The sequence below is a fragment of the Perna viridis genome, chromosome 7 (genome assembly GCF_037379345.1).
Source record: "Perna viridis isolate PV_CMFRI_1.1 ecotype Kerala chromosome 7, ASM3737934v1, whole genome shotgun sequence".
Classification (NCBI taxonomy): Eukaryota; Metazoa; Mollusca; class Bivalvia; order Mytilida; family Mytilidae; genus Perna; species Perna viridis.
The window spans coordinates 20,951,312-21,199,222 of record NC_142451.1 but is presented as its reverse complement, the minus strand read 5'-3'; the positions used below and the strand labels follow the sequence as shown (position 1 = coordinate 21,199,222).

At 35.9% G+C, this 247,911-nt stretch overlaps 4 protein-coding genes and 3 long non-coding RNA genes across 19 annotated transcripts; 3 read left to right on the top strand and 4 right to left on the bottom strand.

The window, feature by feature from the left end:
• Nucleotides 1–406: 406 nt before the first annotated feature.
• On the bottom strand, nucleotides 407–36,905 carry LOC148611766 (uncharacterized). The gene is made up of 32 exons (XM_088592632.1): nucleotides 36,734–36,905; nucleotides 36,011–36,259; nucleotides 34,466–34,676; nucleotides 33,780–33,940; nucleotides 31,383–31,544; nucleotides 30,789–30,908; nucleotides 28,448–28,573; nucleotides 21,733–21,861; nucleotides 20,096–20,218; nucleotides 19,371–19,625; nucleotides 18,603–18,722; nucleotides 16,559–16,699; nucleotides 16,088–16,219; nucleotides 15,634–15,756; nucleotides 14,473–14,721; nucleotides 13,796–13,915; nucleotides 12,724–12,849; nucleotides 12,088–12,213; nucleotides 11,329–11,441; nucleotides 10,468–10,526; nucleotides 9,559–9,731; nucleotides 9,225–9,302; nucleotides 8,533–8,651; nucleotides 8,099–8,157; nucleotides 6,645–6,838; nucleotides 5,786–5,861; nucleotides 5,310–5,344; nucleotides 4,703–4,850; nucleotides 4,210–4,418; nucleotides 3,760–3,848; nucleotides 2,887–2,955; nucleotides 407–2,423 (listed from the first exon to the last, which is right to left on the bottom strand). Exons 1-31 carry the CDS (start codon nucleotides 36,903–36,905, stop codon nucleotides 2,917–2,919), a joined length of 4,236 nt encoding a protein of 1,411 aa, XP_088448758.1. The 3' UTR covers nucleotides 407–2,423; nucleotides 2,887–2,916.
• Nucleotides 28,825–36,894, top strand: LOC148611767 (uncharacterized). Its single transcript, XR_015924193.1, has 4 exons — nucleotides 28,825–28,934; nucleotides 34,478–34,660; nucleotides 35,390–35,514; nucleotides 36,764–36,894. It is a non-coding gene; the product is annotated as an uncharacterized LOC148611767 (long non-coding RNA).
• A 636-nt stretch (nucleotides 36,906–37,541) lies between the features above and the next one.
• On the bottom strand, nucleotides 37,542–48,175 carry LOC148611765 (mucin-like protein). The gene is made up of 7 exons (XM_088592633.1): nucleotides 48,088–48,175; nucleotides 45,179–45,380; nucleotides 44,097–44,350; nucleotides 43,535–43,763; nucleotides 42,660–42,917; nucleotides 39,148–39,282; nucleotides 37,542–38,120 (listed from the first exon to the last, which is right to left on the bottom strand). Exons 2-7 carry the CDS (start codon nucleotides 45,363–45,365, stop codon nucleotides 38,110–38,112), a joined length of 1,074 nt encoding a protein of 357 aa, XP_088448759.1. The 5' UTR covers nucleotides 45,366–45,380; nucleotides 48,088–48,175; the 3' UTR covers nucleotides 37,542–38,109.
• Nucleotides 48,176–49,215: 1,040 nt separating this feature from the next.
• Nucleotides 49,216–79,322, bottom strand: LOC148611764 (uncharacterized). The gene is made up of 33 exons (XM_088595323.1): nucleotides 79,257–79,322; nucleotides 72,343–72,418; nucleotides 71,733–71,885; nucleotides 71,226–71,558; nucleotides 69,646–70,067; nucleotides 69,433–69,600; nucleotides 69,034–69,309; nucleotides 67,866–68,982; nucleotides 66,375–67,724; nucleotides 66,085–66,293; nucleotides 64,969–65,622; nucleotides 64,599–64,749; nucleotides 64,444–64,481; nucleotides 63,577–64,134; nucleotides 61,456–63,204; nucleotides 60,964–61,278; nucleotides 60,291–60,900; nucleotides 59,413–60,248; nucleotides 58,936–59,337; nucleotides 58,738–58,812; nucleotides 58,399–58,677; nucleotides 57,445–58,191; nucleotides 57,096–57,207; nucleotides 55,890–56,525; nucleotides 55,642–55,772; nucleotides 54,559–55,545; nucleotides 54,151–54,468; nucleotides 53,461–53,862; nucleotides 52,609–53,010; nucleotides 51,813–51,945; nucleotides 50,952–51,076; nucleotides 49,774–50,097; nucleotides 49,216–49,263 (listed from the first exon to the last, which is right to left on the bottom strand). Exons 1-33 carry the CDS (start codon nucleotides 79,320–79,322, stop codon nucleotides 49,216–49,218), a joined length of 14,202 nt encoding a protein of 4,733 aa, XP_088451449.1.
• Nucleotides 79,323–79,981: 659 nt separating this feature from the next.
• On the top strand, nucleotides 79,982–83,708 carry LOC148611763 (uncharacterized). Its single transcript, XR_015924194.1, has 3 exons — nucleotides 79,982–80,029; nucleotides 82,493–82,558; nucleotides 83,417–83,708. It is a non-coding gene; the product is annotated as an uncharacterized LOC148611763 (long non-coding RNA).
• Nucleotides 83,709–106,801: 23,093 nt separating this feature from the next.
• On the bottom strand, nucleotides 106,802–244,143 carry LOC148611761 (uncharacterized). 13 transcript variants are annotated; one of them, XM_088592628.1, is made up of 46 exons: nucleotides 221,683–223,353; nucleotides 210,387–210,500; nucleotides 207,495–207,570; nucleotides 184,515–207,020; nucleotides 174,058–178,152; nucleotides 167,158–173,646; nucleotides 155,517–165,338; nucleotides 155,170–155,294; nucleotides 153,985–154,308; nucleotides 148,891–149,092; nucleotides 147,626–147,879; nucleotides 147,069–147,297; nucleotides 146,206–146,463; nucleotides 145,065–145,199; nucleotides 144,416–144,619; nucleotides 143,565–143,813; nucleotides 142,473–142,683; nucleotides 141,381–141,541; nucleotides 139,423–139,584; nucleotides 137,564–137,683; nucleotides 134,140–134,265; nucleotides 133,478–133,606; nucleotides 132,578–132,700; nucleotides 131,288–131,542; nucleotides 130,763–130,885; nucleotides 129,334–129,474; nucleotides 128,861–128,992; nucleotides 128,418–128,540; nucleotides 127,910–128,158; nucleotides 127,309–127,428; nucleotides 124,350–124,475; nucleotides 123,869–123,994; nucleotides 123,098–123,210; nucleotides 122,252–122,310; nucleotides 121,664–121,836; nucleotides 121,354–121,431; nucleotides 120,862–120,980; nucleotides 117,440–117,498; nucleotides 116,056–116,249; nucleotides 115,376–115,451; nucleotides 114,792–114,847; nucleotides 114,169–114,328; nucleotides 112,941–113,152; nucleotides 112,484–112,578; nucleotides 111,758–111,817; nucleotides 106,802–111,420 (listed from the first exon to the last, which is right to left on the bottom strand). In XM_088592628.1, exons 2-46 carry the CDS (start codon nucleotides 210,405–210,407, stop codon nucleotides 111,394–111,396), a joined length of 48,897 nt encoding a protein of 16,298 aa, XP_088448754.1. In that variant the 5' UTR covers nucleotides 210,408–210,500; nucleotides 221,683–223,353; the 3' UTR covers nucleotides 106,802–111,393. The 13 variants fall into 13 exon arrangements, 11 of the variants coding, with proteins under 11 accessions (XP_088448754.1, XP_088448752.1, XP_088448755.1 ...); XM_088592626.1 differs by having other exon boundaries at nucleotides 167,158–178,152; nucleotides 184,515–187,238; nucleotides 187,335–207,020; XM_088592629.1 differs by having other exon boundaries at nucleotides 167,158–178,152; nucleotides 184,515–193,502; nucleotides 194,121–207,020.
• On the top strand, nucleotides 218,598–220,107 carry LOC148611762 (uncharacterized). Its single transcript, XR_015924192.1, has 2 exons — nucleotides 218,598–218,744; nucleotides 219,805–220,107. It is a non-coding gene; the product is annotated as an uncharacterized LOC148611762 (long non-coding RNA).
• Nucleotides 244,144–247,911: the final 3,768 nt, after the last annotated feature.

Below are 247,911 nucleotides of genomic sequence, written 5' to 3'. Positions count from 1 at the left end.
TTCATTCAATAAAAGCAAACTACGAAATTTAATTCCTGCAAAAAAAACAAAAAAAACAAAAAAACACAGCCAATAGATATATACATGTATCACGTATTTTGTCTTCCGTATACCAAAGCAGACCAAAGATAAGCAAAGACAAAAATAAGATATTGGTATAATGTACCACTTCAGTCTAGTGAAACATGTAGTACGAGTCAGATGAAGTAAACAACAAACAGTGTTAAATGTACACCATACTTTATCAACAATGTTATTGTACACAGTAATACAGGGTATCATGACATTCCTGAAGGGTTAAAAAATTAGAATTTCACAATTTTGTCCTGAATATATTTGTCAAGTCATACTATTTTTTTGTTCTTATAAAAAGATACATTTGGGTGTGGTAAAGAAAAAGACTCTATGACACTTCAAAAGTTTTAATACACAGATTTAATATAAGTTTTCTTTTGTCACATTAAAACCACTTTTAATAATTCAATATCATTATCAATCATCTCCCACCAAAAGGTGTGCATTACAAGGGAGAAACACCGTAGCACGTCAAAGGCTACAGTAACCTAAACCAAAACATTTTACTCTGGGTCAAAACCTGATCGCTTACATGATCGTTATAATATAATATTCATAAAACAACAATAGTGTGATATATGTATATGAAAGTTATAATTAAATCCAATAGGTGATAAAGAATACAGATGTATGACCTTAAATTTGATAACATGGTGTAAATCCCAAAAGTAGCGTAGATATATATATGTATATATTTAATAAACATTTTAATGTAGGTTTATATACGTTTGTTCTCCCATTCCAGGGTTCCCCTAACTTCACAATTATTTTTAGATGAAATGCACAAGTCACATGACCTATGCATGATGTCATGGAATTTTTTAGGCTGAGGCAGTTGGACCCCAAACAAATTTCAGTGACCCCCCTCCCCCAATCCCCTACATCACCTGGTTATGTGTTACTATATTCATGTATTGTTTGCTGGTTATCAGTATATGATTTATGATATAAGCATGTTTTCAATGGAGAAAATATTGGAATTGTCATGTCACTTATTATGGGGCTACTTGTTCATAATTTATGTATTTAAAAGTTTTCAGCATTTTCAATTCCATTCTTCTGGAATTATAATCCCCAATTCAGATTGCACAAATGCTTTTGTTATTACCCTGCTGGGCTCCCTAGGTTATCTTTACTTCCTTACAGTCTTTCAATTGTTAACATTCAGTTGTAGCATCTGCACCCCCCACCCCCGACACTAAGATTTAGGATGTAGGCGTGCCTGTCGAGTTCCCCCCATGTACTAAAATTCCATGAAACTTACAGAGGTGTTTTGCACACAAGCTTAAATGATGGAAAAGATGTGACAGAAGTTTGATATGTGTTGAACTTACATAAATGGGCACCTTAAGAAGTGTTCCTCTGCTAAGTATGAATTTTGTTTCTCAGTATGATGAAATGCATTCAGATGTACAGAATAATTGAATGCTTTTTCATGGTTAAGAGTGCATTTGGGAAGGTGTGTATCATGTTCTTAAGAGTATATAAATAACAAATGTATTTCCATAATCCAGTAGTATTAGCTAAATAATGGAATCAATTGTCACACAAATGGTAAATCAACTGACATTGTCCATAAACAGTGTCATTGTAAGATAGATCCATTACATAATATACTTCTCATTTTATTTTGATATTTGATTCACATTCACTGGTATATATTCAAATACTGTGAAAGTATTATTGTTCATGGGACACCAATTTTCGTGGTTTTCGTAGGTAGGCCAAACCACGAACTTTAGTTCCCAACGAAACGGAGATTTCCACTGAACTGTATACTGAAAACCTCTAAACCACGAATTCAAGAATCCAAGAATTAGTGTTTCTCCCCAATCCACGAAAAGTGGTATCCATGAATTAAAGTACTTTCACAGTAATCCTTTGTTACATGAAAATTGACAACTAGATTGAATCCTAATGATGAGTATTCACTTAATTCCATAGATAAAATTTGTAAATTCCACAAACTGATCTTCACATATGATGTATAATCTACAAGTTAAATACTAAACTTCTACGACTAATCTTTATCCTCTAATATGCACAAGAACATATCCTTTTCAACAATGCAACAAATAATATCCACCTCATATTCCTTGTGAACTAATAATTTCAAAACATAACAAGTGACAACATGTGATATATCCTCTAAATTGATAACAAAAAAAATAACAAATAACAAATTTGAACACTTATGTAAAATCCTAGGAATGAGTAAATCCAAGATACACGCAAAAATAAGCACCAAATATTCCATTAGTTAGTGTCAATAAGCACATGAACACTTAATTTTGGAAGACGTATTCCAATGAAACTTGATACTATACATGGGAATGTCTCTTGTCTCCCTGAAAAAGAAAATCATAGCAACTGTTATTTTCTAATGTCAGCAAATTATGAAATCTATGCAAGCATCTCAGTCCCAAATACTCAGTCAAAAAAATAATTTTTAAATCAAAATGGCATGGTCAAGTATGTATAATGTCTAAACATCCTACAAAATTTCAGCAAGATCTGGTTACCCATCTACAAAGAGTTGAGTGCAAATTATCCATATAGTCCGATGAGAAATACAGATTATAAACATGTAAATGTTGTCCCTCAATTGTATTCCTGTAGAAACCGTAACATCTAAGAAAGATTGGTTTTTATATGTACAAAATATAGTTCATAGAACCACATAAACAATGATTATCTTTTTTTTAATATATTAACTTCAAAAACAGAAAAAGCATTGATTTAAATGAATAAAAAAGTAACAGTACCACTGTATGATGAGAACCATACTTCTAATATAATATATCAACTTACATCTTTAGGTCTATATATATATATATATATCTACTGGTTGTTTTCAACTTGTGGTCTCGGAATCTTGAACTGGAAAAAAAATTACTTAATTACTCTATTTTGTAACATTTTAAGATAAAGAAATATAAAAGTAAATATATGAGTTCTGAAAAATGCAGGGAAAAAAATTTGAAAATTACATTATTATCACTCCATAAGAGTTAACAAAAAAACAATTAAATACAAAAAATACCATTTTATATATTGTAAATTTCGATGTGCTATACAAAAGTTTCAAGGAGTAACCTCTCATCAGCAGCATTAAAATCAAATATGTAGGAAGATCATCATCAAAATATTAGTTGTATACGAGAAGTACTCATAACCAAAACTATCGAAAGAGAAAGTCAAATCCATCACCGAGAGGTTCTACCATATCCAATGCAAGGAAGGAAGCCTCAGTGTTTTACGTATTTTAAAATTTGGAATACTGCAAGATTTCATAAATAAGGTAAATAAAAAATGGTATTATTCAACCATATTTACCCCACACACCCTCATGTACACACTTAAGAAAAGTTTAGTCCCTGCATGATAACAAAACCATACACTTCTCTGGTTTCTCAAAATTCGAAATGTTATTGCAATCTGAACATCGAAAATAGACAAGCTACAAAGGGCCTCCTAATCGGTTTTCAATATATTCAATTTATTGTGTGGGGTTTAATAAAGCCTGAAGTTTTTCCACAAGTCTTCAACTCCAAGCAATCTCACTGGACAAAACAGCAGTTGCAGAAGCATTTGAGGAAAGATTCATCACGAGATTTTAAAATGAAACTTGATCCTTGACCTTCAATGGCCTATTTACTATACTTTCAATTTAGTTTTTTTTACCTCTTCTCTAGGATCTAGGAAACCAAACATGAAGTCCCAATTAGACCTTCTCGGTGGTTCTACAGGTTCATCCTCCATCCTCGTATTATCTGGAAAAAAATTATTTTATTAAATATCTGTGATTTAATGCAAATATTTTAGAATACGAATTTGTAATTCATGGGAAAATTTTGTATTAAAGTAATATGAGAAGGGGAATAACTCAATTGTGTTTTTAAAAAAATCCTTTTGTAAGTTCAGAATTTACTACTGAAATAATTGTACTCAGAAGTTTCTATTCAAACTCAATACGACTTAAAACTACTTAAAAAAATCCATTCCTAATAATGTCGTAATTGTAGTATCAATAAAAGAATAACAGTTCTGAATGACTACTTTACTAAAGTAAAAGCTTGAAATATGGAGGGAATTAAACCAAAATTAGTGTGAAATATAATTTTTAAAATGAACCTTGGAGATATCTGCCACTAGATTGAGTTCCCATGAATGTAAAGTCTTCTAATTGTGCTGGTCCAACGTAGGCTTGGAATGGTTCATCTGGTTCTCTACGGTACTTATCAGAATTCATTCTCCACGGTTTCCATAGCTGTGAACCAAAGGCACTGCCTCTACCACTCAAGGCAGGGTCATGTCTACCAAAGGCACCTAGCATGTTCCATCTGAAAAACAATGTATTAAATTGAGGATGAAATTTGGTATCAGGGAGAAAGCAAGTAGAGTATCATAGTGTAGAAAAAAAATTAATTTTACTTATGATTTTGTAATACATATGTTCATTAAACAGCATATTCAGAATTTGTTGTGACCATTAATAGTTTAATAGTATTTAATTTTATTACAGAATTTGCATGATTCTTACAAAGATTATTACTTATGTGATCATATGACCAGTGGATGTATATCATATCAAAATACTGAGAATATAAATCGTCCATAGACTTACTCATCAGTTTCAGATCTCCCTTGAGTAATGGAGACAGTCTCAGACGGAATACTACGCTGACGTCTATAGAGTATTAGGAGGATCAATGTTATGATCGCCATTGGTAAACCTATCCCTAGGCCTACAATCATGTTAGATGTTCCGTTACCTGAAAAAAAGTCAAATTAAAATTATTTTCAGATACAAAAGTCCCACTCTTGAGAGAACACCCTTTTTACAACAAATAAGAAGTTGTACAGAAGTGGTAGTCTCTCAATAGGAAGTGAACCAAGACATCAGAATGGATAGATTCTCTCTATATTCACAATGCACATTTTAATGGATTAGATATCTCATTCCATGTTTCCACAGAAGTATGTGTATGAAACAGAATTTATTTCTATGTCCCTCATGTTCTCAAAAGAATATCTTTTAATTTGATTAGGAAGAGAAGAAATATTGCTCTCTTATGTCTGCACAAGGGTTGGATCAACTCTTTATTGGGAGATGAGTTGTATAAGTCCTATAGCTTGCAAGTAATTGTCCTTAATATCTTCAAACATATCATTCAAATTTACTGTATTTGGATTTTTTTTCTACTTCACAAGGTGAAATTCAGACAACTCACCAGTAACTGGAGTTTGTTCTGTTGTAGGTTTAGCTCTGGAATTTTAAATCAAATAAGAAGATATGAATAGTGAAGAACCATAAAACATAAAATCAAAGTGTTTAATACATAGACTAAAATCAACTGCTGGAACAATTTATAGTAAACCCTACATCAATAATCACTTCAGCAAAAAATTTGTGGTTAAAACTTTGATATCATGAAAGTATTCCAACCATTATTAACAACAAACTGTGCAAATGTAAAAATAATGTCTACGTGGGTTTGAGTTTTCCACAGAGGAACCTTAGTCTTATACTTTTTAGTTTGTGATAGATGTAAAATGGGAGTGGAACAGAAAACATGGACAAAGGACATACTATGGAAACAGATAGGTACTAGCTGTGATAAGTTGTTAACATTTTCTTGTGCAAATTAACTGAATCACTATAATATAAGAGCCTGCTTAAAAACCTGATTGTTTAATAGTTACTTACACAAATTGGTATCTGGGCGTTTGGTTGTTCTTAGTACAGTCCTGACCAGATGTACAGGTACTGCGTATCACAGGCTCTTGAAAAGGGAAAGAAGAATTAAGTTCATTCCAAAAGGTTTAAATTCTAAGTTGTTTTTAAGCCTCTTGTCTCCATTTAAGGGAAAAGGACATTTTTCTGTAATTCAAATATACAGCAATCACTGATTTTAGGAACTGTATATTCAGGACTCACTGAATTCACTATCTGTACATTCAGGACTCACTGAATTCATTACCTGAACACTCAGGACTCACTGAATTCACTACCTGAACATTTGGGACTCACTGAATTCACTACCTAAACACTCAGAACTCACTGAATTCACTACCTAACATTCACGACTCACTGAATTCACTACCTGAGCACTCAGGACTCACTGAACATTCCGGAACAATTGAATTTACTAGCTGTTAAATTATAAGGGACCCTTTATTGCATTCCATATATCACACCCTACTTGGAACACCCAGTATCACATGCAGAATCAGACCTTGACCTATATTACCCATCAAAGGTTGATATGGCATGAGACACAGACTTTGACATGTTATTCACTTAACATTGCACTGGTGAATACATAGTTTTCAATTCATGCCATCATTGATACCAAAGCTTGTCTAATATAATATTACTTGAGATGAATTTCACAGATACTCGTGAAACAGCCAGACCTGTCCACGCTACTTAAGACAAATATAATATTTTTGAATGTATTAATGCAATCCTGAATTTTGTGATTTTAACATAAGTACTATAGAAAGATTCACAATCCATAGAGTGTAATTTGCAGTCAAAACTAATGTAGACATTTTAAACATACCTAATGCTGTAGAAGTATTGCCAAGGAAGATACTGCCATAAATTGTTGTACAGGTACCTTCTATAACTACACAGGCCCTATCCTCCTGTTCTTTGGTAACAAGTATACTTAGTACACTATCATATTGTGAGGTTTTATTGGCTTCAGTGTTAAATATCACCACTAAACTAGTTTCCACACCTTCAGTGTGATTTCTGGAAAAAAATGTGTATCAATAAGAAAGACTATTATAAACTAATTTTTTAGGATAGCAGATATTGTGTCTTACACTCTAACATTGATATATAATATCATATAATGTACTGATTATTAAGTTTTTTTATCTTGCTCACAAAATTGGCAAGAATAAATCGCTGACAAAATGACTTAGCAGTATCAACAACAATAAATATAAGAAATTTCAAAACAACATTTTCATTGGGAAACTGCCTTACATCATCTATCACTTTCATTGGGAAACTGTCTTATATCATCTATCGTTGTTTTGTAAAACAAACTATTAAAAATTCAATAGGCTGTGCATTGTAAGAAAAATTAGTAAAAATATAAAAAAATAACTGTAACTACAGAACATGCCTGATTTTTTCACAGATCAGTGCCAGCACAAAAACTCTAAAGTACACAAATCTGAGAATATTTTTACCTTTGATGGTAACTCCAGTCAGTCCTTGAAATTGATAATGTCACAAACAGTAAAGAATTTTCTCAGACTTAAGTATTTTTTTTCAAATTTTGAGGCGCTGGGGCCTGGACTTAAGGTTACATGGGGCATTCTTTTCTGTCATCTTGCAAAATCATACAGACATATATATTTTCAAATTTAATTATAGTATTTAAGGTGATGTAGAAATAGTAGGTTTAATCTATTTTAAGAGTTTTAACATAAAAAAAATTATGGTACAATTACAAACAATAATTGTGAAGAGCCATCTTCAAGGGGACATAAATGGCAGGAAAATTCTTTCAAAGGGGAGATAATTGTAAAGGTTCTAATTAGAAAGGTAATGGAAAAAGTATTTTTTGACCCCCACTTTTCTTTTTGAAATAATGTCAGTTAATTGTTCTTTAAATTTATAAGAAATTTTATGTACCAGTTTTTTTATAAGTTTTCTAAATAGTGAATTCTACAGATTCCATATAAGATGTTGTAAAAATAGTCTCTATTAAGGCTCTATTATCTCTCAAGTTCGGTGACCAATATTTTTTACATTAAAATTAAAGCATGTTCATTCAAAGTCATCTTTGTGAAAAACTAGGAAAATTTATCTACTAGAAAAAAAAGTATTATCTACTTTAAAAACATTGATATGAATTTATGAAGCAATCAAAAAAGTCTAAATTGGCAAAATTCATAAACACATGGTAACACACAGAAACAGAAAAGCTAATTCCAGATTTTAAAAAGAAGAATTTGTATTTTGAACAGAAGAATATGATGTCTAATTAATACGAACCTAAAATCTGTGACATTCACATGTTCTATGCCTTCTATACCACTAATTAGGTCTTTAAACTGCAAAAAAAAGCAAATTATATTATGCATTAAAAAGAAGTTTTCTTTTTAATAGATACAATGTATCGTTTGACAACACAAGGTGTCAATACCTGTCTGAGAACTTAAAGACTAATTTCAAGACATAAGATACTACTAACATTCTAAAGACCTACAACTGACTGTTTACTTATTCTATTCCTAAATGCCTTTTATGTGCAATTGATAATTACTTAATGGGAGAACAGACACACAGACAAGAAACAATGCATATTGTTGTTTCGATAAGGGATGAAAACAGATAACAATGTGACTGCAAAATAAACTGATATTGAGTTACAGAGTTAGTTGATTGAAAATTCAAGCTTTAACTTTGTATTGATGAAATAAACTTACAGCTTTTTCCACATTATCTTCAAAAGCTATGTAATCTGAATGAAGTTTATTGGTATAATAACTTTGGAAATTCTTCTTAAGTGTGATTCTAATAAACAATGACTGGTTCTCAACTTGAGCTGAAATGGAAGAAAAAAAATAACAATAATTTTGGAGAAATAACTAAAAAAAGATGATCAAGTAAAAACATGTATACACAATTTACAAATAGATTCTTCTTCAGTGATTAGTGATTTAAATTATTTCTCCAAAATGGTAAAATAAAAAAATCAACATGCCAGCCTCAGAAGCATGCTTATAAACTTGTTTATCATCGAGTAAGGAGAAATGTTAAAATCAAAAATAGACTTAAGGAGAATCAGTATCTCCCTTGAAATCTGTAGAAAATTTAACAAATGTAAAAACGAGGAAAAACTATCTCCAGAATTTCACATCACAGCCCGAATGCATATCTAAGCGCTGGCATACAATGGAGAAAAAAATTACCAGATGGAAAAATAAGGTTCATTTCTCCTAATTTGTGAATACTATTAAGATCAAAACTTAACTCACCAGTATTCTAACAGTTAAGAACATTGTACGAAAAAAATTGGTTGATATAAAAATGTTAAAAAAATAAAGATGATAATTTCATATATTATACATTTCATATCATTGTCAGTTAGTGAATTTATATGTTTTAATAGACTTACCCAGTGGAGGTCTACATTCATAGCTAGCATCGGAGAGTAATACACAAGTACCATCACATAATGCACAGGTCAATGGTACTGAAATTAATAACATGAAAAATGGCATCAAATTAAGAAAAGAAATGATTATAAATTTACATGTTGAAGAGAAATGCTTTCTGTTAGTTGGCAAAGCAGCATGCTCAAACATGAAGAACAAAAATTGAGCATTGTTTTTATCAGACTATTTTTTCATTCTACGTATTTTCCATTAAGTTTTAAATAGAGTAAAAAAATTGTAAAGCACAGAAATTCTATTTCTTCAATCCATGCAAAAGGATATTCTTATACTTACTTAATTGAATATTTTGATAGCTAAGGAAAGATTTTTTGTCAATAACATTATATGGTATCTCTAAAGCCACAATCTGCTTGATGTTGTTCGTCATGTTGGCTATTTCCTTTATAGTGCTCTCAGTAAGGTTATTATTTAGGACAATGGTGAACTGTATTTGAGTACTACCAGAACTAAAAAGACATATATTCAAAATTTTTAATTGTTGAAAGACTAAACAGTAACATATAAGTAACATAAAATGTTAAAGCACTTTAATTTGTGGATATCAATTTTCATGGACTAGGGAAGAAACAAAAGTTCACAGATTCTTGAATTTGTGGTTTTGAAGTTTTCAGTAGATCACCAGTATACACATCAATGGTATTCTCCTTTTCACTGGGAATGAAATTTTGTGGTTTGGCCTACCAACGAAAACCAAAAAAAAAATTGGTACCTCACAAACAATAGTACTTTCACAGTAAAACGAATAATACTGGATATTGTACTTGTCAATCCATAAATACATGCATTATGATATTTTCATCCGGGATTTGAATGAGAGATGGTCAGAGGCCCATGACCTACAAAAAAAAAAGAAATCTTACAAATTTTCATGGACAAGGAAAGATACACAAGTTCAGGGGAATCTTACAGACTATTATCATAACCTGAATCTTCAATACAACTGTTTAAGAAAGAACCTAAAACTTTGCCTGAATGGACATCAAAATGGTTTTAGAAATCTTAACTTGTACTGTAAATTCAATTTTGAGCCCTATTGAGTTCTGTTAAAATAACTGGCCTAAAATTTGACCTTTACTTTGGTCAATTCTAGCATTAAAAAGTATGATAAAAAGGAGCAAAAAGTGGTGTATTTTAATATATGACCATATTGTTTACAAAGAAAGAATCGTTTCATTAGTTTACCTGAATTTATGGATGGTTAATGAAAGGAAGTCTGTTACACTCTTATAGGCACTGTGTAGCTGTAAAATAAAATATCAAATTCACTAAGTCTAAATGAACATACAATATCCATCTCATCATTAAAGATGAGGTTAATGATGGTGTGTGTGTGTAATTAAGAGTAATTACATTATACTGTGTATATCATTAAAATATACACATAATGTTTCACAAGTCTATTAAGCACATGTTCGAGCTATTTAATAGATCATGCTTCTAATCAAGTGAACTTCTTTTATCATCACTGTGTATTGCCATTTTTCTAAGTATGTCTAAAATATAATTGAAATAAAATGATATACACATATGAAATGATCATTAATAAATTGCAGGAAAATTTTCCTTTTACTTAAAACTGAAAGATAATTAATTTTTTTTAACTAACCTCTGTGTATGGGTCTAAATACAACTGCTGCACCCTTATGTGAACGGCATTAATTACCAACTTAACAATACCATTTTAATTTATTGTTAAAGAGCTTTAATTTTTTTTCTAACTTGATGGTTTCTGCATATTATCATAATTCATTTTCTGACTATTTACTGAAGGCGATATATCCACCCTGTGATATATCAACCCTGGCTACTTACTGAACGTGATATATACACCCTAGCTACTAACTGAAGCTGATATATCAATCCTGGCTACTTACTGAAAGTGATACATCCACCCTATGATATATCAACTCAAGCTACTTACTGAAGGTAATATATCTACCCTGTGAAATATCAAACCTGGCTACTTACTGAAGGTGATACATCCAACCTGTGAAATATCAAACCTTACTACTCACTGGCGCTATAACAACCCTGGCTACTTACTGAAGGTGCTATATCAACCCTGGAATGTTTGAATAGATCTGAAGTCTCTACAGATAGATTACTGTTATAAGGATAGTCTGTTGTTAAAGTCACATCTACTGAGTTATATACAACTGAAATTACATGTATATTGATAAGTCAGTTTATATACTGTGAAAAAAAACAATGCCTCCAAATAAGTTCGGTAGAGATGACAAGGATATCTTTATTGGCAGGTTACCAATTTATTTTTTTAGTTAAAATTTTATTGGGTTTGAAATGCGTTAATTCTTGGAAGTATTATTTCAGGTTTTTTTCCTTTGCCATCTATGTGTTAAGCAGAAAACTTACATAGTTGTAGAATTAGATTTTATGTTTTGTTTTATGTTTTATTTGCTTATGGTTTACAATCTCTGACATGATTTTACAAGGCAAATAAAATAACTAGAGTATGAAGTGAGGGCAAACAAAATAATATATCTGTTTCCTGCCACCCTACCTACCCTAGTTTTTTGTGCATGCCCTAAACATTTTGTGGCCATTTTGACTCAAGCTCTCTTAAAGTCTTGATTGTGTCTCCATTTACTCAAAGTTAAATGTTTTTGAAAATTACAATAATTCCCTCACCTACGTATCCTTTTTTTCTTTCCAGTAGCAGAAAACAAGAGTATTGTTTTTTTTTTGCCTAAATAACTTATGATAAAAAAGGACCCTTACAATAAATTCTAAGAAAAAATGAAATTCTGCTTCAAAGTCAAAAATCCTTTTCTATGTACTTACTAAGACAAGTTTGATTGTCTTCTGAACTGAGATCATTATTCTGTGCACAGAAGCACTGTGGGACATTGTTTATCATTTCACATCCATAGCCACAGTTGATATTTTGCCCTGCACATGGATTATCAGCTAAAATAGATAAAAAGTTATAAATAGATTAAGTTGGCATCACTGATGAGTAAAAGAAAACAATTGTTGGCAGTACATTCATAGTTTTCCATTAAAGCATAAGTAATTTTTAAAAGATTGAACATGCCTTAAATATATGAAATACACTGAATTTCAATTTTAAGAATTTTCGACAGCCTCCCTAAAGCATATGATATGCCATTTCTCAATTATCAATGCCTTTTTCAATGTCACATAACTGATATAATCAACTCATAACAAATGAAGAACTAAAGGAAGTTAAATATGAAAGATAGACAGATAATAATAGAAATTAAAGGGGGGATTCAATAATATGAAACTTACTTATTACATTAAATATAACTTTCATGGTAGTAACACCAATGATATAAATATAACTTTCATGGTAGTAACACCAATGATATAAATATACCTTTCATGGTAGTAACACCAATGATATAAATTTACTTTGTATACAGAATGGTATGATATGAAATATCAATGGCTAACCTTTGCTGCACGATGACTGGTCGGAGTTTAATACAAAACCATCTCTACAGCTACAGTAGAAGCTCCCTCTGGTGTCAGTACACTCTTGCTCACAGTCATTGTTCAACAAACTACACTCGTCAATATCTAAATAATCATAATTCAAATATTCTAATGTCCAAGTAGCAACCTAAAATGTTCATAACTTATCTTCAATAATTTCAAATTTGTTCTATTAAAAACCTTTAGAAAGCTCTATCTTTAACATTTTTATTGTAAGTTTATAATATCTTTTTTTTCAAAGACCAGAACATTTTTGGGAATAAAATAACTGATCATGACCAAGTCTTTTTTTTTTTTTTTTAATTTGATAGAAATCAGACCTAATTTTACCAGGTCAACAAAACAAAGTGGAAATTGGGAAAATCGGAAGTAAATATACATTAAAAAAAGAATTATAACATTAAAATCCAGATCTGAAAAAGCTGTATTTTGCTTTAAAGTAGAAGAAAATCAGGTTTGAGAAATGACTATTAAAAAAGAAAAGCCAGGTTTCTTCTTTAGCATATCTAAATTCTTTAAATCAGATAAAATCATAATGCATCAACAGAAAACAATATACATGTGTTTCTAGAAAAGCAGAGGACACTTAACCTACCGGTTCATCTGATCCATGCTCCCAGTTTTTAGTGGAGTCCATGTTGCTCATTTACTTTTGTTACTTTGTATGTATGATTTTAGTTACTTTATGTTCTTTGTTGTGTATGTCTGTTTTCCATGTCTGGTCTTTACTTTTGTTACTTTGTATGTATGATTTTAGTTACTTTATGTTCTTTGTTGTGTATGTCTGTATTCCATGTCTGGTCTTTGTCCCTGGATTACATTCTTTTGATTACCGCTATAACCTTGGTTCCCTTGATTGCTCTTTGAAAAAGACCCTACCACATTATTATAATGGACAACAATGTCAATATTTGTTGTCAGTCAGAAAAAGAGAGTCAAAAACCCTCATTTAAATACAAACATAAATATTCAATTAGTTCTGTATATAGTGTCCTTCTATCTAATTAATACTTAAGGAATTCAGACTTACTTAAACATGTATCAGTACCATTGAGTACAAAGCCATCCTCACATGTACATAGATAACCCCCCACTTTGTTGACACATCTCTGGTCACAGGTATCAGTACTTTTAGTGCACTCATCTTTATCTAAGGTAATAAATATGGTGCACTGCGTCAAAAGAATTTTCTCCTTATTTTTTTTATTCAATGTTTGTTTACTCTTTGTTTGTTTTCTTTTATTTGTTATTTTTTGGTATTTCTGTAAAATCAATTTTTTTGTCTTAACTTTTAATTGATCAATTCTTAGAAAAGACTACATTTAAAAATATGCAATTTTAATCATTAACCTACACAAAATTACCATGAAATCAGAAAGTTCAAAGTTCAAAAGCTTTATTTAAAATCAGTACATGTAAAATATTACAATACAAGCTCTACTGAGCTTTTAAAACCTAACAACTCCACTCCCTAAAAACCATCTAGAAAATATCGAAAATCAATTGGATGGAAAAGCAAAATCGGAGGTGCACAATGGCACCTTATGATATAGAATGTGTTAAAGTTTCATCAAATTCCATTCAGTAGTTTGAGAGGAGGTGCAGATCAGAACTGGAAACAGAGGAATGAACAGAATGATCACTATATACCACCTATTTTTAAAGTGGGGGTATGATAAGTCAGAATAATATTAATTCAATACTTACCAACACAGATATCATTCTGTATCTCATATCCCTGTGAACATGTACATGTGTATGAACCACCTGTGTTGGCACATGTCTGATTGTTAATACATGGTGAGTTAAGACATTCATCTATGTCCACAGTACAATACGTCCCATTGTAGCCAGGTTTACAAACACATCCAGTCAGGGTGTCACAGTACTCACTCCCTATACCACAATCACAGGCCTCAGCACAGTTAGCACCCCATCGGTTTGTTGTATTACAGGCTGAAATAATATCATAAAGGTAAATTTTAAAATTTGGTAACTTTAACAGATGACCAGATAAAAAGTTACAATACTAGCTCCCAATATCACAGATCCTATCTGTTAGCAACTCCATGCTGACATGCATTTTTTTTTCAAATTTAACACTTCAGGTTAAACATATAACTCACCCATTGTGGTAGTGTTATGCTTTTCACACATTGGATTTTGTATGTACAATATGTTGTATAAAGTTTACATGGGATATGTCTCACTTGTTGCACATATTTGCTGTTATTAAATATTTGATAGTGACTGCGGGGGCATATGTACCAAATAGATCTGGAAGAGTAAAGTAGTGGTACTGAGGCAACTATACACTAAATACCATTAAACTAGCAAAAGTTGATCATGTTAAACTAACCTAATAAGATAACTAACATCAAAATCTTACGAAGAAATTTATAAAACAATGTAGACCTTGACTGCAGGGGGATACACATGAAACAGATACAGTTCCTGTATGGGATAAACTTCCCACTTACCCCATACTCCATTGCCCCATCCCCCATTACCTCATAGCCATTCCCCCATTCCCCATTGCCCCATACCCCATCCCCCATTGCATTGACTTATTTTCTATTGTCCAATTCCTTCTCCCAATTCAAAAAAAGAAAAAGTAAAGTAAATGTTTTATCAAACACATATAATGCATTAGGATGCAGAAAGTTTTGATGTAGTGATGCTAATTCAAATGCATACCATATATGATTGGCCTAGCACAAGTCGTTCATATAAAACTGACGTACCTGTAATCAGAAAACTTATTAAAATCTCAATGTAAATGCCAGCAATGGAAAAGCAATACTTAAGTCAGGCCTCACAGACAATACAATCAACACATGTTTAAAGAGAGTTGTAGGTTACACTTACGTTCACATGACTTTCCATCTGATATGAGTTTATATCCAGTATTACAGGAACAGGTGAAGCCTCCCGTATTATCAGTACAGATATGGTCACAGTTTCCATTGTCATTGCTACATTCATCAATATCTACAAAAATATACACACCAACATAGCTACATTAATGTATGTCAACAACAATAACTACACAAAATATTATAATTTTTTAAACATTTTATGTTCAAGAGACTTACTGTAATTAAACACCATTTTGTGTAAAAAAAAAAAAAAAGAAAAAAAAGAACAATTTTAACATATAATGCTGAAAAAAAATTACTAAATTGTGTGTTTATATATATATATATGAAAGAATTCCTCTGAATCATTCATCACAGAGTCGTGAACTAAAAAATAAAGATGTATATTTCACAATTTTCCAAATACTTAAATTACAGGTATATGCACTTATAAATGACATTACCTGTGCAAGTCAAATTACTAGAGTCAACAAACTCAAACCCCGAGTTACAGAAACAGAATGCATCCTCTGTTGCATTGAGAGAACATCCGCCATTAATTTTGTCACAATCTAAGGCACTGCACTTGTCTTCAACTGCAAGGTAAAACAAAAGTTGTACAGACAAGATATCACGATTAAACTTTACTGAAAATTGACATTAGCTCTAATAATATAAGTTTGGCATTGAACTGAACAGGTGTTCCTTTTAGTTAAATACTGTAAAATTTTGATATGTAAAGTTTGTCAAATTCATACAATGTAACTACTTTCTGGAAAACTAAATTAATCTGGACTTATAGTTAATAAATTGGGTCATATTGTGCATCATTAAGCCTTAAGAACTGATTTGCCCAAATTTTCCCCATAAATAAGTCTTTAACACACAATGAAGCCAGATGTAATTTTTCAATGAAGCATTTTTTGAGTACTTACCATTTTGATTTTGTACTTTAGAGCATGTTTGTCTGTCAGCATTGAGCTGAAATCCTATATTACAAAGACAATTGAAGCTGCCCACCACATTAACACATGAATGTTGACAGTCATCTGTCTTTAAGAAGCATTCATCAATATCTGAAATCAAATCACACCCATGTACAAAAATACCATCTGACAAACTAATTACAACTTTAATGTATGTGAAAGTTTGTCACGTTCTCCTCTGTAAAATTGGATCTGAAGATTCACAAAATCCTATTTTACCTTTTACCCATATATAGAATAGCAATAGGGTTCCAGCTTTATCTATTACTTCTTTTTAGTACCAATTAATTCTAAATTTTGTTAAAGCTTTTATAGCAGTTCATCTATAATTAATGGTTATCCATGTTTTCTCCATATGTATCAATTATATAACTAGTGAATGAAGAACTAAAAACAAAGAGACAAATCGAATCAGTCCATCAAAGCTCCTGAATAGAATCTGAAAAAAAATATTCTGAGTAAACTTCAAACCTTAATTGCTTTTGCACCAGAAAAAAATCTCATTTTCGCCAATAACCATATTTCATTTGCAACTATCATGAACTATTTCATTGCACTATTTAATGGTGAATTTACTTTAATATAGAACTACTTATAATTATTTTACTTGTATTATTGTTTGCAAGCAATATCTTTTACCCGTACTAAACACACATTTCTAACTCTAATGTATAGTTATTGCGATTCTGTTTCTGAATGTCCAAACCATGATGGTGTTCATTCAGAGTTTTAACAACAGTCATGCCAACTACATCTGTTGTTATTCTGGTTTTGCAAGTTTAACATACCTTTACAACAAACAATTTTTCAAAACAACAAACATTTTATTCCCAAGGCTGTCAAATATTATACATTAATTTTCTCTGTCTTATATTGAATCATGTCCATCTCGACATGTCAAAGCTTTCAATACGTATACAACTTTTACACCAAAATCTTACAGTTTTGTTTTAGTACAAATCATCAAAACAACTACTTCAAACTTTTTTTATCTGCCTTTATCTAGTAATTATCTGGAAATGACAAACATAATTAGTCTTTGGAACAAATGAAATACAACCTTGTGGCACAAATAAAATAAGAGATAATTTAAAAAATTGCCTTCTGACCTTTCTACCAAACTGAAGTCAATGCCCTTAAACTCCTTCTCATAGGTAACAACCTACAATATTGACATAAAATTTTCTCCCTTTCATTTCTGACCTCCCTCCCAAGTCGACACCATAAAATTGCTATTAAATTTCCCCATACAGGTATACAGGAAACTCTTTATACCTTGACACATGAGCTACCTTTCTTTTATAACTTACCTGTACAATTGACACCATCATCCCTAAATCTCTCCATACATGTACACAGGTAACTCCCTATCCTTGATACAAGAGCTACCTTTCTTTTATTACTTACCTGTACAATTGAAATCATCGTCCCTAAATCTCTCCATACAGGTACACAGGAAACTCTTTATACCTTGACACATAAGCTACCTTTCTTTTATAACTTACTTGTACAATTGACACCATCATCCTTAAATCTCTCCATACATGTACACAGGTAACTCCCTATACTTCGATACAAGAGCTACCTTTCTTTTATTACTTACCTGTACAATTGAAATCATCGTCCCTAAATCTCTCCATACAGGTACACTGGTAACTTCCTATACCTTGACACAAGAGTTACTTATCTTTTTATTACTTACCTGTACAATTGACACCATCATTCCTAAATCTCTCCATACAGGTACACAGGAAACTCTTTATACCTTGACACATGAGCTACCTTTCTTTTATAACTTACCTGTACAATTGACACCATCATCCCTAAATCTCTCCATACATGTACACATGTAACTCTCCATACCTTGATACAAGAGCTACCTTTCTTTTTATTACCTGTACAATTGAAATCATCGTCCCTAAATCTCTCCATACAGGTACACAGGTAACTTCCTATACCTTGACACAAGAGTTACCTTTCTTTTATAACTTACCTGTACAATTGACACCATCTCCATTAAATCCCTCCTTACAGGTACACAGGTAACTCCCTACAGTGTTGACACACTGAGCACTGTTACAGTTGAACTGACCAATTGTACACTCATTGATATCTATAAATAGAATTCATCAATAACTCAAAATTGAGAAAGCAGAAAGATAATCTTATTTATACTGCAACCGTTAAATTTGAGCAGTCAAAATGCATTGACCATATATTTAAATACAAATGATATACTGTCACTGACTTGCGCAGCCTCGCATTTTCCCATGGTTTAAAGCCTCATCCATATATCAATTTTATATCATGTCAGTGCACTGTTATTGTCTATATACAAAACTATATATATCTAAGTTTACTCTATAAATATGATTGAACATGTGTAAAAAAAGTGCATATGAAAACAAGATTTTCTTTCTGTGGGAGACTAAGCTGGTTTAAAACAGCAATCATCAAACTTATGACTAAAAACTCCAATGATCACATTGATGCATTGATACAATTACGAGTCTTCCAAAAATCACATTGTGAAAAATGCAACTTGGTTAAATTTGCAATAATTGAACCTATATTATAGATTTTTGTACCCTTACCTAAGCTATAAGGAAGATTTTTTTTCCAAAAATTCAGCCCTAAAATAACAAATAGTAGTAAGTATGTACACAATATTTTCTGTATAAAACATGTTCCAGATGAGGAAAATTGAAATGGTTGTGATATTTAATCTATATAGGAAATCCACTTAACATATAGTGTATACCTATACATGTTCCATCAGCTGCCCTTTCATAACCCTCTTTACAGACACACTCGTAAGATCCAAAAGAATTTTCACAATCCTCAAGAGTTCCACATATACCCTCCTGAGCACACTCATTGATATCCTCAGTACACAAGGTACCAGTCCATCCTGAGGAACAGATACAACCTTTGACCCTATCACACTTAGTTGTATATGGGGAGCATGCACTGCACTTCATCCTGCAATCATCACCATAGTGACTGGAATCACATTCTAAAAGATAAAAAATATAACCTCTTAATAATTTCCTGCAAGAATCATAGAGATATTAAGACATTTTTGCAATTTCAAGATTAGATATAATAGTTAACTTCAGGGAATAGAGTTGTCTTTCCTTGAATAAATGACCACCACTTGATGAAATGTCTTAGATAGTTTACTGGACAATTGACGAAGAAATTTAAACTTTCTGTCCAACTAATCAGATTAAAATACCTATGGAATAATCGAAATTTTAGATCTTCTTGTCAATTATCCAGTTAATTACCTAAAGTAAATGAATTAATAATGAATTGATTAATATTGATAATCTTCTGGAAATGGCCTTTTGCGAGTTGAGAAGACCTGTGTAAGACGAGGTCAAGTCAGCACATCTTAGTTACCAAACAGACCAAGTTCTTGTCATACCAACTTATATGTTATTTCTGGAAAAAGCAAAATAATTAATTTTAAAAAAACACAACCTGCACAAGATGTTCGGTCTGGTAGTATCTTGAATCCTTTATAACATTCACATTTGTAGCCTCCTGCTGTGTTCGTACACTTCTGAGGACAGAATGCCTTACTGGTTGAGCATTCATTGATATCTGTTCAAGAAAAAATATAATCCTGATTCCAGTAATTAAAAACCAACCTGAGCCTTCTAAACAATATTCATGCTGATTACATAATTTACTTTTTAAAAATGAATGTAATCATCATCCAGTCTCAAGGATGTATTTATTTAACCAGCATAATCAACATTTTGAGATAATAAGAAAGTCATTTGTTTTCCAAAGTTAGTACTGAACAATAAAAAATATTTATTTAACTAGAGGCTCAAGAGAGCCTGAATCGCTCACCTGGTTAACCACTTGCTTATTTGAAAAACTTGAGGAATGAGACAGGCTAAGTTAAAATCAACTAAATTGTCAAATGCAAGAAATGCTTTTCATAGCGTTTTCATGACCTGAACCAGAATTTTGCTAAAGGCGACAATTTTTGAATCTTTTTTCAAAAACCTGTCTTATGACCCCATTTTTAGTGTAGGCAGCCATATCTATTTACGGATTTAAAACCACAAACGTCATTTTGAGCACAATACACTAAAGAACTATTATGCTTATTTTCATTCAATGATCTTAAATGGTTTTAGAGATGATTTTCAAAGTTGTACATGTGGAAAAAAAAAACTGTTTTAGGGGTCGTAACTCCTACATTAGTCAATGAATGGTTTTGAAAATTTCGGCGTAGGTCCTTCTCATGATGCTATACAATTATACCCAATGCCAGAAATTTGGTAAATGCAACGGTTTTTGAGTTATTTGCAAAAAACTGCCATATGACCCCTATATTCTATTTTTAGTAACGGAGGCAATGTTTTTTTCACGAATCAACAATCCCAACGGTCATTTTGTGTGGGATACCCTAAGGAATAAAAATGCCAACTTTCATTGAGTTCTGTGCAATGGATCTTGAGAAGAAGATTTTCAAAGTTGCACATACGAAAAATGCAAAAAAAAACTGTTTCAGGGGCCACAACTCCTACATCAGTTGACCAATTGTTTTGAAAATTTTAGCATAGGTCCATTTTATGATGCTGAACAATTTTACCACAGCCAGAAATTTGCTAAAGCAACGGTTTTTGAGTTATTTGCAAAAAACTGCAATCTGACTCCTATGTTCTATTTTTAGTAACAGCAGCCATGTTTTTTCATGCATCAAAAATCCCAATGTTCATTTTGTGCAGAACACCCTAAGGAACAATCATGCCAAGTTTAAAACCTGTCAGTCCATTAGTTTCAGAGAAGATTTTTTAAAATCTGTCCACGATGATGACGACGACGGACGCCAAGTGATGGCATAAGCTCACTTGGCCTTTGGCCAGGTGAGCTAAAAACTGAACAATGGTCACTTCTTTTACAGCAGAAGTTACATGTTTAAGTTCGTTTGTCACTGTTTCAATTTCTGCCTCACCTGTACGAGTTTTTAAGTCACTATTAAGTGTGTAACTTACCTGTACAAGTCTTATAAGTGACTTATCTGTACAAGTCTTTTCCCCACTGCGGAGTTTGTGACTTACCTGTACAAGTTTTCTGTCACAGTTGAGTTTGTGACTTACCTGTACATGTTCTACCATCACTGTTGAGATTATAACCAGTCTTACAAAAACATTTTGCAGCATTATTTTCCACTGAACATCCAAACTCACAGTTGGTTGCATTACACAGGGTTGTATTGTATGTTGGATCTGTTGATACAAATAATAGAATATAAATCAATCAGGTTCTTATCAAAAATGAAACAAAATTAAAGTAACTTAAAAATAGTAAATCTGGAAATTGCGTACTCAAAGTAGACAGTCTTTAGAATAAAACATTTATGCAAATCATTGGATTAACTGTTCAGAATTTACTTATTTCAACTTAATTTAACTTAATACTTCATCAAAGTCCCATCACTATCTAACAGACTTCGAAGACATGATGATATACTCCACAATCTGTTGCCAAGGATTGAAGCAATTATTTCATCAAAAAAATAGAAATGTTTAAAACAAAAAAAATATTTGCAGTTATTTTTTTTTTTAAATATTTTCACTGGTACAGAAATAACAAAAATTTCAACAATATCTTTTTTCATCTAAGGAAAGTATTAGAATGATACTGAATAAGTTACTATCTTTATTGTTGATGATATGAATCAAAAGGAGAGTTTCAACTTGGACACTTAGCTAGGGTTCACAAAAACAAATGTTTTAAAGATACCATGCACTTACTTATTTGTCAACAAACCTGATTTTGCAAAGGTGGAAATAAGCAAAATTAGAAGTAGATATATTTGTTAAATAACACTATAATAATAAAGTTGAAAATGATAGCACTTTCCGTTACACCCTTCATTTTGTTCATTATACAGCTAAGATAATGTTGCTTTCAGGATATAATTTGACAGTCTTTGTGGTTATGAACCACAAACATCCCCCAAAATCTTTTGTCACGCAGTGTTAACCAATCAAACACACAATATAAGAGATGCTGATGATCAGCTGACTGTTACTTTACTTGGTGTAATTGCCGCTTTTGTGCTAAGAATATATACTCAATACTTTGACCAACTAAGGGATTTTTTTACGTCCTTGGCTATTATTGTTCATGAAAATCATGTATATACTTTAGTATGCGAAATGCTTTTATATAATTTGCAACTTTTTTTAATATGGATAAAATGTTGCTCCTTTAAAAACTTAAGTTTTTATGCTTATATATATATATCATTATATATATTAGTATTTTATCTTCTAATATTTCGTGTGATGTACGATTTAAAGACAGATACTAGATTTGTTAAAAAATCAATCTAACTAAAGTCCTTCGGACACCTGCATATTAGAATATTCCAATTTTACATGTTCAGTTGATGAGTGTAGTTTCTGCGGATCAATAAAGATGAGTCTAAAATAATTCTAATAGGGGTGTTTATCATTTATTACAATCAAATTGATGGTTGTGTCTAGCTTTTTGAATGTTTGTAATATTTTATTTCTTACAGTGCAAGAACTTTGTACCGTCTAAAATACAATTTTTTATAAAGGTCATTAGTTTTCATACATTATATGGACCGGATGTGAAGGAAATGTACATGTGATCTCCATATTGTTTTGTGAAAACATGCAGATCTTTACTTTGTCTGCCACTCTTTAGTAAGTCATAAGTTATTCTGTGCTGTCTTACGTACAATGCAGTGATCTCCATAGTTTTTAAATAGCACAGTGCAAACTGGCTTAGCACAGCTCCTTAGGCCTTCCTCCAAAATTATAGCACAGTGCCCATAATGCATTCTAACTAAAATTAATTACTGATAGCACTGTGCTAAGAAACATTGTGGTTCCAATTACAGCGCTATAATGGCCTTAGGAAAACACTGCAATGTAGTGCCTATTCTCTGTAATTTATGATCCATTGCATTGTGCGGGAGTTGCACCCCTTTAATCTAAGAACAGGGGAAAGTGTATACTTTTGGCCCCAAATAGAAATGTTTTTTTTCTTTTGTTCTGAGATTCAATTATTGGTGGGAAAAAAGACATGGAAATGCCCGGTGTCCCTGTGTCCGTCCGTCCCCGTTTTATGCATTCTTTTATGTAATGCTCCTATCAAGTAAGTTTGTTTTTGCTATAAAGCCTTGTTATGAAAAGATACAGATTAAGGTCGACTTTGGTTACAGTTGATTGATTTTTATCGAAGTTATGGCCCTTGGACTTAGAAAATTTCAGTGAATTTGCATTGTACTTTTTTTGTAATGCTTTTACCAATTGATTTTATATTTTGTATGTAGTCTAACTATAAGAAGTTTGACTCAGGTTATGGTTGAATGATTTTTACATAAATTACAGCCTATGGACTTACAAAATCTCAGTGAATTTACAGTTATCCAAACTTTTTTTGTAATGCTTTTACCAATTTATTTGACCTTTTGAATGAAGTCTTACTATGAGAAGTTACAGATTAACTTTGACTAATTATGGTTGAATGCTTTTTACAGAAGTTACGGATCTTGCACTTATAAAATTTCTATGAATTTAAAGTTTTCTACATCTTTTTTTTCGTGGGGATATTGGAACGCTGTTCTTATATTAATATATGCCATGCATGTTCACACAGTGTATAAATTTACTGAATTTTATTTGCAGTTAGTTCAAGCCATTGTGAAACCACTTTTATTATTTTATTATCAAAACATTTACAGACAAGAGTTATACAAAGGTATGTTACTTATTGTAAGAACTATTTAAGATTATTGGTCAATGGAGATGCATTGTAAGGAAGTTCATTTTTACACTGTTAATTGCTTAAAAAAATGCATAAAATTATTGAATTTTACTGTAATATTACAATTTCCACAGTTCAAGGTATTATGTGATACACTCCACAAAGTTGCATGTCTGTCTGTCTGTCCATCCCTTTGACTGTTGTTATAAGAATACTTCTTCAAACCTAAAACAATAAAATGCTTGTCTGTCTCTGCATACCCTAAGGGCTTTCAGATAAAAACTTAAGAATTTAGTAGGGTTTTTTTTTCTTACTTAGTAGTAGAATTGCTTTTTATCAAATATTGATCAAGTTTGCATTTAAGAGAGATCCGATTATTTACACTGAAAACCATTATTACCCCTAACAATTTTTTTCTATGAACTTTGAATATAAAAGAATAATTATGAAGGATATTGTGGAGTCTAGACACAACATAGCAGGGTATTCTTTAATTTCCATTTAGATTCCCATTTTCAGTTTCTTTAGAAGTAATTCCAAATATGCATTGGCTATCACATAACTGTCTAAATTACATTTTACATATAGGTCAACAGTTTTCGTGCGTTATTTAGACAGGATATGAAGGAAAGTGTAACTTAGTCTACAAATTTTTTGCTATCCATTTTTGAATGTCATGCTACAATTTTTACACTCTAAAAAAGCAAAATTTAGGAGTACGTGTATACAGCAATCACAATTTCAATCCATTTAATTTTACCCCTGTGTTTTTGTAAGCATTTAATTCATCTGACCAGTTCCATTCCAGCTGAAACTGGGATTGTTTACCATACAACCACAATCAAAATAAATAGCTGTGTTCAATTAGTGTGGTATTACAATATGTTCCCCAATTAGTGTGGTATTACAATATGTTCCCCAATTAGTGTGGTGTTACAATATGTTCCCCAATTAGTGTGGTATTACAATATGTTCCCCAATTAGTGTGGTGTTACAATATGTTCCCCAATTAGTGTGGTGTTACAATATGTTCCCCAATTAGTGTGGTGTTACAATATGTTCCCCAATTAGTGTGGTGTTACAATATGTTCCCCAATTAGTGTGGTGTTACAATATGTTCCCCAATTAGTGTGGTATTACAATATGTTCCCCAATTAGTGTGGTATTACAATATGTTCCCCAATTAGTGTGGTATTACAATATGTTCCCCAATTGTTCAACGTATTATATTTTCTGATGTTTAAAGCTGCACCATGCAAAACATTTTATTTTTTATCATTCAGTTTAACTGTGTTGTGAAGCATTTTTGTAAATGCAGGAAAAAGTTGTGCGACTCCTTTTTTTGTTGTCATTAAAACATGCAATGTTCAATGTAGTTATGCATATTCCAGGATTTGCAGGCCAAAAAAAATTTTGTTTTGTTTTGAGAGTCAACTATTGGTGGAAAATGTATTGGAAATTCCAACTCCATAGAGTAAGATCTAGAGAATATTCAAAACATTTATACAAATGTATGACTTGCATGTTGATACTAACAGTATATGAATGAATTGAATTTATTTGTAGGTAGTTCAAGCCATTGTGAAACCACTTTTATTATTTTTGTACAGGACATTTACTGAAAAGAGTTGAACAAAGGTATGTTCCTTATTACAAAAGAGCTATTTAAGTAATATGGATGTGCACTGTAAGGAAGTACACTATAATAATCTTATTCGATTAAAATTACTCAAATTTCTTAATTTTTACAGTTTACACAGTTCAAGTCAATTGATGTTTATGTATGTGTTTTGAATTAGGGAGATATATGTTAATTCTTTTTTTCCTTTGTTTTGTTTTTGTTTTTGTTTGGTTTTTTTTTAATGGAAGGAATTAATTTAGAGCTAGTTTACCAAATATTCATCATACTTTTTATATCCCCACACATGCTGTAGAGTTATGATGTGATACCTTCCAAAATGTTAATGTCCGAGGAAGACTTTAAAGTATATTGTAGGATCATTTTCAAACTTTATATGGACTAAGTTAGAATTTCAGTTTGATTGACATTTACACATAAGGTACCAGTATCACATTGCATATTCATGAGCGGGTGTACATGTATTGTATTATAGTGTGTTTCTTTCTGCCTCTTTACCAACCAATCTTTTGTCAAAAGATATGAACAATGACTTATAAAATAAAGCAAACATCATTTCTATATGATGACAAACTTTTTGTTAAGAAAATTTAATATTATAACATAAAAATGTTCCAATGAAAAGGTTGGTTTAAGGAGTGCAAAACGAAAGTGAAAGTAGAGAAAGTTGCTATTTATAGTTCAAGACTATTTTTCTGTTCGATCTTCGTGGACATTCTACTTTTTTAGTGGGAATTTTTTTAACATGTCCTCACTTCTCAGAAAAGCTACATAAGTGAAAGCTTTATTGAATCAATTCTCATATTTTTTTAAATCCTAAAAATATGCACTTCACTATAGAAGTCTATGGGAATATCAATGTGATACTGAGACCACAAGTTACAGCCATTAAATTAACCATAATTATGATGAATTGGAGTTATCTTTCTTTGAATATTTTGGAGAAAGCATCTTAATTACCAAAGTGTTTTCATCGATTTCTTACTTCTGCTTTAACTTCGGGGGAAAGGAGTGGGGGTTTAAGTACTGAAGTTATGAATTTGTAGTTAATTAATTCATATTTATTTTTCTTATAAGTAAATACAAATGTGCAATGACAATCTAAGTAAGTATATGTAGGTCAATAGTTTAAATGCATTATTCATTTCGTTATATATCTATATATCAAAAGATATTTCACCCTGTAATGATATTTTTTCTTTATTTTCTAGTGTCTGAAGATCCTGTATTGATGACATGGAAGGAATAGTGCTACTTTAAAATAATAAATAAAGGCATAAATAACCTTAACTTAAAACTATGTTTCTTTGTCTTCTTCCCTAATGATAAAATGTCCAATAAATATAGCAACTCATTAATTTAAGTAGCACTCCAGCTAAGAATCATGCAAAATGTGATACATGGATGGAAAGCCTACATATTTTTTATTTTTGATATTTTTCTTAAAATGCTTTAGTAAACAGAAATTAACGTTTGGTTTTTCTTATTACCCATGCTCATAGGAAATAAAAATTATATAGAATGCACTGTAGATTTCAAAATTAAGGGAGATAACTCTGTAAATGGCATTCAAATACAATAGAATCTACTGGATTTTCAATGTTGATTATCTCCTAAGACAGATTGGAATGATTAATTACACATTTCATAATATACACCCATAAAACAACTTAATTACAATAATAAAAATATGTAGCCTTTTTTGGTGTGTATCACATTTTTCAGACTTTGCATGATTCTTACAAAGACAGCTACTTAAAGTTTTCACAAGCATTGTTAAATGTATATATCTTCTTTTTGAAGTTATGGAGTTCACCCTTAATTATAGACCATTTGATTTCTATAATGAATTAAGCTCTTAAAAAGTTTAAAACGTTTTAAACTTCCCATTCACAGAGAACCAATCAAAACAATATCTTCCATCAAAAAAGAATCATAAAATAGCTAATTTACACGTATAAAAATCCCTGACTCAACTAAAAACTGATCATAGACCATGAGAATCAGTATCGTAAATTCTTTACAAAAACAGGTATTGCTCTTGGGGATTCTAGTCCAAATAACTTTTCCATCTATACATAACGTTGTCCTACTGTCATCGTTAATTCTTAATTCTTATCACTCCAGATAACGAAAAAAAAATAATGGAACTCGTTGAAATTGTTCCAAGGTGCCATACTACAATAGAAAGACTGGGATTAATTTTAAAAATAGCCACGCTGCTTTCATGACGATCTCCTGCAATACCAGTCTGTCTCTGCACTTCCCCTCAGGCAATACCAGTCTGTGTCCACACTTGCCCCTCAGGCAATACTAGTCGGTGTCCACACTTGTAAACTTAATAAAAGAAAAGAAGCAGTAAAACCTGGATTTGAAAAGCAATTCTCACTTAAGAGCAGAAGAAAATCACGTCTGTATTTATAACATACCATTAGAGCATGTGATTCCATCACCATTGAGTATGTAACCATCCCTACAAGCACAGCTATACGATCCCATTGTATTGTTACAGATCTGTTCACAGTTGCTTGTACTTTCTACACACTCATCAACATCTGTATAAATGTATATTGAAAATGTGTTAAGGTGGTGATATTAATTGGATGATAATACAAATAAAAATGATAGTTTAAATACAAGATAATTTAGAAAAAAATTCAATTAATTATGTGAAAAAAGCGCATAACTCATAAATGATTATTATATATAATATCGTTTGTTGTTGACATACATGTAGTACAAAATTGTTATCACAATTTATCAACTCAACCAAATGATAATTTGCTGTTATCACGTATCATGCTATTTTTGACCAATTAGGACAACAAAAATATCAGCATTTTTCTTATACAATGTTTAGCTCAAACTTTACACTGGATATTTATCAAGGAAAACATGGACACATAATTTCTTTCAGTAAGTATCATTTTAAAAGTCTCATATTTCTATCTGATTTTGTAGGGTTCCTACGATATGGCATATACCTATTTAAGGACGTAGACCTAGGGTAAGGAACACAAATCTTACAAATCATTGGAATGTTTGTATTCAGCATTTTACATCAATCCCATGAAAGCATCAATTTAATTTGGACTGATTTCATACTGTTTCAAACAAAAGTTTGATAGGCTTTCATGAAATTGATTATGGTACAAACATATCATTGATTTCTAGAGTTATATCCCCTACCCTAGGTCTAACTCCTTAAAGCCTCTGTCAAAATATCAAGTAGCTGTAATAAGTAGTTGCACAAAAAACTTGTTTAGATGGATGAACAGAGGGAAGGACACACATGAGGAATCCTTCTACCTTCAATGTAAGGATATCAAAATGTCCAGAAAGACTTAATACTGAATGACATAAATTTGAACAGAAAACAACCTAACAATAACCTTGTGTTGAATATTAAGAAAGAAAAAAAAATAACGACAAAGCTTTTTATTATGTCTTTGTAGAATTTGCTTTCTTCAGATATTGATTCCTCAAGTTTTGTAGAAATGCACTAGGAAAGAATGGAGGGAAAATGTTCCCATACTTTTTTCCTAAATAAACCATACAAAAAATATCTATGTCACTGATTCTTCATGATGAATTAAAATAGCTTTTCAGGTGTTTTCTGATGTGTTGAATATACTTAAAACAAACAATTGGGAAAAAATAATATGCAACCCATTGCCTAATTCTTACAGAATGGTACTAAAATATATATTTGGAACCTTAATTAACCAAACATCAGTCTAAGCTGAACCAATATCAAAGTCCATAAGGGGATCAGTTTAGACAAGTTTTTATGTGTACATATTTCGGTATTACCGTATTTTGGTGTGTATTATGTGCACATTTTTACATAAAAATTATTTCCAGAAGAAGGGGGTGTATTGATACATAAGAACTGGCCACGAAATTAAAGATTTTGGTAAGTGAAATGACATTGCGTAATGTAAATAAACCGACCGGAAGTGAAATGTTACTGACAGAAATTTTATCTAATCATCAAATACATCTTTAAGTATTAAATTTTTAGTGATATTTTCTTCAAATCATGTTCAAATAACTTAATAACATGTTTCATGCAAAGGTTGTACAATATTTTCTTCTTATAAAGCCTGGTTAGAAATTAATTTGAAACAACTAAAAACCAAAAAGTAACTAATTCCTTTTTTATCAAACCCTCCTTATTAAATGCTTTTACAGCTGAAAATGATTATTCTGATACTTATTCTGATTGTTTCTTACAATTTTCTTTCTTAAAAGTATGTTAAATGAAAAATTGTGAAATTTGAGTTACAACCAAAACCAGAAATGTTTGATTTTCCTGACTTTCAATTCATACATCCAAAGTCAATTTTATCATCCTTCGAAATTATAATTATCCAATTCATGTAGCTACTGATGTTTACTTCTTGTTTAAGTCTGCATGTAAGTTTCTTTCCTTCATATTTTCATAGGAAATACTGAATCAAGGTAAATAAATTGACCAATCAAGTGCAAAATATCAATTTTTTTGTCTGACAAAATTTTACTGCAACCTAAGTCTAAAAAACTTTTTTTCATACGTTTAGACCTTCAAAATTGCACTGCGCTCAATACATAAATGCGCACTATACACACAAAAATATGGTACTTATCACAGGGCATTCAACAAAAGTGAAAAAAAGAAAACAAATATTTTTGTGGTACGGTACTAATTTTTGTTTCCCATGAAAAATACTCAAATAAGTGCAAGACAAAAATCCAATGCAGACCGTATGGTATAAAGGGTAGCATTACCTTCACATTTTCCATTCCTCAGTCTGTATCCATTCATACAGGAACACACATAACTTCCATAAATGTTGGTACACTGCTGTTCACATACTGGATGGGTAGTGTTTGTACACTCATTTAAATCTAGAAAAACATTGAATTTACTTGTTTCAATTCCATACTGCTAATGACATAACAAAATTGTCACAGTCTTTTAAATCCATGTCCTTGTCAACTACATGTACAATGTGTAGATAAAAGTCATACATTTCCTAAGTTTTATATCAGCTAGGAATATGATTCTCTTCATTATGAATATAGGGAGTTTACATTGGTGGCAGACTTGATAAGAGATTATTTACATTTTGATCCTTTAAAAATAAATATAATGGATCTTTGAATATTCAAGTACAAATGTCATGAAATACCAATATCAAATATATAGGTACTTGCAGTTTTTTAACCATGTTAAGTGATGGTTAAATGATATTCTTAAAATCAGAAAATCACAAAAAAATTTATATGTATACAAACTTAACTTGATCACTGAAAGCTCTATACAAAATTTACATTAAGTATCATTTATTTCCCATAATTCAATATCTACATTAGACCTACCTTGACATTTGCCATCAATCAACTCGAAACCTGATGGACAATTGGAACAGCTGTACAAGACTTTATCAGCCTCTTGCTGGGCAGGAGTTTTATCAATACACTTAGTAAGCTCTGGACATGCATCATTAATACAACCATCAATGTCCTTATCACAATTGATACCTGCATAAAAAATCAGGTGATTTTACTATAATGTCCACTGGCAGACATTTTCATGCATTTATGGGCAAAACATCAAATTCTATCAGTATTATTGACTACTTAGACACTTCAAGTCGGTTTTGTTTTTCTTTTTACTTGAGTATGAAAGCAACATACAGAAGGGAAACTCCTCAACTTACTATATAAAAAGTAATGGTAGTTATTGAGATAAATTACCACAGTGAGCCTGATAGGGTACAATGTAAAGTTCAGTTCAGACATTTAAAATTGGTTTTTTTCTGTTCATCAGCAACGTTACGGTCAATTTGTTTAAGCTGTCTTAGAAATTGTCTTTATTTCCTAGTATCAATGAGTAGATTTAAATAGAAAATATCAGGCATTATGAACAATAAAAAACATTTAAGTAGCGATATATAACCTTATCATTATTCCATACCAAACATCATACGGAAATAGCAATGACCACCAATTAAGAATCAAAGCCCCGATGGCGTTGAACCTTGAAAGTCATGAGATATTTATTATAGGTATTTTAAAAACTATATAATCCACTGATGGTAATTTGTTCTTTCTGTATTTCCAAGAATATTAATTATTTACAACGGGATCAGCGCTTTCCCCACAACAAGTAATAGACATCCATGGCACACAATACTGATGATTTTCAATTAAAATTTCGTTTTCCATTTTTTTTTTAGTTTCATTTCATTTTCATTTTGTTTCTCAATTTGTAATCTTAACAACCTATTTTTACTTTTAAATGAACCAATCACATGGAATCCATACAAGGACATCAAAAGCATTGATAAAATATAGTTCAAACTTCTATATGTTTATTAATGTTTTCTTTGACAATCAATCATGTGAAATATAATTGTATACTGTAAAAACAAGAAATGTATTTATACAAAATAATCAATTTGATACATTTTAAACATCATCTGCCAGGTCTCTTTTGCTGTGGAAGTACTTTTAAGGCGGTTATCAACCAGAAGTTCTTTTGATTGACATCAGATGGTTTTAAAACTCAGAAGTCACATGACTTCAGAGTAAAAATGTTTAGACTGGCATAGTGAAAAACTGAATCCATGACCACTTAAATAATGTTTTTTCTGAGATTTTGAGTTACATCTTATATTAGTTCTAGAGTAGAGACATGACTAATAAATGTTGTTGTTTTTTTTTAGTTTAAATGTTTAATGAAATCAAAGCTTAAAAGACAGACAAAAAATCACAAGCCTTTTGCACGTACCTAATCAGAGCTTTCAGAAATTACAGGAAAAAAATGTTTTCAATTAATATATTTTCATATCTATAGTGAAATGAGGGGCAACACCAGATATGTTTGTCATATGTTCAGGACCACGATGAAGAAAATATGGGAAAAAAATTATAAGGACTAACTGATTAATGAATGAAATAAATATAAATAAAACCCAAATGGCAATAACACTGTGTTAGACTTTAAAAGTACCAGTCCATATAAAATTCAGACAGTGATTCATGCTGTAGAAAAACCCACAAAATGATGTGTTTTTTGTTTATGTATGCTATATTTTTATGTGAAAATAGTCCTTTCTGTATTAAGGTCTGTATTTTGTAGAAAAATACACTTTAACCTCCCACTAAAATCAACAAAATCAAACCAAATCAAGAAGGATAACTCTTGCCAATTGCTAATTTCACGTACAATCTATATGAATTTTATCTCAAAAGTACAACAGCTAAATGGAAAACTAAGACTGGTTTTGTGCTCTAAATCTGTTTCTGGACAAGAAATAAAAGTGAATTTGGTGGGTTTTTGACATACATGAATCACCTTCTGTCTGATTCTTATAAAGACTACTACTTAATATGTTAAAAAAGTATGGTATTTTTACAAATTTAGAAAACATATGTATGCATATGTTTGTACATGTATAAAAACATGTATTTCCATATATGTCCTAATATATTCCCAGAGATGCATACATGTACCTGTAAAGCCTCCCATGTTAGGGGGAGACTCCCACAAAATCATTGAACAATTTAGAATTTCCCATAGAAAAAAGTAAGATTTGTGGGAGGTTTTTGACTAAAATTACTTTAATTTCTGAGATAAATACTGATTGAATTTTCACATCAATATATGCTTTAACATCAAACTTTCCCACATGAAATAATGTCAATGGGGCAGAATTTTCCACATGAACAGTTTCAAAGGTTATGCATGTGTTAAGGTAAACCTCAACAAACCTGTCCATCCTACATCACATTTGCATGGTACAGTGTTGAACTTTGACGAACTAACCAAGGAATTAGCAAAATCACAAATACCATTTGTACAGCCTGGACATAAATATATAGCTACAGTCTCTGTTGAGGATATACCGTTCTGACTGTCTGTAGCATAATAACTGAAAAATAATTGCCATAAGTTAATAAAATGTAACAAGAGCAACAAATAGGTAGTTTCCCTACTTTTGCTTCGCATGATATTTCCAATATCGAGATCATATTGAGAAATACAATTTGACAGAAAGATTATGGCCTATGGATTTTAATAATATTATCTATATATCTTGTATACTGTTTTGACTTCAGATTTTATCAACTTCACCCAGTGTTAGTACTGCAAACAATTGCCCACAATAGAAATGTCATGTTGTAGTACCCAGTAAAACTTGATTTAACCCACCTTTTCAACTGGAAACGCCTGTAACAAAATGTGACCATTGCGGTTGTTTCAAACTTTCCAGTTTTTGCCTTGATTATTGTCATTTGTTATATTAACTTTCCTTTTTGACTATTTCGTTAGACAATTACCCAGAGTTTATCAGTTCAGTAACTTTTTTATTAACTAATATATAAACATAAGAAATGTTGTACAAAGAAACTGTGTCCATATATTATGCTAAACTATCATTTTTAACCAACTCTACCTTATATTGTAGTCTGTATTGTACTCTTGAGGGGTCCATGTGGTTGTTATAGAAGCATTCTGTCTGTTAGTTATTTTGCCAGTGATGCTACCACCAAAAATTACAGTAACATTTTCATCATCCACGTCCTGAGCCTCAGCCACTAAACTAACAGATTCATTAACAGTAGCATTGATTCTCAGTGTTCCTGTTACAGTAGGTATCTTGTTCTCTGAAATGATAGATGTGAATGTTTCAATTATATTTGGGAACATTTAGAAAGTTTCAATATTATCTTTGCATTATTTTCATTTCAGTTAACATTTATATACAGTCACTATGCATAAGAAATTTCCATTTAGTATTTTCATCCCATGCATATATGTTTGAAATCAATGGTAAAGGAAAACTATTGACCAAACTCTACGACAAATGTGATGACTTTTCATTAAAAATTGTCAACTTTCCTTTCATCTGCGGCAACATCCCTTCAGCGCCTGCGTGTGTTCATATAACAACTCATACATTACGCAAGAGCCTGCCGAAACTATGCAGACTTTTTGTATTGCCCTAGAATTCTTACAAATAGGCTTCTAGAACAGGGTTACCTTGCTACAACATTGAAGTCATCACTACAGAAGTTTTATGGTCATCATCATAAAATCGTGGATCACTACGGTGTATACAACTGCCCCATGAAAAATGATTTGTTTAACGTGTCATAGTTTTCCTTTCCTCTTTCTTCTACCCCAGACTGTTACTTTGTATGTATTATTTTAGTTACTTTATGCTCTTTGTTGTGTGTGTGTGTTTTCCATGTCTGGTGTTTGTCCCCGAATTACATTCTTTTAATTACCACTATAACCTTGCTTCCATTTATTACTCTTTGAATGATAAATTAAAACCTTCTCTCTGATATTGATGTCATTTTATTCTCTGTTCTAGCAAATTGGAGGTAACACCAACACAAAAGTATGTTAATAACAATGATCACTGAAGACTGTTCTGCTTTAAAGTGGGGATATAAAAATATTTCTAGATTCGAAATAGAAAAACAAATTAATGTACAGGTATTAAACAACTTCCTCAAGTTAAGACATAGACTAGCAACATTTATATTTTTTCCCAATTCACCAGAAATATATTTTTCAAAATATCCATGCATACTGAGTCCGTAATTCTGGCCTTTTTTACTACCTTGATAAAAAAAACTGTGCAAATATTTTGAGCTGAAAAAAAAAGCAGCAGAATTTGGCAAAATAGGACGTAAATTTACAAGCTCCTGCTCCTGCACAGGGTCTGACAGCTCTCTATGAAAATGCAAGAATCTTGCAGTAAAGAAAAAGTGAATAAAAAATCTTATTGTCAAATGAAGTTAGATTTGAATCAGGTGGAGAATTTCGGAACTTGTTTGCAATAGTTAGTAAGACAACAAAAGATTGACTGCCACTGCATGGAACTTGGTAAATATAAGAATCATAACGGAAAAATCTAGATTTGAAAAGGCAGAAGAATTCTGCTTTATAGCAGAAGTCTGACATTGCCTAAAAATCACATTTTCCTTACCAGCCTGAACTATTTCCAGCTGTGTTGATTCTTGTATAATTCTAGTATTATTAGCCACCTCTTCATCTTGTCCCAAAGCTATGTAATCAAATATACAGCCCTGGTTATCACCACAGATGGCTTGAGCCCCATTAAGGTCTGTTTGGCTGAAAGTGTCACCGAACACAGGAACAAATGTTGTATTCTGAAAACTCTCCCAAGAAAATCCAGGCTCATAGGTAAATACAGAAGAACTTTCATTAGTTCTCCCTAAAGATTAAAAAAGATCGATTTTTTAATGATTGGGTTAATGCATACCTATTTAATATGATCAAGGAATTGGAAAATGATTTATTAAAAGGAAAGATGTGGAAAAACAAATAATTGTAATGATAAAATCCAGATTTGGACAAGTGGAATAGTGCTTTAAAACTACAAAAGTCACATTTGTTAAAACATATCAAGATAAATCTTTTGTGACATTGTACAATTTCATTGTCTTACTCATAAAATAGATAATGAAAATATAATTGTTATCAAAATAGATAAATAACTTTAATCAGCAATGTCATAATCATTATTGTGTTTCTTTGTGCTTGTTATATGGACAGAGACTTTCCAGTACGACAACAAAGGCCCCAATTTACAAAATATCTGGCTGTAAGAACAAGGGAAAAATTTTAACTGCCGATAAACATTGAATTGGATCCCATAAATCAGACAAGCTTAGTGCTAAGTACATACAATGTTCTCCAAACTGAGTGTATATTTCAGATTCTGTTAAGTTTGAAGGTAGAGTTGTACCATTTGGAAGTTCAAAATCATCATCAGGATTGCCATTGACATTGCCAAGAAGGCCACTGAATCTGTAACTGTTCTTGAATCTGTTTTGCAGGATAATTTTGTTCTCCAGCATACCAACTTTGAGTGAAACTTGCAACGCTACACCTACAATGATTTAAAACTATCACATTATCAAACGTGTAAGTTAAGCATCATATCCTGAGGATGAAGAAAAATAATTACCATAAACCAAATTGTTTTTGAATTTCAGGAAATCAATTCCATTTTGCTGTCATTTATTTTCGCAACTAATAATATGCCTAAGACCTTTTCTATAATAAAGGGACTTATTCGTGGCAATTTATTTTCATAGAATTTTCTTACGAAATAAGTAAATATAAATTGCATGTAAAAACTAGCAACAGAAAAGCTATTATTCAATACTTTGATGAGTATTGATATCAAGATTGTAAAATGGCATTTTGAAAAAGCTCTTTTCATTAAAGATATGGTAAACAATCCAGCAGGCCTGTTTACACAGTACAGCTCATTTATTTATTTATCCTGCAAACGACGCATTTTCTGCTGATGTTGCCGTCCAATATTGTAAATCAATATTGGGCAGTTATTTTTAGAATTACCTGGAAAATACTTTTTGCCTTGGATTCGACTTGGAAACTGTAAACAATATGGCGGCCTCCGTGTAAATGTCGCTGAGAAAATCAGTCATACATTTTGTACGTTTTCTGCATGTAATATTTCTCCTCGTTGGCAATAAAAAGTTTGAATATTGAAATCATTACTTGTTTTTATGTGATGTATAAATAAATGGTGTTTGAGTATTTTTTGTGTTATCTTGTAACCCTGTGCTGGTCTATCCCTCTCTTTCCGCATTCCACTGTAGAGGACAGGTAGTCGTCCAAAAATGTCTTCTGACAGTGAAAAAGAGCATGTATACCAATTTAACATTGACTGGTTGCCGACGTTGAACATCCGGAATCTTAATGTTTAAAATAAATCATAAATTTACAAACTAATTTCAGGGCCCATTGTCGACAATTTCATTATAAAATGTGTCGCTGGATACGCAAAAAAGAAAACCCTCATCCCCGCAACTGTAGTGTTGTACAGTGAAACTTCTCCAAACCGCACCTTCAGAAAACCGGTCTCCCTTTCAAACCGGCTGTTTTCAAAAGTCCTGGTCGATATATCTTAAAACCTGTGTGTGATTTGTCTTCAATAGATTGGCCACTCCCTAAAACCGTACATCAGCCGGTTTGTCACAGTTTTAGTTACATATTTCAAGTAAAAACAACCTCTCAGTTCTGGCTGCCCGGTTATTGTTCACCTGTAATAAATGTGTCAACAAAACTGTAAATGATTACGTAATATTACGTAATTAATAATTCATTGCATTTCATCAGTGGACAGATGATAAATGAAGGGGACTGTAGTTTAAACAACAAATTTAATCCAGACATAACATTTTGTCACTGGCTGGGTGTTAATTGGTGTGTACACACGTCAGGCAATTGGGTCATTTAGTGGTACGATCTTTTAACTGTCAATTAATGTGACCTGTACGGAAGCCAAAACAGTAAAGGGTGAAATTATTAGACTTTGTTGATAGGTAATTTATGAAAACAATACAACAGATTAATTACCATCAATAGCCCTGTGATTTTTAATACCGTTCTTTCAAAACTGTGAACATTATTTTGTCGGCAGTATTGTTCGTAAAATCAAATCATTTATAAATGATGCAAGCTTTGAAATGTTATAAAAGGCCCGAAATTTTTAATTGGTATTTAACATGTCTCGACCAACAAACTGACTAGGTGTAGGGTTATAGATCACATTGATGGGAACCAGTGGCCGGTTTGGAGAAGTTTCACAGTATAAGGATAATTTTTCAGCATTAAATCACAAAGAAAATATTTTTTAAAATACTTTTAAAGTCATTTACATTTATAAAAATACTTAGTTTACAAATACAGAAGGCATTTTCTCCTGAATGTACTATTTTAAAATGAATGGGCAGACTCACACGGATTTGCATACCCATATCGACGCTAAAATATTACTCCACACTGTGTCGTTAGAGGCGCAATAGTTGTACTTTTTGCAAACCACGTAAAAAGGCAATTTTACATAGAATATACTAAAACCAATATTTTTTTTTATTTGCAGGATAAACACAATACAAAACCAGTGTCCTAGCATATCGGAAATATGGGTTACTTGGCGCAAAACGGGGGTAAATCGCTCGGCATTGCCTCACGAAATCCCTGTTTCTTAGCCTCATACCCATATTTCCGATATGCTAGGACAATGAATATGTATTTGACTTTAAACATCTTTTTTTTTTATCATACCTGAACTTGGGAAATTAGCAGTCAATGAATTAGGACCTGTCTTTTCAACTACAATATTTTCTTGGTGCTCTGAGAAAGTTGAACTGTTAGCAAATAAGACCGAGAAATCCCTTCTGTTTATTCTTACAATAAATCCTGAAAAGAAGACGGCAGAAATAAATAATTCACATTGGACAATGTGTGTAGATAGGAGGTTTGCAGTAAACACTTTGTACTTTCATAGAAAAAAAAATAAATGTAATATTTTTTCCTGTGATTTACTTTCACTATATTTGCAGATTTGCAGTGGACGTCAGGACACAAAAATAAAAACATAGAATTTTTTACCCGTCCCATACTCACACGGTTCTCAATAAGGCGCATACACGCATCCTGGATGCAAGAAAATCTTGCTTACACACCAAGTGAAAACATATTGTGTGTCCACGTCCTCACAATATCTGCTGCATACTAACATCCATAATTTATTAATAGCGAGTGCTGCAAAGTGGTGTAAGCTCTACGGTTATTACGTGTACTTTCTAATTTCCCTTAAGGTTTCCCCAATATACTAACGAAAAAAAAGTCATGTCCCAGAAGTAACAAAAAGTGACTGTATATGTTATGATTACATTTCAGTAAAAATAAATTCACCTTACCTGATAGTTTTCAAGTCTATTTCTAATTTGTTTTACTTATTTTAAGAAGTGAATGTTATGTTTTTAAAAACTTCAAGAAGCACGTGGATGTACATACGTGGAAATTGTTCAAGTTATTCAATTATTGAAAAAAAACCCTCCCCATTAATTAACAAGACAGATTTTCAAATAGATATATTGATTTTGCTTGCTGCTTAAATATAAATGAAAATATTGCACTTGCGAAGCAAAAATTTTCAAGCAGGTCGCCCCCTCGAGCTCTTTGTAATGTCCTTTATTATTTTATTATTTATTATTCATTTATTATGTCAAACCTTAGTTATTGCCCTTTGACCTGGCACTTTTGTAGGGAAAAGAATACTACAAAAATTGAAAAAATTCAGGAATGTGCGCTCCGTTTTATTTATGATGATTATTCCAGCTCATATGATTATCTTTTGGACCTTTCGAAATTACCATCTTCGAAAACCCGCCGGATGCGCACTACTGCCTTGGAGACCTTCAAAATCATTAATAAGGAATGTCCTGTATTTTTGCAAGATTATTATTAAAAATAGTAATTATAATTTTAGGTATAAAAATACAGCTGAGGTGCCCCGGCCAAAAACTACATCTTTTGGCAAAAAATCTTTTAGATATGAGGCGGCACAGGTTTGGAACTCTTTACCAAATGAGGCCAGATCACTTACTTCCTTTAACCAGTTTAAGACCTATATAAGTAGTTGGTGTGGAGGCAAAAAATGTAATTGCACTGCTTGCAAGTTTCAACCTGTGCTGTCTCGTGTCTGATTCCCCAGTTTCTGATCTGATCATGGTTTTATAATTGAATATGATATCTGAATTTTAATTATATCTACACCTTATAAAGTGTGGTTCCCCTGACTTAAGGATCGGTATACAGAGTGGTGCTTACTGCCTGGTACTTGATTCTTCTGTCTGGAGCACCATATCTTTCTATGGTTAGTATATGTTTTACTACGTATTATTTATAATAATTATGTATTTTGTATGATGCCATGTATTGTTTTACTGTTTTGTACATTTTATAGTCGGTTAAAGAGCTCATAAGAGCTCGTGTTGATTTGTTAAAATGTATATATGTGCCGACTCTAAATAAAGTTTACTTACTTACTACTTACTTACGGTACATGTATGGTAAAGCTCACGGTGCTCGCTGATTTTGGCAATGCCTACCCCATATTAATCATTAAAACTATCTTAAAAATTGTGGAAAAACACTGTGAGTTAGACATTTTTGGACAACCCGAAATTTACAAAGTTATTTACACATAATGTTCATCAAACGATTTTTTTAACCAATAAAAATTAAGTTACACAGTATGTGATAAAAATTGTGTCAGATAATTTCCAAATGAGTAAAACAAATTCTTTTAAGAAGAACCAGATTTATTTCACAAAGAAATCTGTTCAGAACTGAATTTATGTTACCTGTACATCGTTGTACTTTAGTGACATCTCGATTACAATACGAGAAATACAGATCATTTCAAATAAATGCTGCAATTTTACTTCACAGTGGGCTATTTTCTTCGGGTCTTTATTTAATTAAGGCATTAATTGTTTGTTTTACGTTTAAAATTTGAATAGTGCATATGAACTTGATCAACTTATGGCATGGGGTCAGTCTAGGTGAAAGATGATTTTGTTCACACATTCATTATCAGCAATTAAGATTTACTTTAATTAAGTGTTAGTTGTTACTTTTATGTTTAACTGTGAATACAGCACATGAATTAGACCTAGTCACAGTGGGGGTAAGTCTAGCTGATAGATTTTTACATAGTAATGGTGATTGCACGGCTTGGGGTAACAGCTTGAGATTAGACAGAAGCAAAATGTATTAAAAATAATGTTTTTAAGTCCAACTTCCAATTATTCGAGGAAAGGAAAGTATTAATATTTTACTGAAACATTTTTTAACTTCCTATTAAAAGGGAAAAAAAAATTATGTACTCAAGTATCAGAAGTGTCTTAATTAACTGAAGTTTTTAAACTTATATTTAATATACATGTACATGCATTAAGATACCATGTATATTCAGTGCACATGATTCAGTGTGAAAAAATTAAGCCATACATATAAATTACCAAAGCAGAAAGCTGTTTGTGTAGCGAATCATTAGGTCACAAGACCAGAATTTGCATGATCTGACATTAACTGTCTTTGAAGCCACAACTGTACTGTGAGGTGCATGCCCATCAATTTTTTTTGTATGATTGTACATACATGTATGTAGTACTGATGTACGCACTAAAATAAAGAATGTAAAGCTACTGTTCGAACTGGTTTAAAACCAGGAATATGGGTGGGACCAATCAAAGTCATCTGGTGCTCACCATTCCAAAAAGTGATGAGTCCCAGGACTTACCATGTTAAAATCCTAGTGAGAACCCTGACAAATATTTTTGGTTATTGCTTCTTAATATACAAATATATGATATATTTCAGGACAGCACAAATAAATAACCCATTTTTTTAAAACAAAAAAACATGAAATTTTCAACCCAAGAAAAAAATCACTCATACATTAGAACTTCCATTAAAAATGGAACAAAAAGTTAAATAACCAAGTATATAATTAAACAAATTTTAATAAAAACCATTAAAGGAGGGAGGCATTTCCTTTAACTACAAAATGTATTTATTGTCCCTAAAATGTGTCAAGGGTATTTTTCACACTGTTCACAGGCAGAAAAAATAGGGAGAATGGCATTTCTATTAATTTTATTGAAATGGGTAATGACGCAGTCATAGATGGAAGAGCTGAAAACCAAAAAATTATTTTTCATTGACCTAATTGACTTTAATTTCGCTTCATTAATTATTAAAATTGTTAAATTAAACCAATTTACCATTTCTCTCAGTGTTCATTTCCACTTCGCAAGAACCACCATCTTGAAATAATTCTTTTCCGGCAAATCCTCCAAAAATAGTGGCTGCAGTTAAGGTACCATTTTTATCTTTGGCTTGTAGAGTTCTGGTCTGTAGTTCAAATGTTTTATCACCATTTGTTCTGTTATAGGATGCAAGTAATGTGTACTCCCCGATACCATTGTAGGTGTAATCCAAGCCGTCTAAGGTCTTAAAATGAGGATCACCAGATGTCAGACCTAAAAGGAATCAAATCATATATTGCTTCATGTTATAACTGTTGGTTTGTTGATATGTCAACCAGATTTTCCCACACTGAAATTAGATTAAGTTACAACTCAGACATAGTGGAATGCCCAATTTTTCGTAAATCTGAAAAGAATTCACTAAATACTTTTAAAGTAATATTGCATGGAAAAGTCCCTTTTTTTGTAATAAAAATGATCGCAGAAAAGATATAAAATAAAACTATATTTGGTTGAAAATGAGAAATGGCATAAAATTCAGTCTGAATTTGACACTCTTGATAATTAAAAAATACATAAAATTAACATATTTTGCAGGTAGGGCAAATTTTCAGGGTAGGAGACAAATTTGAAGACTTAGAGAAGTAAAATAAGTCTGTTTAAAGACAAGCAATTCAATGCCTAATCTAGAGGGAGAAATCAGAAAAAAACTTCTCCTTGATTGTGCTCACAACTCCCATTTGTCTATGACAGGAAGAAGTTTTTGCAATAGATTACATAGTCAAAAATGTCAATATTGTTATTTTTCAAACAGAATTTACTAAAACTTCACCTTGTCATTGATGTCTAGATTAGGCCCTGAAGGTTATAATGGAACATATAAAAATTACCCAAGTCAGGAGGTATATATCCAAAACAGTCACTGGAGACTCTTTGCTTGAAAAAAAGGTTACAGAGTCCCCCTTTTATACAACATTGTTCGAAGGGTAAGATATCAATGGTTTGATGCAACGGGTACCAATACCAGTAATTCATGGTCTGAGGATGGTACATCATCAAATATCCACTGGAAGCTGTGTTGGTCAGCAGTGATTCTGTCTTACTTGAATAGCAACATTTCTGTAATGATGACGATGAACATAATCAATGCCAGGGGAGAAACCATTCAATTTTTTTTATTTTATGTTCTTTGTTTTGTGTGTCTGTTTTCCATGTCTATTCTTTGCCCTCCAAATTACATTCTTTTGATTTCTGCTTGAATCTTGGTTCCCTTAATTACTCTTTAACATGAATATTATCTATTACACTCTTTCATGAATTTTCTACAATGTATTTCATTTGTAACAAAGACTTGACAGAATGCATTTGTTAAATTCACATATATTTTTAGAAATAAAAAGTACATCACTTTTTAAATGGATTTATTTTTTCATTAAAGGTACATATACTAACCCTTGCACCTTGTACAAAAGGAATATAAGCAGTTAAGAAACAAACAGTTCCCGTTTCTCTATAAAAAGCAGGATCACGCATGGCTTGGGGGAGACTACATGGACATGCTGGCAAAAAGATGTTGAGGAAAAAGGTCATGAATCTTTCGGTGACTGCAACATTTGTGACCCAATCATAACACTGCCGAGCATAGTTGACACTGGTAGCAGTACATGAATCAACTTTATAGAGCCATAGACCATTGTTAGGTACTCCTGAAATTAAATAGAAAGTTGGAAGTTTATAAAAAAAAATTATGTAAAGGTTTAAAATTGAAAACAATACTTCTGTGTGTCATCTTAGGCATGCACTATGGATTCACATACATTTGTACCTGCTAATTACATTGGAATTCATAAAAAAACTAAACTATTTCTTATTCTGGTCAATATTAAAATCTTATTTACATAACATACAGCTAAAAATTACTCGCTTCCTCTTAACTGCGTACATATTTTTCAAAACTTACCCAAAACATTACCTTAATTGGTAAAACAACACATCCCTCTGTTTTTACCGGTATAAGAAATTCATTTTAACAATTATTTCGCTTTACATTGACTATTCGCAGCCAGCTAATAACATGTTAAAAAAGAAAACTATACACAATTTAACTTTAAATACTTTGAGCATCTTTCCATAAAATGAAAGTAATTGTAAATTGCATAATTTTATATAACAAAGAGGTGATTAACAATGACATGGCAGACATACATGTACATGTACATTACTTTTATGGTACACAATTATTCATTGGCTTCATTCTAGAGTAAACATTTCCAACATCAGTGTACAATAGTAAAATTGAAATAAGAAACAAAACATGATGACCCCTAAACCTTGCAAGTGTCTAATTTTCTGATCTGGCTTTCTATAGTACAATCATTGTTAATGTACACGCAGAATACATACATGTAGTAATAAGATTATTTCATTTTGCATTTTATCTCTCTTTAATAATGTGACAAATTTTTTTTTTAATGTTTCAAAGAAACTAAAAAAATGGGCCATTTATGACTTGATCGGTATCATTTAACACTAACTTGTATTACTGGTGCTAACTATCTCAATAGGAAAATTTGTATCTAAGGATGCAGGGTGGGTATATCGTCCACTTGTTCCACCACATTGCCATGCTGAGACTATTTCTCTTGGTACATCTGGCGACCAGTACACATTACCATACAGGAAACCAGTAAATGTTGTGATCCCATCTGACACTATTATCATTTGCACAGTAGCATTCTAGAAACAAAAGTGAGAATGGGTGTCCATAGAAGCTGCCATCGGCAAAATTGTACAGCTACTTGCTCATCTTTTTAAGGCTTCTCCATTTTCAAAAATGAGTGAACTCTTGCAAAATTTTTATCAGTTTACATGCTACTTTTTCTTTTTTTCCTGTCACTTAAAATACAACTGACATCCCTGGAGAATATCAATGAATATATGCTTTTTTGTTAAATGTGTCAACAGATTTTTACAAAAATAGAAAAATGTTCAATTCTTCCCAAAACTCTTTACATATACAGATGGCTTCTCAAGCTACATAACAGGTCACAGAATAGTCTAATAAATGCCAAGCATGCTTCATACCTGGCATCCAATAACATTTTTGTAACCTATGTTTATTAACAATAAATTCTGCAAAATGTATGAGAGCAAGCAGTTTTATTTTTCAAAATGGCCTGAAACTATTGACTAAAATGCTAAATTTTTCAATATTACTATCATGTAGGTGGCTGAGACACATTAATTTGAGTCAAAATTCTTTAGAAATGTCATATTCCTGCAAATATATGAGTGCACACACTTCTAATTTCAATGAGGATCCAAAATTATTGACTAAAATGCTAATAATTATCATGTGGGTGACTGCGACACATATATTTCAGTCAAATTTCTTCAAAAATGTCATATTATTGCAAAATGAATGAGTGGGCACACTGTTAATTTCATGATTGATTGATTGTTGGGGTTTAACGATCAAGCAGCAATATTTCAGCTATATTCAGGCGATGAACATGAAATGGATGATAAAATAAACATGAAATGATGGTGATGATAAAATGAAAAAAAGGATGGGACACAAGGACAATAGGGTCGACAAATTTCGATTGCCACAAGATGGAGGGATGAGTAGGGTCAATTTCAACGAGGATCCAAAATTATTGACTAGAATGCTAATTTTTTCAATATATTATCATGTGGGTGACTGCGACACATTATATTTCAGTCAAAATTCTTCAAAAATGTCATATTCTTGCAAAATGTATGAGTGCGCATACTTTTAATTTCCATGAGGGTCCAAAATTATTGATTAAAATGCAAATTGTTTCAATATAATTATCATGTGGGTGACTGCATCACATGTATTTCAGTCAAAAATCTACAAAAATGTCATCCTGTCATAATGTATGAGCGGGAACACTTTTAAGTTTCATAAAGGCCTAAAATTCCGTATAAAATGCTTTAAATTGTCAATAGAGGTACTCTATACCATACTGTTATCTGCAACAACAAAAAAATCAGTCCAAATTCCTTAAAGTCAGGGGCGTAGCAGGTACTGTAGGCAATAATTTTTGTTGGTACTGCATGCAATGCTTCCTTCCCGTCGTACAAATCAGGATTTGGGTACTACGACTTTTTTTTTCAGATTCGCATACATGTTCTGTATGTAATTCAGTCAGAGAAGTATTCTCAAGCAAGTGACTGTCAGAATCTGTCAGGAACTCTTCTAATCTATGTCTGTTCTACCTAGAATAGTTCCTGACAGGAGAGTGTCAGGACCCATGACAGAGCTTGTCCAGAGCCCTGACAAGGTGTGTCACAAGTCAGAACAGTTTTTGACAGTTTAGAACTGTTCTATGAAAGCGAATCAAAGAGAGGCTAGAAGTGATCGCAACTGTCAGTTCATTTGATATCCACAAATAAAATATGTTAAAGACATGAAATAGGTGTCTACATATTAAATGCCTTGCAAGACAAACAATCGACCTAGATAAATTCATATGGTGACCTTAATCTGATTGCAAAGCGAAGTGGTGAATCAATGGCAAGGAAGACCGTCTGACTCAAGCCGTAAAAGAACTAAAGTCTGAATATAATGCAAAGATTCTTTTGAAATTTACCTATTGTAATATAATGTGGCACAAATATGGTCTGTAACTGTCATTATTTTTTTAAACTAATCAAGAAATAGATGAAACGAAATGTAAACAAGACATGTGCTTACCTCTGTATCCATTATTGTTATTTTTTTTTTTACCAAGGTTAAGTATGGTGAATGTCCTGTGGGCAATCTTCCGAGGTAATGGCGCAAAATAATTAGTCATTTAGATCAGAGCTATCAATCTTCTTTGATTAAAAAAACGTTTTCACAATATTCTGTAGGTATTACCGGCATTTATTGCTTCAATTGCATTACTACAAACTTATTTCATTTTATCAGCAAAATTCAGTAGAATCAAAACTGAACAAGTTTGGCAGCTAATGCAGCTTAAACTAATCTGACAGTGTTTTGATAATGAAGCAACCTGACCCAGTCATATACATATGAAGTCACTGTTGCGGATCCAGTCATACCTAGTAACCCTCTCACATTGACTCCCACAAATTCAATGAAACATTTTGAAGATTTTTGGAAGGTTTTAGTTAAAATTACTGCAATTTCTGTAAAAAATTAAACACTACATACTACACTGTAGTGTTTTACGTTATTTAATTTAGTTCTTCCTCACAAGACATGTGATGATGTGTCAAAGGAGAATCTCCCACATGAATGGTTCCTAATGTCACTTGGTATGGATCATATATTTGCCTTGGTGATAGTGTAGGGGTATAGAGGAATAGGAGTTTAAAAGAGCAGAAGAGACATAAAAATCTTCCTATTCAGTATTTAATATTCTTGGACTTGTCCCCCAGTTGGCCCAAACCAAAATTAAAAGGCCTTAACTTTTTAACAGATTATACTACAGTAAACATTTGGTTGCAAAAGTATTTCAGCGATGATTTTCTTGTGAAGAATTAAATCGTTTCAATTCTTATATCATCGAATTTACCATTCACCGCAGTTTGAAACTGTCATTTTTCTCCCGCGTAAATGTCAGGCTGGTCATGATCTACTGTATGTTTTAAAATTAAAGAAGATTCTAAATTAATAAAAAATTTCCGGAAACAATAAAAATACCCATTAGTTGACTGCTATCTATAATATCATACATCTTACAGACCTATTGACGAATGTTTTTTTTTGTTTGAACTTTTTGTTTAAGAAAACCAGGCAGATTCTATTACATGGTGAATTTTATTCCACTGATGTTTTTGCTCCGATGTAAATAAATGTACAGATGCTATATCGTATGTATATCAAAGAATATATAATGTCCCTAACAGGCTAAAAACCACTAATTCCACTTCCCATAGGCTTCTATGCTAATTTCACTATATTCAATGGCTTCTCTGGACTTTATCTTAACTTTAACCTGCAGAGGACTATATATCAGCATGATTCTACATATGTCAGCTCACAATCCTCAGAATGGCATGTGGGGTTAGCAGACTTGCAGTGCAGTACTGGTCACCAGAAGTGAAGTGTCTATAAATAGCATGGGAAATCCCAGTGTTTTCACAAGATAGGGGTATATTTAGAAATCATTATGGAGATTAGGCTTCACATCACAAGAAGCAAAATGCACCTACAAAATGTACAGAAATGTTTTGCCTTTCAGAAACTGTTTAAATTTCTCAAATGAGATGAGAACTTTTTTCACAGCACTATGAGGAACAGGGGTAATTTCTGCGTAGAACTATTTTTGCGTATGTTCCAAATGCTCATTGGTTGAATTGGTGGTCTGTAACCTAACAATGCAACAATATTTTGTTCAAACTAAAGAGTTATCACCCTTTCTTCAACGCATTTCAATCTTTTCTATGCAATTTATTTTTCTTTTTCGTTGAAATTACTCAAAAACCAACTTTCAACTTTGAGGAAGGATGCTTTTGTTAAATGAAATGAGTGAAAACACAATTTTTCATGCGCCACCCACTGCCTGGTTGTTGCATGGACACCCTCTTAAAAATGTCACTTGATAATCCAAGTAATCGTAGATCCCACTGTATCGCGGTATAGCTAGAACAAAAACATGGAACAATGCATATATCAAGTATTTGTTGTGTTTAAACAAGCTCCAAGTCATATATTTATCAAGTTCTCCTACAAACTCAAAATTTGGACGCGATTTTCCGCCATTTTAATTTTTTTTTTTGAAAATTTCTGTCCATTTGAATGATACTAGATATCAAGATCCATTCAGTTTTATAAAAGTAATATATTAGAATTAATTTTCTTTTCAATACAGTGATACAATGGGAACATATTTTAAAACAGATAATTATACCCCTCCTTTTTGTAAGCAATTTGTATTACCGAGATTTGTTGATGCTGCATCAGAAAAATAAGTTAAATGCAATTAAAGATTAGATTTTGTACTAACTTCAAACAAAACATTTTCCCTCAGTCTTGAAAACAATTATCTACTGCGATACAGTGAGATCCCAGTAACCCATACTATGTATGACACAACTTATAGCACCTTTACAGAAGTCCTCGTTCCACCAAAAATTAGTTAAGTCTACTTACCTCTGCTTGAATCACTGGGTTAGGATAGATATTTTCCCAGGTCACTTTTAATGCTGTATTTGGTTCGAAATTCTGAATTTGATTGGAGCTGGCAAAATAGTCCACTAACAATTGCTTTGCAGTATTCAAGAAAGCAATGTTCTTTCCATCAGGACTGTATTTATTGTAGAGGTGATACCAGATATGCGTGTTTGCGTCTTCTGGCATAATATCTGCCCAAAATGGAGCTATTATCTTTACTTTATTGGTATAACTTGAAGGAAATGCTCTTGGTTTGTTGGACGAGAACTGAGAATCTAATGTGATGTAACCGTTGGAATATATCTGGAAGATTGAATGTGAGCAAAATGAATCATATTTATAACAAATTATTCAGGTATCTACACTCACGCAAAAAGTACATTATAATATTATTACAGAACTCTTTTATCTATGTACCACATATAATATAAGGTAATCAACATTCAGGTTAAAACCCACCAGATCTGTATAACTAACAACAAACAAACTATTATACTTTCATTAGGGAAATTACAATTCGAAAATCAACAGACTAGGAAAAAGTATGGGAAAGGCACCAGAAACAACGAACAATTCGAGAAACCAAATGTACTCAGCTACAAGAACTCCATACGAAACATAGAACACAAGAACCTGGTGTACCAATAGGTTAAGAATTATCTACATTCAGTGGCAGATCCAGAGAGGGGGGTCATTTTCATTTTCATGTGTAAAATTGAAAAAAATGGAAAAAATGTCCTAGCACCCCCTTTTCTAAGGAACCATAGCTGGCACCCCTCCTTATCAAAGTCTCTGGATCCACCCTGACATTTCTTCATTTCTTCTTTTTTTGTAAAATGAAGAGATGAAAATACAGAGGGTAAGGATATAGTTTTTTTATACATAATACCTGAAAAAAAATAAAAGCAATTCACATAGCTTGATACCCCACTCCCCAAATGAATAACATACTGCATTTGGATTTAAATATTATAAAGACAGGTGCACAATGATATACGTAATAAAGATTGTGTGAAAGTTTCATTAAATTCCATTCAGTGGTGTAGGAGGAGTGACGGATAAGAAATTGGTACCCCTCTGCGTAACGGAAGGAAGGACGGACACCCCTATCACTACATACTCCCCATTCCAAGTAGGGGTATAACAATGCAACTTACATATATCTGCCTGGACACTTCACAATTGCATGTAAATCCGATCTGATTGTCTACACTTGCAACCTCAACATCATCTCCCAAAGAACCTTCCGTATCGCCTACAGACGCTCCAAATGCCAATAACTCTAAAAATACAAAAACACATTAAGTTTAGGGCTGTTCTTCGCAATCTATGAGAAACGTGAACTGTTTTCATATACTTTCAACAAACAGGAATCATACAAAACATTATAGAAATATTTGCAAAATAAACAAGAGGCTCCCAAGAGCCTAAATCGCTCACCTGGTTAAAGTTGGTCTTTCAAGGGCAATAAATTTAACAAGGAGTGGTCCAACAATTTTTACCCAAGAAGACTTTGGTAGGACTTATCATAGGGTTCATTTCAACAATGGAGAGTTTCTTTCTATCTATTATAATTTTCAAGATATTGGCTGAAAACTGTAATAAACATCATTTTTCATCTTTCAAGGGCAATAACCATTACAAGGAGTCAACTGACAACGTTCAAGACTTTTAAGGTCTTATAATAAGGATCATTTCAGCAATTTAAAGATTTGGGCTAAACCCAACGGTTTTAGAGATATATGCGAAAAACTACTGTCTGATCCCTATGTTCTATCACCGAAAAAGGGCAATAACCCCAACATGACTTCACAGATTAAAATGAAAATTTCATCACAGATATATCTCATCATGCTGAACACTTCTACCCCATGTCCGAATTCAACTAAATCTAACAGTTTTGGAGATATGTGCGAAAAACATCTCTCTGATCCCTATGTTCTAATTTATGTTTGGCTTTTTCTACAAAGGATAACAAGATACCTTTTCATATTCATAACAACACGCACGGTACATACCTATTGAAGAAACTGGAATATCTGTAGTAGAAGCATCTGTCGTAGATGTTGAAAAAGATTCACCCGCTGTGATAATTCTTGGAGTAAAAGTTTGATCTCCAATGGTCGTTTCATCAGCAGTTGTAGTTGCAGCCTGCGTTGTGCTAGTGACCTCTACCGTTGTAGTTTCTGTAGCCGTGGTAGTAGTTGCTTCTGCATTGGTCGTCACAGCATCAGTCGTTGTTTCTTGTGTAGTTGTAGTAGTTGTCTCAGCTGTCGTAGTTTGAGATTCAGTGGTGGTAGTTGGTTCTGCCGTTGTCGTTACAGCTTCATTAGTGGTGGTTTCTTCAGCAGTTGTAGTTGCACCCTGCGTTGTGCTAGTGACCTCTACCGTTGTAGTTTCTGTAGCCGTGGTAGTAGTTGCTTCTGCATTGGTCGTCACAGCTTCAGTCGTTGTTTCTTGTGCAGTTGTAGTAGTTGCCTCAGCTGTCGTACTTTGAGCTTCAGTGGAGGTAAACGGTTCTGCTGTTGTCGCTGCATCTTCAGTAGTGGTCGTTTCCTCAGCAGTTGTAGTTGCAGCCTGCGTTGTGCTAGTGACCTCTACCGTTGTAGTTTCTGCAGCCGTGGTAGTAGTTGCTTCTGCATTGGTCGTCACAGCATCAGTCGTTGTTTCTTCTGTAGTTGTAGTAGTTGCCTCAGCTGTCGTAGTTTGAGCTTCAGTGGTGGTAAATGGTTCTGCTGTTGTCGTTGCTGCTTCAGTAGTGGTCATTTCCTCAGCGGTTGTAGTTGCAGCCTGCTTTGTGCTAGTGACCTCTACCGTTGTAAGTTCTGCAGCAGTCGTAGTAGTTGCTTCTACTGTGGTCGTCTTAGCTTCAGTCGTTGTTTCTTGTGCAGTTTTAGTAGTTCCTACAACTGTCGAAGGTTGAGCTTCAGTGGTGGTAGTTAGTTCTGCTGTTGTCGCTGCATCTTCAGTTGTGGTCGTTTCCTCAGAAGTTGTAGCTGCAGCCTGCGTTGTGCTAGTGACCTCTACCGTTGTAGTTTCTTCAGCCGCGGTTGTAGTTGCTTCTGCATTGGTCGTCACAGCTTCAGTCGTTGTTTCTTGTGCACTTGTAGTAGTTGCCTCAGCTGTCGTAGTTTGATCTTCAGTGGTGGTAAATGGTTCTTCTGTCGTCGTTACAGCTTCAGCAGTGGTCGTTTCCTCAGCAGTTGCAGTTGCAGCCTGCGTTGTGCTAGTGACCTCTACTGTTGTAGTTTCTGCAGCCGTGGTAGTAGTTGATTCTGCATTGGTCGTCACAGCTTCAGTCGTTGTTTCTTGTGCACTTGTAGTAGTTGTCTCAGCTGTCGTAGTTTGAGCTTCAGTGGTGGTAAACGGTTCTGCTGTTGTCGCTGCATCTTCAGTAGTGGTCGTTTCCTCAGCAGTTGTACTTGCAGCCTGCGTTGTGCTAGTGACCTCTACCGTTGTAGTTTCTGCAGCCGTGGTAGTAGTTGCTTCTGCATTGGTCATCACAGCATCAGTCGTTGTTTCTTGTGCACTTGTAGTAGTTGCCTCAGCTGTCGTAGTTTGAGCTTCAGTGGTGGTAAATGGTTCTGCTGTTGTCGTTGCTGCTTCTGTAGTGGTCATTTCATCAGCGGTTGTAGTTGCAGCCTGCTTTGTGCTAGTGACCTCTACCGTTGTAGTTTCTGCAGCAGTCGTAGTAGTTGCTTCTACTGTGGTCGTCTTAGCTTCAGTCGTTGTTTCTTGTGCAGTTTTAGTAGTTCCTACAACTGTCGAAGGTTGAGCTTCAGTGGTGGTAGTTAGTTCTGCTGTTGTCGCTGCATCTTCAGTTGTGGTCGTTTCCTCAGAAGTTGTAGCTGCAGCCTGCGTTGTGCTAGTGACCTCTACCGTTGTAGTTTCTTCAGCCGCGGTTGTAGTTGCTTCTGCATTGGTCGTCACAGCTTCAGTCGTTGTTTCTTGTGCACTTGTAGTAGTTGCCTCAGCTGTCGTAGTTTGATCTTCAGTGGTGGTAAATGGTTCTTCTGTCGTCGTTACAGCTTCAGCAGTGGTCGTTTCCTCAGCAGTTGCAGTTGCAGCCTGCGTTGTGCTAGTGACCTCTACTGTTGTAGTTTCTGCAGCCGTGGTAGTAGTTACTTCTGCTGTGGTCGTCACAGCTTCAGTCGTTGTTTCTTGTGCACTTGTAGTAGTTGCCTCAGCTGTCGTAGTTTGAGCTTCAATGGTGGTAAACGGTTCTGTTGTTGTCGCTGCATCTTCAGTAGTGGTCGTTTCCTCAGCAGTTGTAGTTGCAGCCTGCGTTGTGCTAGTGACCTCTACCGTTGTAGTTTCTGCAGCCGTGGTAGTAGTTGCTTCTGCTGTGGTCGTCACAGCTTCAGTCGTTGTTTCTTGTGCACTTGTAGTAGTTGTCTCAGCTGTCGTAGTTTGAGCTTCAGTGGTGGTAAACGGTTCTGCTGTTGTCGCTGCATCTTCAGTAGTGGTCGTTTCCTCAGCAGTTGTAGTTGCAGCCTGCGTTGTGCTAGTGACCTCTACCGTTGTAGTTTCTGCAGCCGTGGTAGTAGTTGCTTCTGCATTGGTCGTCAAAGCTTCATTCGTTGTTTCTTCTGCAGTTGCAGTAGTTGTCTCAGCTGTCGTAGTTTGATCTTCAGTGGTGGTAAATGGTTCTGCTGTTGTCGTTGCAGCTTCAGTAGTGGTCGTTTCCTCAGCAGTTGTAGTTGCAGCCTGCGTTGTGCTAGTGACCTCTACCGTTGTAGTTTCTGCAGCAGTCGTAGTAGTTACTTCTGCTGTGGTCGTCTTAGCTTCAGTCGTTGTTTCTTGTGCAGTTTTAGTAGTTCCTACAACTGTCGAAGGTTGAGCTTCAGTGGTGGTAGTTAGTTCTGCTGTTGCCGCTGCATCTTCAGTAGTGGTCGTTTCCTCAGCAGTTGTAGTTGCAGCCTGCGTTGTGCTAGTGACCTCTACCGTTATAGTTTCTTCAGCCGCGGTTGTAGTTGCTTCTGCATTGGTCGTCACAGCTTCAGTCGTTGTTTCTTGCGCACTTGTAGTAGTTGCCTCAGCTGTCGTAGTTTGAGCTTCAGTGGTGGTAAATGGTTCTTCTGTCGTCGTTACAGCTTCAGTTGTGGTCGTTTCCTCAGCAGTTGCAGTTGCAGCCTGCGTTGTGCTAGTGACCTCTACCGTTGTAGTTTCTGCAGCCGTGGTAGTAGTTGATTCTGCATTGGTCGTCACAGCTTCAGTCGTTGTTTCTTGTGCACTTGTAGTAGTTGTCTCAGCTGTCGTAGTTTGAGCTTCAGTGGTGGTAAACGGTTCTGCTGTTGTCGCTGCATCTTCAGAAGTGGTCGTTTCCTCAGCAGTTGTAGTTGCAGCCTGCGTTGTGCTAGTGATCTCTACCGTTGTAGTTTCTGCAGCAGTCGTAGTAGTTACTTCTGCTGTGGTCGTCTTAGCTTCAGTCGTTATTTCTTGTGCAGTTGTAGGAGTTCCTACAACTGTCGAAGGTTGAGCTTCAGTGGTGGTAAATGGTTCTGCTGTTGTCGCTGCAGCTTCAATAGTGGTCGTTTCCTCAGCAGTTGTAGTTGCAGCCTGCGTTGTGCTAGTGACCTCTACCGTTGTAGTGTCCGCGGCCGTGGTAGTAGTTCCTTCTGCAGTTGTCGTCACAGCTTCAGCCGTTGGTTTTTGTGCAGTTGTAGTAGTCGCCTCAGCTGTCGTAGTTTGAGCTTCAGTGGTGGTAAATGGTTCTTCTGTCCTCGTTACAGCTTCAGTAGTGGTCGTTTCCTCAGCAGTTGTAGTTGCAGCCTGCGTTGTGCTAGTGACTTCTACCGTTGTATTTTCTGCAGCCGTGGTAGTAGTTGCTTCTGCATTGGTCGTCACAGCTTCAGTCGTTGTTTCTTGTGCAGTTGTAGTAGTTGCCTCAGCGGTCGTAGTTTGAGCTTCAGTGGTGGTAAATGGTTCTTTTGATGTCGTTGCAGTTTCAGTAGCGGTCGTTTTCTCAGAAGTTGTAGCTGCAGCCTGCGTTGTGCTAATGATCTCTATCATTGTAGTTTCTTCAGCCGTGGTAGTAGTTGCTTCTGCATTGGACATCAAAGCTTCAGTCGTTGTTCCTTCTGCATTTTTAGTACTTATCGCAGACGTCGCTGTTTGATCTTCAGTGGTGGTAAATAGTTCTGCTGTTGTCGTTACTGCATCAGGAGTGGTCATTTGCTCAAAAGTTGTAGTTGCAGCCTGCGTTGTGCTAGTGACCTCTACCGTTGTAGTTTCTGCAGCCGTGGTAGTAGTTGATTCTGCATTGGTCGTCACAGCTTCAGTCGTTGTTTCTTGTGCACTTGTAGTAGTTGTCTCAGCTGTCGTAGTTTGAGCTTCAGTGGTGGTAAACGGTTCTGCTGTTGTCGCTACATCTTCAGTAGTGGTCCTTTCCTCAGCAGTTGTAGTTGCAGCCTGCGTTGTGCTAGTGACCTCTACCGTTGTAGTTTCTGCAGCAGTGGTAGTAGTTGCTTCTGCTGTGGTCGTCTCCGCCTCAATCGTTGTTTCTTCTGCAGTTGTAGTACTTGCCTCAGCTGTCGTACTTTGAACTTCAGTGGTGGTATACGGTTCTGTTGTCGTTGCACCTTCAGTACCGGTCGTTCCCTCAGCAGTTGTAGTTGCTTCTGCATTGGACATCACAGCTTCAGTCGTTGTTTCTTCTGCACTTTTAGTACTTATCGCAGACGTCGCTGTTTGATCTTCAGTGGTGGTAAATGGTTCTGCTGTTGTCGTTACTGCATCAGGAGTGGTCATTTGCTCAGAAGTTGTAGTTGCAGCCTGGGTTGTGCTAGTGACCTCTACCGTTGTAGTTTCTGCAGCCGTGGTAGTAGTTGATTCTGCATTGGTCGTCACAGCTTCAGTCGATGTTTCTTGTGCACTTGTAGTAGTTGCCTCAGCTGTCGTAGTTTGAGTTTCAGTGGTGGTAAATGGTTCTGCTGTTGCCGTTGCTCCTTCAGTAGTGGTCGTTTCCTGAGCAGTTGTAGTTGCAGCCTGCGTTGTGCTAGTGACCTCTACCGTTGTAGTTTCTGCAGCCGTGGTAGTAGTTGCTTCTGCATTGGTCGTCACAGCATCAGTCGTTGTTTCTTCTGTAGTTGTAGTAGTTGCCTCAGCTGTCGTAGTTTGAGCTTCAGTGGTGGTAAATGGTTCTGCTGTTGTCGTTGCAGTTTCAGTAGCGGTCGTTTCCTCAGCAGTTGTAGTTGCAGCCTGCGTTGTGCTAGTGACCTCTACCGTTGTAGTTTCTGCAGCCGTGGTAGTAGTTGATTCTGCATTGGTCGTCACAGCTTCAGTCGTTGTTTCTTGTGCACTTGTAGTAGTTGTCTCAGCTGTCGTAGTTTGAGCTTCAGTGGTGGTAAACGGTTCTACTGTTGTCGCTCCATCTTCAGTAGTGGTCGTTTCCTCAGCAGTTGTAGTTGCAGCCTGCGTTGTGCTAGTGACCTCTACCGTTGTAGTTTCTGCAGCCGTGGTAGTAGTTGCTTCTGCTGTGGTCGTCACAGCTTCAGTCGTTCTTTCTTGTGCACTTGCAGTAGTTGTCTCAGCTGTCGTAGTTTGAGCTTCAGTGGTGGTAAATGGTTCTGCTGTTGTCGTTGCTGCTTCAGTAGCGGTCGTTTCCTCAGCGGTTGCAGTTCCAGCCTGCGTTGTGCTAGTGACCTCTACCGTTGTAGTTTCTGCAGCAGTCGTAGTAGTTGCTTCTACTGTGGTCGTCTTAGCTTCAGTCGTTGTTTCTTGTGCAGTTTTAGTAGTTCCTACAACTGTCGAAGGTTGAGCTTCAGTGGTGGTAGTTAGTTCTGCTGTTGTCGTTGCAGCCTCAGTAGTGGTCGTCTCCTCAGCAGTTGTAGTTGCAGCCTGCGTTGTGCTAGTGACTTCTACCGTTGTATGTTCTGCAGCCGTGGTAGTAGTTGATTCTGCATTGGTCGTCACAGCTTCAGTCGTTGTTTCTTGTGCAGTTGTAGTAGTTGTCTCAGCTGTCGTAGTTTGAGCTTCAGTGGTGGTAAATGGTTCTGCTGTTGTCGTTGCAGCTTCAGTAGCGGTCGTTTTCTCAGAAGTTGTAGTTGCAGCCTGCGTTGTGCTAGTGACCTCTACCGTTGTAGTTTCTGCAGCCGTGGTAGTAGTTGCTTCTGCATTGGTCGTCAAAGCTTCATTCGTTGTTTCTTCTGCAGTTGTAGTAGTTGTCTCAGCTGTCGTAGTTTGATCTTCAGTGGTGGTAAATGGTTCTGCTGTTGTCGTTCCGGCTTCAGTAGTGGTCGTTTCCTCAGCAGTTGTAGTTGCAGCCTGCGTTGTGCTAGTGACGTCTACCGTTGTAGTTTCTGCAGCAGTCGTAGTAGTTACTTCTGCTGTGGTCGTCTTAGCTTCAGTCGTTGTTTCTTGTGCAGTTGTAGGAGTTCCTACAACTGTCGAAGGTTGAGCTTCAGTGGTGGTAAATGGTTCTGCTGTTGTCGCTGCAGCTTCAGTAGTGGTCGTTTCCTCAGCAGTTGTAGTTGCAGCCTGCGTTGTGCTAGTGACCTCTACCGTTGTAGTTTCCGCGGCCGTGGTAGTAGTTCCTTCTGCAGTTGTCTTCACAGCTTCAGCCGTTGTTTCTTGTGCAGTTGTAGTAGTCGCCTCAGCTGTCGTAGTTTGAGCTTCAGTGGTGGTAAATGGTTCTTCTGTTGTCGTTACAGCTTCAGTAGTGGTCGTTTCCTCAGCAGTTGTAGTTGCAGCCTGCGTTGTGCTAGTGACCTCTACCTTTGTAGTTTCTGCAGCCGTGGTAGTAGTTGCTTCTGCATTGGTCGTCACAGCTTCAGTCGTTGTTTCTTCTGTAGTTGTAGTAGTTGCCTCAGCTGTCGTAGTTTGAGCTTCAGTAGTGGTAAATGGTTCTTCTGTTGTCGTTGCAGCTTCAGTAGCGGTCGTTTCCTCAGCAGTTGTAGTTGCAGCCTGCGTTGTGCTAGTGACCTCTACCGTTGTAGTTTCTGCAGCCGTGGTAGTAGTTGCTTCTACTGTGGTCGTCACAGCTTCAGTCGTTGTTTCTTGTGCACTTGCAGTAGTTGTCTCAGCTGTCGTAGTTTGAGCTTCAGTGGTGGTAAATGGTTCTGCTGTTGTCGTTGCTGCTTCAGTAGTGGTCATTTCCTCAGCGGTTGTAGTTGCAGCCTGCTTTGTGCTAGTGACCTCTACCGTTGTAGTTTCTGCAGCAGTCGTAGTAGTTGCTTCTACTGTGGTCGTCTTAGCTTCAGTCGTTGTTTCTTCTGCAGTTTTAGTAGTTCCTACAACTGTCGAAGGTTGAGCTTCAGTGGTGGTAGTTAGTTCTGCTGTTGTCGGTGCATCTTCAGTTGTGGTCGTTTCCTCAGAAGTTGTAGCTGCAGCTTGCGTTGTGCTAGTGACCTCTACCGTTGTAGTTTCTTCAGCCGCGGTTGTAGTTGCTTCTGCATTGGTCGTCACAGCTTCAGTCGTTGTTTCTTGTGCACTTGTAGTAGTTGCCTCAGCTGTCGTAGTTTGAGCTTCAGTGGTGGTAAATGGTTCTTCTGTCGTCGTTACAGCTTCAGCAGTGGTCGTTTCCTCAGCATTTGCAGTTGCAGCCTGCAATGTGCTAGTGACCTCTACTGTTGTAGTTTCTGCAGCCGTGGTAGTAGTTGATTCTGCATTGGTCGTCACAGCTTCAGTCATTGTTTCTTGTGCACTTGTAGTAGTTGTCTCAGCTGTCGTAGTTTGAGCTTCAGTGGTGGTAAACGGTTCTGCTGTTGTCGCTGCATCTTCAGTAGTGGTCGTTTCCTCAGCAGTTGTAGTTGCAGCCTGCGTTGTGCTAGTGACCTCTACCGTTGTAGTTTCTGCAGCAGTCGTAGTAGTTACTTCTGCTGTGGTCGTCTTAGCTTCAGTCGTTGTTTCTTGTGCAGTTGTAGGAGTTCCTACAACTGTCGAAGGTTGAGCTTCAGTGGTGGTAAATGGTTCTGCTGTTGTCGCTGCAGCTTCAGTAGTGGTCGTTTCCTCAGCAGTTGTAGTTGCAGCCTGCGTTGTGCTAGTGACCTCTACCGTTGTAGTTTCCGCGGCCGTGGTAGTAGTTCCTTCTGCAGTTGTCGTCACAGCTTCAGCCGTTGTTTCTTGTGCAGTTGTAGTAGTCGCCTCAGCTGTCGTAGTTTGAGCTTCAGTGGTGGTAAATGGTTCTTCTGTCGTCGTTACAGCTTCAGTAGTGGTCGTTTCCTCAGCAGTTGTAGTTGCAGCCTGCGTTGTGCTAGTGACTTCTACCGTTGTATTTTCTGCAGCCGTGGTAGTAGTTGCTTCTGCATTGGTCGTCACAGCTTCAGTCGTTGTTTCTTGTGCAGTTGTAGTAGTTGCCTCAGCTGTCGTAGTTTGAGCTTCAGTGGTGGTAAATGGTTCTTCTGATGTCGTTGCAGCTTCAGTAGCGGTCGTTTTCTCAGAAGTTGTAGCTGTAGCCTGCGTTGTGCTAGTGACCTCTACCGTTGTAGTTTCTTCAGCCGCGGTTGTAGTTGCTTCTGCATTGGTCGTCACAGCTTCAGTCGTTGTTTCTTGTGCACTTGTAGTAGTTGCCTCAGCTGTCGTAGTTTGAGCTTCAGTGGTGGTAAACGGTTCTGCTGTTGTCGCTGCATCGTCAGTAGTGGTCGTTTCCTCAGCAGTTGTAGTTGCAGCCTGCGTTGTGCTAGTGACCTCTACCGTTGTAGTTTCTTCAGCCGCGGTTGTAGTTGCCTCTGCTGTGGTCGTCACAGCTTCAGTCGTTGTTTCATGTGCACTTGTAGTAGTTGTCTCAGCTGTCGTAGTTTGAGCTTCAGTGGTGGTAAACGGTTCTGCTGTTGTCGCTGCATCGTCAGTAGTGGTCGTTTCCTCAGCAGTTGTAGTTGCAGCCTGCGTTGTGCTAGTGACCTCTACCGTTGTAGTTTCTGCAGCCGTGGTAGTAGTTGCTTCTGCTGTGGTCGTCACAGCTTCAGTCGTTGTTTCGTGTGCACTTGCAGTAGTTGTCTCAGCTGTCGTAGTTTGAGCTTCAGTGGTGGTAAATGGTTCTGCTGTTGTCGTTGCTGCTTCAGTAGTGGTCGTTTTCTCAGCAGTTGTAGTTGCAGCCTGCGTTGTGCTAGTGACCTCTACCGTTGTAGTTTCTGCAGCAGTCGTAGTAGTTACTTCTGCTGTGGTCGTCTTAGCTTCAGTCGTTGTTTCTTGTGCAGTTGTAGGAGTTCCTACAACTGTCGAATGTTGAGCTTCAGTGGTGGTAGTTAGTTCTGCTGCGGTCGTCACAGCTTCAGTCGTTGTTTCTTGTGCACTTGTAGTAGTTGCCTCAGCTGTCGTAGTTTGAGTTTCAGTGGTGGTAAATGGTTCTGCTGTAGCCGTTGCTGCTTCAGTAGTGGTCGTTTCCTGAGCAGTTTTAGTTGCAGCCTGCGTTGTGCTAGTGACCTCTACCGTTGTAGTTTCTGCAGCCGTGGTAGTAGTTGCTTCTGCATTGGTCGTCACAGCATCAGTCGTTGTTTCTTCTGTAGTTGTAGTAGTTGCCTCAGCTGTCGTAGTTTGAGCTTCAGTGGTGGTAAATGGTTCTGCTGTTGTCGTTGCAGTTTCAGTAGCGGTCGTTTCCTCAGCAGTTGTAGTTGCAGCCTGCGTTGTGCTAGTGACCTCTACCGTTGTAGTTTCTGCAGCCGTGGTAGTAGTTGCTTCTGCTGTGGTCGTCATAGGTTCAGTCGTTGTGTCTTGTGCACTTGCAGTAGTTGTCTCAGCTGTCGTAGTTTGAGTTTCAGTGGTGGTAAATGGTTCTGCTGTTGTCGTTGCTGCTTCAGTAGCGGTCGTTTCCTCAGCGGTTGCAGTTCCAGCCTGCGTTGTGCTAGTGACCTCTACCGTTGTAGTTTCTGCAGCAGTCGTAGTAGTTGCTTTTACTGTGGTCGTCTTAGCTTCAGTCGTTGTTTTTTCTGCAGTTTTAGTAGTTCCTACAACTGTCGAAGGTTGAGCTTCAGTGGTGGTAGTTAGTTCTGCTGTTGTCGTTGCAGCCTCAGTAGTGGTCGTCTCCTCAGCAGTTGTAGTTGCAGCCTGCGTTGTGGTAGTGACTTCTACCGTTGTATGTTCTGCAGCCGTGGTAGTAGTTGATTCTGCATTGGTCGTCACAGCTTCAGTCGTTGTTTCTTGTGCAGTTGTAGTAGTTGCCTCAGCTGTTGTAGTTTGAGCTTCAGTGGTGGTAAATGGTTCTGCTGTTGTCGTTCCAGCTTCAGTAGCGGTCGTTTTCTCAGAAGTTGTAGTTGCAGCCTGCGTTGTGCTAGTGACCTCTACCGTTGTAGTTTCTGCAGCCGTGGTAGTAGTTGCTTCTGCATTGGTCGTCAAAGCTTCATTCGTTGTTTCTTCTGCAGTTGTAGTAGTTGTCTCAGCTGTCGTAGTTTGATCTTCAGTGGTGGTAAATGGTTCTGCTGTTGTCGTTCCGGCTTCAGTAGTGGTCATTTCCTCAGCAGTTGTAGTTGCAGCCTCCGTTGTGCTAGTGACCTCTACCGTTGTAGTTTCTGCAGCCTTGGTAGTAGTTGATTCTGCATTGGTCGTCACAGCTTCAGTCGTTGTATCTTGTGCACTTGTAGTAGTTGTCTCAGCTGTCGTAGTTTGAGCTTCAGTGGTGGTAAACGGTTCTGCTGTTGTCGCTGCATCTTCAGTAATGGTCGTTTCCTCAGCAGTTGTAGTTGCAGCCTGCGTTGTGCTAGTGACCTCTACCGTTGTAGTTTCTGCAGCCGTGGTAGTAGTTGCTTCTGCATTGGTCGTCAAAGCTTCATTCGTTGTTTCTTCTGCAGTTGTAGTAGTTGTCTCAGCTGTCGTAGTTTGATCTTCAGTGGTGGTAAATGGTTCTGCTGTTGTCGTTGCTGCTTCAGTAGTGGTCGTTTCCTCAGCAGTTGTAGTTGCAGCCTGCGTTGTGCTAGTGACCTCTACCGTTGTAGTTTCTGCAGCCTTGGTAGTAGTTGATTCTGCATTGGTCGTCACAGCTTCAGTCGTTGTATCTTGTGCACTTGTAGTAGTTGTCTCAGCTGTCGTAGTTTGAGCTTCAGTGGTGGTAAACGGTTCTGCTGTTGTCGCTGCATCTTCAGTAGTGGTCGTTTCCTCAGCAGTTTTAGTTGCAGCTTGCGCTGTGCTAGTGACCTCTACCGTTGTAGTTTCTGCAGCAGTGGTAGTAGTTTCTTCTGCTGTGGTCGTCTCCGCCTCAATCGTTGTTTCTTGTGCAGTTGTAATAGTTGCCTCAGCAGTCGTACTTTGAGCTTCAGTGGTGGTAAACGGTTCTGTTGTCGTTGCAGCTTCAGTACCGGTCGTTTCCTCAGCAGTTGTAGTTACTTCTGCATTGGACATCACAGCTTCAGCCGTTGTTTCTTCTGCACTTTTAGTACTTATCGCAGACGTCTCTGTTTGATCTTCAGTGGTGGTAAATGGTTCTTCTGTCGTCGTTACTGCATCAGGAGTGGTCATTTGCTCAGAAGTTGTAGTTGCAGCCTGCGTTGTGCTAGTGACCTCTACCGTTGTAGTTTCTGCAGCCGTGGTAGTAGTTGATTCTGCATTGGTGGTCACAGCTTCAGTCGTTGTTTCTTGTGCACTTGTAGTAGTTATCTCAGCTGTCGTAGTTTGAGCTTCAGTAGTGGTAAATGTTTCTTTTGTTGTCGTTGCAGCTTCAGTAGCGGTCGTTTTCTCAGAAGGTGTAGCTGCAGCCTGCGTTGTGCTAGTGACCTCTACCATTGTAGTTTCCGCGGCCGTGATAGTAGTTCCTTCTGTATTGGTCGTCAAAGCTTCATTCGTTGTTTCTTCTGCAGTTGTAGTAGTTGTCTCAGCTGTCGTAGTTTGATCTTCAGTGGTGGTAGTTGGTTCTGCTGTTGTCGTTCCAGCTTCAGTAGTGGTCGTTTCCACAGCAGTTGTAGTTACAGCCTGCGTTGTGCTAGTGACCTCTACCGTTGTAGTTTCCGCGGCTGTGGTAGTAGTTCCTTCTGCAGTTGTCGTCACAGCTTCAGTCGTTGTTTCTTCTGCAGTTGTAGTAGTTGCCTCAGCTGTCGTAGTTTGAGCTTCAGTGGTGGTAAATGGTTCTGCTGTCGTCGTTACAACTTCAGTAGTGGTCGTTTCCTCAGTAGTTGCAGTTGCAGCCTGCGTTCTGCTAGTGACCTCTACCGTTATAGTTTCTGCAGCCGTGGTAGTAGTTGATTCTGCATTGGTCGTCACAGCTTCAGTCGTTGTTTCTTGTGCACTTGTAGTGGTTGTCTCAGCTGTCGTAGTTTGAGCTTCAGTGGTGGTAAACGGTTCTGCTGTTGTCGCTGCAGCTTCAGTAGTGGTCGTTTCCTCAGCAGTTGTAGTTGCAGCCTGCGTTGTGCTACTGACCTCTACCGTTGTAGTTTCTGCAGCAGTGGTAGTAGTTGCTTCTGCTGTGGTCGTCTCCGCCTCAATCGTTGTTTCTTGTGCAGTTGTAATAGTTGCCTCAGCTGTCGTACTTTGAGCTTCAGTGGTGGTAAACGGTTCTGTTGTCGTTGCAGCTTCAGTACCGGTCGTTTCCTCAGCAGTTGTAGTTGCTTCTGCATTGAACATCACAGCTTCAGTCGTTGTTTCTTCTGCACTTTTAGTACTTATCGCAGACGTTACTGTTTGATCTTCAGTGGTGGTAAATGGTTCTGCTGTTGTCGTTACTGCATCAGGAGTGGTCGTTTCCTCAGCAGTTGTAGTCGCAGCCTGCGTTGTGCTAGTGACTTCTACCGTTGTAGTTTCTGCAGCAGTGGTAGTAGTTGCTTCTGCTGTGGTCGTCTCCGCCTCAATCATTGTTTCTTGTGCAGTTGTAGTAGTTGCCTCAGCTGTCGTTCTTTGAGCTTCAGTGGTGGTAAACGGTTCTGTTGTCGTTGCAGCTTCAGTACCGGTCGTTTCCTCAGCAGTTGTAGTTGCGTCTGCATTAGACAGCACAGCTTCAGTCGTTGTTTCTTGTGCACTTGTAGTAGTTGTCTCAGCTGTCGTAGTTTGAGCTTCAGTGGTGGTAAATGGTTCTGCTGTTGTCGTTGCATCTTCAGTAGTGGTCGTTTCCTCAGCAGTTGTAGTTGCAGCCTGCGTTGTGCTAGTGACCTCTACCGTTGTAGTTTCTGTAGCCGTGGTAGTAGGTGCTTCTGCATTGGTCGTCACAGCATCAGTCGTTGTTTCTTGTGTAGTTGTAGTAGTTGTCTTAGCTGTCGTAGTTTGAGCTTCAGTGGTGGTAAATGGTTCTGCTGTTGTCGTTGCAGTTTCAGTAGTGGTCGTTTCCTCAGCAGTTGTAGTTGCAGCCTGCTCTGTGCTAGTGACCTCTACCGTTGTAGTTTCTGCAGCCGTGGTAGTAGATGATTCTGCATTGGTCGTCACAGCTTCAGTCGTTGTTTCTTGTGCACTTGTAGCAGTTGTCTCAGCTCTCGTAGTTTGAGCTTCAGTGGTAGTAAACGGTTCTGTTGTTGTCGCTACATCTTCAGTAGTGGTCCTTTCCTCAGCAGTTGTAGTTGCAGCCTGCGTTGTGCTAGTGACCTCTACCGTTGTAGTTTCTGCAGCCGTGGTAGTAGTTGCTTCTGCTGTGGTCGTCACAGCTTCAGTCGTTGTTTCTTGTGCACTTGCAGTAGTTGTCTCAGCTGTCGTAGTTTGAGCTTCAGTGGTGGTAAATGGTTCTGCTGTTGTCGTTCCGGCTTCAGTAGTGGTCGTTTCCTCAGCGGTTGTAGTTGCAGCCTGCTTTGTGCTAATGACCTCTACCGTTGTAGTTTCTGCAGCAGTCGTAGTAGTTGCTTCTACTGTGGTCGTCTTAGCTTCAGTCGTTGTTTCTTGTGCAGTTTTAGTAGTTCCTACAACTGTCGAAGGTTGAGCTTCAGTGGTGGTAGTTAGTTCTGCTGTTGTCGTTGCAGCTTCAGTAGTGGTCGTCTCCTCAGCAGTTGTAGTTGCAGCCTGCGTTGTGCTAGTGACTTCTACCGTTGTATGTTCTGCAGCCGTGGTAGTAGTTGCTTCTGCATTGGTCGTCACAGCTTCAGTCGTTGTTTCTTGTGCAGTTGTAGTAGTTGCCTCAGCTGTCGTAGTTTGAGCTTCAGTGGTGGTAAATGGTTCTTCTGTTGTTGTGGCAGCTTCAGTAGCGGTCGTTTTCTCAGAAGTTGTAGCTGCAGCCTGCGTTGTGCTAGTGATCTCTACCATTGTAGTTTCTGCAGCCGTGGTAGTAGTTGCTTCTGCATTGGTCGTCAAAGCTTCATTCGTTGTTTCTTCTGCAGTTGTAGTAGTTGCCTCAGCTGTCGTAGTTTGAGCTTCAGTGGTGGTAAATGGTTCTGCTGTTGTCGTTGCAGTTTCAGTAGCGGTCGTTTCCTCAGCAGTTGTAGTTGCAGCCTGCGTTGTGCTAGTGACCTCTACCGTTGTAGTTTCTGCAGCCGTGGTAGTAGTTGCTTCTGCATTGGTCGTCAAAGCTTCATTCGTTGTTTCTTCTGCAGTTGTAGTAGTTGTCTCAGCTGTCGTAGTTTGATCTTCAGTGGTGGTAAATGGTTCTGCTGTTGTCGTTCCGGCTTCAATAGTGGTCGTTTCCTCAGCAGTTGTAGTTTCAGCCTGCGTTGTGCTAGTGACCTCTACCTTTGTAGTTTCTGCAGCCGTGGTAGTAGTTGCTTCTGCATTGGTCGTCACAGCTTCAGTCGTTGTTTCTTGTGCACTTGTAGTAGTTGTCTCAGCTGTCGTAGTTTGAGTTTCAGTGGTGGTAAATGGTTCTGCTGTTGTCGTTGCAGTTTCAGTAGCGGTCGTTTCCTCAGCAGTTGTAGTTGCAGCCTGCGTTGTGCTAGTGACCTCTACCGTTGTAGTTTCTGTAGCCGTGGTAGTAGTTGATTCTGCATTGGTCGTCACAGCATCAGTCGTTGTTTCTTGTGTAGTTGTAGTAGTTGTCTCAGCTGTCGTAGTTTGAGATTCAGTGGTGGTAGTTGGTTCTGCCGTTGTCGTTGCAGCTTCATTAGTGGTGGTTTCCTCAGCAGTTGTAGTTGCACCCTGCGTTGTGCTAGTGACCTCTACCGTTGTAGTTTCTGTAGCCGTGGTAGTAGGTGCTTCTGCATTGGTCGTCACAGCTTCAGTCGTTGTTTCTTGTGCAGTTGTAGTAGTTGCCTCAGCTGTCGTACTTTGAGCTTCAGTGGAGGTAAACGGTTCTGCTGTTGTCGCTGCATCTTCAGTAGTGGTCGTTTTCTCAGCAGTTGTAGTTGCAGCCTGCGTTGTGCTAGTGACCTCTACCGTTGTAGTTTCTGCAGCCGTGGTAGTAGTTGATTCTGCATTGGTCGTCACAGCATCAGTCGTTGTTTCTTCTGTAGTTGTAGTAGTTGCCTCAGCTGTCGTAGTTTGAGCTTCAGTGGTGGTAAATGGTCCTGCTGTTGTCGTTGCAGTTTCAGTAGTGGTCGTTTCCTCAGCAGTTGTAGTTGCAGCCTGCTCTGTGCTAGTGACCTCTACCGTTGTAGTTTCTGCAGCCGTGGTAGTAGTTGATTCTGCATTGGTCGTCACAGCTTCAGTCGTTGTTTCTTGTGCACTTGTAGTAGTTGTCTCAGCTGTCGTAGTTTGAGCTTCAGTGGTAGTAAACGGTTCTGTTGTTGTCGCTGCATCTTCAGTAGTGGTCGTTTCCTCAGCAGTTGTAGTTGCAGCCTGCGTTGTGCTAGTGACCTCTACCGTTGTAGTTTCTGCAGCCGTGGTAGTAGTTGCTTCTGCTGTGGTCGTCACAGCTTCAGTCGTTGTTTCTTGTGCACTTGCAGTAGTTGTCTCAGCTGTCGTAGTTTGAGCTTCAGTGGTGGTAAATGGTTCTGCTGTTGTCGTTCCGGCTTCAGTAGTGGTCGTTTCCTCAGCGGTTGTAGTTGCAGCCTGCTTTGTGCTAGTGACCTCTACCGTTGTAGTTTCTGCAGCAGTCGTAGTAGTTGCTTCTACTGTGGTCGTCTTAGCTTCAGTCGTTGTTTCTTGTGCAGTTTTAGTAGTTCCTACAACTGTCGAAGGTTGAGCTTCAGTGGTGGTAGTTAGTTCTGCTGTTGTCGTTGCAGCTTCAGTAGCGGTCGTTTTCTCAGAAGTTGTAGCTGCAGCCTGCGTTGTGCTAGTGACTTCTACCGTTGTATGTTCTGCAGCCGTGGTAGTAGTTGCTTCTGCATTGGTCGTCACAGCTTCAGTCGTTGTTTCTTGTGCACTTGTAGTAGTTGCCTCAGCTGTCGTAGTTTGAGCTTCAGTGGTGGTAAATGGTTCTTCTGTTGTCGTTGCAGCTTCAGTAGCGGTCGTTTTCTCAGAAGTTGTAGCTGCAGCCTGCGTTGTGCTAGTGATCTCTACCATTGTAGTTTCTGCAGCCGTGGTAGTAGTTGCTTCTGCATTGGTCGTCAAAGCTTCATTCGTTGTTTCTTCTGCAGTTGTAGTAGTTGTCTCAGCTGTCGTAGTTTGATCTTCAGTGGTGGTAAATGGTTCTGCTATTGTCGTTCCGGCTTCAGTAGTGGTCGTTTCCTCAGCAGTTGTAGTTGCAGCCGGCGTTGTGCTAGTGACCTCTACCGTTGTAGTTTCTGCAGCAGTCGTAGAAGTTACTTCTGCTGTGTTCGTCTTAGCTTCAGTCGTTGTTTCTTGTGCAGTTGTAGGAGTTCCTACAACTGTCGAAGGTTGAGCTTCAGTGGTGGTAAATGGTTCTGCTGTTGTCGTTACTGCATCAGGAGTGGTCATTTCCTCAGAAGTTGTAGTTGCAGCCTGCGTTGTGCTAGTTACCTCTACCGTTGTAGTTTCTGCAGCCGTGGTAGTAGTTGATTCTGCATTGGTCGTCACCGCTTCAGTCGTTGTTTCTTGTGCACTTGTAGCAGTTGTCTCAGCTGTCGTAGTTTGAGCTTCAGTGGTGGTAGTTGGTTCTGCTGTTGTCGTTGCAGCTTCAGTAGTGGTCGTTTCCTCAGCAGTTGTAGTTGCAGCCTGCGTTATGCTAGTGTCCTCTACCGTTGTAGTTTCTGCAGCCGTGGTAATAGCTGCTTCTGCTGTGGTCGCCACCGCTTCAGTTGTTGTTTTTTGTGCTGTTGCAGTAGTTGCCACAGCTGTCGTAGTTTCAGCTTCAGTGGTGGTAGTTGGTTCTGCTGTTGTCGTTGCACCTTCAGTAGTGGTCGTTTCCTCGGCTGTTTTAGTTGCTTCTGCATTCGACATCACAGCTTCAGTCGTTGTTTCTTGTGCAGTTGTAGTAGTTATCTGAGCTGTCGCTGTTTGATCTTCAGTGGTGGTAAATGGTTCTACTGTTGTCGTTACTGCATCAGGAGTGGTCATTTGCTCAGAAGTTGTAGTTGCAGCCTGCGTTGTGCTAATGACCTCTACCGTTGTAGTTTCTGCAGCAGTGGTAGTAGTTGCTTCTGCTGTGGTCGTCACAGCTTCAGTCGTTGTTTCTTGTGCAGTTGTAGTAGTTGCCTCAGCTGTCGTAGTTTGAGCTTCAGTGGTGGTAAACGGTTCTTCTGTTGTCGTTGCTACTTCAGTAGTGGTCGTTTCCTCAGCAGTTGTAGTTGCAGCCTGCGTTATGCTAGTGTCCTCTACCGTTGTAGTTTCTGCAGCCGTGGTAGTAGTTGCTTCTACTGTGGTCGTCACCGCTTCAGTCATTGTTTCTTGTGCAGTTGTAGTAGTTGTCTCAGCTGTCGTAATTTGAGTTTCAGTGGTGGTAGTTGGTTCTGCTGTTGTCGTTGCAGCTTCAGTAGTGTTCGTTTTCTCAGCAGTTGTAGTTTCAGCCTGCGTTGTGCTAGTGATCTCTACCGTTGTAGTTTCTGCAGCCGTGGTAGTAGTTGCTTCTGCATTGGTCGTCACTGCTTCAGTCGTTGTTTCTTGTCCAGTCGTAGTAGTTGCCTCAGCTGTCGTAGTTTGAGCTCCAGTCGTGGTAGTTGATTCTGCTGTTGTCGTTACAGCTTCAATTGTGGTGGATTCCTCAGCAGTTATAGTTAAAGGCTGCGTTGTGCTAGTAAACTCTACCGCTGTAGTTTCTGCAGCCGTGGTAGTAAATGCTTCTGCTGTGGTCGTCACAGCTTCAGTCGTTGTTTCTTGTGCAGTTGTAGTAGATGCCACAGCTGTCGTAGTTTGAGCTTCAGTGGTGGTAGTTGATTCTGCTGTTGTCGTTGCAACTTCAATAGTGGTCGTTTGCTCAGCAGTTGTAGTTGCAGCCTGCGTTGTGCTAGTGTCCTCTACCGTTGTAGTTTCTGCAGCCGTGGTAGTAGCTGCTTCTGCTGTGGTCGCCACCGCTTCAGTTGTTGTTTCTTGTGCAGTTGTAGTAGTTGCCTCAGGTGTCGTAGTTTGAGCTTCAGTGGTGGTAAATAGTTCTTCTGTTGTCTTTGCAGCTTCAGTAGTGGTCGTACGCTCAGCAGTTGTAGTTTCAGTCTGCGATGTGCTAGTGACCTCTACCGCTGTAGTTTCTGCAGCCGTGGTAGTAGTTGATTCTGCTGTGGTCTCCCAAGCTTCAGTCGTTGTTTCTTGTGCTGTTGCAGTAGTTGCCAAAGCTGTCGTAGTTTCAGCTTCAGTGGTGGTAGTTGGTTCTGCTGTTGTCGTTGCACCTTCAGTAGTGGTCGTTTCCTCGGCTGTTTTAGTTGCTTCTGCATTCGACATCACAGCTTCAGTCGTTGTTTCTTGTGCAGTTGTAGTAGTTATCTGAGTTGTCGCTATTTGATCTTCAGTGGTGGTAAATGGTTCTGCTGTTGTCGTTACTGCATCAGGGGTGGTCATTTGCTCAGAAGTTGTAGTTGCATCCTGTGTTGTGCTAATGACCTCTACCGTTGTAGTTTCTGCAGCAGTGGTAGTAGTTGCTTCTGCCGTGGTCGTCACAGCTTCAGTCGTTGTTTCTTGTGCAGATGTAGTAGTTGCCCCAGCTGTCGTATTTTGAGCTTCAGTGGTGGTAAACGGTTCTTTTGTTGTCGTTGCATTTTCAGTAGTGGTCGTTTCCTCAGCAGTTGTAGTTGCAGCCTGCGTTGTGCTAGTGTCCTCTACCGTTGTAGTTTCTGCAGCCGTGGTAGTAGTTGCTTCTGCTGTGGTCGTCACCGCTTCAGTCATTGTTTCTTGTGCAGTTGTAGTAGTTGTCTCAGCTGTCGTAGTTTGAGCTTCAGTGGTGGTAGTTGGTTCTGCTGTTGTCGTTGCAGCTTCAGTAGTGTTCGTTTTCTCAGCAGTTGTAGTTTCTGCAGCCGTGGTAGTAGTTGCTTCTGCATTGGTCGTCACAGCTTCAGTCGTTGTTTCTTGTGTAGTTGTAGTAGTTGCCTCAGCTGTCGTAGTTTGAGCTCCAGTCGTGGTAGTTGATTCTGCTGTTGTCGTTACATCTTCAGTTGTGGTGGATTCCTCAGCAGTTATAGTTAAAGCCTGCGTTGTGCTAGTAAACTCTACCGCTGTAGTTTCTGCAGCCGTGGTAGTAAATGCTTCTGCTGTGGTCGTCCCAGCTTCAGTCGTTGTTTCTTGTGAAGTTGCAGTAGTTGCCTCAGCTGTCGTAGTTTGAACTTCAGTGGTGGTAAATGGTTCTGCTGTTGTCGTTGCAGCTTCAGGAGTGGTCATTTCCTCAGCAGTTGTAGTTGCACCCTGCGTTGTGCTAGTGACCTCTACCGCTGTAGTTTCTTCAACCGTGGTAGTAGTTGCTTCTGCATTGGTCGTCACAGCTTCAGTCGTTGTTTCTTGTGCAGTTGTAGTAGTTGTCTCAGCTGTCGTAGTTTGAGCTTCAGTGGTGGTAAATGGTTCTGCTGTTGTCGTTGCAGCTTCAGTAGTGGTCGTTTGCTCAGCAGTTGTAGTTGCAGCCTGCGTTGTGTTAGTGACCTGTACCGTTGTAGTTTCTGCAGCCGGGGTAGTAGTTGCTTCTGCTGTGGTCGTCACAGCTTCAGTCGTTGTTTCTTGTGTAGATGTAGAAATTGCCTCAGCTGTCGTAGTTTGAGCTCCAGTGGTGGTAGTTGGTTCTGCTGTTGTTGTTACCACTTTAATAGTGGTCGTTTGCTCAGCCGTTGTTGTTTCATTCTGCGTTATCGTAATGACTTCTGCTGTTGTAATTTCTTTTGTTATTGGTGTCATCGTTTCAGTTGAACTTGTTTTCTCACTTGAAGTTATAGATTGGATTGTTGAATTAGTAGATTGTTGGATTGTTGTTGTGTGATCTGTTGATAATGTTGTTGTCAGTGAGTTATAAAATGTTACTGTGTCGGAGGCACTGTTGCTGGCTGGTACGGTAGTTGTTGCTATAGAGGATGTGTCTGTAAATGAAATCACAAATATAAATATGGTGTATAATATTATCTATCGATGGTCATGTTTTATTCATTCCCTACTGTTGTGGCTGGATAAAGGAATTATGTTTGGTCTGAGTGTAATGCTTTGTGTATCTATGGATATTTTCCCGTGCGCGTTATTTGTCTGGGCTTTTGGGGTTGTTTTTTTTTTCTTTTTGTTTTGTTTGATTGTTTGTATTAGTGTGTATTGGTTGTGTTTTGTATATTGCTTATCATTAAACCACTTTTATATTTATTTCAAATTTGTCTTGGAATTTTTGTTTCCAATGAATGTTTTGGTTTTGTTTTTGTTTTTGTTTTTCTGTTTGATAGTTAGTTGATGCTATATATGTAAATTGTTGAAATATGTATTCAAAACGTATCCAATGCTTTCACATTCAACCAAAAGCAAATCTGGTCTACATGTGAGGTCATGACTTACTGTCTAGAGCAAGTGCCTGGTAGGTCCCAATAACGAATAAACACATCAGCCTCCATCGTGCAAATTGACTCTGACTCTGAAAAATAGAGAAAACAGTCTATATTTATTTGCAACGACTTAAACGGAGTAACTAACTGTTGATGCTTTTAAAATGTACATCTTCAACAAAGTGGTCGATGAGTATCATTTGCTTTGTTCTATTCATCGTGAATCCGTTGATAGAAATAAGAAATTCCACCTTTTCAACCCAAGGTTACAACCATTTTTTGTCTGACCTCCGGTATGAATTATTAGCTAGTAGTACAAATAAATCACAATTGCAATGCACGCACAGTTTACACGATAAAGACGATAACAAATGTTCTTCAGTACTGTTAACCGTAAATGATTCAGAAATAGAAATTGGGAGTAAATATGATCTCCTCTTTTGATAACATTATCTGTTTTTATTAAGAAAGCAAGCACGGTCTGGGCGCTTTGTAAATCCAGAGGATGAAGGTGACTTTAACTTACCTAAATAGCATGTTAATACGTGGTTTCATTTACCTTTGTAATGTATTCAAGCCTGTTTGTCAGTTTCTTTCGTGATTTTTTTTCTATATCTCGTTCTATATCTTAAAATCCTTGTTATGCCAACGAATCCGATATTACTTTTAATCATACTCCGTCTTTTTTTCTTTTTTTTAATTTTTAATCTATTATTTGCAATCTGTATATTTGTTAGTCAAAAACATCCAGTACCAGTCGGTACTTTCTCCCGGTTTCTTTAACATTAGTATCATTCTGAAATTATCCGAATAAATATGTTTTGTCAAGGGTACCTATAAAATGCAAAACGAAATCATTCGAAACGAAATATATATTTGCGAAACGAAACTGTAAAATGGGAAACGAAACGGAGAAAATAAATGTACGTGAATTGCAGTGACAAAACAATTTTTGAACTTGCAGCTGAATGGTTCAGCTACAGTGTAAGATTTATTTGTGTAAATACATTGTCAACAGTGTCATTCAAAACTACCTTACAAAATATGCAGGCCAACATAAAAAAATCTTTAATCAATAACAGAAGACATTTTAACTTTTTTTAATATTTTTTTATTCATTGCATGTGACATAATACACAACTGAGGTTGATAAGTGGACATGGGCGAAGTCACGAACGAAAGTACGGACGTCTACTAAAATAAAATACGGTGATAGCCATAAATGCATTTTCGTTCATTCAAAAAAAACGTCAAAAGATATCTAACGACGACCTCTGAGAAATTATCTTTAAAGTGTGCATCTTGTTATATTTGCTAGATGTGAACTGTTAGGGGGCTCCTGGTTTAAATAAACAATTTCAAATGAAATCGACTCTATTTAATCTGGGAAAATCTAAAGGCAGTCGGCATAATATAAGACCATATAATATCTTAAGATGTCAACAGCAGGAAATTACAATTTCAGTATTTACACAGGTCGTTCTTTTGAAGCTTTAATGGTAAGTTCATTCAATAATGCTCCAATATTTAATACAGTTACTATCCAAATTCCACGGTAATAGCTAGTCTTGAGAGATCCGAATGGAAAGTCTTAACTAAAAAAAACTTCATCACTTTACTAACACAAGACACTTTAAATTTGCAAAACACTGAATTGCAAATCTTGCGCCGCTTTTCTTCTACCTACCATGTCATGTGAGTATCTACTGGACGCAGATTCGCATGGGATTTAATGAAATGCATTTTACTTAACTTTACAATATTTGATCAAATATACTTATAGTTACCATTTTAACTCATGGGATTTTTTGAAATCCTATGGGATTATTTTTGTCCCATAAGATTTTTGTTTGTAATTCATTACAGTTATAAAACATATAAAATCGTGTACATGTGTACAAAGAGGTATTATGATAAGATACCAGAAAGTACAAATGTATGTTTAGATTGAATGAAGCTATAAAATTTAAATAAGTTTACACTCTATTATTCATAAGCAAGTAATAATCAATGCTTTGTCATATTTAGTAACTATATTTATTACTTTATTAAATTTTATAAGGGATATGCATACATGTTCTTATGTATTAAATTATGCAACTTAAAGAATTGAAGCTAAATTATCTTGATAAGTGTTATTTCATGAACATGCTTTATAACAAAATATAGTGCATTGTTTGCATTGCAAAAGTACTGATACTGTTGACAAACTACAAAAAGGTTAGCTTTTTAAAACATTTCATAACCATATCCACATTCAACACAAAAGCATCTGTATTTTTTTTTTTTTTTGGGGGGGGATTTTATGTCCATTCTTACAAACAAATCATCATATTGAAAAAGTATAACATGCAGTTCAATACATTCTGTTCATTACTGCAGACACAACAAGTGTTAAAATGCAAAATCAACTTTACCTAATACATCTCCCTTTTGTGTAAAAATTGGGTTTATTTTGTGCAAAATTTAAGCAAAAATGGGCAAATAAAAGCCTGAAAACCCTGTACAACCCTCTTTCATACTTTTTAAGGATCTGTCCCTGATATAATATAGATGCCCATGCAATTTGACAGGAATTAAATGTCTGAATCAAAGTATAACTTATCATTTTGAACCTTATATAATGTGCAAGAGCCACAGTTCATAAATCTATTCCAACATGGCTAACATTGACATGATAAAAACACCTAGTAACATTGTCATGAATGTAAACAGATATAAAATTACTTTAACTGAAAATGAATGCTTGATACACATTACAGCACATCAAATCATAGTAAGGTACAATAATGTATGTTCAAAGTTTTTCCTGAATCAGCAGACATTTATAGATGATTATTTAAGAAAATTAAAACCTTTTTTGAAATGGTTGGATTATGAATAAAATGAATTGATTTCTTCTGATGAATAAACGTGTAACTACATTCCCATTTCAAAATTTACATGTTTGTTGCTTATGTCTAAATCTCTACAGTTTCTTCCAATTTTATTCTTCTGTGAATGAGACTGATACATCTAAAATATTCCTTGAATTTCTGTTGATATTGAACCCCCCCCCCCAAAAAAAAAAAAACAAAACAAAACAAAACAAAACAAACAAACAAAGGCCAATCAACATATTTCAATCTTTGCACACAGCAAATTTTATTTTAAGTTCTATTTAAGAATTCAACTTTTTGCAGGATTGTCAGGTAGAGCCTGTTTTGTACTACAAGTAAACAAATTGTAAGTCTATTCCACTGCCTGAAAATTTGTGACTAATTCTTTTAATTAATGTTCAAATGAAGTTTAATTGATTACAAATACCGTAATTCTTATTTGACTGATAAGTAGTGCCATGCTGGGCAGATCCAGAAATTTGAAAAAAGGGCTGGGTGTTCATTTTTTCCCTAAACAAGCATACAAAAAAAATATTCCACCAATGGGGGTCCATTACCTAGAATCCTCCCACTGGATTTGTTGCTTAGTATGTGTTTCTAATACATGCATCCCAAGTTCGTGTATTCCCTACTTCATGTCAGAGTTCAAAAGTAAAATTTTACTTGTATTCTTGCAATATATACAGTATGATAATACGCAGTTTTTTATAATATTTTTCGTATCAAATTATTCTAACTACCACAATGTACATAATAAATCAATTTCAAAACTGCAGCAATGAAACAATCAGATTAGATTGTGTGGTACAGTGTACTTTCTTATTATACATACTGTATATCAGGGGCAGATCTTGAATTTCAAGTTAGGGAGGCGTTAATATAATAAAATGCAGAGCAAGCAAAAAAAAATGGAGGTAGAATTTGTGAAAAATCAAGATTTCATAGAAAAAACACCCCAATTTTAAATCTCTGTATTGGAGAGACAAGGCTAACTCTACAGTAAAATACACTCCTTTACATGTATATAGCAGGCGAAATTAACCAAAACCCCGTTATCTATAGGATAACACTGTTATTTATGGGTTCAAGGATAGTTATCTATGGGATAATACTGTTATCTATGGGTTCATGGACTGTTATCTATGGGTTAACAGACCGCAAGTCACAATATTACCTGTGATCGATAATTAAATTCCGCTATCTATGGGTTAGCAACCTGTCAATTCATAGATAACGCTTGCTAACCCATAGATAACGCTCGCTAGCCCAAAGATAACGCCCGCTAACCCATAGATAACGGAAAATTAATTATTAATACCATTTGCTATTGATAATTATTTCTAGTTAATTCATTAAAAACAACGTTATATATGATTTAATTTACGAAATTACCGTTATCTATGGGTTAGCGTGTGCTAACTATAGGATACCGTAGCTACTTCCTAGATAACAAGATTAATTCATTGATAACACTTTGACCAATCAAATGACGTGTTACGTACATTTGGGTAAGACTGGAAGTGCAAAAGTTTAATGATCGCTGTACGTGTCCGTTGGCGAGGGTGTATATAATTTGTTAACACAAATATCGATTTTAAGACGCTGATCCGCGCCGTTCCTGACCAGTCGTGTTTGTCGCCGCTCCCGTTGGGTTCGTTCATAATTAAGTTTTTGTAGTTTTTAGACTAAGTTTATACCACCCTCATATATCTTTTAATTTATATATAAAAGTAAAAAACCGCTCTAATTTTGTTTTAAAATTTGTTTTTATTTTTTTTTCTTAAAACATAAAATAAATACCCGCCGTAAATCTCATTTATTTTTATTTATAATTTTTTTCTTTCAAAACAGGAAGTTTGATCTTATATCTTATCAAATCTTTATTAATTCATTATCAATTATGGCTAGTCTGAAAAGACAAGACAGAAGCCCAACAGGCACTTCACCAGAAATGCCGATCAAAAAGGCCAATTTTAATGGCCACAATCAGAAAAGTTTGAACTTCTTTCCAGAGGAAGAAGCAATAGTTCTCAGCTCAAAGGCTAAGAAATTTATTACTTTGACAGTACAAACTTAGCACTATCTCCTTGTTTTGGCTCTGGGAGATATAAACAAAGAGGCAATGTCTATCAAGCCTCTCAAAAAGCGTTTCTTGCTATATGTGCCTTCAGCAATTATACGGTCTGTCTAAACACCGCAAAGACCGGTCTTAGTGCATTAAGACCATAAAAGTAACACGAAGACCCATAAGATGACATTTTTTTCGAAGTAAAAGTACTATCATTGGAAAGGTAATTAAAAAATGCATAGATCGTACTAGATCTAATATAATAATAGTCATTGAATCATTCACCACTTCGTTTTTTGTGCAATTTCACCGGCACGTTCTGGTGATAAACGGAAATTTGAGTTTTACGTATACATTTTAACTGCAAATTTTAATTTTTTTAAAATCATTATAAAGATCAATTCAAATCGATTTCTGTATAAGTTAAGTAAGGCAATCATGCTCACAAGTACAATGTTACAACAAACAACAGTACATATCCCAGTATTTTAACAACAGAACAGAAGATGATACAAACAAGGAATGTGATGATATTCTCAGTTTACATCAAGACATTTTTGTAAGATTAGTTCATGGTGAAGAAAAACCTACCAAACAAACGATGCTTCTGTGCAAATTTCATGTACAATCTACATACTTTTTTCTCTAAAGCGCAACTAACAAACAAAAAACTAAGGCTGGTTTTGAGATCAGTAACTGTTTCTAAACAAGAAATAAAACTGAATTTGGTTAGTTTATGACGTGCTGTCTGATTTTTAGAAAGCCTGCTACTTATAATTGAAATACAGATAATTGAGTTGATAATGCGACTGTCTTTGTGGATATAAACCACTAAAATCCAAAAATTTCTTTCGTAACACAGTTTTAGCCAATCATTTGCACGATATGAGAGACGCTGACCATCAGCTGACTATTCCTATACTTGATTTAATTTTTGTTTTCGAGCTAATATATATATATTCAATACTGTTAGACCCGGTTTGCACTCATATGTGGTATTTGCAATTCATTTTTATGGAAAATGTGAATAATAACCATAGTCTTTTTGATAATATAGTAAACTATGCTAACGTGTCACCTCAGTATGATATGTTGTACATTCGAAATACTATGGACTCAGTAAAAACAAATTATGGAAATCAATTGTTGGAGTTTTGCAACAATAATAACTTATTTATTCTAAATGGTAGAGTTAATGGTGACAAAAAAGGAAGTTTTACCTGTAGACAATCAAGTGTTGTAGATTATTGTATTTGTTCTGTTGATTTTCTACCTTATGCTGATTCTTTACATGTACTAGATTTCTCATCATTGTACTCTGATGTCCACTGTCCAATTTCTTTATCTCTAATTTTACACCTGCTTATGACCTTAACAAAGAGGGTACTATAAGTGTTGACTGTAATTATAAGAAAATTAAAAATGGGACAATGATAAAGCAGAGGAATATAAAGCATGCATAAATGTGTCAAAGGTAAATAGTATAATTCTACATTTGATACAGTTGCTTTGACACAAAATGACATCAACGAATTAGTGCATGGTATTAATAATATTTTGATTGAACCGGCAGAACATTTATTTGGTTCGTACTATCCTCAATATTCTACTGATAAACGAGACAACCGCAAAGAAAGGAAGCCTTGGTTTAGTCAAGAGTGTTGGGAAAAGAGAAAAGCTTTCCGTGTAGCCAAGAGACGTCCCATGTTTAATAGATCTTCTTTTCATAAGTCTGAAATGAACAAAGCAATGATTACACATCGACGTCAAATGAGAAGAAGCTTAAAGCACTCAGAAGTTGTAACAATAAGAAATATTGGAATATATTGAACTCAAATCGCACTAGAAATACTACGGAAATTTCCATTGATTCCTTGATAAACATTTTCAAAGATTTAAATAGCGCCGATGACGACGAGGTTCAAGCTCCGAATCCGCATAGCGATGATGTAGATTAAAATTCATTGTCTTTTTCAATACTAGTGATTCAACGGATATACTCTCCTTTCCACCCTCATATTTAAGCTCTTCATTCATTTCCACCATGTTATGGTACAATAAACCCACTCATATAGACCCTCACACAAAACTTGGTGAGCTGTAATCAGTCGAGTACACCTCGGATATGACGTTCGATTACCTCGGGGTTTTACCTTGTCGGTAAAGTTGGTCTACAAAGTCAATTTCTCAAATTTCTCTTACAAGGGTAATTTTCTCAACAAATTATCATGCTCAAAGTAGATCTGGATTCGAAATTCATCTCTCAATTACTGCAAATCAGGTGTATTATATATCTATAATGACTCATCTTGTGAGCGTAGAAAAAACCGTGCCTCCGTGGGACCATCCTCCCAAGTCAGAGTTTTGAGTCCACCCTAGCTTCCTCAATCTTCTGACATCACTCATTCATATTTAGCGGGTATCGTTCAGCGCCATCTAGTGAGTTACTTAAATTTAACCCGGATCCAAAATTCAATCAAATCACTCGTAATAGAAACTCTTCGATATAACTTACAAAATGGCTACACATAACGTCATTTTTTTTCAGTAACCACTCTAAACAGAATCTACAGTTATCATTTTTGCTCATATTGCATCATTTGTGACATCATACAACTTTCAATTACTATACCGGATGGTCCATTACCTCGTATTATTGTTTACCTTTCCACAGACATTTAATGTTATATCGATTTTCATTGGTGCTTCGCGCCCGGAGAAGCAACCAATCGGAATTGGCTGGACGATACCCAGTAAGTGGGAATTTTTTTCCATTATGCAGTGTTATTCCCTTTTGCTATAGAACTGTTTAACTAGGATTAATGTAAAAACAAAGACCTTATAGATGTAAATTCTTAGCAAATCACACACTACCAAGTTGGTCCTAAGGAAGAGTAATTGACAGGCTTTTCAGGGAATTGAAAATGGAGCATTCCCAAACCCCGAATCAGCCTATATATATGTTTATATTTCATACAATAGTTTCACCGCAAAATATTGTATCTTGGTATGGTGCTGACAGCGGCGTCACCGTCGGCGTCGTCCGTGTCGTCGTCCATATATACTTGGTTTTCGTGCGATGACTTTATAGTTATGGTTGATCAATTTTTATGAAATTTTGATATGATTTTATTAACTACTAAAGAAACGCTCTTATTTGATTTTGAGTTATGGCCCCTACCATTTTCAAATAAAGGCCATTCATGCAACTAAACAGATACCACACTGTAGGTTTCTGTTAATCTAAAAAAAAAAACCTGAGAGTCCAGAATTTTATCAAGCTGACCTGTATAAAGTGAAATGGCCAACCCTTAACATGATATAGCAAGTGCACCTTCAAGGACGAAACATTATAGAAAGGTCTGAAAAATTCCCAACGATGTTAGAACTGTCAAATTTGCGATGCAAATTTTTGGTCGTTCCCTCCGCGGGACTCGAACTCGTACCGCTGTGACATCTATGGCAACACCGCCTGCACAGAGTCCAGCGCCCTAGACCACTCTAAATGAACTGTCCCGTACTACCATACATCGTGTACTAAGTTACTGCCCTAGATTAATCCTACGAGGAGGAATGACCCGGTCAGCGGGCTATTACTTTATTACAAATATCATGTATGAAATCTTTAATTGATACTGTACTGCATATGCCAGTAACCATAGTTAGAGTGCAGCTCTTAGAAAAGGTCTACTTTTGTATGCTTTGATATCCAACACATTTTCAATGCACTTTCGTGGACATAGAATTTCTAACATAATTGACTGTGTCTTTCTTGTGTCATGAAAATCCTGTTTCTGACTTTATGATCTGCATTGTAAATAAATGTATCTGGTATATCTTGACAAAGTACTAAAAAACATTAATAATTAGTTATGACTTACATGGATGTAATACACATGTACATTGTATTACTATTTCTTTAAATTCCATACTGAATAGTACATGCCTAAATCTGTATCCCATGCAACATCAACAGGACAATCCTATATCAACTCAAGGGCGACTGGCCCACGGGTTGATACTGCATATCAAACAGATTTTTGCATGTCATGTTCATTCTTTCTTGTGTTTTATCAATACAAAATGTACTTCAACTGTGTTATGTGCAAGGTGTGATATATGATATGCAATATATGTCTAGGGGTGTGGTATAGGGAATGCCATGTAGGTCTATGGGTATGATTTAGAGAATGCGATATAGGTACATGGATGTGCTATACAGTATGCGATATAGGTCTAGGTGTGATATACAATGTATATATCTACAAGTGTGATATAAGGTATGCGATATAGGTCTAAGTATGTGATATAAGGTATGCAATATATGTCGTGGGTGTAATATGTGCGGTACTTGAAACTAATCACACATGAAATTTTCCAATAAAAATGAGGGATGCCAACCCCATGCACCCTCCCCTGGATCCGCCACTGTAATCTATACTTACTACACAAAAAGTGTACATTGCAGCTCCAAAAATCCGTCATTAGAAGCTTCTGACATCTTCATTAACAGGGTCAGATCGAGAGAAATAAATTGGCAAATATCGATTGAGCTTTAATTTTCTTCCTGCGAATGTTCGGGTCAATTTGACAAAAAGTCCAGCTCTCTGCATCAAAATTTAAATACTTTATATCATATAATCATTGAAATATTGCAGCTCTACACATATTAAATAGCCTTTTATCGTAATACGCCCATGTCGTACGTAAAGTAAACATACTTGACATGGAGCAGATCGGCGGCGGAGCGATATCGTTACGAAAACTTTGCCGGAGAATAACCTGCGGAGTGTTATTTTAGTAGTTATATGTCTACCCTGGTTACTTAATTTGGTTGCCGACGATCTCTAAGTCAAGTTCAGTCTATAAGTAGACTTCCTTGACAAAAATACTAGTTTAGTTTTTCGATCTGGCCATCACACACTGAAGATTGGATGCAAGTTTTCATTAGAGGGAATTGGGGTGTCAGATTTCTTGTGTTTGAAGAGAAATTGTGTTTAGATTTTGAAATTATATATATATGGCATATTTGTTTTGGCACCAATTTTTACTCTTATTTTTGAAAATTGATGAACAAAATTGGTTACAGAATTTTAGAAGCCAGCACAGCCTCTGTTTCAGTTAAATATTTATAACTTCATTTTACAGTCTATTACAGAATCTGAAAGTTATTTAATTCTGAAATAATGCATAATAAGTATAATTTTGCTTTGAAGGTGCTCTATGTTGCTCAAGAAAGATTAGAGGATACATGAAAGGAATCTCCGTAATGACATGTAAATGTGAGTGACATATATAGAACTTGCAAAATTAAATATTAAACCAACTATGTCCGAGGGAAGATAAACACGCCCCAGATATTTCTTTTTATATACAGATGCTTATGTAATACGATTAAGCCCAAAACGAATCTCTTTATTGTATGGATATCCAGTTGCGAATAGAGTTTGTGCTATTCTAAAATTATAGTTGAACTGCACCTTTATTTTAAAGCTCTACTCTCTGCACCACCAACATACATTGTGCTTTAACTTGTTACATTTTTTGAAAGTTCAACTACAGCTTTCTCCAAAATCTCTGAATGGATTTTTATTAATCTTACCCCCAGCATGTTGGACTTATTGAATGTTACTTATGTACAAGATACCTGCTTTAAGGAAGCCTGCAATGAAAATTAATCCAACTAAGTTGAAAGGTACCATATGTATTATCATGCAAAATTGTTTTTCACCATTTCAAGGACCAGTCACCTGCTTGCCTCTATGGTGAATGACTAAACCAGTATATGCAAACTTGATAGCTTATCATATCAGCTATACACTATACTCCAGAATTGTTATATTCCGGTTGTTGGGGACAGGACATATTACGGCATACCTGTGTCCGTCCATCTGTTGTTTATACTTTGTGCAATAAATCAATAATACTGCCGCCAATTCATATAGAAAGCATTTTATATGCGTGTTTGTTCTTGTTGTCTTTTACAAGTCTGATTGCAAGTAATTTCAGCTGTTGATATTAGAAATGAGCATACATCAAGTAAGAAAAAATAAGATCACTTTAATTACAAATAAAATGATATTGTAAAATATTTTATATATTTTGTTTGCATAAAGATTTTTACTTGTTTTATTCTACAGAGACAGGAAAGAAAACATGTTTCATGGGTTGAAGCTGACCAAAAAGAGAAAGAACTGCCGAAAAGCTGTTTATGAACCTGAAGTTAGACTTTCATTAGAATTTTTATAGTTTATTCAAATACTATGATAAAAGTACTTCTCATATAGCATTTTAAGTTTTATATTCTTAAGCAGTATATTTATAGTCAGAGTGTCTTTGAATATTTTTTTCTATTTCATTGTTTTACATTTGTGGTTGATCAGTGAATTTTTCAAACTGATTTCATTTCAAAGCTATAAAATGTTGAAAACTTCAAAAACATCCCAAAATGATACAATAAATCTCTCTCTTTTAGTCATTAAGCCTTTTTATTCATACTGCACAGAAGATAAATGCACAAAGTGAATATGCAAAACATACACTCTACATGACTATCATTGCATTTTAACACAAGATATCCCATGGGGAAAAAAATCCCATGGGAGGAAAAAACCCATGGGATTTCAAAAAATCCCATTAATTTAAAATTGCAACTATAAATTTATGTTAGCAAATATTGTAAAACAAAATGCATTTTATTAAATCCCATGCAAATCTGCATCCAATAATAATCGCATGACATGGTAGGTAGAAAAAAAGCGGCGCAAGATTTGCAAACTTAGTGTTTTGCAAATTTAAAGTGTGTTGTGTGAGTGACTAGAAATACTAATACGACATTAGGGTTAGGGTTCCCACGCTGCAACATATGTGGATGTGGATGTGGATGTGAACCAGACATCAAAGCTTCTGCTTACAGAACCATGGTTAGACCCACACTTGAATATGCAGCCACAGTTGGGGATCCCTATTAACAGGCTCGCATACAGTCACTAGAGAATATACAAAAAAATGCAGCAAGATCCGTGAAGGGCAATTACTACGACAGAACTCCGGACTGTGTAACATCAATTGTGAAGGAGCTACAATGGGAAACCTAGAAGAACGCAGGCTATGATCCATGCTAGTCATGATGTATAAAATCAACCATGATATGATTGATATACCACCTGCCCCTATTTAACAACACTGAGGTGATGCCAGAACTCGGGGAAACAGCAACTATAGACAATTGAACACCAACCAAAACACCTACAAAATCTCGTTCTTTCCAGAAACATCAAGGACTGGAACAGCCTTCCAGACAGTGCCAAACATGCCAGTACCATCGAGACATTCAAGGGGCAGCTATCCAACACCAAAGCTACCTCTCCCCAGACATAGACAGCAAGATGCCATGTTTTTAACCTGTACATAATTTGGTTTTAAAGTTGTAAATACGAGGTTTTTAGCTATGTCCCGGGTGCTACATTGAATTTACATTCTAAATGAGAAGAAGACATTCACTGAGACGTTACGCACGCTATTGCGGTTGTGTTGAAAAAACACACCTATCTAAGCTATATATGACTATTGTAAACAATCAAAACTGATTATGTGAAAGCTGTATACTGTTGGAATCAGGACAAATTATTAGTTCTGAATATTTGTCAGCAAATTTACTTCTATTATAATTTAATAATCAATTAAACTTTCCAAAAACCCGCAAAAACGTCAAATTCCGCCTGTGAGGTGTAACGAACTGTAGGTCCAAAAAGCTAAAATAGTAAATTGCACTATTGCAGAGGGTACGAAATTCGCCAAATTGTGCATGGAAGAATAATTGCATAAATATCTTCTTTTTGAGATAATTATCGAAAGTGCATTAATTTTAGACAAAACAATATTCAATGCAAAAATAAAAGTGTTGGTAAATGGACAGATTTCTAAAAGTGCTCAGTAATCAAATTCTATTATTAGAATAAAAATTTATTTATTTATTTTAGTAACTTCATGTTCTTTGTTGTGTATGTCTGTTCTCCATATCTGGTCTTTGTCCCTGGATTACATTCTTTTGATTACTGCTATAACCTTGGTTCCCTCGATAACTCTTGCACAATATTCTCAATATTCTTTTCCGAATAATATTTCCTATAAATGCACACACTTTCAGCAATTCTACGTCGGCATTTGATAAAATTTTCAATACAAAAAAGTTACGTCTTTTTGAAAATGTCTAGCGGAATGTCATATGTCCATATTTTCTTGGTTCGTTGAGAAAATTTCATGCACTAACGCAATTCTACAATCAATTGGCAATTTCTTCTATGAAATAATGATACTTTGTAATTGTACATACACTTAAGAGTATACACATTTCATTCTTTATGATTTAAACCGTTTAAAACGGATGAAATTCGAACAAAACAAATGTCCAGCGATTTTTCCAACTTAAACTTTTTGAACGCTTCCGTCGATGGGGATATAAGGGAATAATTTCTGCTTTAGATAACATGAACCAAGTACTTAAACACGTCTCTGCAATTACAAGTATATAACATGTAACTGAAAGACACGAAAAGTCGAAATCGATGGGATATTAAAAAAGACTAAAAGTATCTTTATTTTGTGTTGTTAAGAAACGAAAGAATATTAATAAACAAAAAAGGGACTGAATAAATTCTCAATTTAGAGGAATTCGATCGGAGTGGAATGACTGAAAAGCAACATAGAGTTGAAAGACTTCAAAAAGGTATAGAAAAGCAGACTGCTAATAGATAGAATGAAAGTAGAATAGGGGAGTCATAATAAACATTTTTTATTTCAGAAAGCGCAAATGAGCAAACGAAATAAAAATCTTCACCAATGAGCGGTTATCTAATGGATGTTGATGAAAACCCGATTTTCTGATAAATAGAAAGCTCTTTCAATCGAAATACTAAGTTGTGAAAGGGTCCAAATTCTGCTGTACATGAAACATGAAATCCTACATGTATATCAAAATGGACATTTGAGCTTATCGTAGGAGAAAGTTGCAATGTTCCCTCTCTTGACAGACAGAGTGTGCATTTATGTTGGGGTTGCATTCCACGCTGCGGTGCACATGTATGTGCAAATTTAATTTACCGGTAGTACTGATAATTATTCTTTTCGATATTCTAAGAAATGTTCAAGATGTTTCAATTGCTACCAATAAAAAATATTGTATATTTCGCTCTACTGTACACGTGTTTCAAAAGCAAGCAAGCAGGAAAACGAAGTATCGACAAATGTCGAATTCCGATGTTACCACATGTGCCGAAATAGCTTGCGTAACGTCTCTGCTATGGACATGAATAAGAGTAGTACATCCTTACATACTTTAATCTTGGTTAATCCTTTTTGAATATTTATCGCTGCATACATCTAAAGATTTATTTCAAGTACATATATGTGTATATAGCTGCAATTTACGTACATTTATTTTCTCCGTTTCGTTTCGTTTCCTTTCCTTTCGATTTCGTTTCCGTTTTGTCAATAGCAAGTTAAGCTCTTAAGATAAAAGTGCTGATTCACATTTTTTTAAATTTGTATAGTACGGAAAAGGATATTGATGTACTACCCCATCTCAAAAGGAAACTGAATAAAATCCAGCATAAATTTGTCTAATGGTGTGTCATGTTAGCAACACAATATGAATAATGGAAACCTGACAATGTTTAACTCAAGCTCAATTATTTTATTGTCGTGTAAATACGTAATAATGTTTGCGACAAGTCTAATATACTACTCACTAGTGATATATACATATTCCATCAATTCCAAAAAAAGTTCTAGGTCCGTCCGTGCGAGACCCGACAGGACGTTAAAAACTCCCTTAGTAGTAAAAATCAAGGACGTTAAAAACCCACTTAGTAAAATCCTAGGTGTGTTCGAATGGTATTATATTTGATAAGATAGAACAAAACGACGCAATGTTAATCTATTTTTAGATCATAGTCTTTTTTTAGTTTAATAGTTCTCCGTTATAGCCCCAGTCGCTCTTATACATTCGCTTATGCTTCTGGTTTATACTTGTTTTCTTTTACTGTACATATTTTTCTTTTTTTAAATTATCTTCAACGCTGAAGATCGTGCATATGTTGGAAAAATAAAGACAATGCAACTTGAGGTTTTTTTCAAGCATATGGAAACATATTAGGATGGTTTGAAAACAGTATATCAGATCGTAAGCAGAGAGTCATGATCAAAGGCTACCTTTCCGATGAACGTTTCTTAAATGATAGAAACTGTTTCGGAGTTGGGGTTTTAGTTTACACACCCGATTCTCTTTCCACAGTGCGAAGACAAGACTTGGAGTTTCAAGATGGGAAATTAATTTGGTTAAAAATTCGCTGTAAACAATACAAGAACTTTTTGTGTACTGATAACAGACCACCTTGTGCTCTTGTTCAACATTGGAAAAATATGAAGTTAAGTATAGAGCAGGCCTTAGATGAAAACGCGCGCATTATGATAAACGGCGATTTAAATGGAGATCTTTTAAATGATAATATAAATACTTAAAGAAGCCAACATTTAAAAGAAAAATTCTGTTCTATAATTGATATTCCTTATTTCAGCAAAGCTCCTCCTGGTATTAATAGGCGAACAGATTCGACTTTTCATATTGAAAATATATGTTGTAGTGAAATCAAATATATTATACAAACTTTACAAATTTGAAAAGCTGTAAGTTGTATCGTATGCTAAAAAATACTGCAAATACAGTCTGTCAGCTTTTATGTATAATCTTCAACCATTCATTAAGAAATCTTAGCTGTCCATCTCTTCGGAAATCTGCTAAAGTTGTCTCCTTTTTATCAATTTAGATCGAAGATCAGAATTGATATAGCAGTCGCCAGAGCCTTTAGATTTGTAAAGCCTGTTAGCATCTGCAATTATCTTACACTACCGCAATAAGGCATACCCATTGGCATACCCCAGTTATGTTATGACCTGTAAACTCTTATCAGTACCTGTTTATTCCTATGCAATCAGTCGTTCAGTGTCAATATATTCAAGTTTTCTATTTATTTTTAGACGCATGCTATAGATAGAAATGAACACCCTGCGAGACTATAAATGGTCGAAATGCTGGAGCTACATTCTGATATTTCATCCAGGCCCTGGGATACAAATATACTTACAAAAAGAGAACAGCGGTTCCGATCAAGAAACTTATATAATGAAAGGGGTTCCATGCTATCATTTGCCATTCATTTTTTGCCAAGTGTTTTACAAAAGAGTAGCATAATCACCGAAACCACGCACAGTGTCGTGTATTTTTATTACGGTTTCCGCGTCGTGACATCGGAAGCCCGGAGGTGACAAATAAAAAAAATAAATTTGGCTTAAACGATAGCATAGGAATTTCGATGATGATTTTATCGGGAATGGTGTCAGTCTGTGGTCTGGTGATATTGCTTCTTTTAATAATCCTCCTATTGGGCTATTTTGGCCATGTGTAATGGAGCAAGATTATAGAGCTGCTGGTGCTGGTGGTCTAGAGTTATCTGCAACATACATAATTGTTGAAATTGTATTCTTAGACTGGCGTCTATGTTAATGTACGTGCGTCTGGAACTAGATGACTAAGAAACTAAGCACTTTAAATGATACACAGATGTCAATGCGATAACGTGTAACACTAGAGCTATAAAGCTCATCAACTGAGGAATGTAGGTAGTGGACAGGGACATGTATCTAAGGACATGATTTATTTTAATGATTGTGGGGGCTTAAGTTTGGATGATTTGACAGACAGTTTCGACCTGGAGGACGATAAATTAAAATTCGACTGGAAAATATTTAGAAACCGGAAAAGGCCAGCTAGTAGTTTGTAGTTCAATTACGCAGTATGTTGGAGAGTTTTGTGTTCATTTATCTAGGTTTTCCATGTATTTACCGTCTGACTCATCGAACCTGACTATTACGTAAAGTGGCACACTGCTTCAATGCATTATGCAATTGGTGTGTTCTTTTTGTAATGTCCTTCGTAATCAGAATTTCAATTTGACGATTATTTGAGGCGTAAAAATTCAAATAATCGATATAAATTGATTCAGTACATGAGTACTTTGATTAAAAATAGGTGATAAATTATAGACCTATTTCTCGGTTGAGTTGCATGGGTAAGGTCATGGGAAGAGTAACCTTCAAACATTTACATGATTTTTTCTTCAAAAACAAACTAGATTTAAGAGTATCAATCTGGTTTTTGCCGAAGTCATTCAACAATTCACCAATTTATTGAAATCTACCACAGAATAACAATATGTCACGCTTTTGAAAATGGTTTCTGTCGTATTTTGTAATATTTCAAAGGTTTTTGACAAAGTCGGGCATAGAAAGCTTAAAACCAAATTAACGGCTCAAAGTTGTCTGGAAACATATTAGGATAGTTAAAAAACAATATATCAGATCGTAAGCAAAGAGTCATGATCAAAGGCTATCTTTCCGATGAAGGTTCCTTAAATGGGAATATCCCGCAAGGATCACTTTGAGGACCCTTGCTTTTTGTAATATATACCAATGATCTTGTGGATAATACATAAAATCTTTCGAGGCTTTTTGTCGGCGACAAATCTTTTTCTTGAAGACATAGAACATAAATTAATAATGATCTTCATCATTTGTCTAACTGGTCCAAAAAATGACTTGTTGACTTTAATCCATCTAAAACGTAATCCATGTTCTTCACAGAATGACCTTTTATTATTATCCCTAATAACCATAAGCACTTTGTTTTTTTCACATGACTGTAAATGGAATTAACCCATCGACTATGTATTTAAAAAAATGTCTCACAAAAATTAAAATCTAGATTTCCAGTAAGCAGATATAATTTAGAGAAAATATTTTATAGATCTACTGCCGATTCTTGAATATGAATGTGAAGTGTGAGATGGGTGTGGTCAATCAAAATACTTAAGCTTGAACAGTGTCAAAACGAGGTAGCACGTATTGCTACATGCCTTCCTAGATTTGCAAGTACCGAATCGCTTTATTTCGAAACTGGATAGGAAACCCTTCAAAACAGAATGAAAATAAGAAAACTGACTATGTTCTATAAAGTCTACATTCAAGAGTCCCCAATTACTTCATCGATTATATGCAAATTTTAATCAAATAAACACAAACTCTAACGTGTGAAATCAAAACGATTATAGAATACCATTAACAAGACTTCAGTTATTCTCTAATTCATTATTTCAATCAAGGGTTAATTTATGGAATAGTCTGGATGACAGTATCAGATATTCCACATCCCCCAATTCTTTTAAAAATAAAATCACCAAATCACCAAAATTTTATAATTCTGGCGATTGATACTATATTATACATATACGACTTAGATATCGATCTAGCAATTGGAATGCTGATCTTTTTCGTGTTAAAATAATGTCCCAATCGTGAATGCGGTTGGGTGAAAGACGATGCAATTCATTATTTTCAAGAGTGTCCTCTCTATAATCAAGCTCGCATAATTTTTGTCAAGGAAGGCTATTTATAGCCTGAACTTTACTTAGAGATCGTCGGCAAGTGGAATTCAACCGGAAGTGGGATATTGCCACATGGAACTGCCTAAATATTCCGCGATCTGTTCTCTTTACCGTCCCCCTTTTCCACCTTGCAAAGAGTAACCAAGGGAACCAAGGTTATAGCGGTAATCAAAAGAATGTAATCCAGGGACAAAGACCAGACATGGAAAACAGACATACACAACAAAGAACATAAAGTAACTAAAATCATACATACAAAGTAACAAAAGTAAATGAGCAACTCGGACTCCACTAAAAACTGGGAGCATGGACCAGGTGCACCGGTAGGGTAAGCGTCCTCTGCTTTAATTTCTAGAAACACCCGCCGAGTTGCTCATAAAAAGTCAAGTCTGGGGTAGACAAACGAGGAAAGGTAAACTATGACCCGTTGAATAAATTAGTTTTCATGGTGCTGATGGATACATCATAACGGTCCACGATCGGCCGCCGATCAATATGTCATGCTTTATTTTTCGGAAGAGATGGAAGTAGTATGATATCAAAGCTTCAGCAATATCTTTTGAATTGCAATATTTCTATGATTATGTGCTTAATTATTGATTATTACAGACTTTTGTTAGGTATCTAGAAAGTGCTGGATTACTTATTTGCAAGTGTGTTAATTAACACAGTGTGCAATTATATCACCCAAAAACGTGTTTTATTGAGGTTTTCGGATTTTAAATCTGGTTTTCGGTTAGCACCGAAGCTTTTGATTATTCGAGCAACCCGTTCAAACATTCACAAGAAAATGTCCGAAGTTTTTAATGACGGATTTTTTGGACCTGCAATGTACACTCTTCAAGTTGTTAGTATATTGGTAATGTCTACCAGATGGGTCCTGTAGGTTTGAAAGTGTTAATTTTTTGTCAATCTTACCAAGGAGTTAAATATAGACTACTATCATGACTGTAAAAAATCTATTGAGAATGTCGGGAGCTTCCAATAACGGATTTTCGGAGCTGCAATGTACGCTTTTTGTTATGCACAAAAAACGTAAGTGTAGTTTTAATGTTTATGATTACAGTGAGAGCGCGGGGGAATGACATCCCCCTTTTTATGGGAAAATTTTAACTTTCATGTGTAAAATTGACAAAAATGGCAAATAATGTCCTACCACCCCCTTTCCATAAGGAACCCAAGCTGCCACCCCTCAAGTGTGTGGATCCGCCTGTGCCATATCCTGAAGGTTTGAAAGTGTTCTTTGTATAGTGTTTGTAAATTACAGGTATTTATACGAAAAATTTTGATAAAAATATTTTTACATATACTAAAAGTTTTCAAGTTGTTCTATTATATTTTATACACATTGTACTGTTAAATCCATGTAAATCCTATATGTATCATGTGTGTTTGATTTGATCCCAGGAATTTAAAATGCAAGCAATGTGTACATGTACATGTACGTTTGTCAACAAAGGTATAGATGCAATTAATTTGGCTAACATCCTCCATCACAAAAACGTTACCAACAAAATTCCCCCGTATTTCAAAGACAAATCCATACCAATTATTTCATATTCCTATACTTCACCCATCGCATCCAAAATTTTCAATTATAAAAGGCTATTGCAGAACCTCGAGATTGAGGACTCCAAGGCTAAACCACCTGACTGTTCTTGCAAAACCTCTCCATTCAAATATGGTCCTTCTAGTCACGTCGTTACGGGAGATTTAACCACTATCGAAAACGAATCTCTGCGTAATATCCTTTCTAAAGGTCCCAAGTACCGTGAACCAGGCTCCATAAATTGGAATTACAACTTTAAAGTTCTTATGGATGCCGTCGAGGACTATGCAAGAAAATGGATAAAACGAGAACAAGAAGACATTGATTCTCTGTCAGAGTGGTTAAAGGCCGTGAGGTCTTTAATTTTGAAACGAGTGAAAGTTTTAAGTAGGTCAATGTGTGCCAAGGCTACATCAGTTTTCAAAGACCCCGATGTAGCAAAAACATTGTCTACTATACATGGCAAGTATGTTGTCGTACCAGCAGACAAAGCCCAAAACAACATTGTTTTTGTCTGCAAAACGTTTTATATCCAATGTTTATTATCAGAGGTAGACGTAGAAAATAATAGCAGTGATAGGACCTACACTGCTACCACTCTCTCCAAAGAAGAGATTGTGGAAAACCATAAATCTGTGCTATCCTCTTTTGGTCTCTCTACCAAGGACGATGATTGTGATTTACCGTCTATGTACTGGATTCCTAAACTTCACAAGAATCCAAAAAACAACGTTTCATAGCTGGATCTGCAAAATGTACCACCAAACCTCTTTCAAAACTTTTAACTTCTATACTCACAACTGTCAAAGAGGGTCTACAGCCCTACCACAACACTTGTTACTCCCGTAGTGGTATTAATTCAATGTGGATCCTGAAAAATTCAAAATATCTTTTGGAGACAATCAGTTCAAGACTATTATCTGAATATAATAGCATTAAAACCTATGATTTTTCAACACTGTATACTTCTATTCCCCATACTCAGTCAAAATCTCGACTTAAAAACATTATACATCGTTGCTTTTCCAAAAAAGATGGTACACCTAGATACAAATATATAGTTCTTGGTAAAGATTCCTCATACTTTGTAAGAAATAATTCCAAATCATCTTCCAAATATCCAGAGGAAGATGTTTACAAAATGCTGGAATTTTTAATCGACAACATGTTTGTCCAATGTGGTGGACGTGTTTTTCAACAAACGGTCGGCATTCCAATGGGAACAAATTGTGCTCCTTTACTAGCTGACCTATTCCTTCACTCTTATGAGGCTGACTTTATAGCTGATCTGATCAGAAAGAAAGAAAATCGTTTGGCTAGATCCTTCAATCTCAGTTTCCGCTATAGAGATGACGTATTATCTTTAAACAATCCTAATTTCGGGGATTTGATACATCGCATCTACCCAAAAGAACTTGAGATAAAGGATACTACAAACACTGTGAAATCAGCCTCATATCTTAACCTACACTTAGAAATCGAGGGTAAAGGAAAACTATTGACCAAACTTTACGACAAACGTGATGACTTTTCATTCAGAATTGTCATGTTTCCTTTCATCTGTGGCAACATCCCTTCGGCTCCTGCGTATGGAGTGTTATTATCACAACTCATACGTTATGCCAGAGCTTGCCGAAACTACGCAGACTTTTTGTATCGCGCTAGAACTCTAACAAATAGGCTTCTGGAACAGGGTTATGTTGCTACAAGATTGAAGTCATCACTACAGAAGTTTTATGGTCGTCATCATGAACTCGTGGATCGTTATGGTGTATCCATCAGCACCATGAAAACTGATTTATTCAACGGTTCATTTCTCCCTTTGGATTAGGTCCTTGGTCAACCTACCTCCCCTAGTCCACAAGATTCATTTCTACGCATCTCCAACCCAAAATTTAGTCAGTGATTCACAGAGGAGATCATATTTTTGAAGAAATGCTGGTTTAGGTGTAAAGTGTCAAGAAATTTGAGGACATAAACGTACACTGCCAGAAATACCAAAAACAATAAAAGAAAAGAAGATCCATAAATGCATTAATAAACAAGCAGTATTGAAGTGTATTTCATTAAAACAGATGGTTCTCTTTAAAATGATCGGTTTATTTAGCTTGCAAATTGGTTACATGATCATTTATGAGGTCTTCCTTGACTCAGTGCCTCAGCATTGATTTACATATCTATGACGGCGGAATAAATACTGAACATTTTAATATGACGTCTTCATATCGTCAAACAGTATATGTCGGTACAACCCCACCTTTAGCACCTGCGCACTGTCTCTTTTCTTTTGCTGTCGCTTCGAGACAAAGCACTCATTTAAAAACGTTGCGCGATGATTTAACGACCGAGATGTTATCTAATACTATATTGATACTGATACTTATTCAATAGATAGTTTACTTCGATGTATGGTTTATTTCTTAATTAATCCAACTTCCATACGGGGCAGGTTTAACGGAACAGCCATTACTTTGGCTACGCCTAGGGAAATTGTTTATTTTAATAATCGAGTATAAATGCCGTACCCATCTTAAAATGAGTACAAATCTACCGCCTCCATTGAATATTTCTTCAATGATTTTTACTTACTACTGATCAAAATACAGCTAACTTTGTTACGGTACAACGCTATTTCAAACGAACTAAACGTTTTAAGATATAACAGTGTATATCTACACTTTCAAACAGAGTACTTTTTTCCTTTATTTGCAAGACTTAGTGATTTCTGGTATAAAATACTGTTATGTTAGATCTAATTTGAATAATGTGTATACATATAATTTTACGTGTATATATCTGTTGATGTATGTTCTTTGTATGTATGTTGTGTTTGTTATGTTCATTATGGAGAAGTCAGCTGACCCATTTGCTACTTGTTTAAACTAGAGATGGTTCTACTGTGTGCAATGTTTACTACCCTAAATAAAATCATTTTGCAGAAGCTTAATGAAGTAATCAAATTGATAAGGTATGTACTTTGTAACAGACCGGGGGCGGATCAAGACGCTTTAAAAAGGAGGGTGGCAGTCGGGGTTCCTCAGAAAAGGATTTCAAGGACATTATTTGCCATTTTTTGTCAAATTTACTCATGAAAATGATAAATTTTCCAACCTAAAGGTGGGAGTGCCAACCCCCTGCGCCCCCCACCCCATGGATATTGGGAATACCCATATCTTCCTCTGTCGTTGAGAAAATTATGAAATGGGACCCCTTGTCCACTTATGTACCAACTTCGAGATGGGTGGCTGGGACCAAGGTCCATTAGTCCATCTTGGGACTGGGATGAGCATTTAGACCTACTTAAGGACTATCGATTCGCAGAATATTGGGAATTTCCATATCTTCCTCTGTCGTTGAAAACATTTGAAAAAAGGCCCCCTAGACCACTTATGTACCAACTTCGAGGTAGGTGGTTGGGACCAATGACCATTAGACCATCTAGGGATTGGAATGAGATTTAGGCCTACTTAAGGACTATCGATTTCCAGTATATTGGAAATTTCCATATCTTCCTCTGTCGTGTAGACAATTTTAAAAAGGGAGCCCCCCTTACCACTTATGTACCAAATTCGAGGTGGGCGGCTGGGACCAAGATCCAGTAGTCCATCTTGAGACTGGAATGAAATTTTAGGCATACTTAAGAACTATCGGTTCCTAGAATATTGGGAATTTCCATATCTTCCTTTGTCGTTGAGACAATTTTAAAAAGGTACCCCCTTACCACTTATGTATCAATTTCAAGGTGGGTGGTTGGGACAAAGGTCCACTAATCCATCTTGGGACTGGAATGAGATTTTAGGTCTACTTAAGAACTATCGATTCCCAGAATATTGGGAATTTCCATGCCTTCCTCTGTCGTTGAGACAATTTGAAAAAGGGCCCCTAGACCACTTTTGTACCAACTTCGAGGTAGGTGGCTGGGACTTTGGTTCGAAATTGGTACATAAATGGTAAGGGGCTCCTTTTTTTCACATATCCATTTTGAAACCGACAAAACCGTATTGCATGAACTTGTTTTTATAATAATTAAATCTAATTATAACAAATAGCGCATAAATAACTTTGATAAACAAGCTTCAATTCTCCATAGAACATATATCTATGGGTTACTTTAAATACTTGGTACGTACAAGACATGTTCTGCATTTGTTATTCAATCAAGTGAAATTTGTTATCTTATCTTTGCTGGATGATCTTGACATTCTCATGCTATTAATTCGTGCATTACATGAAAAGAGAAAAACATTGGCAAATATAGATGCACAGTTTGTACCTATCGAGATACCTTTTGTCTGTTAAACACAAGTCTAGCCAGCAGGACAGACGAAATGACATACGAACAAAAGAAGACGTAGTGATAATTTGATCTTTTGTATACAATTTTTTTCTATGACAATAGCAAGGTTCTGTATTTTACGTTTTCTTAATCAAAAGCTGATTTAGATATTTCAGTTATAGAAGACGTTGGAGATGTGTGATAAAAACTGGACATGCAAAATCTGTGTCCTTCAGTACATCGTTTATTCATTATAAATGTATCATTCGCTGACTATATTTGCATATGTTGAATTCTTTTAGTGCACCACACAGGAATAACGCATGTAGAAAAAGCATGAAGTGTTTAAGTATCACAATATGTTAATTTTTTAAAATGATTACAAAAATCTCCTGTTATATCAAACTATGTTAACAAATTGAATAAGTAAGTATAAACATAAAAAAGTATAAACATAAATAAGTATAAACATAAAAAAGTATAAACATAAATAAGTATAAACATAAATAAGCATAAACATAAAAAATACTTGAAATAACACCAAGCAACTGACTGAAATTAGAATCAGAAGCTACTGGACACTACAATGAGACAAAGACGCACTGACAGACAAATTGAATCGGGTAAAGAAAGTAATTTGCCTTTTTATAAAGAGTAATCAAGGGAACCAAGATTCTAGCGAAAATCCAAAGAATGTAATCCAGGGACAAAGACCAGACACGGAAAACAGACAAACACAACAAAGAATATAAAGTAACTAAAATAATACATACAAAGTTTTAAAAATAAATGAGCAACTCGGACTCCATTAAAAACTGGGAGCATGAACCAGGTGCACCGATAGACTAAATACCATTCGAGTTGCTAATACTACGTCCAATGGTTTCGGCAAGATTTTTGCTGTTCATGTTATACGTGTTTTAATTTTGTTAAAAAAGATAACGGTGGGGAGGGTTTTTGTCATAGTTGTACTGATCAAAATTAAGTAACTCAGTGTGTGTTACTATGAAGAAGAAATCAAACCTACAAATCTGCTTTGTGCCATAACGATGTCAGACCTTTGTATTGAAATGTACCTATTCATAAATGTCTTGTCAAAACACTGCAGATTCTGTTTTTGTTTTATTTAACAATGTTTATCGAATACTTATATATGTTAGGAGTGTAAACAATATCGAAAAAATTCTTATTTGAAATACGTGTTTAAGGTCTTCAAATAATTTGAACAGTTTACCATTTTGACGATTTTTTATTTGTGAACACTAAATAACACATTTAATAAATTTCATTTGAGCAAGGCATTAAAATATTGTTATAACCCCCGCTTGAAATATATAGTGATCATGGTGTCAGTCCTATTGTCAAGTCAGTTCATCAGTGAGGTATATAGTGATCATGGTGTCAGTCCGATTGTCAAGTCAGTTCATCAGTGAGGTATATAGTGATCATGGTGTCAGTGCTATTGTCAAGTCAGTTCATCAGTGAGGTATATAGTGATCATGGTGTCAGTCCTATTGTCAAGTCAGTTCATCAATCCCCAGTTCAGGGCATCGTTTCACAAAGCTTAAGTACGACTTGCGTGTATATAAGTCCCTCTGGTTTGTTGAGGGTTTACAGGTACGTTGCTTTATGCAGCCATGCCCAGATCCGAAACTCCTCTGAATCCGCTGGATGGAATTTGGTAAATCTTTCACAGATTCTTCATTGGATGATGTCACCGTGCACCTCTTATTTTGTTTTCCATCTGAATGCATTTGAAGATTCCACTGTATAGATAGGTCACTGCAGATAACTTTATGACAACTTGTGGAAATAAAGCTATATTGACACTTAAACAAGCAAATCCAGCATTTTTTCCTGAAAAGTATATTTTTTTACAAAAAGATAGATATTCTTTTCTATTTCGTTATGAAAATCTGTAGCCATGGTAAAATAATAAAAATATACATCAGTTTTATAACAAATTTTGAGTGCCTTCCCAAAATTAATTGTCAAAAAACAGGTTTTTTTTAAATATCAAGCACTGAAAAATGCCAGAAAAAAGTAAGTTGGCATGGTATTATTGTAAAAATGAACAAATAAAAAGTGTACCTTTTTCTGCACATTTGTTCATGATTTTAATTCTTAAAGTTGGCGCGAAATTTTGCATTTTTGAAAAACAGCAAGTTGTTGCAGAAAAGAGAACCCAAAACTTTGAGGACACGAATCTCTCTGGATAGCTTAAAGCATGCATTTTACACCATTTTACACCTCTTTACCTTCACAAGTATAGCATCTATTTATGTACGAATGCTCTACTACCCACAATCAATATTTAGACCAAGTTTTACCTTTTATTTTTAAGTTTCACAAAATTAGACGGGGATAGTTTTGTGAACAAAACAGTGTCTCTCAATCCCATTTGTACAGTGCAACCTTAAACGTTCGTGGTATTTAAGTACTTCTCTGTCTAAAGATCAGGCCAAATGTCCATAAGGTGTGACAGATGAAAAAAAACACAGAGATTTTATTGCATTAACCAAGTATTTATACCTGATTACCTACCTACAGCAATAACCATCAAAGTGCTACTAAATTTTGCCGTTTTAAGATAATGATAGGTCAAATTTAGCTGAAATGTATCATAAAAATGGCGGGAAAATTTTCCCGCACTTTTTCCTTATATAAGCAGTAAAAATATATTCGCCACAGATGCTTCAATATGAAGTTGTAACATGAATCTTCTTTTCTCCTTTTTATGGAACAACATAGAGACGACAAGCATGTACCAAAATGTATGCTCTAATTGAAGCAACCAAATAATATTGCATGAAAGGTCACATGGGCCTATATAATGCAATGAGGAAACAGCCATGAAATAACCAAAACACTAAAACCAATATTGCATGGGTAAGCTCCGCCTCTTTGGGAAAAGATTACGCCTACAAAAAGCACACATACAAATGTCAATTTTATTAGGTTTCATATAATAAAATACAAATCTTTAAATCTTTTCTATATCCTCATCTGAAACGGGTGCGATGAAACGCTCCGGTTCGACATTCTCATCTTTGAAGTCGGTAAGTAAGAAATCTCCAAGCCCGAACGTGCCCAAGTGGTAATAATCCACAGCTTGCGAAACACTCATGTCATAAAATGGTTCAATATTTTGATGAATTTGCGACAATCTAATATTCTCCTCTATTGTCGCCGACGCATCTGCTAATGATATATCTTCCTCGACATCTTGAAGAACCTGCAAAACAGTAAACAATCGTTTTAAAAAAATGAAATATCTATATTTCCAAAAAATAAGGGCCAATATAGGGCATATAAATGACATCACATCGGAGAAAAATTTTACTGATTTCCGATCAAAAGCACAGGTATTTTGGGCATGGACCCCCCCCTTTTTGGGTCCCAAGGTAAAACAATAAAATCTTTTCACTTGCGGATCGTGTGGATAGTAGAAAAGGTATTGTAATCGACTGGTTATGGAGTTTTGAGACTTGTTATATGTTATATTTATAGCATAGTATTCCGAGTTAGACAAATAAACTTTCGAGCAGCGTGAGAAGTTTATTTGGCTAACGAGGAAGGCGTTGCTATAAATGATTTGTAACATGAATGACACGCCCATGACAGTATGTGCAGAAAAAAATAACGTTTGGCGGGAAAATCTAATAACCCGCACAGTAGGCAGTATGGCAGACGCATTCTCTCTACCAGATTGGCTTGACATTGAAAATGTAGAACGCTCCCCCTTTTTCCTTTGTCGCATGACTTCATGTGACATAGAAAAAAGGGATAGCAATTGAGATCTAATTTTAATTATATTGCCTTTCATTCTAACCTTTGAAACAGACATTGTTTATGTTTCTGCTTTGAAATCATATTAATTTCACAATGCCATGATTCGAATGTTTATTTTCTAGTTTAAATACTTCATATTGTTTGCTACATGTACATTTGAATGTTTATTCGTGTACACGAATAATCAAGGGAACCAAGGTTATAGCGGTAATCAAAAGAATGTAACCCAGGGACAAAGACCAGACATGGAAAACATACGTACGCAACAAAGAACATAAAGTAACTAAAATCATACATACAAAGTAACAAAAGTAAATGAGCAACTCGGACTCCACTAAAAACTATAAAGATAGCCTTAACGTTAAAACAGGAAACAAAGAGTATCTACATATCACACAATGTAGCGAAGCGAATAAAATACATGTAAGCATGTCTTGCGGTACCCAAAATTTTGCAAATGAGTATAACCCGGTTATAGACTATAGCAACTATAATGCAACTCCCCGACGCGTGTCACAAATGGGAAAACGTGAAAACCGGCATAATAGGGGATCTGCATCACTGTGCGGCGAAAAGAATTGCTGTTCTTGTGTTTCAATTGTTTTGCAACTGCACTGTTTTAAGTACGCCACTATGTAGATCATATGCAGATTATAATTACATTTTTCATATAAATTAATCGAGGAACAAACGTTTATAAGATAGATCTATCTGCATTTCCTTCAAGAAAGACAAACCCCTTCCACAATGATCATGATCCCTACAATTTGCAATCAAGCTCTCTCTTTGTGTATATATATGAAATAATTGTTGGGTGGAACAGATATCTTTACGTTAAAGAAAACGAATAAGAGCCTTTACGTGTTGCCAGATCTATGTATAAAAATGCCTCTTCACAATATATAGCATGTCATTTTGATGAGAAGTTTAGAAATTAATTGTACTCTTAAAGAAGCACATAGTTTAAGAAATTAAAATGTTGTGTGTGCATTAGACTCCAAAAACGTTCTATGTGTATTTGAAGATCTTTAAAAATATAAACATGACATTAAAACTATCTAAATTGAAAGAATAACTTAAACGATCCAATAAATATGCATTTAATGTCCTTAAAAACATACTTTATATTGTGTAAACCAGATTGTTTGGGACATTGCGCGACCTTGTACGGGACCGTTTTTCTCGAATACAGATTTGCCATCCAATAGGACTACTGTATATTTTTAAACTGTGACATTATCCTACCTAAGAAAGACCTTAGACTTAAATTCTATGCTGTAAGGTTAAGGTGCAAGACTAAATATTTACCTGTTGTTCTTATCACAAGTATCTATAGATCATTGGTACATGTAGTGACTCATAAATTATTGCCTTGTAATTTAACCTTCAAATTGTTAACAAAATGTTCTTATACAATTAACTTATGCAAACTTCTGCACGGAAACCTTGACATTTATGCATTTAAAGTTCGAATTATTCCATAGATCTATTCATAACTACGCCAACTATAGAAATTGAGATATTTTGTGTACCATCAAGGTATTTATAAATTACAAAAGGCTTTCTTTATGGACTTAAAATGTATTATTCGCAAATGCAACAATCTATCATCTCAGCAAAAAATGGGGAAACTCGACAACAATAACACCATCTTGTAATGTCAGCTTTTAGAAAAGAACCTATCAATAACATTAGAACAAAAAGCTCATAACTTTTTTTAATCTAACACAATAGAGTAGATAGAATAATTAAAATAGTTTTGAATATATTTAGATGACATGAATCAAGATAAAATCCTACCAACTAAGGATAACAAGTGCATAGTTTAATATCGCAAAGTAAATTTTCCTATAGAATTAAATTGATTAAAGGAAAATCTTTATAACAAAACATGTCTATCACGTTAATCAAATTTATAAAGCAAGTCTCAATATAAATTAAATATACCAAACATAATTTGAAAAAGACATGTTTTGTTTAATACTCGAATGTGACTATGGTAAATGTAAACACTGGTATTCATCGTTATATTTGAAATATACTATAATTTTGTCATCTGACATTCTAGCTTTTTTTCAATTCGTCTTGCTTGATTAGGTGATATTTTTTTTCTTAGCTACGAAATTCAAATTGCAAGTGTAGAATTATAATTGTAGTAAATTATCTAGCAAGATAATTTGAACTTAGAAAATTATCGTTTAAAAGTAATATTTTGAAGTATCATTACATTTAGATTTATATATTTACCACATAATTTGTCAAATACATTACAAATTATGACAAATTATATGGCAAATGTATTTATGAATGAAAAAGGGGAAAGTTATGTATAAAGCTGAAATTCAATTGTTTATTCATGTGAGTTTAATAAATCATTAAGTACTTTCTGTCTATAAATATATTTCAGTAGTAAGTAATCAAAACAAGTGCTCTTGTATGCACACTCAATATTGATACACAATTAATTGAAGTTAATTGAAGTGAATGTTTTAGATATGACTTCTTGGTAAAAGGTCCTTGTGATAAACTGAAATCAGACTCACACCCAGTTATCTTTACTGATGTAAAATGACAAAGTGGGAAAATAGAGGACATTTACAAAGAAAACTAGCAGAACACTGATAAAACAAAACAAATTTACAGAAAATGAAGCTCCCTAAACTGATTAGTAAGAAAAGATATGGCAATTCTAAAAATAATAAATATAACAGGATAAAGTTAAAGAAATTCTAAAAAAATAATTGCAATGTAAATCATCTAAAGTGAAAAAAATTGACACCACGACAGCATTATCTAGTATAATGACAATGTCGACAAAAAAGACACTGAAACAACTATTGAGATATCGAAATGATACGAAATTACTACCGTAAACTTTAAAAGGATATATACATGTATCTGATTTTTCGGCAGAATAAAGATTTCTTCTGTCTCAGCCATCTGCAAAGAGACTCGTGTAATTTTTTTTTACAGTATACAGAATAGAAACTGTGAATTAAGCTTGTTAAAGAATACCTTTCACTCACCAGTGCAGTTTAGTTTGTAACAATTTTATTTGCTCAACTAGAACAAATGGGATAGGACACCAGTGTGCAGTTTGCATATGCTCAAAATAAACAAAGTCTTCAAAAGAAAACCGATTTTGCATCAGTCTGAAATTGAATCCAAAGGACATGGCATACCATATAAAGATTTTGTCAAAACATCAAGCGGCTGTTGTAAGTAGTTGCTGAGAAAACTGTAAAAAAACGTGTCAATAGTAAACGGAAGAACAGACAAACGGCACCATATATAACTCGCGCTAAATGGGGTATTGTGAATTAATCAATATTTTGTTGACGGGAACATGACGTAGACGCATTACCCTACCGATGTACTTGACCCATGCTTCTATCCTCGTTTGTCTTTGTATACCTTTAGTTATTGGGTTTTTTATTTCGTTTTAATTATGAGTACTCGTTCGATTAAAAAGACATGCACATTTTATAAAAGCCAGATACAGTTTTTCTCATTTTAATTATGATAATCATATAAACAGTTTTGTTTTCCTTATCTGTATATATTGTACTCATTTATTAAATACTTCGGTTGTGTTGTATTTAAGTATATGATATTTCAAATATTGTAGATACTAATTCTTCTCGTAATCTGTGCAATGCATCTAACCTAGATATTTAACTATTTATATGGTTGTATTTGCTTGTATTGACAATGATTGCATGTCTGGTAGAGAAATTGATCAAATATTTGTCCACCCTTTGACATTTTATCAGTTCTTAGTATTCAACATTTGCATTAAAACAGTTATCTCATCAGCAGTTTCATTTATGTTTTAAAAATCACAGCAACAATAGTTGACCTTGTAATGTCACCTCTGTCTTAGTTGATATTACATATCATTACAAAAAAATATATATAAAATTTGCGCATCGCATTAATGGGTACTCTTTAACTTTTATGAATGATAAGTCATTAAGTAAAGAAATCAAATATTTTTTTAACATTCAGCTTAAAGATGTATTCTGGCATGCTAGAGTAAAATAATGTTATTGTTCATTTACTCCACTCTGCAATGTTCGAGCTGGCATGCCAAGCTATTTTCAGACTGAACCAATGTTCTGACGTTGTAGAGTACTATTTCTCTCCATAGGCCACGATAAGCATTTTTTCAAAATTTCACAATTTTAGAATAATGATACATCTTCAGAAAGCTTTTTTAAAAGTTTATGTTCATAACAAAAAATGGGAGTAAGTTCATATAATACCTGTTTATTTCTTTTTTATTTTTAAGATGATAGTTGGGGTCCAAAATTCCCTCATTTTCCTGCTAATGCCACAATCATTAATGACGGTCAATTACTAGTCAATAGTTAAAAAATGCTTTTTTTGTAAAATAGGACTACAAAATGTATGCAAAAATCTGTAATTGATCAAATACAGTGAAACCTGTCGAAACCAAATCCTGAATATTTTTGTTAAACTGTCTTAACCAGATATTTCTTTTTAAGTCCCTTTGTGTCAACTTTGAATTTTGTAATTTGAACCTGGTTACACCGAACAAATTTATTGTCCAAAAGTGTTTGATTTAGCAGTTTTACTGTATCTAAACACTTTGTCCCCCCCCCCACTGCACCCGGAAGTTATACTACAATTATATAAGATTAATATGAAATCCACATGTAATTTATTTCGAGACTTTGTACAGTAGGTTTCAGAAAAAAAGCCTTGTTTCAGAACTTCTACTTGCTTCTGGGTTTGGATTAGCCATTTCTTTTGAAAATATTTGTGTTCAATATCAGTATACAAATATGACGTGCTTCAAATCTCTTTAGACCACAGCCGTGGTAAAAATGATAAACATATGACCAACGTCATGGACTGTGTCTATCCAACAATATGAAGAAACTAGTCCTATTAGAATCGAAATAAATCACGCAAACTCCAATATAATTGGCTGGCCATTTACATTTATATACATGTCGTTATTTAACCCCTCGCTGTCATCAGGGGGAGACAATGCGACATAAATGACCAGCCCGTGGTAGACAATCATAACATGAAGTTTTCATGATTTATTTCTTAACTCTGTTTTGTATATGTACAATGTATGTAAACCATGTTCTGTTTTAGACCCTTTTTTTTAATTTGATCTACTGATATTTCAATAGCAAATTAGTTTGCCGATTTCGTTGTAAAAGTTTGAAGTTAACAAACTTGTTTTATCTGTAGATGTAATATTATGCTCTTGAGTTTTCTATTACAATTTGTTGGAAGACCCTTTTATCTCCATTGCTTAGGTTTGAGAAGTATACTCTGTACGCATTAGAACGTTTGTTATGCATCAGAAAGATGTCAGACTTGTACTATTGTCAAAACTTATTTTAATTTCTCCATTCTTCACAGTGGATATGGTGGAGGTGGTGTGAGTGGAGTCATAGTGTCTCCACCCAACACAATGATGCCACCTTTTGAAAAATATACTAGTACATGTAGTTTAATTTTTCCATTAAAATGACAAAATATCTTAGTTCAAAGATTGTTTTCAAAAAATAATTCAAAAAGTATTGAAATGATGCAATTTTATCTCAGTTTACACTTTGGTGAAAACTGGGTGGTCACAGTGGAAAAAAATATTGACTCAACTGTGAAGAATAGAGAAATTAAAGTGTAGGTTGATGGTAGTGTACATTCTGTACACAAAAATATATTTGTTAGACACTAGAAAGATATCATGTTGACCGGGAATGTCTGTAATATGCAAGAAAAAAGTTTGTTTCACTTCAGTAATTTTTCAAATTGTAACCTTCTATCATAACAGTTGTTACTGATTATTTTGTTTGAACATTTATGCCCTTCATACACCAGTAAAAGTTGCTCAATGGGTACCTTAAACCTGATCTGCCATGAATGAATATTGCGATGGTTTCTAACTTTCCAGTTTTCTCTTTATATTCCCATCTGTAATACAGACTTTCCTTTTAACTATTACCTAGATTTTATCAGTTTGGTAATTTCGTTATAATCCTTCATGGTACTGATGCTGACTGGGTCACAATCATAGTATTAAATTAGAACCCTCAATATATAATTGTATATTTTCCTGTTACAGTGTTGAAATTTATCTTGACGATCATATCTGAAATACACATGTAATACACATGTACATGTATTTGCACAAAGTACTGTGAAAGTACTGTTGTTTGTGGGGTATCAATTTTCATGGTTTTCATGGGTAGGTCAAACCACGAACTTTGGTTCCCAACGAATAGTAGATTCCAACTGATGTGTATACTGAAAACCACAAATTTAAGTATCCACAAACTTGTGTTTCTTCACTGTTCCACGAAAATTGGTATCCACGAATTAATGTACTTTCATAGTATTAGGATATGCAACAAAAATAAGGAAATTAAGAAAATTTGGTTTATTCTTTTCAAATATAGTTACCACTTAAACTTATAAATGGTACTTTTAAATATACATGTAATATGTAATAAAAATCAGACCATACATCTATAATGTTAATTGTGCATAGATATTTAACGATCAAATTTTGATATGTGATATATATAAATATATTACTTAACCCATATAAAATGTATAATATTAAATAACTGATAAATTTTAAAAAAAGCTCTTTGATAACATGAAAACCCACATTTTCAAAAGGTACATTTTGTACATATTCATGTAAATAAATACACAAAGTATTACAAATAATATAATTTTGTTAACCTAGAATTGAAAATAATTCTGCAAAAATTGCAGCACTATTTTTTCTTAATATGCCATTGACCATGTTAACATACTTCATTTTCTTGTTTGTTTCTGTCCATTTATGATTTGTCTTAAGCAAACATGAAAAATTTAATGAACAAATTTCAATATTGCACAAAACTAGCACATACCTTTTAAAAATGAAAAAACAATCCTAGCACTTCTTCCTTAATTAAGAGAATTTTTCAAATTATGAAAATTACAGTGGGGCAAACTGTATCCAAATAGAACATCCAACAGGTGTAGAAACAAAATTTCTACTATAACCAAAACAAAAATAATCATTTTATCAACAATTCTTTTTCTCTGTAGAAAATGTATACAATTAATGCACCTATATTAAAACATCAAAAATGTTACTAGCATGACACGTAGCATGATAAAAACTAGAATGGCATGTGCATGTAGTAAGATAAAAACAACTACAGTACATTGTAGGTGAAAAGGAAATTTAAATTACATTGACAATAGGACTGGGTTTGTGCCAGTCATTACATGCCATGACCATTCATCAATCGTAATATAATCTATTATTGCATCCAGCAAATATTTCATTATGACTTTGGGCCTTTTGTACTTAAATTAAATTAAAATGTCAAACTTATTTAGTCAATTAAGTTGTGAATTAATTTGACTTAGCAGTGATACTAAACTTTTAAGTAGCAAAAACTAAAAATGAATTTCTTAAAACGTAAGACATACATGTACAACCAATACATAATGTATATCTTTATTTTTGGCACTATTTCCACATCATACATGTATGAATAAATATAAATTGCCATGCAAGACAAAACAGAGTAATAAAACAAAAACCAAAAGATTATTCACATTTCAAATTAATTTGTCATGGACATGCTTTTTTTCCCAAGAAAACAAAAATTCACTTTTCTAAATGTTCTTTAATACAAATTGTACAATAAAGCTGGTGCCAAAGATCTGAAGTTTAAAATTTACTAAACAAACAACTCAATAAATACATGCAAACAACCTACATGTACATGTAATAGCTGCCTAAACAATTATGAAAGATCTGCTTAAAGAAATAATAAAAATGTACATGTAATGTGGAACATATAAATGTTCTAAAGTACATGTATATATGTACACAATAGACCTATCAAAAACAGTTATTAATATAAATATATCAAGTAACAAAAAAATACTCCATGTAAGAATATGGCAGATGGGGATTATGAACTATCCAAAAAGAACAGCTTTGTTGATCATTCTTGCTCTCTTAAACCTAAAATTTTCTTGAAATGTTTTAAATCCCAAATTCATTTTTGGAATATGAATTATTTAAGCATGACAAGAACTTAGCATATGTATACATGTAAAATAATATTTACATGTATGTATATCTCCACTGGATGGCATTCTTGTCATTTAATCTAAGCATTACTTAGTGAAGTATTCTTCAGCATCGAAAAATACAAATAATTTCCTTTTAATATCAAAATGATTCAAGCTCCAGTGCATTATCAGTGGAATTCATCTTACATTTTATAATAAAATGGAGTCGCACACTTTTTCACATGAAAGTGAAATTAGATATTTTAATGTGTAAGTTGACCATCTGTAATAATATGAGCAGCACTACACAACCCTCTACAGCAATAACATTCAAGCAAATAAAAAGTCTACATCTTACAATAACACTTGCCAACCATATGTACATGTAAGCTCATTATACAGTTCACAGGATTGATGTACTACTATTCATTTCAAATGTTAGGCAAAAGCTACAAATACATCTACATGTACTGTATAATTTGAAAATTCCAAATAAAATATTTAATCCATACAGGTAAATGTACACATAAAAAAACCGGTCTTGGTGTTCAAATTCAATAATGTTTTAAACCTTAAAAAAGAAATGGTTTGTACCAAAATAGTCTTTATGAAATTGCAGATGGCACCAGAAAAATTCTCTGAAACTACCATTCTTGTACATATGTACATGTACATGTATGTCTACAGCAATTCCTCTTTAAAGTACATTTATTTATCATGTCCACATGGCCAGGAAGTCTAATAGCAAATGACTGTATACATGAAAACACCAAATACATTAATTAGTAAAATATTCATTATAAAGCTCACTAACATAACAAAATTTACAAGCATACATTAATTTGTGTTAAAAATGTCAACAAATATATTTCAACTTGCTAAATGTATAACAAAACTTTTTGGAAAACACCACTGACAGATGTTAATTTAAAAGGAGTGTGACTTACATGCAAAAAAGAAATACATGCAAGTATAAATGAAATTTAGTCTGACTTGAACAGACCATAATTCATATAATCCATTGGCAAAAAGGTTTCAGTTTAATAGTTCTAAGTTAATGAAATACAAGTACATAATATTCATAAAGATAAAGTATATAACCTCGCATGCCGTCTGTATATTGAAGCCTTCACATATCCGATCAATAACATCCTCTCACATTCAGCATTTAATAAAAAATAATTATCACAGATTATATTTCATGACCTAGAGTAAAATGATTTGGTGTGGCTTTCATTGTAGATGTTAAGTTTTTCCGGGGTTCGTGTATCAAATAGAATATTCCTAAAAACTACCAAATTTAATTCCTGCAAATAAAATAAACTTCCAATTGGCATATACGTGTATCATGTATTTTGTTTTCAGTATTGCTCACTACAACCAAAGCATATCAAAGATAAACAAGGACACAAATAAGGCATACATGTAGGTATACTATACCATTTTAGTCTAGTTAAACATGTAGTATGGGTCAGTTGAAGTAAATAGCAGTCTCATTCAAACAGTATTCAATGTACACCATACTTTATCAATAATGTCATTGTACAGAGTAATACAGAGTATCATGACATTCCTGAAGGGTTGAAAAATTAGAATTTCCCGATTTTGTCCTGAATATATTTGTCAAGTCATAATATTTTTTGTTTTTATAAAAAAAAAGATACATTTGGGTGTGGTAAAGAAAAAGACTCTATGACACTGCAAAAGTTTAAACTACACAGATTTAATAAAGTTTTCTTTTGTCACATTTACACAACTTTAAATAATTCAATTTCAACAAGAATCATCTCCCACCAAAAGGTGTGCATTACAAGGGAGAAACATCGTCTCCCACCAAAAGGTGTGCATTACGAGGGAGAAACATCGCCAAAAGCTACAATAACCTAAACCAAAACATTTTACTCTGGGTCAAAACCTGATCGCTTGCATGATAGTTATAATATAATATTGATAAAACAACAATAAATAGTGTGATATATGTATATGAAAGTTATAATTAAATCCAATAGGTGATAAAGAATACAGATGTATCACCTTAAATTTGATAACATGGTGTAAATCCCAAAAGTAGTGTAGATATATATAAATATATATTTATAACATGTATATCCAATGTGTTTCCATAATCCAGTAGTATTAGCTAAATAATGAAATCAATTGTCACACAAATGGTAAATCAACTGACATTGTCCATAAACAGTGTCATTGTAAGATAGATCCATTACATTATATACTTCTCATTTTATTTTGATTTTTGATTCACATTCACTGGTATATATTCAAATACTGTGAAAGTATTATTGTTCATGGGATACTAATTTTAATGGTTTTCGTGGGTAGGCCAAACCACAAACTTTGGTTCACAATTAAACAGAGATTTCCACTGAAATGTATACTGAAAACCTCAAAACCACCAATTCAAGATTCCACGAATTAGTGTTTCTCCCCAATCCACGAAAATTGGTATCCATGAATTAAAGTACCTTCACAGTAATCCTTTGTTACATGAAAATTGACAATTAGATTGAATGCTAATGATGAATATTCACTTAATTCCATAGATAAAATTTGTAATTTTCACAAAGATATTCATATATGATGTATAATCCACAAGTTGAATATTAAACTTCTAGAACTAAACTTTATCCTTTAATATGCACAGGTACATATCCTATTCAACTATGCAACAAATAATTTCCACTTTATATTCCTTGTGAACTAATAATTTCATAACATAACAAGTGAAAACATGTGATATATCCTCTAAATTGATAACAAAAAAACATTAACAAATAACAAATTTGAACACTTATGTAAAATCCTAGGAATGAGTAAATCCGAGATATACACGAAAATAAGCACCAAATATTCCATTAGTTAGTGTCAATAAGCTTAATTTTGGAAGACAGATTCTAATGAAACTTGATGCTATACATGGGAATGTCTCTTGTCTCCCTGAAAAACAAAATCAAAGTAAGTTTCATTTTTTTTAATGTCAGCAAATTATGAAATCTATGAAAGCATCTCAGTCCCAAATACTCAAAGTAAAAAAAAAACAACCATGAAATCAAAATGTTATCCCTCAATTGTATTCCTGTAGAAACCGTAACATCTAAGAAAGATTGGTTTTTATGTGTGCAAAATATAGTTCATAGTACCACATAAACAATAATTATCCTTTTTTTAACATATTAACTTCAAAAACAGAAAAAGCATTGATTTAATTGAATAAACAAGTAACAGTACTACTGTATGATGAGAACCATACTTCTAATATAATATATAAACTTACATCTTTAGGTCTATATATATCTACTGGTTGTTCATCAACTTGTGGTCTCTGAATCTTGAACTGGAAAGAAAATACTTAATTACTAAATTTTGTAACTTGTTATGATAAAGAAATACAAAAAGTTTATATGTGAGTTTGAAGCAAAAATAACATAGCAGGGAAAAAATTCTTAAAATTACCTTATAATTATCATTACTCCATTATAGAAAACAACAACAGAACATTAGTGAGCATACTCACAATACCCTCACATACACCTTTAAATGCAAATTATAGAAAAAGGACAGCAAATGCACACTTAACAGGTTATTTGAAATGGAAATGTAAATGCAACCAGACCAAGGAGAGGTTCAGAACCTATAAAAGGCCACTACTTGATTTTAAATATAATCATCTTATTATATGGGGTATAGTTAACCCACTGTCTTTTAAGTTTTTCTACTAGTCTTTGATTTCAATCTCATTTGACAAAACTGCAGTTGTGGAAGAATTTGAGGAATGATTCATTATGTGGTTTTTAAATGAAACTCAGCCATAACTTGATCAATGACCTTCAATGGCCTATTTACTCTACTTTCAAATTAGTTAGTTTACCTCTTCTCTAGGATCTAGGACAAAACAGCAGTTGCAGAAGCATTTGAGGAAAGATCATGAGATTTTAAAATGAAACTTGATCCTTGACCTTCAATGGCCTATTTACTTCACTTTCAATTTAGTTTTTTTTACCTCTTCTCTAGGATCTAGAAAACCGAACATGAAGTCCCAAGAGAAATTAGATCTTCTAGGAGGTTCTATGGGTTCATCCTCCATCATTGTATTATCTGAAAAAGAATAATTTTATCTTATTACATATCAAATGTGTATTTAATGTACAGATTTTAGGATATGAATTCTGTTATTAATGGGCAAAGTATGATATGAGAAGGGAAATAACTCAATTGCATTTAAAAAAAAAAAAAACATTTTATAAGTTCAGAATTTACTACTGAAATAATTGTAATTGATAGTTTCAATTTGAACTCAATGTGACTTAAAACTTTGTATTAAAAAAAAAATCATTTCTAATCAGGTCTTAATTGTAGTCTTCAATAAAAGCTCTGAATGACTACTTTACTAAAGTAAAGCTTGAAATATGGAGGGAATTAAACCAAAATAAGTGTGTAATATAATTCTTAAAATGAACCTTGGAGATATCTGCCACTAGATTCAGTTCCCATGAATGTAAAGTCTTCTAATTGTGCTGGTCCAACATAGGCTTGGAATGGTTCATCTGGTTCTCTGTGGTACTTATCATCAGAATTCCTTCTCCATGGTTTCCATAGCTGTGAACCAAAGGCACTGCCTCTACCACTCAAGGCAGGATCATATTTACCAAATGCACCTTGTATGTTCCAACTGAAAGATTAAGGGTTAAACTGAGGATGAATTTTGTATCAGGCAGAAGCAAGTAGAGTATCATAGTTTGAAAAAAAGATTTAATTTTACTTTTCAGTAATTTTGTAATATATATGTACATTTAACAGCATATTCAGAATTTGTTGTGACTATTAATAGTGTAATAGTATTTAATGACTTTAATATTTGTAGTATAGAGAAAAATTCCTACTGCATTTGAATTAAAATATATCAAAAAATGATTTTTTCAAAACATTATCCACACTTCTCTGACTTTTTGAATAAAAAAACATACAATAATTTCTGAGTTCAAAAAACATATCAGTAACGTAGAACTTATGGAATCATATGCCAGTTCACCCTTCTTTGGAGTTTAAAACACTTGTAAAAGAGAAGGGACCTTCCCTCAGTGAAAATAAACATTGTGCCAAAATAATATATATTACATCAGATTGATTTTGTTTTAAAATATCACTCCACATAAGAATCATGCAAAATGTGATTCTTGGTCAGAAAGCCTACATATTTGTATTTTTTGATATTTTAAGATGGTATGGTAAACAGAAATTAACATGTGGCTTTTCATAAAAACCTTCTCCTTAGGAGATATAAATTAAACACAATGTACTGGAGAATTCACAATTAAGGGAGATAACTCTGCAAATGACACTGAAATACAATAGCAATTGTTGGATTTTCACTGTGGGTTATCTCATAAGTGCAGAAGTTTGTTTGTTGGGGTTTAACGTCCGAGCAGCAATATTTCAGCTATATTTAGACGACCATAAGCGCAGACAAATTGGAATGAATAATTATACATTTCATCATATAGACCTTGTAAACAACATAATAACAAAAATAAAAAGATGAAGCCTTTTTTGGGGGTGTATCACATTTTACAGAATTTGCAAGTATTCTTACAAAGATTACTACTACTATATTCAACCAGTGGATGTATGGACAGTATATCATATCATAATATTGGGAATATAAAATGTCCTATAAAACAGACTTACTCATCAGTTTCAGATCTCCCTTGAGTAATGGAGACAGTCTCGGACGGAGTACTACGCTGACGTCTACAGAGACATATCAGTAATATTAGGAGGATCAATGTTATGATCCCCATTGTTATGCCTATCCCTAGGCCTAGAATCAAGTCAGATGTTCCGGTATCTGAAAAAAAATGTCAAATTAAAATTAATTTCACATTCAAAAGTCCCACTCTTGAGGGAACACCCTTTTTGCAACAAATAAGAAGTTGTACAGAAGTGGTAGTCTCTCAATAGGAAGTGAACCAAGACATCAGAATGGGTAGATTCTCTCTATATTCACAATGCACATTTTAATGGATTAAATATCTCATTCCTTGCTTCCACAGAAGTATGTGTATGAAAAATAATAAATTTCTATGTCCATCATGTTCTCAAAAGAATATCTTTTAATTTGGTTAGGCAGAAATATTGCCCTCTGATGTCTGATGTCCAAGGGTTGGATCAACTCTTTATTGGGAGGTGAGTTGTACAAGTCCTATAGCTTGGAAGTAATTGTCCTTAATATCTTTAAACATATTTCTTAAATTTACTGTATTTGGACTTGATTTTTTTCTACTTCACCGGCAGAAATTCAGACAACTCACCAGTATCTGTCTTCTGAGTGGTAGTAACTGGAGTTTGTTCTGTTGTAGGTTTAGCTCTGGAATTTAAATTAAATAAGAAGATATGAAAAGAGAAAAACCATAAAACATAAAATAAAAGTCTTATATACATAGACTAAAATCAACTGCTGGAACAATTTACGGTAAACCCTACATCAATAATCACTTCAGCAAAAATTTTGTGGTTAAAACTTTGATATCATGTAAGCATTCCAACCATTATTAACAACAAACTGTGCAAATGCAAAAATAATGTCTACGTGGGTTTGAGTTTTCCATTGAGGAACCTTAGTCTTATACTTTTTAGTTTGTGATAGATGTAAAATGGGAGTGAAACACAAAACATGGTCACAGGACGTACTATGGAAACTGATAAGTACTAGCTGTGATATGTTGTTAATATTTTCTTGTGCAAATTAACTGAATCACTATAATAAATCATATATTGTAAAAGATTCTGCATTTAAAGTATTTTGTTGTGAGTTAAGTTTACTATTTGGCTCAGCACAAAGACAAGAACAAAAAAACACCCTGCATAAAAGCCTGATTATCTAATAGCTACTTACACACATTGGTATCTGGATGTTTGATCATTCCTAGTACAGTCCTGACCAGATGTACAGGTACTGCATATCACAGGCTCTAGAAAAGAGAAAGAAGAATTAAGTTTATTTCAAAAGGTCTCAATTTCTATGTTGCTTTGAAGCCTCTTGTCCCCATTTAAGGAAAAAGGACATTTTTTTATAATTCAACTAGACAGAAATCACTGATTTTAGTAACTGTACATTCAGGACTCATTGAATTCAGTAACTGTAAATTCAGGACTCACTGAATTCACTACCTGTACATTCAGGAGTCACCGAATTCACTACCTGAACATTCAGCAATAATTGAATTTTACTAACTGTTAAATTATAAGGGACCCTATATTGTATTCAATATAACACACCCTACTCGGAACACTCAGTATCACATGTTGAATCAACCCTTGACCTATGTTACCCATCAAAAGTTGATATGGCATGAGATTGATGCCAAAACTTGTGTAATGTAACATTACTTAAGATGAATTTCACAGTTATTCTTGCAACAGCCAGACCTGTTCACACTACTTAAGATGAGTCATATTTTTGAATGTATTAATGCAATCCTGAATTTTGTGATTTTAACATAAGTACTATAGAGAGATTCACAATCCATAGAGTGTAATTTGCAGTCAAAACTAATGTAGACATTTTAAACATACCTAATGCTGTAGAAGTATTGCCAAGGAAGATACTGCCATAAATTGTTGTACAGGTACCTTCTATAACTACACAGGCCCTATCCTGCTTTTCTTTGGTAACAAGTATACTTAGTACACTATCATATTGTGAGGTTTTATTGGCTTCAGTGTTAAATATCACCACTAAACTAGTTTCCACACCTTCAGTGTGATTTCTGGAAAAAAATGTGTATCAATAAGAAAGACTATTATAAACTAATTTTTTAGGATAGCAGATATTGTGTCTTACACTCCAACATTGATATATAATATCATATAATGTCCTGATTATTAAGTTTTTTTTTATCTTGCTCACAAAATTAGCAAGAATAAATCGCTGACAAAAATGACATAGCAGTATCAATAACAATAGATATAAGAAGTTTCTATGCAACATTTTCATTGGGAAACTGCCTTATATCATCTATCATTGTCTTGTTAAACAAACTATTATGCATTCAATAGACTGTGCATTATAAAAAAAAATTGTAAAAAAATTTTTAAAAATTAACTGTAACTACAGGGATTGCCTGATTCTTTCACAAATCAGGGCCAGGCCCCACAAAAACTCTAAAGTACACAAATCTGAGAAAATTCTTAACTTTGATGGTAACTCCAATCAATATCTTTGAAATTGATGACGTCACAAGCAGTAAAGAATTTCTCAGACTTAAGTAATTTTTCAAATTTTGTGGTGCTGGGGCCTGTACATAAGGTTACACGAAGCATTCTTTTCTGTCGTGTTGCAAAATCATACAGACTTATATATTTTCAAATTAACTTATAGTATTTAAGGTGATGTAGAAATAATATGTTTAATCTATTTTAAAAAAGTTTTTAACATAAAAAAAAAAATTATGGTATAATTACAAACAATAACTGAGAAAAGCCATTTTCAAGGGGACATAATTGGCAGGAAAATACATTCAAAGGGAAGATAATTGTAAAGGTTTTAATTAGGAAGGTAATGGAAAAAGAATTTGTTGACCCCCACTTTACCTTTTGAAATATGAATGAATGTCAGTAAATTGCACATTATATAACTTTATAAGCAATTTTATACACCAATTTTTTAGTAGTTTTCAAAATAGTGAAAATTCTTTACAGTATTCATATAAGGTGTTGTAAAAAAATTGTCTTTATCATGGCTCTATTATCACTAATTCAAGTAAGGTGACCTATGATTTTAACATTAAATTTAAAGGTCATTCAAGGTCAAGAAAAACTAGGAAAATCAAAAAGTCTAAATTGACAAATTCATAAATAAACACATGATAACAAACAAAAACAGAAAAGCTAATTTCAGATTAAAAAAAAAAAAAACAATTGTGTATTACCCAGAAAAATATGATGTCTTAATACAAACCTAAAATCTGTTACATTCACATATTCTATGCCTTCTATACCACTAATTAGGTCTTTAATCTGCAAAAAACATCATGTAATACTTAAAAAGAAATTTCCTTTTTAATACTTACAATATACATATTTGACAACACAAGTTGTCAGTACCTATCTGAGAACTTAAAGACTAATTTCAAGACATAAGATACTAGTAACATTCTAAAGACCTACAACTGACTGTTTACATATTCTATTCCTAAATGCCTTTTTATGTACAATTGATGATTACTTAATGGGAGAACAGACACACAGACAAGAAACAATGCATGTTGTTGTTGTGACAAGGGATAAAAACAGATAACACTGTGACTGCAAAATAAAACTGATACTGAGTTACTGAGGGCTGTTCCAGTAAAACATACATGGGACTGGGGGAAGGCACTTGAAAATTGGGCTAACCTCCCATAGAAGTGATATTTTTCCACTCCTACCCACCCATAGAGGTAAAAACCCAAGTTTTATAGGCACAAACAGAAGCAAATTAAAATTTATAAATATTCTTTAACAGTATTCCCATGGTGGTACATTACTTTTTTATATAGTTCAGCTGCATGCGAGACATTTCATACAGATAATAGCAATACATAGCATGATTTCATGAATGCTTCATTTCATTTATACATATTCTGTAGTTTTGCCTATCACTTGCATGTTGCACATATTCATGTATAGACTAGCACTTTTACTGCTTGCGTCATTTCATTTATCTGTATATTAAAATTCATATATATTCTTCAACAGTATTCCCATGGTAATTCTTTTTTTTATATATATATTTCAGCTGCATGTAACATACATGTTTTTCATACAGATAATAGCAAGACATTGCATGATTTCATGAATGCTTCATTCCATTTACACATAATTAGTGTTCTAGCTAGGATTTGAAAATAGAGGGTGGGCAAGGAAGAGGGCACTTTAACACGTAGCATGTTTTTTCAACCAAAAAGGAACATTGGTGTATTTGAAGTTGTTTTTTTTTAAATTTATGTTTCCATTAAGTCAGAAATATCTTTATTCATTTTTTATTTGTTTAGCTTTTCTTGTATGTATGTATTCTTATTAAATAATACAAGAATGACGTGTAGACAAAAATTAATATTACTTTTGTAGAATTTAAAGCAGTATACTTTCACACCATAAAGGAGATTAAGGGCAAGTGATTCTTAACATTTATGACATACTATGAGGCAAAATGTTGCACGAAATCTAACAAATATTCAATATTGCTCCAATTCATTTTCAAAATCATATTATTTTCTCTAACTAATGTAATTATAACTTTTGAAAAATTACCTGTACTGTTTATGATATAGAAAATTTTAAAAAGAAATGAACTGACAGAGATAACTGACATATTGAATAAACAAACATATGCAACATGCAATTGTTTACACCCATGGTTCTACATAACATAGACCTGTCAACTTGAAAATATTTTTAAAATTAATTGTACAAAAGAAAATAATTATTAACCAATGATTTGCTGTCAATGAAATGGTGATAGATCCAATCGGGATCCAATTTCTACTTGTAAATGATCATCATCCGACAACCCTGATCAGCTGAATGATCACCAATAATTACTTGAGATATACCTGAGGGTTAATAACGACAAGATACAGTAAATGAAGGTGACACTTCTTATTTGGCTTGGTGTAATATATTAACGAAAGTGTAATCTTCAGATAATTATTAATGGGCACCAAGGGGGTAATATGGCAGAGGGGCGGGGTGCTGGGCCCCTCCATTTTGCCTAGCTAAGACACGGATTAAAAAACATATATATTTGCTGTTTTGCCTACTTCTTGCATGTTGCATATATTCATGTATAGACAAATGCTTTTACCTATTGTGCATTCATATATCTGTACATTAAAATCATTTCACGTATTAACATTCATTTTTATGTACACATATCCTCTTTTCAATGCATAGCTAAATCTTGATTTTTGTCTTGCCTAAGAGCAAATTCGAAGAAGGCCAGAATATAGGGATTACCTTTCTGGTATTCACAATTGTAAGAGTGTTTGTCCATAGGAAATTTTCAACAACCACTTTATATCACAGGTCAATAATATTTGGTATGTGAAGAGAAATAGATGATAATGCAGAAGTTTTATTGATCCACACTGTACAACAGTGACTGTATATGAAGCTGGTGTATTACCATGAACTATTTTGTATCTCATCTAACCAGTTGAAATTTCTGTGTTCATCCATATGATTGCCTTGATAGTTGTGTGAAGTTTTCCTAAAATCCATTTGTTTAATTGGGGATCAGTGATTTCAAGAAAACTTCCCTTCTTGTATACCTAGCACTTTCAGCTGGAAATCTGCTGTAAGCATCACTCAAGTTTGCATGCACTCTGTGCAGGTGAGGCACAAGAGAGTATAAAGTAATATTGATGTTTATCAATATGGACAATTCTGCTCATTTGCACACTGGGGGGGGGGGGTATCTTGTTTAAGGGTATGGAAATTTTGTCCATTAGTGTAGACTCTCTGACAATTTCTAAGATGAAGAACAGAAGTAAAAGCCCTGTTCTTTGATAATTTGGTGTTTTTGTCACCTACACATTCACTCCATAGCCCATACCCTTTCATTTTGAAGTTTTGGAATGGGTTATTCCTGATATCAATATGCAATGATTACATAGTGATTTAACAACTGTTCAAATTCAGTTTCAAAAAAAGTTTAATTGTGGAAGAGTTGCTTTGATGATAATTCAGACACACTGAATAGATATAAGAAGATGTGGTATGAGTGCCAATCAGACAACTCTCCATCCAAGTCACAATTTATTTAAGTATAAACCACAATAATAAGTCTAAGTACAATCTTCAACACAGAAAAACAACGGTCTAATCTACATAAAAATCCAGAGACGAGGAACACTTGTGAACCACATCAACAAACGACGGAAGTTGACATCTTTTCTGATGTTCTGGTGTCTCGGGTCGCACCATTGCTCCACAGCAAAACCCCGAAAATAAGGGGAGAATAATGTCAAACCAAATACAAGGCGATTTCCGGGTGGAACACCCTGTAAAAATGGCGCGAACTTCCCACAACAAAAGCGAATAACTCAACTATACTAAAGGTTTATACAATGACAGGGATTCATTTTGGACCATTTCGAGAAAGTAAAATACAGCTTTCAACAGAAAGTTCCTTCATTTTCCCAACAACAACTCACAGAAGCGAATTTCCAAGCCTAGTACCGTGCCATAGATGCATTTTCCACCAACCCACAACCAATATATATTTTTTTTTAAATGCCATCCCCGGGTCCCATGTATGTTTTACTGGAACAGCCCTGAGTTAGTTGATTGAAGCTTTTACTTTGTATTGATGAATTATATTACTAAGTTTAAACTTACAGCTTTTTCTACATCATCTTCAAAAGCTATGTAATCTGAATGAAGTTTATTGGTATAAAAACTTTGGAAATTCTTTTTAAGTGTGATTCTAATAAACAACGACTGGTTCTCAACTTGAGCTGAAAAAGCAGAAAAAAAGAATATTGCATTAATTTTGGAGAAATAACTAAAAAAAGATGATCAAGTAAAAACATGTATATACAATTTACAAATAGATTCTTCTTCAGTGATTAGCGATTTAAATTATTTCTCCATGCAAGATGGTAAAATAAAAAAATTCGACATGCCAGCTTCGGGAGCATGCTTATAAACTTACTTTTTATCATCAAAAATGGAGAAAAGTAAAAATAAAAAATAGGCCGAAGGAAAATCAGTTTCTCCCTTGAAATCTGTAGAAAATTTACCAAATGTAAAAAGGTGGAAAATCTCTCATTAGAATATATACTTCACATCATTGTGAGTTTGTGAATTTATATGTTTTAATAGACTTACCCAGTGGAGGTCTACATTCATAGCTAGCATCGGAGAGTAATACACAAGTACCATCACATAACGCACAGGTCAATGGTACTGAAATTAATAACATGAAAAATGCCATCAAATTAAGAAAGAGATGATTATAAATATACATGTTGAAGAGAAATGCTTTCAGCATGCTCAAACATCAAAAAAAAAAAAAAATTGAGCATTGTTTCTATCAGACTAATTTTTCATTCTACGTATTTTCCAACAAGTTTTAAAGTTGTAAAGCACAGAAATTCTTTTTCTTCAATCCATGCAAAATAGATATTCTTATACTTACTTAATTGAATATTTTGATAGCTAAGGAAAGATTTTTTGTCAATAACATTATATGGTATCTCTAAAGCCACAATCTGCTTGATGTTGTTCGTCATGTTGGCTATTTCCTTTATAGTGCTCTCAGTAAGGTTATTATTTAGGACAATGGTGAACTGTATTTGAGTACTACCAGAACTAAAAAGACATATATTCAAAATTTTTAATTGTTGAAAGACTAAACAGTAACATATAAGTAACATAAAATGTTAAAGCACTTTAATTTGTGGATATCAATTTTCATGGACAAGGGAAGAAAAACAAGTTCACGGGAATCTTACAGACTATTATCATAACCTGAATCTTCAAAACAACTGCTCAATAAAGGACATATGACTTTAACTGAATGGGCCTTTGGCTTTAAAAATCTTAACTTGTAACTGTAAATTCAATTTTGAGCCCTACTGAGTTCTATTAAAATAACCGGCCTAAAATTTGACCTTTACTTTTGTCAATTCTAGCATTAAAAAGTATGAAAAAAAGGAGCAAAAAGTGGTGTATTTTAATATATGACCATATTGTTTACAAAGAAAGAATCGTTTCATTAGTTTACCTGAATTTATGGATAGTTAACGAAAGGAAGTCTGTTACACTCTTATAGGCACTATGTAGCTGTAAAATAAAATATCAAATTCACTACGTCTAAATAAACATACAATATTCACCTCACCATTAAAGATGAGGTAAACAATGGTGTGTGTGTGTAATTAAGAGTAATTACACTATACTGTCTATATAATTAAAATATACACATAATGTTTCACAAGTCTATTAAGCACATGTTCGAGCTATTTAATAGATCATGCTTCTAATTAAGTGAACTACTTTTATCATCACTGTGTATTGCCAATTTTCTAAGTATATCTAAAATATAATAGAAATAAAATGAGACAAACATATGAAATGATCTTTAATAAATTGCAGGAAAATTTGTCTTTCACTTAAAACTGTAAGATTGTTAAGTTTTCTGGACTGACCTCTATATATTGTGTATAGGTCTAAATACAACTGCTGCACCCTTATGTGAAAGGCATCAATCACCAAACTTAACAATATAATTTTAATTCATTGTTGAAATATAAATGCTTAATTTTTTTAACTTTATGTTTCCTGTATATTATGATACATTATTTTCTGACTACTTACTGAAGGTGATTTATCAACCCATGCTACTTACTGAAGGTGATTTATCAACCCTGGCTACTTAAGTACTAAAGGTGATATATCAATCCTGACTACTAATTGAAGGTGATATATCAACCCTGGCTACTTACTGAAGGTTATATATCAACTCTGGCTACTTACTGAAGGTGATATACCCACCATGTGATATATCAACCCTGGCTACTAACAGAAGGTGATATATCCACCATGTGATATATCAACCCTGGCTACTTACTGAAGGTGCTATATCAACTCTGGAATGTTTGAACAGATCTGAAGTCTCTACAGATAGATTACTGTTATAAGGATAGTCTGTTGTTAAAGTCACATCTACCCAGTTATATACAACTGAAATTGGGAAAAATATATGAACATTGATAAGTCAGTTTATAAACTGTGAAAAAAAAACAACATCTCCAAATAAGTTTCTGTAGAGATGACTAAGATGGATATCTTTATTGATAAGGTTACCAATTTATTTTTCTAGGTTAAAATTTTACTGGTTTGAAATGCGTTGATTATTAGAATTAATATTCCAGTTTTTTTCTTTGGCCATCTATATGTGTTAAGCAGAAAACTTACATTGTTGAAGAATTAGATTTTATGTTTTGTTTTATGTTTTATTTTCTTATGGTTACAATCTCTGACATGATTTTACAAGGCCAAAAAAAGTTGGAGATTGCAGCAAGGGCAAACAAAATAATATGTCTGTTTCTTGCTACCTTACCTACCCTAGTTTTTTGTGCCAGCCCTAAACATTTTATGGCCATGTTGACTCGAACTCTCTTGAAGTCTTGTTTGTTTCTTCATTTACTCAAAGTAAAAAATTTTTGAAAAAATAAAATAATTTTCTCACCTATGTATCTTTTTTATTGCTGGTAGCAGGAAACAAGAGTATTGTTTTTTTTTGCCTAAATAACTTATGATAAAAAAGGACTCATACAATGAAATCTGTGAAAAAATGGAATTCTGCTTAAAAGTAAAAAATCCTTCTCAGTGTACTTACTACGACAAGTTTGATTGTCTTCTGAACTGAGATCATAATTCTGTGCACAGAAGCACTGTGGGACATTGTTTATCATTTCACATCCATAGCCACAGTTGATATTTTGCCCTGCACATGGATTATCAGCTAAAATAGATAAAAAGTTATAAATAGATTAAGTTGGCATTATTGAAGAGTAAAAGAAAACAACTGTTGGCATTACATTCAGATTTTTCCATTTAAGCGTAAGTATTTTTTAATTAAACATGCCTTCATAAAGCATATGATATGCCAGTTCTCAATTTTCAACGCTTGTCTCAATGTCACATAACTGATATAAACAATCCAGCGCAAATGAAAAACTAAGTAAGAAAAATATATGGGGGAATTAAATAATATGAAACTTACTTAATATATAAAATATAACTTTCATGGTAGTACACAAGTGATATAAATTTACTGTGTATACAGGATGGTATAATATGAAATATCAATGGCTAACCTTTGCTGCACGATGACTGGTCAGAGTTTAATACAAAACCATCTCTACAGCTACAGTAGAAGCTCCCTCTGGTGTCAGTACACTCTTGCTCACAGTCATTGTTCAACAAACTACACTCGTCAATATCTAAATAATCATAATTCAAATATTCTAATGTCCAAGTAGCAACCTAAAATGTTTATAACTTATCTTCAATAATTTCAAATTCGTTCTATCAAAAAACCTTTATAAAGCTTTACAAATTATTAGTTCATTTATTGTCAGTTTATCAGTTTTTTTCAAAGATAACAACATTTTTGGGAATGAAAAAACTGATAATGACCAAGTCTTTCTCTTTTTAAGTAGTAGTCCACCTAAGAATCATGCAGTGGGTGATTTATCGATGTCAGACATTTGAACCAAATTGAGTTGCAATATGTAGGATTTAATGGAAAAAACAAAAATTAATATAAAAAAATGAAAAATGTTTCCACCGTAACCATAGCAATGACCATTCCTTAGCAACCCCCAATTTTGGGCCTAAAAACACAAAAACATCGCAATTTGAATGTATTATTTTATATTTAATGGTGGAAATTTGTCAAACTACATAATTATATTAATAAAGTATATTTTAGGAGAAACAATTTACAATAAAGTACAAAGCAATCTGATTTGTTTAGATCTGGTTACCATAGTAACCAAAATTCTTAATTTTTGACAATTTGAAATGTACGAAAAAAAGGTTATGTTCAGACCCGTTTTGCTAACAAGAGTGTGTAGTAGGTGCTCTCCACTAAAACATATCAAAAATAAAAATATGTAGCATATCTTTTTTTGCTCATCTGGACCCAAAATCACCCCCTGTAAGGACTTTTCTTCTTCTTAATGTTTTTCATACAAACTTTGTCCAGACCATAGCTTTTTTGTCTTTTGACCTAGACTTCTAATATTTGGTATGTTGGTATATCCTCTCAGGGTAGATTGTCGCATACCAGAGTGGGAGACTTTTGACCTAGACCTTTCACCTCAAGGTCAAATAACATACAAATTTTGGCAAAATATGATATGTAATTTTGTCTGTACTATTATTTTTTGGTCTTTTTACTTAAATATCTGATCTTTGACATTTAAGTATATCACACCAAGGCAAGGAGTAATGTTTTAAGTAGGTGACCTTTGACCTTGACCTTTGGCCCCAAGAACAAATAACAAAAAAGTTTTGGCAAAATACCATAAAAAACTTTGTCTTTGGCCATACTGTTTTTTGTCTTTTTATCAAGATATCTGATTTTTGGTATGTAAGTAAATCACATTAAGGTATAGTGTAATGTTCAAGATAGGATAACTTTTGACCTTGACCTTTGACTCCAAGGTCAAATGACATACAAAATTTTGGCCAAATACCATACAAAATTTTGTCTGGGCTAAAATAGTTTTGTCTTTTCACTAAGACATCTGATATTTGGTATGGGGTTATAAAACCTGAAGGCCAGGCATCACATACTAGGATGGTGGAATGGGGTACCCCTGGTATGTTACATGCTTGGGTTGTCAGGCTATAATATGGAAAACCTGACCGCAAACCATAGTGGTGCACCGTGTTGGGAAAGATGTCATGTTCCTCCCACGTTAAAGAACCCTGCTGTGGTATTCGATAGGAGTAGGAACCTTTGCACTCTGCCACAGGAGGCTAAATTGCCCAACCTTACCCATCCCCCCTTTTTCTAGTGGCAATCAAAATTTGTCGACCCTATTATCCTTGTGTCCCATCCTTTTTTCATTTCATCATCATTTCATGTTCATCATCTGAATATAGCTGAAATATTGCTAAACCCCAACAAACAAACAAACAGACCTTAACCTGTCAACCTCATGGTCAAATAAGATACACATTTTGGCAAAATACCCCCCAAAGTTTTGCCTGTGCCATAACTTTTTTGCCTGTTTACTAAGATACCTGACATTTGGTATGTGGGTATTTCACGCTAAGGTTAAGTGTCATGTACCAATATGTGTGACTTTTGAACATGACCTTTGACCTTATGGTCAAATGACATACACAATTTTGGCTTAAGTTAAAGACTGATTTCATACAATATTTCACCTCACAGTATGTCGTAAATGTAAAGAATTACTTGCCCTTTATCACCTGATTGTGCGTAACTCCAGTACCAGTACTAATCTTTTACATCTGTTATGGAATATGTGTTCTCTTAATTTCAAAGCAGAAGAACTGTGAGCTTAAATAATTATACCACACGCAATGCAGTTTCGCAGGGTATAATGTGTTTGACCCGTCCGTCTGACCGTCAGTCCATCTTAAGTTTTCCAGACACTTGCAGATATTGAAATATTTTTTTGATTAATAAGTTCACCATGATAAGTTAAAAGTCAAGTTTACTTTTTGATAAATTTTACCGAAATTACGGGCTTTGTACTTATCAAAATTCACAGAAATAACCGTTTTCCTGACATTTTTTTTCTGAACATTTTTACATATTGACATGATTTTTACTATAAATTAACCATGATAAGTTACAATACAAGTTTAAAATTTGATAGATATCAGACCTGATTTTACGAGGTCAACATAACAAACCAGAATTGGCAAAATCAGAGTAGTAAATATACATTAAAAAAAGAATCATAACAGTAAAATCTGGATTTGAAAAAGCAGAATTATGCTTTAAAATGGAGGAAAATCAGATTTTAGAAATAAATATTAAAAAAGAAAACCCAGGTCTCTTTTTTTGCATATTTAAATTCTTTAAAACAGATAAAATCACAATGCATCAACAGAAAACAAAATACAAATTGAAAAAGACACTACCACATTATTACCATGGACAATGTCAATAAAAGATCAGTCAGAAAAAGAGAGTCAAAAACCCTTCATTTAAATACAAACATAAATATTCAATTAGTTCTGTATATAGTGTCCTTCTATCTAATTAATACTTAAGGAATTCAGACTTACTTAAACATGTATCAGTACCATTGAGTACAAAGCCATCCTCACATGTACATAGATAACCTCCCACTTTGTTGACACATCTCTGGTCACAGGTATCAGTATCTTTAGTGCACTCATCCGTATCTAAGGAAATAAATATGGTAAACTGCATCAAAAGAATTTACTCCTTATTTTTTTTATTCAATGTTTGTTTACTCTTTGTTTGTTTTCTTTATTTGTTATTTTTTGGTATTTCTGTAAAATCAATTTTTTTGTCTTAACTTTTAAATGATCAATTCTGAGAAGACTACATTCAATATATAAAATTTTAATCAATAACCTACACAAAATTACTATGAAATCATTTAAAAACAAAAAAAACTCCACTCCCTAGAAACCATCTAGAAAAACCGAAAGTCAATCACATGGAAAAGCAAAATTGGAAGTACACAATGGCACCATATGATACAGAATGTGTTAAAGTTTCATCAAATTCCATTCAGTAGTTTGAGAGGAGGTGCAGATCAGAACTGGAAACAGAGGAATGGACAGAATGATCACTATAAACCACCTATTTTTCACATGGGGCTATGATTAGTTGGAATACTACTAATTCAACACTTACCAACACAGATATCATTCTGTATCTCATACCCCTGTGAACATGTACATGTGTATGAACCACCTGTGTTGGCACATGTCTGATTGTTAGGACATGGTGAGTTAAGACATTCATCTATGTCCACAGTACAATATGTCCCATTGTAGCCAGGTTTACAGACACATCCAGTCAGGGTATCACAGTACTCACTCCCTATACCACAATCACATGCCTCGGCACAGTTAGCACCCCATCGGTTTGTAGTATTACAGGCTGAAATTATATCAAAAAGATCCATAAAAAAATTGGTAATTTTAACAGATGACCAGATAAAGAGTTATAGTATTAGCTCCTAACATCACAGATCCTAGATGTTGGCAACTCATCTTTTGTTCATATTACACAAAATGCAATGTAATTCTAAGGTTAAGATTTGTAATTTATTGATTGTGACAGAAAAATAGTAGGGCCCACTTTCTTCACAGGCAATATAAACAATAAATGTTTATAGAAACTTGTAGTTTAAACTTACGTTCACATGACTTTCCATCTGATATGAGTTTATACCCAGTACTACACGAACAGGTGAAGCCTCCCGTATTATCAGTACAGATATGGTCACAATTTCCATTGTTATTGCTACATTCATCAATATCTACAAAAATATACACACCAACATAGCTACATTAATGTATATCAACAACAATAACTACACAAAATATTATAATTTTTTAAACATTTTATGTTCAAGAGACTAACTGTAATTAAACACCATTTTGTGTAAAAAAAAGAATCATCTAAACATATAATGCTGAAAAAAAAATTACTAAATTGTGTGTTAATTACTTTGTTTCCAATATATATATATATATATATAAATAAGAAAGAATTCTTCTTTTACATTCATCCCAGAGTCCTAAAAAAAATGTATATTTCACAATTTCCCAAATTCGAATAACAGCTATATGACATTACCTGTGCAGGTAAAATTACTAGGGTCGACAAACTCAAACCCTGAGTTACAAAAACAGAACGCATCCTCTGTTGCATTGAGAGAACATCCACCATTAATTTTGTCACAATCTAAGGCACTGCACCTGTCTTCAACTGCAAGGTAACAAAAAAAGCTTTAATGGCAAAACATCATATTTAAACTGTAGTAATAATTGAAATTATTTCTAATGATACGAGTTAGGCATTGAACAAAACAGGTACTCCTATCAGTTACGAACTGTACAATTTTTATATGTAAAGTTTGTCTAATTTGTACACTGTAACTACTGTCTTGAAAACTAAATTAATCAGGACTTTCAGTTTATAAATTGGATCAAATTGTGCATCATTAAGTCTAGAATTGATTTGTCCAAATTTCCCCTCATAAATATAAGTCTTTAACTCACAATGAAGCCAGATGTAAATTTTCAATGAAGCATTTTTAAAGTATTTACCCTTTTGATCTTGTATCTTAAAGCATGTTTTTCTGTCAGCATTCAGTTGAAATCCTATATTACAAAGACAATTGAAGCTGCCCACCATATTAACACATGTATGTTGACAGTCGTCTGTCTTTAAGAAGCACTCATCAATATCTGAAATCAAACCATACCTATGTACAACAATACCATTTGACAAACTAAATACAACTTTAATGTATGTGAAAGTGTGTCATGTTCTCCTCTGTAAAATTGGATCTGAAGATTCACAAAATCCTATTTTACCTTTTACCCATCTATAGAATAGCAATAGGGTTCCAGCTTTATCTATTACTTCTTTTTAGTACCAATTAATTCTAAATTTTGTTAAATCTTTTATAGCAGTTCATCTATAATTAATGGTTATCCATGTTTTCTCCATATGTATCAATTATACAAATAGTGAACGAAGAACTAAAAATAAAGAGACAAATCGAATCAGTCCACCAAAGCTCTTGAATAGAATCTGAAAAAAATATTTGGAGTAAACTTCAGTTTTTTCCTGATCTAGACACATTGCTTTTGCCAAAAAAATCTCATTTCCACCACAAACCATATTTAATTTGCATCAATCATGAATTATTCCACAATTAATGGTGAATTTAATACAATATAGTACTAATTTTAATTATTTTACTTGTACCTCTTCTTTTCACAAGCAAGATCTGTTACCCGTACTAAACACACTTTTCTAACTCTAATGTATAGTTGTTCAGATCCTGTTTTCTGCATGTCCAAACCATGATGGTGTTTTATTCAGAGTTTTAACAACAGTCATGCCAACTACATCTGTTGTTATTCTGGCTTTGCAAGTTTTTTACACCTTTAGAATAAACCATTTTTCAAAACAACTAACAATCTATACCCAAGGCCATCAGATATTACAGATTAATTTTCACTGTCTTATATTGAATCATGTCCATCTCAAATAATCAGTCTTTCATGCAAATGAAGTACAACCTTGTAGCACAAATAAAATTGGCACAAAAGCAAGATTCCTCCTGACCTTACTACCAAACTGATGTTAATCCCCTTATATTCCTTCTCACAGGTAACATTCTACAAAATTGACACACTGAAGTTATCTCCCTTTTATTTCTGACCTCCCTCCCACTTGACACCATAAAATTGCTACTAAATCTCTCCATACAGGTACACAGGTAACTCCCTTTACCTTGACACAAGAGCTACTTTTCTTTTATTACTTACCTGTACAATTGACACCATCGTCCCTAAATCTCTCCATACATGTACACAGGTAACTCCATATTCCTTGACACATGAGCTACTTTTCTTTTATTACTTACCTGTACAAGTGACACCATCGTCCCTAAATCTCTCCATATAGGTACACAGGAAAATCCCTATACCTTGACACAAGAGTTACCTTTCTTTTATTACTTACCAGTACAATTGACACCATCTCCATTAAATCCCTCCTTACAGGTACATAGGTAACTCCCTACAGTGTTGACACACTCAGCATTGTTACTACAGTTGAACTGACCAATTGTACACTCATTGATATCTATAAACAGGATTTCACGATTATTAAAAAATGAGGAAGCAGAAAGGTAATCTTATTCATACTGCAACTGTTCAATTTGAGCAGTCAAAATGCACTGACTGTATATTTAAATAAGTGATACACTGTCCCTGAATCACACAGCCTCGCATTTTACCACAGTTTAAAGCCTCATCCATATATCAGTTTTATGTCGTATCAGTGCACTGTTATTGTCTGTATACAAATCTATATAAATCTAAATTTACTTTATAAATTCAATTGAACATGGATAAAAAAAGTTGCATGTCAAAGTATGTACAAATTATTTTCTGTTTAAGTATAAAACATGTTTCAGATGAGGAAAATGAAAATGGTTGTGATATTTAATCTATACAGGAAATCCATTTAACATATAGTGTATACCTATACATGTTCCATCAGCTGCCCTTTCATAACCCTCCTTACAGACACACTCGTAAGATCCAAAAGAATTTTCACAATCCTCAAGAGTTCCACATATACCCTCCTGAGCACATTCATTGATATCCTCAGTACACAAGGTACCAGTCCATCCTGAGGAACAGATACAACCTTTGACCCTGTCACACTTTGTTGTATATGGGGAGCATGCACTGCACTTCATCTTGCAATCATCACCATAGTGACTGGAATCACATTCTAAAAGATAAAAGTATAATCTCTTTACAGTTTCCTATAAGAATCATAGAAAGACATTTTGCACTTTTAAGATTACAGATAATATAGTTAACTTCAGGGAATAGAGTTGTCTTCCCTTGAATAAATGATCATGACCATTACCTGATGAAATGTCTTCGATAGTTTACTAGACACTTGACGAAGAGATTTAAACTTTCTGTCAGACTCATCAGATTAAAATACCTATGGAAAAAGAGAAAGTTTAGATCTTCTTGTCAATTATCCAGTTAACTACCTAAAGTAATGGACAGTCAATCATGGGAAGACTAGCTCTATTCCTAGAAAGTAACCATTTGACACACTGCATATTCTTATTCTTAGACTGTTGTGGGAAAGATGTCATACTAATTCAATGCAAAATCATAAAAACTGTGTGGCCAATTAAATGAAAAAGAGAAGCATGAACGGTAGGTGATAGCTTCTGACAGGGAAGACAACTTGTATATATATTTCTTAATTTTGTTTTATAGTTTTGTATGAATTTTACTGACTATCAAAAACAGATTAATTGTACACCACTCGGTCTTCAAATGAATTAATTACCAATTGATTAATGTTGATTATCTTCTGGAAATGACCTTTTGTAAGCTGAGAAGACCTGTGTAAGACGAGGTCAGGTCAGCCCATCTTATTTCGTTCTCTTAACCAATAAAACGTCCAAAAAGTGGCAGCCTCATAGACATATTAAAAACAAAGGCAAGAGAAAATTTGATGTCACTTAACTATGTTTCCAGTCCCATATAAGGGAAGCAAACAAAAATATATATGGAAGAATCTGGTACATTTGTACATACAAGAAAAGCTTCTAAATGTAAACTGCTTATTTAATGCATTTTGGTTTAATCCTCATAGAGATAATGGGAGGCTAGATCTCATTACAGTGAATAATTACACTGTAATCTTTATAAATGTGACCAAACAGACCAAGTTATTGTCTTACCAACTTCTATTTGATTTCTGGAAAAACCAAAAATAAAATAATTTAAAAAATACAACCTCCACAAGATGTTAGGTCTGGTAGTATCTTGAATCCTTTATAACATCCACATTTATAGCTTCCTTCTGTGTTGGTACACTTCTGAGGACAGAATGCCTTACTGATTGAGCATTCGTTGATATCTGTCAAAAAATATAATCCCGATTCCACTAATTAAAACCAACCAGAGCCTTTTTATCAATATTCATGCTGATTAAATAATTCACCGTTTAAAAAAAGGAAGGCAACCATCATACAGACAACTTAACAAGTCTCAAGGATGTATTTATTTAACCTACCAAATCAGTATTTTGAGATAATGAGAAATTCATTTGTTTGCCCAAGTTAGTACTAATAAATACAAAATATCTTCATTTAAAAACTGAACAATGGCCACTTCTTTTACAACAGAAGTTACATGTTAAAGTTCTTTTGTCAGTGTTTCAATTTCTGCCTCACCTGAACGAGTTTTTAAGTCACTATTGAGTTTGTGACCAACTGTACAAATCTAATTCTTAGTGTTAAGTTAATGACTTAATGAGTCATATTATCACTGTTGATGTTTTGACTTACCTGTACAAGTCTTATTCTCACTGCTGAGTGACTTACCTGTACAAGACCTTTCCTCACTGCTGAGTTTGTGACTTACCTGTACACGTCTTATTCTCACTGCTGAGTGACTTACCTGTACAAGACCTTTCCTCACTGCTGAGTTTGTGACTTACCTGTACAAGTCTTATTCTCACTGCTGATTGACTTACCTGTACAAGACCTTTCCTCACTGCTGAGTTTGTGACTTACCTGTTTAAGTTATTTGTCAATGTTGAGTTTGTGACTTACCTGTACATGTATTTTACTCACTGTTGAATTTGTGACTTACCTGTACATTTATTTTACTCACAGTTGAGATTGTGACTTACCTGTACATGTTCTACCATCATTGTTGAGATTGTAACCAGTCTTACAAAAACATTTTGCAGCATTATTTTCCACTGAACATCCAAACTCACAGTTGATTGCATTACACAGGGTTGTATTGTATGTAGGATCTGTTGATACAAAACAATCAGGTTCTTATCAAAAATGAAACAAAATTAAAGTAACTTAAAAATAGTAAATCTGAAAATTGCAAACTCAAAGTAGACAGTCTTTAAAATAAAATGTCTATGCAAAATCATTTGATTAACTGTTCAGAACCTACTTACTTCAATTTAATTCAATACTTTTTCTGGTACAGAGATAACAAAAATATAAACATTACCTTTTTCATCTAAGGAAAGTATCAGAATAATACTGCTTAACTTACTGTCTTCACTGTTGATGATACTGCTGCTCGGGAGTTAAACCCCAATAATCAATCAATCAATCACAGTTGATGATATGAAACAAGAGGAGAGCTAAGGATTCATAAAAAATGTTTAAAAGACACCATGCACTTAACTACTTGTCAACAAACCTGATTTTGCAAAGCTGGAAATTAGCAAAATTAGAAGTAGAATAGAATAGAAGCAGTAAAACCTGGATTTGAAAAGCAATTCCCACTTTAAAGCAGAAGAAAATCATGTTTGTATTTATAACATACCAATAGAGCATGTGATTCCATCACCATTGAGTATGTAACCATCCCTACAAGCACAGCTATAGGATCCCATCGTATTGTTACAGATCTGTTCACAGTTACTTGTACTTTCTACACACTCATCAACATCTGTATAAATGTATATTGAAAATGTGTTAAGGTGGTGATATTAATTGGACAATAATACAAAGAAAAATGATAGGTAATAGACAAGATAATTTAGAGAAAATTTCAACTATTTTATGCGAAAAAGGGCCATAACTCTTAAATGATTATCATATATAATATTGTTTGTTTTTAATACAGTACAAAATTGTTATCACAATTGATAAACTCAACCAGATGATAATAATATGAATTTGCTGCTATCACATGTTCTCTCAATACCTCACACTATTTTTGACCAATGAGGACAACAACAAATCTGCATTTTTTCTTATACAATGTTTAGCTCAAATTATACACTGAATATCAAAATCAAGAGAAACACAGACACATATTTTCATTCCACATGTATCTTCTTAAAAGTCTCATATTTCTATCTGATTTTGTAGGATCATTTTAAAGAATAAGTTCACATTAGCTTGTCAGTTCAATAATCAAATCATGACCATTTTTTTAATACAAACATTCCTAAAATATCGGTCTACTTAAAAAGACAAAAATTAAAATACTAGGACATGTATTGTTTCTGAAATAAACTGATATTATAATTAAGTTTGATGTTCTTAAGACCTAGCCCAATAAATAAGGACAACAAGAATGTTTATATAGTAGTATATCTGTTTAAACAGGTTATACAACCTGTCAATTCTAACACATGAGAATTCTTTATAATCTAGCGCATACCATTGATCTATAAATAGATTTTTTCCATTAGTATAACCTTTCTTAATTCTGTAATAACCAGTCATTATAGTAAAATGGTATGAAGGACTTAGAATAGTTAACTTTAATTCCCAAAGTAGATGGCTCCCCCTCCATAAATTTCAATGCAAAATTTGGTCAAGTAGATGGTGAAAATTGCTACCTTGCACCTACTTCTGATAGCGCTGGGTATAACATGTCAGATGCCTGCAGTACTGATACTTTTAATATACAAGTACATTAATTTTTGCTTTCCTCTCAATGAAGAAAGCCCAAATCCTAGAATGCTGCATGAGTTATAAAAAGCATGTAAATATAAATGTCATGACTTTGTTTTACATAAAAGAATTAAGTAGCACTCCACATAAGAATCATGCAAAATGTGATTCATGACTGGAAAGCCTACATATTTTTATTTATTATAAAGTTTTAGTTATCTTCCTCCGTATATGTAATGGTTACGTTATCATACATACCTCAATCAGTACAAGTTCTATTTAAACATTAACTTGATTTAGTATGTTACAAATAATAGCAATAAAAACTCAGTTATATTAGACCATTTGTTGGGACAATTGCACAAATATTCATGAGGTACAAAAGAGCCTCCAAAAATAACTACAGTAAGTCAGCTGATAATTCAACGAGTTCATATGCATCTGTAGCATAAAAATAATATATGTTGTAAAGTGGCTGAATTATAATAAATAAGTGAACAAAAGCCACGTTTAAAAACATAAAATGGAACAAAATACAAATAAAATTACAATGAAAATGTATAAAAATAAAGAAAATGAGGCCCAAATTTTCGGCCTTACGTCAGGGGCAAAAAGTAAGGCAGAAAATTTGGGCCCCATTTTCTTTATTTTTATACATTTATTTGTTATTCTATTTGTATCTAGTTCCATTTTACTACTTAAACGTGATTATTGTTCACTTATTTATTATTCTTATCATAATCTGTAGCTTACATTTATAAACGGCAATACACGACGTGCATTCAATATCTAATAATGTACTATAACTAATGAACGTCATGCAATTGGTAGTTTTCAGACAACTAACAGGGAAAAAGGGAAATAACCCTTTTTAATAAATTGCAGGAGACTATGTTTTCTATGTAGCTGAAATATAATTTTAATTAAAATTGTCTAGCTTTAAAAAAATAAATCACCATTTTCTACAGCTGAAAACATAGAAAAAATATATGATGGCATTGTTAAAATTAAGAAAGAGACAAAATCGTAGAAAAAACTGTGAGCTAAAGAATAACCATCCCCTCCCCCGAAATCATATGGTCTAAACATATGTATTTAAATTCATAAAACAGGAAGTTGATGTGGCTCAAGTCTGTAATCAATTCCTACGATACGGCATACCTATTTAAGCAGGTAAACCTAGGGTAAGGGACACAACTCTTACAAGTCACTGGAACATTTGTATTTGGCATTTTACACCAATCTCATGTAAGCATAAAATTAACTTGGACTGATTACATTCTGCATCAAATGAAAGCTTGATAGGCATTTGTGAAGTTGAATATGGACCAAACATATCATTATGTCCCCTATCCTAGGTTTAACTCCTTAAAGCCTCTGTCAAAATATCAAGTGGCTGTGATAAGTAGTTGCACAAAAAACTCGTTAGATGGATGAAAAGAGGAAAGGACACACATGAGGAGTCCTTCTACCTTCAATGTGAGAATATCAAAATGTCCAGAAAGACTTAATACTGAATGACATAAATCTGAACGGAAATCAACCTAACAATAACCTTGTGTTGAATATTAAGAAAAAAAAATTATGACAAAGCTTGTTATCATGATATATGAGTAACCAGTCCATACAAAGTTAAGCTTTTAATTTATAACTCATCATCATTTTTTATTGAATACTTAGAACTGCAGTAACACCATTTTACCTTCAGACATATAATGCACAATCCTAAAATATATACAAACTTTAACATAAGAGGTATAGTTAGATTTTAAAGGTCATTTTGCATTCAGTTATTTTACTGCATTATCCAAATATAATAACCTCATAACCCCAAAAGAAAACAATAAAAGTGTTTGCAAACTTTGCTTTGTTCAGATATTGATTCATCAAGTATTGTAGAAATGCACAAGGAAAAAATGGAGGGAAAATTTTCCCATACTTTTTTCCTAATTAATCATAAAAAATTATCTATGTCACAGACGCTTCAGGATAAATTAAAATAGCTTTTCAGGAGTTTTCTGATGTCTTATATAATTTTAAGCAAAAAATTGGGAACAAATGATGTGCCGCCCATTGCCTAATTCTTACACAGAATAGTACTTAAATATATTTTGAACCATAATTAACCAAACATCAGTCTAAGCTGAACCGATATCAAAGTCCAAAGGGGATCAGATTAGACAGGTTTCTATGTACATATTTTGGTATTACTTATCACAGTTCATTCAACGAGAGCTAAGGGAAAGTATTGTGGTACAGTGCTTATTCTTGACTTCCATGGAAAATACTCAAATAAGTGCAAGATAAAAATCCAGTGCAGACCATATAAAGGGTAGCATTACCTTGACATTTTCCATTCCTCAGTCTGTATCCATTTATACAGGAACACACATAACTACCATAGATGTTGGTACACTGCTGTTCACATACTGGATGGGTAGTGTTTGTACACTCATTTACATCTACAAAAACATTGAGATTTACTTGTTTCAATTCCCTACTGCTAATGACATCACAAAATGGTCACAATCCATGTCCTAGTCAACTACATATAAAGTCATACATTTCCTCAGTTTTATATCAGCTGACATGCTAGAAATATGATACTCTTCATTATGAATATATGGAGTTTACATTGGTGGTAGACTTGACAAGAGGCTCCCAGGAGCCTGAATTGCTCACCTGGTTGGATTTTGCCTTTCAAGGGTAATAAATTAAACAAGAGGTTGTCCAACAATTTGACTCAATAAAACTTTGATAGGACTTATCATAAGGATCATTTCAGTAAATGAAAGTCTAAATCTATCATAGTTTTCAAGACATTGCCTGAAAACTGTAAAAAAAAAAACCTGTCATTTTCCCCTGTCAAGGGCAATAACTCTTATAAGAAGGCATCTGACAAATTTTATGCCTGAAGACTTTTGTAGTCCAAAAAATAAGGATCATTTCAGCAATTGAAAGAATTTGGCTAAACCTAACGGTTTTGGAGATACATGTATATGCAAAAAACTGCTGTCTGACCCCTATGTTCTATTTTCAGTAACAGTGGCCATGTTTTTTAAAGGATCAAAAAACCCCACTTAAATTTTATGCAGGATACCCCAAGAAACATTTACACCAAGTTTTGTTTCAATTGTTAAAATAGTGTCAGAGGAGAAGATTTTTGAAAGAAATAACACTAAAAAAACTCCAACATGGCTTAATAGATTAGAATAATAGATTAGAATGAAAAATTGACCGCAGATAGATCTCATCATGCTGAACACTTTTACCGGCTAAGAATTGGGCTTAACCTAACCATTTTGGAGATAAATGCGAAAAACAACTGTCTGACCCCTATGTTCTATTCTTAGTAATGGCTGCCATGTTTTTCAACGGATCAGAAATCCCAAAGCCAGTTCTATGCAGGATACCCCAAGGAACATTCATACCTAGTTTGGTTTGAATTGGTCAAGTAGTGTCAGAGGAGAAGATTTTTGAAAGAAATAACATAAAAAATAGCAAAAAACATTGAAAAAGGGCAATAACTCCAACATGGCTTAATAGATTAAAATGAAAATTTGACCACAGATAGATCTGATCATGCTGAACAATTACACCATGTCAGAATTTGGCTTAACTTAACCATTTTGGGGATATATGTGAAAAACTATTGTCTGACACCTATGTTATATTTTTAGTAACGGTGGCCATGTTTTTCAACGGATCAAAAATCCCCATATTAGTTCTATGCAAGATACCCAAAGAAACATTCATACCAAGTTTGGTTCCAATTGGTCAAGTAGTTTCAGAGGAGAAGAGTTTTGAAAAATTGTTAACAACGACGGACGATGACGATAGACGCCAAGTGATGGCAATTGCTCACCTGGCCAAAGGCCAGGTGAGCTAATAAGAGATTGTTTTTTTATTTTAATCCTTTAATAATAAAATATTGTGGATCTTTGAATATTCAAATACAAATGTCTACTACTTCCTATCAATATCAAGTACAAATGTTTTCGACTTCCTATCAAGATAAAATATATAGATACTTGCAGTTTTTTTAACCATGTTAAATGATGGTTAAATGATATTCTTAAAATCTGAAAAACATGGATAAATTTATAGGTATACAAACATAACTTGATCACTGAAAGCCCTATACAAAATTTACATTAAGTATCATTTATTTCCCATAATTCAATATCTATATTAGACCTACCTTGACATTTGCCATCAATCAACTCGAAACCTGATGGACAATTGGAGCAGCTGTACAAGACTTTATCAGCCTCTTGCTGGGCAGGAGTTTTATCAATACATTTAGTAAGCTCTGGACATGCATCATTAAGACATCCATCAATGTCCTGATTACAAATGGTACCTGTATAAAAAAGGTACATTAGGTGATTTTACTATAATGTCCATTGGCAGACATTTTCATGCATTTATGGGCAAAACATCAAATTCTATCAGTATTATTGACTAAGGGATGATTTAACGAGGTCTACAAACAAAGCGGAAATTGGCAAAATTGGAAATAAATATACAGTAAAAAAATAATCCTAACGGTAAAATCCGGATTTGAAATAGTGTAAAAAAAAGTGAAAAAAAATCATCCCGTTGACTACTCAGACACTTCAAGTCTAACTATATAAAAAGTAACAGTAGTTTTTGAGACAAAATACCATGGTGAGCCTGATGGGGCACAATGTGAAGTTCAGTCCACACATTCAAAATTAGTTTTTTTCAGTTCATCAGCAACATCACAGTCAATTTGTTTAAGCTGCCTTAGAAATTGTCTTTATTTCTTAGTATCAAGGCAGTAGATTTAAATAGAAAATATCAGGCATTAAGAACAATGAAAAAACATTTAAGTACCAATATAAAATCTTATCATAAACAAAATATCATATGGAAATAGCAATGACCACCAATAAAAATTGTTTGGACTGGCATAGTGAAAGACTGGATTCATCACCATTAAAATAATGTTTTTTCTGAGATTTTGAGTTACATCTTATATTAGTTCTAGAGTAGAGCCATGACTTATAAGTGTTTTTTTAACTTTAAATGTTTTATGAAATCAAAGCTTAAAATACCGACAAAAAATCATCAGCCTTTTGCACGTACCTAATCTGAGCTTACAGAAATTACAGGAAAAAAATGTTTTCAATTAATATATTTTCATATCTATAGTGAAATGAGGGGCAACACTGGATATGTTTTTCATATGTTCAGGACCACCATGAAAAAAAAATGGAAAAAAAAATGTTATGGACTACTTGATTAATTAATGAAATGTAAATAAAAACCAAATGGCAATAATACTGTTTTAACAGGACTTTATACATTAATAATTCTGATCATAAGATTCTTCATGCTTAAAGCCGTCTTTGATTGGTCAAGAACATCTTTGCCAGGAAGTTCATACTTTCATGAACTTCACCAAATCGTTCATACATGCATGAATGCCAGTCAACTTGAAACCAATATGGCAGCCGTGTAGTTCAAAAGGGTGTGACAACAACCTAAACGAGATGATATAGTTGTAAGAATGGTTTATTGCACCACCATTGATTTTACCGGTACAGTTTCTTTAGAGAGTAATTTTCAGCTCCGGGAAAGAAACTTATAAATGCTGAATATCTAATTACAAGTAAATTCACCCCAAAATTTTATTGTCCCAGAACTAGATTCTATAAATACATTTCTCCACTCCCAAACATAACATGAACGGCCAAAGGCCGTTCATGTTATGTTTGGGAGCTCCAAGATCGGTTCATACAAGTATGAACGACCAAAATAGCTGTTTAATCCTATAAAAAAGTAATGTTTCTACAAATTTAAAAAACATATACATGTACTTCCATATATGTCCTAAAATATTCCCAGAGATGCATACATGTACCTGTAAAGCCTCACATGTTAGGGGGAGACTCCAATAAAATCAATGAACAATTTAGAATTTCCCACAGAAAAAAGTATGATTTGTGAAAGGTTTTTGGCTAAAATTATTAATAATTCTGAAATAAATACTGACTGAATATTTACATCAAATATTAGCTTTAAAATCAAACTTTCCCACATGCAACAATGTCAATGGGGGAGAATCATCCACATGAACTGTTTCAAAGGCTAACAGGTATACTGCATGTGTTAAAGTAAACCTGAACAAACCTGTCCATCCTACATCACATTTGCATGGTACAGTGTTGAACTTTGATGAACTTTCCAAGGGATTAGCAAAATCACAAACACCATTTGTACAGCCTGGACATAAATATATAGCTACAGTCTCTGTTGAGGATATACCGTTCTGACTGTCCGTGGCATAATAACTGAAAAATAATTGCCAGAGGTTAATAAAATGTAACAAGAGCAACAAATAGGTAGTTTCCCTAATTTTGGTTTACATGAATTTTCCAATATCCATATCTTATTGAGAAATACTCTGTTTCTGATGAAAAGATAATAGACTATGGATTTTCATAATATATATATATTAACCCACACACACACAAATGTCTAAGAATGTGACAACTCTATTTGCTACACTGCTCCATCGGATCAAATTGATACAGGGAAGACAACATAACATTATAGAAGGGTCTGAACAATTCCAAACGATGACCACCCTACACCACTCGGCCTGCTAGGCTATATAAAAATATAGCTTTCACTGGCCAGGTTATTCCTCCTTGTAGGATTAATCTAAGGCTCTAACTTAGTACATGATGTATGGTAGTACGGGACAATTCATCTAGGCATTATTATGTAAGATAGAGATCAAATTAATGATGCATGTCACAACAAATCAATATTATACAAACGTCTCAGAATGTTACGATGACTATTTGCTACACTCTATTCAATATATTCATTTTGTATACTGTTTTGAATACAGATTTTACTAACTTCACCCAAAGGCAATTTAGTGCTGCCTGTTAGTATTGCAATATACTGGAAACAATTAGCCATTATAGAAACGTTTTATGTTTTAGCACCCAGTACAACCTGATTTAACCCACTTATTCTATTGGAAATGCCTGTACCAAGATGTGACCATTGTGGTTGTTTCAAACTTTCCAGTTTTTGCCTTGATTATTGTCATTTGTTATATTAACTTTCCTTTTTGACTATTTCGTTAGATAATTGCCCAGAGTTTATCAGTTCAGTAACTTTCCAATTACCTAACAGATAAATATAAGAAATGTACAAAGAAACTGTGTCCATATATTATGCTAAACTATCATTTTTAACCAACTCTACCTTATATTATAGTCTGTATTGTACTCTTGAGGGGTCCATGTGGTTGTTATAGAAGCATTCTGTCTGTTAGTTATTTTGCCAGTGATGCTACCACCAAAAATTACAGTAACATTTTCATCATCCACGTCCTGAGCCTCAGCCACTAAACTAACAGATTCATTAACAGTAGCATTGATTCTCAGTGTTCCTGTTACAGTAGGTATCTTGTTCTCTGGAATGATAGATGCGAATGTTTCAATTACACTTGGGAACATTTAGAAAGTTTAAATACTATCAATGCATCATTTTCATTTTAGTTAACATTTATATACAGTCACTATACATAAGAAATTTTCATTTAGTATTTTCATCCCATGCATATATGTGTTTGAATGATAAATTATAATATTTCTGATACTGATGTCATTTTATTCAAAACTTATTTCTAAAATTCTCTCTCCTAGCAAATTGGAGGTAATGCTAACACAAAAGTATGCTAAAAACTGTAGGAAAAGCATCATGATCACTGAAGACTGTTCTGCTTTAAAGTGGTGGTATAAACGTATTTCTAGATCCTATCGAAAAAGAAAAGCAAATTAATGTACAGGTATTAAACAACTTTCTTAAGTTAAGTCATAAACAAGCATTATCGAAGTATACTTTTACCCAATTCACCAGAAACATATTTTTCAAAATATCCATGCATTTTAAGTCCTTAATTTTGGCCTTTTTTACTACCTTGATGAAAAACAGTGCACATATAATGAGCTCAAAAACAAAAAGCAGAATTTGGCAAAATAGGAAGTAAATTTACAAGCTCTTGCCCCTGCACAAGGTCTGACAACTCTCTATGAAAATGCAAGAATCTTGCAGTCAAGAAAAAGCGAATGATTAATCTTTTAGTCAAATGAAGTTTGATTTGAATCAGGTTGAGAATTTCAGAGGGCTTGTCTGCAATGGTTAGCAAGAGAGAAAAAGAATGATTGCCACTGTGTGAAGCTTGGTAAATATAAAACTCATATTGGTCAAATCTAGATTTGCACAGGCAGAATTCTACTTTATAGCAGAAGAAAATCAAAGTCTGACATTGCCTAAAAATCACATTTTCCTTACCAGCCTGAACTATTTCCAGCTGTGTTGATTCTTGTATAATTCTAGTATTATTAGCCACCTCTACATCTTGTCCCAAAGCTATGTAATCAAACATACAGCCCTGGTTATCACCACAGATGGCTTTAGCCCCATGAAGGTCTGTTTGGCTGAAGGTATCACTGAACACAGGAACAAAAGTTGTATTCTGAAAACTTTCCCATGAAAATCCAGGCTCATAGGTAAATACAGAAGAACTTTCATTAGTTCTCCCTAAAATTAAAAAAGATTGATTTTTCAATGATTGGGTGAACGCATACCTATTTTATATGATCAACAAAGAAGTGGAAAATGACTTATTTAGTAGCAGTCTTTCTAAAAATCAGACAGATTGTGATTCATGCATGCCATAAACCCACCAAATTCAGTTTTATTTCTTGTTCAGGAGCAGTTACTGATCACATAACTAGTCCTAGTTTTTCATTTGGTTGTTGCACTTTTGAGATAAAAAATATATACAATGTAGATTGTACATGAAATAGGCACTTTGCAAGGTATATCTTTCTTGATATGGTTCCATTTGAACATATGAAGATATATCTTGTGCAACATTGTACAATTTCACTATCTTACTAATAACAATAGATAATGAAAATATAATTGTTATAAAAAATTGATAAATAACTTTAATCAGCAATGTCATAATCATTATTGTGTTTCTTTGTGCTTGTTATATGGACAGAGACTTTCCAGTACGACAACAAAGGCCCCAATTTACAAAATATCTGGCTGTAAGAACAAAGGAAAAATTTTAACTGCCGATAAACATTGAATTGGATCCCATAAATCAGACAAGCTTAGTGCTAAGTACATACAATGTTCTCCAAACTGAGTGTATATTTCAGATTCTGTTAAGTTCGAAGGCAGAGTTGTACCATTTGGAAGTTCAAAATCATCATCAGGATTGCCATTGACATTGCCAAGAAGGCCACTGAATCTGTAACTGTTCTTGAATCTATTTTGCAGGATAATTTTGTTCTCAAGCATACCAACTTTGAGTGACACCTGCAACGCTACACCTACAATGATTTAAAACTATCACATTATCAAACATGTCAGCTAAGTTTCATATCCTGATGATCAAGAAGTAAAAGAATTACTATAAACACAATTGTTTTTTGAATTTCAGGAAATCAATTCCATTTTGCTGTCATTTATTTTCGTAACTTATATTATGCCTAACACCTTTTCTATAATAAACGGACTTATTCATGGCAATTTATTTTCACATAACTTTCCTACTTAGAAAGTGAGTAAAAATAAATTGCATGTTAAAACTCTGATGAGTATTGAAAAGAAACATTATTCAGTTTGAATTTGAATGAATCAAGCATGTATTTGTAAAATGGCATCTTGAAAAAGGTGTTTTCATTAAAGATGTGGTTAAACAATACAGCAGACTCATTTACACAGTATAGCTCATTCATTTATGTATTTGAAAGTAAACATCTTTTTTAATCATACCTGAACTTGGGAAATTAGCAGTCAATGAATTAGGACCTGTCTTTTCAACTACAATACTTTCTTGATTCTCTGAGAAAGTTGAACTGTTAGCAAATAAGACTGTGAAATCCCGTCTATTTATTCTTACAATCAATCCTGAAAAGAAGGCAGCAGAAATAAATTATACACATTAGACAATATGTGTAGATAGGAGGTTTGCAATAAATGCTTTGTAAAATGTGTACTTTTATAGAAAAAAATAAATGCAATATTTTTTCCTGTGATTCAGTTTCACTATATTTGCAGTAGACGCCAGGACACAAAAATAAAAAAAAAAGTTTTTACCCCACCTTATACTCAAAAATTTAGGATTATTGCTTTTCATACAAATATACGATATATTTCAGGACAGCACAAATAAAATCACCTTTTTTTTAAACAAAAAACATGAAATTTTCAACCCAAGAAAAAAATCACTTACACAGTAGAACTTTCATTAAAAACAGAACTAAAAGTTAAATAACCAAGTAAATAATTAGGCAGATTCAGTTCAACTTCAAAAGAGTTAAAAGTTTTTATATCTATGAATAGTAAAGGATACTGTATTGTACGAATGTCAAGTCTTACTTGCTCAGTATATAGTAATGCCCTCTTGAGGTAGACCTATAGGGTAAGGGACGTAACTCTTGAAATCAGTGATATGTTTGTATCATATTCAATTTCACCAAAGCCTTTCAAGCTTTCCTTTGAATCAGAATGAAATCAGTCCAAGTTACATTGATGCTTACATTAGATTGATGTAAAATGATCAATATAAACATTCTAATGATTTGTAAGAGTTGTGTCCCTAATCCTAGGTCTACCGCCTTAAGTTAACTTCATAGTTCTTATACAAATTTTCATAAAAACCAATAAGGGATGGAGGCATTTCCTTTAACTACAAGAGGTATTTATTGCCCCAAAGATGTGACAAGGGTGTTTTTTATACTGTTCATAGGCAGAAAAAATAGGGAGAATGGAGTTTCTATTAATTTTATTGAAATGGGTCATGTTGCAGTCTTATAGAGGAAAAAGCAGAAAACCAAAAAATTATTTTTGATTGGCCTAATTACTTTAATTTTGCTTCATTAATTATTAAACTTGTTAAATTAATTCAATTTACCATTTCTCTCAGTGTTCATTTCCACTTCACAAGAACCACCATCTTCAAATAATTCTTTTGCAGCAAATCCTCCAAAAATGGTGGCTGCAATTAAGGTACCATTTTTATCTTTGGCTTGTAAAGTTCTGGTCTGTAGTTCAAATGTTTTATCATCATTTGTCCTGTTATAGGATGCAAGTAATGTGTACTCCCCGATACCATTGTAGGTGTAATCCAAGCCATCTAAGGTCTTAAAATGAGGGTCACCAGATGTCAGACCTAAAAGGAATTAATCATATATTGCAATACGTTAAAAATTCATTGGTTGGTTGACATAAAACAGATTTTCACACATTGAAATTTGATTTAATTGCAACTCAGACTTGACACATTGTAGAATGCACTATTTTTTGTAAATTTGAAAAGAATCCACTTAATACTTTTATAGTTATATTGCACAGACAAGTCCCCATTTTCTCAACAAAAAAAATGATTGCCACTTAGATATAAAAAGCAATATTTGGTTGAAAATAAGAAAGGCTTAAAATTCAGTCTGAATTTGACACACTTGATAATAAAAAAATACCAAAAATTAACATATTTCGGGGGTAAGGCAAATTTTCAGGATAGGAAGACAAAATTAAGAAATAAAGAAGTTAAATAAGTCTGTTTAAAGACAAGCAATTCAACACCTAATCTAGAGGGAGAAATCAGAAAAAAACTTCTCCCATTTGTTTATGACAGGGAGAAGTTTTTTGTAACATAGATAACATAGTCAAAAATGTCAATACTGTTATTTTTCAAATAGGATTTACTAAAACTTCACCTTGACATCGATGTCTAGATTAGGCCCTGAAGGATATAATGGAACACATGAAAATTACCCAAGTCAGGAGGTATATATCCAAAACAGTTACTGGAGACTCTTTGTTGGAAGAATAGGTTACAGAGTCCCCCTTTTATACAGCATTGGTCGAAAGGTAAGATATCAATGGTCTGATGCAACGGGTACCAATACCAGTAATTCATGGTCTGAGGATGATACATCATCAAATATCCACTGGAAGCTGTGTTGGTCAGCAGTGATTCTGTCTTTCTTGAATAGCAACATTTCTGTAATGATGACAATGAACATAATCAATGTCAAGGGGAGAAACCATATGATTTTTTTTTATTTAATGTTCTTTGTTGTGTGTGTCTGTTTTCCATGTCTAGTCTTTGTCCCTGGATTACATACTTTTGTTTTCTGCTTGAATCTTGGCTCACTTAATTGCTCTTTAACATGCATATTATCAATTACACTCTTTCATGAATTTTCTACAATGTATGCATGTGAAATAAAGACTTGAGAGAATGGGTTGGTTAAATTCACATATATCTTTAGAAATAAAATGTAAATCACTTACTTTTTATTTTTTTCATTAAAGGTACAAATACTAACCCTTGCACCTCGTACAAAAGGAATGTAAGTAGTTAAGAAACAGTCAGTTCCCTTCTCTCTATAAAAAGCAGGATCACGCATGGCTTGGGGAAGATTACATGGACATGCTGGCAAAAAGACGTTGAGGAAAAAGGTCATGAATCTTTGCGTGACTGCAACATTTGTGACCCAATCATAACACTGCCGAGCATAGTTGACACTGGTAGCAGTACACGAATCAACTTTATAGAGCCATAGACCATTGTTAGGTACTCCTGAAATTAAATAGAAAGTTGGACGTTTATAAAAAAAAAAAAAAAATTATGTAAAGGTTTAAATTGAAAACAATACTTCTGTGTATCATGTAAAACATGCACTGTGGATTCACATACATTTGTACCTGCTAATTGCATTGGAATTCATAAAAAAAAAAAAACTATTTCTTACTCTGGTCAATATTAAAATCTTATTCACATAAAATTGCTTAATTCCTCTAAATTATGTACATAATGTTCAAAACTTACCCAAAACATTACCTTAATTGGTAAAACAACAAATCCCTCAGTTTGTATAAGAAATTCATTTTAACAATAATTTCGCTTTACATTAACTATTCACAGCCAGCTAATGACAAATTAAAAAAGAAAACTATACACATTTTAATTTTGAATACTTTGAGTATCTTTCCATAAAATGAAAATAACTGTAAATTGCATAATTTTATATAATAGCAGTGAAAGACATTAGCAGTAGACTCATGGACCGAGTCTATGTAAAATCAAGCAAGACTATGATGAAACTGACTCATGTTGCTTTAAAATGTACAGTGCATTCTATGTAAAATTATGATGGGTCTATGTTGACAAAAAATTCAGTTTCTAAAACTGTAACAGAGGTGATTAACACAGTATTTAATTGTGACTGGAAACAATGACATGGCAGACATACTTGTACATGTATATTGATTTTATGGTACATAATTATTCATTGACTTCATTTTAGAGTAACCATTTCCAACATCAGTGTACAGTAGTAAAACTGAAATAAGAAACATTCGAAGACGATGACTCCTAAATCTTGCAAGTCTTTAATTTTCTGATCTGGTTTTCTATAGAATAATCTGTTCATGTACACGCAGAATACATACATGTATACGTAGTAATTAGATTATTTCATTTTGCATTTTATCTTTCTTTAATAATATTTTGTATATATTTTTTAAAATGTTTCTAACAAACTTAAAAAATGACCCATTTGTGACTTGATTGGTATCATTTAACACTAACTTGTATTACTGGTGCTAACTATCTCAACAGGAAAATTTGTATCTAAGGATGCAGGATGGGTATATCGTCCACTTTTTCCACCACATTGCCATGCTGAGACTATTTCTCTTGGTACATCTGGCGACCAGTACACATTACCATACAGGAAACCGGTAAATGTTGTGACCCCATCTGACACTATTATCATCTGCACAGTAGCATTCTAGAAAAGAAACAAATGATCCTTATTATTCACTCAGTTAAGCCGTCAACCGACAATATTGTACGGCTACTTGCTCATACTTTGATGGCTACTCTATTTTCAAAAATAGGTGAGCTCTTGCAAAATTTCCATTAGTTTATCTGCTACTTTTTCTTTTTTTCCTTGTACCTAAAATACTACTGACATCCCAGAAAAATATCAACAAATACATGATTTTTTTTTTTTGTTATATGTGTCAACAGATTTTTTTATAAAAATTGAAAAAAACGTTCACTTATTCCCAAAATTCTTAACATACAGAGATGGCTTCTCAAGCTACAGTACAGCATGCAAAATAGGCTGATTAATGCTAGGCATATGCTTCATACCTGGCATCCAATAACATACTTGTTACCTATGTTTTTAAACAATAAGTATCAACTGAAGTACAGAATTGATTAGTCTATCTTTCAAATAATTTACAATTGTAGCCAGGGAGTTAAATATAGAGGGATTCGCATCTCATAATTTATCACAACATCTCGCGTGGTGAGATATCGGTCTACTCGCCACAGCTACTTGCCACCTATACTGCTATTGAAGTCAATAATAGGTCATATAAAATATTGATATTACAAATCTAGGGGAAATTAGATATCAACATCCTTACACCCTCAGACCATATTTTTATCAATTTAAAACAAATTTTATGACAACCATTCAGGTTTTGAAGGATTTAGTTTTAATTGAGAAGGGAATACCTTTCTTGAGGGCATGACTCCGGCCACCATTTTTTTTATATCAAAAGGTGGTCAAATAAAAACATTAGACACCACAAAAGAATGGGAGACAACAGCTATAAAATTTCTTACATACACCCTCAGACTATTTTTGTTCAATTTAAAACAAATTTTATGATGATGGTTCAGATTTTGAAGAAGGAGTTTGAATTTTAAATTTGGAGGGAAAACTGTCTTTGAGGGAGTTGACTCCGGCCACCATTTTTTAAAAAGTCAAAAGTAGGTCAAATAAAAACGTTGATATCAGGAAGGAAGGTGGAGCTACGGCTATAACACTCCTTATATATACCCTCAGACTATTTTTGTTCAAATTTCAACAAATTTTGTGATAAAACCGGTTTTGAAGAAGGAGTTTAAATTTTAAATGAGGAGGGGAAACCGCCTTCAAAGGCAGGCTATGCAGTCAGGAGTCAAAACCAAGGCATATAAAAACATTGATATCACAAATGCAAGGAAAGCTTCAGCTATGCAACTCCTTATATATACCTTCATACCATTTCTGATTCATTTCAAACTAATTTTATGACGACTGATCAGGTTTGGAAAAAAAAGAGTTTGAATTTTAAATGAGGACGAGAGACCGCCTTTGAAAGTGGGACCAGGTTGAAAATTTGATAAGAGATTAAGGTCTTGAATCGAGGTAATGTTCAAAACAAAACATTGAAAAAGTCTGGAGGCAACTTGAGGTGGGATATTTTAATTTTTTTTCAAACCATATGGGTCAGAATACCTACATTTATCGTGATGAAATGTTGAAGCAATGGAAATCGTCCGTCATTAACAGGGTACGCTCAGCATCAATGAAATGCATCATGGGTAATCTCACTGTATATCGCCCCACGCAACATATTTATTATCGTACTATGTAAAATTGTGCAAGATTCCAATCCTTGCTATACATAAATCCTTGCCTATGCTGAGAAGGAAAAATCAGTATTTTTTTTCACTTAACAACATCTATTAATTTTTTTCAGGTAATTTTTTACATTTTACATATTTTGAAAACACACCTTCCTTCAGTGCAAGATGGCTAAAAATGGGTCAATGGCACATGAATATACTCTAACTCCCACAATTTATTGACACCACAACAAAACATGTGAAACATTCCATTAAAAATTTTAATTGGGGGTATAAACTATAATTTGTCTTCAGATGCATTTCAGGTTTAAACTTTCACTTGTAAACTTACATGTAGGGTCTACATGTATAAACTAAACATTGAAAAAAATTCTTGTTCCTATGGTATGAATAATTCACATACATGTACATGTACATGTAAATGTATGTGACATACCATCTATAGCAAGTTTTCAGTTTACCCAACATATATACCTGGCGACATTATATTCAGCAGACATTGTTTGATAATGAAGCCACCTGACCCTGTCACACAAAGTCCCTGTTGTGGACCCAGTCACACCTGGTAACCCTCCAACATTGGGGGAGGGGGAGGACTCCCACAAATTCAATGAAACATTTAGAATCTCCTACAAAATGTAAGATTTGTAGAAGGTTTTAGTGAAAATCACTATAATTTCTGTCAAAAATACTACACTGCAAGTAATAGAACTTTTGCTTTTACGTTACAAGTCTTCCTCACAAGACATGCAGTGTCAATAAGGGAGAATCTCCCACATAAACGGTTCCAAATGTCACCTGGGTTCCATATCATATACTTGCCTTGGTGATAATGTAGGGATATTGGGGAATAGGGTTTTAAAAGAGCAGAAGGGACCTAAAAATCTTCATATTAAGTATCGAATATTCTTGGACTTGTCCCCCAGTTGGCCCAAACCAAAATTAAAAGGGCTTAACTTTATAACAGATTATACTACAGTAAATTTTTGCTTGCAAAAATATTTCTGAAATGATTTTCATGTGAAGAATTAACGAAAGTGTTCAATTCTTATATCATCGAATTTACACATCCTCGTTTTTAGCTGCACTGTAAATATGGATTTCAACTTGCACCTTGGGTCCTTCCAGCACCGATCACTTTTGTATATAGTCACCAACCAGTACGAGGATACACCAGGTGGTGGTTTTGTACTTAACAAGAAGAAGACCATTCACCGCAATTTGAAACTATCATCTTTCTCCCGCGTAAATGTCAGGCTAACCATGATCTAGTGTATGTTTTAAGAAGATTCAAAATTAATGAAAATTTCCGGAGACAGTAAAAATACCTTTTAGTTGACAGCTGCTATCCATAATATCATACATCTTACAGACCTATTGACGAATATTTTTTGTTTGAACATGTTGTTTACGAGGCTATTCATTTAAAAACCAGGCCGATTCTATGTATGGGTGGCACAGGGTGAATTTTATCCCACTGAATTTTTTGTTCCATTGTAAAGAAATGTACAAATGTATATCAAATAGTAATATGAGGTAGGCATTTCCTAAATCAGCGAGCACCGTGAGCTTTACTATATAAATGTACCGTCTTTGCGAGACTCGTAAAAATAATAATGGACATTACAAAGCACGGGCGACCCGGATGAAAATTTTTGCTTCGCAAGTGCAATATTTTTATTTATATTTAACCAGCAAGCAAAATCAATATTTCTATTTGAAAATATGTCTTGTTAATTAATGGGGGAGTTTTTTCAATAATGAATAACTTGAACATTTTTTCCCCCAAAATTCCAACCCTATAACCCCCCCCCCTTTCCCCTCGCTCTCAAAATGGTCAATAACTTTATAGCACTTCGCAATGCTTTACATTTTTTATCCCTTAAGGGCATCTCTAGCAACATCCATTTCAGTTTTGGCCTGTCAGATCAATTTGTACAGATACCGGAAATATTACAGTTCTCCATGGATGGTGGGAATATTTAACACTTATCATGTGACCTAAACAAAATTCAGACGACAGCTGCAAATTCCAAACAAGAAAATGATTGCCTTTCCTATCTTAGAAAAGCTATGCTTCGATTTTGATAAAATAATCGGAGTTATATTTTCTCCGAGGTGGGTTATGTTCTTGAAAACAGCAACAGTGGAACAGCGGAGATACACGTACGTACATCCACGTGGCATTTCCGAAGTTTTTATAAACATAACATTCACTTCTTTAAATGAGTAAAACAAATTTGAAAGGATGAATCTGTTTTTACTGAAACGTAATCTTAACCTGTATTTTTTTTATTTGTTTGACTGAAGGAAATGATGAATTTTCACCGTAAGGTCTAAGGACAGTCACTTTTTGTTACTTCCGGGACATGACTTTTTTTCGTTAGTATATTGGGAAACTTAAGGGAAATTTAGAATGTAAACGTAATAACGGTAGAGCTCACACCGCTTCGCGGCGCTCGCTATAAAGTCCTTAACAATGCAACAACATTTTGTTCAAATTAAATAGTTATCACAATTTCTTCAATGAATTTCAATGTTTTCTGTGCAATTTATTTTTCTTTAATCGTTGAAGTTAATCAAAAACCAACTTTCAACTTTGAGAAAGGATGCATTTGTTGTATGAAATGAGTGAAAATACAATTTTTCATGTGCCACCAACTGCCTAGTTGTTGCATGGACACCCTCTTAAAATGTCACTTGATAATCGAAGTAATCGTAGATCCCACTGTATCACGGTATAGCTAGAACAAGAACATGGAACACTGCATATACCCAGTATTTGTTGCGTTTAAACACGGGTCCAAGTCACATATTTATCAAGTTCTCCTAAAGACAAGCTCAAAATTTTGATGTGATTTTCGGCCATTTTCAATTTTTTCGAAAGTTTCTGTCCATTTGAATAATACTAAATATCATGATCCATTGAGTTTTATAGAAGTAATTTATTAGAAATAATTTTCTTTTCAATACAGTGACACAATGGGAACATCTTTTAAAGCAGATAATTTTACCCCATCTTTTTGCAAACAATTAGTATTACCGAGATTTAAATATGCTGCATCAGAAAAATAAGTTTAATGCAATTAAAGATTACATTTTGTATTAACTTCAAACCAAACACTTTTCCTCAGTCTTGAAAACAATTATTTGCCGTGATACAGTGAGATCCCAGTAACCCATACTATGATACAACTTATAGCACCTTTACAAAAGTCCTCGTTACACCAGAAATTAGCTAAGTCTACTTACCTCTGCTTGAATCATTGGGTTAGGATAGATATTTGCCCATGTCACTTTTAATGCTGTATTTGGTTCGAAATTCTGAATTTGATTGGAGCTAGGAAAATAGTCCACTAACAATTGCTTTGCAGTATTCAAGAAAGCAATGGTTTTTCCATCTGGACGGTATTTATTGTAGAGGTGATACCAGATATGCGTGTTTGCGTCTTCTGGCATAATATCTGCCCAAAATGGAGCTATTATCTTTACTTTGTTGGTATATCTTGAAGGAAATGCTCTTGGTTTGTTGGACGAGAATTGAGAATCTAATGTGATGTAACCGTTGGAATATATCTGGAAGATTGAATGTGAGCAAACTGAATCATATTATCAAATTAACTTTTAAAAATAATTATCCAGGTATTTAAACTCATGCAAAAAGTACATTATAATATCATTGTAAAACTCTTTTATCTATATACGACATATACTATAAGGTAATCAACATTCAGATTAAAAACCACCAGATTGGTATAACTAACAACATTCAGACTATAATACATTCATTTAGGACAATAACAATTCGGAATTCAAGAGGCCAAGATAAAGTATGGAAAAGGCACCCAGAAACAACGAACAATTCGAGAAACCAAATGTACCCAGCTACAAGAATTCCATACGAAACATAGAACACAAGAATCTGATGTACCAATAGGTTAAGAATTCTCTACATTCAGTGGCAGATCCAGAGGGGGATACATTTTCATTTTCACGTGTAAAATTGACAAAAAAATGGCAAAAATGTCCTAGCACCACATTTTCTGAGGAACGCCGGCTTATCGAACTGCCTGGATCTGCCCTGACATTTCTTCAGCTTTTTTGGGATAAAAGGAAGAGATAAAAATACAGGGGGTAAACTTATAGTTTTATCTTATATATTTTTAAACACAAAACCTGGAAAAAACTGTAAGCATTGCTCATAGATTGATACGCCACTCCCCTATTTAATAACATTTGGATTAAAATCTAAAACAGAAGGTGCACACTGATATATGTAATAAAGATTATGTGAAAGTTTCATTAAATTCCATTCAGTGGTGTAGGAGGAGTGACGGATAAGATATTGGCACCCCTCTGTGTAACGAAGGGAAGGACGGATACCCCTATCACTACATACTTCCCATTCCAAATAGGGGGTATAATAATGCAACTTACATATATTTGCCTGGACACTTCACAATTGCATGTGAATCCGATCGGGTTGTCTACACTTGCAACCTCAACGTCATCTCCCAAAGAACCGTCGTTATCGCCTGCAGACGCTCCAAATGCCAATAGCTCTAAAATACCAAAAACATATTAAGTTTAGTGCTGTACTGCGCAATCTATGAGAAAAGTGAACTGATTTTATATACTTCCAACAAACAAACACAAATTATACAAAACATGATAAACATACTCACATAATAGAAAAGTCAAAAGCAATTGATGCATGGCTATTTTCTACAAATAATAATAACAAGATTCCTTTTCATATTCATAACGACATGCACGATACATACCTATTGAAGAAACTGGTACAGCTGTAGTAGAAGTAGCTGTCGTAGATGTTGAAAGGGATTCAACCGCTGTGGTAATTTTTGAAGTTGTAGTGGTCGCTTGCTCAGCAGTTGTAATTACAGCCTGCGTTGTAGTAGTGACCGCTACCGTTGTTGTTTCTGTACCCGTGGTCCTCTTTGTCACAATTTCTGTACTTCCAGTAGAGATCTGAGTGCCAACAGATGTTGATGTTGTTTTGATGCCAACAGTTTCGGTTGTTCCTGTAATGGCTGACGTCTCCGTCACAAAAGTTTCTGTAGTCCCTGGTATAGATGTTGGAGTTGTACCAACAGATGCAGACGTTTCGACAGAAATTGATTGGGTTCCAACAGGTGTTGATGTTAATTCGATACCAACAGTTTCGGTTGTTTCAGCAGTGGTTGATGTCTCTGTCACAGCAGTTTTAGTTGTTCTTGGTGTAGATGTTTCAGTTGTACCAACAGATGCAGACGTTTCGACAGAAGAGGTTTGTGTGCCAACAGATGTTGATGTGTCAATACCAACAGTTTCGGTTGTTCCTGCAGTGGGTGATGTCTCTGTCACAACAGTTTTTGTTGTTTCTGGTATAGATGTTTCAGTTATACCAACATTTGTTGATGTTGTGTCAACAATGACAGTTTCCGTTGTTCCTGTAGTGGTTGACGTCTCTGTCACAATAGTTTCTGTTTTACCTAGTGTAGATGTTGGAGTTGTACTAACAGATGCAGACGTTTCGACAGAAGTAGTTTGTGTGCCAATATATGTTGATTTTGTGTTAATACCAACAGTTTCGGTTGTTCCTGCAGTGGGTGATGTCTCTGTCACAACAGTTTTTGTTGTTTCTGGTATAGATGTTTCAGTTATACCAACATTTGTTGATGTTGTGTCAACAATGACAGTTTCCGTTGTTCCTGTAGTGGTTGACGTCTCTGTCACAATAGTTTCTGTTTTACCTAGTGTAGATGTTGGAGTTGTACTAACAGATGCAGACGTTTCGACAGAAGTAGTTTGTGTGCCAATATATGTTGATTTTGTGTTAATACCAACAGTTTCGGTTGTTCCTGCAGTGGTTGACGTCTCTGTCACGATAGTTTGTGTACTTCCTGGTGTAGATGTTTCAGTTGTACCAACATATGCAGACGTTTCGACAGAAGAGGTTTGTGTGCCAACAGATGTTGAAGTTGTGTCAATACCAACAGTTTCGGATGTTCCTGCAGTGGCTAATGTCTCTGTCACAACAGTTTGTGTACTTCCTGGAGTAGATGTTTCAGTTGTACCAACAGATGCAGACGTTACGACAGAAGTAGTTTGTGTGCCAACGGATGTTGATGTTTCGATACCAACAGTTTCGGTTGTTCCAGCAGTGGTTGACGTCTCTGTCACAACAGTTTGTGTACTTCCTAGAGTAGATGTTGGAGTTTCACCAACAGACCCAGTCGTGTCGACAGAAGTGGTTTGTGTGCCAACAGATGTTGATGATGTGTCTATACCGACAGTAACGGTAGTTCCTACAGTAGTTGACGTCTCTGTCACAACAGTTTGTGTACTTCCTGGAGTAGATGTTTCAGTTGTACCAACAGATGCAGACGTTTCGACAGAAGAGGTTTGTGTGCCAACAGATGTTGATGTTGTGTCAATACCAACAGTTTCGGTTGTTCCTGCAGTGGTTGATGTCTCTGTCATAACAGTTTGTGTACTTCCTGTAGTAGATGTTTCAGTTGTACCAACAGATGCAGACGTTATGACAGAAGTAGTTTGTGTGCGATCAGATGTTGATGTTGTTTCGATACCAACAGTTTCTGTTGTTCTTGCAGTGTATGATATCTCTGTCATTTCTGTTTGTGTACTTCCTGGTGTAGATGTTAGAGTTGTACCGACAGATGCAATTGTATCAACAGAGGTGGTTTGTGTGCGATCAGATGTGGATGTTGTCTCGGTACCAACAGTTTCGGTTGTTCCTGCAGTGGTTGACGTCTCTGTCACAATAGTTTGTGTACTTCCTGGTGTAGATGTTGAAGTTTCGCCAACAGACCCAGTCGTTTCGACAGAAGTAGTTTGTGTGCCAACAGATGTTGATGTTTTGTCAATACCAACAGTTTCGGTTGTTCCTGCAGTGGTTGATGTCTCTGTCATGACAGTTTGTGTACTTCCTGGTGTAGATGTTTCAGTTGTACCAACAGATGTTGATGTTGTCTCGATACCAACAGTTTCGGTTGTTCCTGCAGTGGTTGATGTCTCTGTCATAACAGTTTGTGTACTTCCTGGAGTAGATGTTTCAGTTGTACCAACAGATGCAGACGTTACGACAGAAGTAGTTTGTGTGCGATCAGATGTTGGTGTTGTCTCGGTACCAACAGTTTCGGTTGTTCCTGCAGTGGTTGACGTCTCTGTCACAATAGTTTGTGTACTTCCTGGTGTAGAAGTTGGAGTTTCGCCAACAGACCCAGTCGTTTCGACAGAAGTAGTTTGTGTGCCAACAGATGTTGATGTTTTGTCAATACCAACAGTTTCGGTTGTTCCTGCAGTGGTTGATGTCTCTGTCATGACAGTTTGTGTACTTCCTGGTGTAGATGTTTCAGTTGTACCAACAGATGCAGACGTTTCGAAAGAAGAGGTTTGTGTGCCAACAGATGTTGATGTTGTCTCGATACCAACAGTTTCGGTTGTTCCTGCAGTGGTTGATGTCTCTGTCATAACAGTTTGTGTACTTCCTGGAGTAGATGTTTCAGTTGTACCAACAGATGCAGACGTTACGACAGAAGTAGTTTGTGTGCGATCAGATGTTGGTGTTGTCTCGGTACCAACAGTTTCGGTTGTTCCTGCAGTGGTTGACGTCTCTGTCACAATAGTTTGTGTACTTCCTGGTGTAGAAGTTGGAGTTTCGCCAACAGACCCAGTCGTTTCGACAGAAGTAGTTTGTGTGCCAACAGATGTTGATGATGTGTCTATACCGACAGTAACGGTAGTTCCTACAGTAGTTGACGTCTTTGTTACAACAGTTTGTGTACTTTCTGGAGTAGATGTTTCAGTTGTACCAACAGATGCAGACGTTTCGAAAGAAGAGGTTTGTGTGCCAACAGATGTTGATGTTGTCTCGATACCAACAGTTTCGGTTGTTCCTGCAGTGGTTGATGTCTCTGTCATGACAGTTTGTGTACTTCCTGGAGTAGATGTTTCAGTTGTACCAACAGATGCAGACGTTTCGAAAGAAGAGGTTTGTGTGCCAACAGATGTTGATGTTGTCTCGATACCAACAATTTCGGTTGTTCCTGCAGTAGTTGATGTCTCTGTCATAACAGTTTGTGTACTTCCTGGAGTAGATGTTTCAGTTGTACCAACAGATGCAGACGTTACGACAGAAGTAGTTTGTGTGCGATCAGATGTTGGTGTTGTCTTGACACCAATAGTTTCGGTTGTCTCCGCAGTGGTTGATGACTCTGTCACAATAGTTTGTATACTTCCTGGTGTAGAAGTTTGAGTTCTATCAACAGATGCAGACGTTACGACAGAAGTAGTCTGTGTGCCAACAGATGTTGATGTTGTGTCAATACCAACAGTTTCGGTTGTTCCTGCAGTGGTTGATGTCTCTGTCATGACAGTTTGTGTACTTCCTGGTGTAGATGTTTCAGTTGTACCAACAGATGCAGACGTTACGATAGAAGTAGTCTGTGTGCCAACAGATGTTGATGTTGTGTCAATACCAACAGTTTCGGTTTTTCCTGCAGTGGTTGACGTCTCTGTCACAACAGTTTGTGTACTTTCTGGGGTAGATGTTGGAGTTTCACCAACAGACCCAGTCGTTTCGACAGAAGTAGTTTGTGTGCCAACAGATGTTGATGATGTGTCTATACCGACAGTAACGGTAGTTCCTACAGTAGTTGACGTCTTTGTTACAACAGTTTGTGTACTTTCTGGAGTAGATGTTTCAGTTGTACCAACAGATGCAGACGTTTCGAAAGAAGAGGTTTGTGTGCCAACAGATGTTGATGTTGTCTCGATACCAACAGTTTCGGTTGTTCCTGCAGTGGTTGATGTCTCTGTCATAACAGTTTGTGTACTTCCTGGAGTAGATGTTTCAGTTGTACCAACAGATGCAGACGTTACGACAGAAGTAGTTTGTGTGCGATCAGATGTTGGTGTTGTCTCGGTACCAACAGTTTCGGTTGTTCCTGCAGTGGTTGACGTCTCTGTCACAATAGTTTGTGTACTTCCTGGTGTAGAAGTTGGAGTTTCGCCAACAGACCCAGTCGTTTCGACAGAAGTAGTTTGTGTGCCAACAGATGTTGATGTTTTGTCAATACCAACAGTTTCGGTTGTTCCTGCAGTGGTTGATGTCTCTGTCATGACAGTTTGTGTACTTCCTGGTGTAGATGTTTCAGTTGTACCAACAGATGCAGACGTTTCGAAAGAAGAGGTTTGTGTGCCAACAGATGTTGATGTTGTCTCGATACCAACAGTTTCGGTTGTTCCTGCAGTGGTTGATGTCTCTGTCATAACAGTTTGTGTACTTCCTGGAGTAGATGTTTCAGTTGTACCAACAGATGCAGACGTTACGACAGAAGTAGTTTGTGTGCGATCAGATGTTGGTGTTGTCTCGGTACCAACAGTTTCGGTTGTTCCTGCAGTGGTTGACGTCTCTGTCACAATAGTTTGTGTACTTCCTGGTGTAGAAGTTGGAGTTTCGCCAACAGACCCAGTCGTTTCGACAGAAGTAGTTTGTGTGCCAACAGATGTTGATGATGTGTCTATACCGACAGTAACGGTAGTTCCTACAGTAGTTGACGTCTTTGTTACAACAGTTTGTGTACTTCCTGGAGTAGATGTTTCAGTTGTACCAACAGATGCAGACGTTTCGAAAGAAGAGGTTTGTGTGCCAACAGATGTTGATGTTGTCTCGATACCAACAGTTTCGGTTGTTCCTGCAGTGGTTGATGTCTCTGTCATGACAGTTTGTGTACTTCCTGGAGTAGATGTTTCAGTTGTACCAACAGATGCAGACGTTTCGAAAGAAGAGGTTTGTGTGCCAACAGATGTTGATGTTGTCTCGATACCAACAATTTCGGTTGTTCCTGCAGTAGTTGATGTCTCTGTCATAACAGTTTGTGTACTTCCTGGAGTAGATGTTTCAGTTGTACCAACAGATGCAGACGTTACGACAGAAGTAGTTTGTGTGCGATCAGATGTTGGTGTTGTCTTGACACCAATAGTTTCGGTTGTCTCCGCAGTGGTTGATGACTCTGTCACAATAGTTTGTATACTTCCTGGTGTAGAAGTTTGAGTTGTATCAACAGATGCAGACGTTACGACAGAAGTAGTCTGTGTGCCAACAGATGTTGATGTTGTGTCAATACCAACAGTTTCGGTTGTTCCTGCAGTGGTTGATGTCTCTGTCATGACAGTTTGTGTACTTCCTGGTGTAGATGTTTCAGTTGTACCAACAGATGCAGACGTTACGATAGAAGTAGTCTGTGTGCCAACAGATGTTGATGTTGTGTCAATACCAACAGTTTCGGTTTTTCCTGCAGTGGTTGACGTCTCTGTCACAACAGTTTGTGTACTTTCTGGGGTAGATGTTGGAGTTTCACCAACAGACCCAGTCGTTTCGACAGAAGTAGTTTGTGTGCCAACAGATGTTGATGATGTGTCTATACCGACAGTAACGGTAGTTCCTACAGTAGTTGACGTCTTTGTTACAACAGTTTGTGTACTTTCTGGAGTAGATGTTTCAGTTGTACCAACAGATGCAGACGTTTCGAAAGAAGAGGTTTGTGTGCCAACAGATGTTGATGTTGTCTCGATACCAACAGTTTCGGTTGTTCCTGCAGTGGTTGATGTCTCTGTCATAACAGTTTGTGTACTTCCTGGAGTAGATGTTTCAGTTGTACCAACAGATGCAGACGTTACGACAGAAGTAGTTTGTGTGCGATCAGATGTTGGTGTTGTCTCGGTACCAACAGTTTCGGTTGTTCCTGCAGTGGTTGACGTCTCTGTCACAATAGTTTGTGTACTTCCTGGTGTAGAAGTTGGAGTTTCGCCAACAGACCCAGTCGTTTCGACAGAAGTAGTTTGTGTGCCAACAGATGTTGATGTTTTGTCAATACCAACAGTTTCGGTTGTTCCTGCAGTGGTTGATGTCTCTGTCATGACAGTTTGTGTACTTCCTGGTGTAGATGTTTCAGTTGTACCAACAGATGCAGACGTTTCGAAAGAAGAGGTTTGTGTGCCAACAGATGTTGATGTTGTCTCGATACCAACAGTTTCGGTTGTTCCTGCAGTGGTTGATGTCTCTGTCATAACAGTTTGTGTACTTCCTGGAGTAGATGTTTCAGTTGTACCAACAGATGCAGACGTTACGACAGAAGTAGTTTGTGTGCGATCAGATGTTGGTGTTGTCTCGGTACCAACAGTTTCGGTTGTTCCTGCAGTGGTTGACGTCTCTGTCACAATAGTTTGTGTACTTCCTGGTGTAGAAGTTGGAGTTTCGCCAACAGACCCAGTCGTTTCGACAGAAGTAGTTTGTGTGCCAACAGATGTTGATGATGTGTCTATACCGACAGTAACGGTAGTTCCTACAGTAGTTGACGTCTTTGTTACAACAGTTTGTGTACTTCCTGGAGTAGATGTTTCAGTTGTACCAACAGATGCAGACGTTTCGAAAGAAGAGGTTTGTGTGCCAACAGATGTTGATGTTGTCTCGATACCAACAGTTTCGGTTGTTCCTGCAGTAGTTGATGTCTCTGTCATAACAGTTTGTGTACTTCCTGGAGTAGATGTTTCAGTTGTACCAACAGATGCAGACGTTTCGAAAGAAGAGGTTTGTGTGCCAACAGATGTTGATGTTGTCTCGATACCAACAATTTCGGTTGTTCCTGCAGTAGTTGATGTCTCTGTCATAACAGTTTGTGTACTTCCTGGAGTAGATGTTTCAGTTGTACCAACAGATGCAGACGTTACGACAGAAGTAGTTTGTGTGCGATCAGATGTTGGTGTTGTCTTGACACCAATAGTTTCGGTTGTCTCCGCAGTGGTTGATGACTCTGTCACAATAGTTTGTATACTTCCTGGTGTAGAAGTTTGAGTTCTATCAACAGATGCAGACGTTACGACAGAAGTAGTCTGTGTGCCAACAGATGTTGATGTTGTGTCAATACCAACAGTTTCGGTTGTTCCTGCAGTGGTTGATGTCTCTGTCATGACAGTTTGTGTACTTCCTGGTGTAGATGTTTCAGTTGTACCAACAGATGCAGACGTTACGATAGAAGTAGTCTGTGTGCCAACAGATGTTGATGTTGTGTCAATACCAACAGTTTCGGTTTTTCCTGCAGTGGTTGACGTCTCTGTCACAACAGTTTGTGTACTTTCTGGGGTAGATGTTGGAGTTTCACCAACAGACCCAGTCGTTTCGACAGAAGTAGTTTGTGTGCCAACAGATGTTGATGATGTGTCTATACCGACAGTAACGGTAGTTCCTACAGTAGTTGACGTCTTTGTTACAACAGTTTGTGTACTTTCTGGAGTAGATGTTTCAGTTGTACCAACAGATGCAGACGTTTCGAAAGAAGAGGTTTGTGTGCCAACAGATGTTGATGTTGTCTCGATACCAACAGTTTCGGTTGTTCCTGCAGTGCTTGATGTCTCTGTCATAACAGTTTGTGTACTTCCTGGAGTAGATGTTTCAGTTGTACCAACAGATGCAGACGTTACGACAGACGTAGTTTGTGTGCGATCAGATGTTGGTGTTGTCTTGACACCAATAGTTTCGGTTGTCTCCGCAGTGGTTGATGACTCTGTCACAATAGTTTGTATACTTCCTGGTGTAGAAGTTTGAGTTGTATCAACAGATGCAGACGTTACGACAGAAGTAGTCTGTGTGCCAACAGATGTTGATGTTGTGTCAATACCAACAGTTTCGGTTGTTCCTGCAGTGGTTGATGTCTCTGTCATGACACTTTGTGTACTTCCTGGTGTAGATGTTTCAGTTGTACCAACAGATGCAGACGTAACGACAGAAGTAGTCTGTGTGCCAACAGATGTTGATGTTGTGTCAATACCAACAGTTTCGGTTGTTCCTGCAGTGGTTGACGTCTCTGTCACAATAGTTTGTGTACTTCCTGGGGTAGATGTTGGAGTTTCACCAACAGACCCAGTCGTTTCGACAGAAGTAGTTTGTGTGCCAACAGATGTTGATGATGTGTCTATACCGACAGTAACAGTAGTTCCTACAGTAGTTGACGTCTTTGTTACAACAGTTTGTGTACTTTCTGGAGTAGATGTTTCAGTTGTACCAACAGATGCAGACGTTTCGAAAGAAGAGGTTTGTGTGCCAACAGATGTTGATGTTGTCTCGATACCAACAGTTTCGGTTGTTCCTGCAGTGCTTGATGTCTCTGTCATAACAGTTTGTGTACTTCCTGGAGTAGATGTTTCAGTTGTACCAACAGATGCAGACGTTACGACAGAAGTAGTTTGTGTGCGATCAGATGTTGGTGTTGTCTCGGTACCAACAGTTTCGGTTGTTCCTGCAGTGGTTGACGTCTCTGTCACAATAGTTTGTGTACTTCCTGGTGTAGAAGTTGGAGTTTCGCCAACAGACCCAGTCGTTTCGACAGAAGTAGTTTGTGTCCCAACAGATGTTGATGATGTGTCTATACCGACAGTAACGGTAGTTCCTACAGTAGTTGACGTCTTTGTTACAACAGTTTGTGTACTTTCTGGAGTAGATGTTTCAGTTGTACCAACAGATGCAGACGTTTCGAAAGAAGAGGTTTGTGTGCCAACAGATGTTGATGTTGTCTCGATACCAACAGTTTCGGTTGTTCCTGCAGTGGTTGATGTCTCTGTCATGACAGTTTGTGTACTTCCTGGTGTAGATGTTTCAGTTGTACCAACAGATGCAGACGTTTCGAAAGAAGAGGTTTGTGTGCCAACAGATGTTGATGTTGTCTCGATACCAACAATTTCGGTTGTTCCTGCAGTAGTTGATGTCTCTGTCATAACAGTTTGTGTACTTCCTGGAGTAGATGTTTCAGTTGTACCAACAGATGCAGACGTTACGACAGAAGTAGTTTGTGTGCGATCAGATGTTGGTGTTGTCTTGACACCAATAGTTTCGGTTGTCTCCGCAGTGGTTGATGACTCTGTCACAATAGTTTGTATACTTCCTGGTGTAGAAGTTTGAGTTCTATCAACAGATGCAGACGTTACGACAGAAGTAGTCTGTGTGCCAACAGATGTTGATGTTGTGTCAATACCAACAGTTTCGGTTGTTCCTGCAGTGGTTGATGTCTCTGTCATGACAGTTTGTGTACTTCCTGGTGTAGATGTTTCAGTTGTACCAACAGATGCAGACGTTTCGAAAGAAGAGGTTTGTGTGCCAACATATGTTGATGATGTGTCTATACCGACAGTAACGGTAGTTCCTACAGTAGTTGACGTCTTTGTTACAAAAGTTTGTGTACTTTCTGGAGTAGATGTTTCAGTTGTACCAACAGATGCAGACGTTTCGAAAGAAGAGGTTTGTGTGCCTACAGATGTTGATGTTGTCTCGATACCAACAGTTTCGGTTGTTCCTGCAGTGGTTGATGTCTCTGTCATGACAGTTTGTGTACTTCCTGGTGTAGATGTTTCAGTTGTACCAACAGATGCAGACGTTACGACAGAAGTAGTCTGTGTGTCAACAGATGTTGATGATGTGTCAATACCGACAGTTTCGGTTGTTCCTGTAGTGGTTGTGTCTTCTGTAACAAATGTTTCTGTTGTTACTGATGTTGATGTTGGAATAGTTCCAACAAAAGTAGATGAGACACATGGTAAATAAAATGATAGCAAATAACATAATTAACTTAAGATACGACTTCACGCTTAAATGTAGTCAACATTTTAGGCTTAATGTATTTTCGTATGTTCCGGGATTTTCAGTTCGGGTAAAAAATACAAATGAAAGGAAGGGACTTTTACACACTGTCGAACATTTTCACTTAATTCACAAAATCGTTGTACTATTTTTTCTAGGGGTTTATTTGGCGATATACATGTGTATTTCTCTTTACCATTTATCAAAATTAAAAAATAACTAAATGGTTTTTTTTTCGGTTACAATAGTGTAACTGTCATTTTGAATTATTGTCGAGAAATTTGCAGTGAATCATACGTCATGTAATTTTGTTTTGGATATAGAATAACTTCTAGTATGATGTGCTTCAAAGCTCTTTAGAGCACAGCCATTTAAAAAAGTGATGAACACAGACTAACATTTCGTGCGACACATAGGCTGCGTCTATTCAAAAATATGAAGGTTAAACAATGCGACATAAATAGGCAGCCTGCGGTAAAACAAATACAAAATTGAGTTTTGATGATTTTTTTCTTAATTATATATTCTCTCCAATAATCATTTTCTAATACAAAATGGAGTTTCGATGATTTTTTTCTTAATTATATATTCTCTCCAATAATCATTTTCTAATCATCGAACAAGAACTATTGTTCGATATATTCAATATCGGCAAAAATAGGGGCGTGGCGAAAATATATCATATTGTCGACTTTCATATAAATCTATCGTCAAATTTGTCTTAGTTTTTTTGTACATTTGAAAGCTTTATTCATATGCTCTTCTCTAAAAACAGAGTTCTTCTTTTGAATTTCCTTACATGAAAATATGAATCCTTCAAAAGTTGTTTGGCCTAACTTTGATAAGAAAAGAAATACAAAAATGTTTTAATAACCAAGGCCTTGTATGACCACAAAGCGGAAAGTCCAAAGCGGAAAGTAAATCTATTCAAATTACTGCCTACTTCAAATAGCACATACATGTAGTTTAAACCCATATCCCATTTATCTAAGGTAGTGCATTTGATTTGATTGAAACATGTAAAAACTGCACATTGATTAATCGAAAAACCTGTCTAACCCAAACACTTTTAAAGTCCTTCTATGTTAATTTAATGAATTTTTAACAATGGTAAACCAAGCATCTATCTAAATTGATCAAAAGTGGTTAATTAAGACCATTTTCACTGAATAAACATTGACTTTATATTAAATCTTGCATGTTTAGTATGAGAATTTGGACTCAACATTTATATACTAATGTTATGAATTCGGTCCTTTATTAGATAAAACTAGCTTTTTGACTTCAATCAAACGTGTTCTAACATTACTCTTACTACCTAATATTATTGTGTATGTTCTTGGTGAGTTAATTTTGAAAAATTAAGTTTTCCAATTTGAATTTATTTTAGAAAATTATATAAAAAAACTTAATTAACTAGAGAATAAATCAAAACTTTGTGTTATGAATAGTTGATGACATTTCCCTACCTGAAAAAGGAAAAAAAAAATTCAAATAACGCTTTCAACAAAATAACATGATGTTGTCATTATAACTTTAGCTATTCTGATAATGATGCACCAGCATAAAAGTAGTATAATTAAGGGAATAGTTCCATACAAACACTTCAATTATCACAAGGAAGGTATTCTAGAGGACTGAAAAACGATACAATCAATGTCGCTAAAACAAACCCCCGCCTTTCTGTTGGTACCCGTTAGATTGCATCATAGAATATTTATTAAATTCTTACAAAATGGAAAAAGGAACAGACAGACCTCGACCTGCCTCACCTCGTTCTATTATAGTCACAGCCTCTACAGATGTAGTTTCCAGTGTAGAAGATGTTTCGCTAGCTACTGTTGATGATTCGAATGTGGTTGTGGAAATTTGTTCTCCTGAAATCACTGCTTCGGAAGATGTTGCTTGAACAGTAGTAGCAGTTTCTTTGACTGACGAAGTTTCTGTTTCAGCTGTAATAGAAGATTTTCTTGTTGATGTTGTTTGTGATTCTTCAGAAGTAGTTTGTTCGGTAGGTAATTTTGTTGTTACTTCTGACGTCGTCTGGTCTACATAACTAGTAGTAGTTTCATCTGCTGTTCTTGATGAACTAATTTCAGTAGAAGTATCACTTGCCGTTGTGGTAGTTACTCCAGATGATGTTGCTTCCAATCCAGTTGTAGTAAACTGTCCGACTGACGTTGTTACAGGTTCTGAAGTAGTTGTTTGTACTACAGATGCAGTTTCCAGTGTTGAAGATGTTTTGCTAGCTACTGTTGATGATTCGAAAGTGGTTGTGGAAATTTGTTCTCCTGAAGTCACAGCTTCGGAAGATGTTGCTTGAACAGTAGTAGCAGTTTCTTTGTCTGACGAAGTTTCTGTTTCAGCTGTACTAGAAGATTTTCTTGTAGATGTTGTTTGTGATTCTTCATAAGTAGTTTGTTCGGTAGGTAATTTTGTTGTTACTTCTGACGTCGTCTGGTCTACATAACTAGTAGTAGTTTCATCTGCTGTTCTTGATGTACTAGTTTCAGTAGAAGTATCACTTGCCGTTGTGGTAGTTATTCCAGATGATGTTGCTTCCACTCCAGTTGTAGTGAACTGTCCGACTGACGTTGTTTCAGGTTCCGAAGAAGTTGTTTGTGCTACAGATGCACTTTCCAGTGTTGAAGATGTTTCGCTAGCTACTGTTGATGATTCGAAAGTGGTTGTGGAACTTTGTTCTCCTGAAGTCACAGCTTCAGAAGATGTTGTTTGAACAGTAGTGGCAGTTCCTGTGACGGACGTAGTTGTAGTTTCTGTTTCAGCTGTAATAGAAGATTTTCTTGTTGATGTTGTTTGTGATTCTTCAGAAGTAGTTTGTTCGGTAGGTAATTTTGTTGTTACTTCTGACGTCGTTTTGTCTACATAACTAGTAGTAGTTTCATCTGCTGTTCTTGATGTACTAGTTTCAGTAGAAGTATCACTTGCCGTTGTGGTAGTTACTCCAGATGATGTTGCTTCCACTCCAGTTATAGTGAACTGTCCGACTGACGTTGTTTCAGGTTCCGAAGAAGTTGTTTCTGCTACAGATGCACTTTCCAGTGTTGAAGATGTTTCGCTAGCTACTGTTGATGATTCGAAAGTGGTTGTGGAAATTTGTTCTCCTGAAGTCACAGCTTCGGAAGATGTTGCTTGAACAGTAGTAGCAGTTTCTTTGTCTGACGAAGTTTCTGTTTCAGCTGTACTAGAAGATTTTCTTGTAGATGTTGTTTGTGATTCTTCATAAGTAGTTTGTTCGGTAGGTAATTTTGTTGTTACTTCTGACGTCGTCTGGTCTACATAACTAGTAGTAGTTTCATCTGCTGTTCTTGATGTACTAGTTTCAGTAGAAGTATCACTTGCCGTTGTGGTAGTTATTCCAGATGATGTTGCTTCCACTCCAGTTGTAGTGAACTGTCCGACTGATGTTGTTTCAGGTTCCGAAGAAGTTGTTTGTGCTACAGATGCACTTTCCAGTGTTGAAGATGTTTCGCTAGCTACTGTTGATGATTCGAAAGTGGTTGTGGAACTTTGTTCTCCTGAAGTCACAGCTTCAGAAGATGTTGTTTGAACAGTAGTGGCAGTTCCTGTGACGGACGTAGTTGTAGTTTCTGTTTCAGCTGTAATAGAAGATTTTCTTGTTGATGTTGTTTGTGATTCTTCAGAAGTAGTTTGTTCGGTAGGTAATTTTGTTGTTACTTCTGACGTCGTTTGGTCTACATAACTAGTAGTAGTTTCATCTGCTGTTCTTGATGTACTAGTTTCAGTAGAAGTATCACTTGCCGTTGTGGTAGTTACTCCAGATGATGTTGCTTCCACTCCAGTTATAGTGAACTGTCCGACTGACGTTGTTTCAGGTTCCGAAGAAGTTGTTTCTGCTACAGATGCACTTTCCAGTGTTGAAGATGTTTCGCTAGCTACTGTTGATGATTCGAAAGTGGTTGTGGAAATTTGTTCTCCTGAAGTCACAGCTTCGGAAGATGTTGCTTGAACAGTAGTAGCAGTTTCTTTGTCTGACGAAGTTTCTGTTTCAGCTGTACTAGAAGATTTTCTTGTAGATGTTGTTTGTGATTCTTCATAAGTAGTTTGTTCGGTAGGTAATTTTGTTGTTACTTCTGACGTCGTCTGGTCTACATAACTAGTAGTAGTTTCATCCGCTGTTCTTGATGTACTAGTTTCAGTAGATGTATTACTTGCTGGTCTGGTAGTTATTCCAGACGAAGTTGCTTCCAATCCAGTTGTGGTAAACTGTCCGACTGACGTTGTTGCAGGTTCTGAAGTAGTTGTTTGTTCCACAGATGCACTTTCCAGTGTAGAGGTTATTCCATTTGCTACTGTTGATGATTCGAAAGTGGTTGTGGAACTTTGTTCTCCTGAAGTCACAGCTTCAGAAGATGTTGTTTGAACAGTAGTGGCAGTTCCTGTGACGGACGTAGTTGTAGTTTCTGTTTCAGCTGTAATAGAAGATTTTCTTGTTGATGTTGTTTGTGATTCTTCATAAGTAGTTTGTTCGGTAGGTAATTTTGTTGTTACTTCTGACGTCGTCTGGTCTACATAACTAGTAGTAGTTTCATCCGCTGTTCTTGATGTACTAGTTTCAGTAGATGTATTACTTGCTGGTCTGGTAGTTATTCCAGACGAAGTTGCTTCCAATCCAGTTGTGGTAAACTGTCCGACTGACGTTGTTGCAGGTTCTGAAGTAGTTGTTTGTTCCACAGATGCACTTTCCAGTGTAGAGGTTATTCCATTTGCTACTGTTGATGATTCGAAAGTGGTTGTGGAACTTTGTTCTCCTGAAGTCACAGCTTCAGAAGATGTTGTTTGAACAGTAGTGGCAGTTCCTGTGACGGACGTAGTTGTAGTTTCTGTTTCAGCTGTAATAGAAGATTTTCTTGTTGATGTTGTTTGTGATTCTTCAGAAGTAGTTTGTTCGGTAGGTAATTTTGTTGTTACTTCTGACGTCGTCTGGTCAACATAACTAGTAGTAGTTTCATCTGCTGTTCTTGATGTACTAGTTTCAGTAGAAGTATCACTTGCCGTTGTGGTAGTTATTCCAGATGATGTTGCTTCCACTCCAGTTGTAGTGAACTGTCCGACTGATGTTGTTGCAGGTTCCGAAGTAGTTGTTTGTACTACAGATGCAGTTTCCAGTGTTGAAGATGTTTTGCTAGCTACTGTTGATGATTCGAAAGTGGTTGTGGAAATTTGTTCTCCTGAAGTCACAGCTTCGGAAGATGTTGCTTGAACAGTAGTGGCAGTTTCTTTGTCTGACGAAGTTTCTGTTTCAGCTGTACTAGAAGATTTTCTTGTAGATGTTGTTTGTGATTCTTCATAAGTAGTTTGTTCGGTAGGTAATTTTGTTGTTACTTCTGACGTCGTCTGGTCTACATAACTAGTTGTAGTTTCATCTGCTGTTCTTGATGTACTAGTTTCAGTAGAAGTATCACTTGCCGTTGTGGTAGTTATTCCAGATGATGTTGCTTCCACTCCAGTTGTAGTGAACTGTCCGACTGATGTTGTTTCAGGTTCCGAAGAAGTTGTTTGTGCTACAGATGCACTTTCCAGTGTTGAAGATGTTTCGCTAGCTACTGTTGATGATTCGAAAGTGGTTGTGGAACTTTGTTCTCCTGAAGTCACAGCTTCAGAAGATGTTGTTTGAACAGTAGTGGCAGTTCCTGTGACGGACGTAGTTGTAGTTTCTGTTTCAGCTGTAATAGAAGATTTTCTTGTTGATGTTGTTTGTGATTCTTCAGAAGTAGTTTGTTCGGTAGGTAATTTTGTTGTTACTTCTGACGTCGTTTGGTCTACATAACTAGTAGTAGTTTCATCTGCTGTTCTTGATGTACTAGTTTCAGTAGAAGTATCACTTGCCGTTGTGGTAGTTACTCCAGATGATGTTGCTTCCACTCCAGTTATAGTGAACTGTCCGACTGACGTTGTTTCAGGTTCCGAAGAAGTTGTTTCTGCTGCAGATGCACTTTCCAGTGTTGAAGATGTTTCGCTAGCTACTGTTGATGATTCGAAAGTGGTTGTGGAAATTTGTTCTCCTGAAGTCACAGCTTCGGAAGATGTTGCTTGAACAGTAGTGGCAGTTTCTTTGTCTGACGAAGTTTCTGTTTCAGCTGTACTAGAAGATTTTCTTGTAGATGTTGTTTGTGATTCTTCATAAGTAGTTTGTTCGGTAGGTAATTTTGTTGTTACTTCTGACGTCGTCTGGTCTACATAACTAGTAGTAGTTTCATCCGCTGTTCTTGATGTACTAGTTTCAGTAGATGTATTACTTGCTGGTCTGGTAGTTATTCCAGACGAAGTTGCTTCCAATCCACTTGTGGTAAACTGTCCGACTGACGTTGTTGCAGGTTCTGAAGTAGTTGTTTGTTCCACAGATGCACTTTCCAGTGTAGAGGTTATTCCATTTGCTACTGTTGATGATTCGAAAGTGGTTGTGGAACTTTGTTCTCCTGAAGTCACAGCTTCAGAAGATGTTGTTTGAACAGTAGTGGCAGTTCCTGTGACGGACGTAGTTGTAGTTTCTGTTTCAGCTGTAATAGAAGATTTTCTTGTTGATGTTGTTTGTGATTCTTCAGAAGTAGTTTGTTCGGTAGGTAATTTTGTTGTTACTTCTGACGTCGTTTGGTCTACATAACTAGTAGTAGTTTCATCTGCTGTTCTTGATGTAATAGTTTCAGTAGAAGTATCACTTGCCGTTGTGGTAGTTACTCCAGATGATGTTGCTTCCACTCCAGTTGTAGTAAACTGTCCAACTGACGTTGTTACAGGTTCTGAAGTAGTTGTTTGTACTACAGATGCAGTTTCCAGTGTTGAAGATGTTTCGCTAGCTACTGTTGATGATTCGAAAGTGGTTGTGGAAATTTGTTCTCCTGAAGTCACAGCTTCGGAAGATGTTGCTTGAACAGTAGTGGCAGTTTCTTTGTCTGACGAAGTTTCTGTTTCAGCTGTACTAGAAGATTTTCTTGTAGATGTTGTTTGTGATTCTTGATAAGTAGTTTGTTCGGTAGGTAATTTTGTTGTTACTTCTGACGTCGTCTGGTCTACATAACTAGTAGTAGTTTCATCTGCTGTTCTTGATGTACTAGTTTCAGTAGATGTATTACTTGCTGGTCTGGTAGTTATTCCAGACGAAGTTGCTTCCAATCCAGTTGTGGTAAACTGTCCGACTGACGTTGTTGCAGGTTCTGAAGTAGTTGTTTGTTCCACAGATGCACTTTCCAGTGTAGAGGTTATTCCATTTGCTACTGTTGATGATTCGAAGGTGGTTGTGGAAATTTGTTCTCCTGAAGTCACAGCTTCAGAAGATGTTGTTTGAACAGTAGTGGCAGTTCCTGTGACGGACGTAGTTTCTGTTTCAGCTGTAATGGAAGATTTTCTTGTTGATGTTGTTTGTGATTCTTCAGAAGTAGTTTGTTCGGTAGGTAATTTTGTTGTTACTTCTGACGTCGTTTGGTCTACATAACTAGTAGTAGTTTCATCTGCTGTTCTTGATGTAATAGTTTCAGTAGAAGTATCACTTGCCGTTGTGGTAGTTACTCCAGATGATGTTGCTTCCACTCCAGTTGTAGTGAACTGTCCGACTGATGTTGTTTCAGGTTCCGAAGAAGTTGTTTGGCCTACAGATGCACTTTCCAGTGTTGAAGATGTTTCGCTAGCTACTGTTGATGATTCGAAAGTGGTTGTGGAAATTTGTTCTCCTGAAGTCACAGCTTCGGAAGATGTTGCTTGAACAGTAGTGGCAGTTTCTTTGTCTGACGAAGTTTCTGTTTCAGCTGTACTAGAAGATTTTCTTGTAGATGTTGTTTGTGATTCTTCATAAGTAGTTTGTTCGGTAGGTAATTTTGTTGTTACTTCTGACGTCGTCTGGTCTACATAACTAGTAGTAATTTCATCTGCTGTTCTTGATGAACTAATTTCAGTAGAAGTATCACTTGCCGTTGTGGTAGTTACTCCAGATGATGTTGCTTCCACTCCACTTGTGGTAAACTGTCCGACTGACGTTGTTGCAGGTTCTGAAGTAGTTGTTTGTACTACAGATGCAGTTTCCAGTGTTGAAGATGTTTCGCTAGCTACTGTTGATGATTCGAAAGTGGTTGTGGAAATTTGTTCTCCTGAAGTCACAGCTTCGGAAGATGTTGCTTGAACAGTAGTAGCAGTTTCTTTGTCTGACGAAGTTTCTGTTTCAGCTGTACTAGAAGATTTTCTTGTAGATGTTGTTTGTGATTCTTCATAAGTAGTTTGTTCGGTAGGTAATTTTGTTGTTTCTTCTGACGTCGTTTCGTCTACATAACTAGTAGTAGTTTCATCTGCTGTTCTTGATGAACTAATTTCAGTAGAAGTATCACTTGCCGTTGTGGTAGTTACTCCAGATGATGTTGCTTCCACTCCAGTTGTAGTAAACTGTCCGACTGATGTTGTTGCAGGTTCCGAAGTAGTTGTTTGTACTACAGATGCAGTTTCCAGTGTTGAAGATGTTTTGCTAGCTACTGTTGATGATTCGAAAGTGGTTGTGGAAATTTGTTCTCCTGAAGTCACAGCTTCGGAAGATGTTGCTTGAACAGTAGTGGCAGTTTCTTTGTCTGACGAAGTTTCTGTTTCAGCTGTACTAGAAGATTTTCTTGTAGATGTTTGTGATTCTTCATAAGTAGTTTGTTCGGTAGGTAATTTTGTTGTTACTTCTGACGTCGTCTGGTCTACATAACTAGTAGTAGTTTCATCTGCTGTTCTTGATGTACTAGTTTCAGTAGATGTATTACTTGCTGGTCTGGTAGTTATTCCAGACGAAGTTGCTTCCAATCCAGTTGTGGTAAACTGTCCGACTGACGTTGTTGCAGGTTTTGAAGTAGTTGTTTGTTCCACAGATGCACTTTCCAGTGTAGAGGTTATTCCATTTGCTACTGTTGATGATTCGGAAGTGGTTGTGGAACTTTGTTCTCCTGAAGTCACAGCTTCAGAAGATGTTGTTTGAACAGTAGTGGCAGTTCCTGTGACGGACGTAGTTGTAGTTTCTGTTTCAGCTGTAATAGAAGATTTTCTTGTTGATGTTGTTTGTGATTCTTCAGAAGTAGTTTGTTCGGTAGGTAATTTTGTTGTTACTTCTGACGTCGTTTGGTCTACATAACTAGTAGTAGTTTCATCTGCTGTTCTTGATGTACTAGTTTCAGTAGAAGTATCACTTGCCGTTGTGGTAGTTACTCCAGATGATGTTGCTTCCACTCCAGTTGTAGTGAACTGTCCGACTGATGTTGTTTCAGGTTCCGAAGAAGTTGTTTGTGCTACAGATGCACTTTCCAGTGTTGAAGATGTTTCGCTAGCTACTGTTGATGATTCGAAAGTGGTTGTGGAAATTTGTTCTCCTGAAGTCACAGCTTCGGAAGATGTTGCTTGAACAGTAGTGGCAGTTTCTTTGTCTGACGAAGTTTCTGTTTCAGCTGTACTAGAAGATTTTCTTGTAGATGTTGTTTGTGATTCTTCATAAGTAGTTTGTTCGGTAGGTAATTTTGTTGTTACTTCTGACGTCGTCTGGTCTACATAACTAGTAGTAATTTCATCTGCTGTTCTTGATGAACTAATTTCAGTAGAAGTATCACTTGCCGTTGTGGTAGTTACTCCAGATGATGTTGCTTCCACTCCAGTTGTAGTAAACTGTCCGACTGATGTTGTTGCAGGTTCCGAAGTAGTTGTTTGTACTACAGATGCAGTTTCCAGTGTTGAAGATGTTTTGCTAGCTACTGTTGATGATTCGAAAGTGAATGTGGAAATTTGTTCTCCTGAAGTCACAGCTTCGGACGATGTTGCTTGAACAGTAGTGGCAGTTTCTTTGTCTGACGAAGTTTCTGTTTCAGCTGTACTAGAAGATTTTCTTGTAGATGTTGTTTGTGATTCTTCAGAAGTAGTTTGTTCGGTAGGTAATTTTGTTGTTACTTCTGACGTCGTTTGGTCTACATAACTAGTAGTAGTTTCATCTGCTGTTCTTGATGTACTAGTTTCAGTAGAAGTATCACTTGCCGTTGTGGTAGTTACTCCAGATGATGTTGCTTCCACTCCAGTTGTAGTGAACTGTCCGACTGATGTTGTTTCAGGTTCCGAAGAAGTTGTTTGTGCTACAGATGCACTTTCCAGTGTTGAAGATGTTTCGCTAGCTACTGTTGATGATTCGAAAGTGGTTGTGGAAATTTGTTCTCCTGAAGTCACAGCTTCGGAAGATGTTGCTTGAACAGTAGTGGCAGTTTCTTTGTCTGACGAAGTTTCTGTTTCAGCTGTACTAGAAGATTTTCTTGTAGATGTTGTTTGTGATTCTTCATAAGTAGTTTGTTCGGTAGGTAATTTTGTTGTTACTTCTGACGTCGTCTGGTCTACATAACTAGTAGTAGTTTCATCTGCTGTTCTTGATGTACTAGTTTCAGTAGATGTATTACTTGCTGGTCTGGTAGTTATTCCAGACGAAGTTGCTTCCAATCCAGTTGTGGTAAACTGTCCGACTGACGTTGTTGCAGGTTCTGAAGTAGTTGTTTGTTCCACAGATGCACTTTCCAGTGTAGAGGTGATTCCATTTGCTACTGTTGATGATTCGAAAGTGGTTGTGGAACTTTGTTCTCCTGAAGTCACAGCTTCAGAAGATGTTGTTTGAACAGTAGTGGCAGTTCCTGTGACGGACGTAGTTGTAGTTTCTGTTTCAGCTGTAATAGAAGATTTTCTTGTTGATGTTGTTTGTGATTCTTCAGAAGTAGTTTGTTCGGTAGGTAATTTTGTTGTTACTTCTGACGTCGTCTGGTCTACATAACTAGTAGTAGTTTCATCTGCTGTTCTTGATGTAATAGTTTCAGTAGAAGTATCACTTGCCGTTGTGGTAGTTACTCCAGATGATGTTGCTTCCACTCCAGTTGTAGTAAACTGTCCGACTGACGTTGTTACAGGTTCTGAAGCAGTTGTTTGTACTACAGATGCAGTTTCCAGTGTTGAAGATGTTTCGCTAGCTACTGTTGATGATTCGAAAGTGGTTATGGAAATTTGTTCTCCTGAAGTCACAGCTTCGGAAGATGTTGCTTGAAAAGTAGTAGCAGTTTCTTTGTCTGACGAAGTTTCTGTTTCAGCTGTACTAGAAGATTTTCTTGTAGATGTTGTTTGTGATTCTTCATAAGTAGTTTGTTCGGTAGGTAATTTTGTTGTTACTTCTGACGTCGTTTCGTCTACATAACTAGTAGTAGTTTCATCTGCTGTTCTTGATGAACTAATTTCAGTAGAAGTATCACTTGCCGTTGTGGTAGTTACTCCAGATGATGTTGCTTCCACTCCAGTTGTAGTAAACTGTCCGACTGATGTTGTTGCAGGTTCCGAAGTAGTTGTTTGTACTACAGATGCAGTTTCCAGTGTTGAAGATGTTTTGCTAGCTACTGTTGATGATTCGAAAGTGGTTGTGGAAATTTGTTCTCCTGAAGTCACAGCTTCGGACGATGTTGCTTGAACAGTAGTGGCAGTTTCTTTGTCTGACGAAGTTTCTGTTTCAGCTGTACTAGAAGATTTTCTTGTAGATGTTGTTTGTGATTCTTCATAAGTAGTTTGTTCGGTAGGTAATTTTGTTGTTACTTCTGACGTCGTCTGGTCTACATAACTAGTAGTAGTTTCATCTGCTGTTCTTGATGTACTAGTTTCAGTAGATGTATTACTTGCTGGTCTGGTAGTTATTCCAGACGAAGTTGCTTCCAATCCAGTTGTGGTAAACTGTCCGACTGACGTTGTTGCAGGTTCTGAAGTAGTTGTTTGTTCCACAGATGCACTTTCCAGTGTAGAGGTTATTCCATTTGCTACTGTTGATGATTCGAAAGTGGTTGTGGAACTTTGTTCTCCTGAAGTCACAGCTTCAGAAGATGTTGTTTGAACAGTAGTGGCAGTTCCTGTGACGGACGTAGTTTCTGTTTCAGCTGTAATAGAAGATTTTCTTGTTGATGTTGTTTGTGATTCTTCAGAAGTAGTTTGTTCGGTAGGTAATTTTGTTGTTACTTCTGACGTCGTTTGGTCTACATAACTAGTAGTAGTTTCATCTGCTGTTCTTGATGTACTAGTTTCAGTAGAAGTATCACTTGCCGTTGTGGTAGTTACTCCAGATGATGTTGCTTCCACTCCAGTTGTAGTGAACTGTCCGACTGATGTTGTTGCAGGTTCCGAAGAAGTTGTTTGTACTACAGATGCAGTTTCCAGTGTTGAAGATGTTTCGCTAGCTACTGTTGATGATTCGAAAGTGGTTGTGGAAATTTGTTCTCCTGAAGTCACAGCTTCGGAAGATGTTGCTTGAACAGTAGTGACTGACGAAGTTTCTGTTTCAGCTGTAATAGAAGATTTTCTTGTTGATGTTGTTTGTGATTCTTCAGAAGTAGTTTGTTCGGTAGGTAATTTTGTTGTTACTTCTGACATCGTTTGGGTTACATAACTAGTAGTAGTTTCATCTGCTGTTGTTGATGTAACAGTAGAAGTATCACTTGCCGTTGCTGTAGTTTTTGATGATTCGAAAGTAGTGGAAAGAATTTGTTCTCCTGAAGTCACAGCTTCAGAAGATGTTGCTTGGACACCAGTGGCAGTTTCTTTAACTGACAAAGTTTGAGGTGTTCCCCCTCCTGTTGACGTTACAGTTGTACTTCCTGTCGTTATTTCCTCGTTTATTCTTGATTCTGATGTACCTTCTGTCGTGCGTGGCAGTACTGTTGTTTCTTTTCTTGCAGCAGTTTTTGTTGATACAATATATGTTGAACCTTTATTTGCTGCAGTGTAGATAATAATGCAAAATTTACTTCATTTTTTGAGTTTTGTTTTTTTGATATAGCATTTTTATTATTGTTTTCATAGTATATTTTAGTAGTACTTATATCGATGATTGAAATGGATTTTACCTTCAAACCTATTACATTTTTCATATCTGTAAAGTATATCGCTATGTATTTAATAATAAAATGTATATGGAGCTTAATGATTTTGCAAAATATTTGTATATATGTATATGTCTTAAGACCAAAATAAACTGTTTAAAAGATTAAAAGATTTTTTTTCATAAGAATCAAAAGTGACAATAATCAACATTACTAAATATCTCGAAGAAAATTTCGTCTCATTTTATTTGATTAGTTCAAATATGAGGACATCAGATGATACAAATATACCAACTTTGAAAATATCTTAATTTCATTGGATTTTGTACATGTATCAAAATACTTTACAGAAATGAACAAATTTGTGCACAAGTGACAAAGGTTCCATATATATGTGTTAATGATAACAATTGATGACTAAGGAGAATATCGGACCGTAAAAAATAAGTTTGTGAATTTTTGTTTGTGATTGATCTGTTGAATTTACAAATGCCTATTGACGATCGTTTCCATTGAAACTAGAAATAGTCCACGCAATAGTTATTGGTTGTTCTAACCGCAAAATACGCATCTAGTCGAAATAATGGTGCAGATTTCTTTTCTTGCCTTACTCCATACTCCAGAAGACGAGCTTTGGCTTTCTAAAGATATATGAGCTGGCCAATTACGGAAATACAGTAAAATCTATTCTACTATATAAATATGCATGCGCTTTAGGTATATAATGGCTGAATGTGCGTTATTGTTTCTGTTGTTAAAAGGCAAATCGGTAAAGTGCAACGGGTTGAAACGAAAATATATAAATTTCAGGTTAATCACTCTAGCCATTGATGAAGAAGTTACCTTTAACTCTAATGTAGTGTAAATAAAGTAAAAAAATGTAAAGTATCATGCATCAAGCTATGCAAACCGTCGATTATATTGTGTAATGAAACTAGCTTCATACAACAAATTATGTATAAAATAAACAATGTAATCCATCACCATCTGTATGAAAGAAACTAAAGAAAGATGATCAAGTGACGTAGTTGATATAATAGAGAATCTATGTAAGATGTTTGCTGAATTCATGTTAACGATTCTATGTCAATTCGTAAAAAAAATCACTGTCTCTTCAACGTGTCTGCGACTGACTGCTTTAAATATACTTGACATCTTCTTGAACGTATATCAGTAAGCTTTGTGTAATTATATATCATTCATTCCTAAACGAGCATCGAATGCATAATTAGAATTAAAGCATCTCATCAAACATCATTATTCTTGCATTCTTTTTTTGTCACATGAAGTTGAAAGTCGTAAGACCGGGACGACCAATTACGGGACACTGGAAATGTCTGATTTCAAATAAAAAAGGAAAATCCCCTAAGAAAAAAATATTGCAAATTATGTGTATAACTCAAAATTACAGGAAAAAGACGTATTCATTCTCTATAGGTATAATGCCTTATAAAAAGCGTTGTTTTTTTTCACATCTTACTTAGTGATTGGAATAATGCTCAAAACAGTTTTATTTTAACCATTATTTAGAGTGTGGAGATAAAAGTACCTTCTGGGTGATAAATATTATGCATTAAATAAATGAACTTAAGTATATTGTTACTGAACCTGTAAGGTAACAAATTGTTTAAGCATTAATCAGCAAACGTCTTTAGGGAAATCAAGTGCATACTTAATTCTAACTACTTCTAGCTAGCATAGTGTGAATGCATGCACCCGTCACGAGGATAAGTAACAATTATAATGTCAAGCGGCGCACGCTCAAACTTTCATAGAGCAATGTTTAGTCACGTAAAATGAACGAACTACGCAACTTAACTCGAATGTTAGATATCTAGCAACATGGCGTTTCCATTCGAATAATAGCAAAGCGATAGTTTTGTAACAATACTGAAAGCTTCCATAAAAAACAAGACAGTGCTAGTCCGTAGACTTGGAGGGTCCACCGTGCACACCCCCTACTCATCAACTTCATGATGATTTTTCAGGTCCCTAAATATCTCCTGTTTACGAATCAATTTGTTGCAAAAGAATATTATTCGACTCTTTTTCGGTACAAGCCTATCTTTGCAACCTACTTGGTAAAAAGTGAGGCTGTTTCTGTCGCCATTGTTAGAGCGTTTGAATCATCTTGGGGCATCAGAAAGAAGTAAAGTAAATCCATATATGTATCATGAGGTAGCCCAACGTCTCAGCTCTCCAATAGAATTATATAAATTGCAGTATGTGAAATATGTACGCCTACCCCATCAGAACATTGACATATTATTCATGTCAAAAAACCCTAGAGAATGTTTAAGTAAGAAATGGCTTATTGTGGTATTTTCTGCTTAGAACTATCGCAATTGATACGTGTTTGTTTGTTTGTTTGGTTTTTTTTTTTTTTTTTTTTTGGGGGGGGGGGGTGTTTGGTTTTTGTTTTTGTTTTTCATGACTTGTAACGATTTTTAAAGTAAGAGTTTATCAAACATTGCTAAACATTTTTTCTTAAAACTCTTAAAATTTGACTCTACAAGTTATTGAACGACAAAAACGTCTCTAATTTGGTATCATTCGAAATATTATTCAATTTTCTACATAACTACATAAAAAATCATGAAAAGCTTATTTTCGTTTAGGAATTTTTATTACAATACTATCCCTGTCCATAGATAAAGGTCTCAGTATGGAACAAAATGCTCAATCAGAGTATATTAACACTGTAAATCTAATTTTCTTGGCATTTACAATAAAGACTCCAACACATCTGCTCAATTCATGCGTTAATTTTGTTTCAACTTTTACAGTTTCAAGTTTTAACTAGAAGATTACATTTGCTAACATTATTTTGATAGGCATTAAGGTGTCAAGGAAGTAACTATGATGGTTGATTGGCATCCCGATATCCAGTTCCAGTTAACAAATGATAACCTACCACACAAAAACGATAGACTGAATAAACAAAAAACATTTTTTTCATGAGAAATCATATTTATTTTGGGGTAGCTGTAGCATTTCATCATCTAGATGACGTATAGGTATATCAATCATTCCTCATATGTGCTTACTTGAACCTACTGACCTGACTATCAATATGAATGTTAGCACATAAAATCATGTTTAAAGAATAGTATTAGAAAACAAATCACCAATTATTGACAAAATGGCAAAAATATGGAAATCCTGAAGACTCCCTTTTCTAATATATCATTTTGTAATTGTTGTGACCTAAAAGTGGCCTTTTTAGCACCTGTCCTGTGAGATATGCGATATATATTTTCCTTATGAATGCACAAGGAGTATTACTTACAGTTTGTGCATGCTACATACGATAGTTTTCGTTTAAATTGAAGCACATGTCAGTAAGGTAGGAGTATTATCTTTACCTAAAATGCCTAAAATATGTTCAAATATTCATCATGCACTTCGGCCAACTCTACGCACTCTTACTAACCGCTGCAGACAGGCCTTTCGAAATTTTTGGGCGTTATTCAAATCATACGTCGTTTGACAATCGGATAAATCGGTAAAAGCATTTACTTTTTCCCAACTTTGCAAGATTCTTGCATTTTCTGAGAGGTCAGGCTGCGGAGTCAGTAGAGAGTGAATTTCGAACGTCAGACGCTGTTCGGAGCTTGAACTTTGGCCAATTAGAAAGCTAAGATGCTACAAAATGTTTTTTTGAATTTATAAACGCTTGTTTGAAATACGGTATGTGGAAAAAAGCTAATTCCAGGTACAATGGGAGAAAATCTGAAAATCCGAAAACTCCGCCTATTTAGATAAGATCCATATTGTCGCCTTAAAACGGAGAATGAAGCGAATGGAATAAATGTTCAAAACAAAAGTGCTTATAATGTTTTTTTTTTAGTTTTATAAAAAAAATAATTGAAATACGGTATTTTAACAATATGATAAAACGTGTAATATTTAAGAAATATCTCAATTTTTTAAAATTCTTCTTCCTACAATTATACAATAACTGTTACCTTTAAAAGAAAACAAACTAACTATCCAAATTAAGTTGATATGTTGGATACATCGGTATCATTATTGTATGCGCCAAACATGTATGATCAATTTGTTACATACTGCGCCCGTTTTTGGGGTTCGGGTTAATATTTTTATTTTTCTTGGAAAATTGCTACAAGGAAATGAGCTTTTCATGGTTTCATGGATGCAGAAAATTAAATCATTTATCGAAGGATACCATTTTCGTCAAGCAATATTTTGTAGAGTCATATTAGTAAGAATTTTAATGGAAATTATTTTCTGACCATGAAAATCGCCACAAGTCTATAACAGAACCCCATAAGTATCAATTGTGACAGTACTAAACAGAAAATACCAAATAAGCCATTTATCACTGAAGCATAAATACTCTAGGGGCTTTGACATGGAAAAAAATGTCAATTTAATGCAGCAGAGGTTCATATTTTATACAACTAAAAACATTATATATATACCACAAAAGTTTGGAGAATCAAAAAACAAAAAACAATTATTTTTGCCTCAACGAGGTATAAGAAGTGGTGAAAAATACAAATATGTTTCAGTTTATTTTTGGCGACAAATTGATTCGTAAATGGTAGGTATTGGGGCGGTGGTGCAGGGGATTTTTTTTTCAGCCTACGCACTATTTCCATTTGATGAGTGTGTTAGTACATTTTATTTTCTCACGGAGATAATTGAGTTAAGTCAAACTGACTATTTACATATCATTTCTTAGTGTATTTCATTCCTTCCGATGCACCTGGTCCACGCTCCCAGTTTGTAGTGAAGTCCGAGTTGCTCATTTACTTTTGTTACTTTGTATGTATTACTTTGATTACTTCATGTTATTTGTTGTGTGTGTCTGTTTTTCATGTCTGGTCTTTGTCTCTCGATATTTTTTTTTTAATTCCCATAGAATTTTGTATCCCTTGATTACTCTCTCGGTATTTTCAACGAAACGAAAACATTTAAACCATTATTTTTCAAAGTATTTCTCCTTGAAAACAATAGAATAAGCACTGTGAGAGAAAAGTGAAAGTTTATATTATTTTCCGAACAATCATAATTCTGAAAAAGTCAGTGAAGTAACCTATCAATTTGTTATATTTGACAATATTACATACCCGTTAAATCATATTAGTTTGCCTTTTTTGTTGAATTTTGTGTAATCATTAAATAAACGGGGTGTTCACATTTCTTTCATGAAATTGAGTCATCCATATTATGAAAACGCTTTAAGCCAATGAGTAACTGATATACTTAAGAAATAAAAAAACATTTTTACGGTAACTAATGAAGATGTTAAGGGTTGTTTTGTTTATAATAATGTATTTTTACAAAGATATAACCGGTGGGTAAAAATGCCATTAAGTCTTAGGAATTGCCGATGAAACATACTTTTTGTCTTAAATAGATGTGACGGAGAATTTTGTATATAACTATTAAACTCTTCAATTAAAATTTGATGTTTAGATACCATTAAACGAATAAATTTTATTATCCAACTGGACCACCTCCCACCTCCCACCTCCAATATCCCCCTCCCCAAAAACGCCTATGTTTTCCTTTACTCCTTTTGCATAAATATAGAAATCAATATAACGAGTGTTCCTACCACACATGTTTCTTGAATTTGAGCGAATGCAGTATTACCAAAATGTATCCTTTGACATATTTTCCCTTTCATAAGATAGGCTCATTTTCTAAACTGTGTAAGTTGCAACAGTTTTGAGCCAACAATAGTGCCACAAAATTGATGTCTTATATCTTAACATGCATCATTTGTTATAGTGTCAATATGTTTCAAACTTAAAAAAATAGTGAAAAGTGCAGTAAAAATTTGTTTAAAACTTAATTGCGCATAGCAAAATACACTATGTAACAATTTATGCTCTAAGATTAGTCATCACGATCAACTGAATACAAAATAGGGGAAAACACTTCTTGAAATACTGTTTCTACGCTAATCCTATAAATTTTGAACTACCAGGACAACAATTAACGAAATAACAACCATGTATCTTTGTTGACGACATGTGAACATGGGGTGCATCTAAACATCGAATTGGAATTGATATTGATGAGTTTTATCTTGCTTGCTTGTTGATTCCATCAGCAGAATAAATTGTATGAAAACGCTTCAACTCTTAGATAAAATATTGATACAGAAATATGACAGAAATACCATAGATCGATCAACCTAGTTTGGCTCACAAATTAAACAGAAAACTCTTCGGGAATAAAAAAAAACAAAAGAACACACCAAATGAACAGAGATCACCTACCTTCAGTACTTTTCACATCTGTCGCACGAGAAACATCTCCAGTTGAAGTTCCATATTTCGTGGTAGAAATTGAATCTTCTGTTGTCGTTGCAGCTTCAGCAATGGTCGTTTCCTCAGCAGTTGTAGGTGCAGTCTGTGTTGTGATAGTGACCTCTACCGTTGTAGGTTCTGCAGCCGTGGAAGTATTTGTTTCTACTGTGGTTGTCACAGCTTCAGTAGTTATTTCTTGTGCAATTGTAGTAGTTGCCTCATCTGTCGTAGTTTGAGCTCCAGAGGTGGTAGTTGGTTCTGTTGTTGTCGTTGCAGCTTCAGTAATGGTCGTTTGCTCAGCAGTTGTAGTTGCAGCCTGCGTTGTGCTAGTGACCTCTACCGTTGTAGTTTCTGCAGCCGTGGTAGTAGTTGCTTCTGCTGTGGTCGTCACAGCTTCAGTAGTTGTTTCTTGTGCAGTTGTAGTAGTTGCCTCAGCTGTCGTAGTTTGAGCTTCAGTGGTGGTAGTTGGTTCTGCTGTTGTCGTTGCAGCTTCAGTAGTGGTCGTCTGCTCAGCAGTTGTAGTTGCAGCCTGCGTTGTGCTAGTGACCTCTACCGTTGTAGTTTCTGCAGCCGTGGTAGTAGTTGCTTCTGCTGTGGTCGTGACAGCTTCAGTAGTTGTTTCTTGTGCAGTTGCAGTAGTTCCCTCAGCTGTCGTAGTTTGAGCTTCAGTGGTGGAAGTTGCTTCTGCTGTGGTCGTCACAGCCTCAGTAGTTGTTTCTTGTGCAGTTGTAGTACTTGCCTCAGCTGTCGTAGTTTGAGCTTCAGTGGTGGTAGTTGGTTCTGCTGTTGCCGTTGCAGCTTCAGTAGTGGTCGTTTGCTCAGCAGTTGTAGTTGCAGCCTGCGTTGTGCTAGTGACCTCTACCGTTGTAGTTTCTGCAGCCGTGGTAGTAGTTGCTTCTGCTGTGGTCGTGACAGTTTCAGTAGTTGTTTCTTGTGCAGTTGTAGTAGTTACCTCAGCTGTCGTAGTTTGAGCTTCAGTGGTGGTAGTTGGTTCTGCTGTTGTCGTTGCAGCTTCAGTAGTGGTCGTTTGCTCAGCAGTTGTAGTTCCAGCCTGCTTTGTGCTAGTGACCTCTACCGTTGTAGTTTCTGCAGCCGTGGTAGTAGTTGCTTCTGCTGTGGTCGTCACACCTTCAGTAGTTGTTTCTTGTGCAGTTGTAGTAGTTACCTCAGCTGTCGTAGTTTGAGCTTCTGTGGTGGTAGTTGGTTCTGCTGTTGTCGTTGCAGCTTCAGTAGTGGTCGTCTGCTCAGCAGTTGTAGTTGCAGCCTGCGTTGTGCTAGTGACCTCTACCGTTGTAGTTTCTGCAGCCGTGGTAGTAGTTGCTTCTGCTGTGGTCGTCACAGCTTCAGTAGTTGTTTCTTGTGCAGTTGCAGTAGTTGCCTCAGCTGTCGTAGTTTGAGCTTCAGTGGTGGTAGTTGCTTCTGCTGTGGTCGTCACAGCTTCAGTAGTTGTTTCTTGTGCAGTTGTAGTACTTGCCTCAGCTGTCGTAGTTTGAGCTTCAGTGGTGGTAGTTGGTTCTGCTGTTGTCGTTCCAGCTTCAGTATTGGTCGTTTGCTCAGCAGTTGTAGTTGCAGCCTGCGTTGTGCTAGTGACCTCTACCGTTGTAGTTTCTGCAGCCGTGGCAGTAGTTGCTTCTGCTGTGGTCGTGACAGTTTCAGTAGTTGTTTCTTGTGCAGTTGTAGTAGTTACCTCAGTTGTCGTAGTTTGAGCTTCAGTGGTGGTAGTTGGTTCTGCTGTGGTCGTCACGGCTTCAGTAGTTGTGTCTTGTCCAGTTGTAGTACTTGCCTCAGCTGTCGTAGTTTGAGCTTCTGTGGTGGTAGTTGGTTCTGCTGTTGTCGTTGCAGCTTCAGTAGTGGTCGTTTGCTCAGCAGTTGTAGTTGCAGCCTGCGTTGTGCTAGTGACCTCTACCGTTGTAGTTTCTGCAGCCGTGGCAGTAATTGCTTCTGCTGTGGTCGTGACAGCTTCAGTAGTTGTTTCTTGTGCAGTTGTAGTAGTTACCTCAGCTGTCGTAGTTTGAGCTTCAGTGGTGGTAGTTGGTTCTGCTGTTGTCGTTGCAGCTTCAGTAGTGGTCGTTTGCTCAGCAGTTGTAGTTCCAGCCTGCTTTGTGCTAGTGACCTCTACCGTTGTAGTTTCTGCAGCCGTGGTAGTAGTTGCTTCTGCTGTGGTCGTCACACCTTCAGTAGTTGTTTCTAGTGCAGTTGCAGTAGTTGCCTCAGCTGTCGTAGTTTGAGCTTCAGTGCTGGTAGTTGCTTCTGCTGTGGTCGTCACAGCTTCAGTAGTTGTTTCTTGTGCAGTTGTAGTAGTTGCCTCAGCTGTCGTAGTTTGAGCTTCAGTGGTGGTAGTTGGTTCTGCTGTTGTCGTTGCAGCTTCAGTAGTGGTCGTTTGCTCAGCAGCTGTAGTTGCAGCCTGCGTTGTGCTAGTGACCTCTACCGTTGTAGTTTCTGCAGCCGTGGTAGTAGTTGCTTCTGCTGTGGTCGTCACACCTTCAGTAGTTGTTTCTTGTGCAGTTGTAGTAGTTGCCTCAGCTGTCGTAGTTTGAGCTTCAGTGGTGGTAGTTGGTTCTGCTGTTGTCGTTGCAGCTTCAGTAGTGGTCGTTTGCTCAGCAGTTGTAGTTCCAGCCTGCGTTGTGCTAGTGACCTCTACCGTTGTAGTTTCTGCAGCCGTGGTAGTAGTTGCTTCTGCTGTGGTCGTCACACCTTCAGTAGTTGTTTCTTGTGCACTTGTAGTACTTGCCTCAGCTGTCGTAGTTTGAGCTTCAGTGGTGGTAGTTGGTTCTGCTGTGGTCGTCACACCTTCAGTAGTTGTTTCTTGTGCAGTTGTAGTAGTTGCCTCAGCTGTCGTAGTTTGAGCTTCAGTGGTGGTAGTTGGTTCTGCTGTTGTCGTTGCAGCTTCAGTAGTGGTCGTTTGCTCAGCAGTTGTAGTTGCAACCTGCGTTGTGCTAGTGACCTCTACCGTTGTAGTTCCTGCAGCCGTGGTAGTAGTTGCTTCTGCTGTGGTTGTCACACCTTCAGTAGTTGTGTCTTGTGCAGTTGTAGTAGTTGCCTCAGCTGTCGTAGTTTGAGCTTCAGTGGTGGTAGTTGGTTCTGCTGTTGTCGTTGCAGCTTCAGTAGTGGTCGTTTGCTCAGCAGTTGTAGTTGCAGCCTGCGTTGTGCTAGTGACCTCTACCGTTGTAGTTTCTGCAGCCGTGGTAGTAGTTGCTTCTGCTGTGGTCGTGACAGCTTCAGTAGTTGTTTCTTGTGCACTTGTAGTACTTTCCTCAGCTGTCGTAGTTTGAGCTTCAGTGGTGGTAGTTGGTTCTGCTGGTGTCGTTGCAGCTTCAGTATTGGTCGTTTGCTCAGCAGTTGTAGTTGCAGCCTGCGTTGTGCTAGTGACCTCTACCGTTGTAGTTTCTGCAGCCGTGGTAGTAGTTGCTTCTGCTGTGATCGTGACAACTTCAGTAGTTGTTTCTTGTGCAGTTGTAGTAGTTACCTCAGCTGTCGTAGTTTGAGCTTCAGTGGTGGTAGTTGGTTCTGCTGTGGTCGTCACGGCTTCAGTAGTTGTTTCTTGTGCAGTTGTAGTAGTTGCCTCAGCTGTCGTAGTTTGAGCTTCAGTGGTGGTAGTTGGTTCTGCTGTTGTCGTTGCAGCTTCAGTAGTGGTCGTCTGCTCAGCAGTTGTAGTTGCAGCCTGCGTTGTGCTAGTGACCTCTACCGTTGTAGTTTCTGCAGCCGTGGTAGTAGTTGCTTCTGCTGTGGTCGTCACAGCTTCAGTAGTTGTTTCTAGTGCAGTTGCAGTAGTTGCCTCAGCTGTCGTAGTTTGAGCTTCAGTGCTGGTAGTTGCTTCTGCTGTGGTCGTCACAGCTTCAGTAGTTGTTTCTTGTGCAGTTGTAGTAGTTGCCTCAGTTGTCGTAGTTTGAGCTTCAGTGGTGGTAGTTGGTTCTGCTGTTATCGTTGCAGCTTCAGTAGTGGTCGTTTGCTCAGCAGCTGTAGTTGCAGCCTGCGTTGTGCTAGTGACCTCTACCGTTGTAGTTTCTGCAGCCGTGGTAGTAGTTGCTTCTGCTGTGGTCGTCACACCTTCAGTAGTTGTTTCTTGTGCAGTTGTAGTAGTTGCCTCAGCTGTCGTAGTTTGAGCTTCAGTGGTGGTAGTTGGTTCTGCTGTTGTCGTCACGGCTTCAGTAGTTGTTTCTTGTGCAGTTGTAGTAGTTGCCTCAGCTGTCGTAGTTTGAGCTTCAGTGGTGGTAGTTGGTTCTGCTGTTGTCGTTGCAGCTTCAGTAGTGGTCGTTTCCTCAGCAGTTGTAGTTGCAGCCTGCGTTGTGCTAGTGACCTCTACCGTTGTAGTTTCTGCAGCCGTGGTAGTAGTTGCTTCTGCTGTGGTCGTCACAGCTTCAGTAGTTGTTTCTTGTGCAGTTGTAGTACTTGCCTCAGCTGTCGTAGTTTGAGCTTCAGTGGTGGTAGTTGGTTCTGCTGTTGTCGTTGCAGCTTCAGTATTGGTCGTTTGCTCAGCAGTTGTAGTTGCAGCCTGTGTTGTGCTAGTGACCTCTACCGTTGTAGTTTCTGCAGCCGTGGTAGTAGTTGCTTCTGCTGTGGTCGTCACACCTTCAGTAGTTGTTTCTTGTGCAGTTGTAGTAGTTGCCTCAGCTGCCGTAGTTTGAGCTTCAGTGGTGGTAGTTGGTTCTGCTGTTGTCGTGGCAGCTTCAGTTGTGGTCGTTTGCTCAGCAGTTGTAGTTGCAACCTGCGTTGTGCTAGTGACCTCTACCGTTGTAGTTCCTGCAGCCGTGGTAGTAGTTGCTTCTGCTGTGGTCGTCACAGCTTCAGTAGTTGTTTCTTGTGCACTTGTAGTACTTGCCTCAGCTGTCGTAGTTTGAGCTTCAGTGGTGGTAGTTGGTTCTGCTGGTGTCGTTGCAGCTTCAGTATTGGTCGTTTGCTCAGCAGTTGTAGTTGCAGCCTGCGTTGTGCTAGTGACCTCTACCGTTGTAGTTTCTGCAGCCGTGGTAGTAGTTGCTTCTGCTGTGGTCGTGACAACTTCAGTAGTTGTTTCTTGTGCAGTTGTAGTAGTTACCTCAGCTGTCGTAGTTTGAGCTTCAGTGGTGGTAGTTGGTTCTGCTGTGGTCGTCACGGCTTCAGTAGTTGTTTCTTGTGCAGTTATAGTAGTTGCCTCAGCTGTCGTAGTTTGAGCTTCAGTGGTGGTAGTTGGTTCTGCTGTTGTAGTTGCAGCTTCAGTAGTGGTCGTTTGCTCAGCAGTTGTAGTTGCAGCCTGCGTTGTGCTAGTGACCTCTACCGTTGTAGTTTCTGCAGCCGTGGTAGTAGTTGCTTCTGCTGTGGTCGTCACAGCTTCAGTAGTTGTTTCTTGTGCAGTTGCAGTAGTTCCCTCAGCTGTCGTAGTTTGAGATTCAGTGGTGGAAGTTGGTTCTGCTGGTGTCGTTGCAGCTTCAGTATTGGTCGTTTGCTCAGCAGTTGTAGTTGCAGCCTGCGTTGTGCTAGTGACCTCTACCGTTGTAGTTCCTGCAGCCGTGGTAGTAGTTGCTTCTGCTGTGGTTGTCACACCTTCAGTAGTTGTGTCTTGTGCAGTTGTAGTAGTTGCCTCAGCTGTCGTAGTTTGAGCTTCAGTGGTGGTAGTTGGTTCTGCTGTTGTCGTTGCAGCTTCAGTAGTGGTCGTTTGCTCAGCAGTTGTAGTTGCAGCCTGCGTTGTGCTAGTGACCTCTACCGTTGTAGTTTCTGCAGCCGTGGTAGTAGTTGCTTCTGCTGTGGTCGTGACAGCTTCAGTAGTTGTTTCTTGTGCACTTGTAGTACTTTCCTCAGCTGTCGTAGTTTGAGCTTCAGTGGTGGTAGTTGGTTCTGCTGGTGTCGTTGCAGCTTCAGTATTGGTCGTTTGCTCAGCAGTTGTAGTTGCAGCCTGCGTTGTGCTAGTGACCTCTACCGTTGTAGTTTCTGCAGCCGTGGTAGTAGTTGCTTCTGCTGTGATCGTGACAACTTCAGTAGTTGTTTCTTGTGCAGTTGTAGTAGTTACCTCAGCTGTCGTAGTTTGAGCTTCAGTGGTGGTAGTTGGTTCTGCTGTGGTCGTCACGGCTTCAGTAGTTGTTTCTTGTGCAGTTGTAGTAGTTGCCTCAGCTGTCGTAGTTTGAGCTTCAGTGGTGGTAGTTGGTTCTGCTGTTGTCGTTGCAGCTTCAGTAGTGGTCGTCTGCTCAGCAGTTGTAGTTGCAGCCTGCGTTGTGCTAGTGACCTCTACCGTTGTAGTTTCTGCAGCCGTGGTAGTAGTTGCTTCTGCTGTGGTCGTCACAGCTTCAGTAGTTGTTTCTAGTGCAGTTGCAGTAGTTGCCTCAGCTGTCGTAGTTTGAGCTTCAGTGCTGGTAGTTGCTTCTGCTGTGGTCGTCACAGCTTCAGTAGTTGTTTCTTGTGCAGTTGTAGTAGTTGCCTCAGTTGTCGTAGTTTGAGCTTCAGTGGTGGTAGTTGGTTCTGCTGTTATCGTTGCAGCTTCAGTAGTGGTCGTTTGCTCAGCAGCTGTAGTTGCAGCCTGCGTTGTGCTAGTGACCTCTACCGTTGTAGTTTCTGCAGCCGTGGTAGTAGTTGCTTCTGCTGTGGTCGTCACACCTTCAGTAGTGGTTTCTTGTGCAGTTGTAGTAGTTGCCTCAGCTGTCGTAGTTTGAGCTTCAGTGGTGGTAGTTGGTTCTGCTGTTGTCGTCACGGCTTCAGTAGTTGTTTCTTGTGCAGTTGTAGTAGTTGCCTCAGCTGTCGTAGTTTGAGCTTCAGTGGTGGTAGTTGGTTCTGCTGTTGTCGTTGCAGCTTCAGTAGTGGTCGTTTCCTCAGCAGTTGTAGTTGCAGCCTGCGTTGTGCTAGTGACCTCTACCGTTGTAGTTTCTGCAGCCGTGGTAGTAGTTGCTTCTGCTGTGGTCGTCACAGCTTCAGTAGTTGTTTCTTGTGCAGTTGTAGTACTTGCCTCAGCTGTCGTAGTTTGAGCTTCAGTGGTGGTAGTTGGTTCTGCTGTTGTCGTTGCAGCTTCAGTATTGGTCGTTTGCTCAGCAGTTGTAGTTGCAGCCTGTGTTGTGCTAGTGACCTCTACCGTTGTAGTTTCTGCAGCCGTGGTAGTAGTTGCTTCTGCTGTGGTCGTCACACCTTCAGTAGTTGTTTCTTGTGCAGTTGTAGTAGTTGCCTCAGCTGCCGTAGTTTGAGCTTCAGTGGTGGTAGTTGGTTCTGCTGTTGTCGTGGCAGCTTCAGTTGTGGTCGTTTGCTCAGCAGTTGTAGTTGCAACCTGCGTTGTGCTAGTGACCTCTACCGTTGTAGTTCCTGCAGCCGTGGTAGTAGTTGCTTCTGCTGTGGTCGTCACAGCTTCAGTAGTTGTTTCTTGTGCACTTGTAGTACTTGCCTCAGCTGTCGTAGTTTGAGCTTCAGTGGTGGTAGTTGGTTCTGCTGGTGTCGTTGCAGCTTCAGTATTGGTCGTTTGCTCAGCAGTTGTAGTTGCAGCCTGCGTTGTGCTAGTGACCTCTACCGTTGTAGTTTCTGCAGCCGTGGTAGTAGTTGCTTCTGCTGTGGTCGTGACAACTTCAGTAGTTGTTTCTTGTGCAGTTGTAGTAGTTACCTCAGCTGTCGTAGTTTGAGCTTCAGTGGTGGTAGTTGGTTCTGCTGTGGTCGTCACGGCTTCAGTAGTTGTTTCTTGTGCAGTTATAGTAGTTGCCTCAGCTGTCGTAGTTTGAGCTTCAGTGGTGGTAGTTGGTTCTGCTGTTGTAGTTGCAGCTTCAGTAGTGGTCGTTTGCTCAGCAGTTGTAGTTGCAGCCTGCGTTGTGCTAGTGACCTCTACCGTTGTAGTTTCTGCAGCCGTGGTAGTAGTTGCTTCTGCTGTGGTCGTCACAGCTTCAGTAGTTGTTTCTTGTGCAGTTGCAGTAGTTCCCTCAGCTGTCGTAGTTTGAGATTCAGTGGTGGAAGTTGCTTCTGCTGTGGTCGTCACAGCCTCAGTAGTTGTTTCTTGTGCAGTTGTAGTAGTTGCCTCAGCTGTCGTAGTTTGAGCTTCAGTGGTGGTAGTTGGTTCTGCTGTTGTCGTTGCAGCTTCAGTAGTGGTCGTTTGCTCAGCAGTTGTAGTTGCAGCCTGCGTTGTGCTAGTGACCTCTACCGTTGTAGTTTCTGCAGCCGTGGTAGTAGTTGCTTCTGCTGTGGTCGTCACAGCTTCAGTAGTTGTTTCTTGTGCAGTTGCAGTAGTTGCCTCAGCTGTCGTAGTTTGAGCTTCAGTGGTGGTAGTTGCTTCTGCTGTGGTCGTCACACCTTCAGTAGTTGTTTCTTGTGCAGTTGTAGTAGTTGCCTCAGCTGTCGTAGTTTGAGCTTCAGTGGTGGTAGTTGGTTCTGCTGTTGTCGTTGCAGCTTCAGTATTGGTCTTTTGCTCAGCAGTTGTAGTTGCAGCCTGCGTTGTGCTAGTGACCTCTACCGTTGTAGTTTCTGCAGCCGTGGTAGTAGTTGCTTCTGCTGTGGTCGTCACAGCTTCAGTAGTTGTTTCTTGTGCAGTTGTAGTAGTTGCCCCAGCTGTCGTAGTTTGAGCTTCAGTGGTGGTAGTTGGTTCTGCTGTTGTCGTCACGGCTTCAGTAGTTGTTTCTTGTGCAGTTGTAGTAGTTGCCTCAGCTGTCGTAGTTTGAGCTTCAGTGGTGGTAGTTGGTTCTGCTGTTGTCGTTGCAGCTTCAGTAGTGGTCGTTTCCTCAGCAGTTGTAGTTGCAGCCTGCGTTGTGCTAGTGACCTCTACCGTTGTAGTTTCTGCAGCCGTGGTAGTAGTTGCTTCTGCTGTGGTCGTCACAGCTTCAGTAGTTGTTTCTTGTGCAGTTGTAGTACTTGCCTCAGCTGTCGTAGTTTGAGCTTCAGTGGTGGTAGTTGGTTCTGCTGTTGTCGTTGCAGCTTCAGTATTGGTCGTTTGCTCAGCAGTTGTAGTTGCAGCCTGTGTTGTGCTAGTGACCTCTACCGTTGTAGTTTCTGCAGCCGTGGTAGTAGTTGCTTCTGCTGTGGTCGTCACACCTTCAGTAGTTGTTTCTTGTGCAGTTGTAGTAGTTGCCTCAGCTGCCGTAGTTTGAGCTTCAGTGGTGGTAGTTGGTTCTGCTGTTGTCGTGGCAGCTTCAGTTGTGGTCGTTTGCTCAGCAGTTGTAGTTGCAACCTGCGTTGTGCTAGTGACCTCTACCGTTGTAGTTCCTGCAGCCGTGGTAGTAGTTGCTTCTGCTGTGGTCGTGACACCTTCAGTAGTTGTTTCTTGTGCAGTTGTAGTAGTTGCCTCAGCTGTCGTAGTTTGAGCTTCAGTGGCGATAGTTGGTTCTGCTGTTGTCGTCACGGCTTCAGTAGTTGTTTCTTGTGCAGTTGTAGTAGTTGCCTCAGCTGTCGTAGTTTGAGCTTCAGTGGTGGTAGTTGGTTCTGCTGTTGTCGTTGCAGCTTCAGTAGTGGTCGTTTGCTCAGCAGTTGTAGTTGCAGCCTGCGTTGTGCTAGTGACCTCTACCGTTGTAGTTTCTGCAGCCGTGGTAGTAGTTGCTTCTGCTGTGGTCGTCACAGCTTCAGTAGTTGTTTCTTGTGCAGTTGCAGTAGTTGCCTCAGCTGTCGTAGTTTGAGCTTCAGTGGTGGTAGTTGGTTCTGCTGTGGTCGTCACACCTTCAGTAGTTGTTTCTTGTGCAGTTGTAGTAGTTGCCTCAGCTGTCGTAGTTTGAGCTTCAGTGGTGGTAGTTAGTTCTGCTGTTGTCGTTGCAGCTTCAGTATTGGTCGTTTGCTCAGCAGTTGTAGTTGCAGCCTGCGTTGTGCTAGTGACCTCTACCGTTGTAGTTTCTGCAGCCGTGGTAGTAGTTGCTTCTGCTGTGGTCGTCACAGCTTCAGTAGTTGTTTCTTGTGCAGTTGTAGTAGTTGCCTCAGCTGTCGTAGTTTGAGCTTCAGTGGTGGTAGTTGCTTCTGCTGTTGTCGTTGCAGCTTCAGTAGTGGTCGTTTGCTCAGCAGTTGTAGTTGCAGCCTGCGTTGTGCTAGTGACCTCTATCGTTGTAGTTTCTGCAGCCGTGGTAGTAGTTGCTTCTGCTGTGGTCGTCACAGCTTCAGTAGTTGTTTCTTGTGCAGTTGTAGTAGTTACCTCAGCTGTCGTAGTTTGAGCTTCAGTGGTGGTAGTTGGTTCTGCTGTGGTCGTCACGGCTTCAGTAGTTGTTTCTTGTGCAGTTGTAGTAGTTGCCTCAGCTGTCGTAGTTTGAGCTTCAGTGGTAGTAGTTGGTTCTGCTGTTGTCATTGCAGCTTCAGTAGTGGTCGTTTGCTCAGCAGTTGTAGTTGCAGCCTGCGTTGTGCTAGTGACCTCTACCGTTGTAGTTCCTGCAGCCGTGGTAGTAGTTGCTTCTGCTGTGGTCGTCACACCTTCAGTAGTTGTTTCTTGTGCAGTTGTAGTAGTTGCCTCAGCTGTCGTAGTTTGAGCTTCAGTGGTGGTAGTTGGTTCTGCTGTTGTCGTCACGGCTTCAGTAGTTGTTTCTTGTGCAGTTGTAGTAGTTGCCTCAGCTGTCGTAGTTTGAGCTTCAGTGGTGGTAGTTGGTTCTGCTGTTGTCGTTGCAGCTTCAGTAGTGGTCGTTTGCTCAGCAGTTGTAGTTGCAGCCTGCGTTGTGCTAGTGACCTCTACCGTTGTAGTTTCTGCAGCCGTGGTAGTAGTTGCTTCTGCTGTGGTCGTGACACCTTCAGTAGTTGTTTCTTGTGCAGTTGTAGTAGTTGCCTCAGCTGTCGTAGTTTGAGCTTCAGTGGTGGTAGTTGGTTCTGCTGTGGTCGTTGCAGCTTCAGTATTGGTCGTTTGCTCAGCAGTTGTAGTTGCAGCCTGCGTTGTGCTAGTGACCTCTACCGTTGTAGTTTCTGCAGCCGTGGTAGTAGTTGCTTCTGCTGTGGTCGTCACAGCTTCAGTAGTTGTTTCTTGTGCAGTTGTAGTAGTTGCCCCAGCTGTCGTAGTTTGAGCTTCAGTGGTGGTAGTTGGTTCTGCTGTTGTCGTCACGGCTTCAGTAGTTGTTTCTTGTGCAGTTGTAGTAGTTACCTCAGCTGTCGTAGTTTGAGCTTCAGTGGTGGTAGTTGGTTCTGCTGTTGTCGTTGCAGCTTCAGTAGTGGTCGTTTGCTCAGCAGTTGTAGTTGCAACCTGCGTTGTGCTAGTGACCTCTACCGTTGTAGTTTCTGCAGCCGTGGTAGTAGTTGCTTCTGCTGTGGTCGTCACAGCTTCAGTAGTTGTTTTTTGTGCAGTTGTAGTACTTGCCTCAGCTGTCGTAGTTTGAGCTTCAGTGGTGGTAGTTGGTTCTGCTGTTGTCGTTGCAGCTTCAGTATTGGTCGTTTGCTCAGCAGTTGTAGTTGCAGCCTGCGTTGTGCTAGTGACCTCTACCGTTGTAGTTTCTGCAGCCGTGGTAGTAGTTGCTTCTGCTGTGGTCGTCACAGCTTCAGTAGTTGTTTCTTGTGCAGTTGCAGTAGTTGCCTCAGCTGTCGTAGTTTGAGCTTCAGTGGTGGTAGTTGCTTCTGCTGTGGTCGTCACACCTTCAGTAGTTGTTTCTTGTGCAGTTGTAGTAGTTGCCTCAGCTGTCGTAGTTTGAGCTTCAGTGGTGGTAGTTAGTTCTGCTGTTGTCGTTGCAGCTTCAGTAGTGGTCGTTTCCTCAGCAGTTGTAGTTGCAGCCTGCGTCGTGCTAGTGACCTCTACCGTTGTTGTTTCTGCAGCCGTGGTAGTAGTTGCTTCTGCTGTGGTCGTCACAGCTTCAGTAGTTGTTTCTTGTGCAGTTGTAGTAGTTGCCCCAGCTGTCGTAGTTTGAGCTTCAGTGGTGGTAGTTGGTTCTGCTGTTGTCGTCACGGCTTCAGTAGTTGTTTCTTGTGCAGTTGTAGTAGTTGCCTCAGCTGTCGTAGTTTGAGCTTCAGTGGTGGTAGTTGCTTCTGCTGTTGTCGTTGCAGCTTCAGTAGTGGTCGTTTGCTCAGCAGTTGTAGTTGCAGCCTGCGTTGTGCTAGTGACCTCTATCGTTGTAGTTTCTGCAGCCGTGGTAGTAGTTGCTTCTGCTGTGGTCGTCACAGCTTCAGTAGTTGTTTCTTGTGCAGTTGTAGTAGTTACCTCAGCTGTCGTAGTTTGAGCTTCAGTGGTGGTAGTTGGTTCTGCTGTGGTCGTCACGGCTTCAGTAGTTGTTTCTTGTGCAGTTGTAGTAGTTGCCTCAGCTGTCGTAGTTTGAGCTTCAGTGGTAGTAGTTGGTTCTGCTGTTGTCATTGCAGCTTCAGTAGTGGTCGTTTGCTCAGCAGTTGTAGTTGCAGCCTGCGTTGTGCTAGTGACCTCTACCGTTGTAGTTCCTGCAGCCGTGGTAGTAGTTGCTTCTGCTGTGGTCGTCACACCTTCAGTAGTTGTTTCTTGTGCAGTTGTAGTAGTTGCCTCAGCTGTCGTAGTTTGAGCTTCAGTGGTGGTAGTTGGTTCTGCTGTTGTCGTCACGGCTTCAGTAGTTGTTTCTTGTGCAGTTGTAGTAGTTGCCTCAGCTGTCGTAGTTTGAGCTTCAGTGGTGGTAGTTGGTTCTGCTGTTGTCGTTGCAGCTTCAGTAGTGGTCGTTTGCTCAGCAGTTGTAGTTGCAGCCTGCGTTGTGCTAGTGACCTCTACCGTTGTAGTTTCTGCAGCCGTGGTAGTAGTTGCTTCTGCTGTGGTCGTGACACCTTCAGTAGTTGTTTCTTGTGCAGTTGTAGTAGTTGCCTCAGCTGTCGTAGTTTGAGCTTCAGTGGTGGTAGTTGGTTCTGCTGTGGTCGTTGCAGCTTCAGTATTGGTCGTTTGCTCAGCAGTTGTAGTTGCAGCCTGCGTTGTGCTAGTGACCTCTACCGTTGTAGTTTCTGCAGCCGTGGTAGTAGTTGCTTCTGCTGTGGTCGTCACAGCTTCAGTAGTTGTTTCTTGTGCAGTTGTAGTAGTTGCCCCAGCTGTCGTAGTTTGAGCTTCAGTGGTGGTAGTTGGTTCTGCTGTTGTCGTCACGGCTTCAGTAGTTGTTTCTTGTGCAGTTGTAGTAGTTACCTCAGCTGTCGTAGTTTGAGCTTCAGTGGTGGTAGTTGGTTCTGCTGTTGTCGTTGCAGCTTCAGTAGTGGTCGTTTGCTCAGCAGTTGTAGTTGCAACCTGCGTTGTGCTAGTGACCTCTACCGTTGTAGTTTCTGCAGCCGTGGTAGTAGTTGCTTCTGCTGTGGTCGTCACAGCTTCAGTAGTTGTTTTTTGTGCAGTTGTAGTACTTGCCTCAGCTGTCGTAGTTTGAGCTTCAGTGGTGGTAGTTGGTTCTGCTGTTGTCGTTGCAGCTTCAGTATTGGTCGTTTGCTCAGCAGTTGTAGTTGCAGCCTGCGTTGTGCTAGTGACCTCTACCGTTGTAGTTTCTGCAGCCGTGGTAGTAGTTGCTTCTGCTGTGGTCGTCACAGCTTCAGTAGTTGTTTCTTGTGCAGTTGCAGTAGTTGCCTCAGCTGTCGTAGTTTGAGCTTCAGTGGTGGTAGTTGCTTCTGCTGTGGTCGTCACACCTTCAGTAGTTGTTTCTTGTGCAGTTGTAGTAGTTGCCTCAGCTGTCGTAGTTTGAGCTTCAGTGGTGGTAGTTAGTTCTGCTGTTGTCGTTGCAGCTTCAGTAGTGGTCGTTTCCTCAGCAGTTGTAGTTGCAGCCTGCGTCGTGCTAGTGACCTCTACCGTTGTTGTTTCTGCAGCCGTGGTAGTAGTTGCTTCTGCTGTGGTCGTCACAGCTTCAGTAGTTGTTTCTTGTGCAGTTGTAGTAGTTGCCCCAGCTGTCGTAGTTTGAGCTTCAGTGGTGGTAGTTGGTTCTGCTGTTGTCGTCACGGCTTCAGTAGTTGTTTCTTGTGCAGTTGTAGTAGTTGCCTCAGCTGTCGTAGTTTGAGCTTCAGTGGTGGTAGTTGGTTCTGCTGTTGTCGTTGCAGCTTCAGTAGTGGTCGTTTGCTCAGCAGTTGTAGTTGCAACCTGCGTTGTGCTAGTGACCTCTACCGTTGTAGTTCCTGCAGCCGTGGTAGTAGTTGCTTCTGCTGTGGTCGTCACACCTTCAGTAGTTGTTTTTTGTGCAGTTGTAGTAGTTGCCTCAGCTGTCGTAGTTTGAGCTTCAGTGGTGGTAGTTGGTTCTGCTGTTGTCGTCACGGCTTCAGTAGTTGTTTCTTGTGCAGTTGTAGTAGTTGCCTCAGCTGTCGTAGTTTGAGCTTCAGTGGTGGTAGTTGGTTCTGCTGTTGTCGTTGCAGCTTCAGTAGTGGTCGTTTGCTCAGCAGTTGTAGTTGCAACCTGCGTTGTGCTAGTGACCTCTACCGTTGTAGTTTCTGCAGCCGTGGTAGTAGTTGCTTCTGCTGTGGTCGTCACAGCTTCAGTAGTTGTTTCTTGTGCAGTTGTAGTACTTGCCTCAGCTGTCGTAGTTTGAGCTTCAGTGGTGGTAGTTGGTTCTGCTGTTGTTGTTGCAGCTTCAGTATTGGTCGTTTGCTCAGCAGTTGTAGTTGCAACCTGCGTTGTGCTAGTGACCTCTACCGTTGTAGTTTCTGCAGCCGTGGTAGTAGTTGCTTCTGCTGTGGTCGTCACACCTTCAGTAGTTGTTTCTTGTGCAGTTGTAGTAGTTGCCTCAGCTGTCGTAGTTTGAGCTTCAGTGGTGGTAGTTGGTTCTGCTGTTGTCGTGGCAGCTTCAGTAGTGGTCGTTTGCTCAGCAGTTGTAGTTGCAACCTGCGTTGTGCTAGTGACCTCTACCGTTGTAGTTCCTGCAGCCGTGGTAGTAGTTGCTTCTGCTGTGGTCGTGACACCTTCAGTAGTTGTTTCTTGTGCAGTTGTAGTAGTTGCCTCAGCTGTCGTAGTTTGAGCTTCAGTGGCGGTAGTTGGTTCTGCTGTTGTCGTCACGGCTTCAGTAGTTGTTTCTTGTGCAGTTGTAGTAGTTGCCTCAGCTGTCGTAGTTTGAGCTTCAGTGGTGGTAGTTGGTTCTGCTGTTATCGTTGCAGCTTCAGTAGTGGTCGTTTGCTCAGCAGTTGTAGTTGCAGCCTGCGTTGTGCTAGTGACCTCTACCGTTGTAGTTTCTGCAGCCGTGGTAGTAGTTGCTTCTGCTGTGGTCGTCACAGCTTCAGTAGTTGTTTCTTGTGCAGTTGTAGTAGTTCCCTCAGCTGTCGTAGTTTGAGCTTCAGTGGTGGTAGTTGGTTCTGCTGTTGTCGTTGCAGCTTCAGTAGTGGTCGTTTGCTCAGCAGTTGTAGTTGCAGCCTGCGTTGTGCTAGTGACCTCTATCGTTGTAGTTTCTGCAGCCGTGGTAGTAGTTGCTTCTGCTGTGGTCGTCACAGCTTCAGTAGTTGTTTCTTGTGCAGTTGTAGTAGTTACCTCAGCTGTCGTAGTTTGAGCTTCAGTGGTGGTAGTTGGTTCTGCTGTTGTCGTCACGGCTTCAGTAGTTGTTTCTTGTGCAGTTGTAGTAGTTGCCTCAGCTGTCGTAGTTTGAGCTTCAGTGGTGGTAGTTGCTTCTGCTGTTGTCGTTGCAGCTTCAGTAGTGGTCGTTTGCTCAGCAGTTGTAGTTGCAGCCTGCGTTGTGCTAGTGACCTCTACCGTTGTAGTTTCTGCAGCCGTGGTAGTAGTTGCTTCTGCTGTGGTCGTCACACCTTCAGTAGTTGTTTCTTGTGCAGTTGTAGTAGTTGCCTCAGCTGTCGTAATTTGAGCTTCAGTGGTGGTAGTTGGTTCTGCTGTTGTCGTTGCAGCTTCAGTATTGGTCGTTTGCTCAGCAGTTGTAGTTGCAGCCTGCGTTGTGCTAGTGACCTCTACCGTTGTAGTTTCTGCAGCCGTGGTAGTAGTTGCTTCTGCTGTGGTCGTCACAGCTTCAGTAGTTGTTTCTTGTGCAGTTGTAGTAGTTGCCTCAGCTGTCGTAGTTTGATCTTCAGTGGTGGTAGTTGGTTCTGCTGTTGTCGTTGCAGCTTCAGTAGTGGTCGTTTGCTCAGCAGTTGTAGTTGCAACCTGCGTTGTGCTAGTGACCTCTACCGTTGTAGTTCCTGCAGCCGTGGTAGTAGTTGCTTCTGCTGTGGTCGTGACACCTTCAGTAGTTGTTTCTTGTGCAGTTGTAGTAGTTGCCTCAGCTGTCGTAGTTTGAGCTTCAGTGGTGGTAGTTGGTTCTGCTGTTGTCGTCACGGCTTCAGTAGTTGTTTCTTGTGCAGTTGTAGTAGTTGCCTCAGCTGTCGTAGTTTGAGCTTCAGTGGTGGTAGTTGGTTCTGCTGTTGTCGTCACGGCTTCAGTAGTTGTTTCTTGTGCAGTTGTAGTAGTTGCCTCAGCTGTCGTAGTTTGAGCTTCAGTGGTGGTAGTTGGTTCTGCTGTTGTCGTCACGGCTTCAGTAGTTGTTTCTTGTGCAGTTGTAGTAGTTGCCTCAGCTGTCGTAGTTTGAGCTTCAGTGGTGGTAGTTGGTTCTGCTGTTGTCGTTGCAGCTTCAGTAGTGGTCGTTTGCTCAGCAGTTGTAGTTGCAGCCTGCGTTGTGCTAGTGACCTCTACCGTTGTAGTTTCTGCTGCCGTGGTAGTAGTTGCTTCTGCTGTGGTCGTCACACCTTCAGTAGTTGTTTCTTGAGCAGTTGTAGTAGTTGCCTCAGCTGTCGTAGTTTGAGCTTCAGTGGTGGTAGTTGCTTCTGCTGTTGTCGTTCCAGCTTCAGTAGTGGTCGTTTGCTCAGCAGTTGTAGTTGCAGCCTGCGTTGTGCTAGTGACCTCTACCGTTGTAGTTTCTGCAGCCGTGGTAGTAGTTGCTTCTGCTGTGGTCGTGACACCTTCAGTAGTTGTTTCTTGTGCAGTTGTAGTAGTTGCCTTAGCTGTCGTAGTTTGAGCTTCAGTGGTGGTAGTTGGTTCTGCTGTTGTCGTTGCAGCTTCAGTATTGGTCGTTTGCTCAGCAGTTGTAGTTGCAGCCTGCGTTGTGCTAGTGACCTCTACCGTTGTAGTTTCTGCAGCCGTGGTAGTAGTTGCTTCTGCTGTGGTCGTCACAGCTTCAGTAGTTGTTTCTTGTGCAGTTGTAGTAGTTGCCTCAGCTGTCGTAGTTTGAGCTTCAGTGGTGGTAGTTGGTTCTGCTGTTGTCGTGGCAGCTTCAGTATTGGTCGTTTGCTCAGCAGTTGTAGTTGCAGCCTGCGTTGTGCTAGTGACCTCTACCGTTGTAGTTTCTGCAGCCGTGGTAGTAGTTGCTTCTGCTGTGGTCGTCACACCTTCAGTAGTTGTTTCTTGTGCAGTTGTAGTAGTTGCCTCAGCTGTCGTAGTTTGAGCTTCAGTGGTGGTAGTTGGTTCTGCTGTTGTCGTGGCAGCTTCAGTAGTGGTCGTTTGCTCAGCTGTTGTAGTTGCAACCTGCGTTGTGCTAGTGACCTCTACCGTTGTAGTTCCTGCAGCCGTGGTAGTAGTTGCTTCTGCTGTGGTCGTGACACCTTCAGTAGTTGTTTCTTGTGCAGTTATAGTAGTTGCCTCAGCTGTCGTAGTTTGAGCTTCAGTGGCGGTAGTTTGTTCTGCTGTTGTCGTCACGGCTTCAGTAGTTGTTTCTTGTGCAGTTGTAGTAGTTGCCTCAGCTGTCGTAGTTTGAGCTTCAGTGGTGGTAGTTGGTTCTGCTGTTGTCGTTGCAGCTTCAGTAGTGGTCGTTTGCTCAGCAGTTGTAGTTGCAGCCTGCGTTGTGCTAGTGACCTCTACCGTTGTAGTTTCTGCAGCCGTGGTAGTAGTTGCTTCTGCTGTGGTCGTCACACCTTCAGTAGTTGTTTCTTGTGCAGTTGTAGTAGTTGCCTCAGCTGTCGTAGTTTGAGCTTCAGTGGTGGTAGTTGGTTCTGCTGTTGTCGTTCCAGCTTCAGTAGTGGTCGTTTGCTCAGCAGTTGTAGTTGCAGCCTGCGTTGTGCTAGTGACCTCTATCGTTGTAGTTTCTGCAGCCGTGGTAGTAGTTGCTTCTGCTGTGGTCGTCACAGCTTCAGTAGTTGTTTCTTGTGCAGTTGTAGTAGTTACCTCAGCTGTCGTAGTTTGAGCTTCAGTGGTGGTAGTTGGTTCTGCTGTTGTCGTCACGGCTTCAGTAGTTGTTTCTTGTGCAGTTGTAGTAGTTGCCTCAGCTGTCGTAGTTTGAGCTTCAGTGGTGGTAGTTGCTTCTGCTGTTGTCGTTGCAGCTTCAGTAGTGGTCGTTTGCTCAGCAGTTGTAGTTGCAGCCTGCGTTGTGCTAGTGACCTCTACCGTTGTAGTTTCTGCAGCCGTGGTAGTAGTTGCTTCTGCTGTGGTCGTCACACCTTCAGTAGTTGTTTCTTGTGCAGTTGTAGTAGTTGCCTCAGCTGTCGTAATTTGAGCTTCAGTGGTGGTAGTTGGTTCTGCTGTTGTCGTTGCAGCTTCAGTATTGGTCGTTTGCTCAGCAGTTGTAGTTGCAGCCTGCGTTGTGCTAGTGACCTCTACCGTTGTAGTTTCTGCAGCCGTGGTAGTAGTTGCTTCTGCTGTGGTCGTCACAGCTTCAGTAGTTGTTTCTTGTGCAGTTGTAGTAGTTGCCTCAACTGTCGTAGTTTGAGCTTCAGTGGTGGTAGTTGGTTCTGCTGTTGTCGTTGCAGCTTCAGTAGTGGTCGTTTGCTCAGCAGTTGTAGTTGCAACCTGCGTTGTGCTAGTGACCTCTACCGTTGTAGTTCCTGCAGCCGTGGTAGTAGTTGCTTCTGCTGTGGTCGTCACACCTTCAGTAGTTGTTTCTTGTGCAGTTGCAGTAGTTGCCTCAGCTGTCGTAGTTTGAGCTTCAGTGGTGGTAGTTGCTTCTGATGTTGTCGTTGCAGCTTCAGTAGTGGTCGTTTGCTCAGCAGTTGTAGTTGCAACCTGCGTTGTGCTAGTGACCTGTACCGTTGTAGTTCCTGCAGCCGTGGTAGTAGTTGCTTCTGCTGTGGTCGTGACACCTTCAGTAGTTGTTTCTTGTGCAGTTGTAGTAGTTGCCTCAGCTGTCGTAGTTTGAGCTTCAGTGGTGGTAGTTGGTTCTGCTGTTGTCGTCACGGCTTCAGTAGTTGTTTCTTGTGCAGTTGTAGTAGTTGCCTCAGCTGTCGTAGTTTGAGCTTCAGTGGTGGTAGTTGGCTCTGCTGTTGTCGTGGCAGCTTCAGTAGTGGTCGTTTGCTCAGCAGTTGTAGTTGCAGCCTGCGTTGTGCTAGTGACCTCTACCGTTGTAGTTCCTGCAGCCGTGGTAGTAGTTGCTTCTGCTGTGGTCGTGACACCTTCAGTAGTTGTTTCTTGTGCAGTTGTAGTAGTTGCCTCAGCTGTCGTAGTTTGAGCTTCAGTGGTGGTAGTTGGTTCTGCTGTGGTCGTCACGGCTTCAGTAGTTGTTTCTTGTGCAGTTGTAGTAGTTGCCTCAGCTGTCGTAGTTTGAGCTTCAGTGGTGGTAGTTGGTTCTGCTGTTGTCGTTCCAGCTTCAGTAGTGGTCGTTTGCTCAGCAGTTGTAGTTGCAGCCTGCGTTGTGCTAGTGACCTCTACCGTTGTAGTTTCTGCAGCCGTGGTAGTAGTTGCTTCTGCTGTGGTCGTCACACCTTCAGTAGTTGTTTCTTGTGCAGTTGTAGTAGTTGCCTCAGCTGTCGTAATTTGAGCTTCAGTGGTGGTAGTTGCTTCTGCTGTTGTCGTTCCAGCTTCAGTAGTGGTCGTTTGCTCAGCAGTTGTAGTTGCAGCCTGCGTTGTGCTAGTGACCTCTACCGTTGTAGTTTCTGCAGCCGTGGTAGTAGTTGCTTCTGCTGTGGTCGTGACACCTTCAGTAGTTGTTTCTTGTGCAGTTGTAGTAGTTGCTTCTGCTGTCGTAGTTTGAGCTTCAGTGGTGGTAGTTGGTTCTGCTGTTGTCGTTCCAGCTTCAGTATTGGTCGTTTGCTCAGCAGTTGTAGTTGCAACCTGCGTTGTGCTAGTGACCTCTACCGTTGTAGTTTCTGCTGCCGTGGTAGTAGTTGCTTCTGCTGTGGTCGTCACAGCTTCAGTAGTTGTTTCTTGTGCAGTTGTAGTAGTTGCCTCAGCTGTCGTAGTTTGAGCTTCAGTGGTGGTAGTTGCTTCTGCTGTTGTCGTTGCAGCTTCAGTAGTGGTCGTTTGCTCAGCAGTTGTAGTTGCAACTTGCGTTGTGCTAGTGACCTCTACCGTTGTAGTTCCTGCAGCCGTGGTAGTAGTTGCTTCTGCTGTGGTCGTGACACCTTCAGTAGTTGTTTCTTGTGCAGTTGTAGTAGTTGCCTCAGCTGTCGTAGTTTGAGCTTCAGTGGTGGTAGTTGGTTCTGCTGTTGTCGTCACGGCTTCAGTAGTTGTTTCTTGTGCAGTTGTAGTAGTTGCCTCAGCTGTCGTAGTTTGAGCTTCAGTGGTGGTAGTTGGTTCTGCTGTTGTCGTTCCAGCTTCAGTAGTGGTCGTTTGCTCAGCAGTTGTAGTTGCAGCCTGCGTTGTGCTAGTGACCTCTACCGTTGTAGTTTCTGCTGCCGTGGTAGTAGTTGCTTCTGCTGTGGTCGTCACACCTTCAGTAGTTGTTTCTTGAGCAGTTGTAGTAGTTGCCTCAGCTGTCGTAGTTTGAGCTTCAGTGGTGGTAGTTGGTTCTGCTGTTGTCGTTCCAGCTTCAGTAGTGGTCGTTTGCTCAGCAGTTGTAGTTGCAGCCTGCGTTGTGCTAGTGACCTCTACCGTTGTAGTTTCTGCAGCCGTGGTAGTAGTTGCTTCTGCTGTGGTCGTCACACCTTCAGTAGTTGTATCTTGTGCAGTTGTAGTAGTTGCCTCAGCTGTCGTAGTTTGAGCTTCAGTGGTGGTAGTTGGTTCTGCTGTTGTCGTTGCAGCTTCAGTATTGGTCGTTTGCTCAGCAGTTGTAGTTGCAGCCTGCGTTGTGCTAGTGACCTCTACCGTTGTAGTTTCTGCAGCCGTGGTAGTAGTTGCTTCTGCTGTGGTCGTCACAGCTTCAGTAGTTGTTTCTTGTGCAGTTGTAGTAGTTGCCTCAGCTGTCGTAGTTTGAGCTTCAGTGGTGGTAGTTGGTTCTGCTGTTGTCGTGGCAGCTTCAGTAGTGGTCGTTTGCTCAGCAGTTGTAGTTGCAACCTGCGTTGTGCTAGTGACCTGTACCGTTGTAGTTCCTGCAGCCGTGGTTGTAGTTGCTTCTGCTGTGGTCGTGACAGCTTCAGTAGTTGTTTCTTGTGCAGTTGTAGTAGTTGCCTCAGCTGTCGTAGTTTGAGCTTCAGTGGTGGTAGTTGGTTCTGCTGTTGTCGTCACGGCTTCAGTAGTTGTTTCTTGTGCAGTTGTAGTAGTTGCCTCAGCTGTCGTAGTTTGAGCTTCAGTGGTGGTAGTTGGTTCTGCTGTTGTCGTTGCAGCTTCAGTAGTGGTCGTTTGCTCAGCAGTTGTAGTTGCAGCCTGCGTTGTGCTAGTGACCTCTACCGTTGTAGTTTCTGCAGCCGTGGTAGTAGTTGCTTCTGCTGTGGTCGTCACACCTTCAGTAGTTGTTTCTTGTGCAGTTGTAGTAGTTGCCTCAGCTGTCGTAGTTTGAGCTTCAGTGGTGGTAGTTGGTTCTGCTGTTGTCGTTCCAGCTTCAGTAGTGGTCGTTTGCTCAGCAGTTGTAGTTGCAGCCTGCGTTGTGCTAGTGACCTCTACCGTTGTAGTTTCTGCAGCCGTGGTAGTAGTTGCTTCTGCTGTGGTCGTCACACCTTCAGTAGTTGTTTCTTGTGCAGTTGTAGTAGTTGCTTCTGCTGTCGTAGTTTGAGCTTCAGTGGTGGTAGTTGGTTCTGCTCTTGTCGTTGCAGCTTCAGTAGTGGTCGTTTGCTCAGCAGTTGTAGTTGCAGCCTGCGTTGTGCTAGTGACCTCTACCGTTGTAGTTTCTGCAGCCGTGGTAGTAGTTGCTTCTGCTATGGTAGTCACAGCTTCAGTAGTTGTTTCTTGTGCAGTTGTAGTAGTTGCCTCAGCTGTCGTAGTTTGAGCTTCAGTGGTGGTAGTTGCTTCTGCTGTTGTCGTCACAGCTTCAGTAGTTGTTTCTTGTGCAGTTGTAGTAGTTGCCTCAGCTGTCGTAGTTTGAGCTTCAGTGGCGGTAGTTGGTTCTGCTGTTGTCATTGCAGCTTCAGTAGTGGTCGTTTGCTCAGCAGTTGTAGTTGCAGCCTGCGTTGTGCTAGTGACCTCTACCGTTGTAGTTTCTGCAGCCGTGGTAGTAGTTGCTTCTGCTGTGGTCGTCACAGCTTCAATAGTTGTTTCTTGTGCAGTTGTAGTAGTTGCCTCAGCCGTCGTAGTTTGAGCTTCAGTGGTGGTAGTTGGTTCTGCTGTGGTCGTCACAGCTTCAGTAGTTGTTTCTTGTGCAGTTGTAGTAGTTGCCTCAGCCGTCGTAGTTTGAGCTTCAGTGGTGGTAGTTGGTTCTGCTGTTGTCGTGGCAGCTTCAGTAGTGGTCGTTTGCTCAGCAGTTGTTGTTTCATCCTGCGTTATGGTTGTGACTTCTGCTGTTGTAATTTCTTTCGTTATTGGTGTCATTGTTTCAGTTAAACTTGTTTTCTCACTTGAAGTTATAGATTGGATTGTTGAATTAGTAGATTGCTGGATTGTTGTTGTTTTATCTGTTGACAATGTTGTTGTCTGTGAGTTATAAAATGTTACTGCGTCGGAGGCACTGTTGCTGGCTTGTACGGTAGTTGTTGTTGTTGTAGAGGATGTGTCTGTAAATGAAATCACAAATATAAATATGGTGTATTGTATTATTTGCCGGTGGTCATGTTTTATTTATTCCTTTCTGTTGTGGCTGGATAAAGGAATTTTGTTTGGTCTGAGTGTAATGTTTTGTGTATTTAATGGATATTTTCCCATGAGCGTTATTTTTCTGGGATTTTGGGGTTGTTTTTTTTTTATTTTGTTTGATTTGTTGTGTTTTGTATATTTGTTTATCATTAAACCACTTTTATATTTATTTCAAATTTGCCTTGGAATTTTTGTTTCCAACGAATGTTTTGGTTTTGTTTCTGTTTTTGTTTTTGTCTTTTTGTCTTTTTGTTTTTGTTTTTTTTTTTTTTTGTTTGATAGTTAGTTGATGCTATTTCTGTAAATTGTTGAAATGTGTATTCAAAACGTATTCAATGCTTTCACATTCAAAACAAAAAAAAACAAATCGGTCTATATGTGAGGTCATGACTTACTGTCTTGAGCATGAGCCTGGTAGATCCCAATAACAAATAAACACATCAGCCTCCATCGTGCAAATTGACTCGGACTCTGAAAAATAGAGAAAATAGTCTACATTTATTTGCACCGACTTAAATGGAGTACCTAACTGTTGGTATTTTTAAAATGTACATCTTCAACAAAATGGTCGTTAAGTATGTTTGTTTGTTTTGTGCCAGGCATCGTGAATCCGTTGATATAAATAGAAAGAAATTCCAACTTTTAAACCCAAGGTTACATTCCATTTTTTTTTATTTTGTTCTGACATCCGATATGAATCATTAGCTGGTAGTACAAATAAATCACTATTATAATGCACACACAGTTTACACGATAACGAAATTTCTTCAGTACTGTTGACCGTAAATGATTCGGAGGTAGAAACTAGAGTAAATATGATCGCCTCTTTTGATAACGTTATCTGTTTTTTACTAAGAAAGCAAGCACTGTCTAGGCGCCTTGTAAAACCAGAGGATGAAGGTGGTTTTAACCTACCTAGAGGACATGTTTACACGTGGTTTTGTTTACCTTTGTAGGGTATTCAAGCTTGTTTATCAGTTTCTTTCATGAATTAATTTTCTATATCTTAAATTCCTTGTTATGCCAATGATAATAATTTTAATGAAAAACCTTTTTTTTTCTTTTCTTAATTTTTAATCTATTATTTGCAATCTGTACATTTGTTAGTCCGAAACATCCAGTAACTGTCGGTACTTTGTCCCGGTCTCTTTAACATTAGTATCATACTGAAATTATCCTAATAAATATGTATTAGTTTCGTATTAGTACATTTCACAACCGATATGTTTTTCTTTCAGTGGATAGCATGATAATATTTCCAATAGATGTTTTGTCAATAGCAAATTAAGCTCTTAAGACAGAAGCACAAAAAAAGGGGTTTTTTTTATTTGTATAGTATGAAAAACGATTTAATTGTCAAACTGATCCGAAAAAATGGCTAGTTGGCTTTAATCCATCTAAAACTGAATCCATGTTCTTCTCAACACGGCCTTTATTGTTATCCCTAATAAAAAGTTCAGAGGTGGAGAAATAAACTTTGTTAACAACCATAAGCACCTTGTTGTGTATCGCGCGTGACTGTAAAATGTCTCGCAAAAAATATCCATGTTTAGGAAACTTAGATTTCCATTAAGCAGATATAATTTAGAGTAGATATTTTACATATTTACTGTCGATTCTTGAATATGCATATGAAGTGTGAAATACTTAAGTTTGAACAGTGTCAAAACGAGATAGCACATATTGCTACTGGTCTTCATAGATTTGCAAGTACTGAATCGCTTTATTTCGAAACTGGATGAGAAACCCTTCAGAATAGAATGAAAAAAAGAAAACTGACTATGTTCTATAAAGTCTACATTCAAAAGACCCCAGTCACTTCATCGATTGTATGCAAATTTTAATCAAATAAACACAAACTCTAACTTGTGAAATCAAAAGGTACCAGTATCGTATTGCATATCCCTGAGCAGGTGTACGTCAAAACATGGATGCCATAAAAATATAGTGCATTTTCTTTTTGCCTCTCTACAAACTAATATTTTGTCAAAAGATATGAACAATGACTTATAAAATAGAGCAAACATCACACTGTAAGATGAAGAACTTTTTTAAAAGAAAATCTAACATAATATCATAAAAATGTTCCACTGAAAAGGTTGGTTTGGTGAGTGCAAAACGAAAGTGAAAGTAGGGAAAATGGCTATTTATAGTTTGAGACTACTTTTCTGTCCGATCTTCGTGGACTCACCCTATTTTCTTTGCGGGAAATTATTTTTTCACATGTCCTTAGAAATGCTACATAAGTGAAAGTTTTATTGAATCAATTTACATATTTTTTAAAAAATCCTAAAAATATGCACTTCACTATAGAAGTCTATGGGAAAATTAATACGATACTGAGACCAAAACGATTATAGAATACCACTAACAAGACTTCAGTTATTCTCTAATTCATTATTTCAATCAACGGTTAATTTATGGAATGGTCTGGATAGCAGTATCAGATATTCCACATCTCCCAATTCTTTTAAAAATAAAATCCAAATGTGAACGCGGTTGGGGAAAAGAAGATGCAATTCATTATTTTCAAGCGTGTCTTCTCTATAATCAAGCTCGCCTAAATTTTTTATACATCTATCACGGCGAAATAAATATGGGACAATGATTTTTACTTACTCCTGATCAAAATACAGCTAAATTTGTTACGATACAACGCTATTTCAAACGAACTAAACGTTTTAAGATATAATAGTGTATATTTACACTTTCAAACAAACTTTTTTCATTTATTTGCAAGTGATTTCTGGTATGAAATACTGTTATGTTAGATCTAATTTGAATGATGTGTTTATATGTAATTTTACGTGTATATTTCTGTTGATGTATGTTCGTTGTATGTACGGTATGTTTTTTTTTTTTTTTTTTTTGTTTGTTCAATGTGGAGAAAACAGCGTAAGTTGGTACACTTTTTGTCTGCCTCATTTGCTTATAGTGCAATAAACTATGTTTAAACTGGAGGTAGGTCTACTGTGTGCTATGTTGACTACCCTAAATCATATCATATTTCAGAAGTTTAATGAAGTAATCAAATTGATAAGGTACTGCGGAACAGACCGGGGGCGGATCCAGACACTTTGAAAAGGAGGGTGGCAAACGGGGTTCCTCAGAAAAGGATGTTCTAGGACATTATTTACCTTTTTTGTCAAATTTACTCATGAAAATGATAAATTTTCCAATTAAAATGTGGGGGTGCTAACCCCCTGCGTTCTCCCCATGGATCCGCCAATAAACACACTGGGCTTAGTAATTTGAAGGCTTTTTAAATTAGCTACGTAGATGATTACCTTGTGATATAATACTCCCATCAATATCAGTATTTCTTTACTTCAAACTTCATGGGTACAGGTTCTTTGGCCCTATCACGAAAGCATTCTGTGTCAGTCTTATGTCTACTGCTCCTGAAAAAAAAGGAAGATGGTAAGCAGATTTTGTTTGAACAAATAAATTTAATTCAAAACGGAGAAAATTAAATTCGGTTAGGTGACCATAGATGGCTCTACATTCTGTATTTACTCCTGGTGGCATAAATGTCCTGTGTTACGCTGCGTTGAAAAATAAATTTACTTTCTATTGCATTTATTTATTTATTTATTGTAATTTTAAAAGTAATCAATAATAATGATAATATTTTTTATACATTATGAAGACTCCAATTATATATTATATGAATAATATTTAGAACACTGTCATTAAACATTAGGGTGGCTATATATCTAAAAAAAAATACATTCATCGATTGCACTGAGCGGGAAAATCGCTAAATGCCCTGTTTCAAATTAAATTCAGTAGATTAAAATTTAATCAAATTTATGAACAAAAAATGATGTTTATTTTAATGATTATTAACGTGGTAATGTATGGTGGCTTTAACTATGCGGCTATGCACATTTACAATAAAAATACATTTAAATGAATGATATCAAAATAATTTACATATTGGAATAAAATCTATTTTTTACTGCAATATCTTCAACAATCATCTGAGATCGACTGCTAGATATATTAGTAAAGATAAATTCAAATTAACTTTTAAAAAAAAACACAACTCTAAAACTCATGTAGATACATGTGCAAAATTGCTTTTCAAATTGAGAACTTTAATCAGAGGTACATTGTTTTCGACAAGTTCGTCCATGTATTTAAAAAATATATAAAAGACTTTTGAACTTAGTTTTTAAAGTTCAACATAAATATTTTCATGTTCGCTTGGGTCCTATTATAACTGAATTCCGTTATATATTTTATCGCATAGAAGTTAGCTGAGAAGGCTTATAGAGGGTGCCAATGCAAAAACCAGGCAGTGGGTTGCACATGTCAAATTTTGTTTTAAAAAAAGTTTCACCCATTTCATATCATATCAGGGAGTGTATATTAAAGTGTAATATAAAATCTCTGCATAAATGCATCCTTTCTCAAAGTTGAATATTGGTTTTTTGATTGACTGCAGCGGTTAAAAAGAAATAAATTACATAGAAAACTTGAAATTAGTTTATAAAGTGCGAATTTGGTTGCTTCGTTAGGGAGATTTTCGTTTTCCAAGCCATCCATTGTCGCATTAAAAAATCGTTTTACTATTTGACATATGATATAAACGTTACATTGGATCAAATAAAAATCCACGGGATAAAATTTACCCTGTGCCAACCATATCATAGGATCTGCCTGATTTTTACATTGACAGCCTGTTATATTTCAAATTTGAGCCCCCAACCCATAAATTTCAAATGTTAGTTCCCTTCAATATAGTAAAGTCTTCTGTTCATCTTTTTACCTTCTTAAAAAAGTGTATGTGTCTGTGCGTGTGTGTGTTGTGTGTGTACTTTGATCTCTCGCACTATATTTTCCCGATGAATACATATATATTGTATATTGCCAATATTCAACTAAGTACAGTCTACTTCGCACTTACAGGTTATTTATTTCCTAACAACTATAACTAGTGCCCTGCTGCCCTACAGTGGATGCCATAGAACAATAATAAAGTTTAAAACAACATTTGAATCAACCCATAGAAAAATTGTTCTTATACTTTTTCAATGTATGTATTAAAGAAGGTCATGGATTTTTTTATATAAATAAAGTTTTCCCCAGAATTGGCTGTGCATGTTGGAAGCAAGCATGGTTAATAATTAATGATTCCTTATTAGCTTAAACTACTAATACAGTTCATCGGTATAAACAGTACAAACAATAATACAGTTATACAGCAGTAAGATACGATTTGAAATATAAATCATGATACTTCTAAAATTATTGTGTTACAATATAATTATTTCTAATATGGAACGCCTTGTATTAATATTTTCCCAAAGTACAAAGATCTTTTGCGTTCTCCACAGAAAGTAGCTGAACAAGTTTGAATGCAGATGGCCTAGACCAATAATACCTTGAGTTTTCAACGTAACTCTATAACATGAACATTGCAAAATGAAATGAAATTCGTCCTCTATTACATTAAAATCGCACATGTAACAATATCTATTATTTCTATGAAGATCTTGTTTTGCTAGGTCATTTAAACACTGCCTTCTATAACAAGCAAATATGAATCCTCTACATTCAGGCAGAACTGACTGTCCAATAGGTTATTTATAATAGCTAAATTATGCAATTTACAGTTTGCTACTAATATCTTGTAGGATGATTGCACAATACAATCATTACAATTTAACATTGAACCAAAATGTTACCATTCTAGAATGTCGTTCATACATAAGTAGTTATCTACCTAGTTCATGGTATATTATGACATTAGGAGTTGATATTTTAACATTTAGTAACATTGTACAACAGTCTATCTGGTTGTATCTCATATAATTAAAAAGTTAAAGCAAAACCCAAACATATACTGATGTCTATGGGAGCAATCCTTTGATATCTATGGGGGTCAAAGAAGAAAGTTTGGTAAGGACCCCTTTTGCTTCATAATTTGGGCATTTTTGAAAATTTGATTAAAGCTGATTGCTAGGTAGCAGTAATAGTATAGTAAAATGGTCGCAAACACTGAATACAAGATGTTTTTGACGAGATTTATGACGTTATTCCAGAAATACCAGAATTAACAGTATGCATTTATGTAACTATTACAAAAAAAAAACCTTCAACTTTTAACACTACTGCAATTTTTAAGATGGTTTTTGTGTGGAACGGACGAGACCACACATCTGTTGACTCAAGATATTTTTACACAAGTTGTAACTGACAATTATGCACAAAATATATGAAGCACGAGAGTCAACGCGCATGTGGCCATTGTTAAAAGAGTGAAACACTGCACAAAATTTGGTGTTTTCCAGCCTTTTTAACAGATATTCCCAATCTCAGCCAAGTTTGAAGAACATATATGACAGTATATGTTCAAATTATAATCATAAATCAATCAAATCAACTATAAAACACATTAAAGAGCTGGAGAAACAACACAAAATTTTCTTCATGTAGAATTTGATTTTGAGGCAAAATTTTGCCATTACCGAACGATTATGTATGGTTAAAAAGTAATCAAGGATGACCAAATGTGTAAAATAAATACAGGATGCTTTGAAAAATATTCCAGAACAGGCTAGAGTAAAAATTTAAAAATTTAAGTCAAAAATTATCATACTAAAAAAAAATCCAGGACAAAAAATTTTATCCAAGCCCCCACCTACACCCCCTTCGGAATAAAGTGAAGATTTTTGCTTCTCGTCTATTGTTATGGTTCACTGCTCACAATAAATGCAAGTGACGGACTGTTTCATGACTTAAATAGTAGCCAGATATAAAACAAAATGAAAATGACAATATTTCAGTTCCAATAAGCTCAGTGCTCCGATCCTACTCATCATTACAAACATAAGATATCTTATCATTAATACTGACTAAAACAGGTACACATATTAAAATGCACGCTACTTCTCCTTCAAACATGCACCCATTTTAAGTGACCTCGAATATTCACGTATCTTTTTTCTTTACGCATTGAAACTTCTCTACGTGATGTATAGAGATGTGCTTACAGCTTGTTGAAAACGGTTAATGTATTCGGTGTGTTTCATGGTTGATAAAATATTTGGTGGAGTCGAATATAAATTGCAAATCGCAAAAAGCATTCTTTATTCATAAAGAATTTACCATTAAAATGATTGATGTTACTGTTTTCCGCGTCTTTCAATGTGTTTCATTCCATTCAATCCCCGTTCCCGTTGGAATTCATTGAGTTTTATGAGCTAATGAATAGTAATTAATGTCATCTGTAATTTTATTGAATTCATAAGTTAGTTTTGTAAATGTTTATTTATGAACATTAGAACGCATCATAACTTTAGAATATTGTCAGTATTTTTTTTTTTCATAACGTATATTGAAATCAAGAAAATGCACATATCCTGCACTTGACGTACTTGCCACTGTCAAACTTATAAGTACATGTATGTAGAGAGTGTATAATCATAAGTTCATTTATAAAATCTGCATGAGGGTGAAGTTTCAAGCTAAATAGGCTTTGCCGATAGGTATGTCCCTGGTATTTGTATACTTGGGACGATTTGTCTACGAGGCGCCGAATGGAACTTGATCTTTTTGTAATTAAAATCAATTTTGTGGTACAAAAGTCTACTTTGTGTCACTAAATTCAATTATGTGTCACTAAGTCAATTCTGTGTCACAAAATTCAATTCTGTGTCACAAACGTCAATTCTGTGAGACAAAATTCAATTTTGTGTTACAAGAGTCAATTTTCTATGCAAATTAGTTTACAGAATCCTTTGGATATGCAAACGAATTCAAAATGTGCAGCATCATGTACAAGCGTATAAACTTAAAGCATTCACTGCAAAAACCGTGGATAAGGTACGAATGTGCACGGTTATAACAAAGAAATATTAGATATCGTAATCGTATGACCCACTGTGTCACCTAATTTTGAATCTAAAAGTTCGTCTGAATATAGCTGAAATATTGCTGCTCGGATGTTAAACCCCAATAAACAAATGAATCTAAAAGTAGATCATTTGAGCGTTTGTACACAAAAGGGAAACGGAAGTTAGACTCGTACTATGTCGTTTTTTTATCTCGCTCGACCTGTTCCACTCAACCGAATTTCTTGTGCTATACATCAATAGAATCGGAATGAAATAAGGAATATATCTGTATCTGGCAAAAAATCGTGAGCGATAGTAGAACAAAATAATCTTTCGCCGACTTTGACAAATTAACAAATTCCACCGCACAACATATTTCTAATATGATTTTCTTGGCTAATCTGAAGATTCATTTCTTTTTCCAGCAAAATTTGGGACAAATACATGAATACAAATTATCTTGTCAAATTTTAACAAATTTGGTTGCGATTAACAGGTCGGCCAAAAGCATTTTGATTTCAACACGGATTTCAGCTAGCGATGCTAGAAGTTCAGTTCTTAGGGTTCGATATTTTGGACAGTGGAATGAAAAGTGATCAGTGGTTTCAATTCCGCAACAAGTACAAGTAGGTGAATTGACAAGATTTAAAAAAAAAAATAATTAGGAATTAAGAGCGCTAGAATTCAATCGCAGTCGTGAATGTAGTATTAGTCCTAACCTTGTACCGGTATAATAGTAAGCTGGTACTTTATCATTTTGACTACGGATTGGGCGCTTAAAGATTGCAGTAGAATCTACTGACTCGACATTTACATCTAATTCGTTCCACAGTTTTACTGTTGAAAAGAGGAGGGTTGCAGGGTCAGAGGAAATTCGGACTAGGCTTACTACGGCAAAAGGAATCTGATATTACTGCATAACTAGATGGTAGAGTAATAAAACATTGTTCAATTAGCTAGGTGCTTATTCATAGGGGTTAAACTTGGATGAAATATTATATGTACTTATTTCTCAAGAATGACTGATCGTTTTCACAAATTAAAAAAAACAAAAACCTCACATTCTCCGCTCGGCAGTTGATTTGGTTTTTGCTTTTCTTAACTTACTTGAAATCCTGAACGCCAGTGTCTGAACGGATTATTTCGGTATGACACCGGCGTGACGATTTTATAAAAAGTTTCAGTTCATGACAAAATTATGAAAAGTGCTTTACCTCCAGCTCTCCGTTTCAATATAAAACCAGATCCCCACCTTCTTAGATGTAAAATATAAATGATATTATAACTTACAGAAAAAAAAGGATCTTATTGACAATGAAGATCAAAAAGACTTATTATTAATGATAATAAGGTTTTTCGCAAAGTCGAATAGATACAATAATCAGGAAGTCTTGTAGTAAGTAGACCAAATGATTTCTTTTCTACTTAAGTCAAGTGCCCTTTCGTTGCATAACAAACTAGACAATAATGTCAATATTAGCAGGAGAGCTGCAAACAAAAAGTTCGATTTTATACTTGATAATTCTTTATATCCAAAACGATAATCATGCTACCGTATATATTCATTTTAACTCGTTTTACTGTCAGTGCTGTCCAATGTTATTCAACTATTGAAAACCGACTTCAAATTCAAATAAAAATCGTTTTAACGACCTTACGACTCTTCAATGATAAATGCATGATATTTAAAAAAATATCGAAATGCAAATACCCTTCCTGTTTTTAGATTCACTGTATTGTGGTGTTCAATCTCTATTGTAAAGATGAATTTCTTTTTCAATATCAATTTAAAAGTAGCCTGGCACAATTCAAATTGAATTTAAAATTTACACACTTTCGAAAAGCAAATGATTCTAAAGACACCCACTTTACCGAATGAATTATGATGTTATAAAGGGTCAATCATGTACCGTTGGTTTCATATATATTATTATAGAATTAATGAAGTGCATCACAAATCCCTATATCGTTTAGATGTATCTTTAATGCTCACATTAAATATCAAATCAATAAGTTTAGATCCAAGCTAAGCGTCAACACGGGGTACAGGTTAACAAACGTGATTAATTAAGAATCCAACATTTTGTAATTGTGCTTCAACGTAATTTTTGTTTAAAGGCTAGAAACCACTAATTCCACTTCCCATAGGCTTCTATGCAAATTTCACACTATTCAGTGGCTTTTCTGGACTTCACCTTAACTTTAACCTGCAGAGGACTATTTATCAGCATGATTCTACATATGTCAGCTCACAATCCTCAGAATGGCATGTGGGGTTAGCAGACTGGTCACCGGAAGTGAAGTGTCTATAAATAGCATGGGAAATCCCAGTGTTTTCATAAGATAGGGGTATATTTAGAAATCATTATGGAGATTAGGCTTCACATCACAAGAAGCAAAATGCACCTATAAAATGTACAGAAATGTTTTTCCTTTCAGAAACTGTTTAAATTTTTTAAATAAGATGAGAACTTTTTTCACAGCACTATGAGGAACAGGGGTAATTTCTGCGTAGGACTATTTTTGCGTACGTTCCAAATGCTCATTGGTTGAATTGGTGGTCTGTAACCTAAAGAGGTCGTAATTTTCAGAATTTTATCATTATTGAATATTCTATTTTAATTTTTTGTTAATATTTTCGTTGTGTCTTATTAGCAGAACAGTGTTATATTGAATCCTGTATCGTAAGAAAAATGCAATTTATTTATAAGTTCTGTTCAGTCATTGTTTAAAACGTCACTTTTTGATAACTAAATTATCCCAAAATTACGAACTGTTAGTTTTCAATCCTTTCCCAGAACGAAAATTTACGTGTAGACAGCAAATTATATATACATGCTGTCATTTATACAACAATAAGATGCACCTTGACAGTTTTTCAATGAGTTTATTACAAAAATATGACAATGAACAAGATCTTTAAAATAATACAAGACTTTTTCATAACAATCAAAATGTTTACTTTACAAAGTGAATGTGTTACAAAGAAAATAGATTTGATTATATTGAATCGCCATCTTGTTTTCCCATTGAAATTTGTCAATACATGTATTATAATCATAAGGTGTATTCAAACATTGAATATTCTATTTTAATTTTTTTTTAAATATTTTCGTTGTGTCTTATTAGCAGAACAGTGTTATATTGAATCCTGTATCGTAAGAAAAATGCAATTTATTTAAAAGTTCTGTTCAGTCATTGTCCAAAACGTCACTTTATGATAAATAAATTATCCCAAAATTACGAACTGTTAGTTTTCAATTCTTTACAAAGAATGACACCCCTTATTTTCCCAGGACGAAAAATTACGTATAGACAGCAAATTATATACACATGCTGTCATTTATACGACAGTAAGATGCACCTTGACAGTTTTTCAATGAGTTTATTACAAAAATATGACAATGAACAAGATCTTTAAAATAATACAAGACTTTTTCATAACAATCAAAATGTTTACTTTACAAAGTGAATGCGTTACAAAGAAAATAGATTTGATTATATTGAATCGCATTCTTGTTTTCCCATTGAAATTTGAAATTTGCCAATACATTTATTATAATCATAAGGTGTATTCAAACATCCAGGGAACACATTTTTTTAGCATAATACTGTTGTGATTTCCTATGATGTAATATGATATAATTAGTTTGTGACAAACTTAAAATTATCTTTAAGGCGTAACTTATTAGACTTTGGCAGTTTGGCCGATAGCTACTTCCTTTTCTCAGCACAATAACGGGGAAAGGAAAATGAAGACTTGTAACTAAGGAAGCACTAATGGAAGAAATAACAGCAGAGGTATACATTTATTTATGAAAAATTTGTCCATTGAATTTACTGCTTCCATGCTAGAATCTTATCACAGTGTTGTAAAACAGTGTCAAAACGATGATACATTAAGGAGGTAGACCTAGAGTAAGGGAAATAACTCTTTAAATCAGTGATATGTTGTATCATATTCAATTTCACCAAAGACTTTCAAGCTTTCCTTTGAAACAGAATGAAATCAGTCCTAGTTACTTTGATGCTTACACAAGATTGATGTAAAGTGGGGAATACAAACGTTTTATAACCATTGTATCCCTTATCGAAGGTCTACCTCCTTAAATTCTTTTCTATTACTAAGCGGGAACGATGGCTACTGGGCTTGTGGAATTATGTGATGCGATAGGTACCGTGTTCCGGCTCAGGAATCGCTGCAATGACTACACCTATTCTCGGCCTCAGGAAACAATACGACGCAATAGTTACCACTGTCCAGACTAAGGCAGCGTTGCAATGTAATGGCTACCACTCCCTAACCGTTGCATCGTGACGATTAAATTACTCCGTTGATCAATTAAAGCAATATGAAAATTTTATTACCCCAGTACAAGAGATGAATCCTACCTAATAACATTAACATGAAGGTTGTTATGTACCTATTTCAGAAGAATGTAAACATCTATATAATGTAAGTTCCTTCAATGCAGCCATAGCCCCTGGTGGCCTTCTTGTGAGCACAAAGCATAAAATAGAGTGATTTGTTTCATTTTATTCTCAGTATTTTTCATGTATTTTTTTTTATTTTGACACGCATAGCAAAAGAACATGGTTGTTATTTTCAGGAATAATATTAACTCATATTATTACGACAGGTGACAACATATGAGTATTTGATAAAAGTCAGTATTGACGCCAATCTTACCGTGAAGTTAATTACGGTATCAGTAACAATGGAAATAATGCACTCTTTTGCCTACCAACGTAAACTGTCATACTCATGGAATTTTCGATAAGATTACATTGTAATTACCGGGAATGTGTAAATTATAAATGAAACTGTGTAGATTTAATTCTATGTTACTATCTGTTGTAGAAATTAAGAATGTATATATATGCTTACTTCATCCGTGTGTGCCGTTGACTACAATGGGCAATAACAAAAGATAACAGTCTAACTTGGATTCATCAATTAAACCACTCAATTTCCATAGCAAATTCAAGTAATAAAAAATCGGTGTACGGCGAATTCTAGATCCTTTAGAATCAACCAGAACGAGGCCAAATGGTAGCATTGAGGAATCGAATGTTTCACATTTAATCTAACCAGGAACATGAGGTGTTTTTTTTTTTTAAGAATGTCAACATTTTGATAAAGAAAATTCAATATTTCTACGTATTTTGTGTAAACTTTTTATTTTTGCCAGATTCAAATTTTAATAGAGCAAATGAACACAAATGACTTGATCACAAAGCATGCTCAGCTCTCACAGACTACTTCTTTCTAGAAAATGACCGCCATTGTTCCTCTATATAAATTTCGAAAAAACAAGCATTTATTTGGTAATAACTGTTTCACATCAAAATTATGTAATGTGTAAATTTGTGTTCATTGATGTTTTTGTATTTATCTCATCTTGAAATAGTACTTACACATGCATGTCAAAAGCCGTTTGTATCCTGAAGTGATTTTTAAAAAGAGTAGGGTCTTTGACCCTTAATTTCCTATACAGCCTCTCTATTATTGACATGTGTATTTTTGTCCTTTTTTCAAAGATCATATATAATATATGAAGCATATACTTTGAAACATGACGAGAATGGATATGGTGAATATATCAAAGAGACAACAACGTTAACACCGTCAGGATGACAAATTTCATCTTAAGGCCATCAATAGATCTTCAATGAAAGTAGAAGAAACCCTCACACAACAGAACAGGCTGCAGATGGTTTTAAAACAACATTATACATAGGTAGAAGCGAAATTGTTGCCCTTTTAGACTCCAGCAACATAACGGAAAACTGAAAGTGAAAACGAAACAAGACATGCGGAGGCCAGAATTTCCTGACTTGGGAAAAGTTCAAAAAATGCGGTAGAGTTAAAGAACTTTGGCGTGAACACAAATAAAAAAATATAATAAAATTAAACACACATATGGTCATTCCAGTTCGCTTATTTTAGCACCGATAACAACGGTTTTTTATCTGATTTTGTAACTTAGGTGTAACAACAAACCACAAAAAAAACAAACAAGAAACACCCATATACTAAAATTCGAGATATATGACAGAAGATTACTACTACTAATATAACCACGTTTCTAAAAGCAAATGAATAACTGCTACTTGAAGAAACTGGAAAGTGTACGAATTGAATATGATGCAAAAAGCGATAATGTTTTTAAAGAAATAAGAGAACTATTTATTTGTACAAAAACCAATACAAATTATATTTGAACTTTTCGTAAGGTATCTTTTAATCTTCATTCCCTTTATAAACAAAAATAAAAAGATTACGTGCACAAATAACTATGAATCTCTACCATGTAACATAAAGTGTCTGTTGGTAATTAGATACTAAATTGTTTATAGAATGGGCCTCTGTTGTTACTATATCTAACGTTGTTGATTTTATACCTCCCCCCTTCCCGGAAAAAAAATCAAAGTATGCCCCTAATTTGAAATTCTAGGTCCGGTCCTGGTGACAACATTAATTTTGTAATTGTTATACCAAATGTATTAGAGCTTAGTTTACATTGATACAATACCAATTTTATTAATGCTCAGTGAAAACAAGGCAAGTTTTTTTTTCGGACGAGGTTGTGAACCTTCCCGAATTTAAAGTAAAGGATTCAGATAATTCAAGACATCCAATTTGAAAAGCTCAGCCCTAAATTAATCAATAAAATTTATAATAAATTGGAAAGAAAACAAATGCTAAGTTTAAAATTTCAAAATCAATACGCTGTACCTTATTTGGAGAAATCAAAGTTTCTACGTACTGTCACTGTGGTATTTCTGTTGAAATATTCGTTTATACAATATCTCTGCCGAGAACGATGACGAACTAGGAAGTAATGAATTTTAGCTTTTTTTAAATCAACAACCAATCCTAAATTTGCTTAAAAGTTAAAGACATCAAATGAAATAAAAATTGCTAGAATGAACCTTTAATAGCATTAGAACGAAATCTTATATCATGACCTTTGAAATGTTTCAGTTTAAACATTTCCTTACATAATAACCACATGGTATTCAAATTCATTATCATTAGGGGGAATAAGTACAAAACGGCTATCCTTAGATATTCTAATTCAAACAATTGTGATAACTGAATGAATAGAAACGTCATTAAATGCTCAAAACAAATGAATGGACTTCGGTTTAACCCACTGAATTATCAGTGGGCGAGGTTTGCGGCTGTCTGGGAATCGTTTCAAAATATTGGCAAATTATAATTCAAACGGAGGAGCAAGATTAGACTGACTTCTTTCTCAACATAACTGTACATAAATATGATAATATTGTTCCGATCAAAGTATGAAGTGCTCCCCTGGCAAAATTGTACGAATAAGAGAGTAACATGAAATTTAAAAGAACAAGAAAAACTATTTTTCGCTGTTTGGTAGGGCTGATGTATCTTCGACAAAATCTCCGTTTTCATTTCTGATTGAAAGTTGATCCGTCATTTTAGGTTATAAAGGACGTACAAAAATGTAGGTAGAAATAAAGACCAAACGAAGAGAGACAAGAACATTTCTGTGGTAGAATTTGTAAAAAAAAATCAAGATTTTATGCAAAAATATTTTTTCTGCAATTTTAAGGGAAGTACACCGAGTCTAACCCCTATGAACATAAATAAAAAATAAAAATAATTCTTTTGCGAAATCAATTTCAAATAAAAGTAAGTTTTCGACACAAAATGTGTGTTCCTATTGGTACAATGCGTATTTCTATTGATACAATGCGTATTCATATTGGTACAATACGTATTCCTACTGATACAACGTGTGTTCCTATTGGCACAATACGTATTCCTACTGATACAATGTGTTCCTATTGTTACAATAGATATTCTTACTGATACAATATGTGTTCCATTGGTACAATACGTATTCCTACTGATACAATGTGTAATCCTATTGGTACAATACGTATTTCTACATGTACTGATACAATATGTGTTCCTGTTGGTACAATAGGTATTCCGTTTTACTATTGGCACAATATCTATAATTCATACTATGTGCGTTCCTTATTATTTAATGTGTGCTTCGCCATTTTTCCATGTGTTTTCCTACTGATACAATGTGTGTTCCTATTGATACAATTTGCGTTCCTTATTATTTAATGAGTGTTCCTACTGACACAATGTGCGTTCGTGATGATTCAAGGTGTGTTCCTTATGATGCAATGTGCGTTTTTACTGATACAATGAGCGTTCCGGATGATTCAATGTTTGTTCCTACTGATACAATGCGCATACTTGCGGATTCAATGTGTATGTTTCTACTCGTGTTTAATCACTGTCTCAAGACGATCGAGTCAAGATTGAAAACCAAAGTACATATTCGTTTTAAAAAATCGATTAAATCTTACATTGTAAATAATTAATCAAAATTGCCATTAATGTGTCTTAATCTTTTAATGCGATAAGTCTTTTTCTGCTAAACGTTAATGACTAACGAGAAAATAGGATAAACTATGGTTCAAAAAGTCATTTTCATACAGTTATACCTGTGGTATCTGCATGACTGAACAAAGAATTGACTTAAACACATAATTTTGTAAATCTTTAAAATAATGCATTTATATTCCACGCAGTATTCAAAAAGAGTAACAGCGTCATTTTTTAAAAATATATTTAAAATGCTTGAGTTAAGAATAGACAAAACTGAACAAAATGACAGTTTTTGAATAAAAAAAAATAAATGCAAGGGTGTTTAAGCTAAAACGGCATGTTTACTAATAATTATATTTGTCCATCATGAACAAGGTTTTACACATATAATGAAGCAAAATTTCCCTGGAATAATAAATTTAGAGCAATTTCTTTGTATCGAGCTCCGTGCAGTCTCTATAATTTATTGCAGTGTTTTTGTGTAGAGTATTTATACCAGAATAGAAATAAATGCTCTGTGCATTACATTGCAAAAAATAATGATTTTCTTAGGTGTCAGTCTCTGTATGAATCAGGCAGTGGGTGAAACATGGTATAAAAAAACTCATCACTTTGATAGTGTTATTTGACTATTTACACCATCAGAATCAAAGAAAAATGACAAGATTTTCCATATCATGTTGGTGCATTGAATTATAATTATCTGTCAAAAACCTCATTTTTCTAACATCCTATTGACAAATTTTCTAAGCAAAGCCAGTCTTCAAAATAACAGTCTTTTCAAATAGAGAAAGTATCATTGTCAGATTGGTGGGGTTTTGACATGCATGTTTCTGAATTTATCCGATTTTGCCTGATTCTTACAAAAACGCACATTTAATAATTTTCGTCCTCCATGGTGGATCGCTTTGATTACTTGCCGTTAATATATCTATTGAAAGTATAAAAGTTTGGTCTGAACATTCACACTTTTTTGATGATGAAGTACACAAGGACGCATCACGGTTACGGTCAGTGATGCATCGAGTTAGCAATAAAATTGTATGGCACATTTAATTTCGCATTTAAAACAAATATAAATTCTAGTCAACAACATTCAAGTAAGTATTTCATTAGTCTATACTTGACTTCATGGTCTTAAATTTAAATTGAACATGAATATCTGTATTATGATAAATTAAATAAAAACAAGAAACATAATAGACTGGGAGGGAATGTGTTACTTAATAATATCCTGGTACAAATGTAGCTTAAATTTCAGCAGCGGAGCAGCGGAATCTTCTGGATTCCGAAGTTCGGAACACCTATTCCATGAAAATTACTGCTTATATCATGCAAACTATGGGCAAAAATTAATAGTTATAAGCATGGAACTCCCTTTTTTTCTGGAAGCTCCCCCCCCCCCATTTAAAAATCTCTGGATCCCCCCATAAAGTTGTTTAGTAAAAATATTAAGTAGTTGTTGAAGAAATTTTACGATAAGGATTCTAATTTCTGATCACAGATTTGCACTAATAAGATTAAAATAAGATAGCTTAAATCTAATTTTGATGAACATGATATCAAAAGGTGAAAGTTCCACTTCTTATTCGTTCCAGTTAAATCAAACGTACTGTTCTATAAACTACATTTAAGGATCATTCTATAACCGCATGTACTATATATTTATCCTTAAGTTGATCGTAAGATTAAATCTAACTGGGTAGGAAGGATTGGTTTTTATTTTATAAATAATTCAGAGTCAAAATGAATTAAAACCAGAGTGTTCTTCGTGACTTGGACCGTTCAGTTTAATCACACTGAAAATGGTTTGAGTAGCTCTCATGATACAAAGAGTGTTATTTCTTTTATTGCTCATGTTGTTTATTACTGATATGTTAAAGAAATTACGTGATATTACGGGAAAAGATATTGTCCATTTTTCTCATTATGTCTGTCCCACATCCACGAACAGCAGCCATTTGACTATTACCATTCTCTACTTCCAACTTGTTATTAGACAATGAAAAGAGGTAAAAATATCAAGTGTCGTTTTAAATGTAACAGAAATGATTATTCACCATCACTAAATAGCCACGTCCTGGTCTTGAAGACCTTGTTTGTAAATATACTTGTTTGCCCTAGCACGACCAACTTTTTGAGGCATTTCTATTCGAAATTAAGTTTCTTGCAATAGGACGGAACCTAGAAATTTTAAAAGGGTTATATTGACAAAATATTTCAAACTTGAATAGTGCCTCGCTACTAATAACTCACTATAATAACGGTTTACAGCGAACGCGTCCTTTATTTAATTAAAAGTTCATACAACTTTATCTCTGCGATGTGTTCAAGTCGGAAGATACGATTGGGAGGGCAATGACCTATTTTTGACTCCATGTTCATCTAAGCTGTGTGCGTTTTCAAAAAGCCTATACCTTGTTTAACTGACAAAAGCAGAATATTTATGTAAAGTTGAAAACGACTTGAATGCTAGAGCTGTAATTATAAGTCGACAAAAAAAAATTATCAAGCATTGACTATTTCATAACAGTATGTATTGCTACTTTATTATGTAATGATACAAAAAGAGATGTGTCATCTCTTTTTTCATTACATTGATTTTTACGCAAAACAAGAAAATCCGCTATGCATTCTCATAATGTTGTGAGACGTAGCCTATAAAGGTATTCATTACATGAACAAATGACACTGATAATCCGATGTAATGTGGAACTTTATTGTCTTAGCAATAAGAGATGCATCCGGATCGTCTCCAGCCCGACTATAGATGAAATTAAGATTTAACGAGAGTATCTGAATAGAGAAATGCAATACCCTGGACACAGGGAAAGTTACAATAACACTTCGATACATATAAGTCTAACGAATAGTACCGAAAGGTGCGAGTCCGATAAGTCAAAAATTCCTCCGTGTAAGACCGAGAAAGGGTAGGTGGCCAAGGACGTTAAAAATACATCGATCATTTCCAAATGGTTTCGACTTTGACAGATCTTTGCTATCGTATGTTTTGATATAAACGGGGAATTATCCAGAGATTTTGAAAAAGGAGTTTCCAGGTTACTCTTTACCAATATTTGTCCTCATTTTGAACGAAATAAACATTTTTCCCCATATAGGAAAGACTAACCCCCGGAACCGCCACTGAAAGACATATATTTGAAGCCGTTTGTCTATGGTAAAAAAAAACACACCCAGCAAAATTATGTTCAAAATAATAGAGAACACTCAACTTTTAGCACAAACCAATGGCACGGGACTGGGGCGTGCAATATTAAAATTAGCCGATCTCTTTTGTCCTTTGATGTGATAAAATAAGTCACCATACACTCAATGATACTTATCATTATAAGAGTGAAATATAATTCTACAACTTAATGTTTAAGTCGCATATTTTACACTTTGACTATTAGAGCTGATGATTTGAATAATATATACTTTTTATAAAAAATTCCCATTCATATTTTTGTAATAACAATGATGGAGAATTTATGGGAGGGAAAAATACAAAAATGATGTTGAATAGAAAATTTTTGATATGTTTTGAATATGACTTTGTTCAGTAATAGGTATTATTGATTTTTATTGGCACTATCGTATGATACATCAATGATCATAAAAATATTGCCTTCGTCATGCTTGTTTGGCTGCCATTATTTAATTTGCATTTTTGATCGAGTACGTTTATCCTACTATGCCCTCTATACATCAAGTTCAAATTAGTTTGGTGTACTACATTGTACAACCAAGGTAAAATCATGAAAAACTCGAAAATTAAAATCCTGTTGACCTTGAAGTGTCTTTATTATGTTGTATTTGTTCAGAATGACCTGGCCTGTACGGTCATTAACAGTTATTTCATCTACGAGCAAAGGATGCAAATTTAAAAGCTTATGAACCAGAAAATGTTATGGTGATCTTTTGTGATTTTCATTGCATGCAAGTAATCTAGGGATGTGAAAGTCACATTCATTTCCTGTTTCAGCAAAACAGACAGCGTATATAAAGATCACGTTTTCGTGCTAACAATAAATATAAATCACAGCCCTTTTCAGAACGAATACAGAAAGAATAACTTTTATCCCCAAAAATGGTGGTTCTAGAGTAATCAGGGCCGTAACTTCTATTGAAGACAGTGGTCGGCTTCTGCAGAAATTTCTAATTTATATGTAAAATATAAACAAGGAAGAAAACAAAAACAAAAAGATTTAGTATGTGATGAACGGAATGACTCCTTATTTTTTTTACTTGAGAGATACAACAAGATTGACACATTTTCAAAAACTGGTTTGAAATTGCCTTTTCTCAATAATTACCGTATTTACAGTTCACAGACTTTCAAATCGCTTTTAGTTTCCACTTTTCCACGAGGCTGTCCTTATTTTCTTATTGTTAGGTAAAAAGCCTTCTTTTTTTTGTAAAGTCTCACTTTAGAAATATATAAGTGCGTTCAGCAATTGTACACATTAGAATTTATTCAAGTACTGAAATATCTATGATGATATTTTGAAATAGTAATGTATTTTAGCTTGCAGAGTACTTTTAGATACAGATAAAGATCTAAACGAGAATCTGCTTTAAACATCCTATAGCTGATACACCGATATTGTGAGAAAAATATACAATAACTTTTGTCTCGATCCAGCATTGTACTTTATATCACAATTGGTTAGCAGAAATAAACTTTGTGTGGTCAATCCTCACCAGAATCCAACATAATCACTTTTAGCGTGAATAAAAAATCTACGCACTGGGTTATTTGATGTAGATATTTTTCTTTCGTTTGACTATTATTATTTTTTTGCAATATTTGCTCAGCTTCTGGGGACCGCCATATGCCCTCGGATCCTACCATAAGTGACTGCCTTCTCCATTAAAGGGACAATTTGCGATCCTGGATTTCGGGAGTAAAATTGCTCACATACATTATTGGACGGTTTGATTAAATCGGTCCTTGATTGGTGATATTTTAGTGCAATACACCTGTTTCAGACTCTAAATATGGGAAAACCAGAGATTCATCATCAGGGCTATTGAAAGTGAAGATGTTTCCTGCAATAATAATAAATCAAATCCCCAGTGTAGCGTAAAGTTTTTAACCTATATGGATGACGGCATAACCGGGATTTATTTAAAATCAGTGACCTTGCAGATAAAAACTAAAAATGAATCAAAATTATGATGAATGATGTATTAGGTGTGTATAGTGTGATGTTAATTTTTAAGACAACATATGGTGATTGGGTTATAAACAGATTTATAACGATTATGCTTGTAGTACATCGATACAGAATCTTTATAAAAATGCAAAAGACTTTTTGTCATCTGAACACGAAGAGATAAAAACAAATCATGCTCATTCTGATATGACGATGACGAGCAACTGAACGACTCGATGTCGTAGATGTTAAAACCATTCTTAAAATTTAGGAAAAGTCACCCATCTCATAAACATATCAAATAAAAAAAAGTTATTCTAGTATTTGGTGTTAAATGTGATCTTTTAACACCAGGAAACATCCGTTATCGTTCTATTTAATTTAAAAATAGCATTACGCAATAGTCAATAACTCTACAGTAGAAAAGATCGCATGATTTCAATAAAACTGATAACATCGCGTTTTAAATTTAACAATTTCCTAAACAACCGCCATAATACTATAGTTTAAATGTAGCTAGCAAATATTTGACTGAACTGATAAAAGACACGAAGATAATCGTCAGTCCCTAACAGAGAACGATATTTTATGATGTCTGTATTAGAGACGCCATGTTTAGGTACTTGAACATTGTTCGCATTATTTTGCGCTTTTCCCAAGTCAGGAATTTCTGGTCTCTTTATATCTTGTTTCAATTTCACTTTCAGTTTTCTTTTATGTTGCTGGAGTCTATAAGGGCAACTATTTCGATGAACCGGTGTATAATGTTGTTTTGGGCCAGCTGCAATCTGTCCTTTGGTTTTAAGATTCCCTTGTCTTTCATTGAGGGCATATAGGCTCCTTGAGCATTGCCATGAGCTGACATTTTTCATCCCGATGAGGATGTCTCCTTAACAAATTCACCATATCCATTCTCATTATATTTCCATGGTTGTCCAGAATGTCCATTCGAATTTTTCTTGTCATAAGCTCGTACAATTATGTATTTTCTAAGACGGTGATACATGTGTACCTGTATACTTTTGTTATGGAGACTTTTAAAATGGATAGGCTACTCGTCAAGATACTCACAAACATGACAGGCCCTGCAATGGAATCCCAAGGAAAAAAAGAAAAGGGATAGACCTTGCAACACCCGAAGCAGGGGTTTCGAGACAGACATAAAAAGGTGGAAAAGAACAGGAATGAACTAGAAAGAAGCGCCAATGACAGGGTTGCATGGATATAGCTGATTGGCGACCTATGCCACAGGAGAAGTAACATGCCTAAGTAGATATATATTGTGTTTCTAATAATTAAAATGAATATTTTGTGGGGTGTTTTTTTGTATTGACAAATTTTAGTTTTTTTCTGAGATAAGAGCCTATAGACCGTTTAGAGCGATTCGTATCCTTTGTGGTAGGACAGACAATGCGTACTCTGCGTTGAAGGATAAATAGTGCATTCTCTGCGTTGAAGAATAGTAGTGTCTTCTTTAATTGTCTTTTATTTTCATTCGACTGCTTTAGAGGTTTTTACGTGGACTTTTTCTTTACAATTATACTGTTTATTAACATTAAAAAGAAACAACTTAAATATCAAAAAGCAAAGGCAACACCAAAAGATCAAAGCTACGTACCACAATTCACAGCTACATATTTAAAGGGACAAAACAATAAAAAAAATAATAAAATAAAGCGAACTATTATGTCGTTCAAAACTAGGCATTCAATTTTATTTAGTCCTGAAACGGAAAGAGGACAACCATATATTTATCGAAAATTACGAAAACAAAAACTCCTCCAGATTATGTCAATTTCCCTCCAAAAATTCTATTTAGTTCATGGGCAAACAGGGAGGAGAACTGACGGTGATTTACCATATAAGTTTTGTCAACGTGTTGACGTAGTAAAGTATAAGTAGTATTTTCTGGGGGTGGCCCTTAAAATAACAGCACCAGGCGCGCCAAAAGAAGTACGTTCAAAAACAAACCGTACAATAAAAACAACAAGAAGTATACACCGAATAAAAAAAACAACAACACAAACCACAACTGAAACCAAGGGTGATCCTAGGTGCACCGGAATTGTGAACAATATCTGCTCCCAAACAAGACGTTCACCGCGCCGCTTGTTTAAGGTCAAGGCCTAAAATCGATTTGATTTGTAGGGTCGACTGCGTGACCTATTGGTATAGCTTCAGGGACAAAAGGTATTATCAGTTTGTCTAAAGTGAAATGTTAGTATTTCGGCTGATGAAATCCATAATTGATAGAGATTTTAGAGAAGCTTTACAGGGCGTAGTGGATAGAAACACCAATGATATTTTAATGATCATTCAATGCGTTATGTTGGGAAAAGATCAAAATGTTGTTAATTAAATCATGCATCACAAATGAAGTTTCGCGGCTCTAACAATTTTAAGACCACTTTAACACGATAACTGTAAGGTTTTGAACCATTATTAAATACATCATAGTCTAGACTAGGCTGATATAAATCAAAACTAAATGTTGATCGCTTAATATAAAACTACCGAGCGTTACTGAAACACAAATTTGAAATTATTGAGAAATACGTTCCGGTACTTAAACGGCAATATCAAAGTGTTCCATTACTTTTTAATAATTGCATGCATGCATTTGTTGATGATATATTAAGAAAATGCAATAAAATCTAATATTACTCTACCTTTCTCAGTCATTTGGTTTCTTTCATTTAATAGTTTTTAGTTCTGCTTATGTGAAACAAGCTTCAACAGAGAAGACTTTACCAATAATTTTGGGGGGTAGGTGTAAAGGCTATTTGTGCATTGCGTTCTTAGGTGCTTGCGCATGTGCTTTATTGAAAGAGTAATCATGGGAACCAAGATTCTAGCGGAAATCAAAAGAATGTAATCCAGGGACCAAGACCAGCTATGAAAAACAGACAAACACAACTAAGAACATAAAATAACCAAAATAATACATACAAAGTAACAAAAGTAAATGAGCAACTTGGACTCCACTAAAAACTCGGAGCACGGACCAGGTGCACCGGTAGGGTCTTCTGGTTTTCTAAAAACACCCACCGAATAGCTCAAAAAGTCTTTGAAGAACTGTACTAGGAATTAGCATGATTGTGTCTAGTTTTTGAACTGTCCAATTAGCATACTATTAATTTTTTGTGGTAAAGACGTGTGCATAAAATTAATATCTAAATTTTGATAAGATTTAACTTCTATTTTTTATTCTAAAATACTCTTCTTAAAGAAATTATCTGCTTAATGCTAACACGAACAACTGTCGACAGTAAAAATAAGATTTTCTTTGGTGACAGTGATGACATCGGGTTGATACTGGGTGGATTGCAAAGCGTTAGCTACAGGAGCATGTGAATACGAACTTTTCAGAACCTAACTTATCAATCATCATTGAATCTAATAATTTCGTGACAGGTAGAAAGGTGATAACTCCTAATTCAAAAGAAATATAACCATTCGGACTGAATAAAGGACCTCCCATACTCGAGACTGACGTGATACTACCAGACGAGCAATCAAATTTTAAAACGTTTAATTGTACATGAATTTATTTATCAATTTGGGCGGGGCGTGATACATGTACTTGGAAGATAATCAAAGGTTATGACGTCATGCCATTTACTGACTACTTTAGATTTTTTTCTGAAATGTCCACTTAGATCTGTGATGATGTTCGCTATTTTACCTTCACATGCAATTTATCTAAAAGTGTTTTTTCTCACAGAAAGTTACAACAGTGTAGCTAAAGGGTAAATTATAAACGATAAACTTAGAGGGAGCGCTAATTCCACTCAGTGTCAAGAATGACAACATCACGAAATATCAATCTTTGATCTAAAAATATTTTATGATTTTTGCTATGTTTATTACTATATTTGTATGTTATGGAAGTCTATTTCTGTCATCGTGATAAATAAATATGTCGCGAAAAATTATCTCGAAAAGTCGTGATAATTTGGCTATTTTGTCGACATAAATGACAATTTTATCTCAGAAAGTCACAATAATTTTTGGCAATAGTTAAGATAATTATGTCGACCGTTCGATATAATTACATGAATTATCGCGACTTTAAGGGAACCGACGACAACTTTGTGCCTTTGATATAAAATATTTTCACGATAAATTATGGCAACAGTATACTAATACAACGACTTTATGTGCTAATTATCATGACAAATCGTGATTTAATATCTCAACTGGTCGTAAAAGTTATGATGTCTAAGATATCTGTCGACATTAACTATCGCAATCTGAGAATTTAAAGTTGTGAAAATGCCAAGTAGTGTCAACAACAAAACATGTGAGTTGCAATATATCATGTTGACTTTTTCTTGAATTGACTTGGCTTATTGACTTTATATCTCGACAAAAGCTAGTTTTTCGGGGTAAGTTACGATAACTTATCACGAAATTTCGCGTTCGTCGAAATATTACGTCAACAATTCAGGTTATTTTATGGAAGTCTATTTCTGTCATCGTGATAAATAAAAGTCGCGAAAGATTATCTCGAAAAGTCGTGATGATTGGGATATTTTGTCGACATAAATGACTATTTTATCTCAAAAAGTCACGATAATTTTTCGTGATAGTAAAGATAATTATGTCGACCGTTCGAGTTAATTATCACGACTTATAGAGAGTCATGCCAATATGTAGCTTCGACATAAATATTTTCGCAATAGCTTTTTACTAATATCACGACATTAGAGCTGATTATGGTGACAACTTGTCGTGAACGTATTGATATCTATCAACATAAACTATCGCAATTTTATAGTTTAAAGTTATGAAAATGCCAAGTAATGTCAGGTACAAAATTTTTGTATTGTGATAAATCATGTTGACTTTTTTGTGAAATAACTTGAATTGTTGATATATTATTTCGACAAACGCGAAATTTCGCGATAATTTACAGTTACTTACCACGAAAAACTAGCTTTTGTCGAGATATTAAGTCAGTAAGTCAAGTTAATTCACGAAAAAGTCAACATTATATTTTTTAAGGCTAGAAACCACTAATTCCACTTCCCATAGGCTTCTATGCTAATTTCACAATATTCAATGGCTTCTCTGGACTTTACCTTAACTTTAACCTGCAGAGGACTATATATCAGCATGATTCTACATATGTCAGCTCACCATCCTCAGAATGGCATGTGGGGTTAGCTGACTTGCAGTGCAGTGAAGTGAAGTGAAGGGTCTATAAATAGCATGGGAAATCCCAGTGTTTTCACAAGATAGGGGTATATTTAGAAACCATTATGGAGATTAGGCTTCACATCACAAGAAGCAAAATGCACCTATAAAATGTACAGAAATGTTTTTCCTTTCAGAAACTGTTTACATTTTTAAAATAAGATGAGAACTTTTTTTCACAGCACTATGAGGAACAGGGGTAATTTCTGCGTAGGAATATTTTTGCGTACGTTCCAAATGCTCATTGGTTGAATTGGTGGTCTGTAACCTATATATCGCAATTCACATGTTTTGTTGTTGACACTAGTTGGTATTTTCACAACTTTAAATTCTCAGATTGCGATAGTTTATGTCGACAGATATCAACTCTTTTACGATCAGTTGAGATAATATATCAGGATTTGTCATGATAATTAGCACATAAAGTCGTTGTATTAGTATACAGTTGGCATAATTTATCGTGAAAATATTTTATGTCAAAGGCACAAGTTGTCGTCGGTTCCCTTAAAGTCGCGATAATTCATGTAATTATATTGAACGGTCGACATAATTATCTTAACTACTGCGAAAAATTATCGTGACTTTTTTAGATAAAATTGTCATTTATGTCGGCAAAATAGCCAAATTATCACGACTGTTCGAGATAATTTTTCGCGACATTTATTTATCACGATGACAGAAATAGACTTCCATATTATTTCACAAAAAAAGTCAACATGATTTATCAATGTATACATTTTGTAGCTGACACTACTTGGCATTTTCATAACTTTAAACTATAAAATTGCGATAGTTTATGTCTACACACATCAATACGGTCACGACAAGTTGACATAACTTGTCTCCATTTTGTCACAATAATTAGCTGTAATGTCGTGATTTTGGTAAAAAGCTATCGCAAAACTATTTATGTCGAGGCTACATATTGGCATGACTCTCTATAAGTCGTGAAAATTAACTCGAACAGTCGACATAATTATCTTAACTATCACAAAAACTTATCGTGACTTTTTTAGATGAAATTGTCGTTTATGTCGACAAAATACACCAATTATCATGACTTTTCGAGATAATTTTTCGCGACTTTTATTTATCTTGATGACAGAAATAGACTTCCATAGAAATATTTTTCTGTCGTCGAGATAAATGAAAATCGCGAAACATTAGCTCGAAAAAGTGGTGATAATTGGAGTATTTTGTCGAATAAATCCCAATTTTATCTCAAAAAGTCATGATAATTTTTCGCGACCTTTATTTACCACGATGACAGAAATAGCTTTCCATACTATGGAAGTCAAAAGTTTATTTTCATTGTTTTCTAAGTTTTACGTTTCAGAGTTAATGGAACTTGTGGGAGCTTGAAATGTACTTCGTTTTATCTAGGTCAATAGGAATCAATGCCTATTTTGGGTTTCATTCCTTAAAAGATAGAGTAGATAGGGATTTCTTTTTTGACCATGATTTTAGGGAAACTTAAACACATATTTTTTTTCCATTTGGTCCTAATATATTTTATATAAATATAATCACGACTTGCTTAATCAATTATTTCGAAAAAGAAAAAAAGAATCACACTATTTTATTTTTCATTAACATATTTTAGCTTTTTTCTATTATTAATAAATTTGTAATATCACACTGTTAGTAAAAAGGAAACAGATGCACAAACGTCGAGACGGTATTGGGTATCTCTTTATTTTAACATGCACAGGCCCAACCGTGCAACTGACACATTCGCGTAAGAGTGAAAAATACAGATTGACCATATACAAGATTTTTCAATCACACGAAGGAATTTTGATTTAAAGAGTACGCATGCGGTATCGAATATGTTAATTATTCCGTAAGTATAAATAGCCTGTTCTTAAGACGCAGATTTGCGGTCGGAAGTATTTGCTTAAGGGGTGTCTAGCCAATGACCTCAGAAAAACCTTTTAAGTTTCTTACGATAATTGTTCTAATTTTGTGAAAAATAGAATAATCGTCTTATACTTTTATCTACACACAATCGTTATTGTTATATTGTAATGGTGATGCATTTTAACAATAAATCTAACGTATTACTTCTTAAACGTAAGGTAATGTAGTGCAGATGGGGTGTGCTGTTTGGTTTCAGGTATGACCAATACTTAAGCCTTATCACGACCTACTCACGCTTAAAAATATGATATATGTACCTGTAAACGCATTTATTGTGTACACAAATTAAAACTAATGCAATATGTATTTGGATTAATCCATACAAACTTTTGTTAGTCTATCTTTTTACGAATTCTGACTATTGCACTCTTTTCATAACTTAAAGTAGAGCTTGACTATGCAATAAAAAGTCATTGAGGTACGTCGTATGAAGGGTTTCGATCGATTTGAAATAGTTTGAATTGAAAAGGAATATTTTCCTAGAAACATGCTTGAAAAGTTTAAGGTTTTAAAAAAATAAGCTACCGCCAAATTTTTCGGGAACAAACTGTTAATATTCATGGATGAGGCGAGGATTTAACTCTAAATAAAAAGTCGACAAGAATTCCGATTTCGTGAAGACAAAACATGGAATTGTATTCAGCAAATTGTCAATAAAATGCATAAAGCGAGAAAATGATACAAACAGAGGTAAAGACAAAAATACTTACATTAAAAATTCTTCGAACTTTTAATGTGATATCCCGTTTATAATTGACTAGTAACGCGGTCCATGCATGTAACTGATAATCGTATGAAGCCAAAATGTATATGTTACACTAATATAAAAAAACAATCTTACAGGTTTAGTTTTAGATCAATCTCTTCTTTATAATGTTTCCATTGTTTGTTATCAGTAGTTTTTTATTACATAAACACCCGTATCATCACAAAAGAATTTACCAACCCTCTCAAGTGATAATATATCTAATTGCGTATTACTTTTCTGCGGTCAAAACCGAAACCTACAATTTTCCGTTATTGTTTCAGTTAATGAAAATACTCATGTTTCAGACCAAGCACACCGTCACACAAACAACTGTGTGAAATATAAAAAAAGACGAGTTCCATGTTTCATTATTTTTAATTCTTCGTTTATGTAACGAGCAACTTGAATTGTCATTTCTGGAATAAATGAAATGTGTGTCCGAACGTCAAGGCTGTCACACCATCCCTAATATTCAAATGATCGGTGAACAACAAGTGGATGCCCGCGTGTAGTTCAATCGATTCGTTGCATACTAAATTTCAAATCGATCCAATAAAACGGTTATCTTTTTATTCGTGGCGCATTTGAAGACACTTTTGATGTCGATGTACTGTACAAATTTTACTTTCAACTTCCGAGTACTAGCATATTGCTTTCAAACAACAAATCAGTCTTAGCACGGGAGTGTCACTTGCTCTAAATTTTGACGAAATTTTTCTCTTATTATTTAAATATAATGTTTTTATTTCAATGTTTACATCTAATTAAAATTATGAAGACACAGTATACGACAATGTTTGAATGTTTATTTATGCACTGTGGTATTGCTTTGTACAGTGTTAAAACCAGCTTTTCTCTAAAACCGCTTGTCAATGTGAAAAAATACGTTAAAGCTCATAAATCATAGCCTTTTAGCAAAATAATATAAAAACGAAAAAATATGTATTATATCACCACTTGTTAAATTTAATGATGTGACCTGGACTTTCCGTTTGATGTATTTTAACTTGGTTTTCCTTTCCACGTATTGGTACATTTTAGTACAAAAAGAAAACCCAACAATTTCAACCGGAACTACTCAACCTTCTCGTAACACCAAGAAAACCACTGGTATGCAGTAGAAATGAGAATCTAGTGTCAGATATTTGTCCGATTCGATTCCAAAGTTATAACTAAAGTGGCTGACATTTTATTCAATCTCCTCCACAGACCTATTACCGCTTCCTGATTCAATACAAGTACATAACATTTAGGTAGCTTATAGGTTCTGCTACACAGGATGTGAAACAAAATTCACAAGGCACAACACTACTCATCACAAATCTGCAAAACTACTTCCGTATTAAAGAGGCGAGGATAGGTACCGAGCGTGATATAGAATGTACATTTTTTTAATATAGGTTTATATACGTTTGTTCTCCCCTTCCTGTATCCTCTTACTTCACAATTATATTTAGATAGACATGCACAAGTCACATGACCTATGCATGATGTCATGAATTTTTAAGGCTGAGGCAGCTGGACCCCAAACAAATTTCAGTGACCCCACCCCCCCCCCCCCAATCCGTCCCCTACATCACCTGGTTATGTGTTACTATATTCATGTATTGTTTGCTGTTTATCAGTGTTTGATTTATGATATAAGCATGTTTGCAATGGAGAAAATATTGGAATGTCATGTTACTTACTATGGGGCTACTTGTTCACAATTTCCGCATTTATATGTTTTCAGCGTGTTCAATTCCATTTTTCTGAAATTATAATCCCCAATTCATATTGCACAAATGTTTTTTATGTTACTAACCTGCTGGGCTCTCCCATGTTATCTTTTACCTCCTTAAAATTATTTTCAATGTTTAGAAATCAGTTGTGGCATCTGCCGGGCTCCTCCCAGATATCTAGTCCACAGCTTCCAAACGTCAGTAGGTGTGCCTGCCGGGCTCTCCCAGGTACTAAGATAAGGTTGTAGGCGTGTCTGCTGGGTTCTCCCCAGATTCTAAGATTTAGGATGTAGGCGTGCCTGCTGGGCTCCCCCAGGTACTAAAATAAGGTTGTAGGTGTGTCTGTTGGGCTCCCCCCCTCCCCAGCACTAAGATTTAGAATGTAGGTGTGCCTGCTGGGCTTCCCCAGATACTAAGATTAGACAAAATTTATACAGTATCTGCTGGGCTCCCCCAGATACAATGTACTCTTGTTTTCTTTCATTTTTGACTTCACTTGTATCTTCATTTTTACATCTTTCATGTATCTGCTGGGCTCCCCCAGATACTAATTTCTGCAATAAGTTTGTTTGCCAAATTATGTTTTATGTTTTTTATTATTGAATATTGTGTTTATGTAAATATTGTGTACTGATGTTTGCTTAGTTTAAATGTAGTTATTTTAAGATTTATTAATGTCATGTGTTTGCGTTTACAAAGATGTTGTAGGTTTTGACAAAATACACTCACCAACTTGTTAACTTGTAAGATACGAATGTACATTATGACAAGATGTACATATACATGTATTTACTACATGTAGTTTTTTTTTAAATTCCATGAAACTTACACAGAGGTGTTTTGCACACAAGCTAAAATGATGGAAAAGATGTGACAGAAGTTTGATATGTGTTGAACTTGCATAAATGGGCAGCTTAGGAAGTGTTCCTCTGCTAAGTATGAATTTATTTTCTCAGTATGATTAATGCATACAGATGTACAGAATAATTGAATGCGTTTTCATGGTTAAGAATGCATTTGGGAAGGTGTGTATCTTGTTCTTGAGAGTATATAAAGTGAACAACTTTGAAATAGCGAATATACCCTTCGTGCAGGAGATTGGATTTTTTTGCCATTTTTTATTTTCCCTTTCTACTCTCATCGCGCTTAAATTCTTGTAAGAGTTAGTGTTCTTTATTTTTCCTAACGCAACCTGGTGGATTAAAACTACTTTGAGCCACGTAACACTACATTTTCGGCAAATAATTCAAGAAGAAATTCTCTCTTCTGCATCAGAGATTATTTTTTAGTGTAGCGGAAATGACCGAGTAGTTGTGAGTGATGAAAATTGTGTCCATTTTACTTTCGTTTTCCTTTCTTTGCATGGAAGTCGTATCATGTTTAAAATGCGTGGGAGCACTTTAAATAAAGTTTTAAATGAATAGTTTAAGGTTGTTAGTACTATTTGAAAGGATGGTCTTCGTGATATCCCTATCTGATGTAGCCCGTGGTATATACGACCTTAGTGCCACTGTAACAACAAATCTTCTCAAATATACTCATAATCACTGGTTTCATTATAAGGAGAGATTACAAATCAACAATTTGCCAATAGCATAATATGTAATCATTTTCAATCAAATGCATTATTTAAATATTTATAATTAACTGTGTTATGTGCAGTTCTTAAATATTTACCAATTTCATGCCTTGTTCTCATTCATAAATAACATTAAAACAAATATATAAAGATATAGGAAAATGTCCACAATATGACGAACCTCTTAGTTCAGATGGAAAAACACAAAAACAAATCGGGGTTAAATGTCCACTGAACGATAATTTCGTATCGACCCCTCGTCGAAATGTAACCAAAGAAGTTGGTTAGGTAAGGGCAAAAGTTGACCCTAAAACCAAAGTCTACATAAAGAAAGTTTCATGTTATTTCTCCCGCTCTTTAATGTGTTTCATAGTGGATTTGATTGGTTTGTGGTCATAACTTGAACATATTCGGTCCACACAAAAACCATCTTAAAAAATCAGAAATGTTAAAAGTTAAAGGTTTTTTTGTAAAAGTTACATAAATGCTGTTATTTCTAGAATAACGTCATTAACCTCGTCAAAACATCTTATATTAAGTGTTTGCGACCATTTTACTATACTGCTACTACATAGAAACCCAAATTATGAGGCCAAAACGGTTCCATACCGAACTTTCTCCTTCACAAAGATGGATATTTCCTTAAATACGTTATTACTAATCCACTGAATGTTATAATTATCTTCATGGTTCTTATCTAACATACAATGTAGATGTACATTGTGTGTCTTTTAAGCATTTCTAATAGATATATATATATATACCCGAAATGGCATATCTAAATATTGCTTTAGTCTGACGACTTGAATAGTTTTAATACCCTAAAAGATACGATCTGCTAACTTATGGCTAACTTTCCCGGCGATATACTCCATTGCTCCACTAATTATTATGATTCGACATTTTGTTGATTTTCAAATCGCCATATCCAAAAAGTTAGATTGTTCGTATTGATTTAGTATTGTGATAATTAACTATTAAATAAACATAAACTTTTATCGGTTATATGCGATAAAATTTATAGAGTGACCGGCGCCATGTTTAAGATGTGTTCTTATGTAAAAGGTTGTTCATTATCAGGGTAGTGAATACAGTGTAATAGAGCCTTTTGTGCTAACGTTGGGGTAGTCGATGAGCATGCGTAGAGCATACTCAATATACACTTCCGCGAGGAAAATTCTTTTGTTCTACCCAAGCTCTATCTCGCGGAAGTGTGTATTGAGCATGCTCGCCAACTTACCACAAAAGGGTCTATAGTCATTTAATTGATGTACTTTTTCTCCTTACTTGTTTCGATTAAAACGGATATACACCTTTCATATATTAACTACTAGAACTTATTACATGTACCAGAGACCAGACAGTTGAACAATGTATTGAACATCTTAAGGGAAAAGGCGATGAGTGACCTCGTTACAATTTGAGGTCAAATGAACAAAAACCATTACTTCAAGCTGCCACTGTAATATACCCACTATTAGCACCGATTCAAAATACATAAAACGTATTTAACATGCATTCTTAATGCATTTGGAAAAAAATGTTAATGGATCTTTTTTTGCTAAAAGAGGAGCAAACTTCTAAGCAGCGTCTGACATTCGAAATTCACTCTAGACGCTGCAGCCAACCCTCTCCAAAATGAAAATATATTGCAAAGTCGGGGAAAAGGGAATAATTTTACGCAACGTTTATTTTCGAAAAGCCTCTCGATCTGCAGCGTTTAGTAAGTGAGGTAACGAACGTCTGTCACTGAGTGGAGCTTGGACAAGATGGAACTAAAAAATTGAGAGACAAAAAATTAAAATGACATAGCATCTCAAAATTTCAGTTGACTACATCAAATAATATTTTGTGTAAACAATAAGTAAAATATCTCGCGGTTTATTTTACTATAACAAAAAAGGTTATATTTTTCATGTTCGTATAATCCCTCTAATAATTTCATTTATGTTACATATTTCTCCCTTGTTTACTGCGTTCACTGAAAACCGAATAAAGAAATGATCAAAATTGATCTGCTTTTATACCCGACTGAAAATAGTTCGATAAGCATATATTTTGCATTTGAATGAAGGCTTAAGTAGGCCAAGCTTGGCTAGCAATGAAAATCATGTAAAGCCGTTTTCTATACGAGTATTATCATATTAAGTATAAGTTTATTGATTTCATTCAAAAAATAACTTCAGTTCCTGTTACAATAGTCTTTTTTATAAAAGAACTCAAATTAAAACAAAAAGCTTTATCATTTCAGCTAAAATTTCAGTTTTTAAAACAACAACAGCAAAAACAGAATGCATTTATTGTTTAGGAATATCTATTTCGTGAGTATAGGTCATATCAAAGTCTAAATAAGGACGCACTATGTGACTTTGCCGGGGCATAGTGCCCTTTATAAATAAACGTCATCAATAGATTATAGTTTATCATGCAAACACATGCAACCCAACAATGAACACTTCAGTTATACACTACACTCTTTTGTTTATCTGACTCCTACACGTAGTTTTCGAATGGTCACATTAAAGCAGTTAGTAGAGAAGCCAAGTTAAGGAAAACGAAACAAACACATAGTTTCAGCATCTATTATTAACTTCTGTCGTTTGACGTTATCAACACCATCGACAAATAGTAGCGAGAGAGAGAGAGCTGGAAAAAGTTAAAGCATTATAGACATGACAGTAAAATTTCATAGTACCAAATCTAGTTAGATACATTGTATACAAAATGGTTTCATTAATGAACAGTCTAAAGGAAAAGGCGGACTTTAGAGTGGTACGAACAGCTAGATTTGTTCAAATTAAGAGCTTCTATTTTCCATATGATTTGTATTGAAGACTTTGAGTTCGAAGGTCCATATTAGAAATAACTTTCGAGACAGATATTCATAATAGAAGGCGTGTTAACAATTTAACAAATTTTTATTCTCATATAAATAAAACCCTAATTTTAACCTTCGATGGACTATACTAACAGAAGACAAAATGGTGTCCCTGTAGTTTTAAATTATCCCTTCGACAGACCAACACACAATTAGTGTTAAAATGTTGATCTAATTGCCTGACAGTAGCCTCTTTGTCCCAGCTTTTTCAACATACATTAATTTCAGCTTAAATACAACTACAACGAAGTATGTTTCCAACTAAAATCTATGAATTTGCAGTTTCAACCAACTTTAAGTCTCAATGTGACCCGTCTCTCAGATCTTTCACATGAAATGCGCAACTGCAAGAAATTGGTTTATGAATTTCCCCCACCCAATCATTTACAACCAATCGAGATTATTTTTCCACACATAGTGAATTTATTGATAACGGGTTTTCTGATTATATTTTTACCATTAATTGCGTTCTATTTATCGCTCTATTAATCAGTCTTACTACTTGTATATTACACCAGAAGATTCGCCAGGACATGTCCGAAGACCCCAGCGATAAAAATTAGAATTTGGTACAGATGTCAAAATGTTGAGAATTTTTTATATGCATGGATGTTCAAGAAAAATGTAAAAAAAAAAAGTTCTTTTTGATTACATTATATTTTATCACCATCAACGAAAAATTGCCAGACTAATTGGATCCCTACGTTTAATGAATAGATCGATGATAACTGAACTGTAATAGTCTAAATAATTCCAAACTATGTAAACGCAAAAGTTAATTATTTTGCCGATTTTTTCCTCCTTTTTTATTCCATTATCCGTTACATTTGACTTGTTCCAACTATCAACGATCATCTGATGCTGAGACTATTTTACATAGTTTTGCAATAAAGCAATTCAATGAAGGGAAACCAAGTTGTAATCGATACACGCGTGATCTTTTAAGAGCAAATTATTCGGTATATATATATATATTATTTATCGATTTAACGTTAATCATCGTCATTAGCCCAGCAATGCTTATCTGCAGAACTTCAAGTTTATGAAGTTGAAAACTTCCGGTTCTTACAAAGATTATCGGGACCTGATGTTATTACAAAATTTTAACCAACAAAATCGGTAGAATAAACTATAAATGATATAAAACATGAACTTAGTATTGTGGAACTATAATGGTTTTAGTTATATAAGATATGCCTTGTTTATAACGTAATTTATTTTGAATTACTCGTTAGACTTATATAAAATAAAGACTTACCGCCACTTTATGAGAAATCCAGGTATTTCCCTTTTCCTTATGTATAAGAAATAGTGTTTAATCCAAAGAAGTATCTTATTTAGATCTATTTCGTCAAAAATTTTCTTGGAGTTTCTTATAACGTCGAAAGTAGAATCCAGTAGAAATACCTCACTTGATTTCCAAAATCGAAAGGCTGTAAAATCAGCACCTTATCAGAATTAAAACTATCAGCAGCTTTAAAGAAATATCCTAAGTAAATACATGGAGTGATAATTCCTTTTAATTCAATTTTTCTAACTTCTACTTTGAGAAGGGCAATAATAGATGATTTCGTTCGTCGAAATTATTTTTCCGTATAATTTAAAATGTTCAAAATTTTTGGAAATACAAATTGATCTGATAAATAGGCGTGCCAAATGGGAGTCGCCTATTGATCGGAAAGTGTCGATCAACAACATTCAGTATAACTTTAATTCATACCTGTTCATTGAAATATGACCTGGCCGTATGATTTAACTGTATCAATGAGGGATTGAATGGCGACACGAGAAAAATTGTAAAATTCACGAAGCTGCATTAATTTTCATTAGTTGAGTAATCCCAGAAGATTTAGTGTCTTTTATTTTTCTCCATTGTCTTATACCAATAGCGGTTGAAGTACAGAAGTTTTATCTTGAATTTGGTATGCTTTGTCAATATCTGATAGCTTTAGAATACACAATGTCGTCTGAATATTTGTCTTGAACAGAAAAAAGACACAATAAAACATCTGAAAAGCAACAGAGAGCAGAACAGATTTTATAAACCTACCAGATAGTAACATTCTATTATAGCCGAGAGATATGAAAATAATGAAATTTAATGTTGAAAACAAACAAGTTCAAAAGTTCAAATCTGCATAAATCGTTTTAGCGATACTTTTACACCATACTACATGTACGTCGGAATACTTATCCAACTTCGCCATAATTTAATGTACACTATATAGTAAACTCAGCGTGTTTTTTTCTTTAAATAAAAAAGCATGAGATGAGGATTATACGCTGGCAATATAAAGAAGACTTGACCAAAGAATGACAAAAGGCACGACACACTTATCACGGATGATATATTATACGTAAGGCTAATCCCATGCAACTGAATTTGTTAAAATGCAAAAAAGAGTCTTTTCGTACGTATAACGTCAAATGTTTTGTTAAGTATTAGTGTGAGTATGTTGAAAACTGACATTCGACTATATCTCACTGTTCTAAATTTAATGTCCACAAGTCCGTCAATCCGACGACATCTTTACATGATTATAGAATTTGATCATTCACACCCTTGAGACTGTCTGTTCGACAAAGTACATGTACTTATTGGTCCAAAGAATTGTGTATTGGACTAAATTGTAATTCTCATTTCTATCTTATACAGATGTAGATTTTGAAAAAAGAAACAAAGCAGTAAGATCACTCAATCTTTGGTAATATGTTTGAAAAAAAAGACAGAAAGCTGCATTGAACAAACTGAGTTCAGTACGGTATTTATTTCCTTGTCAAAAGATAAACTGAATTGGATAGTAACGCTTTTCCTTTCAAAGATTGTAGAGCTGTCTGTGACCAAATTAGTCGTCTTGATATTTTGCAAGTGAGTCATAATCATTAACTATTTTTGGTTCAGTTTTATTATGTTCCTTTTAATCACTAATCTGCATGGATTATTGCCCCATACATTACTTAACAACAGATAGCTTACCAAAAGAGTCAACACATGTACACTATATGTGCATGTTCTGTAACGGTAATTTTATTTACATGTCCCAGCTTATTTTTACTTTTATCTAATGTGCCAAAGCTTAATAATGTCAAGACAAATAAGGAGCAAAACTCCTTGAAGGAATGAGACGCGATTGCACGATTGGTAATTAATCGTAAGCACACGTAGTATAACTGCAGTCAATGTGGTCTCTTTTTTTGTCGATGAAGACACGACAGTGGCTGAAATTGAACTAGGCATCACCTGAAAATTTTGCTAAATATCATAATTTGCGGTAGCACTCACATGCATTCGCGATTACTACCATTGTGAAATAGAAAGGAGTAAAAATGACCATGAAATTGATAGTTAATCAAACAGCATGCAAGGGAAATTTCGCATCTTCCATTTTATTTAGGAATCCGTGTAATATTTAAGCTCTATTTAATAACTTGCTTCTTCGGACTGTTAATCACGTGGTGAAAAATTGTTACAGTCACTGGCCATCTCATGCATATGAATATCTCACGTGATCTGAGAAGAGAAGTTTCTGAAGCTGAAGGGGACGCCAAACGGGAGTTTGATTAAATAAGGTGGGTTACTGCACGAAAGCACTCCCTAATGTAGACACAATTCTTTCATTACAGATACTATTTGCGAACAAGTTTTGATTATCTTGAGGGAAAGAATGGATATTTTTTTCTGTATCTGTAGCCCCCGCTAGTACCCTCGCGTCATCCCGCCATCTTGGATTTCTCCAGTTGAGCATCATGACAAACCTGAATATATTCTTCAATTTGCCTGGCAATTTTTAGACGTAGACTTAAAATAGCTGAAAATAATATTTGAGAGACAAAGTTTTATATATTTTGATATTGAAAGGAAAATGAATCCTTTTTTGTCTCAGTCAACCCGTTAGTACAGTACTTTCGCGTCACCCGGCATGCATCTCAACTGACGAGCATCATGTCAAATCTTCTGTATTAATCCTGTTTAATTTTTTTATATCATTGATGTACAATATTTGTAAAATATTCTTTGTATTCTCTTAGTTTATGATAAATAGGTATGAATCTATCATGAGCTCATAGTCCCGATAATTTACCGTTTTTTGCTGTGTAATGTATGATTATATTCATGTTACAAACTTAGAAAGGTTTGAACTTTTTGAATCAGTTTAACATTATGCAACAACAGCTAAAGTATAGGTATTGCATGCGGTACAAACATTGTATGCACCAATACTTGTAACATGTATTCTTTTTCCCATGCAGTTATTAATTTTCCAGAATGAAATGTAGAAAATTATAAGTAAAAGAACAAATTATACTGCGTTGGCTATCTTTTTTTTAAAAGACAGGACTTGTGTACAATGTGTTACTTGTAAACTGTACAAAAACCTAGTTTTAATTGATGAATTCATATCATTGTTTGTCATCTTAATACATACACACATATTTAAAATTAACAACACATGTTGAAAACTGTGTAACGTACTTGTTTTGTCTAAGTTTAGAATAGATAGTAAAAATGTTATTTACCAAAAGTTTTCAGTTTCTGTTTATTTAGAATATTTTGACAGCATTGCATGTAATAGGGATGGGACTTGCTAGTTATCTGATTTAGCCATTAAATAAATATATGGAGTCCATTAGTACTGTTTAAATGACATGAAAATACAGATTGTTTCTATCACAGTCTTGAATACACTTTTTGCGTCTCTTAGGACTGCTTCATTTTTATGACTGTTAGTAACTCTATTTAGTAGAGGTGAAAGAACCTTGGTTTTGAGTGAACTTCTATGTTGATGCTTTGGTCTGATTGTATGGTCATAATTCATTTTAAAAGTAATTAGACAGCAAAAATGGCAAATTTACATGCTTTGACACAGGTACACAGGATTCAACAGTGGTTTAACTAAAGAGTCTTTGTCCATGTATGACTAAGGGAGAACTTGGAGCTGTATAAATATTTGCTTCAATTTTATGATAAGTAAAAGCAAAAGCTATGTAGTAAAGTAATATAAAACAGCAAAAAAAAACATGGAAGAGTGAATTAACATGTATATTTTTAAATGTGTATCGTGAAATTTGTGTGTGTGAAAAGTAAGTAAAGGTTGTGAGTCATTTCCCCCATTTGTCTTGTCAACTCAAGAAGCCATGGCTACTCAGCTAATAAACGGTCTTTGAAAAATATTTCTTCTAAAAGAAACAATGGTAAAAGTATTACTTTCCTAGTATAAACTATTACAATTCTTCTTTATGATTAGAAATGTGATTGTGCAGTAAAAAACAGAGACTTCATTGACTCAGTACTTCAGTACTTTGATAATAATCTATACAGTCATTAATACATTTTTGATCACTTTTTCTCTAAAAATATTTTAGAAATGCTCCAA

Excerpts from the sequence above, each read along its gene's own strand:
- LOC148611766 (XM_088592632.1), bottom strand. The coding sequence starts at position 36,905 with ATGCTGGAGAACAAAATTATCCTGCAAAACAGATTCAAGAACAGTTAC. Across the intron at positions 10,527-11,328 it reads GGGTTGATATAGCACCTTCA|CTACACAGTGCCTATAAGAG; the intron begins GTAAGTAGCCAG and ends TTTATTTTACAG. Across the intron at positions 5,345-5,785 it reads ACGCCCAGATACCAATTTGT|AGCTAAACCTACAACAGAAC; the intron begins GTAAGTAACTAT and ends TTAAAATTCCAG.
- LOC148611765 (XM_088592633.1), bottom strand. The coding sequence starts at position 45,365 with ATGATAATAGTGTCAGATGGGATCACAACATTTACTGGTTTCCTGTAT. Across the intron at positions 43,764-44,096 it reads CTTTTGTACAAGGTGCAAGG|AAATGTTGCTATTCAAGTAA; the intron begins GTTAGTATATGT and ends TCATCATTACAG. Across the intron at positions 42,918-43,534 it reads ATATATACCTCCTGACTTGG|GTCTGACATCTGGTGATCCT; the intron begins GTAATTTTTATA and ends GATTCCTTTTAG.
- LOC148611764 (XM_088595323.1), bottom strand. The coding sequence starts at position 79,322 with ATGGTGGAAATGAATGAAGAGCTTAAATATGAGGGTGGAAAGGAGAGT. Across the intron at positions 64,750-64,968 it reads CTACAACTGCTGAGGAAACG|ACTGAAGATGCAACGACAAC; the intron begins ACCACTACTGAA and ends GAAACGACCACT. Across the intron at positions 63,205-63,576 it reads CTGAAGCTGGAACGACAACA|GCTGCAACTACAACTTCTGA; the intron begins GCAGAACCAACT and ends AGCACAACGCAG.
- LOC148611761 (XM_088592622.1), bottom strand. The coding sequence starts at position 210,407 with ATGGGAGTATTATATCACAAG. Across the intron at positions 178,153-184,514 it reads AGATGTGAAAAGTACTGAAG|CAAATAAAGGTTCAACATAT; the intron begins GTAGGTGATCTC and ends TCTACACTGCAG. Across the intron at positions 111,818-112,483 it reads TTCTAGATCCTAGAGAAGAG|TTCAAGATTCAGAGACCACA; the intron begins GTAAAAAAAACT and ends TTTTCTTTCCAG.